The sequence below is a fragment of the Pipistrellus kuhlii genome, unplaced genomic scaffold (assembly GCF_014108245.1).
Source record: "Pipistrellus kuhlii isolate mPipKuh1 unplaced genomic scaffold, mPipKuh1.p scaffold_m20_p_15, whole genome shotgun sequence".
NCBI classification, from domain to species: Eukaryota; Metazoa; Chordata; class Mammalia; order Chiroptera; family Vespertilionidae; genus Pipistrellus; species Pipistrellus kuhlii.
In genome coordinates, this window is record NW_023425460.1 from 11,086,759 (window position 1) to 11,371,341 (window position 284,583).

At 53.3% G+C, this 284,583-nt stretch overlaps 1 protein-coding gene and 1 pseudogene across 13 annotated transcripts; one reads left to right on the forward strand and one right to left on the reverse strand.

The window, feature by feature from the left end:
* Positions 1-42,267: 42,267 nt before the first annotated feature.
* COL13A1 (collagen type XIII alpha 1 chain) lies at positions 42,268-184,714 on the reverse strand. 13 transcript variants are annotated; one of them, XM_045581783.1, is made up of 40 exons: positions 183,821-184,714; positions 164,993-165,062; positions 122,737-122,744; positions 119,664-119,690; positions 116,973-117,008; positions 113,922-113,948; positions 112,643-112,693; positions 108,335-108,370; positions 107,599-107,625; positions 106,780-106,806; positions 102,550-102,576; positions 102,431-102,457; positions 101,550-101,576; positions 98,616-98,681; positions 95,226-95,333; positions 92,938-92,964; positions 92,174-92,209; positions 81,463-81,507; positions 80,578-80,610; positions 79,650-79,676; positions 77,024-77,065; positions 76,080-76,166; positions 74,519-74,572; positions 73,369-73,413; positions 72,942-73,010; positions 70,231-70,293; positions 69,221-69,265; positions 68,832-68,984; positions 68,159-68,257; positions 66,746-66,790; positions 64,371-64,412; positions 63,459-63,485; positions 62,498-62,578; positions 57,978-58,013; positions 55,244-55,297; positions 54,639-54,692; positions 53,597-53,632; positions 47,406-47,483; positions 44,481-44,519; positions 42,268-42,499 (listed from the first exon to the last, which is right to left on the reverse strand). In XM_045581783.1, exons 1-40 carry the CDS (start codon positions 184,103-184,105, stop codon positions 42,497-42,499), a joined length of 2,169 nt encoding a protein of 722 aa, XP_045437739.1. In that variant the 5' UTR covers positions 184,106-184,714; the 3' UTR covers positions 42,268-42,496. The 13 variants fall into 13 exon arrangements, with proteins under 13 accessions (XP_045437739.1, XP_045437737.1, XP_045437738.1 ...); XM_045581781.1 differs by lacking the exon at positions 47,406-47,483 and adding an exon at positions 48,375-48,461 and having other exon boundaries at positions 183,821-184,713; XM_045581782.1 differs by lacking the exons at positions 47,406-47,483; positions 98,616-98,681 and adding exons at positions 48,375-48,461; positions 99,793-99,849 and having other exon boundaries at positions 183,821-184,713.
* Positions 184,715-275,038: 90,324 nt separating this feature from the next.
* On the forward strand, positions 275,039-276,389 carry LOC118719000 (annotated as a pseudogene).
* The last annotated feature ends 8,194 nt before the right edge of the window (positions 276,390-284,583 follow it).

The following is a 284,583-nucleotide window of genomic DNA, read 5'->3' on the forward strand; positions in this document are numbered from 1 at the left end:
AACATCGATGAGAGAGAAACATTGATCAGCTGCCTCCTGCACTCCCCCCCCCCCCCATACTCTATCCACTGAGCCAAACCGGTTTAGGCTAGAAGACACATTTTTAAAATATATATTTTATTGATTTTGTACAGAGAGGAAGGGAGAGAGATAGCGAGTTAGAAACATCGACGAGAGAGAGTCATCGATCAGCTGCCTCTTGCACACCGGTTACTGGAGATGTGCCCACAACCAAGGTACATGCCCTTGACCGGAATCGAACCCGGGACCCTTCAGTCCCCAAGCCGACGCTCTATCCATTGAGCCAAACCGGTTTCGACAAGACACATTTTTGATGGCCGTGTGGTGGACAGCATCAAGGGTGGTGATGGGATTAGAGGTTGGTCTGTTTCTTCTGGAAGCCACTCTTCTTTGTACCCCGAGCTGTTGGCCAGGGCTCTAAAGCGAGAGGGGCGAGTCAAAGGGATTTAATTCCAGTGGGAAATGCTAACTTGCTATGGGCTAGCCACACTTCCTCCAATTTTTTTTTTTTTTCCTGAGGAAGGACTGAGAGGCAATATTTTAATTTTCCACAAAGGAGAAACCCACAATTCTCTAAGCATTGAGCGAATGTGTTTTAAAGCTTCTCCCATTTGGTAGTATTGTGTATATCTGCCCCTATACATTTATAAATGTTTAGGCAATGGGAAATCTTGGGGTGACTGAAAGCCTCCAGTTGCTTGAGTGGGAAGAACCCCAATGCTCACTGCCTTCTGGATTTATACCAGTCAGTCAGGGCTGTTGAGTATTTAGCAGATAGCACGTGCATTTTATTTTATTTTATTTAAAAAATATATATTTTTATTGATATTTTACAGAGAGGAAGGGAGAGAGATAGAGAGCTAGAAACGTAGATGAGAGAGAAACATTGACCAGCTGCCTCTTGCACACCCCCTACCGGGGATGTGCCCGCCCTTGACCAGAATCGAACCCAGGACCTTTCAGTTCCCAGACCAACGCTCTACCATTGAGCCAAGCCGGGTTTCGGCGACCAGGTGCATTTTATTTATTTTTATTTTTATTTTTATTTTATTTTATTTTTTTAAACTATATTTTTATTGATTTTACACAGAGAGGAATTGAGAGGGACAGAGAGTTAGAAACGTCGATGAGAGAGAAACATCGACCAGCTGCCTCTTGCACACCCCCCACTGGGGATGTGCCCGCAACCAAGGTACATGCCCTTGACCGGAATCGAACCCGGGACCTTTCAGTCCGCAGGCCGACGCTCTATCTACTGAGCCAAACCGGTCCCGGCGACCAGTTGCATTTTAAACAAGTGTTTGGGAAGTCAGCTGACTCACCCAAAGATCCTGGATGTATCATGAAGGTATAAGTAAACCTCTCACTGTTTAAATCTCGTATGGTTTCTCAAACCCACCTGGACTCAGCGGTCTCAGTTTAGTGAGGTTCCCTGCACTCTTCTTCCTACCTTTTTACCCTCTCTCTTCCTCTCTGTCTTTGTCTTTGACCTGGTACCCTCTAGGTCAGAAATCTAGTTGGGATGAAGCCCTCTTTGCCCAACCAAGACTTACATTTAAAGGGTTTCAAATGATCCCCTGGACATCTCATACTGCTTTCAATGTCCTCTTCCAATAGGAAGCCTTACCCCCTTCTTATAGAGATTTCCGGTGTCCATTCTTGATCAGCATTAGCCTCTAGGCCAACATTCAGGAGCCTTCTGGGAGTGCTGGAAAAATGACCCAATCAGCGAGGCTGACTGAGATATGGTTTAATAATTTATCAATATATATTAGATTCACATTCTCCCTGCAACTTCCCAATGGTCATTTTTATGTGCATATTATGTATCTCGTTTCATCCTAGCATTTTGTTTAGTGCTGTTCTGAGGAAAGCAGGGTCAGGATTCTCCCATGTCCTACAGGTTAGTTTCTTCAAATAGGTGATAGAGTTACAACTCAGAGAATCAAGGAGAATGTCAGCTTCATGATCCTCTGGTTCTTAGAAGGGGTCACCAAGTTCAAGTGCTCTATGTTATAGGGAGAGGTCTGGTGTTCAGGTGAGTGAAGAGACTTCACCCAAGGCCATGTGGGTAATTAGTGGCAGAGACTCTGATGCATTTCCATATACCCAGCTAATGTCATTTCCACCAATTCCAAACTTCTCAGGATGTACATGGGAAAAATAGGCAACCTAATATGCAGCTAGTTAAATTATAGCTATTTAATAATGAACATTTAATACATGAACCTAATTTAATACAAATAATAAAGTGTAGTTAAAATACATTGAAAATAGTCAACATGACTATTGACTCATCAGTAGTCTTGAGTTTTGCTGTGGCTTCCAGCTCAGGGGACCTCTAACAAGGTGAATAATTGTGATAATAAGAATTCACACGTATTGAATACTTACCATGTGCCCTGAGCTTTCCCCTTACCAACTCATTTAATCCTTCCCACGACTCTAGGGGATGGGCGCTATTTTCTTCCTTTTGCAGATGGAGAAACAGGTAGAGAACAGATGAGAAACGTGCTCACAGTTACAGAGCTAGGAAGTGGCAGGTTTGTGCTCTTAAGCCCTGCCTTAGTCCGGTGGTATGAATGTGTTTATTCTGTCTAAACAAAGGAATTTTGTGATTAGTCACATTATTGAACCATTACATGTACATACCCTTGGACCTTTCCCAATACATATCCTCAAGCAGTCAGCAGAAAGCCTAATTATAGGATGTTTGCTTGATTACTGTTGCACTGAAAATAATTCCTTAACCTTTGACCTGTATGTGTGCATAATATTATGAATAAATGTATTGATTGTGTGTTGACTCCATTAGTGACCTAGATGTCTAGTGAACATTTTATTGGGATGCAGGATGGACTTCTCCACTTAGAGACAGGCATGTGGCATGATTTGGATACTGAACAAGTTAATCAAACATGCAACTATATTCATAGTCTATTAAGTCTACTAGTAATTCATCTACAAAACCACCTATTTAAAAAATAGCTTCATGATTTTTTTGTCCCCCCCAAACCTTTTATTTCTCATGATCCAAATTTATGATGTGTGAGGTGAGTGGGTTTTGATTTTCCATGATTAGTCCCAATGACTTTTATGTAATTTGTGACACCTATTATAATTTGTGATCCTTTTACCCTTCTGGAGTCCTGTTATACAATCACCCTATTAATTTCCTGGCCCTGGGCTCTTCCAGAAAGACTCTGTCATGTGGGTAGGCATTGATATCTGACATCTGTGGATATGATTTACATATCCAGATTCGTTTTGTGTGAGGTTTCTCATCTCCTTTGAAGTAACCTGAGATTTCCTGGGAGTATTATGAAAGCAGATGGGGATCATTGGCTTAAACGCTCCTTTGAATGTAAGAATCAAGGAGACTGTCAGCTTCATGATCCTGTTGTTCTTAGAAGGGCTCACAGAGTTCAAAGGCTTCATGTTGTGGGGAGAGGTCTCGGGTTCAGGTGGGTGCAGGGACTCACCGAGGCCACGTGGGAGAAACTCTGGTGCATTCCCACATGCCCAGCTCATGTCGTTTCCACCAGCTCCAAACAGGCAATTCCAGACGTCATATTAATTCCATCAAGGCACCAACTGGCACAACTCTAGATGGCAAGTTGGGGCCCTGAGGTTAGCATGCAGACAGAGCACCAAGCTAAATGGTACCCTTAAAAAAATTAAAAAAAAATGTGTGTGTGTGTGTATATATATATATATATATATATATATATATATATATATATAATTTTTTACAGAGAGGAATAGAGAATTAGAAACATCGATGAGAGAGAATCATCGATCAGCTGCCTCTTGCACACCCCTTACTGGGGATGTGCCCACAACCAAGGTACATGCCCTTGACGGGATTCGAACCTGGAACCCTTCAGACCGCAGGCCGACGCTCTATCCATTGAGCCAAACCGGTTTCTGCTAAATGGTACCCTTTTATTCTAAGACATAAATACAGCTTTAAAATGTACTGTATAGCCGGGAAATACTAGGCAATCTGACTTAACATTTTTATTAGTTAGAAATATGCAAAGTCTTTTCTGACCTGAAGATATGCTTTTTTTTCTTTTTACTGGGAGAGAGAGAGAGAGAGAGAGAGAGAGAGAGAGAGAGAGAGAGAGAACATTGATGTGAAAAAGAAACATTGATCTGCTGCCTCCCATACATGCCCCAAAGGGGGGTGGAAACCTGCAGCATAACCCAAAACCTGGGTATGTGCCATGACCAGGAATCGAACCCACAACCCTTTGGTGCACTGGACGAAGCTCCAACCTACTGAGCTACACGGGCCAGGGCTCCTGCTGTTATATTTTAAATATCGAACACGATTAACGCTAAACATTTATTTCCATGATCAGAACTGGTGGCCTTAGGATCCTACTCATTTGTGGGAAGGATTAATGTCCCTAAAGAAAAGACACCCAGGCAATCATTATGCTAACGAAGCCCATTCTTAGTGCGGCTGGCTAACATAAACATCTTCCTCCCTCACAAAAGAGGCACTTTGCTACAATAACAGCATTACCATACTTTGCAAGTAGTGGTTTCCACTCACAGGCTCTGACCCTTTGGTTCCGGAAAAGGGGATCTAAATGAGTGGGAACGTGTGTATAGATGCGTATCTATGTATATACATCTGGATAGGAATAAATAAATACTTGATGTGTGTGTTCCATGGGTGTCCTTTATAAGATGGGTAGCGACTCAGATCGTAGGCTCGGAGTTAAGGCTGATGGATTTTAAAGGGATCTGCTAAATGCTTAGTGTTTAACCCATGAACTATTTTGTAAAGGAAAATGACAAGTTTTAGGTGTGTAAGAGAAAGATCTTGTCACCCCCAATTACATAAAGTTGTGGTTAGGAAAACAAGGCACACGATGTCATTAAACTCCATGGAAGCAGAGCCCAGAGCGAAGGGGAGGGCGCCAGTGGTGCCTGGGTCTGTTGGGTGCCGAGCTCTCTGGGAGATCAACCCCTAGGCAGAGGGCTCTTTTCGGCTGAGTGCTGGGGAGGGGCAGCAGGCAGCGTGGGAGTCTGGACCTTTGCATCTGTGTTGGGAGATCTGGGCAGTGTAGCCTCGCACCTAAACAAAATGGCTCTCTGTGATTTAGATCGGCTCCAGAGAATGGGGGCATTGACTTCCCAAATCTACCAAAGCAGAATACCATAGTAAAACTATAATTTATTTATACAAGTGGTGTGTTTTTACAAAGGCCATCTGTCAGTTGACTCTCTGATCTAAAACAAATCTGTTTGTTCCCCAGAAGAAATAACATGTCTGTTGAAAAACGATATGGACGACAGGCTGCCCCAGTCCGCCAGCCATTGTGGAAGAGTAACTGTTTATGATAGATTTAATTCTAAGGGAGTGCTGTGAGTGGAAACTATTGCTTGTAAAGTATGGTAATTCATTTTTCATTGTTTCGAAGCCAAGAAATAGAGCCCCATTGCATTTATGAAGATTGCTGCACAAGAAACGTGTTTCTTCTGGAAGAAATATCTAAATAAAAGCATTCAGAGAACTTTGGCCACGACAGCTCAGTGCGCGGATGGGTGGGCATAGGCCCATGTGCTTGGACTCAAGCCCTGACTTCACTTTTGGAGGACCGAGGACAAATCACTGAATGACCATGACCACTCTATCTCTAGGCCCTTATTAAAAATTAGATCTTGCAGAAACCAGTTTGGCTCAGTGGATAGAGTGTCTGCTTGCAGACTGAAAGGTCCCAGGTTCGATTCCTGTCAAGGGCATGTATGTTGGTTTTGGGCACATCCTCGGGGGGGGGGGGGGTGTGTGCAGGAGGCAGCTGGTCAATGTTTCTCTCTCATCAATGTTTCTAACTCTCTATCCCTCTCCCATCCTCTCTGTAAAAAAAATCAACAAAATATGTTTAAAAAATTAGATCTTGCCTGGCCAGCATGGCTCAGTGGATAACCATCAACCTAAGAATCAGGAATCAGTTCGATTCCTCATCAGGGCACATGCCTAGGTTGCAGCTTAATCCCCGGGGGGTGTGCAGGAGGCAGACGATCAATGATTCTCTTTCATCATTGATGTTTCTATCTCTCCTTCCTCTCTGAAATCAATAAACATATATTTTAAAAAATTAGATCTTATCATTAACTAGAGGCCCGGTGCTTGGCAGTCTAGAGCCCTCAGGGATGTCCCATTGATGGCTTAGGAGCAGGCCTAAGCCATCAGTCAGACAACCTTAGTGCAGTGGTGGTAGCAGGAGCTCCTGCATTGAGCATCTGCCCCCTGGTGGTCAGTGTATGTCATAGTGACCGGTTGTTCCATGGTTCGGTCTATTTCCATATTAGCTTTTTATTATATAGGATACTATATAATAAAAAAAGGACTCTAGGCTAAAAGAAATAGAAATGGAAGAGAAGGGAAAGATCCCTCTTCCAACCCCTCTACACACAAAGGAGACACTTGAGTGAATGCTTATTTATTTATTTAATTAAATATATTCCTTTTTAATATATATTTTTATTGACTTCAGAGAGAAAGGGAGAGGGAGAGAGAGATAGAAGCATCAATAATGAGAGAGAATCATTGATTGGCTGCCTTCTGCCCACCCTGTACTGGGGATTGAGCTCACAACCCAGGCATATGGGACCGGAATCCAACCCAGGACCCTTCAGTCCATAGACGGGCGCTCTATCGACTGAGCCAAACCAGCTCAGGCTGTTTATTTTTAATATCTATTTTGTAATGCAATCTAATATTTTTTAATATGTACTCTCATCAAGAAACCAGGCTAGGTCACATGAGAGGTATACAAAGAGGCATATATTTTTTTTTTTTCCAGGAAACTTGCAATCTACCTGATAACTCGGGAAATGACAATAGGTATAGTAATCACCACGGAAATAATGAAAAATAGTTAAGACACCCTGGCTGCTTTGGCTCAGTGCTTAGAGCGTCGGCTCACAGACCTCAGGGTAGCGGGTTCAATTCCTGGTCAAGAGTGATTGCCTAGGGGAGGCAACCAATGATGTGTCTCTGTCATGTCGATATTTCTTTCTCGTTCCCCCTCCTCCTCCCTCTCTTCTACTCTCTCTAACAATCAATGGGAAAAATATCTTCCGGTGAGGATGAAAATAGCAAGAGCCAGGAGTAATCACTGAATACTTAACACGAATTCTTACATTTTGGTTTTCCAAAGCTTTCTTAAAACTAGTTTAACCAGGTACTCCCACCCACCCACCCCAGTTTTATTTACTTTTAATTTGTTATTTTCCAAACATTTAAAAATAGGCAGTGCTTGAGTATGATGCACAAATCACACGGTGGAAAGGTAAGTGGTCTAAGGGGTCCTTTCCTGTGTCCCGCATGTGGGCAGTCACCCTCTCCATGGCGGCCAAAGTTACGTTTTTTCCTGTCCTTCCACGCACATACTTTTCTCTCAGGCTTCTCTTATTTGGCTAGAGGTCTTATTTGAGTCTTAACCTGTTAACCGAGCGGGACGTATAAATACGTCAAACATAAACAATATCAGGTACGGGTAGGACATATGAATACGTCCTTGAAATATATGTTTTGCCCTGAAACGGGAGGGACCTATATTTCCGAACAACAAAGGTATTAGTCATCCATACATGTCTCGACATGAATTTAAGACATGGAGGGAATCAGTATAATTTCGCTATTGAGAGTGGTGGACGTGTTCTGGGTGAGCAGTGACGGGTATGTACTTATACGTACCTACCTATTTTCGTATTATATATTATTTACTTATATTTTTTATATCTCCAACCTTTATATAATAGAAAAACATATAAAATTGATCCAATCATCAATAATTTGTCAGAAAAATTTTAAAAGTTTTTATGTATGTGAACTAGAAATATGCGTAGATGAATTTCTTTTATTATGGAAAGGGAATTTATCTTGGAAACAATATATATCTACAAAAAGAGCTAGATTTGGAATGAAGTTGTTTATTTTGAGTGAAAGCCAATCTGGATATGTACAAAATATAATTTTATACACAGGCAAGGACACAAATTATGGTTCGAACAAGAAAAACAATCAACAAGAATTGTTTTGGAGTTAACACATGACTTACTGAATAAAGGGTATAGGATTTACTTAGATAATTTCTATACGTCAATTCATTTGGCTGAACTCTTGTGTCAAAACAATACAGACATTGTTGGAACAATGAGGATAAACAGAGTTGGAATCCCCAGTTGTTGAAATAAAAACAAAAAAATTACAAAAAAATGAACATATAGTAAGAATCAAAGACAAACTTATGGTTTTAAAATGGAAGGATAAAAAAGACGTATTGATGCTCATTTCTATTCATACTGACGAAAAGACAATGATTGAAAAGAGAGGAAGAAGGCAAGAAAAACCGAATGTTGTCCTGGATTATAACAAGAATATGGGTGGCGTAGATTTGGGAGATGGAATTATGGTGGCCTACACGGCTGCCCATAATAGGGTAAAAAAATTTTATAAATTTTATAAAAATTTTTTTCTACGATTAATTGATATGTGCTGCTTCAATGCATATATTATATACAAAAAAGATAAAGGTCATTTGGATCGATTACACTTTTTGATAGAGTGTGTAGAGAAATTGGTAGATAACAACATAGTGAAAACCCACCCAAAGACATCAACAAGCAGCTCTACATCTAAACCATCACGCTTAGTTGAAAGGCATTTCCCAGAACAAATGAAAATCGATATAGGAAAAACTAAATCCAGGAAATGCCGAGTTTGCTACAAAAAAGGTGTTAGGAAAGAATCTACATACTGGTGTCCGGATTGTAAGGTAGCACTATGTATCAACAATTGTTTTAAAATATATCACATGGAAGTTGAATTTTGAATTTTGACATCTACATTTCAATTTTTTAAACTCAATATTTCTATTTTATTTGTGTGCTTTTGTTTATTGTTCTGTAATTGTTAACTTTTTATATTTTTATTGTGTATAGAAATAAAAAAATATATATTTTTGTAATCTTTATAATTGTAAAATTTATATTTTTTTAATTCGATGTTTTCATTTTTTTGTTGGTATTCTTTTCTATTTGTTTGTAATTTTGTATTTTCCTTTGTGCTTTATATATAAATAAACGAAAAAATATATATTTCATTTATTTTAATTAAGTATAAATAAAAAAAATATAAAATTATGTCCACTGGGCGTGACGTACTGACACGTCCTAGTGAAAGAGTATGCGCCCGTTGTATGTTGCATAATTAAAAAGGGAACTCCCGGGTTAAGAGGTTAATATTCAAATCCCAAAGGGGACAGTGTGTCAGGCAGCACATGTGCTCCTGTCTGCTGCAGTCTCAGAGGCTCCAAGGCACGGCCCATGTGGAGCCTCCTGCTGACGCGGCTGCGAAAGGCCCATCTCAGACCTGGGGAAGGCCTCACCTGTCTTACGTCTAAGCCAGGGACCCGTGGGCACATTTGTCTCTAGGGCTGACAGTTTAGGATCCCAGCACTGGAGATAAGAGGGTCCTCCCTTTACCTCTTTGTTTTGTATTTTGTTCATCCTCACTTGAGAATATTTTTTCCATTACTTTTCAGAGAGAGAGGAAGGGAGGAAGGGAGGGGAGAGAGAGAGAGAGAGAGAGAGAGAGAGAGAGAGAGAGAGATGTGAGAGAGACACGTTGACTGGTTGCCTCCCACTTGGTGCTAGGGTGGGGAGCGAACCTGCAACCCAGGTACCAGTAGATGCTGGCGCTCTAACCACTGAGCACACCAGCCAGGGCCTCCCTTTACCTCTTCCTGGATCCTTGAAGATGCCTCATGCTACTCCACTTTATTTCCTGCAAAGCACCTCCTGCAGTTAGGTGGAAGACCTAATACAGGGAGCTCTGAAACCAAGGTGAAGGCTTGGTACTGGCTTCAGTAGGCAGTGAGATCTCCGAGCTTCTCACGGGCAGGGCAGTGGACAGCCGCATTTTTGGAAGATTCCCCTGGCCACTGAGCATGCACTATGGGTGATGGTGGGGAGACCCTGGGGCAGGAAGACCAGCCCTGCCTCACCTGCTGGAGCAGATCCCCCCTGAGCTCCACTATCGACAGAATCACTTTCCCTTCTCTGCAGGGAGGTGGCATATCGATTCCCCACATTGTATAACAAGAGAGCGGGTCACGTTTTTTAAACTAAGCGATGTGCGTTAAAATCAGCATTTTGACGAGAAAAGGCGAAGAACAGCCAAAGAACAGCCCGTCACAACAAATCCCTGAAACGTACCTGGGACACCTTCTCCCTCCGCCTTCCCGGCCTTCTCTGAGAATGTCGCTGGCAAGAGGCCCACGTACCTCACGGTCTTCTAAGCTTGTCCTGTGGGCCCCGAGCCACACAGCTGGCTAGTGGCCTGGCGGGCATCTGAACTGGGGCTTTGTGACGGAGATTCTAAGCTTCTTCCCATTCCGTCTCCCTGGCCCAGTTAATCACTCACCATCCCTGTGTGTGTGTGTGAGTGTGTGTGTGTGTGTGTGTGTGTGTGAGAGAGAGAGAGAGAGAGAGAGAGAGAGAGAGAGAGATCACATCACAGGCTAGAATCGACTCCCAAATATTTCGACGTAAGAATTTTTGGAGCTGGTTTTATGTGGAGAAATAAAAATGGCCCAATCTCTCTATTTACACACTTACTTTCATAAAAAGAGACTCTTTAAAGAGGCATACTAAATGGCCCTGTCTAGACTCTTAAGGCACATTCATGGATCCATGACTGATAGGCGGTGTCATCGCCGTTTACCGATGACGCGCCCTGTACACAGTCGCAGCAGCCTGTCCTTGGAGCGCAGTTTTGCCAGGAGGCCCCGCTGTCTCTCTGGCTCACCATTCCACCTCTCACCATTCCGCCCCTCTCTCCGATGGTTCCTTTCATCCAGCTCATGCCGTGAGGCTGTGCTCCACTCCGTTCTGTGCCGACGATCATAAAATTCGGTGTTCTCAAATAATAGGACACGCGAGCAGGGAGACCCTTCCTGAGAGCCAGCGGGATGGTCACCATAGGATCTGGAGGAACTTTCAGAAGAGCATCCCTGCGGAGGCCCTGGCAGCCGCTGCTCGGGATGAGAACCACTGGCTCAGGACCAGCCAGTTCTGAGCCGCAGGGCTGCCTGCGCGGCTCCAGAGCGCTGTTTTCTCTCCATGGCGGCTGCCGAGACGCAGGCTCCAGGAATCCTGCTCTGAAGGTGCCGCGGGGACCCGGGGTTATGAAGGGTTATTGCTCGTGGTCCGCTGTCTAGGAAATGACTCCAGGACTGCATTCTCCATCTTGGAGACAGCTAAGGGCCTGCATACATTACCGCAGATTGCTGCAGGGATATATATGTTTGCGTTGGTAACCCATATGGTAGTTTGTAATGAAAATTGTGTCCAGGACATTATGGTACATAACCCACAGAAGCAAATGTTCACCTCTCCGAGGCCCTCATTCTTTAAAGAATAAACTCCGTAGTCGAACTCTCCCATGTCCATATTTCTATTTTCCAAGCCAGGATGAGAGTTCAGATTACCGTTAGCTTCACACTTAGGTAGCCTTGAAATGGTTATGGGTATTAATGACTCAATTGAATTCAACTGGGACTATTTAACATTTTCTTACATTGCTTCAAAGGTAGATAACATCCCAATTTTTGAATTCCGTTATCATGAACTAAACTCTGCATTATGCTTAGTGAGACATCCCATATGCCACAATGCGTTCTTTTTCACGTTTGTAAATGTAAAAAAATAAAAAAAAAATAAAAAAAATCAGTAATCAAATTAGGCATTCTTTGTGTGTGTGTGTGTGTGTGTGTGTGTGTGTGTACTGTGGTTCCTTTGCTAAAATTTTGAATGCTGAGGTGTTTTCTTGGAAACACTATAAAGTTGATATTCTATGTGGTTCATCTTATTTGACCTAATCCCAGTCATTCACAAACAACAGATGTTCATGGTATATTTTTCACTTTCCTGCTTGCTCTGTGAGCAATTAAGTGTGTAGCACTCAGTGCCTTTTTCAGGGCCTCAGATTCCCAGTCAGACTTGGGATTTTCCTGGTGCTGATTCTCATCCCTCGGTGTACAGGGTTTGGGAGCGGTTTGAGACTTGTGGCTGTCTTCATTCAGGCTTGTTCCTGTTTGGAGGTGCTGCTAGTTCAGGCCTAAGGTTTGTGTCAGAGGAAATTTAGAGGCACTTGACATTTCTGTTTGGAACACTGGGAACACAGGGGTTTTTCTACAAGATTTGAAATGCAATAGCTCAGTCTCCCTGTTTACAAAACAATCACAAGATTTTTTGGACAATATCAGAGCCTCAGCGAGAAACCTCCAGGGTAGCTGATTGTCAGCTCTGGTTTTGGAATGACTGTACATCACCCCCCCTCCCCCCGACGCTCAGCCAGATATCTTTATTAATTAAAACAACAGATTCATAAAATGTGATTTTAGCTGTCCTTAATCCAGTTCTGTATATAACATTATTGGGATGCCTACTTCTGGTTGTTAGCACATACCGTGAAGCAATTTGGTTAGGAACGGGTAGGAATAATGTAATGAAGCCAAAGAAGCAAAGGCAGTGAAACGGATCCCAAAGGTATGCATTTTGTCCCCAAGGACCGTTCATGCAATTTCTGGGTAAGGTATTTCCATTCTAAGTACTTTTGGTTTTATTTCTTTTTTTCCCCCCTGATTACAGAAGTGAATAATATTCATTGTAGCCATTTTGGGAAAAACAGAAACATAGACATGATTCTTAATCTCAACATCAATAAAATAACCATTGCTAACACCTTTTTTCATATCCTTTCTGACTTTTTTTTTACCTTTTAATATATTTTTATTGATCTCAGAGGGGAAGGGAAAGGGAGAGATAGAAACATCAGTGATGAGAGAGAATCATCGATCAGCTGCCTGCTGCATGTCCCACACCAGGGATCCAGCCCGCACCCCAGGCATGTGCACTGGCTGGGAATCAAACAGAGTCCTTTTGGTTCACTCCGGCAGGGTTAAGATTTTGTTTTAATCACTGGTTTTAAGCAATTTAATTATGATATGCCTTAGTAGAGTTTTCTTCTTGTTTACTTATTGAGTCTATGGGTTAGTAATTTGATAAAATTTGGAAAAATCTCAGCCATTATTTCTTCAATTATTTTTTTGCCCCATTCCTCCTCTTTTCTCCCCTTTGGGAACTCCAATTGCATAGTTTTAGCCTGCTGGACATTTTTCCACTGCTCACTGATGCTCTGTTTTTTGTTTGTTTGTTTTTAGTTTTTTAAAAATAATTCAGTCTTTTTTTTTCTATATTTTTATTTTGTATAATTTCTACTGCAGTGTCTTCAAGTTCTTAATCTTTTCTTCTGCAATATCTAATATGCTGTTCCTCCTATCCAGTGTGTTTATAAAATATCGAATGTTGCCATTTTCACCTCTAGTTCATTTGGGTCTTTAAAAATATATCTTTCATATTTCCACTTGCTCAATCTTTTCTCAGCTTTATAAAATATATAAACTGTAATTATAATAACTGATTTTCTGTCCTTGTTGATTAATTCTATGCATATCATTGCTGTATGCTGTATCTTCTTCTTATGGATCATATTTTCCTGGTATTTTAAAAAATATAATAGTTCAGCAGTTTCTTTTTTTAAATTAAATATATTTTTATTGATTTCAGAGAGGAAGGGAGAGGAAGAAAGAGAGAGAGAGAGGAACGTCAATGATGAGAGAGAATGATTGATCAATTGCTTTTTACATGCCCCACACTGGGGATCGAGCCAATAACATGGGCATGTGGCCTGACTGGGAATGGAACTGTGACCTCCTGTTCACAGGTCGATACTCAATCACTGAGCCACTCTGGCCTGGCTCCTGGTAATTTTTTAAATTGGCTCCAGGTATTGTGGGGGCTGTATATTTTGCATTCCTACCAATATTCTTGAGTTCATTCCTGGGATTCAGTTAAGTTAATTGGAAAGAGTTTTACTTTGAGACTTTCTTTTAAGTCTTGTCAGATGGGATCAGAGCAGCATTGGTTTTAGGGCTGATTTTGCCTCACAAATGCCGCAGGAATTACAAGCCACAGACTTCACCTGGTTCTACGAGAATTCTAGATGTTTTCCACCTTGCTCCAGTTAAGTGGTTCCTTCTCCAGATTTGGGTAGCTCCTTATGTCCATGTGCTCATCAGGACTCAAGGGGTGCCCTCTCTGTGTGCTGCTCTCTGCTCCTGTACTTTGCCCTGTGGATTCTAGCCGCACAGTCTCCTTGAATTCCGAGTTTTGTCTCCTCAATTCAGGAAGACAGCTGGGTTCCTCCTCTCTATGCTTTGGCCTGAATATTTTCTCCAGGCTTGAGTAAGCTGGGGCAATGTAAGTACCCACCTCATTTGTTTCCCCTCTCTCAGGGATCACTGTCTTGGGCAGTCAGATAGCCAATGTCTAAAACCAGGTGTTTAAGACACATTTGGTCTTGTATTTTAGTTATTGCATGCAGGAGGGTAAATCTGGTCCCTGCTACTCCATTCTGGTCAGAAGCAGAGGTCCCTATCCCAACTTTTATAGCGATCACTTCCTTAAGTTACTTTGTAGTTTTATCACCCAAATGTGCATCTCTAGAAATTACAGGTTAGTCTTGCCCATTAAAAAATTGTCATACAGCCCTGACCAGTTTGGCTCAGTGGATAGAGCATCACCCTGCAGACTGGGGGTGGGGGTGGGGGAGGTGTCTCGGGTTTGATTCTAGACAAGGGCATGTTTCTTGGTTGCGGGCACATTCCCAGATGTGCAGGAGGTGGCTGATCGATATTTCTCTCTCATCAATGTTTATAACTCTCATCTTTGTAAAAAAATCAATAAAATATTAAAAAAATTATTATACATCTTTTGAGTCTATTTTAATATACAGAATCTTCTCCATTCTTCCTTTTCGTTTCATGTTATCTGTGGAAGAGCTGGACTGTTTGACCTGTGGTTTCTCATGCTCTGAATTTTGCTGGTGAATATCTGGGGCTCAGTTCCCTCATACATCGCGCTAGTCTTTCGTGTTTCCTGCCGTGGGGCAGCACCGGAGGTCTGATCAGACTTGGGTTCAATATCTCTGGTGAGATTACAGTGCTTCTGTCCTCTTTCTGTCCTCCAGGAGGCACATAATGTCGGTTGACTCTCTTTTTGTGATGTTAGCATTAATGCTTAATGCCAAATTTATCAATTGATTGAGGATGGTAAAATGGTGATATTCTAACTCTTTAATTTCTTTTTCATTCATTAGATGGAGTACCTTTATAAAGAGTCACATGACCTCATTACTATTTGATTACCCATGGTACAGTTATATGGGAAGGCAGAATAAATGATTCATTTAAGATAATGAATTGGTTTCATATTATTCTCTCAGGATGACCTATTAGGTTTTTAAAAAAATCATTTTAAATGTTTTAACTTATAGATTGATGGGTTTTAATCAATTGCAATAATTGATTAAAAAATAATTATTCTTTTTGAAGCTCAAATTGTCCCTTCTCTGGCTTGGGGAGCCTCTTCAAGTGGGCTCTGAGTCCTTCTAATACTTTAATAGCTTGATAGTTGCCTCTTTATCTAGTGTGATAAAATGTTTTGGGCTCATTTTGTACAAATGCTGCCCCAAACTAGGAACAGCAACTTCCCCGAGAAGCCCTAATTTCTTTCTGTGGAAAAGGTATTACAAACAATCTGAGTGCTATTGATGATCAGTGCTATTAGGTCATCATTATTTCCAGATTTCTTTATGAACAGAGATAAGATTTTTTAAAAAATTGTATAGTTTTTTAGAGAAAGAAGAAGGTGGGGGGAGGGGAGAGAGAAAGGAACATCAATTTGTTGTTCCAGTCATTCACGTATTTATTTGTTGTCTTTTGCAGGTGCCCTGACCGGGGATTGAACCTCCAACCTTGGTGTATCTGGATGATGCTCACCAACTGAGATAGCTGGCCAGGGCCCAGAACTAAGATTTTATATGTGTGCTTGTGTGTGGACTTTTTTGTTGTTGTTAATCCTCTTCTGAGGATATTTTATCCATTGCTTTTCAGAGAGAGTGGAAGGGAGGAAAATTGCAGGCGTGTGTATGAAAAAGAGAGAGGGGAGAGAGAGAGAGAAAGAGGGAGGGAGGGAGAGAGAGAGAGAGAGAGAGAGAGAGAGAGAGAGAGAGAGAGAGAGAGAGAGAGAGAGAGAGAGAGAGACATTGATGTGAGAGAGACACATTGACTGGTTGCTTACTGCAAGTGAGGGAGCAGACCCACAATCCAGTTATGTGCCCTTGACTAGGAATTGAACCTTCCACCCTTTGGTGTGTGGGTCTAACCACTGAGCACATTGGCCAGGGCTATGTGTATGTATATATTTTTAAAGTAATTAATGATTTTATTATTATTATTATTATTATTATTAAATATATTTTATTGATTTCTCACAGAGAAGAAGAGAGAGGGATAGAGAGTTAGAAACATCGATGATAGAGAAACATTGATTAGCTGCCTCTTGTACACCTTCTACTGGGGATGTGCCTGCAACCAAGGTACATACCCTTGACCGGAATCGAATCTGGGACCTTTCAGTCCACAGGCCAAAGCTCCATCCACTGAGCCAAACAGGTTCTGGCTGTACTTTTTTATTTTAAAAGAGAAAATATCTTATAAGTTTATTTTGATACTTATAATTCTTAACCACGGAGTTGTAAAATTCAACCTTTTCTATATTGCATTTGTATCTCCAAAACAAGCTAGCCTATCATTTTCAGAATAGAACCTACTTCACTGGGTTTTAATTTTGGTAAATATTTAAATGACTTTTTCTAGCATTTCTGATTGCTTATTTTTTAAAATGGTCTGATTGTTTCATAGTGTCTTGCTCATTCGATATAGCTTCTGCACTTAAACTATCTCTACAATTTTAAGCAGATGGTCTTTATTCTATCTTTCAGTTTTCTGTTATTGTTGGTTCTTAGGATATTATTTCTCCTCTGTGAAGCTTTGTGCCTCGTGTGTTCTGTAATTTTTTATTGCAAACTAATCTTCACCAAGAATCATTTATGTTGGAGTTCTTAATAGGGTTTGTAGAAATTTTCCAATAGGCAAGCCTGCACTTGTCTCTGGTAATACTGCAGGGGTTTTACTATCTCCAACCAATTTTAATGTTAATTTCAGGGTTTTAGGTAGAGGGGGAATGGGAATTGCTATTCACAGTAACAGGATTTCTTTTGGGGGTGAATAAAATGTTCTGAATTAGTTTTGATGCTTGTACCACTTTGTGGGTAAACAAAAACCCACTGAGTTGTACACTTTAAAGTGGTGTGGATATTATCTTATGCATTTTTATTTTATTTTATACATTAAAAGTAAAAATATCCAAGTTTATAATACCATTCAAATAACATAAATTCAGACTGCACATCCTCTCCGCCCCAGCCCAAGCCCAGGCCCAGGTGGACAGCAGATTTTTTTGCTGCATTCCTGGGCCTATGGATAGGTCTTTTAGTCCCTCTTTTAAAGACAAAGCAATTCAAAGTGTTTTTTTTAATTTTTAATTTTTAATTTTAACTCTTGTCTTATATAAGCCTTAGATATTTGTTCATGTCCTCAGTGGGCATGAAAATCCCAACCTCAAACTCTTATGTCTTAAGTCTAATATCCCTTTATGTCACCGTACTCTTTCTTCCTTCTTATCATTCTAATTTGAGTTATCTTTTTACTTTTAGCTCCGGGAATATTTTCTCTTGCTTTAGAGCTGTCTCTCTGGGTTAGCTAATTATTTTTAAACATTGGTTAATATAGCCAGACCAGTATGGCTCAGTGGTTGAGTGTTGACCTAAGAACCAGGAGGTCATGGTTCCATTCCCAATCAGGGCACATGCCTGGGTTGCAGGCTCCATCCCCAGTGCGGGGCGTGCAAGAGGCAGCTGATCAATGATTCTCTCTCATCAATGTTTCTGTTTCTCTCTCCCTCTCCCTTCCTCTCTGAAATCAATAAAATTTTTTTTTAAAAATTGGTTAATATAGCATATTATTACACTAGTACATACATTGAGTTAGCCGGTTCCCTATTTTTACCACTATAAATAAGGCTGCAAGAAACATTCTTGCTGAGTCTTTTTTTTTTTTTTTTTGTAAGGTATAGTCACAGAAGTGGGACTGTTGTATCAAAGGTATGTGCATTTTGAATATCAATGGCTATTGCCAGATAATTTTCCAAAAATGTTGTAGAATTCCCCACTCCCACCAGCATGGGTGAGACAGCACTGGCCAGTGCTGCAGGGTGGCAGCAGCTTGGCATGAGACGGAGGGTGGAAGTGCCTTAACCTGAGTGACTTCTGCGGAGTGTATGGTGGTGGAGGTGGAGGAGGAGGAGCTGGAGAGGACACCTCCAGAGGGATCTATTGTTGTTGGACTTCTTATAACTGGGCAGGTGGTTGAATAATTAATTTTGAGAAGGGAGAGAGGAAAATCTATGAAGTTGTAAAGCAGGTCTTATCAGTTGTAGAAGATCTAATTCCTACTAAAGATTAGCCCTGTCCATCTTTTTTTAAAAATATATATTTTATTGATTTTTTTTACAGAGAGGAAGGGAGAGGGATAGAGAGTTAGAAACATTGATCAGCTGCTTCTTGCACACCCCCTACTGGGAATGTGTCCGCCACCAAGGTACGTGCCCTTGACCGGAATCGAACCTGGAACCTTTCCATCGGTTGGCTGAAGCTCTATCCACTGAGCCAAACCGGTTTTGGCATCCCTGTCCATCTTTTAAAGTATATGCTGTTACGTAATGCCAACTGGCCCATAAAGATAACTCCCAGGCCCCCATTGAGGCGATTCCACCATCTGTTCAGTAGTTCTGGAATTGCTGGAGCTTCAATTCAGATTTGTTCAGTCTTACTCTTTGGATCCACCTCTCAATGTTTATCCCGAAAGAAACTGACTTTGGTAACTGTTCTCTCTGGACATCCCCCTGCCCCCACCCCAGGATGCTGGCTTTAGTCTTCTCTCCCGGATTCTGCCTGTTTTGGGATGTGACCTTTACATACACTCACTTGGCCACCCTGAGTCCCACCCCTGGCCACCTGTGATGGGTTGGAGTTGGGAAAGAATAGCCATCTAGTCTTTGAATTTTCTGCATTTTCTTTTGCTTTGACGGAAGACAGTGTTGGGAATTAAGGAGAAAATGCATTACAAAGATGTGTCATTTTGAGAATATTCATATTTAAAACTAACATTAATGTTTTTAAATACATGGTAAGGAACTGGAGAGAACAGAGTAATGGGTTTTAAGCACAGAGGGTTGGTTTATCAGGGAAAAAAGTTATGTCAGGCAACGTTTTGTAGCTTATTTTGATAGCTTTTAAATGAGAGGAGATGCGGTAGATGTAATGTGCTTATGTGTTCACAACACATTTCAGTGTTTGAAAATTTTACTGGTGAAATGTAAAATGCCTTGGAATTAGAAACACAGTCACATGGTTTGCAATCTGTTTGAAAGACTGTAAACTATCTACAAATGATATTGTTTAGCAATTGGCTGAGTAGTTTAACAGAGGTTGTGGAATGAATATGATTGCTGGAATCATTCTTAAGAAAAAATGTCTAGGACAGTGGTCGGCAAACCGAGGCTTGGGAGCCACATGTGGCTCTTTGGTCCCTTGAGTGTGGCTCTTCCACAAAATACCACGGCCTGGGCAGGTCTATGTCTCAAGCAGTTGTATGATTTGCCCACAAGGCCAAGACGAAGGTGTGCATATACACTGAATGGCCAGATTATTATGATCTCTGAATGCATAATAATCTGGCCATTCAGTGTGTGTGTGTGTGTGTGTGTGTGTGTATTACAGCCTGAGTGCATGAATTCGTGCATGGGTGGGGTCCAGCCAGCCTGGCCAGGGGAAGGGACATGGGCAGTTGGCCGGCCTGCCTGCTGGTTGAACTCCTGGTCGAGGGGACAATTTGCATAAAAGGGGACAATAACCTTTTATTATATAGGATTTACACTGAGTGGCCAGATTATTATGCATTCAGAGATCATAATAATCTGGTCACTCAGTGTATATAGATATGTATATAATTATGACCTATGATATACAGAGGATAATGAAAAATATTTTGAAGTTGTACAAAGGGCAATGTCAGAAACCAGATAGACTTCACCATGAAGCTTTTCCTTTTGGGAAGTTTTAAAATTACAAATGTAACCTCTTTAATTGTTATAGTATATTCAGCTCTTCTATTTCTTCTTCAGTCAGGTTTGATGGTTTGTTTCTAGATTTGTCCATTTAATTTATGTTATCTAATTTGTTGGCATACAAGAACTCATAGTATTCTTTTATTATTTTTTTAAAATTTCTGTAAGGTCAGTAATAAAGTCTCTCTTTCATTCAATTTTAGTAATTTGAATTCTATTTTCTTTGTCAGTCTGGCTAAATCAACTTTTTTTTTTTTTTTTTTAAGAACAAATTTTTTGTTATCAGTGATTTGTCTCTATTGTTTGATGTTCTCCATTTCATTAAACTTTCATTGGGTCTTTATTATTTCTGTCCTTGTGTTTTCTTTGTATTCAGTTTGCCTTCTTTTTCTGTTTTCTTCAGGAAAAAATTAAGTTATTGATTTGAGACTTATTTCCTTTCTTTGCCTTTTAAGTATAGGCATTTACAGCTATAAGTTTATCTTCAAGCACTGAGTTAGCTGCATCCTCTATGTTTTGGAATGTTGTATTTTCATTTTTAGTCACACAAAATATTTTCTAATTTTCTCGTGATTTTTTTTCTTGACTCATTGGTTACTTAGAAGTGTGTTGGTTTAGTTTCCTCATTTTTGTGAAATTTCCTAATTGCTCTGTGTTATTGATTTCTGATTTAATTTCAATATAGTCAGAAAACATAATTTGTGTCATTTCAATCTTTTAAAATTTATTGGTAATTGTTTTATGGTCTACCAAACAGTCTAGCCTCAAGAATGTTTCATGTGCACTTCAGGAGAATGTGCATTCTGTTGTTTCTGGATGGAATTGGAGAGAACAGATTTCCATAGATTTCTGTTAGGGTTGGTTTGTTTATACCATTGATCAAATGTTCTCTCTCTCTTTTTTTGTTGACCTGCTACCATGTTCTTTTTATGAATTATTAGAAGTGAGATATTGATTTTCAACAATTACTTTATAATAGTCTGTTTTACCTTTCAATTCTGTCAGTTTTTACTTTACGGGGATCTGTTGTTTGGGGCATACATGTTTATAATTTTTATGTCTTTTTGATGGATTGACCCTTTTATCATTATAAAATACTCTTTTTTGTCTCTAGTAACAATTTCTTTTCTTAAAGTTTATTTTGTCTGATAGTAGTATAGCCACTCCAGTTCTCTTTTGATTACTATTTGGATGATTTATCTTCCCCCCCCCCCCCCCATTATTTTCCTTTCAACCTATTTATGTCTTTGAATGAAAAATGTGTTCTTATAGGTAGCATATATTTGCATTATATATTTTTTACCCATTCTAAGAATCACAGGACTACAAATCTGTGTTTTGATTGGCAAGTTTAATTAATTTACATTTAATGCAATTACTAATAAGATATTATTTACATCTGCTCTTTTGCACATATTTATTTTTTTCTGTCCCTTTCACTAGTTTCTCCTTCTGAGACTCCTATTAGCACATGTTGGCATGCTCAATGATGTCCCACATGTCCCCTAAGCTTGTTTAGTTTTATTATTTTGGTTCCTCAGACTGGATCTCAATTGATCTATCTTCATGTTTGCTGACTCCATCTTTTGTATGCTCAAATCTGCTGTTGAATGTCTCTAGTAAATTTTTATTTCAGGTGTATTTTTTAACCCCAGAATTTCCATTTGTTCTGTGTTAAAATTTTTATCATCTTTTTCATATTCTTTATATGAAGAGACATGTTTTCATATTTTCATTTAGTTCTTTAGCTATGGTTTGCTGAAGTTCTTTGAACATATCTAATATAGTGATTTTAATGTATTTGTCTATTAAGTCTAAAGGCAGTTTCTATTGCTCACTTTTGTTTTTTCTATTTATGGATTTCTTTCCTACCTATCTTCTTTCCTTCCTTTTTTCTTTTATTTATGCGTGTATATATGTACACATATGTACATATGTATATATGTATATATATTTCTTGAAATAGAACACTTTAAATAATATTATACATCATCTCTAGAAATCAGATTCTCCCTTCTCCCCAGAACTTGCTGTTGTTGCTGTTTTTAAAAATTAACTTTTATGAAAAATTCAGTAAAGTGTGTATTTGTCATTTGTGGCCACTGCTCAGTTAGTTTAGACATCAGCCAATGATTAGACAGGAATGTTCTCCAATGGCTAGAACCAATAAGTCTCTCATTCTTTGCCAAGTGTCTCTGTGTCTGTGTCGTGGCATGCCTTTAACATTCAGCCAGGTACTTGACAGCTCTCCCTTAGCCCTGTCGTGCTATACAGGGAGGGCCTCAAGGTCAGTCAAAGGTAACTGCCTAGGACCTTCTCAGGTTTTCCTGAGCATGTGAACTGCCTAAGCATGCATGTGGCCTTGTACATTACCAGGAATATGTTGGTGTTTTTAAAAGTTTCCTGCGGAAGTCTCATTTCCCAGCTTTACTCTTTAGAACTTGTTGGTTAGACAGTTGTTTGTTCCTACTGGCATCTACCATCCAGGAATTCACAGTGTTAAAACACCACTGTGATGGTTTCTCACAAATGCCCCTCTAGGTCAAATAAAGATAAACCTGTGAATAGAGCCTTCCAGGGAATGGCCAGGCAGGTCAGGTAATGCACATTCTCTGCCAATGCAGCCTCAAGTGAATCCCAATCTGGTTCTGCCTCTCACTTTCTGCACCCCCTCCCTCCCCAGGTAGTTGCTAGACTGCTGATTTTCATTGTGATTTTAGGTTGTTCCTTTTTAAGACCACCACTGAGCTGGGGAGGCAGGTATGGAAATGAGGCAAGTCAGGTGTCACTCAGTTTTCTTTAATTAATGCTCTTTGAATTGCTGTAAACTTTTAATTAATTTCTAGAGTTCTGAAAATGTTGATTCTGAAAATTTTGCCATTTTTCAAATTGTTGGATCTCCTTAGTCCACCATTCTTACTGTTGATACCATAGATACCTTAAAATTTTAGCACACAGTATCTCCTGTGTATGTCCACAGTTAACCAGTAAGTTTATCTTCCTCCTTATTCAGAATAAGAAATTAGCGGGGGATGGTTTTACTTTCTCTTTCCCTAGGACTCTGACACGTTTGTTGTTGAGAAAAAAATTCTCAAAATTGATAACTCTGTTCGTTCTATTGCTATCAATAAAACAACAATTTAGGCTTAACTGTACAGTTTATTAATTTCTATGCACATACCAGTTTCTTATATCCCATGATGCCCTTTTTGCTGGAGCATGCTTTCTAGTAATAATTTCAATAAGAGTTTATAGTCTAAGAAATATTCTGAGTTCTAGATATCTGAACATGTCTTTATTTTATTCTAATACTTAAATAATAGTTTGATTGGATATAAAATTTAGGTTCAAAATTATTTTTTTCTCAGAACTTTAAAATTATTTCTACACTATCTTCTTTTAAAATATATTTTTTGAAATAATTTTCAAACAATAAACAATTACAGTAATATAAGGAACTTCATATCCTCCACCCAGATTTACCAAGTGTACCCATTTATTAATTTATTTTTGTCTTTATCCTTTCATATTTTTTCTAAACTATTTGAGAGAGAGTTGTAGATACTCATCTCCTTGACTTCTAAATACTTCAGTGTTTACTAAGGGCAAGAGTATTCACTTATACAATATAACCACAATGCCATTATTAAGTCAGGAAATTTAACATGGATACAATACTACTACCTAATCCTCCGACCATATTCAAGTGTTTCCTATTGCCATTTAGTGAAATTCATAGCATTTTTCTTTCTGAACCAGGATTCATGTTGTTGTTATGTCTCTTTAATCTTTATTCTTCATTAATCTGAGTCAGTTCCTTAGCCTTTCTTTGTCTTACAGGACATTGATATTTTTGAGGAGTACAGGACAGTGTTTTGGTTGAATCTACATTCATTACTTTGTATTCCTGCATCCAGTGTTGTTGGTTAGAATTTGGAGATAGAAGGACTAAACTCAGCATAACCTAACTTCACTCTTAAAAAGCCAGGGAGATAAACAAGTCTACTTTTGGAACACTCGGTACCCAAACTCCTCAAGGCCTGTTCAAGCTCAGAATCCCTGGAGATACATTTAGCAGCTCATTTTGGGGAATTTACTGCTCTTTCAAATGGAATATGAGCTGGGAGAGTGATCTCTATGTTTGGTGCTATCTCAACCAATCTCTTCTCATTCCCACTTTAGAAATCTAATCTCTGAGAGGTTGTCTACTGACTTTTGTCAATCACACTTACAGCTGTCAACAGCAACTGTGCTCAGATCATACAGAAAATACCAGTGGTCACCATGTCTCTCCAGGTATCACCGGGGGCCACAGTGGTATCAGAAGAGAGTTAGTTTCATGACTTTACTTTATGAAGAAGTAGAAGCCTTGGGAGGTGAAGTACTAATGAAGACCACATAACTTATTAGTGCCAACAGCCACATCTTGAATTAATATTCTGATTTATTATTTAAATGTGAAATGATGCAGCAATCCTAAGGAAACGACTATTCAGCAGTGGGGAGAATATGGTGACCACATTAATTAAATTAATACTGGAAAAGGGGGAGGGGCATAGTTCATGTTTCCATGACCAATACTCTGTAAATTCACCAGCATTCAAAAGTCCAGGTGAGCCGAAACCGGTTTGGCTCAGTGGATAGAGCGTCAGCCTGCGAGCTGAAAGGTCTCCGGTTCGATTCCGTCAAAGGGCATGTACCTTGGTTGCAGGCACATCCCCAGTGGGGGTGTGCAAGAGGCAGCTGATCGATGTTTCTCTCTCATCGATGTTTCTAACTCTCTATCCCTCTCTCTTCCTCTCTGTAAAAAAAAAAAAAAAAAAAAAAAAAAAAAAAAAAAAAAAAAATCAATAAAATATATTAAAACAACAAAACAACAAAAAACCACAAAAGGCTAGGTGAGTGATATGCATAAAGTATTATTGAAGGGAGCTCCAGGAGGTCAAAAAAAGAGAGACTGAGTGCAATTCATTATTCAAAGAGCACCTTAACTGTCAGCACATTAAATTAAAGGGCCAGTAGCAACAGTCACAAATGTGAGGGGTCATGGGTCTCTAATTCAGAGGTAGGACTCTAGCCATATAATCGTGGAGATTTATTGCTCTTCTAGCGATGAGTGTTATGAGATCCAGGGTCAACATCCTTCACTACATCTGCTTTTGATAAGCTCTGCAAGGTTAGTTATTTATGTCAAGAGTTCTTAGCCTCAAGCGAAGCAGGGGTGGGGTAGGGTGAAGAGACAGTGAACAGAGAGAGGGGAAGGGCACTGAGCTCACAGGGGTCAGAAGGTTAATACTCAGATACAGGGCTCCATCAATATCTGCTCAAGGGTTTTCCTGGTTACACATTTACGAGCATAATGTACGAGTTGAAAATGATGATGGGCTTTCATGTCTGTGGGCTAGGTCTGGAAATTAAATAAAGCAGAGCACTGCCATGTAATTGTAGAAAATATTCTTCTGTTCAATGGAAAACTATGCCTCATCTATAGCGGATCCTCCTGGATTATCAAACTCTAGATCTGTTAATCGTCTCCGAGCTATTTAACAATGCTTTGCTAGTTGTAGGTAAGTGGTAGACATGTAAATTCCATCCTGGGTGATAGTGATTATTGACTTAGTTCTATTTGTAAGTCTTTCAACATGCCTTCACTCTATATAAATTTGTGCTTTTTTGACTTTTCCCCTGGACTGGTTAAAACATTTTCAACTCATACAATATGCTAGTAAATGTTCCCTCATCACGTGAGTCAAATAAAATATTTAAAATGGGTTAATTTTCTTTTCTTTCTTTCTTTCTTTTTTTAAAATATATTTTATTGATTTTTTACAGAGAGGAAGAGAGAGGGATAGAGAGTTATAAACATCGATGAGAGAGAATCATTGATCAGCTGCTTCTTGCACACCCCCTACTGGGGATGTGTCCACAACCAAGGTACATGCCCTTGACGGGAATTGAACCCAGGACCTCTCAGTCTGCAGACCGACGCTCTATCCACTGAGCCAAACTGGTTTCGGCTAAAATGGGTTAATTTTCATATCTACACAAGAGTCAAGATTTTCATCTTTCCCTGACCAGTATATTCTTTTTAAATGTAATTTTCTACGGTTTTCTTTGTGTGTTTTAAAATATATATTTTTATTGATTTTAGAAAGGAAGGGAGAAGGAGAGAGAGATGGCAAACTCAAAGATGAGAGAGAATCATTGATTGACCAACTTTTGCATGCCCCAACTGGGGATTGAGGTTGCAACCTGGGCATGTGTCCTAACTGGGAATCAAACCATAACTTCCTGGTTCAACCACTGAGCCACACCGGCCGGCCCTGACTGTGTCTTTTAACACAAAATCCTCTAAGCTTGTTTTTTTGAGGAAAAGTTCAGCCACTATCCTCTTCCCTGTTTTTCTGAGGTCTGGTTCTATAGATCATCGCTCTGGAGATTCCTTCCCTGGGACTTTTAAACATCAGTCATTTAAAACAAAACACAGCTGAGACCTTTATTTTTCTTTTTGGATGATGCTCTCAGCCCTGTTGGGTTTATTGATTTAAAATCACAGGACTACAAATCTAAAGTACTTACCTGTTGAACCCAAATGTGCAGCCAGGAGCTGGTAGAAGTTGGTGGTTGTAGGAGAGGGCAGTAGGACAGAAAATGTCAGGAAACTGGAAACAGAAGAGGCTCTTTATATATTTCACCCCAGTGCAGGCATTTCAGAACAGGAAATGGCACAGTTCTTGGCAGACTGAGACCTGGTATCCATATTTCCTGGTTGGCAAGTCTTCCCTTTTCTTCAGAAAAAGAGGAGCGGAGGGAGAAGCCTTAACTTTTAGAAGCCCTCCTGTTGTGAGCAAGGAAGTGTCTCAGGAAGCAGTCACTCACACATGTTTATGTCTTCCCACAGCCAACTGTATTGGGGGAGACTGGCCCAGGAGGAAACACAGGGGGCGGGGAGCTTACGGGATAGAAGTGAGGGGAGCGAGTTCCAGTCATTGGCGGCACCTGCAGGTGGACCGGTAGGTGTCTCCCTAAAGCCAGGTGGCTACAGTGGTGGAACGCGTCCAGTGGCGTGTGGGTCCGGCAGGAATCTGAGAGTGGCCCCTGGTACAGCCAAGCTCAAGTGTTGTGTGGTCAGAGCTCTGAGTTCTTACAGCCCAGAAGGGGTGGAGGTCCCACTCCGATGGGGTCCAGTTGGAGTCCTTATCCAAGTGTCCAGACTTGTGGTCCTCTACTAAGGTGTTCCCTTGTCAAGACATAGTACTTGACAGTGGTCATGGCTCACAGTGACTCCATATTGTTTTGTCTAAAGCACATGTGTCAAACACAAGGCCCGCGGGCCAAATCCGTCCCGCCAGGCCTTGCAATGTGGCCCACACCGCGCTGTCATCACTGCACTCTGCTGCGTTTCCATCACAATGACAGTTTATGACTGTTCAGTAAACCATTCGGCCCGCGATTTAGGCTGGATTTTAGATTTAGGCCCCTTCTCTGATTGAGTTCGACACCCCTAGTAAAGTGTCCAAAAAGTCCTCTCTGCTTTTGCTCCATATATCCTCAGCCAGACCTCCAAACTGTCCTATGCAATGACTACAATATATTTCTGATGCCTTCATCTGAAGACAGCGGCCATAGGTGACTGAAGATGAATGCAAGTTCCCTCTCACCTGCCCACCATCTCGAACAGCAGGAAGAGAGGGAGGGACCACAGCTCCCGAGAAGGGCCTGTGGATAAAGGGCCCTCCCTCTGTCCCTAGCTGCTTTCCCCATGAGCTGGAGGAAACATGATGTTGAGTGATCTTGGGTGACTCACAAAAGTTCTCAGACTCTTCTGTAAAGACGAGGTGGGTACAGACAATCTTAAGGCTCATTTCTCGAGAGGAATCCAAGATGGCTGCACAGGTAAACACCTAGCCACAGCCGCACACAACAATTTCAATAAAATACAACTAAAATATAAAATGGACATTACCCAGAACTACAGGAAGGTTGACTGACTGGAAATTCTACAATGAGAAGCAAGGAGAAAACCAGAAGGGAGCGCGGAGGAGCTGGAAAAGCCCAAGGTACTGAGACGTGCGTGTGGAGAGGATGGAGCCGGAGTGGAGGGAGGCTGAGTGCCTGGCGGGCGGGCCCCCGACTGCTCTGAACCCCAGTTCTAGGCCAGACCCCGGGGATCTAGGCTCAAACAGAGGGAGCTGGGCTGTAAGGCGGAACCCTGGGGAGTGGCGAAAGGAGGTCCCGGCGGCGCGCACATTGTGTGCAGAGAAGGGACGGTCAGCTGTGCCGCGGGATCGCCTGGCCAGAAGGAGACAGGGGCTCCAGACTGCTCTGAACACCACCTCCAACTCCACTTCCAACTGAACTGAACCCCAATACCAGGCTCATTGTGGGAGAGCATAGACTGTTTGGGAGCAGGCGAAAATCGAGGGCACCTTTCTCTCAGAGGTGCTTGTGGCGAGCACTGAAGGACCCGCATAGGGCGGGGCTGACGGAAGCCAAAGCTGTAGGCTCCACCCTGAAACCCTGCCCCATCAGGAAAGTTGCAAAAATGCCGAGACAAAATAGATCACAAACGAAAGAAATGGAGGACAAAAAGCGATTGGATATGGAGTTCAAATCTACACTTACAAGGTTTTTCAAGAATTTCCTGGAAAAGGTCAATAAGACCTATGAGGATATGAAAAGGGATCAACTAGAATTAATAAGGAATCAACAAGAAATGATAAGGGATCAACAAGAAATAAAGAATACATTGTCTGAAATAAAAAATATTATACAGAGTCCTAAAAACAGAATGGAAGATCGCAAGAATCAAGTCAAAGATTTGGAACATAAAGAGCCAGAAGACACTCCTCCACAGAAGCAAGAAGGCAAGAGAATCCAGAAAATTGAAGATAATGTAAGAAACCTCTGGGACAACTTCAAGTGAACCAACATCAGAATTATGGGGGTCCCAGAAGATGAGAGAGAGCAAGATATCGAAAACATACTGAAAGAAATAGTGACAGAAAACTTCCCCCACCTGCTGAAAGAATTAGACTTACAAGTCCAAGAAGCGCACAGAACTCCAAACAAAAGGAATCCAAAGAGGACCACACCAAGACAAATCATAATTAAAATTCCAAGAGCAAAAGACAAAGAGAGAATATTAAAAGTAGCAAGAGCAAAGAAGGTATTAAGGAGCACCTACACGATTGTCAGCTGATTTCTCAACAGAAACCATGCAGGACAGACAGGAATGGCAAGAAATATTCAAGGTGAAGAATAGTAAGAACCTACAGCCAAAGATAATCTATCCAGCAAAGCTATCACTCAGAATCGAAGGTCAGATAAAGAGCTTCACTAATAAAAAAAAGCTAAAGGAGTTCATCACCACCAAACCAGAATTATATGAATTGCTGAAGGGGGTTCTTTCGGAAGAGAAAGTAAATAAAGATAAAAATTATGAACAACAAATATGTAACTATCAACAAGTGAATCTAAAAACCAAGGAAATTAAAAAAATCTGATGAACAATATTAACTGTTGAATATAATAGAATCAGAGGTATGGAAGGGGAGTGAACTGACGATTCTTCGGGAAAAGGGGAGAGGGGGATGTGGGAAGAGACTGAACATAAACTGTGCACCTAAGGATGAGGACAATGGGGGGTAGGGAAAGGGCAGAGGGTGGGGTGGGAACCTGGTGGAGGAGAGCAATGGGGGGGGGGGGGAAGGAACATTTGTAATAATATGAACAATAAAAATTTATTAAAAAAAAAAAAAGGCTCATTTCTCTTCAGACATGGTAGGAGGTCTGTGGTCTGTCGAAGTGGGAAGCAACCAGCTATTCACGTGGCATTCTCTGGAATTAGATACCTTCAGTTTGGTCACCCATAAAGGATCCGAGAGTACTGCTCAGTGTGACAGAGTTATATGCAGGATTTCCTTGGCTCCATAGTAGAGGGACATCTCTTGGGGTTTCTGCCCACTTTAAAATAATCAAGTGGCCGAAACCGGTTTGGCTCAGTGGTAGAGCGTTGGTCTGTGGACTGGAAGGTCCCAGGTTTGATTCCAGTCACGGGCATGTACATTGGTTGCGGGCACATCCCCGGTAGGGGGTGTGCAGGAGGCAACTGGTCAATGTTTCTCTCTCATCGATGTTTCTATCTCTCTATCTATCCCCCTTCCTCTCTGTAAAAAATCAATAAAATATATTAAAAAAATAATCAAGTGACCTAGGTCTGTCAATCCTAGGTCACTTGATTATTTTCTGACCCAGTAAAAGTCTTCTTCATGGGATATTAGTCATCATGAAGAAATGTTGGCGTCTAACAAAGAACATACTCAAAGTTTGAATATTAAAAAAAATTATTTTTGAAACGTATGTCTCCCCTAAATGCTCTTAAAAGCTAATAAAATAATTATTAAGTACTGACAGGAAAAGTTAACTTTACACTCAATTTCTTTTTGCTTTGTCTCAAAATAGAATTCAAGCAAAATACAATTTTATGTAAAAATGTCCACCTTCCGTCTAACCGACGCTTTCCCAACTGAGCTATTTCGGCGGCTGTAAAAATGTCCACCTTCCAACCAAATGACAAAATGAAAATTAAGATTAAATAATTTCATTCCTTTGAGTACAGTTTTTTTTTTTTTTTTTTTTTTTTTTTTTTTTTAACTTTCAAAGTATTTTGCAGCTGTTACCTTTTGGATTTTAAAACAACTGTGACAGCTGTTTTCATTTTTGGATGAAGCTCCGAGAGGTTAAGTGACTTAGTCAGTCCCACATCTGTTAATGAAAGAGTCAGAACCAAAACCCACTCTCCTGACCCCTAATCTTTCCCTCTTTATATGGCACCATCTTACTTCCATTAGTGAGGAATGAGGGTTTCCTTTAATCATGAAACTCCTACCCTTCTGAAAGATATTAAAGTAAAGGTATATAATTTCCAAACACACACACACACACACACACACACACACACACACACACTCTCTCTCTCTCTCCAAAAACCAAGATGTAGATGATTTATAATTTATTACTTAGATCAACTTCCATTTTAGAAAAGACAGAAACAAAATATATAATTCATATTTACAGTATTTACATCGGAACATATTTACACCATAGATATTAAGTACAAAATAGCATAGAAAACTCTAGGACACACACAGTAAGGACCACAATTCCGGCAGAGAATTTTCTGGTTACGTTTCCCCTTACACGTCAAAGTGCATTAGACTAACTGTTGCTCGACCATTTTGCTAATTGAGCCTGTTTCTCTTTCATCTTTTTAGCTTGATGGTCTCTCCTAGAGAGCCCTTGTTCAGTGTAATTAGTAATTAATCTTTCCACACCACTCTTTTGGGCTCACCTTTGATCCGTAGGAGACCTATCCCATCACTGTGGTTCGGGCCCGTGGCCCTTGTGGGTCTCCAGATGGCAGCGCCTTCTACTTAAAGGGGCAGTTGTACTCATTTGCTAAAGTTCTCCCCATTTGGGAGTAGTGGAGCTATGTAGTAAGGAACAGGCTGATCTGTTCAGCTACATGGATACAGAATTTTCCAGGTGTGAGAATATCTAGGGCTGCTCTTTATAATGCCAAGTCCCAGACAGGGTTGACATTTAGTGCATTAGTAGCAGAACTGAGATTGGAACTTGGGTCTTCTGACCCCCAGGCAGGGCCCTTACCTGGTGCCCCTCTGGCTGGGATGGAGGTGTTCAGAATTCCTGGTTGCAGGCTACCTAGATGTGTTGAAGTGGGGGGCAAGCAGTTCCAAAGAGATGTGGGTATGGGTTAGCTGGGGGCTCAGCTCTCTTCTTCAAAAAACGTTTGTCACTTGTGAAGCCATCTGGTTGTAGCTTCTCGGGCAAACCCCAGCCTCCTGGGATGTTTTCCCTGGGGTTCCCTTTTAGCCTGGAAGTTATTGAAATGAAATGAGATCCTACTGTCAAGGGGGACAAAAGCTATGTTTGGCCTGGTATGTTCAGGCATGGCTAATTGAATCATGGGTAACTAAAAATCAAAGTCAGAAATGGGAAGGACATGATAATCCACAGAGAAACACGTTTTGTTGAAGAAGCACCTGATAATGGGAAGAAAAGCATTTAGGTAGCATTTAAAAGAACCCATCTTTTAATGTCAGCATCTCTCAGAGAGCTTGCTCCCTGCTTACGCAGAGCACTTTCCTGTGTCTTCCTAAGTCAGGTGTCGGCAACCTGCGGCTCTGGAGCCGCAGGTGGCTCTTTTTGTTAAGTGAAAAAATCCTTTTTCTGCACGATCCGGTATATAGCATTAAGGTAAGAAACAATATATGCAGTGTTATATTTGTTTTAAATGTCGCAATGGTTTTGCGCTCCCAGGTGTTTTTTCCTTCGAAAACAGGTCCAAGTGGCTCTTTATGTCTTAAAGGTTGCCGACCCCTGTACCTAAGTCATCATCAGCCTTCCAAATACCAAAGGTGATTAGAAAAATAAATTGAGTGCACTAAAAAAAAAAAAAAAAATCTCCAAAATTAAGAATGATAACAGAATAATAGTGATAATGGTCACAATAATAATAATAATAAAAAAGACAGTACTTAAAACACCAACATATGTCAAGAGGTATTTACATATATAAAGTTAGCTGCAGCACAACATCTATACAATGGGTGTGTAAGATTTAAACATTCCTGAAATTAGCTGGAAGTTGTGAGAAGCAAGAGAAACTGTCCCATTATCAAGCTGACTATGGAAATAAAATACTGTGCATTTAAACACTGTGCCAAATAGCAAGGAAATAAAAAGTTCAATAAAAGTGTAAAGGTAACAAACGCATAACATCCAGCTGCTGCAGTGAACTGGCTGGGCAGATCAGCCTGGAATTGCTGTGGAAGTTTGCTAGTTCAGCTGGGCAGAGAGGAAGTGCTGGGGATAAGGGAATCCGGTACCTCGCCCTGAGTATCGTTTTTCTGGTAAAACGACATTTCTTTTTTTTCTTTTTCTTTTTTTTTTTTATGGAATCCCTGAAATATAAGATTCTATAATCTTTCTCACAAAGGAAGCTCTTATGGAGTCATTGACATTTTTGGAGCCTTTCTCAGATCGTCCATGGCAGAGGCCGCGGTGCTCCGTGGAGTCTGGCTGCTGGAGGAAGGCCAGGGTCTGAGGCGCAGGGTGCTGTCCAGAGGGGTGCCTTCGGTCAGCAGTGAGAGACTGAGCTGGAGGGGAGGACCGTGGAAAGCTCACAACAGCCATCGTGCTCTTGAGTCACATCAAAAGTGGAACGCGCTTCAGAGGCCGGAGGAGAAGCTCCAGAGGCCCCGGGTCTCCCGGGCCCCAGGAAGGCCTCTTCCTGCCACAGCCAGCCGCCTGGTGTGGACAAGCCCGGGGCTGGGGCGCTGATGGTCAGAACCACGTGCATTTTGAAGAAGCCAATGCGAGTGCCTCTGGACTCGGAGAGGGACATTTCAAACCAGAAAACTTCGGAGAGGCTACTTCAGAAAAGAAAACTTAAACCGGAGACAGCTGTCTTCTGCTTCCAACGTGGACACATCTTGGTTTATGATCAGGTTAGTGTTTGGGCCGGGGGACAGAAGGCTGTGCCCCAACACAGCACCAGCCAGCTCCTTTGGGTTTGGGTGCCAGGTAATGCCATATTTCTCGGCCAATCAGTACAGAGGGACGTTGCTCTGTGCTGCCTCTACTCCTACTTGGTGAGGGTTTGCATGGCATCTTTTTGTCTAATTTGCACAGCACCATATTCCCAGAGACACGTCCCCATGTCCCCCTGCATGAACCCGCGCCAATGCCTTCCAGTAGCACATAAAACACAGGCATTGATTTCCCTCCAACACAGATATTGTAAACCCTTCGGCCAGATGACAGCTACAGAACCACGTAGGTTCTTGACAGGTGGTCATTCTAGAGCACGCACTGACCGCCAAGGCCCGGTGAGGGAACTCTGCAGAGCTCTACTCAGCCACGGGAAGGAAATACTGGGCGTCTTTGGGGGTGGGGGGCAGGGTCTTGGAAGGCCCTGGAACAGGCTCGCTTGGTTTTTGGCTAAGCTATGAAGCAAGAGTTGGTTTTTAAGAAAAAGATTAGTTCCTCTATTTTGTGGAACCAATACCTGGCACTGGGTTTCTCTGAAGGTCTCTCATCACATCAGAGACCTCGCCTCAACCCCCCCGATCCAGGAACGGGGCGGGGGGAGGAGGGGGAGGGAAACTTTAGCTCTTCCTTGGTCACTGCAGCTTCCCATCCAGGTCTGGTGGCGGAGGGGGGGAGAGGGGCCTTTATCAACTCGGGCCTGAGCCAGAAAACACCTTTAAATCAGAAGTAAGCAGTACGTGTGCGGTGAAAACAGAACACGCCAACCCCTGACAGGCATAAGGAAAAGTGCATTTGACCCACAGAAATCAGCAAGAAGTTACTGACCGATGGACTCACCGCCTATCACCCTCAGTCTCACCCTTTCATTTTAAAGACTCTCTGTACGCTAGTCCCTGCCCTCTGCTGAGATGCGGCATCCCGGGGTCTGTGCTAAGATGCTCAGTGGATGGAACCGAGAGATGGGGACAAGGACGAAGGGAGCCAGGAGCTCTGAGAGTGAGAGTAGATGGAGGGAGAACTGAAAAATAAACAAATGGAACAAGGGAAGATACAAGATAAGGAGGTGAGAGGCTCTCAGGGAAAGGGGGGAGTGCCATAAGGAGAAGGGGTTGGAGCTAAAAAAAAAAAAAAAAAAGTGATGGCCGGAAGACTTTCTGAGCTGCTGGCCTGGCTGGGGGTTTGATCCTTCTGGGCTCAGAGAGAGCGAAGAGGTGTTGGGAAACTTTTGGGAAAGCAGCAAGAAGGTGGGCACCTTCTAAACTCTCCCCACCTGCTGGGCCTGGTGGGAGATGGGAAAATGATGCCCCCACGATCAGCCGCTGCCCAGGATAGGTCCTGTGTGAAAATGACCTCTTCTCGGTAACCAGCACCTGGGAGAAAGGGGCTCCGGAGGGGGTCAGGATGGGGCATGTTGTGTGAGTGTGTGTGTGTGTGTGTGTGTGTGTTTGGGGGGATACCTGGGTGAGATGTGGGGCTAAGCACCAGGTTGCCTTCACAGGAGGCACTTTTGACCCAGAGGAGAGCTCAAGAGAAATAACTTTTTAAAAGTCATAGGAAAAATATAACAGTTAGCAAAAAGAAGATATCTTGTATGACATTAAGACAGAAATGATAGAACAACTTAAGCCATTGACAAACTATTGTATATGGTAAATGTTCTCTTAAAAAATCCACTGTATGGACAGGTCCAGCCCAAAAATAATTACCTCCACGGAAAAAGGTAATTAATTAGTGCTTTTGTCATCTAGGGACTCTGGGAAACCTTTTTCCTCCCTCCTCCTCCATACAAGCAGATGAGACAAGCTGCTGACCTTCCTTAGGCAATTCTGAAAATCACTTAAAAAACAACACCAAGAAAAAATGTAAACCCCAATGAACTGCCCTGAAGTTTCCCGCAGGACGATTTTTCGTCAAAGAGCTAGAACTTCTACTGAAATACTAAAGGGATGATTGTTGAAATCCTAATGTGAAAGATGGACCACCTGGGGTCTCGCCCACAATGTCGGAGAGGGCACAGTGGGGAGGATGAGGGAGGCAGGAGGCTGCTGGGAGGTGGGAGCAGGCCCGGTATACACAACACACACTCATCTTCTGCTGGAGCCAACGTGGGAAACATTCTCATTCAACCAGAAGTACAGAGAGAGCAAGGTTTTAAAAATTGCCGATTTTTCTCTTTTAGGGAAAAGAACTAAAAGGCCCTCTGGATAGTTATGGACTTTAGTTTTAAAAAGCAACTACCCAAGGCAGGCCGCATGTCCTGCCCCAGATCAGCCACCGTTCCCTATGCGTTATTCGGCGTCCACAGCGTTTGTCAACAAGGTCCTCTGTGTGCACACACGAGAGCCTCCTTGGAACCTGATTTTGCCAGAAGTTTTCATGAACCATTTTTCAAGTTGCTCCAGTGAACTGAGGTTTGTCTATGAAAAGCAAGGCTTTCTCAGAACAGTGAACACGAGCCCTCATGTTGTCCAACCTTCGTACAGTACAGTGCGCTTCTCGTGGGCGTGCCCAGTCACACCATGTAGATGTCCTCCCATCCCCTGCGGGCTGGCCTGCCTCCAGGCCAGAGTGCTTTCCCACTGGCGGAGGGCACTGCAGGCACATTTATTTTGGCCAACGTTGTAATAAAACACTTGGTCTTTGGAATGAGTGGAGTGCGAGAAAAATGTCTTATCCGACAGAAACCCAGGCGGTTTCACTGCATGGCTCCCAGGGAAGAGAGCCCAGGGACAGTGGCGTCCTCTCTCAGAAGGGGCCTGTGATGGGTCTGTCTTCCTCGATGGTTGTTGTTGGTTCAGAGCGGGCGGCTTGCTGGCATGTGATGGAAACCCTCTGACTGTATCCAAATGTCCGGGATTCTGTGAGTCATCGCAAGTCCTCAAGCCCATCCACTTGTGTGTCCTGTCATGAAGGATGTGTTTCATTTCTCCCGTGCCCTGGGGAAGGCTAGGAGAGTTGGGCAGCTGGTTAACTCGGCTGTAAAAAGGCCAGTGGTACCCACTGTGCCCCACGTCATGTCTGGATCACCACCCGGGTCCATTAGCATGACTTTTGCTACATCCAGGTATGCACATGCACCCGTGTCCCCAAAGGGGGCTGAGATGGGCCCGTGCTGTTTGTCCGAAACCCTGGATGAGCTACTCCTGCTCCGGGGAAGAGGCTGCCGTGCCTACTTCCGACACACAGCCAAGGAGGGAGAGAGGGGGAGCTGTCAATGAAGGTGGGACTGCGATCGACAAGCTTTGTGAGCCAGACACTCTGAATGGGAAACATCGTAAGCTTGTTCTAATGCGTTTTCTGTAACCTACAGGGCTGAGAAAAGATGTTATGGTTTCAAAGTGAGGACGTGGGCCCGGGGACCCAGCTCCCCCATGTGGAGTTGTCTGAGAGAGGCATCCCTTGGAGAGCGAGCTATTCAAGATCACCCGCTGCCCCTTGTTCCTGCCTCCTCTGTCCCCCTTCCCTTTCAGTGCAGGTGTCATGTGAGTTCTGGTCTTAACTCCCCACCAGGTGAGACTGGAGGTGAGAACAGGGGGTGTTTACCTTTGTTCCTCAACTATATGCACCTGGCCTCGACTTCCCAGGCCCTCCTAAGATGGCTGTAGGTCTGGGGAGCCCTAAGTCATTGCCGGAGCTTGGCCTGGGGGCCGGGGGAGGGCTGGTGTGTCGGGTCATGGTTACTGTGACCCTGCCTCCTGGTTTGCCAGGTTGACTCCTGTTGTCAGGGCGTCATGGTTAAGCGCCTCCTTCACTTGCAAAGCGTCCTGGACTGACCAAGAGAATTCGGCCACCCTCCGGGAGAAGCGGGCGGCAGGGGGTCCGCCTGCGGTGGCCACGGGAGAAGGCAGGCAGTGGGCGGCGAGTTTCCAGGCACCGTCCCTTTGACAATCTTGCTGGAGGAAGAGCCCCTTGAGGATACTGTATATGTAGATTGCTGCCTCTCCATCGGTGCCAGCGCAGTCACAGCCGGGGCATCTCAGGGCACCAGACTGAACGCATGAGGCCCTTGGCCCTGAGGACCAGACCGGGGTTCCAGCCCAGGAAAGAACGCTGTGTCTTCCTCTGGAAGACCCACGCCCTCTGCTTTACCGGCTTGGAACACTCCTCAGCGCGTGACATCTGGAAAGCCCGGGGAGTCCGAGGGCTGACGGCGGCAGCACCCAAGGGAGTTAGAGGAACGCTGTGGAGAAGGAGCTGGGAGAGGTGGCGGGGCCAGTGGACACTGCCCAAGGTCAGGGCCTGGTGGCTCCTTCTCAGAGAGGTTGCTCAAAGAAATGCGGTTCTCCATGAGGAATGGGCGTCCCAGCGCCCTGGCACGGCGGCAGCAGCGGAGGGCCTGGCGAAGCCCCAGCACACCGCCGGGGAGACAGGGGCGCAGGCCTTGCTCCTCGGGCTGGGCTCTGGCCCCTGGAGAGGGCAGACGGCCGTGCTCTCCTGCTGTCACCCGCTGGTCACCTCCTGGAAAGGTCTGGCTGGCGCCCCTCCGTCCAGGGACAGCTCCGTGTTCTCACTCCTCCGGGTAAAGGCGCTTCCCCAAGGCTTGGGGCTGGCCGGCTTCACTTCTTGGCCACTAACCATGGACTCTGGCCCTTGGGGAGGCATGGAGAAGGGGATGTTTCAGACAGAACCCCGGGGGTGAGTGACACATGGGGGTGCCTCCTGGGCCGGGTGATCCCACAGAACTGGCTGACCTTGGCATACGTCCAGCACCCTCCCAGTGTGGACCTGCCCTCTCTGCCCACTTTCTTCCAACACAATCCCATCTGCCGTCCCCTGATTCGAGAAGCGAGTGTGGCCCAGGATCATGCTCGCTGGAAGATGCTGTCAGGGAAAGGAGATTGAGGCAGAGGAGGGGACTGCCTGTGGGTCAGCCAGCGCCTCCCTCTCTGCTTGGGAATCCCTGCTGGGCCCACGGGGTCTCTGATCCCTCTGGCCATGCTGTGTTCTCTTCATGCCGGCGTGCTGGCTGCCTGTGTTCTCGTTAAGCACTCCGTCTCTGGTGGATTCGCCAGCCAGATGCCAATGCGAGAGGCACCCTTTGCCACCAGGCCTGCCTTGGGGGCACTGACCCATCACCTCCTGGGTGGCCAGGGCCCTTCGGGGTGCTGCTGGTTAGTTAGGAAGCGCACGCATGCCACACAGGTTTGCAATGCCAACTCCATGCATCACCGCATCGCAGCCAGGAGCTCTCGGGGAGGGTCCGGAACGCTGCCAGGAGCTGAGTAGTGAGTGGAATCTGAAGGTTTCAGGGAGTCAGAGGTCACCCAAGACAGCTTCCTCACAGGACACTCAGGACCCTTGGCCCCTGAAGTAAGCTGCCCTGCTCCTGGTGGCTGAGAAAGGACTGGAAGCCGAGCCTCCCAGCTCGCTGGCCAGTGCCCACCTTTTTCCTGGACTAACTTGACTCTCCTCATGTCCGTGGCACTCCCTTCTGCCAGGTGAAGGCAGAGCCCGGGAAGGGAGACTGGCATGGGCCTGGCAGGGAGGAAGCACAGGGGGCTGAGCCGGGGCGTGGTGTGCGTGTGCGTGTGTGTGCGCGCGCTCCCTTTGGCTCACATGACTACAGAAGCACACGTTGGTGAGAGCCACTGTCACCCTCGGGGCACTGGCTCAGTCTTTGTCAAGCCAGGTGCTTGCACGTCTCCAGGGAGAGTGCCGGGCACAGGGCATGGGCCAGGGAGGGAACCAGAGGAGGCAGCCACAGAGCACATCGCCCCGGGCGGTAGTTTGGCCTAAGGGGCAGGGCTCAGTTCATGGCTTTCTCCCTGGCTGGTAGGTCTCAACAGGAGGGCTGTATGTCCCCAGAAGGGCCGGAGTGTCTTCACCTCTGTGTGCCCTCTCTGCCCTGCACCCCTGAGCAGCCCTTCCCTGATCCTTCCCTCTGTCTGCAGCTGTGCTTCCTCCCAGCACCTGGTGGTCCCTTGTCCACTGGGCTGTTGGCGTGAGTTCGATCCCCAGCTACTCACCTATTTGGGGTTTCCTGCCACTTCCTCTGTACTTACTTTCCTTGACTCTGAATCTCAACTTTTCTTTGCACACATTTCTATTTTATTAACTATACTAGAGGCCCGGTGAGTGAAATTTGTGCAGCCTGGCCTGCACCTTCCTGCAATCCAGGAACCCTCAGGACATCCCTCTTGCAATTCTGGACCGCTGGCTTCTAACCGCTTGCCTGTCTGATTGCCCCTAACTGCTGTGCATGCCTGCCTGACCATCCCTAACCACCTCTGCCTCGGCCCCTGCCCACTGAGGTAGCTGCCTCTGCCTTGCCTCTGCCACTGAGACTTCGTCCGAAAGGTCATCTGGAAGGACATCTGGAATGATGTCCAGAAGGTTGTCCGGCTGTTCATCTAATTAGCATATTACGATTTTATTATTATAGACTATTGCAATACCACTTCAAACCCTCGTGGTATTAGCTGGGGGTGGGGGTAATAAGCAAATGAACAACGGTGGGACTGAAGCACAGTCAGAGGCTTCTGTTGGCCCGAAGGGGATTCAGCTAACACAGAATCCCAGTATCCGAAGCTTCCCAGTGAATGCTGGGATCATCAGTGGGTTCTCATTGCTCTGAGCAGGACTGAAAGAGAATGAGGCAGTGGGTCTAGAATAGCCAGGTCCTCGGGATCTTAGACGGGGCAAGGAGGCAAAGAAAGCGGTGGGGAGGGCATATCGAGGCGCAGAGCTCAGCTCATGGAACTCAGGACGACGCAGGGCCTCAGTGGGCTGCTCCCTCCGTAAAATAGAAAATACATTATACTTTATGACTGCTCTGATTGGAAGGGGAGTCAAACCCTGCCTGGGCTCATGATTACATATTAATTTCTTCTTCTTAAAAGAAATGAAAGTCCTAACTGGTTTGGCTCAGTGGATAGAGCATCAGCCTGCGGACTGAGAGGTCCCGGGTTTGATTCCGATCAGGGGCATGTACCTTGGTTGTGGGCACATCCCCAGTAGGGGGTGTGCAAGAGGCAGCTGATCAATGTTTCTCTCATTGATATTTCTAATTCTCTAACCCTCTTCCTTCCTCTCTTAAAAAAAAAAATCAATAAAATATATTTAAAAAAAAGAAATGAAAACGAAAATATTTTCTCAGCCCCTGAAAGTACTTGGCTGTGCCGAGTGGCTGGCTGGCCCACTGGGGCCATTGGAGCTGGTCAGCGTTACCCGGAAAGCGCTGCCCCCATCACTCGCCCTCGTAGGAAAGCACCTGTGCCAGCTGGAGGCTTGGGCCTGGCCCCGCCCTCATGCTCTGTCACGTGGGGAGGGGCAGATGACTCCATTGAGTGGCCATGGAGGTCAGCTCTAGTTCAAGGGCTACTCCACTTCTCCAATGAGGCGGCCCAGACTCAGAGGAGGAAGCTGTCTATATCCGAGTGGACATGTAGAGTCAGAATGCTGGCACAGCCCCCGGCTTTGGGCAGCTTTGACGCAGGAGTTGGTGAGTGACGCCTCACCAGCAGGGTCTCCGATGTGAAGCCCACCGATGCAGCAATCCTGTGGCTGCGTGTGGACAGGTGTGAGTGTAAGTGTGCCTGTGCACTTTCTACAAAGGCAAGTGGAAATGAAAGCAAAATGAGAGGGTGTTTAAAAGACTCAAGTAGTTTGCTATTGCCAAGATCTTCAGAAGCACCAGTTTACGTTGTAAGGCATGTGACCACAAACTCGTGTGCTGCACCAGTTAATTCTTTGGTCTCTAAGGCAGGTTTCCTGAGACATCTACTAGGCAAGGTGCTATGAAGAGGCAGCAAACTCTATTTCTGAAAAGACAAAAGCAACTTCAGTTGGACCCACTCTGGCCCAGATTCGTGACCGTTTTCTGCCTGCTCTTTGTTGGAGTGAAATGGCAGCCGAGGTACACCTTCCAACTGCTAGTTGTGGGTGGACCTTGCAGATCTGTATCAACTCATGGCCACCGCCAGCAATGGCTGATGCTAGGGCCCAGCGCAAAGGAAGAAAAACAGAACACTACCAACAAACAAAAGGAGCAAAGAGCTCTTGGTAAGTACCCTGGGGGCTGTGGGGGAGTGAGGGGGTGCATTCATCACAACAGAACCCTAAGTGCTCAGATGACACTGTCACGAATGGGGAACATGTTACAGAAGACATCGCTGAACAGAGTCCCCTCCCTCCTGTCGGACTTGACACCTCAAAACATGACAGGTCTGAGAGTGTCCCTGCTTCTGGGACCTTCTGCTTTCACAAGAAATAAGGTCTTTAGTCTAATGACTAATCAGGATCATGAACTGCTATGTTTCTTTGTTCTTTTTTTTTTTTTTTTTTTTTTTTTTAATAACGAAAATCCGTACGAGTTTAAAAGAGACTAGACACACCTGGTTTGGCAAACACCACGGACCTTCATGTTTTTGTGGGTTCACACGTGGGCGAGCCAGCACCTTCGTGCTGGCTGGCTCCCTTTGGCAGCAGAACACAATAATTTATTACGTTCCCATACTTAATAAGTGTGCACAAACATCATGCAAACATGGGACCATCTCAGAAACAGGAAGTGTATTAGAGTCACAGACGTATACAAAACATCTTGTAAACAAAAGAGGAGAGGATGGTATTTTCTGTACAAAATAGGCAGGTTTTTACTTTTTTTTCTTAATAATCTGTAAAAGATGCATCATACTTCGGGCACTTTCCAAAAGTAAAAACTGTATAAAAATAAATATTCTATGTACACACACACACACAGGCCAATCCCGGGTTAGAGGCATCACTGCAAAACAAAAACAAACACAAAACAGCATACAGTTAGTGCCAGGGGCCTCTGGGTGTCTATCCCGCTTGTGTGAAAGGAGAGTGAGCTTGTCCTGGGTGGGATGGGCGTTCTGGATGGGCAACTGGGGTTGGAAAACCCTGGTTCTGACAGTCTGCCCCCTGAGGGTGGGAAACTGCTTTCACCTTCCAGTCCCTCCCCTTCCTGGCCACTAGAGGGCACTTTCTGTCTATGCTGCCTCTGGAGGCTGGGCAGTTGAATTCCTGACCATTCCAGACTGAAGTCAGGTTAGGAACCAACAGCCAGGAGACTCTCTAGCTGCTCTTCCAAGACACGATAGCTCTAGAGCAGTGGTTCTCAACCTTTCTAATGTCGCATTGTTCTGGTGACCCCCAACCATAAAATTATTTTTGTTGCTACTTCATAACTATAATTTTGCTCCTGTTATAAATCGTAATGTAAATATCTGTGTTTTCCGATGGTCTTAGGCAACGCTGCTAGCGGTTCTCAACCTGTGGGTCAGGTGGAGCATTAGAAAGGTTGAGAACCACTGCTCTAGAGAGTGGCTGTTCATCCCCTGCAAAGTGCATCCATCTCTAGTCCCCAACCATCAGCACCAACCTTGAAGGACAAAATCCTACTCTGAGGGGGCAAGGGATCTCATTCAACACACCTCTTACCTGCTTCTGTGGAGCTATAACTAGGTCTAGGGCAGTGGTTGGCAAACTCATTAGTCGACAGAGCCAAATATCAACAGTACGACCACTGAAATTTCTTTTGAGAGCCACATTTTTTAAACTTAAACTTCTTTTAATGCCACTTCTTCAAATAGACTGCCTAGGGTGTGGTATTTTGTGGAAGAACCACACTCAAGGGGCCAAAGAGCATGTGGCTCTCGAGCCGCAGTTTGCCAACCGCGGGTCTGGGGGAACTCGCCAGATGATGAAGCACAGCTGGAGGGACAGATTCTTGGGGAGGCATCGGCCTGGGGTGCTGAACTTTCTCTCCCCGGTGAGGGTGTTTAGGTACCTGGGCGAGTAGATGCTTCACCATGGGCCTAGGGTCTTGGTTTCACTACTTTTACCCAATCCCACGAACGAATGAGATTTGGGCATTCAGTAAAGAGGAGCATATTTAGCTCATTGTCCTATGACCCTGCTGCCACGGGGACAGGACCGGGCTAGCTAAGCACACACTCTGGGACAGGCTGGGGGTTCCAGCCCTGTGACGAGGAAAAGTCTTTGATGGGGGGCAAGGTAGAGGCCGGCTGTGGAGGGACAGCATGGCAGTGTCATCTTTGCCGGGGACCGCGCTAGGTTTCTGGATTAGTAAACCGATGGCCCGGGTCCGGCTGTGGCTGAGTGAGATGGTTGTGTGCCAGGGCACAGCCCTTTGAGGTCAGATGGCTTTGATGACAGCTCCGTGTTAGGAATCCTGGGCTGCAGGTCTCATGTGTGGAAGCGTGAAGCTCTGACACATACATGCAAGGGAAGGGCCTAGTGGTGAGCCGGCCAGGCTGTCCGTGAGGGATAGAAGCCATGTGGTTTTATAGTTTAAGACATTCAGATTTCTTACATCTGGATAAATGTCATCGTGTGGCTCAAATGACCTCAGATGAACACTAGGAGGATAGCTAATGACAACTAATTTTAAAACAAGGCCTAGAGCTCCTTGGAGAAAAGGTACTGTATACACTAACCACACAAAGCACACCGATGTCGTCTGCGTGGCTGCATGGAAACTCCATACGTGGGGTTTGCTGGTGCCGTAAGAAGCATGTTTGAATGTTCTCCAAGTGTGCGCAGCGCGTGGGATGTCTAATGGGCACCCTGCCTTTGGGACCGGCCCTTTACCGACCCACGTCTACTGCCTCTCCTGCAGGAAGGCCCCGGATGGAAATGGTGCGTGCCTATCGCGCTGTGGAGACAGCGCCCCGAGGACACCTGTGCCCGAGGCCCAGCGAGCCACTGGGAAGACTCACCTTGTTCCAGCAGCCCTGGACTGGTAAGCCATCTTCGCCCTGCGGTGAGGAAGGAAGCACACAGCTCAGACTCTCCAGACGGCCCATCGAGCAGGCAGGACGGGGCCACAGGACCACACACTGTGGTAGCTGGCCGGGACCCGGCCCCTGCCTGCTCTTGTCTATTTCTTTTCTATTCCTCTTTCCTCCCGGCCAGGGCCTTGGAGGAGGCAGGAAGCAAGTCCATCTGTGCTCCCATGGGCTCAGGTCACATGAAGTTACAGTGTGAGCCCAAGAGGGGCTGTTCTAGCCAGAGGGTCGGTGAGCAGAGGCGACCTGAGAGCCATGGGAAGAACCTCCTGCTCTCTGCTCTGGCTGCCCGGAGAGCTGCGTGCTCAGGGCCGGGTCCCTCAGCACCGGGCAGCCTGCTTCTTCCTCCGTGAAGCCTGGGGAAGGCAGGGCTGCAGGACATGACTGCCAAGGCTCCCCTGCCCCAGCCACCCTTCCTCCCATTCTCTTATTCTTTTCTCTTTCTCAGCAGTGGCAGGAAGAGATGTAGGTAGTTCCCATCTCATAATAAGGAGGAGGGGCACAAAGGGGCATGGCTCTGAGGGGCCTTCAGTGCAGTGAAGATGCAGTGGCCGGATGGGGAGGACTGTGCACTGTTGTTCACTTTACCAGCAGCCTTGGGGTGTCCCATCTCTGGGGCCCTGCGCCTCTCTGGCCACCCCGGGGGAATCTAGGGATCCCTGAGAGACAAGGTGGGAGTGGAGGCTGGACCAGGGCAAAGATCGGGTTCTCAGTCCTCGTGTACTAGAAGTGAAGCCCAGATGCTAGAATTCCAGGCTCCAGGGCAGAGGAAGAGATGGACACCGAGATTCAGGGGCCTAGAGCCAGGGGTCAGCCCCAGGGAGGTTGCGTGAGAGCCCCCTGGGCCCCAGACCCATTTCATCCACCCATACCTAAACATCTCACCTTCCATTCAGCAGGTGGCCAGCCGGCATGGAGGCCTAAAGTCTAGTTATCTTGTACTAAAACCCATGACCAATAGCGCCCCCCTGCCCCCACACCCATAATAACACCATGCAGGGGACAGCAACGAGAAGTGGAGGGGAGTTAGGTGCACTTCCACAGCAAGATTAATACACATGACACCTCAACATGGAAAGTTATTGGAGATTATGCTACTTTGCATTAAGGGTCAAGTAAACATGACCTTCATTTGTCCCCTCTGGGTGTGGGAGGGTCTGCAGTGGGAGGTGGTGCATTCCAGGGTTCATGACGACCTCATGCCCCTTCCCCAGCCCGCCACAGAGTGCCGCTGCACACGGACTCTGGAAGGGAGAGGAGCCTCCGCTGGCCACAGTGGCATCCCATCGGCACATGGATGGTGGCGGGGGTGGGGGACAGAGGGTGGGGCAGGTGAGGAGAAGGGCAAAGTGTGAGGGGAGCAGGAAGGCCAGGCTGTGGCTGGCGGAACTCCAGGAGCTCAGATGTGGGAGGATGTGGTAGAGACCTGGCTGATCAGAGGGACAGACATTCCACAGCTGAGAAAGGTGCCCAGGCATGCCGCATGCTCGGGTTGCAACAGACCAGGCCAGTGGGAAGTGAGGGCCAAGCAAGGGTTTGAGAAGAGGGGACAGGTGGCATGCTGCTGTGTGTGCTTGTACTGTTCACCTTTGTTGGTGGCCTTAAAAGCTCCTTGAAGGGGCGCTATGGTCATCTTTCAGGTCACACATCATATTTTAAAATTAATTTTCTTCTGCTGCTCCAAGATAATTCCTGTGTGACCCCAGGCGGAGTGTGGGCCTCCTACCTCGGCAGGGGGGTGGGGTGTGAGCGGAGGAGAACCGGAAGCTTTGATTGATCTGTTTCCTTGGCAGGAAACGGGAAAGATGCTATGGCTCTCTAGGTCCCGCCTAGGGAGGGACTGGGCTTGCTGGAAGCAGAACTGCTGCCCTAGTCCAGGACATGCCCCGCCCCTACACCTCTTCTCTTCCTTAACTACACTCTCAACCTTTTCTCACTCTTCCAGACGGTTCACTGATGAACCAGCTCAGATGAAAGAAAGGGAAATTCTGAGAGGGTCTTTGGGGACTTAAGCAAAAAGGACGAACCCTTTAGGGCACATGTGTCAAACACAAGGCCCTCGGGCCAAATCCGTCCCGCCAGGCCTTGCAATGTGGCCCGCACCACGCTGTCATCACTGCACTCCACTGCGTTTCCATCACAATGACAGTTTATGACTGTTCAGTAAACCATTCGGCCCGTGATTTAGGCTGGATTTTAGATTTTGGCCCCTTCTCTGATTGAGTTCGACACCCCTGCTTTAGGGTCTAAAATCCTGACCTTTGACCCCCTCCCCACTCCATGGCAGTCATCAGGGCAGCCAATACAATGGCCAGGACACCTCCTTCTCAGTGTGCCCCGTGTTTATAAGTGTGTCTCCCCCTGCCCCGCCGAATCGTGAGATGCTGGCAGAGGGAGGCTGTGGACGGACTCGGACCTCTGTCTCACACGTTGTGCCAGGCGCTCAGCCATGCCTGTTGAACTAATGGAGGGGTGCAAAGGAAGAGAAGTCCCCTTTCCTACGAGCCTGCCCCAAGAACCCACTGTCCTGGTGTTCTCTCTGGGAGCAGATTTGCCTAGAAGCAGTTGTGGGAGGAGGATCAGGCACAGCCCACGCTGGCTTGGTGGGCAGGGATGGCCCACACTAAGGACACGTGCTGATGAGGCAGCTGCAGGATGAGACCAAGAAAGCATCCAGGCAAGCTTTGCATGCAAGAGCGGGTGCAGCTGAGGCCGGTGACCCTTGGTGTCTACAGAGAGGAGAGGCGGGCAGTGGAGACTGGATGCATGGAGGGTGGTGGGGAGGAACGCAGGCATGAACCACACACGTGGGGAAGCCCAAAGTGGCCATGCAGGTAAGGAAGGGTGATGCCATACCAATGGGCACGGGGCATCCAGTCCGTCCAGCCCTGGTAACCCCGGCTCCCCTTTCTCTCCTTTAAAACCTCGGTGTCCCTGTTCACAAAACCAACCACGATGATTATTCAGGTCAAGGCTGGCCAGCTCCGATGGTGGAGCCGAGAGGCCGCATCGCACCCGGCCCGGGATGCAGGACTTCCACAGCTGATGTGCGTCTCCTACTTGCAACCTTCACTCTCCCTTTGGCCTCCAGGAGTTTAGCTTTGGCGCATGGCCAGCAGCCCCCTCTCCCTTGACAGTGGATGCAGATGAATTTCCCTGTCCACACGTCAGAGGTTTTGGAACCTTCAAACGGGCTGCAAAGACACCCAAGAGGCCGGCCCATGAGCCATGAGGCATTTCTTACTGGCCCGTTGGAAGGGCTTTCTGAGGGAGCTTGCTTCCTGATGCTGATCTGCAGCTTTTAGCTGGGTAGCTGGTGGGCTCTGGGAGTCTGTGCATTAAAAGCCACTTTTCTGGCCTTGTTTTGCCTAGTGGGGGCACAGGGTGCCCCCAGGAGACGCCAACCTGGGGGTCCTGCATCCTGATCGGGTGAGGATTCCACCAGCATGAACCGCTGGCTGCGCAGGTGGCCACGAAACAAAGAAGGCAAACGCCTGGCTCACAAATGCTGCGCTGGCTGCCACAGCCACCCTGGAGCTAAGCACTGAGGCCTTTCCCCAAACCCCTCTCCTCGGGTCTCTCCACATCCACACATCAATCGTTCTGCAGCTTCAAAGGAGAGGGATTTAGCCAGAATGACTTGCAGCTGTGGCTTTAAGGCCACGCCGACGGCAGGCAAGCATTCCACGGGCCACAGGCACAGGGAGATTGGTAGCATCAGTGCAGGCATTCGGCTCTCATCGGAGAGCGTTTGCCTTCTTCGTCTCCAGCTTGCACACCTCTCGGGAGAAACCAGAACAAGGCAAGTGATAAACAAAGACATACCAACGGACAGGGGGCATCTAATCCAGGCGCTCCTTGGTCTCCCTTATCCCCTTTAGGCCCTCTAGAGCCTTTCTTCCCCCTCTCCCCCTGCAAATAATAGTTTAGTCCGAGAGAAAAAAACAACATCAAAACGTTAGGATCATTCATGTGTTAAGGTTAGAGATAGACATAGAAAAAAATAAAGAGGGGGAAATAGCTGCTCTCAATCAGGATGGTCTCCCCAATAGGATTTGGGGTCAGCACTCACTGCCACCCCTCTAAGGACCGGGGGGGGGGGGGGGGGGGAGGGGGGAGGCAGGAGAGGTGAGGGAGCCCTGGGAGCAGGAGGGCTCAGAGGTGGAGGTGGAGGTGGGGGGAGAAACGCAGATGGAAGATACTGGTGGGAAGCTTTGCTAATTCTGAGCCCAGAGTGTAAACAGGGGGACTCACTTCCTTCTACTGGAGGGTCCATTTTTGAAAGATTTTGGCTTGACCACTTTTGCCCCAATTGGTTTTCACCCCTTTGATATTCTATTAGGAAGCAAGGTAATTTTTTTTAGAGCTCTGGTGCCGTGTGTGTATGTGTGTGTGTGTATGTGAACACAGCATGCATGAATGTGTACATGTACATGTTTGTGCACATGTGTGCATGTGTGAGCCTGTGCTCATATGTACAGGTGTGTCCAGGTCTCATGGGTGGCCCCTGGTTCTCAGCTGGGTCCTTCCATTCTGTGTCTCTTGTCCATCCTGGTCTGCAGCCATAGGCAGATATATGTACACAGACAAGTCGGTTCAAGGAATTCCCTTGCGTCTGAAAAGCTCCAGTGAGCATTGTCTTTCTCAGGTGAACCCCATTTTGCATGTGCCACAGTGACTCTCTGTTTAAAGAAGGGCCGTGGGGGATTCTTTGCAATGAATTAGAGTTTGGATTTTCGCAGGTTGCAAGGCCAGGTGTGCCTCCGGGAGCCTTCCTGGGAACGCCTGTCCCCTGCGATGGTCCAAGGCTTCCACAGTGTGGCTCAGGGCCCCAGGCCTCGAAGGAAGGAGGCACATTGGTCAGAGCAAAAGCTCACCGCCAACACAGGCTCTGCCTGTGATCAGCTGTGTGATCTTGGGAAGTTACCTAACCTCTCTGAGCCTCAGTTGCTTCACCTGTAAAGTGTGGATAATAACACCTGCCTCGAAACTGTACTGGAGACCCTTGTGTATGTGAAGTGCTTAATACTGGCACATGGTACATGCTCAGTAAATGGTAGTTGCTTTGTCTGATGACAACGACAATTACTGTTTCTCGTTGGTTAGTATAAGGCATGGCCCCGTGTGTCTACTGTGCTCCTGTAGTGGAAGGGTAGGGGTTTGTTGGAGGGAGCCAGAAGATAAGAATGTTTTTGATGTTTTCCAGGATCTTTGGAAATTCCTTAAATCTCTTGATTCCCGAGGTTTCCCTGTGATTGCCAGTGTGTTGTTCTGAGTGAGTTTTCTAAAATGCAAATGTTTGCCGAAGCCGGTTTGGCTCAGTGGTAGAGCGTTGGTCTGTGGACTGAAAGGTGCCAGGTTTGATTCCAAGCTAGGGCATGTACATTGTTGCGGGCACGTCCCCAGTAGGGGGTGTGCAAGAGGCAGCTGGTCGATGTTTCTCTTTCATCGATATTTCTAGCTCTCTATCTCTCTCCCTTCCTCTCTGTAAAAAATCAATAAAATATATTTAAAAAAATAAAAATACAATGCAAATGTTTACTTAGAAAATGATACGGGTTTATGAGGGCACGTGTGCTGCCTACCAGTCAGAATCACATTGGCTCTGAGTCGCTCCCAATGAGAACATCGTGGCGTGAACAGCCCCCGTGCAGTGGCCAAGCAAACCCCTGCTGTGGGAGGAAGCCCACGTGAGCTTCCTCAGGATGAGACTCCCTCGCCCCTTGGGCGGGGCCAAGGTAAATGTGGGCAGTTTCCCAGAGCCGGGACTCCAGGTCCCAGGTGACTGGCCTGTGGTGATGGGGGCTGTGCTGGTCCTGCCATGTAGGATGGGTGACTTGCATTAGGGGCATCCTGTTCTAAGGGCACAAGGAATGCTTTACCTTGGGTGCCCTTTGGAGACACTAGAGCAGTAGCTTTGCCTACATCCTCCTGCTCCCAGCCAGACCATGGCAGAGAGAGGGTTCCAGCTGGAACGGGGAAGGCAGATAAAGCCAGCTGCAGAGGGTCCCTCACACAAAATAAATGCAGATGTAACCACTGATTTTAGAGGAAAGAAATTGAAGCTGGGGGAGTGAAAGGGACAGGGTACCGGAGATGGGGTTGTTATAATGTAGTGCGCAATATAGGGGGATACATATTGAGGAAGTAAAGGAAGGAAGAGGCAGGCCCAGGCCAAAGAGAGAGTAAGGAGGCAAGGGGGCTTGGGAAAGCGAGACACTCACACGTGCACACACACACACACGTAGACACAGGTAGACACATGCACACGTGCACACACACAAGGCACACACATGTGCATGCACATACATCCCAGATGGTGCATCTCGGAGAGTGACAGTAGCCCCACTACATGCGCGAAGACCTTTCAGTTGGCTGTGGCTTACAGGCAGTTCTACCTTCATACCCAATTGTCCTGGTGCCCAATTTGCTAAATTCACAGCCCCTTTTATCCTTGATGGACTTTTTCATCCTCAAAGTGGCTCCTAGGCCAAATTCACAAGGCTGTGAAGGGACAGAAGGTGTCCTTAGTGACAAGGACAGAACGTTCTTTGCACTGGAAGGTATGTCCCCTCAGAAAACTGCCCGTTAGGGGCTCTGAGCCTTACCCACACCACGAGGACCTTCCTCCCTCCATGAATGGGAAGAGACTCTTTTGGCGGGACGTGAAGGAGCAGCGCTTTAAAATTGCATCTCAGGCCACCGTCTGATGGAACACTGGGACTCCCTGATGGGCCCCAGCATGTGGGGCAGAGTTTGGGAGCATCCCTACAGGCAGACACCCTCCACACCTGGTGGGGCAAGGGCCTTAGAGCATCTCCAGCAACAATGAGACTTCTAACCAGACTGCCATCTAAGCCCTTCCTGCTTCTTACCTAGACTAAAGTGTTAATTCTGAGCTGCTGGGCATCAGAATAAAAGCTGTCCCTAGCTGCTGTGCAGATTCTACCCGGGCCTTTCTTTGTTTTGGAGGCTTTGTGTCCAAGCCCTCACACTTCCCCTCAATGACCTCAGAGGGGGGTGGCACAAGGAGGTCTGAATGAGGAGGTGAGGTGTAAGGGGACCGTTCCAGGACATTCTGGCATCCTGACAGTCACATCTCTTGCAGGGAGAGAATAAGCTGCTCCTTGATTCGCCAACCAGTAAGCCAACGGGCTCTTTGCCACACTCAAAAGAAGGCTCAAGCAATGTGACCGCTCTCTGGACTTGACTAAGTGACATTTGCTAATTTATACCCGGGACAGGGAGAGCGTGTAAAATCTTAGTAAGGGGAGGTGGAATAAGAAATATTTCCCCACTGATTCCTGGGGCCTTATTGCCTCATACCGTGGCCTTGGTTCTTATATATCAGTGCCTCCAGCCTCCACCTCCCCTCCATCTCGGACAAGGGCGTCTGCCTGCCCTGCCCCCACCTCTGGAACCACACAGTCGCCACGTGGGCTGGTGTTGCAGCCCTCAAATAGCTCAGTGCCTCAAGCCAACTGAAGACGTCTTAAGAAATTGGTTTAAAAGGTTTTAATTGACTATAATAACGAAAACCAGAACATGTTAGAAATAAATTAGAAAGGAGGTTAGTATGCCAACGAGGAGGTGGAATGATCAATTTTTTTAGTGGCCTAAATTCTTGGGTGCCACAGCAATGAAGGTGGGCCTCCCAGCCTGCGTTAGCAGGCCAGCACATTTCCGGGCGAAGGTCTGTCTATTCCAGGGGTTTCGAGACTCGGTCTTCCCACGGACAGTTTGTACGGGCAGCTTTTCCTGCTCCCCCGTGTTTATAAAACATATGGGACAAATCGAGCTGCTTTTGAACAGCTTCCAGAAAGGAGAATTTAGGGATATAGATGTGCTCTAAAATTACATTCCTAAGTCAAAGAGGCTGGAATGAGTGCTAGACTTAAGCGTACAGATTCTGGCACTTTCTGTTCATGATCAGGATCACCAGCATTCAAAGCTCAGCTGGAGCCCACCTGCTCTGCCTTCAGCTCTGTGGGGATTCAGTGCATTTTATCATCGTGCTGGGCCTGTTTTTCCATGGGTCCTTCTCACTCCTCTTCTACCTCTAAGATCCTTGGATCTTTTGACCTACACAGGGGTGGGGAACCTTTCTTTCTGTCAAGGGCCATTTGGATATTTATAACATCATCTGTGGGCCATACAACATCAGCTTAAAAATAAACATTTAATTAGCTCACCTCCCATGCCTTGGCAGAGCCAGACCAAATGATTTTGGGGGCCTTACACAGCCTGCGGGCCAGACGTTCCCCACCCCTGCCCTAGAAGATGCCCTCGGCTGTTAGGGGGCGTGGGTCACACTAAGACTCACTGTGATGAGCAGCGGCTGAGATATTCTAGAAAGGAACTCAAAGGTCATCTCTTGGTCAGATGGAATTAAATGGTCCCTTCTGGGACCAAGCATGTCATGTGTCATATATATGGCATGTGTCACATACCATGACGTGTCTGTAGATGCTGTGGGCATTTGGTAACTGTGTCCTGGTGAAGTTGGCAGAAACCAAAGGGAGAGCTGGGGGCCTCTGAAGGCGTGAGTCATTTCCTAGTCCTGCTGACGCTTTCCAAGAGAAATAATGGCTGTGCACGGGCTGGCTGCTTACAATAGCTTTCTGCGAGTTCTCAGAACTGGGATTTATTTTCTCTCTCACCAGTGGCCTGGGATGCCTGTTTCAGAGTTTGCTAGGACTAGGCAACGCTGGATGTAAAAACATCATTTAGGGGCCCATTATCAGGGCACCGTAGGGAGAGCTGGGCACGTGACCCCCATCACGGAATGGCAATGCTAATCGGACGGCCGCCGTGGGATTCTGTCCTCCCTTGTCAGGCGGAAAAATACAAGCTTCAATTTCAGGATCAGGCCCCAGGCTCCCTGCATGGCCGCAGATGAAGCCCCTCACTAGCAAGCCTTTTAATTTACAGCGATTTATCAGGAAAAGCTGTATTTGCCATGTTGGGCCAGGAATCCCCGATTGGTCATTCCACCACATCATGAAGACATTAGTCACCGGAGCCAAAGGGTGAGGGGTCAGACTCACCCGGTTTCCTTTGTCCCCGGGTGGTCCGTGTAAACCCTGCAATAAATCAGGGACACGGAAACACATTAACGAGAAAACACGGGATGGCTGTGCGGGGCTTCCTCCCAGGCTCATAAAGCTCTTCTCGGATTGCCTAATTTATCCAAGACAGATTTAATTATCCCCATTTTACAGAAGAGGGATAAAGGGGCTCAAGGAACTTAACCTAGGGATAAATCATGAGTTACGGGCAAAGCCAAGAGCGTGGCTCTGGTTTTCTGCTCCGTGGCCAACATCCTGCTGTGTTCTTCAAGATCACTCAGGGGGAGGAGCTACGTGTGCCGAGCACGGTCTGGGGAGGGAACTGCCTGGTCGAGGAGGTGTTTGCATGGCTCCGCAGCCAGGGTCTTGCTAGAAAAGTGGCTGCAGAGCTCCCAGACCTCTCTGCGAGGTGCATGCTGCCCTCCAGGTCCTCAGCGGGGAATGAGCATAGGCCAAGGCTGGCCGGGGCTGCACACTTAGCCAGAACAAAGCCGCCTGGGCAGCCACACACGGAACCACGAACAGGTAGATGGGCAACCTTCAAGTGGGTGGGAAGTAAAATTCTGGTTTTCTCAGGCAATCAACTTTTTAAAAACAAAGCAATGGGGAAATCTGCTTCCATTATGAAGCCGTCCCTTGGGAAAGCTGCCCTCTCCTTCTTGCAGGATAGGATTTGGATTTGATTTGCGTGCCGCCCCCTCCCCCTAATTACCTCCCCCAGAACAGGGCCGGCCATGGCACATTCATCTGTGAGACCCCCACTGCATCGGACATGGAGCCTTGTAGCTGGTGGGGCTCCTGATGTGTTTGCTGCATCCCAGTAGATGATCCACACAGTGGAGGACCTAGTCCCCCCGCAGGGATATTCCCGCATGTCGACCAGCTGGCTGCCTCTTCTGCCACAGAAGTGAGAATTCTTGCTGAGCTCTAGATTTTTTTGCTGTGGGCTCTGGGCATTCTGTTGTGACTCTGTCTGGTGGACAGGGTGCGTGAAGAAAACCTTTGACCCCATGAGACTTACCGGAAGCCCAGCTGCTCCCGTTGGTCCTGTTATCCCAGGGTCGCCTTTGCTGCCCTGAAACAGGAGACAGAAGCCAGTGAGCCCTTCTGGATGCCGTAACAACCTGCCATCAGCTGTTTTCTGTTTTAAACCTGGGATGCCTCGCCAGGCCTCCTCCCCCGCCCCCCCTCCCCCGCCCCCAGCCACCCAGGAAGCAAGGTCTGAGCGAAGGGTTGGGGTGACTGGTGTGAACTCTGTCCCGGGAGGCGGCTGGGGGCCCTTCCCCCTCCCTGCAGCAGAGCCCATTCCCCAAGGCCTCTGGGAGGATGGAGCAGTGTCTTGGGGTCCAGGCTGGCCAGAGGCAGAAGCAGTGGAGGAGAAAGAGGGAGGAAAGGGGGTGAACAGGAAGGCAGGGAAAAGAGAAGAGGAGAAAAGAGCTGTGATGTCTTCCTTAAGGTTGTCACCCCGCGAGCAGCCCCCCTGGCTGAGGACGGCACTCGCTTCCTCGGGAGGGACGGGGACGGGCGGAGGCAGCAGGCTGAGCGGTGACCCTGGGGCCCCCGGGGCCAGGGCTGATGGCCTGAGGCTGAGGAGGGTGCCAGGCTCCCCGCTCACGGAACACTCACCCTCTCCCCCTTTGGTCCGGCCGGGCCTGGGACTCCGATTGGTCCTGGAGTGCCCTGCGGAGGCGAAGGAGAGCGGAGGTGAAGGCCCTGAGGCGGGAGCCCTGGGCCCCGCCCGTCGCCTGGAGAGGAGCAGGGTCCGTGGCCAGTTTTCAGGGTTGGCGAGGCCAGGCTTGTGCAGGGCAGTCATTGGACTGAGCCGTGTTCCTGTTTGGGTTCGGGGCCTCGGGGAGCGAGAGCCTCCCCTGCCCCAGGGCCGGATTGGAGGAGAAAAAACAGACCCCTTCACGTCGCAGCCAAGCTTGCCAAGGCTGAAAATGGTGGGAAAACGGTTGCTTAGTTTGCTCCCAGAAGCGCTTGGGAGGGAGTCGACACCAGCCCAGGGATGGGGGCCCGAGGGGGGCACCCCTTTGCTGTCACAGCGCCACATGCAGCGGGAGGGGCTTCATGCCACAGAGACCGATGCAGACGCACACACAGAGGCAGGCGTGGGGGGGTCACTCAGCCATCGCCCTCCCTCCTGCCCCACTGCCGCCCGGCCGGCCCTCTGTCCCGGCTCCCGGGCCCCAGGGAACCGCTGGGTGGGAGAGTGAATGAGTGTGCCTCGAGGCCTGGTCTGCCCACACTGGGGGAAGGGAGGTGTGCCAGAAGCTCCTCACCCAGGACTGTGGGGGGCACGCTGGCACCCAGGACTGTGGGGGCGGGGGGCACGCTGGCGCTATGGGAGCTGTGTTGCTTAGAGACCGAGCAGGGTTTGCTATGGTTTAATTAAACATCTTCCCCAGGCTCCCAGGTGCAGCCGGCTAGATGGAGTCTGTGTGGCAGAGCTTCCGATGGCTCGGCCTCATGTTTGTGTTTCCTGCTGGGCCTGTGGACAGTCCCCCGTGTTCCAGGTGCAGGAGTGAAAGAGGGGGAATGCGGATTCACTTTGTGGGGCGGGCGGGGGCGGGGTGCAGAAGGCTGTTTTCAGGGCTCCCTTTGTAGCCACCAGCGGAGAGGGAAAGCTGTGGGCACCGGGGGCAAGAGCACGTCAAAAACCAAAGCGGCCGGTCAGAGCAATGGTGCAGCCCAGGCTCCAGAGTCACTGGCTGGCCCCCAGTCCTGCCTGACGGATTTGAATTGTGATACGGCAGACGTGCTTTGGCCTCTCTGAGGCTCAGTTTCCCCACCTGTAAAGTGGGGGTGATAACACGAGTGCCTGCCTCTCAAGCCGCTGCCAGGTTAAAATGGAGGAACACGTGTCACGCATTTGGCGCCCAATAAACATCAGTATTGTCAGGGCAGGGCGACTTTTCCCATGTAAATTTTCCTCTAAGGCGGTGATACCGGTTTTATGAAAAAAAATAAACCCTCAGGCTCAAGGGGACCACAGTTCCTGCTGCCCTCTGTCCATCGTGAATGGAGAAAGGAGCTGGGAGTCTCCATTTGGAGACCAACAAAGTCTCCATTTCTCTGAGCCCAGCCACAGACCATCGGCCCAGCTCTGCCGGGGCGCCAGGGACATGTGTGTCCGGGTAGAGGAGGATGGGACTGGAGGGCCTGAGGTGCGGGAGCGAAGCCATAATAATAATGCTCAGGAAAGGGGCATAGTCTCCGTTTATAATTTTAACTCCATAAACACGGAGTGGGGAGAGGCCCCTGGGAGGCCTGTTGCCAGGGTGATTTGCCATCTCCCTCTACTCTGAGCGTGTGTCCTCCCTCTTCAAGTGAGCCCTGCAAGTTCTCCTCTTCCCCCAGGGGTCCCTCCAGCCAGCTCCTTACAATCTGTCTTCTAGGCAGACCAGGCACCCGCGACCTCAAAAGTGCCCTGCGAGGTCGGAGCTCAGATCGGGCTGCCAGGGGCTGAGCACGCATACAGCTCTGGTTATAGCTGCCCCGAGAGGGAAGCCCAGCCTCCCGGCCCTGCTGGCCAGTGATCCCGCACCATGGGCTTCCGCTGGGAGTGCCACTGCCCTGAGACCTGGTGGAGAGCTCTGGGAGGCGAAGAGGAAGGACGTTTTTTTTTCCTGATGCTTCAGTTGTTAAAAAAGAGAAGGCTCGGGTACTCTCCAGTCAAGAGTAGGGGATGTGTGTTTTCTGGAATCAGGAGGAACGAAGAAAAAGGGGGCCCACGTGTCCGTCAGTCAGCTCTGCATAAACCCCCTGTTGGAATGGATGACTGTGGTGCAACTGGAAGTGCAATGCGCCCACAGAACATGGAGCTGGGACTGACCTGGGTGCTCCTCACGCTACACCCTGCCCTCACCCGTCCGTGCTGTCCCACCCACTACACAGCACTGGTGGCTACGCAGATCTAGGAAGCCCCCGTGGGCAGACAGGACATGGACAGAGCTCACAGTATGAAGACAACACAGCATGACGGGCACATACAGACACTGTTGTGTTTGGTGGGGGTGAGTGATGGCCCAGATCCCCAGGGCTGGGCTCCCAGCCCGAACTCAGCACCCGCTTAGGAAGAGTCTGCCGTGGGAGTGGGACTCCCACTCCACATCCGGGAAATTCATGTGTGAGGACCCTGGGTGCATACTACGAGCAGGGAACTTCGGATGAAGGCCAGCCATCGTTGGTCAGGAGGCCGGAATAAGCACTTCCGAACAGAGCACAGGTGGTGCCTTTCTGGTGTCAGCAGTGGGATAAGTCAGGACTCACTGGGAAAACGAGGCCACAGTGGGATAGTCGAGAGGGAGCACAGGCTGGGGTGGGGTGGGGTGAAGGGTCATGGAGAAGCGACACTCACCGGTGGCCCAGGTCTGCCGTCCAAACCTGAAGCTCCCTGGACAAAGGGAACAGTTCGACGGAAAGAAGGGTAAGGGAGGAGCGGGAGGGAGAAAAAGGGGTCAGGGAGGGAAGAGGTGAGTGAAGCAGTGACTCTGGACAGACACGAATGCTGGTAATCAAACAAAATGGGAGGAGTAAGCTTGGGAGGACAGGTAATGGTATTCACATGGAAACCAACAACAACATGGAGACGCCGGATGCAGTGTGGCCGACTGCCGAGCAGGCTGGATGGAGATCAGTGCACAGGACTGTCCTGATCCTCTGAGCCCCTGGATCCCCTTCCTCCTTTGATCCCCTCTCAGAAACCCCTCCCGTGGGCGGCAGCGCTCTGGGGAAAGGGATACAGAAAGGGAATTCATAGGGGGTGTCTGGAACCCGAGCTGGAGCCTCTTTCCCAGGGCCAGTCTCACTGGGGAGAGACAAGCCTACTTGAAGGGTGGGGACCTGGTGAGGGGGGGTCTCCCCAGCCTATTTTGCAAACCTGTTGAGACTGGGCAACATGGGGGACCCTGAGAGGCTTGGCACTGAGGTATAGCACCTGGTTTTGAAACATGAGTTGATGCTTCTATCGAGTCTAGTAATAATTAATGTCGTTTTTAAACATTCGTTTAAAATCTTGCTTGGCGTTGACTTGTATTGACATAACCTTCAAACACGTGGTATCTACAGAACGTGTGAAGTGCAATTAACAAGTTTTGCTTGAAAAAGTTTGTGTTTGGTTTGGTTTTTGTTGCAAAACTAGGGCTCAGAAGATGGCGGATGAAAAGCATATTCGGCACTGCATGCTTTACGAGTTCCAATTAGGAAGAAAAGCAAGTGAGGCTGCAAAAAACACCTGTAGTGCTCTTGGTCAAGATGCAGTTAGCGCCAGAAAATGCCAGCGTTGTTTTGAGAAATTTCGCGAGGGAAATTTTTTGTTAGATGACAAGAGTGGTCGAGGCCGTGTGTCCAATTTTGATCAAGAAGCTCTTCAAGCTCTTTTGGTGCAAAATCCTCAAATTACCCAACAAGAGCTTGCGACAACTTTAAATTGTTCACAAAAAACAATTTCCAATCAATTGCGTGCACTTGGCAAAGTCCAAAAGTTTGGAAAATGGGTTCCTCATGAGTTGACCGACAACAACCGTAATCAAAGAGTCACAATTTGCAGTTCGCTCCTCTCTTGTCAAAACCGTTTGCCGTTTTTAGAGCAAATTGTTACCGGAAATGAAGAATGGGTGCTGTATGTCAATTTGAAAAGGCGGCCTCAATGGTTGGACAAAAATGAGGCTCCGCAGCCCACGCCAAAACCTGACTTGCATGCGAAAAAAGTGATGTTGTGTGTTTGGTGGAATTTTAAAGGAATTCTTCATTATGAACTTTTACCATCTAACCAAACCATTACAAGTGCAGTGTATAGTGCCCAATTGGAAAGGTTAGCCCAAGCTTTAAGAGAAAAAGAACCCGCGCTGATTAATCGGAAGGGCGTAATTCTTCACCACGATAACGCACGACCGCATACTGCAAGAATCACTGCTGAAAAACTGCGCCAGTTGGAATGGGAAGTTCTCCCTCAACCTGCATATTCTCCTGATATTGCCCCTTCTGATTACCATTTGTTTCGTTCTTTGCAAAATTTTCTTCTTGGAAAAAAATTTAATAATGAAGAATGCCTCAAAAATGCATTGACCGAATTTTTTGCATCAAAATCACAAGAATTTTACAACAGAGGGATTAAAATGCTTCCTGAGCGTTGGGCACAAGTAGTAGAAAACAACGGCAACTATATTGTTGATTACATTTTGTTGTATTGTTTAAATAAATTCGATTAAAAAAAAAAGTATTAGAAAACTACATTAATTATTACTAGACCTAAACTCTTCTCCAGCCAGGTGGGAAGAGTTGGCCCTGAAATGATAATACTAATGACGCCTGGCATTTCTCTGGACCTACACAGTTTGCAAATCTCAACACAAGCTCAGTCTACAAGTGTTATCCCAGATGAGGGTGCTTTTACAGAATAGGGTTTGGGGGCAGCTGACTGGGACAGACGTCTAAAACCGTGTATACCCTGGAGTAAACTGGCTGAAGGTGGGGTGCTCTTAAGACCCACTCACAGGGTCTGGTGTTATGTGCGGTGAGAATGGGAGTTCTTCCTCAACCTTGGCTATGAATCTACCCCTGAGATCCACCTCGGAGAACCGGGGAAAATTATCGAATGATTCCAGTGTGACAAGCCAGGGAGAAGGAAGCAGGACACTCCAGCTCAGTAAGGCCTGATTTATTGGAAACTGCTTCCAAATGGGCCTAGGACTTGGGATTTGAAGGTGGAGGAATGCCCCCATGCAAGAAGGCAGGACCTGCTTCCTCCTGCAGGAGGGGTGTTAGATGTAGGACCCTACAGAGCTTGCTTCTCAGTTCGAGGCCCTACTTACTTCTGGAATGATCTTGACTTACACTGAGTGGCCAGATTATTATGAACTCTGAATGCATACATATATATATATATATGAACTCTGAATTCATGCTCTGGGCCATATAATATGGCCCAGAGCATGAATTCATGCATGAGTGGGGTCCGGTCAGCCTAGCTAGAGGGAAGGGACATAGGCAGTTGGCTGGCCTGACTGCTGGTCTAAGGGACAATTTGCATATTAGCCTTTTATTATAAAGGATATACACTGATTGGCCAGATTATATGCGTTCAGAGATCACAATAATCTGGCCACTCAGTGTATAGCCTAGAGAGCTGTGGTTCTCAACCCCAGCTGCAACATCAGCATTTCCTGAGGCGGATGTGAAATAATACAACCAAGTCAACCTCAGTCTCCAAGAGTGAGGCCGGGGTAAAAGCAAGCTAGAAAGTCCAGGTGACCTCAATGTGCAGCCAGTGTTGAGAACTACTTATATAAGGCAAATAGGAAGAAGTCAATAGGATATGCCTGGAAAAGCATGCTGCTGGTATATGAAATATAGTATTGAGGTGAAGCCCCAAAACAGAACATTAGCTAAATAGCCACAAACTTTGTCTCCTCATATTAATACTGAGTTATTTTGAGAGGTCTGGAGCACAGACGGGAGGTTTCCAGGCCCTCTGTGGGCCACTGACCTATTTTGTGTGGTCAGTAGTGCTGCAAGGAATTTTGATTGCATGGAAGAGACTAGGGAGATTTCACATAAAATGCCAGATTATCAAAAGCAGAAAAATGAAAGATAGACCCGGTACTGTGTCTTTCCTCTGGCATTTTCTTTGTTGATACGACTTGTTTGTTCTCTCTGCCATTTGCATTTTGACGGAATTCTCCGTGTTCACTAGGGTTGTTGGGGCCATGAAGGCGGACAAGGAGAAACTCATGGTTGAGTGGGGGCAGGGACGCTCTTTAATAGGAGGGAGCTCTTCACCATTCCAGATGCAGCGCAAGACAGGGGAAATGTCTGCTAAAGTCATCAGTTTTCTGTGGTCTGTCAAGCGCATCCGCCCCTTAAACGTCCCTGCTCTTGATGCACTAATAGGATGTAGTTGTGTCTTTTGCTCTTGGTTTTCGGTTGCTGTGATTATATTAGCCAGACCTTCAAGCTCTGCCAAGCTGGGGTAATTGGGCTTCCCATTGTTCCCCTGCTCTTTACGGCTTCCTGGGGGTGGGGACTGGCCTGGCGCCTGGGACAGGGGAAGCCCCGTGCTGTGACCTCAGTGGAGGAGCAGCCTCTGGCCTGGCTTGGCCACCGACGTAATATGTGACCTCAAGTGAGTCACTTTCTTCTCTGGGTCCCTCAGTGAAGTGGTCAGGTGGGTCACTGAAATCCCTTCCAGCCCTTGATAAACAAGCCAAAAGCAGTGCCAGCCTCACTGGGTTGGAGGGAGGGTGGAGCCCCGGGCGGTGGGATGTGCTCTCCCGGACGAGGTGACTGGCCCACCAGCCCACTGAAGCTGCTTGGGGCCAAAGGGTTTGTCCAGGCCACACCTGGAAAGGTGTGCGAGCCCTCTCCCCTGACAGGCGGAGAGGAGAGATTTCAGGGGACTGGGATCGAAGTGGCCTTAGCCACCGGGGACAGGAGAATCTGACCTTTTGCAAGCTTTTCTGCTGTGGCCAGTGCTTAAGAGCAGAGACCAGGGGTGCTCTTGGGGCCCCTCCTGGGAAAACAGAAGAGTGATGGAGCAGACGCCTCTGTCCCACTGCTCCCACGTTCTCTACGTGTGGCCCCTGCGAGGGCACATTTGTTGCTTCTGAATCAGGCACTCCTAGGGCCCAGGGCTGTGCTTATGCCACCTCTGGCTCTCCAGCTGGGTGCTCTTTGGGGTAGGGGGCCCCATCTCATTCAGCCTCATAATCCTCCCACACGGAGACAGGGCCTGGCCGGAGCAGGCCTCAGTAAGAGAAGCGGAGCCCAGGGCCTTGCCCGGGTGGGAAAGCAAAACCACACCGAGCTCTGGAGTGCCCGGCGCCCTTCCGGGCCCCCGGCTGGGCTCCTCGCAACCACTGCTGGGCCCGCGATACTCACGGGCAATCCCAGAGGACCTCGGTCTCCTTTTTCTCCCTGGACACCCTTCTCTCCTTTCGCTCCATCTAGTCCTGCTTCCCCCTGAAGGCAAGGGAGATGGGGAGATTACAAAAGGGCCTGTCTCAGACAATTCATTCTAGAATTCTGAGGTCAGGAGTGGGTGCAGGGATGGGGAGGTAGAGGAGGAAGGAGGCGGAGGTGGCTGGCCCAGGGATGGCAGGCTGGGGGCTCCAGGGATCCCTGGCTTGGCCCCTGGCTACCTCAGGTGGAGCCCCATATCCCTGTAGTAACTTTAAGGTCCCCAAAGGAAAAAGAGATGGTGGTGTGGACACAGACCCACAGGGAAGCTGCACGCCAGGCTTTGGCATAGGTGACTGCATGGCTGGAAACAGGGGACCCTGCAGAGGTTGGCTGGCAGATGCCTGATATGCCACCACTGGAGCTCTGAGGCTCCCAAATAAGTTGGGAGAAAAACTGCCCCAGTGTCCCCTGTCATGTTAGGGCAGGAGACCAGGGCTGTTGTCATGCCAGAGGGCTCCAGCTCCTCTTGGCCATCTGGAGTGCGTTCAGGGGGAGATTGGGGGAGCCCCAGGCCAGAGTGCAGCGGAGTGGCTCCTGGGAGGGGTCCCATGCCATACGCTCTGTCTCCAAGGGTCTGGGACAGGTGGCGTGGGAAAAGGATCTCATCATTTGCCGAGCACCTAACTTGTCATTCTGTAGGGTCCACTGGTGGATGGGAAATTTCTAAATCTGAAGCCTGCCCGGTGTCAATGATGGATGCTACAAGGACCACAGGACTCCACTGTGTCCTGATCATACCCCACTGGCCAGAGGGTCACATGATTCCATTTAGGGGAGGGGTCAGCTGGGCTGCCCACCTCTGAAGCACTTTCCCTCTTTTCTGCCCTAAGTTCTCTTCCCCCACTCCTCACCCAGCACCTGTCACATGACCTCTTCTTACCTTTGGTCCAGGAATGCCTTGGAGCCCCTGCATTGGGAATGAAAACAAGGCGCTTCAGAGCTATGTTTCTGGTTAAGTCAAAAATCCTCGTCCGCAAGTTGGACCACAAACGTGCAAGGGCTCAGGGAGCAGGGCCTGGCCTGGGTCGCTGTCCAGGGGAGGCAGAAGGGAATGCTAAGAGGGGGCTGTGCTTGGGGCTCCCTAGGGTGGGTCTGACCCAGGCTTCCCCAGCCAGAGTCTCATGAAAGACTGAGAGGAAACACGGCAAAAGTTGAATAAATTAATATTATATATGCAAAGTGCTTAGAGCAGAGTCTAGCATGTAGCAAGTTACATACATGTTGGCGACTATGATTATTATTACTACCACCTCTACCAATGACGGCAGGTGACACAGTGCCTGAGCGAGGCATGAGCCCCACAGAGGCAAGAACTAGCACCTGTTGGTTGGGGTGCTCGGGAGCCCTCTAGCTACAATGCAAAGGGGTCTTTTTAAAGGCCTTTCCTCCTCTGGGGCTTGTTTTAAATGGTTCACTTTCTATTTGAATCCCAGTCTTCTGACTGGTTGGTTAGCAGGAAGGAGGAAGAACAGGAGCTGATGTCTGAGGGCAAAGGTCAGAGTTTAGTGACAGCGACTTCTGCAGAGCACTTGGACTTGACCCCAGGGCCGCCCTGCCAGTCAGCTGTTTCTAAGGAACCAGGCAAAGCCCACGCTCTTTAGTGTCACTGGAATGGAGTTTGTCTGACATGGGAGGGAAAAAGAAGGGGTGTGTAGATGAGAAAAACCCCACCCTGGGAGGAGGAGGTGACAGTGACCTAGTGGTGAGGTGGAGCCCAGTGACTGCCCTGGGGAGGGGACATTAGGAACCCAGCCAGCAGGAACCGAGGCACTGATGAACCTGACAAACTTACCGGAGGTCCAGGAGGCCCCTCTGGTCCCGGTGGCCCAGGCACCTAGAAGTGAGAGGGAGATGGTTAGCCTACCCTGTTTCATCTAAGTGGTCCCGCCTTCCAACATGGCCTGGGGTCTGGCTGGAGACTGCAAAGCCGAAGACGCACCTGCCCGGCATACAGTCTCCCAAAAAAAGGCTTAGAATATGTCACCAACTCATGGCAGCTCATTAGCCTTTGTAACGTTGCAAACAAACGAACAAATGTCCTTGAGACATCTACCCACCCTAGATTTTTTTTTAAAAAAAAACTAGAAAATCTGGCAGCGCTAAGTCTTTGTTCCTGCCTGTCAACAATGCCTGGAGTTGAATGAGAGCTTTCCCCTCCGGGTGGGTCCTGAGACCTTTAGTTTGACCCAGTCCCCACTGCTCTCTTCTGTGTTTAACCCGAACCTCGGGGTTTGTTGGTTGCATACCTGGCCCTTGTAGACATATGAATTTGAAACCTTGGCTTAGAGGAGCAGAATTGGTTATCTGGAATTGGGGGAGGCTTAGATATTGCCTCAAGTCCCCCCGCATTTGTAACAGAGACTGCTGGTCTCTGATTCCCTTGAGGGAAAACTGAAGTTGAAGAGATGTGGATGGGACAGTGCAGTTGGGGAACCCAGGGGAGTGGTATTTAGTGATGAAGATGGACACCCATTTGTCTACAGCAGCCCCCCAAGAGGTGGGAGGCGACCTGCCTGCTCCTCTCCGAGCTGGTCACCCCACTTGGGCTTTGGGGGCTCTTCTCACCTTTCCAGGGATGGAATCCCCTGGATGTGACCTGGTGGAGACCCTCTGTCAGGCCACCCTGTAGGGAGGCCCTGCACTGGGCAGGTGGAGACCCTGACATCTCTTGAACTCGTGGACGTTTCAGCTCCAGAATATACAGTCTCCTCGCAGGGAACTCAATCTTTGGAAACTCTACTTAGAAAAAAAGTACTGCTGCTTCTTCTTCTTATAAATAAATAATTCATGTATCCTGACTGTGGTAGTGTTCAAATCTATGCATGTGTTAAAATTCACAGACGTGTACACACACTTCCCCGAAAGTCAACTTTACTATATAATAATGAAAATATAAAAAAAAATTTAAAGTAATGCAAACCCATTAAAATATTTTATAAATTAAAAAAAATTGAAAGGAGGCAAAGGAATGAATATCTGAGTACTGCTAATATTTTGCTTTATTTCCTTCCACTCTTTTTTGATGAATAAAATATATTTGAATATATGTGCATACATATGTCTATATATATCAATTCATATATATGTATACATATAAGATGACATATATATGTATGTATAACTTTATTCTCTGTTCTTTTTCATTTAACACAAAACCCACCTTCCCATTTTTTGAATGTTGCCCACAAGCCCCTGTCGTATGTCAATGTGCTGTTCATCGAGCGCAGAGTGCTGCTTAGCCAGGGCTCGGAGCAGTGCTTGGCACAGGGACGGTCCCATCCTGAGGGCTATTATTCCCATCAGCATTATTACCAGAAGTTACTTAATCATCTCCTTCTTGTGAGAAATGTAGGCTGTTTCCAAGTTTTCCTTTAAATACACCTGGAAACACCACTTTGGGGCATAATGCTTTTCCTGAATCTCGGAGCGTTTCTGCAGGAGGCTATCCACCTCCAGGTAAGGAACATGCTACACAGTCAGGTTTGTGTCACTAAATGCAGACGGGGCGTGGTGACCCCAAAGGTGACAGGAGCCAGGGGACTTCTTCAGGGACTGAGGAGGCGTGGCGGTGGTGTCTGGGGGGGCCAGGTCTTCCCGCCAAGCACCCTCTCCCTCATGTGCCCTTGACCTCTTGCTTTCCTGGCTCTTCCCCTCGATCCTACATGTGTGAACCTGGCTTCCGTCCTCTGACGCCACTGTCCCCTCCTCTTCCCTTCACCTCCATGCCTCTCAAAGAACAACACCTCCCTCTCCGGGAAGCCCACCTCTGCAGCTTCTCGGCAATCTCCCACAGAGGCTTCGGAACTCTGCTCACATGACCCGTTTTGGGGATGCTCACCAGACGCCCGAGTTGGTGCCATTTCAGTACCCACTACTGGGGACTGTCTGCTGTGCAGGCTCAGCCCCAGGAATGAAATAAGGTGGGTGCCCGGTGAAAGGCCACTGAGGGACCTGATTAACGGGGAGACCGTGGAGCAGACGGGGGCTCCGTGGCTGGCCGCTGTGATGCTCGGTGAACGTCCCCCTCCTCGCCCCCTTCCCGAACAGGGCAGCTCCGAGTTTCATTCTGGACCGTGGGAATTCTGCCCACACCGGAGAGACCAGGTGTGATGCGGTTCCTGCCCACGAACCCCCGGGACACAAAACGGCAGAGCGGGCACCACCTACCTCTACTCCTGGGTCACCCTTTCCCCCAGGCTCTCCTTTCTCCCCCTGTGGGCACAAAACACCACGGCGTGGATGCCAGCACTCGGGGGAGCCTGGGACAGACACACCCTCAGATCTGTGACAAACCAGAGAGGAGGTAGACGAGGCCTAGGCGTTGGCAAGGAGCCCCTCAGAGGCGATGGGGTGGTCAGCCTTAGGGAAGGAGATGGGGCAGGTGGCCTGTGACCCCTGCTTTTCAGAGCCTGAGTTTTCAGCATGTGGGAGGAGAGGCTGGCACTCTCCATGGGTCCTGCAGGGCACAGGCCCTGGGGTGGGCCCACAGAATATGGCATACGGCAAAGGCGATTATGTGACAAGCTTATGTTTATAGTGTACAAACGATAACCTGTGACATAGGTTATGATTGTAACAAATATGTCACATGCACAGAGTTCTGTCACGGAGAGACTCCTGCTGGCCTTGGCCTTGGAGAAACAAGCTGCTATAACGTGAATGCCTACTGTGGGGAAGGCCGTGTGGCAGCCCCTAGGAGCTGAGGGACCGGTCCCGCTATAGCAAGGAGCTGCACGCTGCCCACAGCAGTGAGCCTGGGTGGGGTCCCAGCTCTAGATGCGAACGCGGCCGGCCGACTCCTGACGCAGCCTCGGGAGGCCCTGGGCGGGACCCCACTGGGACGGGCCTGGGCTCCTGACCCACAGAAACCGTGACATCGTAAGTTGGTATTGTTTTAAGCTGCTGAATTAGTGGCGATTTTTAAAACGGCCACAGAAATGAATGAGACTCCAGAGGCAGAGCGAGGGCCAATGGGGGGATGGATGGTGATGAGGGAACTTGCACCCCAAATCTAGGAGCACTCCCTTCAGCGTGGTGATGCCCCACCAAGAAGGGGACATGTCGGAGGCACTCAGCTGCCTCCTGTTGTAGCTGAGTGAGGCGGCTGCAGGCAGTCCCAGGCCCCAAATCTCCTCTTTCCCCCCACCTCTCTCTCTCTCTCTCTCTCTCTCTCTCTCTCTCTCTCTCTCTCTCTCTCTCTCTCTCTCTCTTTCTCCCTTTCCATCTCCCTCTTTCTCTTCCCCTCCTTTTCGCAGGTGGGACTGGTGGGCCTCTGAGGTCTTCCCACTTGTAAGAGGAGAATTCTGAGTCTAAGATCCTGGCACCTTCGAACTAAGACAGAGGCCGTCATGCTGTGGGCAGAGGAAGTGGGAAACCTTGTTTAGACTCAACTGCCCCCAGGAAGTACCTGCTCATCAAGAGGCCCCCCTCCCCAGGCCCGGCCGGCCGGCTGGGGTTAGTGCGGCCTCACTGCAGTGCCAGACACCTGCTAGGCTGCCAACCACGTGAGGGGCACCCTGCTCAGGTGCCCTTGTCCGCAGCTGCCGCTGACCACCTGGGCACCCAGCCCTCTGGCCTTACTGTGAATCCCGGGAGCCCGATGGGGCCGGGCAGTCCTGTGGTTCCGGGTCTCCCTGGGCCACCTGGTTCTCCTTTCTCCCCAGTTGGGCCATCTAGACCCTAAGGACCGACAGAGATCTCCGTTAGTCAAGCGCAAGGTCGGCACGCCGAGCAGCTGTGACCCAGTGTGGCATGCACGCACGCTCTCTTCCTCCGCGGGCTGGTGTGTAGGACGGTGGCCTTTCAGACGGAAGCCACGGATGCCAGAGAGGGCCCCAAGTCAAGGCAGTGGCCTGGCTGGAGTGGGCTGGGACCCTTTTTTTCGCACAAGCATTCTCTCGTGGTGAGAGGCCTTCTGCACACTTCCCCAAGAGGCAGTTTCCTACCCATCACTTCCTCTCCGTCCCACAGCCTAGCGAGGTACGCAGGGAAGGCATTCTACGCCCATTGCAGAGGGGACCGAGGCTCTGCCAGGCCCAGGGACTTTCAGGGGGACACAGGCAGAGACGACAGAACGGGACCCAGGTCTCTTAAGGGGGGACTCTGGCCTTTTCTGAGGGGAAACCAGGTGAGTCCCCTTCCCTAACTCCCAGGTGAGCAGCCAGGCCCCACGTCATGCTGGGGCGGGGCGGGGGGGGGGCAGGATGGGGCGCATGCAGAAGGGCAAAGGGGTCCAGACAGTCCTGGCACTTACCGGTGGGCCTGAGTGCCCCGTCTCCCCTTTCTCCCCTTTCTCTCCAGGGCTCCCCGGATGTCCATCTTCTCCCCTTGTTCCTGAGGGCCCAGGCTTTCCCGGGGGGCCTTGGGGACCAGGAGGGCCTGTGTCTCCTGGTTTGCCTCGAGGTCCCTTTAGAAAATATCAACACCGCTCATTAGATACACGCGTGGAGAACACAGGAGGGAGAACGTGAAGAGATGGGTGGCCTGCAGGACCAGCTCTTCTGTGCTTCGTGGGCCGGGCAGAGAGCTCGTCCGACTCCCCGTGGGAACCCGAGGGGCCTCAGCTCCTCCGGAGCCCCCACCCATCACCCCTAGCGCCAGGACCAGCTTCCGAGGTTTGTCTGGGCGTGTGTCTGTTCTCACCTTTTCCCCATCGTGGCCTGGAGGGCCTGGCAGTCCAATCTCCCCCTGTGGCCAGAAAACGGAAGGTTACTCAACGGTGACAGCTGCTCCGAGCGGCCCTTCCTGTGCCGGGAGTCCTCAGGAGCATGGACACGCACTGTCTCCGTTCCCAGGTGAGGTCCCCAACCCCGAGCGTGTGCTCGGCCCTCCGTTAGGGAGAGTGCAGCCAGGACCTAAGTCTGAGCACTCTGGCTCCGAAGTCCCCGTGTAGCCCCAAGTCACACGCTGCCACCGAGGGAGGGCCCTGGACACTCCCATCCTGGCTTCAAGGGAGGGGCGCCTGCCTCTTGGGTCCCTGCAAACCCAGCCCTGCTGCCCTGGCTGCCCTACAGGGCTCTCCTCTCATTTTCACACCAACCCATGCCCCTTCGGTTAGCTCAGAGAGGGAGATGAAGGAGGCGTGGCCAGCTGCACCACCGAGGTAAAATGCCGGGAGGTGCTGAGAAAAGCGGGGAGGGAAGGACAGAGAATCCTGCCTGAGAGATCAGGGGAGCTTTCAGGAGAAGATGAGCTTTGAAAGGCAGGGAAGAGGGGAAGGGGTTTCGGTGTAGGGGCCTCATGAGAAGAGGGCAGAGGGGCAAACACTCACGGCCTTCTGAGAAAAACCACAGGTGCTGGGGTAGAAAATAGAAGGGAGCCAGGGCAGGGAGCAATGAGGGGTGAGATTGGGGATGGGCTCAAGGTCCTGCTCCCTGGTGGCAGGTTGGGGTCATTGCTGTGGGTTTGGCTGGGGCGGGGTCTGGTGATAGGGGTTATGGGGGCCCAGGACAAGCAGCAGGGGAAGAGTGGCAGAGCCCCTGGTGGGAGGGGTGACGGCAGCTGGGATGTGGGTGGGGCCTTGGTGCACTGGGAGGGGTTACAGGCCAGAGCCAGGTGGTGCTCTGGGGAGATGAGAGGGCCATGGGAGGAGGGGTGGCCACGGGGTCCCATGCTCAGAGGCACATGCTCTGTAGGGTCAAGACAAGTGTTACCTTCTGGCCTGGGATCCCTGGAGCTCCAGGGGGGCCGATCTGCCCAGGAAGACCAGGGGGCCCCTAGGAAAGAAAACAGAGACTCAGGAAGGACGTTCTGAGGAGCAGGAGTGGCCTGTCACCAGAGGGGAACAGCCGTAGGCTGGCTGAGAGGAAGCAGGCATTTTCAACCATTCTGTCCATGGCAGGAACACCTTTTCTGCAAAGGAGATAACGCGGGGACTTCACCATGCGTAGGCGATAGGCACTGGGTGGGTCTGGGTTATGGAGTGGCGGAATCCAGAGCCAGGCCCAGCAGCCTCTCTCCTCCCGCCTCTGCGGCACCACTGGGCTCCAGGTCTCTGAGAAGACAAACCTGACCTCCCCAGACAGCGACCTAAAACGCCTCCAGGAAACCAAACGTCCAGCCACAGGTGAAGGTCTGGTGCATCCAGGCAACGGAGCGCAGCCAGCCGTGAGGGAAGAACAGGGACCACGCCCGCCATGCCCTGGTGACACCCAGACACGGCGCTGAGCAAACGAAGCCGGACCCAGACAGCTACACACGGCACATTCCCACTCACAGGCCACAGGGAAGACACGGCTAACCACGGCCACGGAGAGCCGAGTGGTGCCTGCGGGCCGGGGCAGGAGTGGGACCGACCTCCAGGCCCATTCGTGGAAGAACTCTCGGGAGGGACTGGGGTGGTGGACACATGTGTACGGACACATTTGTCAAAACTCAGCCAGCTCTGCACCTAAAAGGGGTACATTTTATTGTTTGTAAATGATACCAGGCTGTTTTTTTTAAAAAAAACAAAAACACGTGTTTCCAGGAATGTTTTGCTTCCAAAAGCTATTGCGGATAATCCATTTTAATGATTCCCAAACGAAGCGCATGGATTCCAGAATCCCGTGGTTAACACCCGTTTCTGGGCCTGGGGCACCTGTGGCGGGTGCTTGGTGCTGGGTGTGTGTCGTCCCCACGTGTGTCCATGGCTCGTGGCCACTAACGGTATTGGGTGAAACAAACGCCAGTGGTTTGAGAACTTGGAGCCCTCCCCGGCCCCTCCACCTGGTGGCGGAGTTGGGACACGCATTCCCTGCAGGCTCCGCTGGCAGGCGCGTATGCAAAAGCCAGGCGTGGGAGGCACTGCTCCCAGGTGCCTGTAATAAAACTGATTTGTAGGAAATGCAGAGGGTCGTTACTCGTTGTTTCAGGGTTATGCACTTTATCAACTGAAGGTGGAGAAAAAGGAGAAACACAAAAGCATCCTCCTCTATATCTCTATTTCCTTGACAGAGCTGTCATGAGAACCTGGCATTTACACTGTGCCACGTAGACTCTGCCTGGTAGATCAGGGAAGGCTTCAAGGAGGAGGCGCACGGCTGAACCAGGGAAGAGCCACTCCAGCAGACAGCCATGACCCAGGCTGGGGTACAGCTCCTGAGACCACCTGTTCAGACTTAGGTCACCCTCTGCCTCAGGCCTGCAAGGTCAACCCTCACCCAAAAAAGCCCAGCATCTGCCTTAGTGAGGCAAGACCCCCAGGCCCTGCTTCCAGCCCGCCCTCCCTGCAGTCCCAGCCTGGTGGCCGGGTAAAGTGAAGGAAGAGGAACACTTATTATCAAGGTCAGCGTCAGGGTCTCCTAAAAACCATCACCATGCCATCAGGTGAAGGGCAAGTCAAGAGCCACCTGTAGGGTCTCCTTGGCCCAGTCACAGACCGTGGGAGCTGTGCCCCTCTAAGGAGCAGGCTCCGTGCCTCCCAGCCCCTCGCACCCCAGAGGTTTGTGATCACTGGGCAGGGAACCCCCCACCTCTCACTGAATGCCACTGAGGCTGTGTTACTTTGACTCAGACAAGCCCTCACGTAGCCTGGGCCCTTTCCCTGGCTTTGCCAAAGAGCGAGGAAGAAACACCCCTAAGCTTTCTAGCCGCTGACTGGGAGCCTCCCCCGCTTTCCCCTCTCGTCCCAGGAGCTAGATTTCAAGGTCCCGCTGCACCGCCCTTCAAACCAACAGGCAGCCTAGCAAACTACGGAGTCACTCAATTGTTGGCATTAAAAAAAGGAGATTACAGCTCGTAAATGGAGTCGTTAGAAGGTTTCCTTTAAAGGAGTGGCTCTCCACCTGAGGTGGTGTTGCCCCAGGGGGCATTTGGCAATGACACATTTGATTGTCCTTCCAGTTAGGTCTGGGAGGGTGGGACCAGACATATGCTGAGCACCCCGCAACCCCCAGAACACTTGCCCCCACAGCTCCGAGCACAGGGGACTCAGCTCGGGCTGAGGAGCTCTGCTGTCAGGGGTGGGTGTCGTACGGATTTGAAATACTATAAAATTGATGCAAAAGGGGGACATGGTCCAGGAAGACATGTGAAAGGGGAGTGCGTGCTCTGAAGAAATGGGCCCCCCAAACCCTGGGTGAGCCAACACCCTGCAGGGTGCCGGGATGCTCCAGGGATGGCTCTCAGTTACCCGGAGCCAGGAGAGCGAGCGGGTCAGATGGGCCCGTGGGGAGCCAGGCCACCTGGATGCCAAATGAGCGGGCCGTGTGCCCAGAGGCTGCACGGGGGACCCAAACAGCAGGCCAAAGGAGGGCGCCAGGGAGCCTGGCTCAGCAGCCTGGCCTGGGGCCTCCATCCAGGTGTGCAGAGCTCCCCTCTGAGGCCTCCGTGCAGCGTGAGGCCCATACCTGCAGCTCTCCCGTCCCAGGCCAGCCCCACGCACCTGGAGCGCCTCGCTGATGCTGGCGTTGCACTCCACTGCCTCTCCTTCCCCGGCCTCTCCCTTGGAGCCCTGCAACACAAGCAAGACCTCAACCGCCTGGCCCAGCAGGGACGGGCCACAGCTGCCGCCGCTGTCTGTCCGATGGACCCGGGAAAACACTGGCTGCGCACAGGTGGGTCCAGAGCAGCAAGAGGGGAGTCTAGCGGGGGACCCCAGCGCTCTCTGAGGCTGCCGGGGCGTTGGACTCCGTGAGCCCCGAACCAGACCGACCTGGAGAAGACTGAGCCCTGTCCTGGCTGCAAGGCCAGACACTTATCAGGGACCATCAAGCTCTTTTCCTCTCCCCTCAAGACCCAGGGACCAGCCCCTCCACTCTGTGAGCCCAGGGAGGTGAGATGGGCTGGGACTGTGGGTGAGGTGCACATACCTTGGGGCCAGCTGGTCCCTGTGCTCCAGGCGCTCCGGGGTCCCCCTATGGTACGACAAAACTGGAGTGAAATGGGGATAAAGCTTCGTACAGGGAACCTGATGCCTCCAGGTGGGCCATGCGCTAGGGGGCCACGGGCGGCCAGGAGGCTCACCCTGGCTCAGCCACGAGGACGCAGAGGTGCCTACAGGCTCCCCTCTTCCCGGAGGCAGCCCCTCCCTCCTTCCCAGCCCCCTCGGCTTGCACTGAGAGGTATTCTTTCTGTCCTGTGTTAGTTGTCAGTGGCCTCACCTGTGTCCATCTGCCACCGCCCCAGCCCCTAAGCCAGCTGCCTCCGTGGGCACAGAGATGGGCCCTCTGATTCTCCTCATCCCCATTCTGCTTAGGAAGCCAGCGCTCCGAGACTTTTTGCCAATGAATTGCCTGGGCCAGTATTTGCCTTGAAGGGCCCATGGGGTCTTTCAGGGGCCCCTCTGTGTGTGAACGATCCAAACCGCAGGACGGAACCTGGGAGGGGCGGGGAGCGGGAGGAATTAGGAGCCCCCAGCTTCCCTGAGCGGGGGATACGAGGGCACTTTTTCCTGTTGGAAACAGGACAGGGGGTGGGGAATAAATGAAACTGGTGTAGATTGTGAGAACAAACCACGCTTCAGTTGTTCTGAGATAGTGTTAACATTGAGGACAATTAAAAAAAAATAAGATAAAAAGTGAAATAAAGAAACAGTGAACCCTACAATGTAACTAAACTCCTGAGGACACTGGAGGTGGAGCTCATGGAGGTATAGCCACTGGCACCTCCAGGTCACCTGCCTCCTGCCTCCCGCCAGTGTTTCAGCCGTGCCCCTGTGAGGCTCACAGCACCCACCGCCCCTGCCTGGGGAGCAGCTGGCGGGAAGCGGGAGTCCTTGAACCAGGGCTTGCAGGCTAACAGAGCAGGGGGCTCTGGGCCACTCCCAGCCCACCCCGTCCAGCCCCGGGCCAGCCCTTGCATGACTGCTGTCTCAGGGGACAGACAGCAGGCGGGAGTCCCAGCCGGTCAGCCTGTGCCCCGGGGGTCCAGCCGCAGGGGCGGCCACACTGCTCCTCTCCTGGGGCTTGAACTCCCAAGCGGACCCTCATCCTGCAGCTTTCAGGTCCGGGGCCTCTGTACCTTGTCCCCCTGCTTTCCGGGGGGGCCGGCCTGGCCATGGACACCAGCTTCTCCCTGGGGAAGGAGAGAGATGGGGTGAAGGCTTGAAGGGCACCTTGAGACAGCTGCCAAAGGGGGCAAAGATGGCCCTACTGTGAATGTCCTGGCTATTGTGTGTTTGGGCCTCCATCTCTTTCTCTACTGGACTCTACGGACTCACCCCATTCCACCTATCTGACTCCTACCCACGCTTGGGCCCAGCCCCGGTCTTACCTCTTGCAGCCCTTCTTTCTACTCCCTTCCTCCTCTGTTCTCACCACTGGCTGGTGTCCATCCCATATCCACCTCCTCCTCCCCCCCAGCCAGGCCACCCACAGTTCTCAGTTAACATACATGTGCCCCGTTCTGTCTTGGCCCCAAATGTGGATGCCAGCAGCCCCTGGCGGGTCATTCTGGAGCCTGAAACACTTGCAGAGGCACATCTCACCCTGCCTGGTGTGTATAGGGGGTGTATGTGGGGGGACATGGGGAAGGGGAGTCCTGGAGGCCTAGGACAGGAGGGGAAGGGGAAATGGGAAGAGGCCCATCCCAAACATATCACGTACTGAACACCTGCCTGGACTTGGAAAGAGGAGGAGATGTTGGGAACAAGCTTCTAGCTTCCCCTTCCTTCTGCCCCAGGGCGTGAGGTCAACAGTGACCAGGTTTCTCCAACCAGAAATGAAGACCCCAAATGTGCCAGCTATTCATGGCCTGAGGGGGCAGAGGGACAGGCGCCAAAATTTGGGATGTCTGGGAACCCGGTGGGAGGGCCACTTTTGGCAAAGCTGGTGCTCAGATCAGGCTATCACAGTCAGATGGACATGGGGCATGGGCACGGGGAAAGGGCAGCCATGTCTGCCTGTGAGGATCCTTGTGCTCCTGCACTGTATTCCTGCGAACTGTGGCTCTGCCTGTCCTGCCAGATTGTGGGCCAGCCCACCATAGCAGCCCTTGAGAAACGCCAACAAGGGGGTGAATGTGTGCACTGCTGCCAATCATGTAGTTCATCTTTTCCTTATAAGCTAAGAAAGGGACTCCTCCTCTCCCTGTGCTGCTAAAACAAACCAAGGAAGCATCTGCTTTGGGAAACCCGAGTCTTACCCCTGCAGTTTCCACATAGAGCAAGGAGAGGGTGGGCGGCCAGCTGTCTCCCGGCCACCACCCTCCCTCCCTTCCTCCCCCTGAAGTACTACAGCTCAGGCGGTGCTCAGCAGCTTGCTGGCCTGTGGCCTCTTCAGAGCCCAGCCCAGGGGCCTTTCTGGCTGTCCTAAGGCCCTGTGGTCGCCAGCCCCTGACTCAGTGACATCATAGCCATTTGAGTCCATGGGACCAGCCCTCTGTCCTGGGTGACATCTCTGCTGGATGGCCACACAGGCTCTGCTTGGAAGTCGGAGCTCAGGCCAAAAGACCTTTCCAGCATCCACGGGAAAAACCACGCTTCTGCAGCAAAAGACTGGGAAGGCAGGGTGCCCAGGACACAGAGTCCCCAAGAACCGGCTGAGGGAAAGGCCTCAGGCAAACGTCTTCCTTGAGCACTGACCTTTGGCCCCGGGGGCCCCGGGAGCCCTGGGGGGCCGGGCTCCCCTCTGCCTACTCCAATGGAGTTGCCAGAATCGCCTTTCTCTCCCTGCGGGCGGAAAGTAAGAGTTAATAGTTCTTCCCACACAGCTCAGGCTGAAGTTGGTAGGGGGTGAGGGTGGGCATCAGGCGGCTGTGGGCTCCAGGGAGTCTCAGAAGCCTGGCCTGGTCTGATCCAGCCGCAGGTTTTGAGGAGAGAATGGAGTTGGCTGTTGAAGGGGAACGGGCTGAAGCAAGAGGCCTGTCAGAACGTGGGTCTGGAACAGTGTTTCTCGGAGGGTGTTCCATGGGCCCAGTTGGCATGGCTCAGTGGTCAGTGGTCGATTCCGGTCAGGCCACATGCCATGTTGCCGGCTCTATCTCCAGTGGGGGAAGTGCAGGAGGCAGCTGATCAATAACTCTCTCTCATCATTGATGTTTCTATCTTTCTCTCCCTTTCGCTTCCTCTCTAAAATCAATTAAAATATATTTTAAAGGGTGTCCCATGGAACACTTCTTCAGGGGGCTGAAAATATTTGGAATGTGAAAAAAAGGGATATGGGGCCAAACAGCGTTAGGAAAGGCGGAACGAAATGAAGCTTTGCGAGCTCCTGCGTGCAGCGTGCTCAGAGGTGACGGTGCCTGCCCCTGTCTGAGGGGCCACCTTACCCAGCTCCCCCACACTTACCTGACCTCTAGTCTTTCTTCAAATGGACTATCTTACGGAGCTCATGTACCACAGAGCACATATTCAGAACAAAGAAGTCTGACCAGGTCACAGCCATTGAATTCTTTGAATGTGGGCATTGCTTGGCCGATCAGGGGCTCCCATGTGGCACCACCTCCTCCCCTCCTCTGGGAGGGAGTGTGCGGGTGGGAATGTGGGTGGGGCGGGCATCTCACCATGCAGAGCTCCCCAATACCCACCTTCTGCCCCGGGAGGCCGAGGCCCGCGGCGCCCTTCTCCCCCTGCAGAGAGACGCAGACCGTGTGGTTAGAAGCTGCTCCTCCAGGATGTGGGGGAGGCCTCACCCCGCCAGCGCCGGGCCCCGGCTTTCCTCTCCCCCACCTCCCTGCCCCTCCGTGGGCTGTTTTCTGAAGGACTCCACTTCCGGAAGGACCCCCGTCTGGCCCAACTCCTTCCTAAGACCCCTTCGCACTGGTGACAGCCTGCATCAGCGTCCCCCTCTCCGATGTGGGCCGGGCCGCCATCATTCATGCAGAGAGGGGAGCCACGAGCGCTTAGTCCCTTTGGGGGAGGGATAAGCAGTGAGGAGCCAGGCATTTGGGAAGCTCTTCCTTCCAACCACCATGCTCTTTTCATGTTCACGTTCATCAGGACCAGCCATTAGAGGCCCCTGGTCTCCAGGGAGAGCCTTCTGCCTGCCTCCTCCTGCCTCTAAAGACAAGACCAGCCCGGCCGGCGTGGCTCTGTTGGATGAGCATGGACCTATGAACCAGGAGATCACGGTTCAATTCCCAGTTAGGGCGCATGCCCCGGCTGCGGGCTCAATCCCCAGTGTGGGGTGTGCAGGAGGCATTGATCAATGATTCTCTGTCACCATTGATGTTTCTCTCTCCCTCTCTGAAATCAATTAAAAAAAAAAAAAAAAAAAAGGCAAGACTATCTAACCAGGACTTCTCTTTGGAGGAATATCTTGAGAAGCTTGCCTCCTCTTATGGGTTGAAGAGTGCCTCCTCCTTCCCATTTGTGTTGAAGTCTGAACCCGCAGTATCACAGAATGTGACCTTATTTGGAAACGGGACATTGGAGGTGTAATTACATTGGAGGTGTAATTAGCTATGCTATGAGGCCACGCTGGAGTGGGGTGGGCCCCTAATCAAATATGTCTGGTGTCCTCACACCAGTAAGAAGGGGAAACTTGGACAGACATGCATGCAGGGGAACACATGTGTGAGGGTGAAGGCAGAGATGGGGTGATGCTTCTATGAGCCGAGGACCAGCAAGGATGGCAGCAAACCCAGGAACCAGGAGACAGGCCTGGGCTAGGTGCTCCCTCACAGCCGCAGAAGGAGCCGACCCTGTTGACACCCGCGCCTCAGACCGCTGGCCCTGGGCTGGGGGACAGTGAACGTCTGTGGGTGAAGTGGCTCAGTTTGTGGGCCCTAGCTAAGGAACACGTGGAGCACAGGCCCACCTCGGTGCAGAGGAGGGGGCTCTGTGTCTGTGAACAGCCCGCCCCGGGTCGGCAGCAGAGCTGATCTCACAGGCAGGTCTCCTGAGGCTCCACCTTCCACCCGGTGTCTCACATCAGGAGGCCCCCAGGGCACCACCAGGCCAGTGCGAGGACTTCCACTCTCCACAGCCTGCGGCTGGCCGTTCACGGGTGCAGTGACGTACATTGAGGGCCCCAGGTCAGCATGTGCTCAGACATCTCAATGACTTGTCTGGCTGGAGCCACATAAGAAGCCACGCCAGGTCCCTGGGGCCTTCCCCTTGTCACCTGTCCTCGGGGAGGAGCTGGAGGGCAGGGTGGCCTGGAGCTGGCCCAGGAAGGAGAGCAGGCTGGGTAAGTACCCACGTGACGGGAGGACAGCACGTCTTGGGAGCCCAGCAGGCCCCGCCCTGCCTGGGCTGTGCCTTAGCCGGCATGCCCCGGAACAGCCGGGAAGGGGTGCAGTGCCGTCTACGGGGGGCCTGGGGGAGTGGGGACGAAGGGAGAAAGGGCCTTCCTTCTGCTGGTTCTCCTGGGGAACCATGGCTTTCCAGGAGGGAGGGCTGCTCCTGATGGAATTTCTGAAGGCTGTCCCTTCCTGGGGGTACATGCACCCATAGCACACTGCAGGCAGCACCCCAGCCATGGGAGGGAGAGGTGGGCAGGGAGTGGGGGACCAGCAAAGACACAATATCCTACCCTCTGCCCCCTCTTTCCCAGCAAACCTGGGGCCCCCGGCTTCCCTGCCGCTCCCGGGTCTCCCTTTGGGGTAAGAAGAGAAAGCCGCTCCTAAGCGGATGGAGGTGGGGGTCATGAGGGGTATAATGGACAGTGACCACAGGCCAGTATTTCCTTAAGACTGGTCCCATAATGCTCCTCTGGAAAAAAGGATGCCCTGGTCAAAAGTTTGACATCTTCACAAGGTATAACCTTTTCAAAGCTTTCCAATGTACATTAGCACGTTAAAGGCTCTGAGAAGGCCTGCATGAAAGAGACTCGTGTAATATTTCGAATCCCCTATTTTTCAAACATATTTGACCTTGACCATGAGAACTTTTTTTCATGTTACATCCCTTAACAAGCTAGATGAGGGAGACAGAATCCCCAGATGCAGGGGTCAGCAGCTCCTGGCTGCTGGGGTAGGTGTGTAGGCAAACCGGCCGAGCTGTCTAGCCAGAATCCAGGAGCAGGAGGCACTTGCTGTGCCACCTTGACCGGCAGGCCCCTCCCTGGCAGGTCGTCCTCTGCTCAGTCAGGTCCCCAGCCCCAGGCCCGCCTCAGGGGACCAAGAGTGAGAGAAACAGCAGCGGGCCCTCCCACCTCCCCATGAAGCCTGATGCTCCATGCAGCCCAGAACATTCCCTCTGGGTCAGTACCTTGTCTCCTGGGGTTCCTGGTTCTCCCTGTGTAGGGAAAAAAAAAAAAAAAAAAGATTCAGGTAAGGAAGTAAGAGGGCTCGAGAGAGTGGGAAAGGGAACAGGAACCATGAGCAGAGCTACTCTGGGGGAGGTGGAGCACCTGCCAGCTCAGGCTTTCCTATGCTTAGACCTCAAGCCACAGGCCAAAGCGGCCTCCTGGACCACCCCGTCCTTCTCCACCAGGGAGGCATGTGGCTGGCGTGGGTGTCAGAGAGGTCCCACAGGAGAGGGAGAGGTGTCCCTGTGAGTGGACCTGCCGAGAGCCACCCGAGCACTTGTGCTGCTGGGTCTTTCCACCGTCCGCCTGCCAGCCACGTGGCAGCTAGTGTGGGGTTCAGCCCCTCTCCCTGAAGCTCTGCAGGCAAGTAGCTGTGAAATGCGAGTGAAGGAAAGCTATGGCTCCCCTGCATGGCAGGAGTGAGACCTATAGCTGAGAATGGTTGCCCTTGGCTACTTCCTTGCAAGGCTTAGGTAGGCATTGGCTGTTCAAGTCATGTATGCATGCACCTGACATGAGCTGTTTAAGTAATGTGTGCATGCACCTGACATTACACCTGACATTGGCTGTTAAGTAATATGTGCATGCATCTGACTTGGGCTGTTCAAAGTCATGTGTGCATGTATCTGACTTAGGCTGTTCAAAGTCATGTGTGCATGTATCTGACATGGGCTGTTCAAGTCATGTGTGCCTGCACCTGACATTGCACCTGACATGGGCTGTTCAAGTTACGTGTGCATGGATCTGGCAACAGTGCTGCTTTAGGAGAAGTGTTTCCCAACCCTGCCTGCCCCCTCCTTGGTTCAGGGCCTCTGAAGCCCCAGCTCCATCCTCCTCTCCCCTTCTCCCCCATTGCCCCTCAGTGTTGAATTACAGCGTTTCACTGACCTTCGTCCCAGCCACGGCGATGCCAGGAGCCCCCTGGCAGAGAGAGGAAAAGGCATGGAGGATTTCTGCGGTCAGTGGGAGCACAGGAAGTGGCCAGTCTCCCCGCCTCCCCTTGGGGAGATGCGAAGGTGGACTGCTCACGCCTGTGCACCACCCAAACCCATGGGAAAGGAGGGGCACAGGGGGACCCCAGGAAGAGGCTCTGTGGAGCACAGCTGGGTGCCCAGGGTCCCCCCAACCTGCTCAGCACCTCGGCTGTGCTGGGGACAGCTGAGCTAGACGGGGCATCCCTGGGGTGAGGTGAGGGAGGAATTCATTGGGACAGGAGAACAGGAGGAGGCGAAGGGGGAGGAGAAGCAGGGAGAGCCTCAAGGAAGGGAGACAAGCAGATGGAGGTGTCACCCTGTACAGTGCCCCCAGTGTGTGTCAGCAGGCTTCTCACAGGAAGCTCTCTGGACCTACCCCCTCATGGACTGGGGAGCAGCTGGCAGCAAACCCCGTTTCTATATCAGCCCAAGGCCACTGCCTTTTGAAGTGAACAGGCTTCCACGCACACTGCTTAGTAAACCCCACGTGGAGGTGATGTTACGGGGTGCCTGCTCACGGGGTGACATGGTCTCAGGGCTGCAGTCAGAGCTGGGGTTACCCAAGAAGATGATCATGACCCAAAGTTGCCCAGAAGGAGGCCTGGCCACATCCGAAAGGGCACCGGTGAATGATGGGGCCAAACAGGAGCAGCCCTGCCGGGAAGGACCGGCTGCACAGCCAGGGGCGAGGCCTGGGAGGACACGCACACCCAGCCTTCACCGTGGGGCGCGGGAAGGAGGAGCGTGGGAGAGAGGCCGGGTCGGGGAGGGCTGCCGAGGTGCGCTGAGGGGCAGGTACCTTCACTCCGTGTTTGCCCGGCATCCCTGGCATGCCCCGTTCTCCCTGAAGGAAGAAACAGAATCGATGAGAAGAGGACCAGACTCAGGGCCCCGAGGCCTCGGCCCTGGAAGCACGGCCCGCTGGGCTGTCACCGAGAACGGTGGGTCTGGGAGCTCGGACGTTGAGCTCTGGCAGTCACCGGGCCACTCAGCGGTGCGAACTCACACGGGGCCCAGGGCATGGCTCCCAGAGAGGGAAAGGCCCCCAGAGAGAGCGGCCACCACAGGAGCTAAGTCCTGCGGGGACGGGAGGGCAGGGAGCTGTTCAAGATCGACTGCCAGTGGGCCTGGAGCTCATCGCTGCGTGCAGGAGCGGCCCTGGGGCACATACCTACTGCCCATCCTCCCTCCCACACCGACTAGCACCTCTTGCCTGTTTATATTCCAGCAGCCCTGCTCCAGCGGACCTGTGGGCATGTCATCGCCCTCTGGGGCTCCTTTCTCTCCGGTTCCTTGGGCCTAACTCCTCCTTAGGGCCTGTGGGCATGGGCCCCTGAGGCAGAGGGTGTGCCAGTAGCTGGATGGTGGGGGCTGGAGATGAATCAGGTGCCACCTGGCACCTCCCAGAGGCCCCAGGACAGCTGTCGCTGCTCCAGGATGCGTGGGTGTGTGCTACCATCTAGCATTGTCTCCAACCTCTCGTGCCTCCACGTGAAATGCCATGCTGATGGGAGGAGCAGAGCTCAGGGCACACCAGGAGGAGAGAGGGTTGGGGATGCCAGCCAGTGGTGAATGGGGGCTGCCGTGTTAGCGGGACCAGGGGAGGAAGAGAGCAGCTCCTGACTCCTTGAGTTGAACTCCAAAGGAAGCCCCAAGCAGGGCCCAGAATGCTGTGCAGCTACAGGTGACAGCGGCCGGCCTGCTGCAGCTCCCTGCGTGTGAAGGCCCGCGCTGTGGGTGGCCATGCCAAGCCCGCTCCCGGCCCAGCTGCCTCTCTCAAGCCAGCGGGCACAGCCACAGGCCAAGCTTCAGGCAGAGGGGCAACCTGGTTCCACCTCAGCTGTTCTCCCCCCTCTCTGCCATCTATCAGGTTCCACCCCGTGCCCACCGAGGACAGAGCTGCTTCTAACTCTGCTCCAGGACTGAGCACTCCCTGTATGTAGCTGGACAATAACACTCCGTTCTCAAAACAGCCACTGCCTGGCATTTAACATGGGAAAGGGGCCGGGGTCCTGAGCGTCGCGTTCCATCCTCGCTTCCTTCCCAGCCTCATCTCCTCAGAGCCTGGCCCCTCTTCCCTGCGTCCTTGAAAACACCACCCACTCTCCTGACTTTCTCTTGTTTCCTCCACACCCTACTCGTTGAGGGTCACACACCATCTGCTCTGGCTACACAGCCTTTTGCTATGCCCCGTGCTGGCTCCGCAGGGCAGCAAGGACCCCGTTAATAATCTGTGCACAAAACCACGTCAGCCTGGGATGGTTCACCTCCATTCTCTTGGGGACAAGTCTCTGAATGCTGCAAAAGGCTCAGAATCTTCAGCTCCACACCCAGGATCCCTGTGCCACAGGCAGTGACCACAGAGGACAAGCCAGTGGCCCAGGTCTGCCCTGGCCACCAAATTCCGGGGAACCCCTCTGACGGGAAAGAGCAGAGAAAGGCCCGGCCATTTGCTGCATCTGCCATGCCTCCGGCACCGGGCTAAGGGCTCTGCATCTTTCTGCTCACTGTCCAGGGATCTACTCCTGCGTGGGAGTGGATGTTACTCCTGCTTCACAGGTGAAGAAACTGTAGCTCAGAGAGGCCGGGTACAGAGGTGAAGGTCATGCAGAGCAGGGATGTGAACATAGGTCTTTTGTCTGCCAAAGCCCAGGTACCCATTTCTCCAGGCCAACCCCTGCGTCCATTGGCTGGGCTGGTGTTCCACCTGCTTCTGTTAAACACCCTGCTTCTGCGGGCTGGAAGCCAGCAATGCCCTCTCTGCTGGAGGGCCCTGGGCCTGAGCCCCACAGGCATGAAGGAGTCCGCCAGGCCTGTGAGGGCAGCTCAGCCCAGAGCCCTGGGGTGGGCCTTTAACCACAGACACAGAGAAAAGAGCAGGGCAGGGCCCTGCCTGCCAGTGCGGCTCTGCTATGTGGCCAGCAGAGGGCACCCCAGGACCTCGTCAGGAGCCTGGCAACAGGCCTCCATCCCTTCTCAGGAGAACGAGCTGAGGCCCAGCTAACATGCCAAGCAGCCCAAAGGGGTTGACTCAGCCCCAAGGACATCAAATGGAGTCCCTGGGGTGGGGTGGAGGTACAAGTAGGAGGTCGGCTTGGGGGTCCCTGAATATCCAGGGATTTCCCATTTGTCCTGCCCTGCCCTGCCCCTGACTTCCCCTCAATGCCCCAGCCCCCCCTGCCCACCTCCATGCTGAGGAGCTGATGGAGTCAGGAAAGGCTGGCTGTGTGACCCAGATAAACCCCATTCCTTCTGCGGGTCCAGGATGCCCACCTGCAGCGTGAGATTAGACTAGATGGTTCCCTCCATCTTTCTCCAGCGCCCACAGCCCTGCCTGTGTGAGACCCTTAGGAGGGACAGAGGCCACGGCCAGGGAGGGGACGCGGGGTGTGTTGGCAGGTCCAGGACAAGGCTCTCTGGTGGAGAAGGTTCGCTCTGGGTAAAACCGCGCTCTAGGAGTAAGGTGACCAGACATCCCGCTTTTGGCGGGACAGTCCCAATTTTTAACAATTTGTCCTGCGTTCCGATTCGGGACTTTTTTTTTTTTTTTTTTTTTTTTTAAATATATTTTATTTATATTTTACAGAGACGAAGGGAGAGAGAGTGCTAGAAAGAGAAACATCCACCAGCTGCCTCTTGCACACCCCCTACTGGGGATGTGCCCGCAACCAATGTACATGCCCTTTACCGGAATCGAACCTGGGACCTTTCAGTCCGCAGACCGACGCTCTACCACTGAGCCAAACCGGTTTCGGCCCGATTCGGGACTTTTTTAAAATGCCGAGGGACGCCCCCAAGAGACAGACAGCTTCCTGTGCTCCGCAGGGAGGAGGGCGGGCTCCGGGCTCCTGTCTGCAGCCTCCACGGGGGCCTTGCAGAGCAGGAGCTGGGAGTGAGGGCTTCCGGCTAATTGGGCTTGTCTTCAGCCCCTGTGGGTTCATCTGCAAAGACACAGCCATGCCCTCCAGGGAAATCCGGCCCCTTGGAGCCTCCTGAGGAGACAGCCCTCCTCATTAGCGTGGCTGACCTTTGCCCCTTCCCTCCCGCCTGGGTTAAGTCTCTTAATTCTGCAAAGGACTCGGGCTCCCTTGATCCCCGTCTCAGGGCCTCCCTCCCTCCCAGCTCTTTGCTGGGCAGGAAGCGGGGGTGCCCTCCGCTGACCCAGCCTGTGGGCTCAGTCCACTCTCATCAGTCTCCTTTCTCCAGCGCCTGTCTCCACGGGCGTGCCCCAGCCTGACCTCTGACCCCGGGTCTGTGCTGTCCTAACAGAGAGCGCTGGCTCCTGGACGGTGGCCGAGGTGAAAGCGGGGTGAGAGTCACTGTCAAGGACTCGGGGTGGCTGCGGCGAGCATACTTGTCTGTCGGGAGGAGGCTGGGGTGGTGGGGCTGCAGCCAGCACTTCGAGGAGGCCGATGCCCGGGCACACAGCTTTCCCTGGCAGCAGCCTCAGTGCGGGCACACCTAGAGGGCCCTTCCTGGCTTTCTTCTTTTTCTTCTATTTTTTTAAAATTTATTTTCTAAAGTTTTACATATGTCTCCTTTTTCCCTTCCCCCAAGCCAACCTGGCTTTCTTCTTAAAAGTGTTCCTCTTAAGGGTTAAGTTTGGAATTGTGCTGAGTTTAGACTCATTAACTCAGCGGCTTATCTTAGGTGGGAGGGAGCTGTCATAGTCTGTCAAAGCCCCCGACTCCAATTTACCCTCGATCTCTGCCTTCCCAGGTCCTCCTAACGGGGAATGGGTGCCTGGGCATGACAAAGGCCCTTGCCCCAGGGGCACAGAGCATGGATGGCACAGGCTGCTGTGGGACCGGGCTTGTGACCCACAGGCGGCGCTGACCCAGCACCTGGTTCTCTAACTGTGGTGCGGAGAACCGATGCCTGACTGCTGGCCTGGAAGGGGTGGGTTCTATTCATCGGGGCTAAGAAAGCTCTGGGTGATCACAGGTGGGTGGGTGGCTGGTGGTGGGGGACCCTGTCCCAGCCAGGACTTCACAATGTCACTGGCCCTCAGCTGGGCCCTGCCTGTGCTCCCGCTGCAGCATCAGTAGGTGCTCCATGATGGTCCTTGCCCCTAAGTGTGAGGACCATCCTTTACCCTGATGACAGGATGGAAGCGAGCTCCTGGGACACACGCTGGCCATGCTCCCGTGCAGGGGGAGTGGCCTCTTAATTGGTGATTTACTGTTTGTGGAACAAGCGGGGCAGGGACTTGGCAAGAAAACGTAGTCTGGAAGGAGGTGGGGGGCTTCGAGGTCAGCTTCCCAGCCAAGCAGAGGTCAGGCCAGAGAAGCTGGGGAGATGGATGGACGGACCTCCCTAACGTGCGGCTCCTGCTGCAGCCCTGTGTTGGGTGGGGGGCCCCGGGCGGAGGCAGCTCCACACACAGACTCTTTGTTCTCTGCAGGGAGGAGGGAGACCTGTCTGAGTGGGGAGTGCAGGGCTGGGGGCAGGCCAGCAGGCAGCTCTGGCCTCAGGCCTGGACCGGGGCCCTTCCCTGGGCTGGGAAATCCGGGCGAGGAGGGCCAATGTCTCTCTCTCACCTAACGCGTTCCCAGGACTCCCTTCCGGGAAGAGGGCAGCTCGGCGTCCTGTTCTTGCTCTAGCAGCCCCAGGGCAGAGAGCCTGGGACCACGGAAATGCCAGGCCTCCGGTAATTGGCGCTGGCAGGAAGCGATCTGGGGAATTACCGGGTCAGGCGCCCCATGGAAGGCCAGGGCTTTGGAAGGGCGGCTGGCTCGTAATCTCGATTTGAGATCGGGCGATTTTGTAGTTAGTTCCAAAAAGAAAAGTCAGCTCTAATTAATCTGCGGGCTTTGGAGTGCAGGAGCAGTGGGGCCCAGAGAGCGGAGGCTGGGGCTGGGAACCGGCAGAGCGGGAGCCCGTCGGCCTCAGATCTGGAGCCCCCGTCTCAGCTCCCTGATCTGCCTTCCTGTAAGTGGCCTGGCCGGCCCCACTGGGATTCCCTGGCTTTGAAAGAGTGCCGCCCCCATCCCAGAGGCTTCTGTATCTACCGCTCCATCTGGATGAGGCACTCCGCCTGGGAGCCCGGGAGAGAGCCCGGGGGTATGCAGGTCCTCTGGGAGCCAGAGGGGGTGCAGGAAGGTTCCGGAATAGCTGCAGTGCCCGGCTGAGCCAAGCTGCCTTCTCCTGGCTCTATCGGAAGGCCCGGGACCATGCCAACCCCCCCGCAGGAACCACTCAGGCGAAATCGGTGCCGGCGGAAAAAACACCGCACTTCCTTGGTTCTCCGACCGAAATGCACCACGTACCCCATGCTTTATGCCACATGTGTCAAACACAAGGCCCGCGGGCCAAATCCGTCCCGCCAGGCCTTGCAATGTCATCACTGCACTCCGCTGCGTTTCCATCACAATGACAGTTTATGACTGTTCAGTAAACCATTCGGCCCGCGATTTAGGCTGGATTTTAGATTTTGGCCCCTTCTCTGATTGAGTTCGACACCCCTACTTTATGCCTTCGGCGTTCCACGTGCTGCCCACAGCGAGCTGGAGGCTCAGAGAAAAGCCCGAATCCAGCCACAGCCTTTCCTCACAAGAACGAAACAGCTCAACACGCACCTCCTTTTCTCCTAGGGGAGGGGGAACTGCCTACTGGAAATCCTGGGGCCCCCAGGGCTGTAAGACCCAGGTGGTAGTCATTTAGAGCAGGGCTTTGGGGCCAGGCAGATCTGACTCCACTGCTTCCTGGCAAAGGTCAGGCCAGAGAACCTTTGTGAACCTCAGTTTGTTCACCTGCCAACTGGGGATGAGAATAGAACGCACCTCGGAGGGTTGTAATAATGATCTAGTAAGTTGATGCGTGCCAAGTGCCTCATACATAAACCGGCACGTTGGAGAGGCCCCGTACCGTAGCTGTGATAATGCTAAGTACCGTTCTACGGGGGTGTGTCCACCCACATGGCCCCTTGCTCTGACCGGCAGCTCGGAACGAACACATCCTCTCGTAGGAGGACTGAGGAGCGGTGGGGAGGCTGGCGTGGCCGGAAAATGAGGACTGAGATGGGTGGGGTGGCTGAGCTTCCACTCCTTACACCACATGTGTCAAACACAAGGCCCGCGGGCCAAATCCGTCCCGCCAGGCCTTGCAATGTGGCCCGCACCGCGCTGTCATCACTGCACTCCGCTGCGTTTCCATCACAATGACAGTTTATGACTGTTCAGTAAACCATTCGGCCCGCGATTTAGGCTGGATTTTAGATTTTGGCCCCTTCTCTGATTGAGTTCAACACCCTTACCTTAAACCCTCACCTCAGTGTCCTAGCCATCCAACCACACGGCTCATGGGCCTGCGCCCCTGGAGTTCCTGTTTCTGGGGAGTCCAGCAGCCTCCAGGAGGGGTGACTGCCTTTAGCAGCCGCTCTAGCACGAGGTTCTCACATCACCACCTCCTCTGGTCTGAAGACGCACAGCCCACAGCTGCGGATGGGAGCATGCGCTCAGCCACAGTCCTCCATGCGAACCCGGGGACTTAACACCCAGACCACCACCTGCGCCAGGCGCACCCCCACGCCAAGACAGACTGACCAGCTCCGATGGCTTAGAGATAAGCCCTCACCAGGTTTGTGATCCACACACAGCCTGACCATGCTCGTCAACCCTCTGGAAAGAGGGCCAGGGCTGTAATGTTTTAAACACACGTTGCGTCTTGCAACATAGTTAAAGGAGATTGGCGTCATAAATTTGGACCAAATAGGTACCACATGGGCGCTCAACAATACCCGCAGTGTCTAGGCGGCGGGGCTGGCCCGGAGTGGGGCTGGGGCAGCGCGGGGCCCGCACAGGGCTCAGATCCTGAGGGGCTGGTGTGGGGCCGGCCCTGCTGGCGGCTGGCCTCTGGGAGGCTGCCAGGCTGGGCCCAGTTGTTGGGGGGCAAGGGTGTGGATGGAGTTAATCATTAGCAAAGTTCACGGGCTGAGAAACATCTCTGCTTAGAGCTGAGTTCCACCCCACGCTGGAAGAGAGAGGCCTTCCCACACGGGTGTCACGTCACTGGGGCACAGCAATGGAAGCAGATGTGAGGGTCCCTCGGTTACCCCACAGGCCCCCTTCACAGCCTGGCCCCTGGCCCAGCCCCGTGCTCCCACCTGCTAGCACTCGCTCCTCCCTGAATGGGGAGCAAACTCGCCTCAGCATCTGCCATCAGGCGCCTCCTTACTGTGCCTTCCTCCGAGCAGAGAGCAGAGAGGGGAGATGAGAGTAAAAGAGAAATGATGGCAGAGGAAGGGTGCTTGGGAGAAGAGCCCTCTGTTTCCAGGGAAACCATAGGGGACGGTGGCCTGTGCACAGCTGGCTCAGCCTGGGTGAGACCCCTGAGTAGACACTCACTTCTGCACCAGCGTGAGAAGACTGGCCTCTGGACCTGGCCTCAGGAGACCTAGCTTCCCATCCCAGCGGATTGCTCACCCGCTGGCAGCAACGATAAAGCCCGAGGGAGCTAGAGAATGAAGGACCTTTGGCTGAACCAGAGATGTGAAGGACTATCGCACTTGTCCTTGGGCACTGGTCTCTTCATCTCAGAGTTCCGACGGGAGGCAAACGACCTGGGCATGGCGATCAGAGGGGTTGGGTGGTGGTCAGGTGCTTGTAGCCTGCTGGGAGTTGCCTAGCCTTGAGGAAGACCCCAAGTCAGTGGGGGCGAGCCCTCTGCTGCTGGCCACCAGTCCCAGTGCACACCCTCTGGGCTTTGTTGAAGTAACAACGGAACTGGGATACCGTCACAGGGAGGGCCAGCACAGCCATGAGGGTGCAGAGACTGCCTCGGGCTCTGGGAACACCTACTGGCCAGACTCAAGGACAGGCTGGGAGAAGTGGAGGCAGGAGGGGCCTTCCAGAAGCCTGAGTGACATGAGAGGAAGCTACCCGCTCACAGCCCCTGCAGACTCCACCAAGGCTGCTGTGGAAGGGCAGCGGGGGTGGTCTAACAGAGAAAGGTAGGGCAAGGAGCAAGAGCTGAGCACGGAGAAGAAGGGCCTTCTCAGTTCCCCGTAGATCTAAAAGGGGTGACGCTGTGCCCTGGTGAGGTGGCTCAGCTGGAGCATCGTCCATATACCGAAAGGTCCCGGGTTCATTCTCCATCAGGGCACATATGGGAGGCAAGCAATTAATGTATCTTTCTCATGTCTATATTTCTTCTCTCATCATATTCTCTCTCTCTCTCTCTCTCTCTCTCTCTCTCTCTCTCTCTCTCTCTGAAGATCAATGAACATGGCCTTGGATGAGGATTAAAAATAAGTGGCGATGCTTGTCACAAGCCTGATGTAGGTGAAGAAAGACTTTACAAAGCATCAAGGAGACCCTTCCAAAGCCAGGGTCGCTCTCTATTGAGATTGGAGCCAATCTCTGTCCCCAGGAAGCCATAGTTCCCCTGAGCTGGGAGGATTTTAGTCCCGTTTCCCATCTGATCTAGAAGCTGCTCAACACATGCCAGACCCTACCCGAACACCGGTGACAGGGAGCTCCAGCAAAAGTTCCCGTCAGCACGCGCGCCAGCCCCTTCCATGCCGGAGCCTCTGGCCCAGCCCTGAGCCGTCTCTCCCCAGAGCAGGCTTCCTGGCGGCCAGGAGCTGCCCCTGTCAGCAGGACCACAGTGGTTTTCTTGCAAATGCAATGCAGTCAGGGTTGAATGATCTGTCCCACAGTCTGAGCCCGGGATGGCTGCCCTCAGGGGACCAGGGCCTCTGTCATCCTGATACTCCAGCCCTAAGCCGAGTCCTCTTAGGTCATCAATCCCCCAAACTCCTTTCTGGATGAACCAGACTCGCAGCTGGCAGGAGAACACAACACGGCCATGGTACGGATGCTGGTTGCGGGCACGGCCACGACCCCAGGGCAACCTCTGCCGGCCCCACGGTTTCTCTCTCCACTGCTCCAGAGAACCGGCGTGGCTGCTAATGGGAAAACCGACCTGCTCCGCGCCGGGAGGCAGTAAATTTTGTGAGTCTGTGCGAGGGGATAGAGACAACCGCGGGGGCTATAATTTCCACTTCCTGACACAGTGCAAACGTCTCCGTTTATGCAGAACTAATTACAGAGCGCGCAGGTCTCGCCATCTCACCCACCAAACACCCATAAAATCACCCGGATTACGGAGTGCGCGGAAGGAGCTTCTCAGGAGTGGTTCTTCCCTTTCCACCCCCTCCCCACCCCCGTGGGCCCTCCTTTCCGTCCGGCCTCTTTCCTCCCCCGGGATGTCTCCAGAGGCTTCCCAGCCGGGGTCTGCTGGCCCGATGGGCTCCACGTAGCAGGCGGTTCCAGGAGAAGGGCCCAGACCTGGGCGTGCAGCCTCACAGGGAGGCCTGAGGACCAGAAACGATGCAGTTCCCATTGAAGAACAGCCTGGCACCATGGTGGGCCTTCACCAAGGGGTGACTTTTATTCAGATTATTTTCGTTTTCATAGGTACTGTAAGGACCGAGACTGGGCCTTGGTTCAAACAGTTTCCCTGCCCAACATGCCACTTCCCTTGAGATTTGCTGACTGAAGGACCCCAGTGGTGGACTGAAAATGGCCACAAATGCTTTGCCACTCCTCCCATAAGAAGTGGAAGCTGAGTCCCCTCCCGCCGCCCACATGACTTGGCCATGTGACTTGCTTGGATCAATAGGACATCAGAAAATGTGATGCCAGCATGCCGGGACACGCCCATTTTGAACACTGCCCTGGGCCTGCTGCTCTGTAAGGAAACCTGTCTAGTCCACGGGGGTGGGGGGGTGGGGGGGTGGGGGGGTGCTGAGATGCCCAGTGGAGGGAGAGCAGAGTCACCCCACCCACAGCCAGCGCCAATCACTCGGCATGTGGAGGCGGCCGTCTTGGCCTTTCCGTCCGCCACACGGCCTGAATGTGTGAAGGAGTCCAGGGGAGACCAGCGGCACTCTCAGATGGCCAATCCACAGAATCTTGAGAAAGAAATTGTCATTTTAAGCCAGTATGTTTGGGATGGTTTGTTGCACAGCAATAGACAACCTACCCATTCACCAGGACTGAGCTCATAGGCTGTCACCTCCTAGAAGACTTCCCAACTCCAGCCAACCTGGAAGGAACTCTCCACCATCCTGTATTCACAGCGCTCTGTGATGGCAGCAACCAGCACAGACAACCTTCACCGGGGTTACTGGTGCAGGAATCCCACCTCTCTGGCCTGAGAGCTGCCGGAGAGCAGGGCTGGGACCCTACCCCATTTCCCCAACCGCGCTCAACACGGAGCTCTGCCTGGAGGGCCTGAGGTGCCTCTGGGCAGGCACAGCCACCCAGGCTGACGGGGAGACTCTTCTGGGTCAGAGGTCCAGCTGGACCACCGATTTGCGCAAGGCCCTGTCCCCTCTTTTTCAGCCTCCGAAGTGGAGATATGACCTCTGTCCAGTCAACCTCACACGCATTATGAAGCTCATGCTGGGTGAGTGTTTGTGCAAAATTATGTGTGTGTGCACCACGGTGAGAAACCGCTTGAGTTATCGCTGTGGAGTGAGGTCTTCCCCTCCCTCCACTTCTTACCTTCCGGCCATGGTACCCCTGGATCCCTGGGTCTCCCTGGGGGTGGGGGTGGGGGAGGAAAAGAGAAGATGGTTAGAGGTATTTGCCTAAAGCCAAATGTTAGCTCCTGCGGTTCCCCTTACACTCCCATCTCTCTTCCTCCCTATGTCTAAATCCCTCTGACCTCCATGCACAGCCAGCCCTGGAACAATAACAGAGGCTGCTCTGCTCCTCAGAACAAGTCAACTTGGCAGGAGACCTGAGTTTCAGTTTTGGTCCCACCACCGACTCTCTGTCGAAAACTTGGACCAGTCACTTTGCCCCGGGCCCTCAGCATCATTTGTAAAATGGTTGGGCTTTGCAGCTTCTCGCCCTCGGAAGGTTCCCCGCTTCAGAGGGAGAGCCTGTTTGACATCATGAGCTTCCAGATACAGTTTCAGAAGAGACCAGACGGCCCCGAAGGCCCCTTCTAGTCCGACCCTTGAGGAAACGCTTTGATTGGGATGCTGCGACAGTGTCCTGGGTATCAACCCGGAGTTTCCAACCAGCCTACTAGCTCCTTGGAGGTGGGACCAGCCATAGGACTTGTTCAGCAGAGCACACAAATGGTTGTGGGACCCAGGCAGTTCCCCGGGGGCCAGTGGTTTGGAAGAGAGCTAAGCCTGATCCATCTCTCAGCTCAGCTCCCTCTCAGCTCCTTACGAAGAACCCTTCAGTACTGCCTGCCCCTCCTCCTGCAGGAACTCTCCCACCTGCTCAGTGTATCCCCTCCAAAGGGCCCTCACCTTCGGTCCAGGAGGCCCGGGAAAGCCCTGCGGAAGCAAGAGAGAGGTGAGTGGAGGTGGGTTCCACAGGCAAACAGTTGAGGGTAGTCATGCTGACAGGGGATGCTGGGGCAGAGCGGTGCCTGAAGAGCTCTAAGGGGCTTTGGATGCACTGGGGAACGGATCAGAGGATCCGGGGCGGGTGTCTGAAACCTGCTGAGGGCACACGGGGACACCAGGCTGGTGTCCCTCTCTGGAGCCATGTGGCGCCTTGGGCATCTTCTCTGTGCTTGCCCACTGGAAAAATAGGTCAGTGGCATCATGCTACGTCGACAGTGTGGTTTGGTCCGGATCCCCACCCGCCCACCTCCTAATTGGGACCCCTCCCTGGAAAGCCACCAGTCAGGATTTTGCCTTTGGCCCTGCCAGCCGGCGGGGGAGCCCTTTGTCTCGGTCCCACTGGACACCGTGACCATGGCAGCCGTGGCTGGGAGGTGGCGCGGACCCAGGAGCCCGAGGGAGAGGCGAGGGAAGATGTGCTGTCTCCACGCGGTGGTGGGAGCGGGTCTGGATGGCAAACATGGGCTTCAGGAAACCCTGATGCCGGGGTCTGGGCTGTTTCAACTGGTTTGAAAACACTCTGTTTTACTTCTTCTTTATAAAAAAGCTTAACACAGAAAACCATCTGGCTTGGGTTCAGTGAGTGGGAGCCCGATGTGTTTGGGGAGGCCAGCCAGCAGAGAAGTGGATTCTGAGCACTTCTTGGTTTTCCCAGCTTGGTTTGGTTCAGTTCCCTACATTTCACTTCCTTTCAGGTTTTCCATTTTCCCATCTAGAAATTCAGGAAAGTGGGACTAGCCTCCTTCCCTGGGGTCCTGGGGGGAAGATGGAAATATTTTTAAATCTGTGGAGGGGGTCAAGCTGGGCAGGAGAGCCAAGCCCCCGGCGAGCTCGTTTCACCCGCTGTGCCCCCTTCCGGCCACGCAGGTGCCGCTCGCTCAGTTGGAGCTGTCGCCCAGCCCAGGAGACCCCGCCCTGAGCCTCAGCATTGGCAACGGGGCAGCTAAGGGGCTAGAGGTAAAGCCAAGTGACCCGATGCGACTGTGCTCAGGGAGGGCCATTTGGCAGGGAGGTTGTGACTCAGCAATTTCTCCTCGGGGGGGCTCCATCCCAGTGACAATTCGGTGTGCAAACATTCAGGTTCAAGGATACAGATCGCAGAAGGGAACTTGTTAACTGCTCTCTCAGGTTCAGGAGCCCTAAGACCCATGTCCTGTGAGACGCCTGATGTGGGAAAGAGCGAGCTTTATGATGGCAAATGAAAAAGACTGCGGTATTCGTCATAACTATATCTAAGGAGGAGGAAAATGGGAATGATGGTGAACTCTGAATATGGGAAAAGAGACCATTTAAATCCGTTTCTTTGTCTATATCCCAAGCTTTTTATGATGAATGTATGAGGTTTCAGTCGTAAGAGAGAAAACCAGGCTTGTTTGTGTGTTAGCGACCTGGGAAAACATTATTAAACAGACTTTGTCCTTCACCCTGTCCCTCCAGTAACACATGCCATTCGTCTTAGCTCTGGATTGATTGAGAACCTATTTTCTCCAGAGAAGTCCAGATGCCTGCCGGGTTATTCTCCTGCCCTGCTGCTTTCTTGCACTAAATCGGGTTGAGAAAGACCCAGGTCCTAGCCAGGGTCTTGGGAATGGGTGACTTGGTGGCCACTGGGCTTAAATAGTCCCCCGTGTGTGGTCTTGCCTGGAGGTGGGGTGCCTGCTAGCCTCCCTGGGCCCCTGCCCGTCCTCAGGCTGGGTGCAGGAACCCCTGGCTGACCTGGCCTCCAGCTGGTGGCTTAGTAGTGGGAAACCTGCACACACCAGGAACGGCATGTTGGTTAGGAGTGCCAGCTGGTGGGACAAACCTCCGTCAGAACCCATGGGCCCCAATTCAGGTTCTCCCAAGCCCAGGGGGCAGGGAAAAGCCATCAGAGGTGGCCCTGGAGACTTTCCCCTTTCTGCAGAGCTGGGGGTAGCCTGCCAATGACTTCCTGCGTAGAAAGCAATGGCTGGAGTTGAGGACATGGCCCCAGAAGGCGTGTTTTTAGAACCAGAGTGCAACAGGTGAGTGTGGCAGGGATGGGCAGCTCCCTGCACAGGCCACCCACGTGCAATGGCCTTGCCAAGATGCTTTGGCCATTCGGCTGGGACACAGCTTCCCGGTGGGTGTGCGAAGTTTGGATGCTTCCAGGGAATTCTTAGAACAATCCTTGGGAGAGGAGGCTGTGGAGAGAGGAAGGTGGTACTTACACGTGGCCCCATGGGCCCTGGCAGTCCTGGATGCCCCAGAGGTCCACTTGGTCCAGGGGGGCCTGGGGGCCCTGGTGGGCCTTGGATACCGGCCTGGCCCTGTTCACCCTGCGATTCGTGGAGACAAGTGTTAGAGAGACCCCCGGGCTGTAGAGAGGTTCCCGACCCAGTGCCATGCACCCGGTGAAGGCCTGCGTGGGCTCTGGTGGGGAGGCGGTGGTGGCGTGATGGCGTGATGGCGAGGCTGCTGCGGTGGTGACTACATGCAGGGACCGTGGCAGCGAGGAGATGGCCAAGACACTGGGCCCCCAAGAGGACGTGCTGGTCCCAGCGTGACAGCCCTGCTGCGGTGGCAGAGGCAGAGGGGTGAGCAAGGTGACCCCGGTGGAAGGCCTGCTCCCAGCCTGGCCAGAGCGCCGGAGTACCCCAGGCAGTCTGGGACCGGGGCCTGCCTCCGCTCCCACCGTGTGGCAAGCCATGTCCTCCCTCTGCGCCCTGGCCTCCCAGCCACCGAATGAGAACAGCGGTCCCTTCTTTCCTAATGCAGCTGTTGGCCATTTTTGATGATCTGGCCCAGAGGATCGAATCAGACCCTCAGGTCAGAGGTCAGAGACTTTTGTTTGGCTCACTAAACAACCGGGCAAGAGATGTTAAGTAAATAAAAGAAAAGAAAATTGGATTGATGGGTTCTGATGAAGAAACTGGGAGCCCTGGCAGCTAGGCCCACATTCCCCGGGGGCAATCATGGACTGGATGCAGGAATGGCGCCCCCTTCAGGTGGGGCATGAGTTCTCCAGTTGCATCAGGATGGGTGAGGGCCTGGGAGGTAGGGGCAGCATATGTTCCCTTAGGAGGAGGAGAGAGCCTGGGGCTGGGGACCAGTCAGAGGTATCCCAAGTGAGCTCTCCAGGGATGACCTTGGCTCAGGTCGTGTGTCGAGGTGCCCACCCTGCAGGCAGCCTAACACAGAACAGCCCGAGGGAGAAGGGGTGGGAGCTCCAGGCCGGGCTGCAGGGAACGCAGGCAGCCTGAGTTCCAGGCCCGCCCACCCTGCTCTGGGGAATCTCGGCATAGCCTGTCTGACTCCTGCTTCCCGTATAAAAAGGGGAGCTGATGATGCTTTCTGCAAACTCTACAGAGGGCAATGATGATTATAAGCAGTGGTGCACGGCCTCAGGATGAGAACTGTAAGATTCTGGCAGCACCTGCTTGAGCCAGCTCTGGGCTGGGACAGCCTAGGGCAGATAGCACCCGGCAGAGCTACTCTGGGCCCCGGGCTTCATCCTGCCACACCCGGAGAAGATGCTTGAGGGCACCAAGTGCTTCCAGTGGAGGAGGCAGGTGCAGAAAAGGGTAGCGGGCCCCACGTTACAGAAAACAGGCTCAGGGAGGTTGAGTTCCCTGATCAAGGCCATGTGAGAATTCAGGGGGAAGTCAGGACCCCAGCTCGGAACTCCAGACTATTCCTATTCATTCCAAGTAAGCCCCCAGCAAACATTGCTCACCGTCCAACTTTCTACACGTTGGGAGTGACCTCCAGTCCCATCTGCTAAGCACATCATCTCTCTTATAAAGAGTCCTGTTTCCACTAATATAGGACCCAGTGTTTAAGTATTTGACAGAGCCTGTAAAGTCAATATTGGTTTATCGGTAGGAAATGGACAAATCTTTGTATGCCCCACCACTGCTGACAGGCCGACGCTGCCGCGGGCAGCACGGGGACCGCTAAACCTCTCTCTGTGCTTTGGAAACCGGGCCGCGCAGCTCAGAGTCCTGGCTCACCCACCCCTGGCTCTGGAGAAGGGAGGCAGTCACAGGCCTGGGCCCCTCTCAATTTCTTCATCTTAAAGGTGGGAATGATGATGGCTGGACCGCCGCTGGCGGCGGCCGTTGTGGGATTACGTGAGCTGATCCATGTAGAATTCTTACAACAGCGCCTGGAACCAGCGCGGGCTCAGCAAGTAGCAGCTGATGCGGCTAAGGCAGCTGGGGCCGGAGGCAGCTGCTTGAGCGGAGGTGAATGGCCGCTCGGAGAGCAAGGACCCAGCTCTTCTGGGGTGCGGTCTGGCACGGGTGGGGGTGCGTATGACAGTGGGGTGGGCCTGGTGCTTCTCTGAGCTGCCAGTGGGCCCCCCCAAATAGCCACGCTTGGGGTAAGCACTCAGAGCACATGGAGGCTCTCGAGGATTTGGCGGGTGTAATGGGACACGCAGGCTCCGGTAACACACCCTGCACGTGTCCCTCTGTATTTTTAGTTGTTAATTGGAGTGACTTTTTCAGCCTTGTTCTATCGGGCGCCTGACATGCAGGCCCCTGGACTTCCAAGTCAGGGCAGATGGTGGCGCCAGGCCATGCTGGCAGGCTGGCAGAGAGCATCTCCGAGGCTTTCCCTTCCAGCATCCCTGGGGCCGTGGGGGTACCCCCTGCGCGGTGTAAGGAAGGCCAGGGGTGTGGGTGGGAGCCGCGGGCTGCCTGGCCTAGAATCAAGCTGCAGTGCCTTAACCTGAACTCTGGGTCTGAGGCCTCTTGTTCTTTGTGGTCTGGTCCTACCCAGCCTTGCTGGGTTAGGAAGGCAGGAAGAAGGCATCAGCTGCTCAGTGATTACACCTGTTGATTGTGGGCTACATTCCCTCTGCAAACTCCCTCCCTCCTCAAACTCAGGTTTGAAGTGATCAGATGCTAAGCAATCTGCATTTCTAAATATAAAGGGAGTAGGGCCGATTGAGAGAGCCGGGGTGGGGGGGTAGGGAAAGGGGGGTGTCTGAAGACCTGCTGCCCATTCCCATTCTGCCTCTTGCTGTGTGTGCAACCTTGGGCACAAATCCCCTTCTCATCAAGCCTCAATTTAATGAGAGCAATCAAACTGTGCTAGGAACTAGACTAAGTACTAGTCCAATGCAGTAGGAACTGTTGCTAGCTTTGTTTTACAAACGAGAAAGCCGAGACACAGAAAGGTTAAGTAACTTGCCCCAAATCACACAGCTGGTGAGAGAGAGAGAGAGCCTGGGTGCTCTGCAATGTACTGTGTGACCTTGGCCAACTCACTCAGCATCTCTGAGCCTTGACTTCCTCATCTGAGAAGTAAGGATGTCCATGCCCGATTCATAAAACTGTCAAGCGACTGAGATGAAATCGGGCCTGTGAAATGTGGGACATGGCGGCTGGCACCAGTGAGGGCTGTTGTGGTGGCTCCTGTGAGCAGCAATGGGCAGTGGGTGTTGGGATCTGTGTGTCTCCAGGTCTATGGACTTGACCCGTCTATTTTTATCTAATTTAATTTAACCAAAAGAGAGTGAGGTTCTTTCCTGTCTGCAGCCCCCTCTTAGGCCCAGAGACTCTTGGAGACCCCGGGGAGGCCACAGGAGGTCAGGGCAAAGGGAAGGGGTCTACCTGGAAGGTCCGCCTTTTAATGACTGGGGGTGGAGCCAGTCGCACTGAATTGAGGAGAGGCAGCAGCTGAGGAGAAAGATGAGTTGGAAGGCCAGAGGGCAAAGGCCAAAGGTCGCAGGTGTTCAGGAGGATGCCAAAAGTCACCAGGAAGTCAGGGCGGCCAAGAGGGAACGGAGGAGAGATAGAGAGAAGAGAGATTAGCGAGTGTGAGGCACAGGAAAGGGAGGCATGGACTCAGCACTGTCAAGGCTTCGGGGGTGCAGTGCTGAACGTGCCTTGGAGGGTACACCGTCCCTCAGAGGAGGAGCGGCCCTTGGGGTGTTGGCCAGCAGCATCCCCCAACAGGGAGAGTGGTCCCCCTTGCCTGGGCCTGGCCCTTGGCGGCCACGCTGGGTTGAAAAAGCCGCCTGACACACAACCCAACATTGCACTGCGGGCCCCACCCGTGCCTGGTGGTGGACACGGGCTGCCGGGCTGCGGGCGGGAGACTCAGCGGCTCTGGGTACGGAGGAGCCACAGGACCAGCTAAATTGGTACTTGAAGCCCGGCTGGTGTGTGGCTGCCTCTGGGTGCTCTTTTTTGGTTGAATGAGAAAGGCCGATGTCAGCGAATCTGGGGAGGTGGTCAAGGGCAGTGCCAAGCCCGGTTTCCCGGGGGCTGAACCGACGGAGGGTGTGGCCAGTGTGGGCACAAGATAAGTGCTTCTGAGGTCTCACCCTGGGGCTGGACGGCTTGGAAAATAGAGGCTGGGCGAGGATGTCCAACCAGCTTGCAATCACAGGATTGCGTGTGACGTCCATTTCTGGAAAACCCTGCTGCTTTCCGTCTCTCTGCCCATGCAGCGGAGCACCCGGTGGCTCCAGGAAGTGGCTAGACCCACATTAAAACAAAGATGGCATCTTAACCAGCCTTTTGTTTTGAAAGCATTTTAACTCCCACAAGGCCCCTGGGATGGGTATTAAGAACCAAAGGCCACCTGGGCTGAGAAGGTGCCCAGCTGGGGGCTTGGGAGCCTAATCATGGCCTTTCTGGGTCATGGCCGCCTTCCGGGGCAGCGGCTGCGCCCAGAGCCCTGCCCCTCCCACCAGGGGCCCGCGGACGTGCAACGTTGGCCTCTGCGCCCAGGAGCCTCCCAGCAGAGCGGGGCCAGAGCCCTCCGGGAAGAGAACCCACCAACCTTCAGGGTAATGATCTGGTTGGAGTGCAGAGCTGCTAGAGAGCTGCTTTGGTACTCCTGGGAGGGAAGGGGGAACGGAGGTGTGAGACAGGGCGAGGGGGAGGGCGAGTGCCAGGGCCGCAGACACCGCGCCCCCGCTCCCCTACTCCCTGTCCCAGGGGACTCCATCCCAACCTTCGCCCCCGCTCCCCGCTCTCCTCCCTCCGGGCAGGTGCTGCAGGCTGCCACAGAGGCAGGGGCCAGCCTGGATCTCCCGGCACCTAGTGGATCTGGAGGCCTGCCACCCCGATGCCCGCGAACTCCCCATCGACCACTTGCCCCAGAAGCCTCCCTGCTTTCCTACCCACTTCCAAAGGAACAGCAAGTGCCTCGCCCGCCCCGCTCTCACCCCTGCCTGGCCTGTACCCACACTGCCATGGCCATCATGCTGCTGCGCCTGGTGGCCAAGGTGCTCCTGGAGGCTTCTGTCCCTGCCCTCTCCCTCCCCCGCCCTCGCGCGTTCGCCCAGGTCTGGTGACACTCCCATAGCGCCTGCAGTTGTGTTGTCTTCTGTGCAGGGCGAAGCTGTTGTTCTTTCGGGCAACATAACAATCCCGTGAGCCCATCGTTTCAAATGCGCACAGCTGACCTTCTATTATTGTATCGGGATCAGGCCGGCCGGAACACCGGGGCCCCTCCGTTCCTGGGGCACATGCCACTGGCAGGCTGGCTCTGTCCGCACGGCGGCTGGCTTGCAGTCCCTGCCCAGGCCCAGCCCAACCTTGGCCTCAATGCCAATCCCGCTGCTCATGTTCAAGGCTCCCGGTGCCTCTTCCTGGCCCAGGAATCCAGGGGCAAACGTCCTGATTGGCAGGACTCTGCTAGCAATGCCCTCCTGATGGCCCTGCGGAGCCTGGTGCACTGAGTCTGGCTTGTGCTTGTCTCCACTCCCTCGTCCCCCTGCCTGACAGGGGTGGGGGGCCAGGGAGCCATACCACGTGTGTGTTTCTGGGCACAATGAGGCTCAGGACAGGGGAATGGGCACCGAAAGATGCCTGCCCAGGCTTGAGAGTGGCAAGGCTGATCTATCAAACGAAGGGCATTTTCCAGGTCGCTGGGCCTCTCCCTGGCCCTGGCCCTCGCGCCTGGAAAAGGGCTCTGCCAGTGCGGCTGGTGCCCAGCTGTGGCTTTGGGCTGTGCTTCCTGGGGAGAGCCAGGGCAAGAGGGAGCTGGGTTGGGGAGAGTGGCAGACCATCTCAGCCCCCAAACCCCCCTCTCTGCTTGCAAAGAGCCCCACATCGCTTCTTCCAGAGGCAGAGCAGAGACTTCACCCTTGAATGGTACAATTCGCCCCCAGCTATCTCCTCCCGTGGAGGCTGGGCCATCCGAAACAATGACTAACCCAAAAGTCCCCGTGATGCGGCCAGGAAGGCAGCCAGACATACACGCAGTCACACTCACACAGACGCACAGACTCACACAAGCCACACGGCAGAGGGAGCAGCTGGCCCTCCTCGGAGTCACAGACACATGCCTGCTGGGAGACTCGCAGCCCAGACCTCGGGGCAGGTACACAGACACGCACGGATGGGCGGACACGAGCTGGAGACGGGCTCCGCACAACCTCACTGACCACAGGCGCACGGGGCCCGGCAAACACTGCTCCCAGGGCCCCTCTCCGGCTGCTGGCCGCAGGGGCGTCGTATGGGCCTATTCCCAAGCTCTAGGTGCCGGGGGCCCAGGGAGATGAGGCTGATCAGTTTTAGGGGTTCACTTACCCGGTGTGGGTATTCTCCACACTGACCCTGAGGGGAGAGGAAGGAGAGGAGGGGGTTAGGCACTGGCTGGTGGCTGTCCGCCAGGGGCACCTCAGGGCTTGTGCACACCAGGCACACTCATCGCCCATCAGACCCCCTCTGGTCCTGGACTGAGCTCTCTGAGGTGGGAGAACCAATCCCTCTCCTCTCCCCTCCCCACCCCACCCTCGACGGGCAGCGTGAAAGAAACCCCGGGGCCTGCCTGGATGTGGCCCCATGGAGCCGGGACAGGATCCCACCGCCGTGTGCCACTCGCCTGACCCGAACAGGAGCTGTGCTCCACCCCTGACTGGAGGGATCTGCCCAAAAGGTTGGCCCTCTGGGTGGGTCCACCCGATGCCCCGGACGGCGAGGCAGGTGGTGGCATCGAGGCCCTCAAGGACACCTTCTCTGAGCTGGGGGTGCCAGGTCCCTGTGCCATCCACCTGGGTGAGCCCAGCAGAATCTCCATTAGAAACTCGGAGAGAGTAAATGTAGGGAGCCAGGCAGGGGCCACGAGAGTGGTTTACACACTGACACCTCCAAATCCCAGCGGCTCCTGGAGCGGGGTTAGGAGACATGTGGGGGTGGCAGGTGGGAGGGGCTGAGGGAGAGGCTGGGGAGGGCCCAAACCCACACCCCCCTCCTGATCCCAAGAACAGAGCACGAACCAGAGCAGCTTCCCCTTTCTCTCACCTGTCCCAGGCACCTGGGGGCCTCCCTGGTTCTGATAAGAACTAAAGTTTAAAAAGAACCACTGTGGACCCCTTCCTACCTGGGGTGTGTGTGTGTGTGTGTGTGTGTGTGTGTGTGCACTCTACCTGAGATGAAAATTCTAGAAAACCTCCGTCCATCGGGCTTACCTTTTCTCCTTTCTCTCCTTGGGGCCCCTATGAAGAGATGGAGAGGAGAGCGTTAGAAACTAGAGCTGAAAACTCAGCGGCCCCAAGCCTCTGCAGGGAACATTGGGGTGATTACCAACCGGCTGTCCTCGGGGACCCGCCAGGCCCTGTAGGGAGGAAACACACAGGTCAGTGGGCGCAGAGGAGGCCGGCCGAGGCGTTGGCCCAGGCAGGGGTTGTGATAGAAGTTTCTCAGGATGCTCGGGGTCAAAAGGGCTGGGTCCCACCACCCACGCCTGGTCTCCCTGGGTCCGAGATGCTCCCGGGGTGTGGCCTGTACCCCTACATCGCAGCATCTTCACCTGCCAGTGGGCACGGCTAGCTGTGCCCTGTCCCCACCTGCACGGCCGAGAAGAAAAGGTGCCAACCTCATTCATTCCTCCCACCATCATCTCTGGGCCCCTGGCTAGGAAGGAGGCCCCGCCCTGTGATGCCTGCCTCGCTCACGCCCATCTATCTTAAGGCTTTGGGGGAATCTTTGGCCAAAGGGAGGAAGTGGAAAGTTGAAGACTTAAGCCAGGTCCTGGGCCCCTTGGAAGAGCATGAGGCCTTGGGGTTTCCTTCCAGGGTCTCTGGTCAAATCTACAGGCCTGAGAGAGGCGCCCGGGCTTAGGGTGGACCCACGCTCTCTGAGGACACAGCGTCTGGCCGGCTCTGTCAGGAGCCTGAGCGGAGCCCAGGTGGACGCCTCACGGCTGGTTCGGAGGGCGCGGGAGGACGAGCTCTTCCGGCTCTGAGGACCCACCCTGAGGCTGGCTTTCTGTATATGCTGAGCTCACACCCCACTGGCCCATGAGGAAGGTGCTCACGTCAGCTCCAGCTCCCAGACAAGGCGAGGGAGACAAGGCTCAGCCTGGGGTGGCATTGGGACGTGAGTCCCAGTCTGTCTGACCATCAGGGCCCAGCTGTTCCCACTCTGCCACACTCTCTGAACTGGGCTCGACCTTGGGAGGCAGGGCCTGGGCTTTTAGACTTGGCTGAGGCCAGGCAGTGCCCCGGCTACTGGGGCCTGAGGTCCCTTCCAGCCACCATCCTCAGGGCCTGTGGGACGCGCCTGCTGGGCCTATCTCTTTGGGGCTTGACAAGCTCCTGATTCCCAGGACAATCCTTCTGGATGGGGGTGTGCCTTCTGTTGCTCCTGGCTGGCCACCTGGACCAACCACCAGACTGGAAAAGACCCAGGTTCACAGAGGGAGACAACTGGCCTTTGGGGCAATCCACATGGCACCCCAGCCCATATGGCTAACCCAGAGTTTAGTATCAAGATCCGCAGAATATGGTGCATCTGGCAGGAACCAGACTGTAAGTGACCAGGCCAGAGAGAGGAGCTAGATGAGCGAGGGAGAGCCAGGGGCCAAGAAATAAACAAAGGTTCGGGATTACACAGGCTCGCAGGTGTGAGTCAGACACCCCAAATGGTGATCCCTGGGCCACTCGTGGTCCCAGAGGTATGAGGTTGATCCTACAGAGTTTTCTTTCACTTAATTGCCAGCATTTAAGAGCAAGGAGAGCACAACAAAAACCTGGATTTCAAGTTTCTTTTAAAAATTTCAAGATCCAATAGCACATGACACCAATTAGCTCCCGCTGCAAGCAGCTGCCCCTTGAAGGGGAGGATGACGTGCTGGCTAAGGTGCTTGTTGTGTCTCCCGTGTGCCAGGCACTGTTCTCAGCACTTGGTGGGAATGGATGGTTCCCACCCTTAGCACCCTGTAAACGGTGGGACAAGTTGTGAGTTCAAGAGTCCCCACTTTCCTTTAGGGCACCAGTGGGACCCCAATCCTGTCTACACCTTTCATCAAGTTCTTGGGTCTACTCTGAGGTGGGCGGGACAGAGGTAACTGCCTTTTAACAGGTGAGGACCTGGGTAAGCAGGTGAGGGTCAGCCCAGCTCCATGTTGGACGCCCAGCAGAGGGGAGAACCAGCTGGGGAGGAAGGTGAGTAGGAGACGGACAGATGACAAGCAGACTGAGTTAATTATACTAGACGGGGCATTGAATTAATAGCTTGGCATCCCCGAGCCAAGTCAAACAGGATTTTAATTGCCTGTTGGATTTTGATGGATGACTATGAGGCAGAAAGGGGATCTATCACACCGGTGTGGGCTCAAGAGAGATGGGTGGCCCCACCCTTCCCCTGAATTAGCTCTGACCTCTGAATAGGCAGGTTAACTGGGGTGGGGCAGAGGGACGTCAGGAAGGGGAGCCCATAGAAGGACCCCTTCCTTCCAGACCAAGGGTCCTGGCAGCAGAAAGGAGGTGAAGGGTGAGATCTCCCCAAGAGGGTCTTCATCCCAGCTCTCTTACTTAGAAGTTGTATGGCCTTGGGCAAAATACTCAACCACTCTGTGCCTCCAGCCCCCCTTTTGTCGAGTGGGAATAAGAAGTCATTATGAAGATTACAGAACAGGGGGGCTCAAGACCATCATGTCTACTTCTCCGGGCCACCAGGAAGGAATGCCCCAAACACCTGGCATCCAAGCCCCTTAAGCCTGGACCACAATGGCAACATGGAAGTTTACTCCTGCCTTGGTCTCCATTACCTCAGACATGTGCACAACATTCTTAGGAACAGGGTGGGGGCCACAAGAAAGGCATGTGCAGTGGAGAAGGCTGGGATGGAGAGGAAAGCAGGCTGGGGGACCTGGTTCCAATGCCAGTTCTCCCACCCACTACTTCCACCACATCACCGCCCTTCTTCCGGGTTTTAAGGACTTTCCTGCCTCAGGACCTTTGCACAAGCTGTTCCTCCATGTCCTTCCCATTCCCTTTTCTCTTAGTTAAATCCTCAGGCACGCCTCTCTGACCCTCAGCCTGGGTGAGGTGCTGTAATACTGAGGTTGCTCAGGGCAATAGGAGCTGCCTTTTCATAGTACTAATTACCAAGGCAATTAGTTAAATTAAATCAGGGATTATTTAAATGTATGCCTCCCAATGACACTGGGAGCCAAGGGTTGGCAGGGACAGTGTCTTCCACATTGCTGTCTGTATCCCTAGCACCTGGCATGGGATCATGCTGAGGATTTAGTGAGATGATATATGTACAGTTCTTAGCTCCATGAAGAAAACCCGCAATACATGTTAGCTGGGCCTCAGGCAAGCGCACAGGCTGAGGTCCCGAGGGAGCTGAGTTGCAGGGGGCCCATGGCAGCTTCGGGAGAGTTGGGGCTGAACCCCAGGCCTCCCAGATGGCATCCCTTCGACCTCGTTTTCATCTACGAGGTGATCTGCCTCTCTCAGGGGCGGGGTTCTGGCCTCCCATGCCCTGGCAGTGCCCCAGGCGGGGATGGAGAGTGTCCTCACCTGGCACTTGGAGCAAGGTACCAGCCTGAGCCCGCTGGGCAGGGGGACAGGAGCCTGCCCTGTTTCTCTCACCCCTGGCACAAGCCCCGGGCCTGGCCGCAGAAGCTGGGAGCTCACAATGCCGATGTGACCAACCCCGGAGGCAGGGCAGGTCCCAGCCGGGGCTGGCCCCTCTGCTCTTAACGGCCCAGCAGCCCCTCTGAGAACTGGCCCCTCCCCTAGAGTAGACAGCTCCGGAGGGGGGCAGACCTTTCCTTCTGGAAGAAGTGGCCTGGGGCGGGCTGTGGCAGGGGGAGGTGGGGAGACAGTACAGAGAAGAAATTCTGGTTGAAGGCTCTGCAGAGGCAGAAGGGGATGGAGGAAGGTGGGACCTCCACCGACTTCTCCTCAGAGGCTGCTTTGTAGGGGTGTCGAACTCAATCAGAGAAGGGGCCAAAATCTAAAATTCAGCCTAAATCGCGGGCCGAATGGTTTACTGAACAGTCATAAACTGTCATTGTGATGGAAACGCAGCGGAGTGCAGTGATGACAGCGCGGTGCGGGCCACATTGCAAGGCCTGGCGGGACGGATTTGGCCCGCGGGCCTTGTGTTTGACACATGTGGCCTAGAGTCCGGAGCAGCCAGAGGAGGCCGGGCCTGAGGAAACCAGGCCAAAGATGAGGTGCTGGAGGGAACAAAGGTGAACCAAAGGACTATGACCCCCCAGTGTGAGCACGGAATGTAAGCTCATCCCAGAGGGCGCTACCTCTAACTCCGTATGACGTTGGCTGTTGGCCAAGCATGGATCCCTCTGGGCCTCCCTTTCCCCATTTCTCAGGTGGAGCAGCCCCCTGCCCACCTCTCCTCCCTTCACTGATGTGGGGCTCTAGGGGGATGCCCTGTACACAGCGGAAGGTGGTGGTAATTGTGGTGGCAGCTACTTCCCTGTCCCTGGTGCCCCGTTGGCCAGGCAGTGCTGGGCTGATGCCCCACCCCTTGAGGGAAGACAGGAAAGCTGGGGCCTTACCATCTCTCCTTTGGGTCCGGGGTAGCCCTGGAAGGAGAAGAGCATGAGTGCCTGGCACATTGTTTGCAGCCAGAAGCCGCCCTGCCCTGCCCTGTCCTCCCTCCATCGCCAGGTCCTGGGAGGTGAGTGACATGATGACCACAGCCACTCCATGCTCAGCTATGGCCTGCAGAGGGGAGTGACCGGGCAGGCAGCCAGGCCTCTCATCTGAGAGGATGCCAGCTGCTCAGGGAGACGGTGGGGTGGCATCTGAGAGCACTGGAAGGTTGAGTTCCCCCCCAGGTCACCCCTTCCTAAGAGTAGGGAGGGGTCTCCTTTCCCGTGAACATTTGTGCCATTCAAGCCAAAAGACTGAAATGAACAAGAGAGTTCAAGATGGGGCAGCAACCTCCTTACAGAATTGGGCGTGTGTGTGTACGTGTGCGTGTGTGTCCCCATCCACCAGGATGGGAGATGCAGGAGGCGCCCTGGCAGTGCTGGAAGCAATAGTGTGAGTGAGTTTAGAGTTAGTTGCTGAGCCCTCCCCACCCATCCCCCTTCCAGGAGCACCCCGCATCGCCACGTTCTAGGGTGGCTCTTGCTCCAGACGCTGGAGGCCCATCTTGGCAGCGGTGGACTTGTGCCGGGTGCAGGACCACTGGGGTCAAGGGTAACCCAATCAAATGGCCCCTCCTCCCTTCCCATTGGTACCAATGTTCTGCCCCAGGAACAGTCATTCTACCTGAAGCTTCTTTCCAAGGCATCGGGGTCTTGCCGAAGGACTAAGAGACCCCAGGTTAGTGACCGGGAGGAGCCTGAGGCCCAAGAGGGTCTACTCACCGGTTTGCCGTCCAGCCCAATGGGACCCTGAAAGCAGAAAGAGGACAGATGTGAAGGCCCAGCAGCCAGACCTCCTGCCACAGAGGCCACCTGGGCAGCGGGTAAGACGCCACCAGTGAGGGTTCGAGTCTCTGGTTGGCCACTTACTGGTGATGTGACCACGGCTAAGCCAGTTTCCCATCCTAAAAGGGGGATGAGACTAATAGGCCTTCTACCGAGGGTGAGGAGTGAGATGTTGTCTGTGAGATGCCCCACAGGAGGACCCTCTGGGGCCGTCACCATTGCCAACGCAGACCTCTGCCTCAGCTTCGTGAACAGTGGACAGGGTGCTCCTAGGAAGCCAGACTGGCAGGCATCAGGCCTGTGGGAGAGAGCTGCCCCTCTGCCCTCTCTCCTGGGGTCTGTCTTGGGCTCCCAGGGCATCCAGACGGCCACCCAACTGCCTCGAGGATGGAGCTTGCCTCCCTGCAGAGCATCATCTGTGCCACACTCCAGTGCCCAGGGTTTGCCAGTCTATGACTTCCCTTATGGCTCCTGTCCCGCCGTCCCTCCATCTCCGCGCTCATTTCCCTGCCTCACTTGCACTGCGCTCCTCTCCTCGGTGGCTCTCGGGAAAGGCCGGAGGAGAGGGCCCTTTGACCGGGGTTGGAAGGGCAGGGCTGGCCATGCGTGAAGGGTACCCAGCCAGGCCCAGGGATCCCCGGAGCCACAGCTAACCTCAGCTCTCCCCACTTACCGGAAATCCAGGAAACCCTCGGGTGCCCGGCTGGCCCTGAAAGGAATGGAGAGGAGGACGGTGAGGAGGAGACGAAAGTAATCCTTAGCCCCTGGTTCACCTTTGTTCCCCGAGGGGCCTGGCCGTCCTCCCCCTCCTCTGTGATGGTCCAGGGAAGACACTCTCCACTGTGAGCTGGCTGCCAGGGCGGATAAAGATAGCAGCTCCTCCCAGGATGGGGTGGGGGAGGGGAAAGGAGATGGCCAGCATCCTCTGGGTCTTCCTGGGAAGTAGCCCCCCGAGCTCCTCGCCGCTGTGGACACCCTGAACCTCGGCATATAAACAGGTGATGGAGAGCGGGGACATCGGGGACGCGGCCGGCAGCACACTGAACCCCTGACCTGTGGTTTTCCAAGTCCTTTTTGTTTACAGTCATGACTCACGGCTACTTATCTAAGGACAGCTTGGCTATCAGCGGGTTCAGATGCATGTTTTCAGGCCGGGCTAGGGGCGCCTGGTCACTTCCCGCTTAACAGGCCTCTTCTAGTTGGGCAATTTTGGGTACCCCCATCTGATCTGCAGGATCTGCAGGATCCACTCGTGCCCATTGTCCTGGGGGTGCAGAGGAAATAGATAGATGCTCAGGTTGGAGACTGCAAGCAGTTTTCATTGGTTTATGGTCAATAATCAGGACAGAGATGTGCCCAGCCAGGTGAGAAGCAGCATGAAGCTGTGCAGTCCCAGGGCTAGGGGTGGGGTGGGGGGTGGAAAGTGCGCTGATCGGGAGGTCAGGGGCCACGGAGAGCTAAGAAGCACCAGTGCTGTCGCTCTCCTTCTCCAGACCAATAATGGGTCTCGTGTACACACGCCACTCGTGGCCATCCTCGACTCATCCTCATCTGCCATCCTCAGTCCTTTCCTGCTGTATCTTCCCACTGACGCAGGCACACTGGCTCCCCTGGCTCCCCCAGACACCACCTCTTTCACGTGTTTAGCCCTCCGCTTAGAGTCCCTCCATGACCGAGATGGCCACAATCTCTTCCCAAGGTTGGGCTCTTGAATCTGGCCGCCTCCACCAACAATGGTTGTGTGACTCTGAGCAAGTGGTCTAACCTCTCTGTCTTAACCACCTCATCTGGAGGCGGAGGACAGCCCTAGAAGCTCACAGGGACGGGGAAGCACATTCAGTTATGTCTGCGGAGCCCTTTGAAATGGCAGCTGCCGCCATCGGCCGATAGTTGGGTTGAACTGAATCTAGAAGCACCAAGATAAAGCAAAGATGCTTTTGAGCCTGGTACTCCTTAGGACCCAAGGAGGCGTGTCCTTGCCAAACAGTAGTGTCAGATCTGCTGTGAACCCGGGACATCTCCAAACTGCTTCGATCATTCTCGAAGCTGTGGACACAAGTGCCCAGAAGCCTCTGCTCTGGAGGCATGGCTGGTCGGAGGTGGGCCCTGGCCAGCGAGTGCCCTGGCCAGGCAGGGGGGCATGCTGCAGGCTCAGGAGGTGCTTCTGGCAGGCACCCAGAAGGACAAGCGGGAAGAGATGCCTTTCTTGTATCAGAAGGGCCCCTGGCTTTTCTGCTCTCAACGATAAGTGATGCTAAGTATAGCACCAAGCAGAAAACTCGGAACCGTGCACCGTGACCTCTGCGACCTCCCACTGTAAACTTTGGGCTTCTCCGAACGCCGAGAGGAAGGAAAGGCCGGAGGAGAGGGTTCCAAGAAGCATCTTCAAGTCCCACTTGGGCCGATGTTTACGTGGTGGGGACGGTCACATGGTTTGCTAATTACAGAGCCTGCCTGGCAGCAGGAGGCCTCTCTCCAGCCCAAAGCCAAACCCGGGGCCGGCCCAGGGCTTTTTAGGGACCTTGGGTAGAATGCTGTCATTGACCAAACGGAAACTGGGACTCTACTTACTGGAGAGGTTGGGTCTGGGCAAGGCCCTCAGAGAGGCTTGGAAGTGGAATTTAATTTGCAACAAGTTCTATCCTGAGGGTGGACATCCCTCCCGATGTTTATTGCTGGTCCTTCTATTTATTTGTGAACAGCCTGTTTGTATTCTTTACCGATATTTTCTACAAGGTTGTTTGTCTTTTTTCTATTGGTTTGAGTGAAGCTCTTTGTCAAGCACAGTGACCCCTGGGTAATCATGCTGCAAGCATTCCTCCCCTTGGCATTGGCCTTTCTCATGTGCCAGATGGGAGTTTTACATTGAAGTCGACAAACGTATCCGTCTCGTCTAACAATAGTTTCTTGTGGCTTCTGGGTCCGATGTTGTGTTTTGAAGGTCTTTCCCAAGTTAAACATGAGCCCGGCCAGCACGGCTCTGTGGCTGGTGGTGGCTCATGCGCCAGGAGATCAGGGCACAAGCCGGAGGCAGCCGATTAATGATTCTCCCATCGCTGATGTTTGCATCTCTCTCCCCCTCTCCCTTCCTCTCTGAAATCAATAGAATTATATATATATTTTTTAAATGATAAAATGTTTGCTCCTGCTTTGTCCTTGTATTTTAGGGCTTCATGTTTTGCATCTAAGTGTTTTATTCATTCGAAATTTACTAAAATTTGATATAACCAGTGGGGTAAATATTCAGCTTTTTTTTGGTTTGTTTTAAATTACTTTTTTTTTTTCTCTAAGAGGCTTGTCAATGGGCCCAATATTATTTTCTGAACAATTTCTCTATTATGAAATCAAGACTCTATCACAGACCGACTTACAGTGCATTTGGCCTCCCCATCCTGTCCATGTGCAGTGAGACTTGCTCTACCTCTCATCTCCCAGAGCTCATCAGCGCCCCTCCCTGGCTGCCTAGCTAATCACAACTCCAGCCCTAACCTCACAGCTTCCTCTCTGACCCCTCTCCTTGGCCTGTGGGTGGAGGAGAAGACGCCTGCTTTCTGTTGGCTGCTCCGTTGAAGGCAGCAGAGGGGCAGGCTGAGCTTCCCCCATCCGTTGGGCCAGCCTCAGACACCCAGAAGCTGGCCCCAGAATAGAAGGTGCAGCTCCCCTCGAGCTCTCGTACACAGCAGGTGAGGAGAAGCACGGAGTGGGACATGGAGAGGGGGGCCTGCCGCTGTGGGGGAAGCCCTGGGTACCAGAGGCCCTGGGTTCTGGTCCTGCCCCAGCCTCTATGTGTGGGACCCTGGCCAAGCCCCTTCCCCTCCCTGGACCAGTTTCCCCTTCTCAGAGGGCTGTGCGTTCCACTGCTGAGGTCCTTTCCACCCGGACAGTAGGTGATTTTTATTGATTTGAGAGAGAGAGAGAGAGAGAGAGAGAGAGAGAGAGGGGCTAGGGAGAGAAGCATTGATGTGAGAAAGAAACAACAATCAGCTGCCTTCCGTCTGTGCCCTGATCTGAAATGGACCCACAACCTTGGTATGTGCCCTGACCAGGAACCAAACCCCTGACCCTTTGGTGTACGGAAGTAGTCGGCAAACCTTGGCTCGTGAGCCACATGCGGCTCTTTGGCCCCTTGCGTGTTCTAACGCCACTTCTTCAAAACAGACTCACCCAGGCCGAAAAACGACTTCTGCGCATGGGCCACGAAGTTTCAGTCGCGCTGTACGAGCGCGCCCGCACGTGGTATTTTGTGGAAGAGCCACACTCAAAGGGCCAAAGAGCCGCATGTGGCTCACGAGCCGCGGTTTGCCCACCACTGGTGCATGGGATGATGTTCCAACCCACTGAGCCACACTGGCCAGGGCAATATTTGGTGATTTTCTGGAAGCCCCGTGGCTCGGGCATTCTTTGAGAAAAGCAGGTAGGCCTTCTTTCCAGAATCACCATGTCTTCGCACCTCAGCACCCGGGTCACCTCTGGCCCCTGAGGGCGCGTATCTACACGGAATCCTCTCTGCCTTCCCCAAGCCCCAGCCACCGGGCGGAGGGAGGAAGGCCCAGGACCCGGCGAAGCACAGGAGGAGCCTCTGAGGGTGCGGGGTGGCTCGGCCTCCCTGGGGCCAGCAGTGGGTGTGGGCTGGGGTCTCTGTGCCTGGGTATTTGCCCAGGGGCTTCCAGAACCAGGCGCGACCCCTGGACACTGGAGCACCCCCTCCTGGCGGGAGTGGGCACGTCCTCCCCTGTGGCTATACACAGTGGGGCCACCTGGCAGCTGCTGCAGTTTGGTAATTCAGAGGCTGTAATTTAGGTATATTTAGGCAGGCCGCTCGCTAACATCCACAGCAAACCCGAGGCCTGGCTTGGCCACAGCGTCACATGTGGCGTCTGCCACACCCAGAGGCAAAGACTCCACCCCGAGCCCTTTTCATTAACTCACCCATCCCGCCCATCTCCCCCTCCGGCCCCCCAAAAAAGCAAAGACCACTCACAGGGGGGCCTCGGGGCCCGATGATGGACATCCCGGCATCTCCTGGGGCCCCCTAGGGAAGAGAGAAGGCGGAGAGGGAGGGGGAGCCAGGGGCAGGGCAGGAGGGGAGAGGGGTGGGAGGAGAAGAGTCAGAGGGAGGGGCTGGCCGGTGGGGAAGGAGGAGCATGCCAGGGTGGAGTGGCAGCCGAGGAGGAGGACAGAGGGGCCAGGGGATGCACAGGAAGAGGGCGGTCAGGGGAGAGGAGGCCCAGGATGAAGGGAGCATCCAGGAGAGTTTGAGGAGAGCAGCCGGCAGGCAGGAGGGATAGAGCAAGAAGAGATGTAGCAAGAGCACAGGATGTGGGGATCAGGAAAGAGGGCGGTAGGAGACCAGGCCCAGAGTGGGAGATGAGGAGTCAGCGGAGAGGGCAGCACAGGGAGAGAGGGAGGGAGGAAGGAAGTGGGGAAGGAAGGGGACAAGGGAGGGGGGAGGGAGAAGGGAGGAGCACAGCTCAGCCATGGCTGCTCAGGCCCCAGAAGCCTCTCCCACCACCCTACTCAGGACCCTCTCCGACCTGCCCAGGCCCACCCAAGTTTCCAGCCCCCAGGTCTTCTTCCCCACTCCATCCCCAAATACCCAAGTGGCTGCCCACCCTGCAGCCGATGGACAGCAGCCTGCCCCTCGGTTGGAGCTGCTGAAACAGAGGGTGGGGACACCACACACACGGGCCCCGTGGGCCCAGCACCCTGAGCCTGAGGCCGAGCTGCCGGGAACTTCCTAGTCCTGGGTTCAGGGTGGCACAGAGGGGTTCTGTGGGGGGGAGGGTGACAGGAGGATGAAGGTGGATGGCGCGGATGGATGAGAGGTGATGCTCTGACAGAAGGACCAGGCAGTGCCTGCTGGGAGGGGGACAGGAGGCTGCAGCCCACTCAAAACAGGGACGTGTGCTTGACTCTGGGAAGGGTGACCGCCTGAGGCCCGGAGTCAGAACTCCAGGCACAGGCGCAGGCAGCCTCAGCAGGCACGCTGGGGGGGGGGGGGGGGGGGACGGGTTGGAGGTTGGGGAGACCCACTCGCCAGGAGGCTTGGGGCTCAGCCCAGGAATCCCAAGACCCCAGCCTAACGGCGTGGAAACTGTTAGGAAAAGCGTGTGAGGCTGAGGGCCCGCAGGCCCAGCTGGCAGCTCTGCTCCGGGGGCCATGCCAGCGGGCGGGCTGAGCTGGGGCCTCTGAGAGCCCCCGAGTCCATGGGGTGGACGCATCGGCCTGGCGGGAGGGCAGAGGGGAACGTGTGGACTCACCTTCTCGCCTGGTCGGCCCTTTACTCCCTGGGGCAGCCACATGCAACACAGGGTGCAGGGAGAGGGAGGAGAGAAAAAAGAAAGGATGAGAGGGAGGCGCACACACAGGGTCTGTGTTAATGGCACAGCAACCACACAAGAGAAATCGCCGTGAAATGAGAAATAAAACAAAACACAGATGCTGACACATGACAGGTCCCGCCTCTGGCAAGCACCGCGTGCGCTTGGCTGTGGCCCCAGCCCTAGCCTTCTCCAAGCCTGTGTGTGTGTGTGTGTGTGTGTGTGTGTGTGTGAGAGAGAGAGAGAGAGAGAGAGAGAGAGAGAGAGAGAGAGAAACACAGAGGTCGGAAAATCTGCCTGAGAAGCCGTGGCCCCATCTGGGTGGCCAGCTAAGGTGGGGTGGCCATGGGGAGGCTGTCCCAGGGACCACATTGTGGGGTGGAATCTAGGTGTGAAGCACAACAGACACACCAGGAGTCCTTAGGGCTGGCCAGGCAAGATGGCGGGAGAGGGGTTGGAGCACCGTGGGAGGACAGATAAGAGGACACACACACACACACACACACACACACACACACGCAGCCGAAACCGGTTTGGCTCAGTGGTAGAGCGTCGGTCTGTGGACTGAAAGGTCCCAGGTTCAATTCCAGTCAAGGGCATGTACATTGGTTGCGGGTACATTCCTGGTAGGGGGTGTGCAGGAAGCAGCTGGTCGATGTTTCTCTGTCATCGACGTTTCTAGCTCTCTCTATCTCTCTCCCTTCCTCTCTGTAAAAAATTAATAAAATATAAAATAAAAAAAATAAAATAAAAGAGGACACACACATCTGGGAGGATGGAGGATGGATCTGAGATGCAGAGGAGACTGGGTAATGGCCCAGGGTCCCTGTAACCATAGTGACCAGTGGATAGACAGCCCCAATGGACCCTAATCCTTAAGAGCCAGTTGTGCCACCCCTGGTGAACCAGGGGACAACTCCCTCAGGAACTTCACACCTCCTGGTCACCCCAGGTCTTATCAGGTGGCTCCTGCTGGGACTACTACTGGGCAGCCAAATGGGTCCATTGCCTCATGTAAAGTAGCACAAGCAGCAGGAAACCCTCAGCTTGAAAGCAGCTTTGTGGGGAAGGAAATGGGGAGACCTCCTGTGGCTCTGCCTCCTGTCCCACCACTGTGGGCAGGAACAGGCTCAGATGAGTACTGTCAGGGGAACATGTCCACAGGGCCCAAGAAGGCGGGTGGGAGGGCAGCAGGAGGGGGCAGGCCCTGAAGGGCAGCAGGAGGGAGCAGCTTTCATTTTGCAATGTGCCCAGCAGCCTGGTGGCCGCACTCCAAGTAGAGTTTCCAGAAGCTTACCTGTTAGGTGCAAAGAGTTTAGAGTCTGACAGTCAGCGTGGGCACAAAAGCCAACTCTACCCCAACCCTGGCCTGAGTCTCAACATTCCCACCAATAACATGGGATCTTGGAGGGCTACGGTGGGGAACGTGCCTGGCGTAGGCCCACCCACAGCAAGCCCCTGAGAAAGGCTGGTTGGATGTCCTTTCCCTGCTCTACTCAGAGGAGGGCCCCGTGACAGTGTGGGGACTCGTGTTTGGAGTCAGAGAACTGAAGAAGAGTGTCGGGTCAGCGCTGGGGCCTGGGAGGTGGAGGGAGAGCCGTGGCTGGGCCCTGGGGGAGCTCAAAGCCCTGTGACCTGGAACACCCCTTGTCCTGAACCTCTGAATGTCCTGGATCCTAGACCTAAGGACTGAGGCTCTGCCCTAAGGATCAGACCCCCCGTTAAAGCCAATGTTGGGGAGGGGAAGTAGCACTGCTAGGGTCAAGGGCACAGGTCTGGAGTCAGGCTGTCTGGATTAAAGCCTTGATCAGCCACTTCCAGGCCATGCGACCTTGGGGAAGACACAACAGCTGAGCCTCAATTTTCTCACCTGAAAAAATGGGGGTGGGAACTGTGCCTACCTCCTATGGTTCTAGAGAGGACCTGAGGACCGAGTGAACCAATGCACAGAAGGCTCTTAGCACAACGCCCGCATGCAGTTAGTTAGCACTCGCCAGTGTTAGCTGTGGTCTGGGTGCCTTCGCTCTGGGCACCAGGTTCACACCAGCAAGCAAACTTGCACTGGGACGCCATTCCAAGCCCAGGAGGTGAGGTGATGAGGAAAAGCACGCGAGTGACACGAAAGGATGGCAGAGGGGTAATCAGGGAGCACCCGGGAGCTAGGCTGAATGGCAGGAGGGGAGTTAGGGGTCCGACAGGGTGGTGGTGAGGCCGGGTATGGCCATCAGTGCCCTGGGCTGCCAGCCTGAGTCTGTCCTGCCCTTTCTAGCCCCTCAGAAGCTGGAAACCACCAGGAAAGTCCCAGCACTGGGGCCTACAGGCCCAGTGCCGGCCTCCCCATCCCTGAACACTCTCCCTGTCAAACACTCCTGTCTCCCGTTCGCCATGACTTTCAGCAGGAGCCGTCACATGTTTGACTCGCAGCCTCCTGGTGAGGATTCGGAAGCGCTGCCTGGAGCAAGCCCCACCTTCACCACCTTCCAGGCTCTGTCTAGGGCACATGGCTCCGAAGCCGCTGCACGCTGTGTCGATAGCACCTGGAGGCTGCATTCCTCCCATCTTTTGCTCCTCGTGCCGGGAGCTGGGGTGGTGGTAGTGGTGGCTGCAGGAGCCGCTAGAAATGGAGGGTGAGCTGCCAGCTTCGGGGTAGAGTGGGTGGGAATCCTCACAATCAATATCAAGAGGGGTTGGAGCCTGTCCTCCCCGGGTGATGGGCAAAGAGCTTTAGCTATGCTTTTTTCTTGGCGTTTTCCTTTGCCATGGCTACTCTCTGGAGAGGAAAGCCATATTGGAGGAGCTGAAGGGTTGAACTAAAACTCCTCTTCTGGCCGGTCCCTCTCCGCAGCTGACTGGGGCGGGGGCCGGGAGAGGTCCAATTCCCCTGCCCTCTCCTCTGGCTGGGGCAGGCAGCCTCTTGTCATGTTTGGAGGACAGGCCAGCGTGGAGAAGCAAGCAATGGCCACCCAAGCAGGTAACAACGCCCCAACTCACCACACGTCCGGGCATCCCAATGGCGCCTTTGTCGCCCTGAGGGATGAGGCAGAGACAATTATAGATGCGGCTGGAGCTGGGCCAGCAAGTGAAGGGCCCCCCTGGGAACTGTGCACCCACGACCTGGTTTGCATGGGCAGCTGGGACGGTGCCCAGGCATCGTGTGCGTGAACTTGCCCATGTGGCCCCCACAGACTGTTCTGTGATCAGCCACCCCCATCGCTATCTGCACGCAGGCCCGGCACTGTGCCCCACTAGGGGTCCAAGGCTTTTCTTCCCTAGATCCAAGTCACACTCAGCTTCGAGGCCCAGAGCAGGGTGCGTGGCAGCTCCCATAGGACAGATACGTGAATCACTTTCCCCGATCTGTCTTTGCCAAAGCCCGGGATCAGTGCCCACACTCCCCGGCTCCCCCCAGTCCCCCTGTCCTTCCACATCCCCTTGGTGCGGCCACCCCCGGCACCGACAGGAAGGACCGTGAGCCGTGTGGATGCGGCCGCACCATGAGCTGCAGCTGCCCGGAGGGAAATGCTTTGTTTTGTAGCCAGGGTTACATCTTCTCACTCTGGAAATCTGCTTATTATGTTTGGTGCCTCCCCTTTTAGGTAAGAAAGCATTTTTTTGCAATTAGACGTGTGCAGACATCATAAAGTCTGGGGTGGGCCTGGGTTTGCTAGGAGCCTGCAAACACGGAAAGCGGCGGGGGCCAAGAATCAGGCGGTGTTTGTCCTGCTGAGCAGGTGGAGCTGGGTCTGTGGATTCTCCTGAAGGGGGGCGGGCATTTCTGGGGTGATTCTGTGTCTGTGGACCGCACTGAGGGACAATTAGTACCCCAAAGTATATGTGGACGCACCAGAGAGTAGCAGTTGACTCTGAAATCAGGCTCTCGTGATGTGTACCTTGTGGAGACGGAGGGCGTCTTTAGTGACACGCCGGCCTTTGCTGTGTGGCAGAGTAGTGGCCTTGGCCATGAGCATGGGTCCGTTTCCTTAGCCTCCCTGAGCATCTGCATCTCTCTCGCGGCTACTGGGCCGCTGCCATGGGATGAGGTCTCTGGAACGCTCATTCCCAGTGCCTGGCACCTGGTGAGTGTTGCGTAAATGGCAGCGAGGGGGAGGGAGCCCAGCGGGCAAGTGCGTTTTGTGAGCATGTTTATCCTCCCCACATTTTGCATTTCACAACGGGCCAGCGTCAGCAAATCTCCCGTGGGTCACTCCCGGGTCCTCTGTGCAGACGCAGGAGCAGGACCTTGACCCTGTCCCGCAGCTCAGCGGCCCTCTCTGCGGCCGCAGCGGGCCCACAGGCAGCCGGTGTGACATCCCCGTGGCCCACTTACTCTCGGGCTTTTGAATGTTATTGCAGGATGCGTTTTGGTTTCTCTTCATTTCTTTTTAAAAAAAAACTAATGTTCTTTGCAGTCCCGGCCGTAAAACGCCGGGGTTCGGGGCAGGCGCAGAATGGTCAGAGACTGGAAAGTATGCGCAGCAGCCCCTACTCTGTGAATCGCCCCCAAATGCTTTTTAAAGGTGGACGTTGTCAGAAAAACAAAGTCTGCCCACGTTCCCCCAGTCATCTGATTTCCCCCCTCCTTGGGTTTGATGGGATCGGTTCCCCCGTCCTCCTCTGCTCCGGGGCTCGGCCTGACTGGGCGAGTTTCCATCTTCAAGGCTAAATAGTCTCCCACATGCATTTCATTAAGAAAAGTCACTGCTGGACATGAATTCTAGAAGCTGTTGGATTAGCCACGAGGTTACGGTATAATTCATGTCAGAAGAGGAGCACCTGGCGTAGGAGGGAGGCACACGGGGTCTGCGATTCAATGGATGTGGCCTTCGGCGCAGGGAGAGAGGGCAACCTGGTCCCTGCCCTGGGTCACAGCCACACCTCGCTTCGGCCCTCTGACTGGCCACAGCCTCTTGCCGAGTCCCTCTCCACCCGGGGCCCACGGTATCCAGTACTTAATGCATGTATGTCCCAGGCTACATCCTACAGAGCAACGCCTGTGCAGACTGTACAGATGATTCTCAGACATGGAGCATGGACCACAGAAAACAGCAGTATGGAATGGCGTGGGCTCCAGAGAGGTTTACAACAGAAGCTCGGACGATTGGACAAGGGATGTCACCTCTCTGTGTCTTAGCTTCCTCATCAACAAAATGGGCACAGTGATATCCATTTCACTGAGTCACTGACAAATCAAATGTATGAAGAGTGACTGGCATTGTGCTTGGCATGCATGAAGATCTCAATGAGAGGGGACTAGTAGTATTAAAAGTATTCTACTTTTATTTCCAAGCCCCCATAGTGACTTGGCACAGCCTCTCTAGCTTTTAGATATGGTAAGGGGGCGGGGGGGCGGAGGGAGAGAGACAAAGTTTTTGAGTGTACTCTCACCAGAGGGCACAGGACAAAGTAGGGACTGCGGTCTTAATCCCAGCTGGTGTGAAGAGGATGCCCCTCTCAGGCCTCCATTACAGGGCCATCGTCTGGGAGTCACTTGTGTGCTGTCACCCGCCTGTCTGGGCCCAGGAGGTACCAGAGAGCTGCCGCCTCAGCTACGGGCCAGAGAAGCTGGGGAGAGGCCGCTCACACAGCCGCAGCTGGAGGACAGCAGCCACCCAGCCTGGCCAGCGCTCGGGTTGAGGAAGAGCATGTGAGACGGAAGCAGAAGAAGAAACGAAAGCTACTTACCGGGAGGCCAGGTCTCCCAACAGGACCCTGAAATAAAGGGGAAGGGTGAAGAGTATGAAGGTCAGGTTGTTGTAATATCTGCCCCTCCCCCAGCTATGTGACCTGGAGTCACTTCTGCTCTACAAGTCTCTGTAATTTCATGAACAAAATGAGGGGAGGGTCTTGATCACATTCAAGGATCACAATCAACCCAGGCTGACAGATGGACATCATATATTTCCCTATATTCCTCCAGAGAATGAGACATCCCTTCTTCCCTCAATCATCTGTTTCTGTCTCATGGTTCCCATAATTAAGAATTCTCTCTTAAATCTAGTGCAGGCATGGCCAACAGATGTCGGCATGAGCGTGGACCCCAATGGGTTGAATAAAAACACTATGTTAAAAAGCCTCCTAATTGATTAGCAATGTCTGCCATGGGCAGGAGGGGTTGGGCAGTGGTGGCCACACATTTTGTACCTCTTAAACGATTCCTGCTGCTACCGAAAGCCATCTTCCGTGGCTGTGTTCCCCAGGCACTGGCGGTCCTTGTGCCCACAGGAACGTGGGTCTTTTGACTGGAGTACGGAGCTACGCCAAGAGGGGTCCCTAAGACACAGCCAGGGGGCAGCAGGCAGGCACTGCGACCAGCTGCCATCTCCCTACCCTTCACATCTGGCCAATGGCATTCTTTCTTTGCAGAAGCAGAGCAAACAGGGCTAGGAGGCGAGTCCCACCCCGGCCAGCTTCCCATGTCCTCCTCATCCTGCCTGTGGTGTCAGCCCCGTTGAAAGATCCAGGACTCCTCTGTGCCAGGCTGAGAATGGGGGTGCAGCTTCTTGGCTCCTCCCCTTCACTCACTGGCTTTCGGGGTGCCCCAGTGGGCAGGGATTACAAGGGGAGATTTAGATGCAACCCTACCATTTGTCCTGCACCACAGAGCCCACAGGAGGGACAGCGCTCTCTCTGGCTGAGAACAGAGCTCTCAGAATGCTCCGTTCCAGGTGAGGGCGGGCCCTCTGGGGGGGCAGGCAGGGACCCCCCCACACCCCCACCCCCCACTAGCTGAGCCACCGGGTGAGCCCCGCCGCCTGCCTGTGGGGAGAGGTGAACGGGGAAGTCCCGGGAGTGGGGGAGATGAAGACTATTTTGGCTTTGCCCAAAAAGAAGGGAAAAAGCAGCCCAGTTCCAGCTGGTGGTCTGTCGAGGTCTCGGATGGCGGAGTTTATTTTGGAAGATGGGTGGCAGGAATCGAGCTCTATCCTCCAAGACACGTCTGGATAAATCACCCCTTCCTTTCAGGGAGCGCCACGATTTCCTTCCCTCCCTGTACCAGGGAGGCGGGGGGCTGGGCGGCCTCGTCAGCGCGGGTGCCTGGGCTCAGTGCACTGCCCGGGACACACATGGGAGAGTAAATCACGTCTCACTATGGACTGGGCTGGCGCTCTCACAGGTACAGGGCAAGAGGGAAAAAGGGATGGAAATGTCTTCTCTGCGGGAGGGCTGGGGCCGGCTGCTTTGGGGAACCTTGAGAAAGATCTGATGCCGAGGGCTGGGCCCTTTCAACTCCCGTCTCCCGCCGCCCCGGTGACCCTGGGCCTTTGGTTGGGGTATCAAGTGCTGTCCTCAAGAAGACACGCTCCTGTTCTCTGGGTCTATTGCTCCGGGGGCCGGTCTCCTTGAACGCTTCTCAGGTTCTCTGGAAACAACGACGAGGCTCCCCGCCCCGCCCTTGGCCTTCGCGACGCCAGGCGAAGGAGCCCGAGGTGCTGCCTGTGGTTTGCGTCTCCCCCTCTGACGGCCCACGCTGCCCTCCCCACAGCAGCCACCACTGGCCCCCAGTGCCGGGGCTGGAACGGAGCTGCCCACACGGCGGGCGAACCCCGCGTCCTCAGGACCCGCCCGCAAGGAGAGCTGCTCACCGGCCTGTTCACTGAACGGGCGGGAGGCCTCTAAGGACCGACACCGAATAGAGATGCCCTTTCTTCTGCTTAATACCCGGCGCTTCTCTGACTCCGGTTCTTGAGGGACAAAGGAGCTGGGTGGACAATGGAGCCTGCCGGCCTTTCAGATTGAAATTGGGGCCTGCTCTGGGGGCCGCCGCCGTCTGGCCCTGGAGGGTTGCAGAGGTGGGTGGAGAGCAAAATGGCAGCCCTTCCCCCTGTGTCAGCCTGCTGGAGGCGAGGCAGGCCAGTAAGCAAGGACAAGGGGAAGTGGGAACGGAGGCAGAGAGCTGGGCAAACTGGGCAAGCAGAACACCTCGGCCTCAGTTGTATTTCAGCTCCAGGCCCAGAGAGAACAGCAGCAAAACCAGGTGAGCGACACCAGGACCAGCTGCAGGGACTGAGGAAGCCCGGCCCTGGCGCTGGCCAATCGGTAGAGACCACAGCCCTGGAGGAGCAGACCTGGAGACGGATGAATATTCTGCTGAACCCCTCCCCTGAGACCTCCCCTAAGATTCCCGCCAGTGAGAGAGATATAACCCTCAAGAAGAAGGGCCCAGCGTGAGCTCTCTCTGGGAGCAACCCCTCCTCCCCCCATCCCCTTCCTCCTTTTCTTCCTCCAGTGTGTCTCTTACTCTAAGGGTCCCCATGAGACTTGCAACCAGGGCAGCAACGGGCAGCGGCAGCTTGATCCTGGGCTCCCCCGCCTGACCCTGTCTCCAAGGTTCCCTTTGCTCTGACTTCCTAGTGAGCAGCCCTGCCTCCGCTCACTTACTTCCTGTGACATTTTTAGAGAACCAGAGCAGCCCAGCCTAGGGTCTCCGGTGGCTTCTTCTGTGCCAAGCCCTTCCTGGTTCCACTCACAGCTGTAATGCATGTACCCTCATCGTCACCTGGATTCCTGCTGTGAAATTTCTCTTGCATGAAGTCAAGAGCCCAGACTCTATGGGGCTGGCCCTAGGCAGACCCACTCAGGGCCAGGTCCTCCGTCTGTAACAGAGGGACCCTGCAGACTGCTCTGGAGGGCGCAGGGCCCCCCTGGAAGATGGCAGGGCCAGCGGTCAGTCCCCCCCGCCGCCCAGGGCCCGGTTACCAGCAGGGAGCACGGCCTTTCGGATGTGCCAGAACGGGCTGCAGCCGGGGTTACTTACAGGAGGTCCTGAAAGAGAGAGAGAGAATGCCGGGGTCAGTGTGGCTGGTGGGCGTGTGGGGAGGGCTGCCTTAGAAGCAGCGTCCAAGAATTCTTCATGAGGGGTTTCCATCTGGTCTCGGACGTTTGTACTTTCCTGGCCCACTCTCACCATTATAATCTCTTCTCCCTTTATTTCATCTCCAAATTCTCATTATTGGATGAGAAACCCAGAGATCTGGGCCCCAGGCGCAGCCCTGCTGGGCCCTAACGTCCCGCCTCAGCTTCCACCCCCCAAAAAATGGGCTCCTTGGGAAGCACCCCAGCTTGTGTCCACAGGGCAGTGGGCCCCCAGGCCCATTGAGAAGTCAAGAGTGCGCGGAACCGAACGGGACTGTGATTATCAGCACGCGTGTCCTCTGCACGTTACCACGAAACACAGTGGAAAAGGAGCAGGAAGCAGCAGGAGCGAAGGAGGCTTCTCCTTGGTTCCCTGCCTCCTGTCTACCCGCCTGTCCTGGTTTCTGTTCAGCTGTGAGTCAGGCGGCTGCCATCCCAGGTCACTGCCCACTAATCCTTTCTCACCGCCCACCTCTGCAATCCAGCCCCACCTCCCTCCACGCCCCTCTCCCTTCCTTTCCCTTCCCTTCCCTTGGCTCCCTGCCTCCTGTCTATCTGCCTTCCCTTCCCTTCCCTTCCCTTCCCTTCCCTTCCCTTCCCTTCCCTTCCCTTCCCTTCCCTTCCCTTCCCTTCCCTTCCTTTCTCTTCCCTTCCATTTCCTTCCCTTTTCTTTCATTTTCTCTCCTTTCTTTCTAGTTGTGTCCACTCGCCTCCCTCCCACAGGCCTCAGCAATCGCCCTATCTCTTACTGACAATGCCCAAGAATTACACATTCAAATGTGCTGCCAAAGGGGCAGGAGGATGGGTGGGGCGGGAAGGTAGAGAAGGCATTTCTGCAGAACGTGAGTCATGAAACCCCCGGGGCCTGTGGGATTCCCAGCTGGGCTGGTGCGTCTGCCCAGCCCCTGGCGACCTGGCCCCGTTAACACAGCTGCTACTCCAGTTGCTTCTTTTATGCGCGGCCAATAAAGACTCCTTATGTTTCCCCTCGCTCCTCCAGTTCCCCAAGCGGCTTCCTTCTCTCCACCTCCATCTGCCAGCTTCTCTGTCCTGGTCCCCATCCAGGAGGAAACAGCCTCTTTGATGCGGGCCTCTATGAAGCCATCGTGTTAAAGGGGAATTAAAAAAAATTTTGTTTAAAGGCAAGAGGTGTAGTGACTGAGCCCTGCAGGGCAGCGCAGGGGTTCAGGACAGCGGCAGGGAGAGAGGCTGAGGAGGAGGAGGAGGGAGCATCTGGGACCCATTAGGCTGAGGGGCCGGGGAATGTCACCCAGAATCTGAAAATATCCCCAGAGCACAGCCTGCCAGCGGAGCCAGCCCAGCTGGAAGGTCCGAGCTCCGGCGGGGGGAAGTGTCCTCATGAGAAGCAGGCTGCTGACAGTTCCGCCCACAGCAAGTTCTGGAGGGCTTAGCCACATGCAGGCCAGATGCCCTGTGCCCTCCAGGCCGGACAGGGCCCTGGCCCTCAGCGCTGGCTCTGGGGAGTCCCTGGTGACGCAGTAGAGCCCGGGTGACGGCCCTGCCTACTGTTGGCCGTCTCGCCTGCATGGGTCCCCGCAGATGCAGCCGCGCAGCCCACGTGGGATTTGGCACCCTGCCGGGTCCCAGGAGAGCCATTTGCTCCGTCCCCGCCCACGTGATATAAATTCTCTGGAGGATCCCATGGGTTTTTATATCCACCACCACCATCCTCACTGCACACATCACCAAGGCCCCCTATTCCGTGCCAGGCACGAGTCTAAGTGTTTTCCTTTAGGGGGAAGGTTCTTTTATCCTTAGCTTGCAGATGAAGTAACTGAGGCACAGAAATTCTGAGTTACTCCCCAAGGCCCTTCACTATGAACCTCTCTCCACGCCTCTCAATGAAAGAGCAACCCAGCTCACCCTGAATTGTATGGAGCCATTCTCTCTCCACACCTCCCCCTGCTCCTCACCCTAGACCCCGCTGCCCACCCCTCTTTTCTCTCTTTTCTGGGTGGGCCGCTTTTTCTGACGCGACGGAATTTGGCTCCTCCGAGCTCTCCAGGGCTAGGGCTCCCCCATCTGTCCTCACAGACTTCGGCAAAGGGAAAGCCTCTATTTGTCAGTTAACTCTGCACCTTGGAAAGGAAGAGAGATGGGGCATTCTAGAAAAGATTCTGCTCTCACAAACATTCCCCCTCACACCCCACTAACGAGACCCTGAAGGGTCCCCCTTGAACATCCTTAGCCCCTGGGGACAATCTGACTGCTGCTGCCCTGCCCCGCAGCTTTCATCATCCGTCCAGGTCTCGGAGCAGATGATTCACGCGACAATGTGTTCACTGCCCCGAGGCACCAAGGCGCCTGGGCTGCCGGCGGCGTTGAGGAACCCAGCAGTGCCTTGGGGTCTCTGGTTGGTGTCCCATGTGAGTCACTTGCTCAGTAACGTGGCTGTGGACTGCCCTATTTCCCTGGCCACGCACCGAAGGATGTAACTGTCCCAAGCATGGCCAAGTCCCATTGTACAGATGGGGAAACAGAGGCCAAGCAGGGAGGGCCATGGGTCTTCTGAACTGACCACACTGTCTCTTATGTCTGCGTAGTTGGCCCTGCAGGGGTACAGCCACACTGCTGCATCCCGAGGGAGGAGGGCCCCACCCCTGCCTGCTGTGGCAGGGAGAATCGTGAAGGCTGGACCAGTTCCCGGGGGCAGGAGGTAGGGGGAGTTGGGGAATAGCCTGGAGTGGGCCCCAGAGAAGGGTCCCCCACTGCTGCCCGGGGCACAGAAGTTCTGCCCAAGACCCTCCTCTGCCACCCAGCGTCTTGGTGAGGACACCTCTCCTAGGAAGCTGCAATGACTTCCTGAATGCCATGCAGGAATGGATTCCTAGGGAGGATCCGGGGGTAGTGTCTGGGCCATGGCTTTCTGCAACATTTTTGTATATTCATTCATTCATTCATTCATTCAGTGATCACCTGCCATGTCAGTTATGACTACATAGAGATGACTAAAGCACACTCATTGCCTGCTGAGGAAGGAAAACTTCATTTGTTAAGCACTGAGTATCTTCCAGGCCTGATGCTAACAGAGAGGAATAACTCACTTCCTCCGGTTGAGAAGTCGGCGGTTTCCTATGTTGGAAAGCTGGTGAGATTCCAGGGAGGAGAACTGAAACAACAAAAGGCTTCAGGGGAGAAAGGTTGGCTGCAAAAGGATTCATTCACTCAATTAGCAGCGTTGACTGAGTGCCCATTACGTGGTGGCTGCAATGCCACACACGGTCATTACAACGGGACATTTAATCTTTACAACCACGAGGCGAGGGTGGCATTGTCTTCTTCGTATCACAGGCCTGGAAGCAGAGGCTCAGAGGGTAGGCAACCTGTCTAAGCTGGTCTCCCTGTTTGAAGTGTCAATGTCTGGGGTTTTTTCTTTCTCAGTTTAATTTCCATACAGCAGAGCCTGGATTTGAACCAGGTCTCTCTTACCCACAAGCCTGTGCTCTTCAGCTAAAGGTCATGAAGGTCATCAGGGGTGGGATGACCTTCCAGGTAAGCTCTCACTCCCTGCCCAGACCCTGGACCCAGCCTGGTCCTGGTTAGGAAAGGCAAGAGTGACAGGGTGTGCCCAGGTGCAATGTCATACGAGCTGTGATCTGACCCTGCCTGACTGCTGGGCTCCCAGCAGATGGGGTCCTAGCCCTGACCCACGCTCCTGGTGCTGCTGCCAGGCTGCTTGCGGAGCTGACCACCTGCCACTTGGCTCTGCCACGTGTCGGCCCACTCACTGTGCCAGGACAATTGCTCTGAGTCCAGGGCTGTCTTTGGAGCGGGCGACTAGCCATGCCTATCACCCTCTATCGGCTGGAGCAGGGTTTCTCAACCTGAGGTGATTTTGCCCCCCCACAAGGGACAGTTGGCAACAGCTGGAGGCATTTAAAAAATATATATTTTTATTAATTTCAGAGAGAAAGGGAGAGGGAGAGAGAGACAGAAACATCAATGAGGAGAGAATGCATTGATCAGCTGCCTCATGCATGCCCCACACTGGGGATCGAGCCCACAACCCGGGCACGTGCCCTGATCAGGAATTGAACCATGACCTCCTGGGTCATAGGTCGATGTTCAACCACTGAGCCACACTGGCCGGGCTGCAGGTTTCGTAGGTGGATGGCCTGTGCCTCCCCAGGAGGGGCCTTTTTATTTTAAAGCCTTTGCTTTTGAGAACGCATTATGGGACTGGCATCCGAGTCTCTGTCTCAGCATTGCCATAAACACTAAGAGCCAAGCATACTCTACAACTCATGGACTCTTCGCAGCAGTCCTGTGAGGTAACAGCACTGTTAGTCACACCTAACAGGTGAGGAAACGGAGGCAGAGAGGTCAAGCTACATGGCTGTCCAGCTAGCATCCAGGCATTCCCCGGGCCCCCAAACGATGCGTGACCTCACTGAGGAGCAACCACAACCCTGACAGGCAGGTCAGTGCTGTTACTGCTCCATTTTACAGCTGGGGCTCTTGTGGGGCAGAGGAAGTAGGTAATTTAAAAAAATATATTTTATTGATTTTCCACAGAGAGGAAGGGAGAGGGATAGAGAGCTAGAAATGTCGATGAGAGAGAAACATCGACCAGCTGCCTCCTGCACACCCCCTACAAGGGATGTGCCTGCAACCAACGTACATGCCGTTGACATAGATCGACACTCTATCCACTGAGCAAAACCAGTTTCAGCAAAAGTAGGTAATTTGTCTAAGTCATCATGCAGCTGGCTGGTGGCACAGATGGCCTTTGGAATAGATGCCCCCTAAAGCTTCCCTTTTTATCCCCTTACATGGACTGCTTCAGCTGTGAAAGCAAATAAGAGTCAAGGAAACTTAGGTGGTCGGTGAGAGGGGCAGTTAGGTTGTTGAGGAAGAAAGTCTGCAGTGAGTGGTTTGAGGACAATGGCTTTAACCACGGGCTACCTTCAGATCACTCCCATCTCCTCCTCTTTCTCTGTCTTTGTCTTCTTCATCGTGTGTGTGTGTGTGTGTGTGTGTGTGTGTGTGTGTGTGTTTTAATTCTCACACAAAGGGTATTTTTTTCCCCATTGATTTTTAGAGAGAGTGGCATAGAATAAAGGAGGGAGAGGGAGAGAGAAACATCGATGTGAGAGAGACACATTAATTGGTTGCTTCCTGTAAGGGAGCCTGGGGATTAAACCTGCAACCCGTGTATGTGCCCTTGGCTGGGAATCAAACCCAGAACCCTTCGTTGTGCAGGCCAACGCTCTAACCAGTGAGCAACGCTGGCCAGGGCTCCCATCTATTTCTTAAAGAGGGTTCCCAAGCATACTCAGTGAGGGCTAATGACTAACACCATCCAGACACTGCCTGTCTGCACAAGAACTATAACTCACTGTCTCATTATTCCTCCCTTTACTTGGAAATAACGAAATAGAAACCCAACTTGACACCTTGGACCTTTAAGTTATAAAATTGAGCTCTTGCCCAGAATTGTAGGTAAGAGCATGGGCTTTGGAACCAAACAGCCACAGTCAATTCCTGGCTTTTCTACTTACTAGCTGTGTGACCTTGGACAAATTGTTTAACCTCTCTGAGTTCCAGTGTCCTTTTCTGTAAAGTGGGAATAATTATATATCTACCAAGTTGAATTTTGAGGAGTAAATGAGAGAATACTGGTACAAGTTTGAATACCATTCCTGGCTTAAGAGAGCACACTCAATAACTGGTTTCTAGGACAACTCTTACGGTGATGAATTTGGAAGTGATGACGTCCTACTCCAGAAGGGTGTCATGCCTTCCTCTATTCTAACAGAAGAACGGCCAGCACAGAGAGCTCTTTCCATGTGCCATGCACCATTCTTCTTCTTCTTCTTCTTCTTCTTCTTCTTCTTCTTCTTCTTCTTCTTCTTCTTCTTCTTCTTCTTTTTAAAATATATTTTATTGATTTTCTACAGAGTGGAAGAGAGAGGGATAGAGAGCTAGAAACATTGATGAGAGAGAAACATCGACCTGCTGCCTCCTGCACACCCCCTCCTGGGGATGTGCCCTCAACCAATGTACATGCCCTTGACTGGAATTGAACCCGGGACCCTTCAGTCCACAGACTCTATCCACTGAGCCAAACCGGTTTTGGCCCACGCACCATTCTTAATGTTATACGGACAAGACCAAACTCAATCCCTACAGGCCTGGTGAGATGGGCCCTTTTTACAGATGGGAAAACTGAGGCACGGAGAGGTAGGGATCCTGCTGGGGGTCACAGGCTGGTGAGGGACAGGCTGACTCCAGGGTCTAGGCTGTTAGTCCCGCTGCTGCACTGCATTCAGATGAACCCCTGAACCCCTGGAAACCGTGAGAAACAAAGAGGCCGGGGGCAGGGCGAGCTGAGGTCAGCAGAGCTGGATGGCCAGGGCTGGTGCCCCTGGATGAATTAGTGCAGATGGAGGTCAACCAGCTCTGGACCGGTAGGACAAATTACGCACTTTCTTGCTTCCTTGGGCCCCTGGCACTTCCAGGTGGGGGTCAGAGTCAGAAGCCCGGAGTGAGGAAGTCTCGGGGGTAGGTCTTGCTGGTGGAGATTAGAGGCCACTTCTGCAGATTCAGGCCAAGGGCAAGCATTGTTCTCTGGCCTCTCATTTCCTGAACGGTCTCCAGCCAGGACAGAGGGGCAGGGCTGCCGCGCAGATAGGGGGAGTGGGCGTGGGGCTCTGTGGGAGGCTCTCTATCCAATTGCCCCAGTGCCATCAAGGTGGAAAGCAATCAGGACCTCCCCTCTGATCTGATAAGGATCTGGAGTCTCACGTGAACTTGAATCTTCAAGAAGCAGTGAGATATCTCCCACGGAGCGTTACTTCCTGCCTGACCCTTACCCCTCACAGGGTCCTTCCCAGGAAGTCAGCAGTTGAGCAAAAGATGCTCCCTTGTCACATCCCAAAGGCACAAACAGTTCTCAGCAAAAGTCTCAGTCTGTACTCTGCTGCTCCCTAGCAACTCCACCAGGCACTTGGCTTTGACTTATCACAACCCCCGATACCTTGCTCACTTCTCTCCCAAGTCCACCAAATAGTCAATTAGTTCATCCTTCTCATGTCTATGTGCAGATGCCAATTCCGTGTTTTTCTCCCGGTCTTTTCTCTCACACATTGTAAGATTTCTGTTGGGTGTGGTCACTTATCCTTTAGTCCCTACTCCAAGAGGAGAGGAGGAAGATTTAGATGCTGCAAACTCTGGTGCCTCCAAGGAGCCAGGCAGGTAACATACGCGAACGAGGCAGGTCGGATGTAGGGCGATAGGGAGTGGTAGAGACTGTGGCCAAGAGCTAAGGACTTGCTTGTGTGTCTAAAACGAAGTTATCACCCAGCAGCTCTAACCAAATACTGCAGGTGGGGATGAAGACCTCCTCGTATTAGATATTGAAATATTCAAGAAAAGCCTCAAATTGGGTATTTTATGTAAAATCTTCCGATTTTTAAATGTTGTTACTGATTTAGGAAAAGGTAAAAACAAGCCCCCCAAAAAGCTATTGTACCTTTGGTTCTCAAACTGCTAATTCACAATACACCACCTCTGGGGACCTTCCAGACCTGATCTGTTCCAATGCCACAGCCTGGAGCTGCTGGCCCAGAATGTGTGCTCAGGAAATCCCTGCTGAATACATGGCCGAGGGTGGGGTGGGCTCACTGACGAGCCCCTAAACTCAGGCTCAGGGGAGAAACCATGCCGGAACAGCGGAAAATGAACTTGTGTTTGGGAGTTCGCTTTCATTAATTGTGGGTTGTTTGGTTATACCATCTTCAAACGTGTTTACATCCTTTCCTTTTGCCTTCCTCCTTCCCCTGGACATGGACATGGACATGCACTGAATGAGGCCCAAGCCTCCGGTCAGGCAAGGTTATGTTGAGCTGTGACTGCGGTTAATTAATAATTAGTGAGGTACTTCATTATCCCTGGGTATCAGTTTTTTTTTTTTTAAGTATACACAATTAAAATTCTATATCATGGTTAGTAATTAAGAAGTGCTAATGCTTGATCATAACACAGAGTGTTTTACTTTATAATAGTATAATCAAGTGAAAAATTTGCTTATCTCCGCCTCTCCATTAATCATGTCTCAAGCAGCTGTATGATTTGCCCACAAGGCCAAGATTAAGGTGTGCATATGTAACTGTGGGCCAGGGAGCCACAAAGAAATACATAGCCTCACGGACAGCAGCTCAGCGACTCCACCTGGGCCTTGTTCCATGCCACCTGCCTGACCAATGCCACCTGCTTGAATGGCACCACCAAGCATCACGGTGACCAGGATACCAGCTACCATGTGCCAGGCAGTAGACTGGGCACTTTCTATTCACTGTTTCTAATCTTTATAACACACCTTATCAGCAAAGTATTCTAATTTACAGAAATAAATTCCAAGGCTCAGTGAGGTTGAGTAGATTGTCCAAGGTCAAACAGCAAATAATGATGGAGCTACGATTCTCACCTGGGTCCGTCAGACTGCAAAGCCCACCTTCTTTCCACACCAGCACGCTGCCCGGAGAACTGGGAGCATCATCCTTCCTTACACAAGACGAAGTGGCACAGGACCCAAGATTCTCCAGGGAAGCCCAGATGTCAGAGCCTCACTTTCAGAACCAGACTACTCTGGGAGAGCGAATACCTGAGACACACGCCACTTCTCCTCCATCCAGGCCAGTGGCAGACATAACTAATCTACTTCAGTGCCGCTTCTTGCACTTTTGGCAGCCACAACAAATCAATCAGAGCTGGCATCTCTGAGGAAACATATGTGCCATCCCTGGCCAGGGTCTTAGCACAACCACAAGGAAAAGAACGTTCAACGTGCTGAAACCGGTTTGGCCCAGTGTATAGTGTCAATCTGCGGACTGAAAGGTCCCAGGTTCGATTCCGGACAAGGGCATGTACCTTGGTTGCGGGCACATCCCCAGTAGGGGGCGTGCAAGAGGCAGCTGATGGATGACTCTCCCTCATCGATGTTTCTAACGATCTCTCTCCCTTCCTGTCTGTAAAAAATCAATAAAATATATTTATTTTTTTTAAAAAGAACGTTCAATGTGAGGATGGGGAAATTCTCACTGGAGTCTGGTGGCCAGCAGAGAGATGCAAGCCACTACCTTTTTAATGGAGAGGGGCTGAAACATGTGGCGGGAGAAGGAGCAGCAGGAAAAGGAAAGAGTGACGTGAGGCTCTGTAGTTTCAACAGTGGCCCTGGGCCGACTGGCGTGGCCAGGGTGTGATCTCATGGAGACTTGTAGGGGCTGTGGGGTCCCGAGGTGACAAAGAACTGGATACAGCTGAGCTGAGAACAGGGAAAACACTTTGGACCTTCTACTTGGCTTTGCTTTTTAAAAAAGAGTTTGTCTTTCTGACATTTATTTATTGTTAAAACATCTCTTTAAGAACATTAAAGGACATGTTGGGAAGGAAAATCACCATCCCTAATCCCCCAGCCCCCTTGCTCTCACACAACTGTTTCCATTTCTCCGCTTCCTTCTGATCCCGGGCCACACGCAAACCTACATTTGCAGAGTTGACGCTGGCATGCATTTGTGCAGCCTTCCAAGCGACATGGGTTAGATGGCTGTGCAATATAGCGTGGCGTCCCTGTTCGTCGGTGGCTAGATCTGGAAGTTTCCACGTTTTTGTTTTTGTTTTTTAATATTTTATGCTACAATGACTATCTGTGCAACGGGCACTTTTCTTTTGATAAATGACGTTCTTAGGCTGAAGAAGTGGGGCTGTTGAGTTAACTTGAAACCTCTGGCGCAGATGGTTATGACTTTTTGCACTCATGTCTGACCTACACGAATAAACTCCTGGGAGCCCCCAGAGCTCTGTGCTTGAGCTTGGAGGCCAAGAGGGTTGCTCCAGATCACCCAGCAGAGAGGCCTCCTTGGAGAGCACTTGTGTGTCAGGATCCTCGTCCAAAGCTCCTTGGAAGTGGGGTTCAGAGGTGGGGGCCCCAGACTGGGAGGGGGTGGATGCAGAGCCCACAGGAAGCGGGGCAGCAGCATCCAGAGGCGGGGGAAGCCTCTGAGCGACCCCTCCTCCAGGAATGTCCCTTCCCCACAGGAGGCCCTGCCTGACTTTTTAATTAAGAGAAGGTGCTGTGTAGAGGGGGCTGGCACCCCAGGGAGACCGGGCTGTGTTATCAGGTGCTGATTCGCATGAAGTAGCTCCTGCTAGAGAAACCTCTCCTACAGCAGCTCCTCACTGAGCCTTCCACTCACCGCCCCCAGCGAGACAGCCCGAGGCGGCGCAGCGGGCGGGAGAGCGCTCCACAGAGTAAAGGCTGGGTGGTCTCCAGCTCTGGTCCCTTCTGCCTGCAGCGCCAGGAAAACACAATAAACACACGCCCAGCAGCCCCTGCCCGGACTCCGGCCTGTCCCAGTCCCAGCACAGCCCCATCCCAGCCCCAGCCCCAGCTCAGTCTAGTCACAGCTTCAACCCCAGTTCAGCTCCTATCCCGGCCCCAGCTCAGATTTAGCTCAGTCCCAGCCCCTATTCAGCTTCAGCCCCAACTCCAGTCTAGCCCCAGCCCCAGCCGCAGTCCAGCCCCTGTCCCAGCCCGGGTCCCAGCCCCTATCCCAGCCCCTGTCCCAGCTCAGATTCAGCTCAGCCCCAGCCCTAGCCCCAGCCTCAGCCTTGGCTGTGGAGAGCACACCTTGGCTCAGAACCGTGGTCGGCAAACTGCGGCTCACGAGCCACATGTGGCTCTTTGGCCCTTTGAATGTGGCTCTTCCACAAAATACCACGGCCTGGGCAAGTCTATTTTGAAGAAGTGGCATTAAAAGAAGTTTAAGTTTAAAAAATTTAGCTCTCAAAAGAAATTTCAATCGTTGTACTGTTGATACTTGGCTCTGTTGATTAATGAGTTTGCCTAGAACATCACTTCACTGCCCAGGAGGAAGGTTTGTCAGGTTAGCCCAGTCCAGCCCACTTCTCTTTTCCCCTAGCCCATGGGGGTCTCCCAGGATCCGGTGGGTATGACTACAGGCCACACTCTGCCTCACCACCAGGCCTGGCCCCAGCCCACCATTCCAGCTTGGGGTTCCGCAGGGCATCAAGGCCAGGCCTTGCCCCCAGAGCTGGAGGCCTTCCTGGGCTTATACCAGCCCAGTCCCTCACCTGGACCCACCCCAGCCCAGCCCTCTCACCTGGGCCCACACCACCCAGCCCCCTCATGTGGGCCCACCCCAGCCCAGCCCTCTCACCTGGGCCCACACCACCCAGCCCCCTTACCTGGACCCACCCCAGCCCAGCCTCCACACCTGGGCCCACACCTGGTAAAGTTTTAGATAGTCAGCCATCACTTTGGAGCTCTGGCTTGATGTGCCTGGCACTGTCCTAACTTGGAGCTGAGGCCTCAGAGTTGAAAAAGAGTGAGTGCTGACCTGTGACCCTGAGCAAGTAAACCTCTGAGCATCCGTGTCCTCATCCGTAAAAGGCGGGTTGTGGTGAGAATTAAATGGGGTAATATGGACCAAGTGTTTAAATTGATACCTGACACATAGTAGCTGCTATGTAAATACCGTATTTTTCGGACCATAAGACGCTCCGGACCATAAGACGCACCAGTTTTTAGAGAAGGGAAATGAAGAAAAAAAGATTCTGAAACAAACAGTGTCCTAAAATATTTTATGTGCATTAAAACCCAACATCACAGTCATAAACACATGTAATCAACCCTGTAAAGTAAACAGCAGCATTTAGAACTATTTTAGAGCCGGGCAAGCACACAAAGACCACACAGAGCCGGGCAAGTAAAAAAACTTTTTTTTTTAAAGTATATGTGTAGGCTATGTTTGGACCATAAGACGCAGGGACTTTTTCCCCCCACTTCTGGGGGAAAAAAGTGCGTCTTATGGTCCGAAAAATACGGTACTAGCGTTCACATTGCTATTTTTCTTTCTATTTGCAGGCAATAAACAATAAACAGAAATAAGTGAGAAAAATTCAGGCACTGATACCTGGTATGAAGAGGTTAAAATACAATGTAAACGTGTAAAGAAGGGGGCTGGAATTTGGGGAAATGCAAAGATGCTTTGGCGTGGGTGGCAGAGGAAGGCCCTTCTGAGGAGAAGATGAGGGAATCAGAATCTAGAGGACGAGAAACAGCCAGTGTGAGAAGATCCCAGGGATCTCCTTCTCAAGCAGCAGCAAGTGCCAAGGCCCTGAAGTAGGAACAAGCTTGGGTGTCTGGGAAACAGAAAAAAGGCCTGTGCGGTGATGTCTCACGCAGTAGCCACTAGACCTGGCATTTAAATTAAATAAGGAATTCAGTTCCTCAGTCTCGCTCACCCCATTTCAACCCACGGGAATCGCATGTGGCCCATGGCTTCTGTAGTGCACGGCTCAGGTATAAAATATTTTTGTAGCTGAAGAAAGTTCTCCTAAGCAGCTGTGCCCTTGAGCTTTGGGATACATGGAGGGACTGACATGAGGGAAGGCAGGAAAGGCAGGCAGGGCCAGGCCTCAAAGGATCTGGAAGGCCAGAGCCAGGAGCTTGGCATGTGTCCTAAGTGCGCTGGGGAACCTTTGGGGTGTCCAGACTTCGGCAAAGTCATTTGGCTTAGGGGGGGGGGAGAAACCGCCATCTGGATCACCTACTCTCCGCGCCGGAGGCTCCTCAGCAGGCAGCGCTGAAGGAGAGTAGACCATTCCTGAGCCTGCAGGCCTGCGGGTCCTGAGGAGTTTGCAGAAACACCTCAGAACCTTGCGGCCTGGCATTCTCCTGAGGGACACAGGCACTCCGTGAAGGCAGAGGTGAGCTCAGGTCCTGCGGCCACAGGCCCATGTGCTGGCACTGGTGGAAAGACCCGGGTGGTGGGTGCTGTGCTCTGCCCGCCAGACTCAACTCTTCAAGGGCTGAAGGACTCAATCCCCCAGTCGCTGAGAGTGCTGCTAGCATACTGCCCTCCCTGTCCCTCCTCATCGGGAAGTGCCTTGAAGAGAACTGCCCGGTTCAGGGCCCCCGTGGTGGTCTGGCCCCCACGCCCGACGTGGGACAAGTCCGAGGGAACATGTCAGCACCAGAGCTACCTGGAGGGTCGGCGGAGGCCTTCCCTGGAGCCGCACCACAGCTCAATGCCTCCCTCTGCCCAGTCCTTCCCTCCCCACACTTACTAGTAAAGTCATCTCCCTCGGGCACCCGGGTTGCCTCAGCCCCTGAGCATCACACATTGCCTGTCTCAGGGATAAAGCAGTCACCAGGGTCTGGTGGGTTAGAGCATCACCCTCATATGCCGTGGTTGCTGGTTCCAGCCTCAGTCAGGCACATGCAAGAAGCAGCCAATGCCGATGCCTGTTTGGCTCAGTGGATAGAGCATCAGCCTGCGGACTGAAAGGTCCCAGGTTTGATTCCGGTCAAGGGCACGTACCTTGGTTGTGGGCACATCCCCAGAGGCAGTTGATCAATGATTCTCTCTCATTGATGTTTCTAACTTTCTATCCCTCTCTCTTCCTCTCTGTAAAAAATCAATAAAATATATTTTTTTTTAAAAAAAGAAGCAACCAATGAATGCATAAATAAGTGGAACAACAAATTGATATCTCTCTCTCTCTCTCTCTCTCTCTCTAATAAAAAAAAGTAGTCTCCATGATGACAACAGTAAATCAAGCAATGCCCTGACCAGGGGGCAGCTTCCTCTGAGTGGTGATGGCCACCGGAAGGTCCCCAAAGGGCTCTCCCATTGCACACGCCCTCTGGGGTAAGAAATCATATTCACTGAGCGTGTCCCTTTGACACAGTTTGTACATCCAGTCCCAGGAGCCCTCGCTACGCCCCTAAAAGCAGGACTATAATTCTCATTCTACTGGAAGCAAAGCCCAGACTTTGAGCAAGTCCACAACGAGCCCAATTTCTCACAGCTCCCAGAGGCTGAAATTTGGGTTTGAACCCAGTTCTTGCTGACTCGGGAACCCACTCCCTTGCTCGCCTGTACTGTGCTGTGCAGCCTCAACTCACAGAATTCCAAACGCAAGGATTTCATGAGTCAGCGCACAGATTTCTTTAAGGAATGTGGATATTTGGATCTCATCTTTTGTTTGCCAAAGTGATGCTCCCCTCCCAAGGGGGCCTTCGTGGTGTAGCCACAGCTGCCTCCCAGTGTCGTCACAGTCACTCCTTTTCCAGGCTCCACAGACACCGCTTTGATGTGATAACAGCCCTGATGGAGACCAGGATGTCCACCTCAGCTATTCTCCTGACCTGTTCCTCACTGGGAGCTGGCCAGGGGACCACTGTATCTCCCAGCCACTGGAATTCAGGGAATCTGAAGTCCCCCAGGCAGATCTCAGTGGGATAGGCTTGGAAAGAGGCCAGGAACATTGTGATTTCAGCAGATGGGAATAAAACAACCATAAAAGTGTCACCTGGGCCCAGCCGGTGTGGCTCAGTGGTTGAGCATCGACCTATGAACCAGGAGGTCACGGTTCGATTCCTGGTCAGAGCATATACCTGGGTTGCAGACTTGATCCCCAGTAGAGGGTGTGTGGGAGGCAGCCGATCAGTGGTTCTCATCATTGATATTTCTCTCTCTCTTCCTCTCCCTACCTTTCTGAAATCAACAAAAACATATATATTTTGAAAAGTATCACTGAGGATGACGATGGTGACCTTCCCTGGGGACGACAGGTTGAGGCAGCCCGGGAGGACGCCAGGAGACTCCGTCCTGTGGTCAGCCCCAAAAGACTACGTGAGACTGCAGAGTTGGCTTCTGAAGAAACATCCCATAGGCTACTAGGTTCAGAAAGTCCTGCAGGGTTTGGGGCCAGCAGGGCTGGGGTCAAGATCAAAAGGAGATGTGACAGAAAAAAGAAACAACATCCTCTCCTCTTATTGAACATAATTAAGAATAGAAAGTTGCCACCAGGGGGAACGATCCCGAGACCCTCCCCAGTGACAGAGCGGAGGAGTGCTGAGCCGGGTCTGCCTGTGGGCCTCCGAGTGGGTGGAGGGGATGAGGAGCGGGGCATTGCTGCCTGGGGCTTCGGGAGCAAGCTTCGAGAAGAAATATTGGGGTGGGGCTTTCGGACAAGGAGGCTATGCCTTCACCCCGATCAACCCTCTCTGACAGCTCCCCTTCTCCACACGGTCACAGCAGTGTGGACCCTTGTGCAGCCGGGGCTGCCATGCCCAGCTGGCACTGCTCTTGTGACGTGTGACATGTCCCCGTGGGATTTCCTGCTATGACCACTGTCCCCCATCACGGATAGCCCCTTAACCCCCTTGTCTGCCTAAGCCAGTGGTAGGCAAACAGAGCCAAACGTCAACAGTACAACGATTGAAATTTCTTTTGAGAGCCACATTTTTTTAAAACTTAAACGTCTTCTAACGCCACTTCTTCAAAGTATCGATAGACTCGCCCAGGCCGAGGTATTTTGTGGAAGAGCCACACTCAAGGGGCCAAAGAGCCGCATGTGGCTCGCAAGCCGCAATTTGCCAACCATGGGCCTAAGCTATTCAGACAGTTCATTTCCGTACCCCCTTCAGATCAGATGGACTGGAATTGCCTTAAATAATCTTAACAAAAACAGAGAAAATTATCAAAATCATTTTTTTAAAGATGTCTTACACGTGTAAAAGATTCTTAACTCACAAAGAACAGGCTTCTGGTCCTAAACCGATGGAGAGACCCCATTCTTTGGTCACTGCCCCCTCCCCTCCCCCCTCAGATCCGGTCCCCATTTCCTCCAGTGGTCTCCCCGCTGCTGTGACTTAGAACTCACTGGGCCTAGACATCCCCCCTCTAGGAGTGGAGACAAGCTGGGACGGGAAGGAGAGCGGAGCCAGGGCCCAAGAAGGCTGTGCTTCCTGCCCCTTCCAAGCACCCTGGGTCTTAGGAGCCCTTTATTCCTGTGGGGCGGGATCCAGCCCTCTGGCCTTGATTCTCTCTCATCCTGCAGGGAGAGGCCAGTCCCAGCCCGCTGACCTTGATGGGAAGTACCTATTGAACTTTCTTTAAGTTTCTTGGCTGGTTTTGTGGGGCCTGCCTGATTGGTTTTTTGGGGTCACAGATGGGGAGGGTAAAGAGAGAGTGATGAAGTCCCCGCCCCCACCCCTCCCTCTTTGGCGGGAGGCCCCTGTCCCTCCCTCCCAGGGCTCCTAATCCCCGCGAACGCCTGTCCTCACAGGCTGAGACGCTGCAGAGACAGAGGTTTATACACAGACCCGTAATTTATTGGGAGGCTTAGGGCCAGGATGAGTCTGGGCCACATTCTCTTCTGTCCTGGCTCTTCTCACCTGGGCTGGAAGCAGGGAGGGGAGGAGGAAGGGGAGAGAGATGAGGGGAGGGGATGGAGGAAGGGGCACGCATGTGCAGAGAAGGGTCTGCTCTGTGCCTGATCCCGTAGGAGGTGTTTTCGTGGCGACTTCATTGGACAGACCGCAGCAGGTCCCTTGTGCCTGACTAACGTGTGCATGTGTGTGACAGTGTGGACATGTGTGTTTCAGAGATAGGGCAGTACAGAGGCCTGGGTCCCAACTCCAGCCCCGGCTTTTATGGGATGGCCTTAAAGACACAGACACATACTCCTTCACTTGCTGGAGTTTCTCATCTGTGAAATGGGGTTGAGAATGTCTACTTCTGGGGTTCTAGAGGAGCTGGAACAAAGCCCAGGCAGGGTGCCGGGAACAGTGTGAGACACACAATAGCAGTGGCTGTTGTGAGAAGGAGGAGGAGAGGGAGAACACGAGGGGGGAGGCAGAGAGAAGATGAGACAATGGAAGAGGAGGGGGGAGGAGTGAGCAAGAGAACTCGCCTGCCTGCTTCCACCTGGGGTGTGATCCCTCTAGCTTTCTAGCCGCCCCCACCAAGGGAGCCCCAGCTCGGGGTGATGGAGACAAACCGGAGGGCTCCGGGCGGCAGAGCTGCCGCTGATGCAATGCCCAAATGCCTGCACCCTGGCTTCCGCCAGCAGCCGCTGCACAGAGGCCGGATCTCCAGGGATTTGGACCCTCCTGGGGCTCTTTGCTGAGAATTAAAAAAAAAAAAAAAAAAAAAAGCACCCTGTGTCTTTAAGGAGGCGCCTGCTGGGAGCCCAGGAGGGAGGAAGGTTAAGATGATTAGCTGGTGCTAACAAATTTAGGATGTGGAAGAAGTCTTTTCTTGGCTGTCCATCAAAGGAAGGATTGAATGTCCCTGAGCTTGGAGAGAGCAGAAGGAGGGAGGAGAGGGCTGGGGGCGGGGAGCAGGAGGGTGTTCTGCGGGTACCAGCTGAGCCTTCTCCCTGGACAGGCCCTTCCAGGGCACGGGGGAGGGGAGAGGGTGGTGCGGGAGTCAGGCAGGCTTGCAGGGTCTGTGGCTGTCTGTCCTGACTCTGGCCTCCCCATCAGCCTGTCTGTCTGTCGTTGCCCCTCCCCCACCACCCCAACCCCAGCTCAGGTTATGTCCAAGCAGCTGGGCTGAAAAGTGATCCTGGAGGAAGAAGGCCCTTCCTGTTGATTAGGAACAGGGACACACTCTCCCCCAATCCCCTCCAGCCCAACCAGACCCCCCACCTCCGCCAAGCTCCCATGTCCCGGGGCCACCTCCTGCCCTCTGTCCCCGAGGGCTGAGCCTCTCCAGCCAGGCTTCCCCTGGAACCGAGGGCAACAGCCATGGCCTCCCAGGGAGATCACACACACCACTCGCAAACGCCTTCACAAAAGGTTATTTCCGGCACGGGCTGGAGGGAGGGGGACATGGGAACAGCGCCATGCCCAGGAATGGTTCATTCAGAACTGCGGGCACTGGCTCCGGGCCAGGCCCTGTGCCAGGCACTGCGGAAACAGACAGCAGGGCCCTGCCCCGGGGCCCTGCCCCCAGAAATGGTTCCAGTTGGGGAAAGAGCAAAGAACACAATGATGCTAAACCGTATGGCCGTGGTTTTCAGAACTCAGTCTTGTCTTGGAAGTCTTGTCTGAATGCAGATTTCTAGGCTGCACCCTTGGCGATTCTGACGCTGCGGGTCTGGTGCAGGGACTAGACGTCCGCACGTTTAAGCAGAGAGGATTCCGGTGCCGGTGGATGTCGGTTGTTTTGGAGGAAGGCTGAAATGTCGGGAGTAGGGGTAGTGCAAGCAGGGGCTCAGGGGTGGGAGAAGGTTTCCAGAGGAAGTGACCTGAAGGTGATTTCTTTCTTTTCTTTTTTTAAAATATATTTTTAGTGCTCTCAGAGAAGAAGGGAGAGGGAGAGAGAAATAGAACCATCAATGATGAGAGGGAGTCATTGATCGGCTGCCTCTGGCACGCCCCACACGGGGGATTGAGCCTGGATTGAGCCCGTCACCTGGGCATGTGCCCTGACCGGGAATTGAACTGTGACCTTCGTGTTTATAGGTTGATGTTCAACCACTGCACCATGCTGGCCGGGCTGAAGCTGATTTCTGCTGGGGAGGGGACAGCAGACTGAGGGAGAGGAACAAGAAAAAGGCCAGGATGAGCAAGAAGTGAGGACTTGGGAGTGAGCATTCAGGAGGTGTTTAATGTCTCTGGTAAGGGAAGTCTTGATTTGGTTTCTAGTTTTGAAAGGCCTTCTAGCTGCACAGTGGAGAACGGGTGGAGGGGACGGACTGGAGGGAGGGGCAGCCATGAGGTGGCTGTGGCAAGATGAGGGCTGACCGGAGTAAGACAGGCAGGAGGTAGGGAGGAGGGGGCAGACATGGGATATGCTAAGGAGGCTGAGTCTGCAGGACATGGTGCCTGGTGGACTGAGGAGCGAGGGAGGGGTAGGACGCGGTGATGATTCTCAAGTTTCTGGTCTTGGTAGTGCGTGGAGGGCTGCATCTCCCCGAGGCTGGGATAGGAGAGAGAGGAGCTGGTCCCAGAGGAAAGGGGGCATTTACTCGGACCCAGTCCCTGGCAGCCCCTAGTTGAGTGGTGGGCCATCCTAGTAGGGATCAGCAGCAGGCGACGGAACTGGACCATGTGGAGCTCAGGGATGGAAAGTGGGTTGAAGATGCAGGTTTGGGAGATGGCAGGACCCATGTGTGTGGCTGTCAAGTTTTTCTACTATTAGAATCCCAACTGGAACCACAGAAACAAAACCGTTCAGGAAACACCAGTTCCTTTACTCCATGCAGTGCACTGGGTATTTTGTACTTCATTTTTCTTATTTGATTTCATTTAATTAAAAAAAAAAAAAACAACTGCTGGTCACAGCCCACTAAATTGATTTCACTGGCAGGTTTTGATCTGCCATTTGAGAAACACTGATCTCCATGGAAATGGAAGTCGGTGGCCTGAATAAGATTCCTAGGGAGAGGGTTTAGGATGCGACGGTAGGTCCCCCAGCACAGAGAGGCCCGGTGGGAGATGAGAAGGCAGCCAAGGCCCCTGGAAAGGAAGGAACCAGAAACCTCGGAGAGGGAGAGAGAGCTCGCGAGAGTCTTGGAAGAGAGGAGACATTTTGGAGAACAAAGGGTTGGAGAACAAAGGGGATTATCGGAGAAAGGCCACGTGGCATGAGGTGTGAAGAGCACCAGGACCTGGCAGGGCATGGCCTGGTTGTCAAAGGAGCCTTGACCCTGGATCAGACTCAGGGAAGATCTACACAGGAAGTGGCCTCAGAGGGAATCTGGGACATGCTGCAGGTAGGGAAACTGAGTCCTGCAGAAGGTCGGGGACTTGCCCAAGGACCTGCGGCCCTCTTTTCCTATCTCAGCCCCCTCACCCCTGGCCTGTGAGGGCTGCTAGCCCACCCCTCTGTTACCGCATCTCTACAGAACACTCGTGGCCTCTCGGGGTCTTAGACGTGTTTCCTCATCCTCGCTCGTGCTGGAGATCTGCTTGGAGCTGAGTAGACATGGATGCTGAGGATCAAGGGCCTTTGTTACCTCCACTGAGTCATGATATGCTGAGGACCTACTATGTGCCAGGCACTATGCTGGGCCTAGACCTAGGGGTTCCCAACCTAGCCTGGGGTGGGGTTGGAGCCAGTTCCCCTTGAATGGGAGAGTCCACTAAGACCTGAAGAATGCGTAGGAGAAAGCTCAGCCACGAGGCAGGACAGACTGTTAGGAGCCTGGGAGGAAGTTTTACCCCTCACTTTCCACAGATTCTCTGGGATTGAGTGGGCTATTGTCCTGGGCTTTTATTTATTTATTTATTTATTTATTTTTAATAGTTTTTATTGATTTCAGAGAGAGGAAGGGAGAGGGAGAGAGAGGTAGAAGCATCAATGATGAGAGAGAATGATTCATCGTCTGCCTCCTGCACACTCTATTAGGCATCGAGCCCGCAACCTGGGCATATACCTTGACCAGGACTGAGCCGTGACCTCCTGATTCATAGGTCGATGCTCAACCACTGAGCCACACCGGCCAGGCAGATCTACTTTCTTTGGGATTCCCAGAATGGAGCCCAGGCCTTCAGAACCAAAGGACTACAGACAGTAAATCAACCCAGAAGGTGATGCCCAATTCCATTCACCTTCCTAGCGCTGCTGTCCCTGAGAGTCTGAACACCCCTCCCTTTAGTTTGTTCACCGGCATCTGCACTTCGTAGATTCAAGCATCCGTTAAGGCAGGCAAAGCTTGTAAGGCTTGGTTGGCCATGACCTCCCTGACCATCAGTTGAATCCTCTGGCAGTTTGTGCAGCGTGTCTGATCTGCTGAGACCCAGGGGCCCGTCTCCTTAGTGACAATGGACAGTGGACGTGGACGGTGGGCGGTGGACGGTGGAGGAGATAAACCCACCAGTCACTATTTCTTTGCAGGAGGCTTTTGGTCACAGCCCTGCAGCTGGAGAACATAAACAATGGACTCTCACTGCATTTCTGCAGCCCAGCCATGGAGAGGATCGGACCTTGTGTGGTCCAGCTCATACAGGTGCAGACCCAGGAACGTAAAGGCCCCTGCTCTGGTGTAAATGCTGCTGCCCAACAGCTGCTGGGTCCCTGTCTGAAACCCTCGCACAGGAGGGCCCAGCGGGCTTGTCCCAGAGCTGCTTCCTCTCCCCGCTGAAGGAATAAACCCTGAGCGAAGCAGACACTGCAGCCTGGCTCACACTGCGGTCCGTATCTGGGCAGCCACAGCCTGTCTTGACTGCAGGAGGCAGGTGGAAAGACGACTATGGTCTCATGGGGAGCCAGCATTCACAGTGGGGATGATATTAGTGCCCAGGTAAGCACAGGCTGCTGAGGCAGGGAGTGGGGCTGGGAGGCCAGTCTGAGAGACGCAGCCCTGAGTAGGTAGCTACAGGATATGGACATCGCGTGGCGGCTGAGTGTGGGCTGGTTCTGGTTCCTGCTACTGACAGCAGCCAGGGAGCTTCTCATGACGCCAGTCTAACCAGGGCAGGGCTCTGCTCAGTGCCCTTCGGTGCTCCCCATTGCTTTCCAGATAAAGAACAAAACCTTACCATGGTCTATCTATTATACAACAGTGGTCAGCAAACCGCAGCTCGCGAGCCACATTCGGCTCTTTGGCCCCTTGCGTGTTCTAACGCCACTTCTTCAAAATAGACTTGCCCAGGCCGAAAACCGACTTCTGCGCATCGGCCACGAAGTTTCAATCCCACTGTACGTGCGCGCCAGCACGTGGTATTTTGTGGAAGAGCCACACTCAAGGAGCCAAAGAGCCGCATGTGGCTCGCGAGCCGCGGTTTGCCGACCACCTGGTCTACAAAGCCCCATGTTCCTGCTAACCTTCTGAACCTGGTCCCCTCCCACCCTCTCCCCTATGCTCCCAGCTCGGGCCACACTGTTCTTCCTTCTGTCCCTCATGCCTGCCGCACGCCTTTCCACCTCCGAGTCCTCGCACATGCTGTTTCCTTTACTTGGAGTGCTCTCCCTCCCTCTTTGCCGGGTCAGTTTCCACTTCTCAAGGATCACACCCCCAAGGGAGTCTTCCTGGACCTCCCTGACTCTCGTGATTTTTTTTTTCTTTTTTCTAGCTTTTCATGGGATTCTGTGTCTATTTCCCTTTGGTAGGGCTGGTCACCATTGCAATTTACACTTGCTGGTATGATTGATGGCGCTCCCCTCCCTCGCTCTGTGAGGGCGCGCCCAGCACCTAGCAGAGGCCTGCTCAGAGTGAGTGCTCAATAGTACAAGTGGGATGCAGATATAAGTGAGTAAATAAAAGGATGCTATTGTGATTGTGTGCGAGGCAATTCTCTGGGCCTGATGCCTTCAATGGTGATTTGTAGAGTGTCTTCTCCACGCCAGATGCTGGGGAGGGAGCAGAGCTGGCTGACTAGAGGGGAGATAGGCGTGCGAAGAAGTTATGATAGCATGGGATCAGGTGATGCTGGGGGCACAAGCTGGCTCTGAGGAAGTGTGGAGCAGAGGCATTTGGTGGGGATGGCCTGGGGCTGGGAGGACTTCCCTGAGATGGCAACGTAAGCCCCCTCTGACGGGTGAGTGAGAGTTAACAGGCCGAGATGGAGAGAGGGTGTCCTGGCGGAGGGCAGAGCAGGGCAGGGGGCAGCAGGAAGGGACTCTTAGGCGGCTGAGCTACTGCGAGGCCAGGAGCTGTGCCGGGAGAGGAAGAGACGGCCAGATGGGCCCAGTTGGACTTCACTGTGAAGGCGCCAGCGCCACTGTGGGGTTTCAGGCAGAGGGCGGCAGGGGCCTGTCCCCCTCCAGCTCAGGCGCCTGAGGCATGAAGCCCACGGGACCGAGGGACAGGGGCCGGGGTAGGAAGGTCCCAGGCTCTGTTGCCAGCAGGAGCCTCACGGGACTGGTTTCCTTCCTGACGTCAACTTAAAGGTCACACCGATCCCAGGTTTGCTCGCAGGAGCCACGTAGGGCTCGCGTTTTATCCCCTTTGGGATCCGGTGACATTCCCAGGCCAGACCCCCTCGTGGGGTGACCAGCCCTGAGCCCCAGAGGCGCTGTACGAAGCAGGACTTCCTTTAATCTGTCCTGAACTTACCTCGCTCAAGGTTCAGAGCGGGGGCATCATCCTAGGATTTCGGAGGAGCGAGTGGAGACGGAATGCACCCGGCGCTGCCGCTGCCGCGGGAAGGGGAACTCAGGACATCCTGGACTCCGGGGGGTGGGGGGGCCGGGCCGCCGCATCTCATCAGCCCCCCCCCCCCCCCCCCCCCGCCGGCCGTATTCCCACCACAGCAGCACAGACAGGCTGTCCCTTCCTCCCCCCACACCCCAGTCCCTCTGTGTGCCCGACCAGGCGAGGCAAGAGCTGAGGGGCAAGAAGTGAAACTAGGCCACTCCGTGGACTGCTCCCTCGAGCACACAGAGGCCACAGCTGGGGTGCGTGTAAGTGACATGCAAATGACAGGGCTCCTAAGTCACGGCTCCTTCAGTGCCGCGGACCGTCCCTCCCGCCTCTGCTTCCAGGCCTGGCCCCCTCCCGCCAGGAAGCTGCCCCCGCCAGCACCTCGGGGTGGGGGGAGGGGGAAGCCATTCCACAGCTCCAGCCCCTTCAGGGCCCCGACCAGGCCAGGGCAGGGCTCCCGTTAATACGCTCCCTGTCCTGCTTGGCTTCTCTCCGCCTCCCGCCCCCACAGCAGTCCATCAACAAGGTCTTCCAGCGGCACTTCCGCACATGCCCCGAGCCTGTCACCATCGCCTCTCACCTGGACACTCCCTCTGCCCCGCTGCCCCCCACCCACCCCACCACCCATTCTCAGCCGCACCAAGAGGAGTGTGAAAGGTAATCTGAGCATGCTGCTTTCCCTTCTAGAACCTTCTGATAGCCTCCTGGTTCCCTGAGGGCAACGTGTACAAACCCCACAGGCCAGAGCCATGGGAGGCACCACAGAGCTGGCCCAGGGCCTCTCTCCTCTCTCCCGTCCCCTCATTACGTCAGGCCCCTCGGACCTCCTTTCTCTTCTTTCTTCTTTTTCTTTTCTTTTTTAAAAATAAATATATTTTATTAATTTTTTACAGAGAGGAAGGGATAGAGAGTTAGGAACATCAATGAGAGAAACATAGATCAGCTGCCTCCTGCACACTCCCTTCTGGGGATGTGCCCGCAACCAAGGAACATGCCCCAGACCGGGAATCGAACCTGGGACCTTCAGTCTGCAGGCCGACGCTCTATCCACTGAGCCAAACCGGTCAGGGCCTCCTTTCTCTTCTTCATGCTCGTTCCCACCTGAGGGCCTTTGCACCCTCTTGCTGACTGGAGTGCTCACTCTCTATCCTCTATTTTAATTACTTAATTGTATTTAATAGACACTTCATAGTGCTTTCTGGTTTGCCAGGCCTACCTCTTCACGCTGTAAATAATTTGTTAGCTGTGCATGGTTGGCTCACTCGGTGAGGCTGCCATGGCCCCATTTTACAGATGTGGGAGATGCGGCCGGAGAGGCGGGCCCTCAGGGTGCCGGAGAGCTGGGCTCCCCACCATCTCCCAGGGCAGTTCCTAAGCCTCCAGGAAGGCCTGTATCCAGCGGAGCCCCGTGCCCTGGGCAACCACATCTTACCTATTGGATAGGTTCTTGGAACTCTGGTGATACAACAGATTACAAAACCAGCTGAGGCTCAGAGAGGGTAAACCGCTTGCCCAGTGAAACACAGCTGGCTCCCAAAACTCAGCCAGCAGACCATCCTGCCATTGGTCAGTGGAGACATGGCCAGGTGACTCTGAAAGCGCCTCTTGCCGCCTCTGTGTCTTAGACTGTCTGTGAAGCCCAAGTTCTTACTAGATCCTGTCTAGATCTGTCTGGCTCTCACATTGGGAAGGGAAGGAAAGGGAACAGAAGGGAAGGGAAGGGAAGGAAAGGGAACAGAAGGGAAGGGAAGGGAAGGGAAGGGAAGGGAAGGGAAGGGAAGGGAAAAGAAAAGAAGAGAAGGGAAAAGAAGGGAAGGGAAGGGAGTGGCTCCTTGCAACATGAGGAAGGGCTGCCTGGGTGCCTTGGAGCAAGGGCAGACCCCACACTGCCCTGGGCACCGTGGATGGCATGTAACCAATGCAGGGGAACCCAATCCACAGGGCCCTGGCCCCCTGTGCTGGCCCGGGGACCAAGACCAGGAGTAAAGAAAGGCTGGAGTTTCCCAAGGCAAGAAAATGAGTCATGCCCACAGGGAACTTTAGGTGGGCAAATGCTGTGAGAACACCCAGCCCCCCTGCAGAGCTGCTAAATGAGCATCAGAGATGGGTTTCCAGCCCGAGTTTCCTTTGGATAACAAGACCTGGTTTCTTCTCTGTCTCTTTCTTTGTCCATATATATATATATATATATATATATATATATATATATATTTTTTTTTTATTTTATTTTATTTTTATTTTTATTTTTTTTTTATCAGAATCTTTGAGACTGTTGTTCTATGGAAACATGATCGTACTGTGTGGGTGTCCATTCCACAAGGGGGTGGCACGGAGGATGGAGAAGTGCGAGTCAAAGCCAATTTCTAACTCTCGAGGGACCCCGTCCCCCCACAGAAGTGAGGAGAGGGGAAGGGAGGAACAGCTCGTAGGGCACAGAAAAGACCAGCTCTGACTTCATCGCTAGATATAGCTGTGCGGGGGGTGGTGGCTCCAGGGGCCAATCAGCTCCAGGGAGGCGGCGGCACCTTGTGTCCTGTCGGAAGGACGGGCTGCCTCACGGACAGATGAACCCGAACCACTCGCCAGCCTGGCCCGAGCTCTTGGCCTCGGGAGGCATCAGGGCGTGGCATTGGGCGGCACTGGCCACAGGCTGTCTTACATCCTCCTGCCTCGCCTCGGCTTCCATAAGACTCCTCCTCCCTGAGACACAGTATGGCTCTGGGACCCATTCTGGGGACACGACATGGTGGAAAGGCCCCGGCCATTTCCCAACAAGCTCCTCTTTCCCTCTGAAGGCCTCATTTCCTCCAACGGCAAAATGGACAGACTGGATAACACCAGAGGACTCTGCATCTTGCTCCTAGAGTTCTGAGGTGCTTTGAGGGGGACACCAGAGGGACACACCCTGGGTGCTGAGCCCCCATCCCCATCCCCATCCCTATCCCCATCCTCAATCCCATCCCTATCCCCTCCTCAATCCCATCCCCCATCCCCACCTCCACCCCCCATCCCCATCCTCATTCTCAATCCCATCCCTATCCCCTCCTCAATCCCATCCCCCATCCCCATCCCCACCCCCACCCCCACCCCCACCCCCATTCCCACCCCCATCCCCCATCCCCATCCCCATCCCCAGCCTCAATCCCATCCCTATCCCCTCCTCAATCCCATCCCCCATCCCCATCCCCACCTCCACCCCCACCCCCCACTCCCACTCCCACCCCCCACCCCCCATCCCCCATCCCCATCCCCATCCCCATCCCCATCCCCACCCCCATCCCCTACTCCCACCCCCCGCCCCCACCCCCCACTCTCACTCCCATCCCTCATCCCCACCCCCATCCCCATCCCCATCCACAGGAGGGCTCTGCTCCTACATGGGCATGGGCACAGGCACGGGGCATTTGCTGGGCTGCATGGAAGTTCCCCTGCAAAGAAAGGGTCTGCCTCTGCCCTAGGGGACCTCTGCTGCCCCTTGGCTGCTGCAGTCGGGATCTGGCAGCGGGACTGGGGCTGGGAAGGCAGGGACTTGTCCTTGTTTCTGGTCAGGAGCCAGAGGGAGGCCAGCATCTCCCCTCAGCGCACAGGCTCCTCACTCCTCTCTCAGTGCCTGGCTCGCTCTCCTTGCTCCCCAGCCACATCGGGGAATGCCTGCCAGATGCCAGCATGATAACTGTCAGAAATGGGAGCTGATTCTTCCAGAGCCAGAGGGACTGTCCGAAGTCAAGTTCTGTCTCACGCTTGGTGGAGAAGAGGCAAAGGGTGGAGAAAGAACGACCCGTTTCTGCAAAAAATCAGGCCCGCCGGGCACCACGGGCCATACACCCTCCATTAGGCAAAAGGGCCCTGTTAGCCAGAAAACCACGTTTTCGGGAGAAAGGGGCAGGTGACCTCAAAAAGTGACCCAGCGGAGGCTTCCCCCTCCTGCTGCTGTTTCTCACGCCAGAGCACCTCCAGCCCGTGACTCACTCACCTTTGTCACCCCGTTCTCTGGGGTCAAAGCAGAGCATGGAGCCCCGGTCAGCACCTCTGAGGGCCGGCCGGCTGGCGAGGAGGGACGCAGCCAGGGGCTGTTGCCAAACATTTGGAACAAGAGGGATGCGGAGGCCCACTGATCAGAACCAGCACAGCCGTGAGGACGGGTCAGGCCACCGGGGAATGTGGGTGCGGCCACAACGTCCGGGCTCGGGAGCTCCACGAGGGAAAGGCACCCGGTGCTCAGCTAAAAGGGAACCGAAGGGGACACGCAGGCTGCCAGGGCCCTTGGGCACCGGGCGTTCCCGAGCCTGGAGGTGCAGCCTGCAGAGCCCTCTGTGCCAGCACGTGGGCAGCGCCGGGAGCACAGGCCACTCTGCCCTCCAGAGGCCTGAGACCTGCACACACACACACACACACACACACACACACACACACACACACACACACACACACACACTCTCACACAGACACACACACACACACTCACACACACTCACACACACACACACTCACACACACACACACACACACACACACATACCCCGCTGGCCTGTCACGGTGTGCTGGGCCCCTGGGGACAGCTTGTAACTCTGTGGGGAACTGGCATGTCCTTAAAACTGGCCACTTGTGGGGCATGTCCTACTGTTCCATGCCTGGCTGGCTCATGGCACTTCCTCCCCACCGGGGCCGGAGCCCTCTGCCCAGGAGCCCTCTGCCAGAGGCCTCTGCCCGGGCTCGACCCTCATCCCAGCTGCTAGGAGCCTCCCTGGGCCTCCACCGATCTCCTGCCCAGCCATCTCCGCCTCCTTCTGTCGTTCTCCTGCCCCGCCGGAGGCCTTCCTGCAATGCCTTGCCTGCCATACCTGCCAACGCGGTCAGGTGGCAAAGGCTGTGTGCGTGGTGTTGGGGAGAAGCATCAGGCTGACGCGAGTGTGTGGAGTGTACTGGAAAGAATGACAGGCAGGCCCTGGGCCAGCCCTGCTGCCACTCAGCTGCTGGAGGGTCTGTCCCTCCTGTCATGCCCTCCCCTGCCTGCCTGCCCCACCAACTACCCCCCTCCCCTTACAGAGCCCTGCCTCTGTGCTGGGGCCTTCGGTACAAACGCCAGCCTTGCAGGCCCCATCATGGTCCCTGTTTGATTGTGGCCCACCCCACAGGAGCTGGGCACCCGGACTGCACATGGCCTGTCCCAGGCGGCCTGACCCCACCCTGGTCCTCGGTCTCTGCAGTCGCCGCTGCTTTCCCCGAGGCTCCCGCGCCCGGGGACGTGAGTCCCTACCTTCCCGAGGACAGGCCTGGCGCAGAGCGGGGCTCAGGAGCTGTGGGCTGGGTCAGTCAGTTGATGAGAGAGGCAGAGACAGACGGAGGGAGGGAGAGTGCGTCTATGTTCTGACCCGGCTCTGGTTTGCTCCGGGGCAGACGGCTTGGGTTTAAATCATTCTGGCGCCAGCACCCACTGGCTCTGAGGCCCTGGCCACATCACATAACCTCTCTGGGCCTCAGCCTTCTGATATGCAATGTGGAGATAATAATAGCATCTGCCACACGGAGTAATTATGAGGATTACATGAGATAATGCCAGAAAGTGCGGACAACGGCGCCTGGCAGAGTCAGCCTCCCTGCTCGTAGCTGTGATTATCACCGCTCACCAGTGTCCTCCAGACCAGCATCACGGCCACGGCCACAGCCAAGCCTTCTGCTCGAGCCCGGGCACCTCCGGCAAAGGCAGGCTGTGCCGGGCAGGATGCACACCGGAAGACGGGTTTCCGATGTGCCTGCAGATGTTTCGGAATGGTTTTCAGTCCCAGCCCTGCCCCTCCCTAACCTGCATCCTTGAGTGAAGGCCTGAGTGATGAGGCCTGAGAGTGTGGATCTTGCTCGCTGCCACCAGAGACCATCGCCGTCTTGACGGTGGCACAGGACCCACCGGGGAGAAACTGAGGTGAGCCTGGGAGCAGGGCAGCACGAGGGGATGGGTGGCCAGGGTGCCTCCGGGAGCCGTGGAGAGCTGTGTCCTTGTGCCCAGCATGCCCACCGTCTAGTCTCTCATAAGGGTCAGGGGCCCTGGCTGGGTACTACCCCCTCCCTCCAAGCGGCATGCAGGTGGCAGGACTTGCTTTTGGGACCCTGCAGGGCAGAGCGGGTAGAGATAGACCAGGAGGTCTTCCACTGGGTCCGGAGCAGAACGCCCTCTGCCCTCGGCAGCCTGCGCCAGGCTCCCAGCTCCACAGCGCTTATGGGACCAGGGCTCCCCATGTGCGCTGCGTGGGTGCCTCCAGCCTGGGTGCCCCCAGCAGGCTCTCCAGCAAGATGCCCTGAGCAGTGAGCTCTACAGCCAGCCAGCCCCATGTCAGGCTTTTCTTCTCGAAGGCCCCAGCCCCAGAGCTTCCCTCTTCCCGCTGCCCCAGGGCCCTCAGCACTTCCCCAGGGACATCCTGCAGCCCCACCGCCCAAGCCCCAGCTCCTCCGAAATAGAGGCCTGCCTCCTTCCTCCCCACCCTGCTCCCGTCTGCTCCGTGCCCGGGGCACAGGGGCTGGCACTCAGAGCCTTGGGCTTGAGTGCTGGCTCTGGCTCTCAGCCATGGACCCTGGGCGATCCTTGAACATCTCTGAGTCTCAGTTTCCTCATCTTTGAAATGGGGATAACCACAGCCCTACATCAGAGGATGGGGATATAAGCCATATTGTACGTAAAGCATGAGGACGATGCCATCTCTTTAAATACACGCCATGCTTGCCCTCTCCAGCCAGCAAAGCCATCAGGTAAGCACGATGGGCACTTCCAAGTGCATCTGAGCGCTATGGAGGAGGACACAGTCTGCTATCATGCACTTTCCTCTCAGGGGCGCGCTGCCGGCCATACTGCCAGCTCTCTGCTCTCCCCTGGCCTCAGAGAGCTGGGATGAAAGGCCACACAAGTTCATGTCATATATCAGATTGCTGAGCACAGTGGTGGCCGCAAACGCCCTGCTCCTAAGGGTGCGACCTACGGCAAGTCTGTCCGTCATGGTGGTAACCAGCTCAAGTTTGCCGGAAGCCTTCAGCCTGCTGCCGAGCAGCCAGCTGGACGCCCCTGGGAGGCCTGAATCCTAACTGGTTTGGTCCACGTGCAGACTCTTTGAGGTTATCCTCATGGATCCATTTCATAAAGCCACCAGCCATCCTGACACCCAGGGGGTCACCAGGCCGTCCACAAACACTGAGAGGTGTGAGGGCTGACCCCTGCCAAGGCCCAGGACGCTACTGGTGGTTTGCTGGGCCGCGCAGAGAAGGTGCAGTACTCTCCGTTACCACTAATGGATGCTTGTAAACTGTTACCTAACAAACAGTGCAGGACCGTCACGGCTGCTTTACAGAAAAAGGGCATCCCATGGCCACGGCCACTCCCTGGGCTCACAGGCTCGACTGCCTTGCCTCCCCCCTTGCCCACCCCTCCCCTGTGGCCAGCACTTGCCAATGAAACCCCGTCCACATGCTGCTCTGCACCTCCTCTCAGCAGAACTCTGCCCCTCCTCCTGGTCCCTCTGCTCCACTGAGCTCCTCCTCTGCCTGCAGGGAACACAGCTGGCTGCTGCCACACCCGCTCGGAGGAGCCTTCCGTGGCATGGTCAGGGCGGCGTTCAGTGCTGTTCACGGTCTGTTCCCTGCACCCCCAACTTTTCACCCCAGACTTCTCTCTGACCACATCCCCCCATGTGAGCGTGCTGCAGCCATTCTAGATGATTTCTTTTCTCCCAGAGCGAGGAGGAGTAAGAAAGCACATCTCTTAGGTCTCTCTACTTTCATCACACTGCTCCCTTCACTTACAACGTCCTGATGGACGTATTCCGTTCCTGGCGTCTTAACTTGTCTTTCGAGGTCCGCTTCTCCCACGAAGCCTCTCCTGAGTCCTCCCTGCTAAAGCAATCACTCCTTCCCTTGCATTCCCCACATGTGAGGCCCTGCTTCGGCCTAGCGCTCACCTCCTCTGGATAGGAGGGACTGTGCCTGATGCTCCGTGTACCCTCACGGCACTGAGCACGGCACTGGAGCTGCTGGGAACCCATGGAGGGCCCAAGTCACATGCCCACATAGCGTACAGGCAGCCTGAGCCCTGAGAGCACACAGCCAGCTCCGAGTCTGGCCCCTGCTTCCTGGTCTGCCTCTGCCGGGTTGGGATAAGGGGGTGGGAGGTGGCGGTTCGCTTTGGCCGTAGTTTCTGTCCTCAGGTATTGAGGAAAAGGTACGTGTGTGATACACACCTGTGGAACCGTCACAAGAGTGGGTAATCCTCCCGGGGCCTGGGGAGTCTCTGCTGGCCTCTCAGGCGGGAAGCTGGACGGACAGGAGGAAATGAACACACAGCCGGTGCTGCCGTGTACCGCGAGTCCACCCAGACAGACAGCTGCCCCTTGTGGATTGGAGTTCCCGCAAAATTCAGAGTCACTCCCAACCCCAGCAGCAGCTGCTGCACACATGGCCCCTTCCCCTCGCAGGGCACAGAGCGAGGCCGAGTGCCGCCTCCGAATGGATACAGGGCACAGACACGACCTTTAAGGAGAGCCCCCTGCCCAGCGGCGCCTGCTCCAGGCTGTGGCTGGAGACAGTGAGGTGCAGGGAGGGGGAGTCTTTCTTCATAAACCAAGGCCCGAGGACCCTGAGCATCAACAGCGATCTCACACATCCCCCCCCAGGAACCAGCCATCGCCCTGTTTGTCACTAACACTCCCTCCCCCGCAGCCCACGGCCCTGCATTCATACCCCCACAGCCCTCCGCGCAGCCCACCTTCTATTGCATAACGGGACTGCGGGCAAGTCTAATTCCTCTCCCGCTGATGGCTTTCATTTGTACCATCCCCAGCAGTTGACCGAGAACTTTCGCAACAGTCCTGTAAGACTCGTATGCGTAAGAGATGAGCTCATGGAAACTCGGAGAGGGTAAGCGGCTTTTCCCACGTCGAAAGCCACACATGGCGAGCTGGGAGGCCAGCTGCGAGGGTAGGCATGCATGTCGCCCATTTTGCATCTCCCACAGGGCACTGCTGAGTGTAGGGGCATCCAGGATTTTCTGTGGAGTTGGAATGACTTAGCCTCTGACGGGGCAGAGAGGGAGGTGAGAGGAAGGCCACGCCTCCTGAGCCTAAGCTCTCTCCCTGCTGCGTTGGGTGGCACAAAGCTCTCATTGCTGGATGCAACGCGGGGGAGGGCTGGACTTCTCCTCACAGCCCATTTCACCAGAATCCCCGTTCCACTCAACACGTTTATCATCATTATGACAACGAACAAACCGTTTTTGAGCTAAGTTCCAATAAGGTGGGAACTGGCATAACCTCTCCCTTCACACCAGGTCAGGAGGGTCATTCATCCCCATGCCCATGACTAACAAGGAGTAGAATGGGATTCCTGGATTTGACTCAGGATTGCTGGGAGTCCCACCTGTACCTGCTGGGTTAGCCAGCCTCTCCTCAGGCAGGCTAAGGCGGGTACCATTGCTACTGAAGCCGGGCAATTGCCCCTCCCTGCAGGCAGCCCCGCCCTGCCCAGGACCCCCTGCTGGTAGGGGAGCCGGAGACATAAGAGCAGATCCCAAACAAGACAGGACGGTGGACAGTAGATACAGAGCTTGTTTCCCTGAATCCTCACATCTGGCAGCACTAGCTCCTGCAGCTCACGGTGGTGGGACCGATGCTCAGAGAAGCTAGGGACCTGGCAGGGCTATCGGCCCTCAATGCCTGGCTGTTGCTCCCTCACCGTGGGGCCCACCAGCCCTTGGAGCACCACTCTGAGGGAGCTCAGAGAAAGGGCCACCAGTATGTGGGAGACATGGGAGACGCTGCAGAGGTGGGGACACTGAGCCAGGCAGAGGAGGGGAAAGGAGGAACCCAGTGTCAGGAGGGGCTGGGAGGTGAAGTCCAGCCTGGCAGAGTTGGCCTCCCTGAGTCCTCATAGGGCTGGCACTACTGCTGGCCGCCTAGAGGTGGCTGAGGCCCCACACATGGAATCTAAGCTCCAAGCAATTACACACCCTTTTTTCGGGGGTAAGGGGGCGCCAATTGGGTACTATAGAGTCAGGCCCGGAGGCTGGCTCAACATGCTCTCATCCAAAGCATCGTCTAACCAACTTCAGAATTAAAAATGCTTTATGTCGAAATGTCTTACACATTTAAAAAGGTACCATGTATATATTTTTAACAATATAGTGTATTAGTCAACAATAAAAAAGAATAAAGCCCTGGTACATGCTACAGCACGGGTGAACCTGAAAACACTAAGGTGAACCTGACACCAAGCCGGCAGGAAAGAAAGACCCGTGGTTGCCTGGGGCCGGGAGGGCTGGGAATGGAGGATGACTGCTAAAGGGCATGGACTTTTTTTGAATGGTGAAAGGTCTCTGATTTTGATGATGGTCACACAACTCTGTGACTATACTAGAAATCATCAAATTGTATACTCCAAATGGATGAATTGTATATAAAATTATATCTCAGTACAGTCGTTACAAAAAAATATAATGGCCCAGGCTGGGTGGAGAGTCATCCCTTACACCAAAAGGTTGTAGGTTCAATCCCTGGTCAGAGTATATACAGGACTCTCTCTCTCTCTCTCTCTCTCTCTCTCTCTCTCTCTCTCTCTCTCTCTCTCTGAAACCAATAAGACATATCCTCAGATGAGGATTAAAAAAAAATGAACTTGGCATACCCATCACCCAGCTTCATAGCAATACAGCCAACCCCTCAGGGACCCCAATCTCTACCTCATCCCTGCTCCCCACTGAATCTGATGTTTATCACTCCCATGCATTTCTTCATCTACGTACTGCTCTTGCATGTATTTCCTGAGCAATGTGTCATGTTGTTTTATGTGTTTCCAATGTCACGTATATTAATCCTGTTGTAAAAATTAATTGTCATTTGTCCCTTTCTCCCCATAGGATGAGATTCGCCCGTAGTACAGCCTGGTCTGAGGTCCAGGTCATCTGTGACGATGGGGTAGAGCATTTCATTGAGGGAAGTTCCGCGATTTAATGTCCATGTCTCTACTCTCCCACTGGCAGGCATGTATCAATAGGTAGGTTTTCTTTCCTTTTCTGGGTAACACACGGAGCCGCGGTGAACACGCTTCCCCTGTGCACGCGAGTGTGTGCCAGGAGGGGCTCTGCTGGGGGCAGCCCCGCTCTTCCCCCGAGACGTCTGCCTTGTTCTGTGAAGTCTCCTCTCCTCCCACGTGAGAAAGCAGAGGCCCTGGGAGGACGGTGCCCTGCGCAGAGCCCTCGGCGCCTGGGACCGGCTCCCAGTCTGGGGCTTCTGGCCCCAGCACGCTGCCTTTCCGGAATCCTCCGCTTCCTTATTTTTATTTCTCTACAAATCCCAGTGACCACCCGGGTGGGCCTTATCAGCACGGATCTAGGAGAAACACATTATCAGCAGCGTCCAGGAGGCTGGGGATCTGGAAGTGCTTTCGGGAGGAAACGGGAAGAAATTATTAACTTAAGAGAATTCCCCAGGAGGCTGTGAGGTGGGGAGCAGAGGGCCTTGAGGAAGAGGCCCTTCCAGGGCGGGGGTGGGGGGGCGTCTGGGGGCAGCTGTGCTCTCTGCAGCCCTGTTCACACTGCTCCCAACCCCTCCCCACAGGGCTGGGTGCGTCCTCTGGGGAAGCAGGATGCCTGACATAGGACCATGGAGGCCACAGGACATGCCTTCATTTGGAGGCCAGGGTCTGAGCTTCTGACTGGCTATCTGATTTCCAGGGCACACCATCCCCACACAGGTCTGTCTGTGGCTCCCTCCCCTACATCTCTCTGCTCCAAATACCGTCACCAACACACAGGCGTCACCAGGCCCCACAGGCGTCACCAGGCATTACAGGCCCCACAGGCGTCTACAGGCCCCACAGGCGTCACCAGGCCCCACAGGCATCACCAGGCCCCACAGGCGTCACCAGGCCCCACAGGCGTCACCAGGCCCCACAGGCATCACCAGGCCCCACAGGCGTCACCAGGCACTACAGGCCCCACAGGCATCACCAGGCCCCACAGGCATCACCGGGCCCCACAGGCGTCACCAGGCCCCTCAGGCGTCACCAGGCCCCTCAGGCGTCACCAGGCGTCACCAGGCCCCACAGGCGTCACCAGCCCCCACAGGCGTCACAGGCCCCTCAGGCGTCACCAGGCCCACCACGGCCCACCAGGCCCCCAGCGTCAAGGCCCCACAGGCTCACCCATGCCCCTCAGGCTTGTCAACCAGGGACCCCTCAGGCGTTCCCAGGCGTCACCAGGCCCCACAGGCGTCACCAGGCCCCACAGGCGTCACCAGGCCCCTCAGGCGTCACCAGGCCCCACAGGCGTCACCAGGCACTACAGGCCCCACAGGCGTCACCAGGCCCCACAGGCGTCACCAGGCCCCTCAGGCGTCACCAGGCCCCTCAGGCGTCACCAGGCCCCTCAGGCATCACCAGGCCCCACAGGCGTCACCAGGCCCCTCAGGCGTCACCAGGCCCCTCAGGCGTCACTCTGCAGGCAGAAGGATCCTACCCGACGGGGAAAGCCTAAAGGGGCTGCAGGCCGCAGAAGGGATTTGAACTCCATCCTAAGTGCGATGGGAAGTGCTGACATGCTTTAACTAGGGTTGTGCGTTAATTGTAAAAAGACCGCCAGGCTTCTGGGTACAGAAGGGGTTGTGGGAGGCCCGGCAGGGGCTGCTGATGTGAATGAGGCGGGGGATGGCGGCAGCCTGACCCGGAGGGACGGTGGTGAAGACGGAGGAAATGGGCGCAGTGGGATCGGTGGGGCCGGATGATGGATGGGACGTGAGGACAAAGGCGGCGTCCGGGCAGACGCCCAGGTTCCAGCCCAGGGCTGGGCCCATGTGGTGACGGTGCCACTCCCCAGGGCAGGGGATGCTGGGAAACGGTCAGGTGTGGGAGGCAGACGCTGGCTTCAGCGCCTGCGCTTTGAGGGTGGGCGGCCTATGAGGTTTGTAGGTGGAGAAGGTTCTTCCCGGCTGGGAACCCACAAAAGCCCCTCTCTGTAAAGGCCTCATTCTGAGCTTTGCTGTCAAGCGCCGGGAAATGGAAATCAAATGTTTGTGAGCGTGGCCAGGGAGAAACCTTTGCAGGTGTACACGAAGGTTTTGGGCTGTTTTCACTTCTCATTTGAAGACAAATTACTTGTCCCAGTAGGTGGTTTTGCCTGGATTATACATTGAGCACACACGAGGCATTCTGTTAGCATAGTAACCAAACGGCAGAACGACTGGAAAAGGCCGCGGGCGGAGAGGCGGGCGGAAGAGCTGCAGGGGCGCTGTAGTAGGCCTTGCGAGGGTGATGGTGGTGGTGGTGGTGGGGGGGGGGGAGGCAGGGAGAGGTGTGAAACAGAGAACACAGATATCAGAACAGCATGAGCGGCTGTGACAGGTGACACACCCGTGTGTGGCCAGGGCAGGGGAGTAGCCCAGTTTTACTGGGAGGAAAGGAGTACAGCGGAGTGGGAGACTGGCCACTGACTGGACTAGACAGACCACCATGGGCTGGTTACTGGGTGGGGGTGTAGAAACACTAGGGAGTCATGGATGGCTCTGGAGCAGAGGCGTGGAATGGACAGGAGCCAGCAGCTGATGGAGTGCAGTGGGTGAGGGAGAAGGTGGCACTGATGGGCTGGTGCCTGGGTGTCTGGGAGGTCAGTGGGCCCTGACACAGGACTGCAGAGTCAGGAGGCGGCGGTGGGGTGGGAGGGGGAGGGTGTAAAGCTGACACAGCACGTGCAAGCCCATCCCTCCGACTGAAGCAAAGCAAGGGCGACCGGCATTGAATGGGGGGAGGGTCTCTCCAGGCCGGATGCACACTAAGGAGCAGCCAGGAACGACTCAGAATCACCCCAACGGTTATTTGCATGTAGAGTTTGTGAGGCATCTGACAACGTCTTTCTTTGGATTAAATGCTCTCCCTAAAACAGCCATCAGCTCTGCAGTCTTTCTCTTTACTAGTGGCTCCGGGGACCCTTTGTCTTGCTGACTCCCTTTTCTGAGTGAGCGGAGTCTGAAATAAGGAGAACCACAAAGAAGGGGGGCGGGGGCTGTGGCTGCTCCTCTGAGCCCAGGGGAGGTGGGAGGGGCCCGCCGGGGACAGAAGCTCTGGCCACGGGCCCTGCCCATGGAAAGGCAATGAGTCTGCTGGGGGCAAACACAGGTGCCAGGGCAAACAGGGCAAGCCTACACAAAGGCAGGGCCTCAGGACGTGCGGACACCAGCTCTCACCACCTACGGAAAATAACCAAGCCCCAAGAGGCAGTTCCCGAGCGAACATAAACGAAAACACATGAGAAAATAGAGCCCTGTTCACGGAATCACAGACGTTTTTGTTGCTGAAAAGGGACTCTCCAAGCCACTGTCCACATCACGGCTAGTTCTGGCTCTAGAATACAGATTGGACCGGGTCCTATCCCTGTTCCCGTACCTTCTCTGATGCGACATCCCCTCCTGCGGGGAGACGAAGCCAGGGCGCAGGCATCGCTGCCCAGGGCTAGGCATTCGCAGAGCAAATCATTCAGTGGCTGCGCCTCAGAGTCCAACTCAGCACAGCCCTTCCGGGCAGCCATTCCCAGCCGAGCATGCTCAGGGCGAAAGCCTTTGCCTCCCTGTGAATGGAGGGCGCTGAGCCGGAACTCCTAGGCCCGGCCCTCGGCTGCCTCTCCCACCCCGACTTCCCATCACTGCTTCTGTGCCCTTCACTGCGCGCCCGCCCCAGGGAGACCTGCCCTTTCTCACTCCCAGAGCCGGTCCTAGCCGGTGCCCCACCGGGAGGGCCCCTATGCAGGCTGAGAGCCGTCCCTAGGTCTTTGTCCTCCCACTTCCCAGGGGAACTAAGTTGCACCTGGACATGGGGCCACCCAGCCCAAAACACCTCCAAGGCTCCCTGGGATGGGGGTGGGGGGAGGTGGGAGGTGGGGGACCATGAGACTAAGTGCTGGCCGTGGGATAAGAGCAGAAATGATGCGTGACGGGCTGTTTTCCTTCAAGCTTTGCTCTCAGGGTTTGGGCATCACTTCTCCTGCTCCCCCTACTCCCACTCTTCCATGCTGGCCAGGGGGACGGTGAGAATGAAGCGGTGACAAGAGCCCAGAGACAGGAGCCACCTGGCGACACTGGCAGGGCCAACCCCCCCCTCCCCCTTCCCTGGACTGCAAGGAAGGGACCTCCCTCCTCCCTGGTTGGAGTCCTGTATTTGGGGTCTAGAGTTATGGCGGCAGCTGCGTTTATGCCCCCACCTGCTTCCCTGTTCCTTCTCTCCAGCCTCCAGGGCCACCTCCTCAGGGACATTTTCCCAGAGGGCCAACCACCTCTCATTAGCATACCCCTCGTTAGCATATCCCTCATTAGCATACCCTAAATCATGGCCTTGGCCTCTCCCACCAGCCTGGCAAAGGCACTTCACACAGGCCTGACCAGGTCACCCCTCCCCCACTATGGTTGTCCAACCTCTCGGCCAGGTGGTCAGTGCGTGACATTGACCTAGTCCTCCCCTTAGGATGAAGCCCAGACAGTGGAGGGACCCGCTCCCACCCTTGGCTGGTCCTGGCTCCCTCCCTGTGCACCACGTAGCATCCCTCACACCGCCGGCCCCTCCCAGCCCCAGCCTGGCGGCCCTGAAGTGGCCGCTTCCTTGCTGCCTGGGGCCTACATTGTCCTGCTCCTCCTCTGTTACTGAGAACAGGGAGAGAACGGGAGTGTTTCCCTGATCTTTGTGTTCCTTTCAAGTGGCCTAGGAAGTCCCACGGTCTGTGTATCTGTTCCCCACGCCCTTCTGTCCCGCCAGGCCACAGGCTTTGCAAACGGCCCACACCTATTCCTCTGAACTCTGGCAGCGGTGATCCTCTGAACACGGCCCGACCTTTGGCATTCCGTCCCGGCCGCCAGGCCCATCGTCCCCTGGAGCAGTGCTGCAGCCAGAAGCAGGACACAGCCAGATTTCAGCCAGTGCGGGGCTATTTTGGGACAGGGAGGATCCTGGGAGGATGCTGGCGAGGTCGGAGTAGGAAGGGAAGGAGGTGGGTTTTCTGCCCGCGATTATGTGTCCCGAGCCCTTTGGATGCCACCCAGGGCCCAAGGCGGCCACAAGGGAGAACACACCCACCACAGACTCCCACCCCAGCCCGGCGGGTCTCAGAGGCAGACTGGGGCAGGCATGGGCTTGGGGCTCCCGGCTCCAATCTCAGCGGCCGCAGTGGGCAGGAAGAGTGTGTGTTTATTTGCTGTGTCCCAACAGCTGCGATTTCTGCCTCCAGCAAGACTCAGAGCCGTCTCCCAGTGGGTGAGGAAACAACCGGAGGGGAGGTGGAGAACGCAATGAAGAGTCCAGTCACCCAGGGGTGGGTCTCGATCGGTTATGGAACATTCCTTGAGCATCTGCTAGGCATGGGGCACATTGTGAGATGCTGGCAAGACAGAAGGAAGGATGCTTTGACTCTGACGGTGGCACTTACAGTTGCCTACGTCCTCCTGTAAGTATCAGGCGCTCTAACGTGGCTACACTCTGACCCCTGAGTGAGGAGATACCCGGAGGGGCAGGCTTGAGGTGCACAAACGAGAGTGGTGTTTTGCCCAGGAGTCTGGGGATTTGCAAACATCTCAGGATGTCAGAACTCCGCTCTGCCGGTTTGGAGAAGTGCCCGGTACTGTGCCCAGCACACAAAGGGTGCTCCATTAGGGACAGTGGCAACTGCTGTTTCTCATGGCAGGTTGGCAGCCACGTACCCGTAGGCTTCAGTGGGTGAGAAGCCCCGGGCTGGGCAGAGGGGGCAGGGCAGGGATGCAGGACCGAGCCCATCCTGGCAGATGCACTCACTCCGGGCTCTATGGTCTGCGCCTGTTTGGCCCTTCCGGAACTTCACTCCTTCCTCTTTTGCCTCAATTTGGGGCCTCGTCTTAAATGCCCTGGGTATTAACTGCCTGGCTCTGGTCTGTACTTCAGGCCAAAATGTCCTCTGGGGAATTCTCTAACACCCTGGACACCCCTTCTGGAACCCCCTGCTCTCTCTCCTCCCATCTCCTGGCCACCTCATTCCGTGCTGGTGGCTCCTCCACAGAGGACCTGCATCAAGCCCTCCCTCCCCCTGCCCCCTCTCCCCCCGCCGCTGTGTCCCTTCACCCTCCTCCCCACCACCTCTGAGCTGCCCCTGCTGCCTCTCCGCTTTCTCCTCCCCACCCAAGAGCCCTGGGTCTCACACAAACTCCCTTCTTCCAAATCCTTCCCCCTCCTACCACATCGTCCCCAGCTCCCAGCCTCCCAGGCCCACCAGAGCCAGCCTCTCCCAAGCACAAGATGGGTGTCTGTTGGTTAGGCACCCGCCCTGACATGGGCAGGGCATAGGAAGCCCAATCAGGCGGGGAGCAGAGAAGGGTGAGCCTCTGTCTTGCCACAGATGTGCAGCCCAACTTGCCCCAGCATCAGGATATGGTGCTTCATAGGGGTTTCTGAGCATCTTTTAAGGGGGACAATAATTGTGCTTAGTAGGAGTCGGGAGAGGTGCTAAATACGTCCCACCATTATCTCTCTGAATCGACACCATATACCTGCAAGATGGGTTTTATCCCCGTTTTCCACAGGAGCCAACCAAAGCAGAGAGAGGGTAAACCATTCCCTGAAAGCCACACAGCTGATAAACGTAGAGCTGAAATGCAAACCCGCATCCTCATGGCTCCAAATCCCCTGCCCCTCCCCAACATCCTGTATTCTGAGCAAAAGGACCAACTGCCATTGACCAGCGTCACATAGACGACAGACACGCAGATTTGAAGCATGGGCTACCCACAGCCGCTCTGCCCGGCCTGTCGTCCCAGCCTTGCCTCATCTCATCTCATTAATCTTGGCATTCGTCTCCCCAAAGCTTTCCCAGGTCCCAGGGCTCACTCTCCTGGGCCCCGAGGGAGGGAGGGAGCTTCCCAGGGCTTCTGGACACCCTTTTAATTAACCCCGATGACCCTCCTCTGCCAGGGGCCAGCTGAATCGCATCACGATGCCACCAACTCCTGCGGCAGCCCCCCTGCACGGGGACTCCCACCTCGGCCTACTCATGCTCCAGCAAACGCTGTCCCTTCACTTCCCACATGCTCAACACATGCTGGCCGCTCTCCCCGGGCTTGGGGACCACAGGTGAGGGCCCCTGGGGCTCCTCGGCCCCTCTGTCCATGGAGGGCCTGCCAGAGAGCTGAGTTAGTGTCCTGCCAGTGCCACTTGCCCACGGTGGTGTCAAGGGGCCACCCTCTGAGCTGGCAGAAGCCCAGAGCGGAGTGGTGGGTTGGGGGCTGGGCGGGTCTTCTGCCTTCCATCACACCTGTCTTCACCAGCTTGCAAATCACTGAGCCAATCTGGAAAGCCCCTGTGATGACGTGATTATTTCCCCCCCAACTCTTTTTTGGAACTTTCTTCCTCATCTCCCCCCGCATCCCAGCCCATCCCAGTTACCATGGGAACAATGAAACCTGCTCGTCTGTCATTCTCACGGCTTAATAATAATGGTCAGCAACCTAGAAAAGTCCAGATGAGCTAACGTATCGTTATGATGAACAGTTTGCAATGAAATAGAACCCAACATATAGCGTGGTGCTCGGTACATCGCTGCGACCAGGTGAACAGGGGCGGTGAGGAGCGGGTCGCTCTGTGCAGAGGAACGCGCACCGGCAAAGGTGCCCTCGCTCGGAGGTGACCCGCCCACATAGGGCTAGTACCTGCAGGAGCAGAATCTGAATCCAGATTGGCCTGGTTAACTCAGTTGTGCCGTACCACCTTGACCTTGAGCAGTGTGCACGGGTGCATTTGTGCAGGTCGTCTCCACACCACACAGTGCGAAGCACCCTAAGCCTGCGCTCGAGGCCAGGGGAGTCTTACAATCGGGACACTTCACTCATTCCAGTAACAAACACGCCTACTGTGTGTCAGGAGTTGGAGGCGTAATAGCGACCATGATGAGGATGGTCCCTGCCCTCTCGGGTTTCTCTTCAATGCTGCATGACCCTTCAGAGTTTGCAAAATGCAGTCATGCCCATTATCTTGCCTGATTTCACAACTTGGTGCCTATAGCGAAGGCCCATAGAAGCGTTCATGAATGAATGAATGATGGGTAGGGGATGGGTGAGCAGATCAATGAGTAGAGGAAAGGCAATACCACAGATATTCAAACAAAAGTGATGCCCCGAGCAGGGTGTGGCCAGAGCACAGCCACCGAGGGGGCCTCTGCTGTGTGTCCCCGTCCTCGCCGCCGTTCGCAGGCTCCTTACCTGGAGGGCAGTGACAGCCTGGAGACGTCTTCGGGGCTTCTCGGCGCCTCCGGGAGTGGAGCTTCCATTTCTGCACGAGAAGACAGCGGAGAGGAGTCACTGGGGGTCCCGAAGGCCAAGCCCTGGGAGTCGTCTGTGGGCTGGCGCGGAGGGGTGGGGGGTGGAGAGGGGCCCCTGGGGGCTGGCAGGAGGGCTGTTCCTGGATCAAAGACTGGCCACCGGACGTCTGGGTAATAAGAAGCAGACGGAAGGCCCCGTCTAGCTAATTTCGGTGTCTGATGTCTTCGGAGTGCTCTTAAAGAAATTAACCCGATCACAGGACCTGTCAACCAGCTGGGGCCTCCCTGCACCGCTCCCTCCCGGGCACAGGGCCTGCTTCTCTCGGCTCTCTGCTGTCTGCTTCCCGGCTAGTCTGGGCTCCTGTCGGATCCGGGGCAGGGACAGTGGCTTGTTCTTCCTGTGACGCTCTCAAGCTAGGCCCGGGCAGGAGTGGGGGGGGTGGGGACTGGGCAGGTCCTCTGCCCATCATCACACCTCTCCCTCGCCAGCTTGCAAATCACTGAGCTAACCTGGATCACGGCCCCAAAGGCCCCAAAGAGGTGGCGACAAGTAAAGTGGGGCACCTCCTGCCCACAAGGAGCTGCCGTTCCCCCGGTCGTAAACGGACACACACACGCCCAGGAGCACAAGTGCCTGGGGTGCTCACCCTGTCAGCGTGGTGCACCGAGCGCCTCGGCCCTCACAACCACCCCGGGCGGGGCCGCACGCACAGAGGTTGACAGGCATGCCTCCGTGCCAGACTGCCTGGTCCATGCACAGCCCTCGGGCCGTGAGCTGCTAACAGTCCGCACCTCACCAGCTTACTGAGAGGATGGGAAAGGCCGAGGATAGGAAGAAAAGCCCTCAATAGGTGTCAGCTATTGTTGCACTCATGTTACGGGCGAGGAGTCTGACACACAGACGGCAGACTGTGACCTGGCCAAGGCCAGGGGAGGAGCAGGGCTGGGATTTGAACCCACACTCTCCGAAGCTAGTGCAGCAGTTAGAAGCCGGTAGCCCCGGAGCCAAATTGGCCCTCAGATGTATTTTAATTGGTTCCCACAGATATTTTTTTCGTTGAGTTGGTTGCCAATATTTTGAAGAGGTTGATATTACATGCACATCTGCATTTCCAATTTCTCTGGAAAAGCTGGAAGGTCTGGCCGCATGGAGCCTGCACGATGACTGGCTCTGATTGACAGCGCCCAGTCGTCCCTGACATGTGGACCAGGGAGGGTGCCAGCTGGCTGCCCCCAGCAGCTCTCCAGCCCTCAACTACTGTGCAGCCTGCCCCTCGGGGTGGCCAGGAGGGAGGTAAAGAAAGATCGAGTGGGAGGTGGAGTGGGATGAGGCGTCCCCTCTGGTTGGTGGTGGAGAGGGAAGGTCGGGAAAGCTCCTTGGTGATTCACAGCAAACTCATGTCTGCTCAGCCCCGATCTCTACTGGCACTGAGCTGGGCGCTTTATGCAGAGAATCACATCTATGTTTCGCAGTCTAACAAATTTAACAGAGAACTCATTCTTCCCTTAAGGAAATGGAGGCTCAGAGAGGCTGAGTGACTTGTTGAAGATCACACAGATCGTACGTGATGGATCTGGGGCAAGAACTCAGGCTTTTTGGTGCAAAAGCCCACGCCACCCTACTGGAGAAAGGTGTGCACCAACACCCCGGGAGAGGGAGCACAGAGACAGGCAGGGTGAGGACGCCGAGGGAGGAGGTAGGGGGGAGAGAGACAGGAAGGGGAGGGAGGGAGGAAGTCTCATAGGGGAGCCCCTCCCTCAGAAAGGGAGATTGTGCACAAATGTTGTGGCTGGATGGTGAGGCTTGGCCACAGGTGGGCACAGAGTGGCCACTGGGCAAGCAAGTGCCCTCCCAGGACAGAGTCTGGTGAAAGGCCCCGGGATGCCCAGCCCTGAGCCCAGCTCACCAATGCCCATCCCATCTACTTCCCTTCCCACCAATGACCTTGGGCTCCTGGAGACTTATTGGTGGCGGCTCCTGGCGCACAGTAGGTGTGTGACAGAAGTCTGCTAAGGGACAAGGCCATTCAGTGACTGACAAGCCAAAGCCAGCGGAGTGTGCAGTGTTCCGGCTGCAGGTTGCAACCACTAGGGCTGTCACTCACTCAACAGCAGCAAGAGGCCAAGCGCAGGCTGGGCCCTGGAGCCGGAGCTGGACCGAAGGCTGGAGGCTGAGGGCCCGCTCTGGAGGCTGTCACAGTCATCGTGCGACCGGGAGACACTGGAGTCTGTGGTGTGGCATGGCAGGATGGAGAGAAGGGGAAGGATGGGCAGCGGGAAGAATGCACAGGGCACAGGATGGACCTGGTGGGGGAGAGGGTAGGACCAGGCTTTGTCATGGCCCCCTAGATGACCCCACGGGACAGGACAGGGGCAAAAGCCGGCTTGTGGGAAGATGACCAGCTGAGTGGAGGGCTGCCTGTGGAGGAGTCCGGATGGGCAGGAGCTCCAGAGAGGGGCCTGGGCTAGAAAGGCGGATCGGGACCCAGTTTCACCATCAAGAAGGAAGGAGACAGCTCAACCGGCGTGGCTCAGTGGTTGAACATCGACCAATGAGCCAGGAGGTCACGGTTCCATTCCCGGTCAGGGCACGTGCCCGGGTTGTGGGCTCCATCCCCAGTGCGGAGTGTGCAGGCGGCAGCCAGTCAATGACTCTCCCTCCTCATTGATGTTTCTCTTTCTCCCTCTCCCTTCCTCTCTGAAATCAATACAAATATCTCAGAAAAGAGGGGAAGGACACATCTGACAGCGATGGGAAACTGGCCGCAGACAGGGTGTGGGTGGGTTTTCTTGGCCTGCGCGGTGTTTGTTTTTGAAAAGTATTAAATCCCAGCATCGCCACACCCCTCCCAGAGCCTGGGCTTCCCATCCGCCCTCTGACCCTCTCTGCAGCTCACTCCTTCCAGCGCCTCAACCCGGCTCCCTCCAGCCTGCGGGCACCTCTTCACCTCCTTCACCCACCGCATTTCACGTCCCTCCTTGCTCGGGGTCAGTGATTACAAACCCTCTCCTGCCTACAGCCCGGGCTGCCAGCACACCCTTCCCTTCAGCACATGCTCCTGGCTGAGCCACAAACCTGGCGGACTGGATGCTCCCACGCACCCGATGCTGGTACCCCCGCAGCAGGAGGAAGCCAGGAGAGTGCACGACACTGACCGTGGTGACCGGCTTCACTTTATTTTTTATTTTAAAATATATTTTATTGATTTCTTACAGAGAGGAAGGGAGAGGGATAGAGAGCTAGAAACATGGATGAGAGAGAAACATTGACCAGCTGCCTCCTGCACACCCCCTGTGCCGGCAACCAATGTACATGCCCTTGACCAGTATCGAACCTGGGACCTTTCAGTCCGCAGGCCGACGCTTTATCCACTGAGCCAAACCGGTTTCAGCAATCGGCTTCACTTTAATCAGGACCATTATCTCAAAGCAAATCCCCGCACGCCTGCTGTGATGCACTAGTTCCTGGTCTTCCTGTCCTAGCCGTCCTCACACCTTCTCTCCCCAGCCTTACCACGCTGTCACCTGGAGAAAGCAGAAGCCTCCGGAAGAGGCCTCCCAGAGGTCCCACCACCACACACACCCGCCCATCCGTGCCTGTGCGGGCACACCCCTTTCTTTCCTCCTGCCTGCCCGCCTGTGCTCCCAGTAAGGCCACCCCCGACCTGCTCAGCACCTGCTCAGCACGTCCTCCCCCTCCGCCTGCTCCAGGGCAGCTCAGCAGCAAGTCTCCCTCCCACCGCCCATCTGTGGCCTCCCTGGGGCTGGACCCCTTACACCACTCCTCAGCAAACGTTTGCTGCAGGGGCCAGCGAGTGACTGTGTCAGGCCCTGTGAGCCACGCAGTCTCTGTTCGTCACAACCACTCAGCTCTCTGTGTAGGCGAAAAGCAGCTAAGGACAGCTCAGAAGCAACGCAAGCAAGGCTGTGCGCCCATAAACATGTGTCCACGAAAACAGGCTCCGAGTGGGATTAAGCGATCCTTCATGAAGGACTCCTGATGTACACCACGGTGCAAGCACGCTGTTGATCCTCCCGTCATTAAAAAAAAAGAGAGAGAGAGAGAGAGAGAGAGAGAGAGAGAGAGAGAGAGAGAGAGAAAAGATAAGAAAAGTCCTCTCTTGGTCAAGCTTTATTTATTTATTTATTTTTCTAGAAAAACTCCCTGATGGACAATGTAGCCGCCTGCTCCCTCCTAGACAGCTCCTATCAGCTCTGACCTTCCCTGCCCCCAAGAGGTCCTCCTTGTGGCCACCGGTGACCTCTGCGTAGCTAAGCCTGGTGGGCAGCCCCCACCTCATCCCAGCATCTGCTCACTCCTCCTTCCTTTTTTAAAAAATGTTTTATTGACTTTTTTTTACAGAGAGGAAGAGAGAGGGATGGAGAGATAGAAACATCGATGAGAGAGAATCATTGATCAGCTGCCTCCTGCACACCCCCCATGGGGGATATACCCGCAACCAAGAAACATGCCCTTGACCGGAATCAAACCTGGGATCTTTCAGTCCACACGCTCTATCCACTGAGCCAAACCAGTTTCGGCTTGACAACTTTCTTCCCTGGGCCCCTAGGACGCCACCTTGCTTCTCTCCGTGTCCTGGGCTGGCTCCTTCTCACCTACTGCACTCGCAATGCTGCAGAGCCGCAGGGCCCAGTCTCACACTTTCCCTCTGCCCTGCTCCTGGGGGCTGTTGCTAGTCTTATGGCTTCAACACCGAGGTCTGTGACCACGCTCTGCTCCTGGCACCTATGGCCCAGACCTTCCTCCAGAGGCACTGATCCAGCTGCCCACCTGACGTCTCCACGGACAGGCATCCCTAAGTCAGCCCAGCAAATCTGAGCTTCCCTTCGTCCCAGCCTGCCCCTCCCTGGTCACAGGTAATGGCCCGGCAGCATGCCAGTTGTTCAAAACCTTGCCATCATCCGTGATGCCTCTTTGTCTCTCACTCCACACTCATTCAGTCAACAGTTCCTGTTCTCTACCTTCCAGACAAGTCCAGGATCTGACCCCGTCTCACCTCTCCCACCCGCTCTGGTCCTAGCTTCCTCCACGTTGGTGTGATGGCTGCCACACCTCCTGGTGAACCCCCTGCCTCTGCCCTTGCCCCTCAGACCCCTCAGCATGGCAGCCAGCGTGACCTCACAGGCCCCCCTGAAGTGCCTGCCCATGCCCAGCCTCCTCTGCCTACCCCAGGGCCTTGGCACCTGCTGCTCTCTGCCTGGGATGCTCTCTTCCTAGCTAACCACCTGGCGCACTCTCCCTAAGGCCTTCCTCGTCCCCAGGGCCCTCCTGCAACAGACTGACTATCCCGCTTCCCTGTTTTATTTTCTCCTTAGATTTTCTAGTTGTTGGTGCCTAATTTTCTTGCTTCATGTCTCTCCCCACAACCAGGAAGGAAGTACCCCAAGGACATGGGTATTTTAGTCTGTTTTAAATCACTGCCATATCCTCAAGGGCTAGAACATGGCCTGGCATATGGTAAATGCTCAATACATATTGGTTGCTTACAAAACAGGAGACTCGTGTAAAGGTCCAGATTTCTGATCCCTCGTACAATAGGAGGACCTGGCAACACTGGGCCACAGTCGGATGGTATGGAGTGACAGTCGGGTGCTACGGAGTGATGGCAGCCCCTCTCAGGGGTGTGTATGCTCTCCAAGCCACCACCGTCCCCTCGCCCTGGCCAGCTTTACCAATTGGGCACATGAGTTGAGGCCCCTGCAGAGAAACCCCCCGGCTGAGGCTCAGGGGTGGGTGGCAAACTTCCTGAGGCCCTGGGGCGGACCCCCGGCCGTTCTGGACAGAGAAGCCTTCCTGCTTTGCCCCCACGGGCAGCCGGGGCCCCCTGGAATGCCCCGTGTGGCCACAGCTGAAACATCACCCGCCTGGTCCTTGCAGCTATTAAAATGCCTGTATCAGTATCAAAGGGAAAATGCCAGGCGGCTACTCACTCCCCCCAAAGAATGCAGCTCCGGCCTGGCCTGGGGTTTAGGGCCACTCCCTCCCCGCACTCAGCTTTGGGCTCTTAAAGGGCTCGGGTTTAACCTCGGCCTCTGTGACACGGGGCAGGTGGGTCCAGGTGTGGGGGTTGGGACCCCAAAGGCAGAGGCCGGAGGAGCTCTGCACTCCATAACCATGACCTTGAACCTGGCACTTCCCTCATGAGGGATCTGTAAAATGGGGATGTGAAATTATTAAATGAGCTAATGTTAATAACTAGAGGCCCGATGCACAAAATTCGTGCAAGAGGAGGCCTTTGCAGCCATGGTGGGTGCCTGGAACCCTCCGTCAGTGGCTTCCTTGATCCTGCAGCTGCAGTCCCGGCTTTGTCTGGAAGGACATCAGGTCTAATGAGCATATTACACTTTTGTTATTATTATTTAAAAATATATATATTTTATTGATTTTTCACAGAGAGGAAGGGAAAGGGATAGAGAGCTAGAAACATCAATGAGAGAGAAACATCGACCAGCTGCCTCCTGCATACCCCCCACTGGGGATGTGTCCACAACCAATGTACATGCCCTTGACCGGAATCGAACGTGGGACCTTTCAGTCTGCAGACCAACACTCTAACCACTGATTTCAGCTACACTGGTTTCAGCTACACTTTTATTATTATAGGTAATAGCTACATATGCTGAGCAGTATATACCAGGCACAGTGCTAAGTGCTTTAGGTGGAAATGTCATTTAATATTTAATTTTTAATATTAGCAGCAGTTTGGAACAATTGGCAGTGCACACCTGTTAGAACCCACAGGCCCCTGGAGGCTGCCATTGGTCTCTGTTCAGGGTTAGCAAAGACCTCGCATGGAGTGCCCACGTGGTGCGGCACCGGCAGCGTGGGCACAGCCTAAGCTACAGCCGGGAGTGCCAGGACCTGGGGTCCAGCCCCAGCTCTCCCACTAACTGTGTATGAAGCGAGAGAGATCACCTCTCTGGACCTCAGTTTCCTCATCTGTAAACTGGGGATACTGTTAGTTCTCCACTGGCCTGCCAGGGGCAGTTGGAAAGATAAAGGAAATGCGATCAGGAAAGAGAAAGAGGCTCTAGGTGTGAGGAAGGGTGAGCACCTGCTGTGCCAGGTGTCCCTACTGGCCAGGTGAAGGCCACTTCTCTCTCGAGCTGGTGCCCAGCCTGCCTCCGCCCCGCCCAGGTGCCCCATGAGCTGGTAGGGCCTCAGGCGCCACAGCGAGCGGGTGGACAGATGGTCGTTTCCTGCCCTGCCCTCCCCGCTGGGGAAACCCAGGTGCCGCCGCCTGCGGAAGGGAAGTGGGTGGGCCCTGCCTGCGGGCCTGCCTTTGGACCCTGAGGGCTGGACGTTGAAAGGAGGAGATGCCCAGGAAAATGACCGCACTGGCAAAGCTCTGGCCCAGTGTCTGGTGACAGTGCCTGGCGTGGAGTGGGCGCCTGGTCCATCTGCTAGCGCCCTTCCAACACCCTGTGCCAGGACCGTCCCCGGCCAGCACCGCCTTCGAGACTGGGCCGCCCTCGGAGGGCAGGGCCTGATCTGATGTCCCTGGTCCACACTCGAACCAAATCACTTACTCTGAGGTCTGCCCCATGCGCTTTGGGCTGGGTTTCAGCAGGATTCGGAGAGAAGGAGTCGGGGCGGGTTGGAGTTGGGGGCTGGGAGAGTGGGAGGGCAGTCCGGTGAGGACCAAAGACACAGAGGCAGGGCCCGGGCTGCGCAGTGCTGGCTCTGTGGGCCTCGTCCCAGCGACCACAGGAGACGCGGCCCACAGACCGGGTTTGTTAAGGCGGCAGGCCCCTGCGCGGCTGCGTGCCCCGGGGCGCTGGCAGCTCAGCTGGGTGAAATCAAAGCGGAGGAAATCTAGACACTCAGCCCACACCCACCAGAACTGGACTTGCCTGGTCTGCTTAGGGAGGTGGGGGAGGCTGAGTGCTGGGCCCCCGGAAGGTGTGTCATGGGGTGGGAGCCTCAGAAACCGTCTTCTCCCTCCCTGCACTGCTCTCTTTGTGCAGTGGACTTGGCGTCTGATCACAGGCTCCCAGGGCCGAAAAGCAGGGGCCCGAGGGTCCTCCGGATGCCACTGCCTCTGCCTCCTGCTTCCCCAGAACCACAGACAGATGTGGCCCCAGGCTCTGCAGGCCAGAACGTCGGGGAAAGGAGGTGCTGGCCCTGCATGAAGTTTCCAGCCTTTGTAGGAGGAAGTCCCTCCTCCCAGCTAACCTACAGCCCTGCTGCTTCCTCGGGGGAGGCAGGACCTGGACTCAGAACTATGTGCATGTGGCTGGCAGCCGGGTCAGCATGGGGCCCAGGACTTCAAGAGTTTCAGGGAGTCTGGGGTCATCGCTGGGCCACGTGCAGGGTGAAACAGGGTCCCGTATGGGAGGGGCTGGGGTGAGAGTGCTGGGATGAACGTCAGTGCCTCTCCTCTCCTTCCCTCCCTTCCACAGGTGGGGACTGAGCATCTGTCTGTGCCAGGGACACACAGACGGGGCTGGATCAGGCAGCCCGAGCAGAGCAGACATCCAGGCTGCCCGCATGGAGCTTACTCTCTAGGGAGGGTGTGTAAGAGAATACAAACCATGCACATCAACACGGGGCAACCACTGTCACCAGAGCTACGCTGGAGAAGGTGCCGAGGGCCTGTCCCGTGGCATGGACGAGGCTGGCCCATCCGGGGACCCGACAGCTGGGCTGAGGTAAAGGAAGGATGAGTAGCAACGAACCAGGTGAGGGGCCCAGGTACAGGGGAGCGGCTAAGACCAAACCCAGCAACGTGCTTCTTATGCACCAGGCAGGGGTCTGGCATGTATTCATTCATCCAGCACTCCGTCATGACGGAGAAAACGGAGACAGACAGAGGTGAACGAACGTGCAGGATGGCACCCAGCCAAGCAGGGCAGAGGCAGGATTTGAGCCAGGAAGCCGAGCTCAGAGCCCAAGTCCCTCCACTGTGTCTGCCTGTGACCCAGGGTGGCTAGAGTGGAGAGGCTTGGAGGGCATCGAAATATTACAATAATCACAATCCTATTCCTGGAGTGCCGGGTGCTACTCAAAGCCCTTGTTTTCACTTGTTTTATCCTAAAATCAACACCCACAAGAAGGAGGTCCTCTCACCATCACCCCCTTTTTACAGAGGTCCCACCTACAGTACCGAGAGGTTCAGCAACTTGCCCACTGTCACATGCCCGTGATTAGCAGAGCTGGATTTGAACCCACCCCTGAGAGTGACAGGAAGTCCTTGAGGAGTTGTAACCAGAGAAATGTGGTGATGAGAGTTCTTAAAAGATCGCCCTGGCTGCGTGTGGGCGGTGGAAAGGGCAGGACAGCGTGAATGGGAGCAGATACGTGAGGAGGCTCCCGCCAGGGCCCGGGAGTGCCCAGGGCAGCTCAGCGGGGGCCAGGCAGGAGTGATGGGGAGAAGGGGACAGATTGGGGGGGGGGGGGGCTGAGAAGGTGCGATTAGCAGGCCAAGACGGAGTGCAGCTGGAGGCCAGTGTAGTGTATTCCCAGGTGAAGGGGTGCTGGGAAGGTCTGGATTTCTTGTTCAGTTTGGACACGGTAAGTCCGAGGTGCTTTCGAGATATCCTGGAGGTGTAACGATAGGTCCGGAGCTGAAGCCGGTTTGGCTCAGTGGATAGAGCGTTGGCCTGTGGACTCAAGGGTCCCAGGTTGGATTCCGGTTAAGGGCATGTACCTTGGTTGTGGGCACATCCCAGTAAGGGGTGTGTAGAAGGCAGACGATCGATGTTTCTAACTCTCTATCCTTCTCTCTTCCTCTCTGTAAAAAATCAATTATATATATATATATATGTATATATATATATACATATATATATATATTTTTAAGATAGGTCTGGTGCTCTGATGAGAGGAAGAATGCACATGGCATTACAGCCAGAGCTGTCCAGCCATGGGACAGCCACCTGCACACGGCACTGAGCTCCCGTCGCTGTGAGGGTGGAAGCCTGAGAACCAGACACGTTGTGGGGGATGCCTAGTCCGGGGCAGAGCTCCCTTCCTTCCAACATGCTGCTCCCATGGAGTGGGGAGAGGCTGGAGGTGGCAGGACCGCCCTCTAATCTCCATGTCACCCATCTCCCCCTTCACCCAGGAAACCTCAAGGGCCACACAGGGAAGAGGACTAAGGCTGTTTCTGGCAAAGCCCCCAACGAATGCCCCTCTAACCAGCCCCCTTTCTGCATCCCTGTCCCCCTTCCTGACCTGCCCTACTGGCCACCTTGTCAGAGCATGTCAGACCCAGAAAACCTCCAGGGATGGCATTTACAGAGTAACAGGCGACTGCAAGTGCAAAGCTCCTTGGACGGCAGGGTCCCAGCCTGGGGCAGCGAGGCCGTTGATGGCACCTTACAGGACAGGCAGGGTGAGCGTCCTGGCGGAGGGAGGGGTGGACGGGGAGAGCCTGCTGTAGAGGGAAACGCCCGAGCAAAGGAAAGGCCGAGACAGGACTACGGGCGTCAAGGAGACCAGTGAGGCTGGGGCAGAGGGGTGATGCGGGGGAGACGAGGAGAGGAATGCTTGCTGAAGAGGCGGCAGAGACCAGCCCACGTGGACTGGAGCCATGGAGTCTTTGTGGGAAACCCACAGTAACCTCCCGGGAGAAGACAGGGCCCCAGTGTCCCCCGAAGGCCATGCCCAGCCCCCCAGGCAGGCAGTTCCGCCCCTTTGTGCTGGGCTTGCCCTCGCCCTTTGAAGGTCAGAGGAACCCCTGCTGCTGGCAGCCCCATCCGCCCTTTTGTTACCAGAGTTTTCCTCAGGGAGGCCACCACCCGGGGCATGTGGCCTGCGGCTGGGGTCTTGCTGGCAGCTCAGATGACACCCAGGAGAGCCGGGGAACCAGCCTCCCAGCCACGCCCAGCCCCAGCCTCAGTTTCCCTTAAAGGAGCCTGTTGATTCCTTCACTTATGGAGGACTCAGCCAGCGGCTTCTGGGAGGGCAGAATCCAACCGAAAAGTGTGGGAGACTCCCTGAGGCTTCTCCTAACACCTCCTCTCTTCCAGACGGAAAACTCTCAGTGCATCTTATTTTATTTTTAAACCAAAACAACAAACCAAAAAATCAAAACCAACACCCTCCCCCAAACAAAACAATAACAAAACAAAAACCTACTGCCCACCTGTCTTTAAACCTCCCAGACTCAAGCTGCACAGCGCACGGGGGCCGCTGACATCTCACTGGGATCTCATCACTGTCAGCACCTGCCCCGCACACTCTGCTGGGGACCCAGGCTGGGCCGGCGGTTAAATGGCACCGGATGTTCCAGCCTGGGGCTCACAGAAGTGTGCTTGCACTCACACGCTCGCGCTCTCTCTCTCTCTCTCTCTCTCTCTCTCTCTCTCTCTCTCTCTCTCTCTCTCTCTCCCTAAAGGGCTGCCAGACATGGAGCTTGTGAGACACCCTCCCCACAGGGATTCCTATCAAAGTTTTGGGAAGCGTGTCAGCAGAGGGGTCAGCCGGCCTGTCCCCAGCTCCGAGCAGGCCTTTGCGGGCGTGCAAACATGACGAGAAGGAGGGAAGAATACCTTTAAAAACCGGTTTGGGTCAGTGGTAGAGCGTTGGTCTATGGACTGAAAGGTCCCAGGTTGGATCCCGGTCAGGGGCATGTACGTTGGTTGCGGGTACATCCCCAGTAGGGGGTGTGCAAGGGGCAGCTGGTCGATGTTTCTCTCTCATCGACATTTCTAGCTCTCTATATCTCTCCCTTCCTCTCTGTAAAAAAATCAATAATATATATATATATTTTTTAAAAGTGTAGTTACTATAGAAGTTTTAGCTTTATCTTATTTTAAAAGGGGCGTTCAGGCAACTGCACAGACAGACAGACAGACAGCCGTGTTTGTACAGTAAAGCTGCAGGAAGGAAGAGGGAGAAAGGAAGGCCAGGGCAAGGGGGTAACAGAGCTGGGAGCGGGGCTTTGCGAACACTGCCGCCGCGGGGCTGCGCTCTGCCAGGCCGAGGATCCAGGTCTGGCGCTAAGCTGCCGAGAGGACAGCCCAGAGCCCAAGAGACAGGAAGCAGTGCGCCCTTCCCGGGAAGCTGAGCGTCCTGGGAACCAGGCTGATACCACAGACGGCACCCCAATGTCGTTCCCACACAGAGATGGCACCCTGGGCCCGATGCCACGTCAGTTCGGTAAATGCCTCGGCGGTGGGAGCCAAAGTGAACCGAACCCATGCCCATTTCCTGGCCTACGTGACTGGCCTTAGCTGTCTGGCACCTTATACCAGTGGCTCGGAATGCCAGCTCTGGGTCAGACTGCCTGGGTTCAAGGCTTGGCTCTGCTCTTTGCTAGCTGTGTGACCTTGAGGAAGTTACTTAGCTGCTCTGGGCATTCACTTTCTCTTCAGTAAAAAGGGAAACATAGAACCCCTTTATAGGATTGTTGTGAGATTTAAGTGACTTTATAGAGGTGAAAGTCCTTAAGCAGTGCTCAGTAAACATTAGCTATTCCTGAAAGTTGTGGACGTGGCACAGTCCCCTGAATCTCCTCCTCTGAGGAGGGCGTGGTGACATTGCTATTAGTCGAATGATCCCATTTAACCGTGCAACAGCCTGGGAGGAGACGTCGTCATCCGTTTTTACAGATCAGGACACGGAGCTCAGGCCACACAACCAGTTCGTGGCAGCAGTCCACGGGACATCGAGTGCTATGGTTTTGCTCACTTCAATGTTCTGCTCCGACCACAACATGCCAGGCAGCCTGGGCAGGTGAGGTGAAGCTGCTGACCTCAAAAGTAGGAGGTGGGGGGAAGTGGGGGAGGCAGGGGGCGGGTGCTCCCAGCCGCTCTGTCTGGTGGGAACACATCACCCCAAGCCATCCCCACCCTCCCAGCAAGGACCAGGGGCGGTGGCCCTGACTTAGGAATTAATTGTTTCACCCTCTGCTGGTGACTGCGAAACACCCACCTCCAGGGCACCATCCCCCCAGCAAATGCTGAGCATAGGGCTGGGGCTGGGGCTGGGGGTGTGGGTGTGGGTGTGGAGGGCAGCTGACTGGGTTGGCTTCACTAGCCCCCAGCAGGGCGACCTTAAAACATCAACTAATTGGTGAGGGATGCCTATTAGGTGCCAAGTCCTGGCCTAGACTCAGGGACCCTGAAACCAGTGAGCCCTGTTCCTGCCCCTGTGTTGAGTCTGAGCCAATGGAGACAGAAGACGTTTAAATGCAATGGAGAGGAGGGCACACGGACAATGTGTGTGCGGCTGAGCCATGGGTAGCAAATACGTGTGATCTTGGCGCTTGACCCGATTAGACCGGGCATGGCAGCCTGGTGCACGGTGCTGAGAGGGACTCTGAGGCCCATCTCGGTTCCCTGGGAGTCATGGCTGCTGTGGTTCTGGATGAGAGAGGCCAGCATGTGCCATGTGCCATGTCTTACCTACTTCCTTCTCTGGGCTCCGTGTTGGGCGTGGCCAGGAGGTTCTGCAGGGAGACAGCCCGTTTGGGCTGGATGGCTGGGGAGGGTTTCTAAGTGGCCCTGGGCCAGTCTAGAACAAGGAAGAGGCATCTTTCTGAGCGTGCCCAGCTGGGAAACGTGCTGAAGGCCCGTGGCGAGTTGTCTCAGGTGCTGTGACTGTCCTCACCACCTTCCCTGAGGGGTGGCGACGTAATGAGCTCCTTGGTTTGGCTTGGAGCTACCAGCCAGTTTACGGCCTCAGCTGCAAGACTTTAGGAACTCCCCCTGGCTTTATCGATAGGAAGTATTGCTCTGCGTCTAAAAAAAAACTTATTTAGAGTCACAGAATAGTTCTTTCTTGAGCCCAACTCACCAGTGGGTGGTAGCTTGCTTCCTGGAACCATGTCGGAAGGAATTCTGGGGCAGCATGTGAGCGCAGTGGGCAAGCCCTAAAACTGATTAACTAGGCCTGCCGAGGGCCTGGGACTGCCGGGGGAGCACACATGGGCCTGTCTTTGCCGTCACTCGACTAAACAGTGCACTGTGGTCTGCAAAGGAGGAGAGGTGGCTGCAGGGCCGGCGGTGTCTCTGACACCTGGTTTTGCCAGCCTCCAAACCTTTGTTCTCACCTCTAGGGTAACAGCGGTGGGCTGGAGGGGCTCCATTCCCTCTATTTACACCCACAAGACTAGGCATTTGCTCCCTCCGTGGAAGGAGAAGGAGTTTCAGGACTGACAGAGCAGAGTCCTCACTGCATGTGAGGGCACCTGGATATACCGTCTGTTCATCACGGAGGTGGAGGCAGCGAGGATCGCCACAGATCTCCACAGACCACGCCCCTCACTGTGTCACACACTGTCCCTTTAAGAGCCTGCTCCCACCCTCACCCCAGCATCTCAGCCACTGCTTTGATCTCCCCCTGAACCTTCCCCTGGAAAGGACCTCCAAAAAGGGCCCCTGTACAGACCCTATAAGGGTGAGACATTGCTATTACAAAGGTTGCTCTTACTCTGTTTAAGGATGAGAGAGTCTCCCTAACATTCACCTTGAATGTGGCTGCTGACACCCCTTGCTCCCCCTTGGCCTACAAATGGATTTGGCGATTAGATTGTGCATTCCACTCCCTCCTCTTTCGCTGCACACCCTCTCTCTGTCCAGCCCTAGGTGACATCTGATTTCCTCCATTTGGGACATTCCAGCTTCTCGCTGCACAGCAAGCACATCAAGCAGCGGCAGCTGGAGTGCTCGTTAAGGGCCCCAGACCAGGAGAGCGGAGCTGACAGGGGAAGAGCTGGGGCCTGAGGTCTGGAAGCCACACTCCCGGCTCCCCAGGAGCAGGCCCCCTGCCCCAACCTCCTCTCCCAGCTCGGACCTTCCTCCCCCAGAGGCTGGCCCTCCTGCTCACAGCTGCCTCTGGCTCCTCTCCTCCAGAGTCCCCTCAGCATGGCAGGCAGGTTCCCGCCTCCTCCTGCCTCACAGACTCGGTCTGTGCCCAGTAAGCTGCTTCCCCACTGGGGGTGTGTGGGTGTGAATGCGCCCCTAGATTCCCTCCTCCAGGCCACTGCCCAGCCTGTCTACATTGCCCAAGGCCCTTCCTCCAGCCCTCAGGGAGCGGCGCAGGCTAAGGTGACCAGACGTCCAGCTTTTGGCCGGTCAGTCCTGATTTTTAACAATTTGTCCCGCATCCCACGGTGTTTTTTGAAAAACTGGGACTTAAAAAAAAAAAAAAAAAAAAAAAAAAAACCTTTCCAAAAATCCGGACTTTTTAAAAACGCCATGGGACACGGGACAAATTGTTAAAAATCGGACTGTCCACCCAAAGCGGGACGTCTGGTCACCTTAGCGCAGGCCCACCTGCTCCGGGATGGATCGCCTGCCCCAGGTCCCTGGGATCCCCCTGCGAGCGCTCCTGTGGCCCCGAGCATGGCCTCTGGTGGCACCTGTAAGTGCATTCTCCCATCTGCCATCTCCCGAGAGTCTCCCAGCGTCCCCCAGAGGGAGGCAGGGCCTGGGGTTTCTAGAGAAGGGTCCCAAGCCCAGGGGGTGGCCAAGCCCACTGGAATCCCGGTCTAGGCCCAGTATTCACCGGGGCCTGGGTGCCCTCTGAGAGCGGGCGGGAGCCCCTGCACATCCGCTCCACAGGGTCCCGCATCACCAAGGCCAGGGCCTCCTCTCTCCCCTGCCTTTCTCTTCTCCCAGGGGTTTCGGCCCCAGTCCCAGTTCTCCTCCGCTCACCCTGTCCTCACCTTAGCCTTTGGCTCCAACCCGGGAGAACACACCGGGAAAGGAAAGGTGGGGGGTGGAGGAAGGGCCTCACATTGCTCTGGGGACACCCTTGCGGGCCCGGAGTGTCCTGCTCCTGACACAGTGAGGTCACACAGCGCTTCCTGCGGGACGTGCCTGTTGCATGTCTGTGCTGTCCAGTCCGGTGGCCACTAGCCACAGGTGTCTACTGAGCGCTTATCTGAAATGTGTCTAGTGTGACTGAGGAACTAAATGTCAATGTCACTTAATTTTAATTAATGTAACTGTGATGAGTCACCTGTGACCGGTGGTGACCATATTAGACAGTGAGACCCTTAGAGGGTCCTTCAGGAGCCCCTGGACTGAGGCCCCACCCAGGACCGTCTCCACACAGACTAGGCCACCTCCCTGCCACCCCCAGGACAGCTCTCTCTCTCTGGTTCCAACTGACCTCACACCCCACCTGACCTTGACCTCAGGCCCCAGCACTGCAGCCACCCTTTCCATTCACCCCTCTCTGACCCCATTTGCACCCCAATCTGGGTCACGGCTCCCTCGGGCCTGCACTAGCCTCTTTTTTTTTAAATATATTTTATTGATTTTGTACAGAGAGGAAGGGAGAGAGATAGAGAGCTAGAAACACCGATGAGAGAGAGAGTCATCGACCAGCTGCCTCCTGCACACCCCCTACCGGGGATGTGCCCGCAACCAAGGTACATGCCCTTGACCGGAATCGAACCCGGGACCTTTCAGTCCCCAAGCCGACACTCTATCCATTGAGCCAAACCGGTCTCGGCGTGCACTAGCCTCTTGCTTGACCTCTCTGCTCTGCCTTAAGTTCCCCTACTGCCCCCTCTAGGCCCTTCCATGGCTCCCCAGTGCCCTTACACAGATCCGTCTCTAAGGCCGCTGTCTCTCTCCAGCCAGATCCCATACCATGCCCCCCGCCCAGCTCTCCAGAGAGTTTGCTTTCTTCAGTTTCCCACGGCAGCCCCCGCCTCTGACCTTCAGCCTCCCTTTGCCCCTAAGAACCAGGCCCCCGACCCACTGCCTTTGCCTGGAAGACCCCTATGCATCCTTTGAAATGTTTGAAAATCACTGTGTCAGGAAGCCATCGCCCTCAGGTATGGTGCATGCTAATACATTCCCCAGGCCGCCTCGGCTTCCATCATCACAGCACTTCTCACACTCTCTCCTTGGCGACCCGTGTGCCTATGCGTTTAGGAAGGCAGGCGTGTGTCCACCCTGCCTGGCCCACAGCGGGCTCTCAGGATGAGAATGGACAGAGAAGGAGACGGGACCTCGTGCACCGGAAGCAGGGTCAGGAGGCCTAGGTTCTAGTCCTGGACCTCACCACGTGACTCTGAGTCACCGACCGCCCCTCTCTGGGCCTCAGTTTGCCCATCTGTGAAATGGGTGCTCTGCGGATGAGCGGTCTAGAGGTCAGTGGGGTAAAGATGAAGCGAGCGGCAGTTTCACGAGAAGGAATCAGCACGTAAGATAACATTGTCAGCCCCAAGACCATAAACGCTGGAGACTTGGCACGGCTGGGTCTTAAACAGAGGAAGCGAGGCTCTGGGAAAGGGCCGGGGCATGTCCTGGCCAACAGGAGGGGCCAGGAAGGGGAAAGCGTGGTGAGAGGAACCAAGCAAAACTCCCAGGGGCTGATGCTTGTCCCTCAGCACCCAGCACCCAGAGACACCCAGGAGAGCCCCACCTGCCTCAGACCCTCTCCGCTGCACAGCCAGTCCCGTGTGCGCTCTCAGCCAGCCCTCAGAGGCGGCCTGCTTGCACGGCTGAGCCCAGCGCTCCCTGCTTGTCCCAGCCGGTCCAGGGGACGGTGGGGCCGGACCGAGCCCTCTGGGTTCCCTATCGCCTGGCAGCGCGTGGGAATGAGCGGATAGCAGCAGTCATGGCTGAGCCAGAAAACTAGCAAAGGCAAACGTGCCACCCTCCTGCTCTGGCCATGTGGCCTCCCTTTCCTTGACCACCCCGCGAGCTGTGCTCTGACGTTTGCCATCATCACCACAGTCTTGCCAGCTCAGCAGGGTTAGGTGATTTGCTCCAAGTGGCACAGCGCCTAAGCAGGACTGACAGGAAGGAGGCTCTACTCTTCATCTTCCCACACGGCTTCTTACTAAGCTGCCCTCCCGGCTTCTCCCATGGAACCTTCCGCGGCAGCCTCTTCCGGGACCTCTTCCCGGACTGCGGCACCCTCACCTGTGGGTCCTCCCCATCCCCAGCCCTGGAGCCCTGTGCTGGCCAGATTCCCACAGTCACCAGGCCTCATGCCCTCCCGGCCCGGCCTTTGCGCTGATGGCACCAGTAAGACCTCCTGGGGAGGTGGGTTTATGTGCTCCCCAGATTGCCCTGGCGGAGAGACACTCTGGCTTTCACTCGTGTTCACGAACACGTTGGGGATGGGGGACAGCTCAGTACTCTCTTCCCAGAGAAGCACTCTGACACAAACGCTGGGAGACTATTCCAGAGGGGAGGAAATGAGAAACCCAGCTGAGGAACCAGAGGGCATGCAGAGCGGGGAGATCCACAGCTCGGCCCCAGTGGTCTGGGCAGTGGCAGGGACCAGGACACCCCCTGATGCAGGAACTGCCTCCTGTGGCCCCCTCAGCCCCTTGGATGCCCCCCTCCCTCACTCCATTATAAAGAAACGTTGGTATAAAAAGGCGGTTCTGATCCTCCAGGAATAGATGGGGAGGGCCATGGGGACAGCGAGCCTCAGCCTGGGACCAAGGGGCACAAGTCCTGTCGCGGGGGCTCTGGGCGGCTCTCACCCCGCCCTGATGGGACAAGTGGAGCTTGGCCGCCTCTGAGCGCCCTGCCTCTGCGCCCCTGCTTCCTCTATCTGCCCCGCGCCCAGGGCGCTCCCAGACCCCGATGCGGGGTGGGGGGCGACGGGGGTGCCTGCCTGAAGCGGGATTGAGGGGTCCCTGGCAGGGCAGCATCAGTCCCGCCCCCAGCCCCTCCCGGGGACACCTCGCCCGCAGTCCCGGCCGGGCGCCCGGCGCGCAGCGCGGAGAGCCAGCGCCCGCGGGCACCGGCGGGTGGAGGGTTTGGAGGCTGCGCGAGGGGGCGCCGCGGGGAGGGGGGAAAGCCAGCCACAAAGAGCACCGACCTCATCCAGCAGTTGGTGGACTCGTCCCAAAATAGCCGTCTCCATCTGCCGCTCCCCGCACTCGGCTTCCAGGCGCAGCACGCGGGCCTGCAGCTCCGCCGTCCGAACGTGGGCGAGCAGGCTGAGCGCCAGCGCGCAGAGGGCGAGCGCCAGCAGCCCGCACGCGCCCGGGCCGGGCAGCCGCGCGCAGCGCTCCGCCGCCGGCGCCCGGGTCCCCTCCGGAGCACCCCGCTCCCCGGGCCCCCGGGCTCCCGCCGCCGCTGTGCGGGCGCGCTCCGCGGCCATCCCCTCGCGTCTCCAGAACCAATAAATAAATAAATAGAATAAATAAAGGCAGGGGCCGCTGCCCAAAGGCTCGATCCAACAAGCTGCGGGACGAGGGGGTAAAGGGCTTGTATCCTGGAAAATAATGTTCCTTCCCTTTGCTTCCGGCAAAGAGGCTGGAAGAACGAAGCAGCAGCAGCAGGAGGGGGGACGTGAAGAAAACGCAGCCAGCGGCCCTCGGGGTGCGCCCAGGTGAGACGCAGTGACTTCGGAGAAGAGTGTTGTCCAAGCCCGGGAAAGTCAGCGGGACCGGCTGGCACCCCTTCCCTCCCTCCGTCCGCCTGTCCCTGCGAGTGTCCGCAGCGCCCTCTCCTCGCGTCGCTCCTGCGCGGTCCCCGCTCCTCGGAGCCCCGCGTCTCCGGCGGCGGCGGTGTCAGTCGCGGGGCGCAGCGGCGCGCGGGGGGCCCCGCGGGCAGAGGCGGGTGGCGGCCGCGGCGAGGAGCAGCGCTGGGGCCGATGCCGGCGCCTCTGTAACCTGACACACTGGCGGCGGCCGCGCGGATCGGATGATGAGCAATCCGTGCTACTTCCCAAACTAATCTCCCCCGCCCCTCCCTCCTCCTCCTCCCGTCCTCTCCTCCTCCTCCCCCGCCTCCTGCGGGGCGGGCGGCTTGGGTTTGTTTATTTATTCAAACTGGCCCGGGTGGGGGGCGTGGTGCGCGGGGGGAGGGGGGGGCGGGGCGGCCGCCCCCAGCCACCGGCCCCGGGAGCAGCCTCTCCCCCGACCCCGGCCTCCTTTGAAGTGACGCGGGGTTATTTATAGGCAGGAAGGGGGTGTGGAGTGGCGCGAGGGCTTCGCTTCGCTCCCTTTTCTCGGGATTCACACCGACGGCCCTCCTCGCCTTCCGCCCAAATCCTGGGGCCAGGCATCCCTCTGCTCTGCTTTCTGGCTAGCCGGTAGAGCCCGCCTGCCTCTGGGATCCTCCAGGGAGTCCGACTGAGTTACTGTCAGGCGTCTAGAAGGATCTCCACGTCCTGAGCAAGAATATCAGAATCCATTGGGCTGCCAGAGCGCCGAGCTTCCTCACCCCTCCGATCTCCCCCGTTCCCTGGCTCCTGGGGTGACTCCACCTGAGTTCTGCACTCCCCCAGGGCCTTTGGTGGGGCTCCTTCCGCCAGCCACACCTTTCCCGGGGGCGACAAGTTAGCCCTCCAGGGGCGGCTGAAACGGTGCCTTTTCTCTCCTTCGGGACCCACAGCAACAGGGGAGAGGAAAAGGAAAACTGAGCAGTAGGCTTCATCCCGGGGTGTCGGAAAAGCAGGTCCTGCTCCCTGCTAGTCTTGATCCCTCCCGTATTTCCTGCTATTGATCTGAGACCCATTCCATCCCTCTGTTGTCAGGCCAGCAGCCCCCTCCCCCTCATCCCAGCCACCAAAGGTGAGCGCTCCAGCTCCATCCTGTGGGTCCTTCCCATCTGCACCCCTCCTACAGCCGTGTCCTAAACCCCAGAGAGAACAGCTGCCTGAAGGGCATTGCATGGTTTCCTCTCTGCTCTTGTCACCTCTCCCACTTGAAGTAACATGTGTATCCCAAGAGGCTTTATCTCCCTGGGCCTCTTGTCGCTCTTGCAAACGAGGTGGTGGGGACGAGTTGATGCAGAAAGCATGCTTCCCAGGACGGGGCAGGAGATAAAAGGCTGGCTCCTCCTGGGTGGATGGGGGTAGGGGTGACAGGAATGCTGGGTCCCACTTTACAGTAACAGGGTGTGCCACCTAGGTAACAAACACAGTATCATGGCACACCTAGGAGTGGGGCATGTCTGGAAGAGGAATAGAGCACTTATAAATAATGTGTTATAGCATTGCTTGCTGGGTCAGACCGCCACTGTGGAGGACTACAGGGGTAGGGATTGATGCTGCCACCCGGCTGGCGGCCAGGAGCTCTGGGTCAGGCCCGCCTCTAGCATTTCCTCCATGCGGGGCATGGCGACAAGCGGTTCCCTACTCTGTGATGGTGTTGAAGACCACCAGGGGGCGCCAGAGAACATGCCTGGGGATTCAAAGGTAGAGGGAATGGAAGAAGAGAACGGGGGCAGGGGGGTAGTTTTATCCTTGGTTGTTCCACAAGCTGCTCTTTTCCCGTTCAGGATTTCAGCAGCCCTGGGGAACGCTAAGGCAGTGAACCTAAAAGGACTTGGGACTGGCAGCTGAAGGAAGAGGGTTCTAGGCTAACCTGACTCCAGCATCAGCAATGACACATCCAAACCCCGGGGGCTTCCAGTCAGAGAGACCCGGGTATCAATCACGGTTCTGTCAATGATGGAGTTCCCGAACGGCTCTGAGCCTGCTTTCTCATTTACACAATGGGACCTGTTGAAGTAATGCATGTAAAGCACGTAACACAGTGCCTGGCACACAGTAGGCACTCAATCAACGACAGCTACTTCATTCTTTAGGAATTCATGGCCACTGGAGTCAGCTAAGACACAGCACCTCTGGGGTCCCACTTGTGCAACAGGAAGAAATTTCAACTCCAAGATGAGTCACAGCTTCTTTTCCCCACAACCGATCGCTGGGGGGTAGCAGCGGTGGGATTCAGGCCTCAGCCTGAGTAGTGGGAGAGGCTATTCCCAAATGTCCCCTTCCCTTCTTCATGCACGGAATGACATTCTGAGCCTGGGGACGCTCCCTTCCCGTTAAGCACTGCCCACCGCAGGCCCTGTCACAGGGTGTCTGGGCTTATCTTGAAACCTCTTTCTGCAGAAGCGGAGCCTGCAACTTGGAGACATGGGAGTGGAAAGACCCTTCTCTTCAGGAGCTCAAAGTCCAGAGGGGAAGATAAGATGCCTTCAGACACAACAGGCAGAGGGTGAAAAATCCACGAAACAGAGCAAAGGCTGTAAGAAGGCTTCCGGGAAGAAGGACGGAAAACCTGTAACTCAGGGAAAGTCCCTAGGAAATTGGGTTTCTTGTCTGTAGCCAGGAGATAGTGCTAACCAAGGAGTTTGATTTCCATCTGTGGTCATGGTTATAGTCCCAGATAAAAATGGGCATTTCAGGTACCAGAGTGCAAAGCTAAGAAAATTGTCCCTGTGCATTTAAGCTGTTTGTTCCTCAAGCGTTTTCTGATTTTTGTTGTTGTTGTTTTGGCTTCCACATATTTGCTGGACCCTCTGCCAGGGAGTTCCTCCTTCACTCACCTGTTCTCTGCACCTTAATAACTTGCCAATTGCTCCAAGCCCAGTTTTACGGAGGGAACCCCACTTCTCTTCCTCTCACTGTGGCTTTGGCAGCCTCAACCTCTCTCTTCCCCAAACTGTTACCATCCCAGCCCCTGAGACCTCCTGCCCCATCTACTTCCGTCTCTCTGGCCTGATTTTCGGTCTCCCCAAAGACTAAGGGGACAGCCCCACCAAAAGCGGGACATCTGGTCACCTTACTAAAGGCTCCACTTTCTCTCCCCACATCAGAACGCTGGTCACACCTCCTATGCACAACTCTTCTCCTGGCTGCTTATCAGAATCACTTGTGGAGGCCACAGGAGCGCGGGCACCTGTGGTTTTACCTCCCCTGAGCCTATTCCCCCGTCTCTCACATCTGGGGCTCAGGTTCCTTCGGGGGACCCTCTAACTTGCAGTCTGTGTGGCTTTAATGGCCTTGGCCCCATCCCTGGCCTCAGGAATGTGAACAATCTAACTCTCTCCCCTGGCTGCAGTCCTTAGGCTGCAGGTGGGCGTGCGGCCCAGGTCAGGCTCCCGAGACCCAGGCTGGAATGATGGGGAAGGGTAGCTCCCTTCTCAAAGGGCTTTCTAAAAAAATGGCAGCTGCTGCTGGGGCCATCTTGCTGCTGGTCTTAAAGATCAGGTTTGAGAATGAAGCCAACACAGAAGGCAAGCCAAGGTGGAGACAGACGGGGTCCTGGGCACATCATTTAAATCTTCTATCGAACTGTGCCTGCAGCTCACGCCTGCACTTTTCAGTCACAGGAGTTCTTTTTTGCTCCAGCCTGTTGGCATTGGGTTTCTTCTCTTGACCATCCTGCTTTCAGAAGCTTCGGGAGGGACTAGAATGTACATCGAGGTGGAAGGTCACTTCGCTGTGCCCTCCCCTTGGGGGCCCGGTCCTCCTGAGCTCCACTTTCTGTCTCTCTGATGAGGACTCTCCTGTCAAACCCACAGCCCACAGCCCCATCCCTGGCACGTCCCACCCGTGTCTCCAGCTCCGTTTGGAGCCTGCCCCCAAGCCAGCCTCCCCTTGCTCTGCCTCCCTTTCCTTCCCTTGGCCGATGGCACTGGCACCCTCCTGAGGCCCAGGCTGGGCGGTTGCCTTCTCCTCACCTGTAGCAACTTCATTTGATTGACATCAAGTCCTGTGGATCCCGCCCCCTCCATTTCTCTCAGGTCTGTTCCACCTTTTGGGTTTCTCTGCTCCCTCCTGCTGCCTGCCTCATGCTTGGCCTTCAAACAAGCCCAGTTCTGCCTGGCTGGTGTAGCTCAGTGGTTGAGCTTCGACCTATGAACCAGGAGGTCACAATTTGATTCCCAGTCAGAGCACATGCCCAGATTGTGGGTTTGATCCCAGGGGGGGAGGGGGCAATGCAGGAGGCAGCCAATTAATGGCTCTCTCTCATCACTGATGTTTCTATCTCTTTTCCTCTCTAAAATCAATAAAAATGTATTTAAACAGGCCCAGCTCTCCCGCATAGTAGCCATACCGGAAAAGCTTACCCGAGGAAGCCTGGCCCCAGCACCTGCCAGAACGTTCCCCAGGCCTTCATGACCACTGGCATTCCAGCCCGGCTCTCAGCTCTGCTTCTGCGTAGCGTGAACGCCGAGATAGAAGGAGCCTGGGCTCCTGTTGGCTTCACAGAGCTGAGTTGCCAGGCAAGCCCGGACTTTCATGTGGATGAGAAGGAACTTATCTCATAACGGCCCCGTTATCTAGCGTGTCTTGTGCAGCCTCGACCATGTCCTCCCTGTGAGCTGTGTCCGTCCCCTCCCCTAAGCTAGGAAGCCCTAGAGAACAGGGGGTGACCATGCTCACCTCTGTGCCCTCAGCACTCAGCCCAAGAAAAGGTGGTTTGAATGAAGGAGTGAGTGAATGAATGAATGATTGGAGGGATTCTAGCTCTGGCTGTTCCCAAATATATTACTGAACTTGGAAATCAGACTACAGTCTGCACCTGCTCCATGTACAGCCCATCCTACCAACACCAACACTGAAGTAACAGAGTGAGAAAAGGCTTCTTCAAAATTACATTTGAATGTGAAATCAAACATGCCTGCAGACTCAGAGGAGAGGAGGACATGCCTTCATCAGGCGTGGCACAACGCAGATCGCCCGTGTTATAGTTTTCCCATAAAAAATGGGAACTGCAGGCACTTAAGCCCCAAAGCGCACAGCTAAGGAAAACCTGGCACCACGAATACATTTCAAAATGTACCTGTTTTCAAAATCAATTCTTTTTCGTTAGACGGTGCACTTCCCGTTGTAATGCTGGTCCGTGACCAACAGCGCCCATTACCAAGCAGTGCGAGAGCCCCAGGGAAGACACTGGATTGGCTTTTCAAACCCCTGACAGTCTCTAGAAAGACTGCAGTGTTCGCTGTTTTAAAATTAAACATCTGGTGGAAAGATCTGTTATTTTATGATTTTTATAACAACTCATGTGCATCTACTTCCACTTACTAAGTGAGTTTTCGAGATTGATGGGCAAGGAAGGGAAAGGAGAACGGGGGGTGTAAGGGCCTTTCCATCTCAGACATCTATCCCATTCGGCAAATCTCTATGGAGCCACGCCCTGCGCTGGTATTGGAGACACATGGGAGGACAAGGCAGGCCAGGGCTGGAGGCCCCCAGGGTAAGTGCTGCAATGCAGCGCACAGTGGGTGCTTGGGGAGCACAGAAGAGGAGCCCCTATCAGCGTGGGGGATGAGACCTAAAGGATGAGCAGAGTTAGAGAAAGGGGTACAGGGAGGGCATGCCCAACAGAGAAACCTGCTATGCGAAGGCCTGGGGTGAGGCAGAACGTGTGCTCTGGGGAAATTGTGAGTGGTCACTGTGGTGAATGTGGAATGCCAAGGGAAAGGGTTGGGGCTTCTGCTGAGGTGGGGCCAGGGGCCAGGCAGGATAAGGGGTTTGGATTTTGTCCTGAGGATGAAGGGGAGCCAGTGAAGAGGCTGTGTTGCTATGCGGGGTGTTGGGAGCTGTTGACCTGCAGCAGATGGAGATCCCAGAGAGCGTGAACGGAGGCCAGGATCGGAGGAGAGGTATGAGGAGCAAGGCAGGAATTCTCGTGGGCTCCAGCTCTCAGGCTTGCCTGGGTACAGGCTCTAAAATTCAATTCGCTTGCCCCAGGACGAGGAAAGTAGCATGCGGTGTATCTTGGGGGAGTTCTTTGTGGGTTGGGGCCAGGGCGAAGCTCCTGCTGGGAGCAGCAGGTCAGACGTTGGGAAATGCCTTTCCGACTCCCCATTTCCTTCCCACTCAGCCACGCCAATCAGTCCATTGGCTGTGACTCTACAGAGCAGAGGATGGGGTCGAGGGGCAGGGGCTGCAGATGTGCGGGGAAGAGAAAGCCTGCCCAAGAGGCCCTGGGGGCCTTATTAACTGGGGCCAAAACAAACTCTCTCATTAAGAAGAGAGCAGAGCCAAGTGTGGAGGCTGCACTGATGCAAGTCCTGGGACCCTCTTCTGCAGGCCGAAGGGTGGGGAGGAATTTGGATGCGATGGTTTCAGGTCACGAATGCTTGTGTGCACGTGTGTAGGGGTGTGACACCAGCTGCCATCTATCTAGTGTCTCACTGTGTGTACTTGCCTTTATCTGGTCTTGTGTTTTGGTGCAATGAGATCATGCACATTTCTGCACACACATATAAGCAGGCACATGCAGGGGAGGGCAAATGTTGTGGCTGCTCAGGGCTGCTCCACAGTACAAGTGGGCTGGCTCTAAGCCTCTTCCAATGTGTGTGTGTGTGTGTGTGTGTGTGTGTGTATCCATTCATGTGACCAGAAAGGGGTGTGTGCCAGCCTCTATGTGTGTCATCTGTTTTGGTCTGGATGTATACACAATAACGTGTACATGCTTCTAAATGGTCAGGACCCCAATCATGTCTAGGAGTGATAGTGGCAGTAACTAGGGACAGTATTTCAGTCATCTATAGCTGACACGAAACTTAGTGACAGAATGACTCATTATTTTTCACAGTCCTGTGAGTTGACAGGGTTCAGCAGAGTGGTTCTTCTATCCCAAGTAGTGTGGCTGAGGTCACTCACATGGCTGCATTATGACAGCTTGGCTGAGGTTCGGAAATTTAAGATGGCCTCTCACCCTTTGGGGCCCCTCTAGGTGGTCTCTCATCAACCCATAGCCTGCCCTGAGCTTCTTTACTGCGTGGTGGCCAGCTTTCAAAGGGAGAGCTCCAGGAGGACAAGTTCCATTGGGCAAATGCTTATGACACATCTGCTTCTGTGACACTTGCTAATGTCTCATTGGCCAAAACAAATTACATGGCCAAGACGAGAGTCAAGCACAAGAAATTATCCAAGAACTTGATTCCAGGATGTGTGCTCCCCTGGAAGCCACAGATGTAACTGTCTACCACAGACCAGGAAGAATGCCTGATAGGGTTGGCTAGTGTACAGAATCACTTGACACCAACAAGTAGGATGTGGGGGATGCTATGATGGTTAGCAAAGTCCATGCCTAGTGCCCAGATCCTGCCCAGACCAGCTCTCTCCTGATGGCCTCTGCAGCCCCTTGCCCTCTGGTCTCAGGTGGTTCAAGAATAATTCAGCAGAAGTCTCAATCTTGGCCTCATTTCAAGCATTGAAAAACTCTGGGGCCCAGTTTCTGCTTCGTTAAAGGCCGTTCTGGGTGATTTCATGGACAGCTCCACTGTTGACTAGCTGTGCAATCTTGGACAAATTATGTAACCTCTCTGAGCCTGTTTTTAATATCTGAACTATAAGGAGAACTATCCCTGTTTCCTAGGGGCATCGTAAGGACTAGATGAGATGGTGCATGCTCAGTGCCCTGTCAGTGCTTAATGTGAGACTGCCATGGCCATGATCGTAACTGCAGAGATTGGGGACACACAACAAAGACCAAACAGTTCATGTCCCCTCTCACACCCTGTGTTCCTGCAGCTGAAGGAGGGATGGTATAGGTCATTGATCACATCATCAGTCCACACAGGGATGCACAGAGCTTGCAGTCCCATGGGGTATATCTCTAGGGACTTACATGCATGGGAAAGAGAAGAGCTGTGCCAGGCAGCATGAGCTGAGGGCCAAACAAACAGGCACTTTGAGAAGAGACTTGGAGTTGGGGCAAAGTACAGGAAGGCTTCCTGGAAGAGGTGAGCTGGGCCTGCACTATGACAAGATCCAGACAGAGGAAATGACTGGGAGAATAGACCAGAAGTTACAAATTGTGTGATCTATCCTTGCTAAGTATGCATCATGTGGGGCAGCCTTATCCCCAACAGCCCCATCCATCTGTCCCTTTCATTCCTCTCTTTTCAGATGGCACGGTCTGGTCATGTTTGGCAAACATACCAAAACCCCCCATTTCCTCATCATTGGCAGAGTTGACCAATCAATTACAGAACACACACCCCCAATACATACACACACACACACACACACACACACACACACACACACACACACTTCGTAGGCTTCTCAATGCAGGAGGCTATTATCAATCTATTGCGATCAGCTTGGGGTGAAAGCATTTTGCTGACTCAGTTTGAGTTGAAATAAAGCATCATCTTTGAAACCAAAACTCTTAGCCCTGGCCTCTTCATCTGCAAACTTCGTGCCCTTCAGTAAGTGCCTTAACCTCTCTGGATCTCAGCCTCCTGCTGGGGTAAGGGAATATTAGCTCCTACTCTGGGGAATGCTGAGAGACTCGAATGAGATCATGTGTGTGAGGCTCTAACAAAGTACAAAACCCAGAAGAGAGTATATTATGGTGATGGTCCTGATGCAGCCAGACGTCAGAACGCTGGAGCAAATGCATCCATTAGGGCCCCGTTTGCAGCTTTTTGGAGGAAGAACAATCGGTTCAGGAGTGAGACTGAGAGGCAGACCCTCCAAGCTGTCAGCCTGTAGAAACAGGGCTCAGATCTGGACTCGGCACAGAGATGGTGGAAGGCGCCCCAAGAATGTGCTCGGAGAAGCAGCCCAGGGCCTGAGCTCTCCCTGACAGGCAGGAAGAGCTGTCAGAAAGGCCGGCAACAGGGTTAAGACAGATGTTTTCAGTTGATGACAGACGGGTAATGGAGAGCACAATTAGTTTACTAAAGCAGATCCCTGTTTACGAGCATCTGGGAACTACAAGTTTATGGGGTGGTGTCTCTGTGTGCTCTCCTGTCCCCCCACTACCTCCCCCCAATCACTGCGGAATTCTTTGTCTTGACCATGGTGCTCAGTCTTGGAACTTCATTTCAAGAGCAGCTCTCCTGGTTTAAAATAGAGAGAATGCCTACCCTTTGCCCAGAAGAACCTCTATACATCCTCCAAGCCTCCTCTGGTACATTCACTTGAAGGAACTGAGACAGAGATGTAGTCCAAGATCACACAGCAAACTAGTGGCAGAGCCAGATCTGGCCAGGTCTCTTCCCTACCAGGCACCCTGCAGCCTCTACATTCAACCTGTGTCCATTGCCCAGACTGTAGCCAATGCCAGTAATCCCAGAGGAGGGACCCCAGATGGAGGGTTGTGCTTTCCCCAGCTGTAGCTGTGAAAGCAGAACTGCCTGGAACATTCCTGTGACCCTCATTACAAAGGCCTTTTTCTTCCTTTCCCCCTAAAGACTGTTGTAAATGTCATTTCTAAAGTTGGGGTGGGGAGTGCCCTGTTTGTCTTTCCTATATCCTCCCCCCCAATCAGGAAACGAGGGGTCTTGCTTTCCTTGATTGATCGGTTCCTGACATTAGCTCACCACCGACAGTCGGGCTTGTTGTAGATCTATTAACTTGAATCTTTCCTTGGCTTTATAAGGCTCTGGGACAACATCTGGAAACAGATGTTTGCTCAAAGATGGAGCAGAAGCAGCAGGCATGGGGCCAAAAGTAAGCCACAGCCCCCTGCGGGAGGGGGCAGATATGCTGACTGCTCGGGCAAACTGTAGGCCTTGAGCTAGTGTGGGAGCTTTGCATATTTGAAGGAACGGCTGCTTCCGCTCTGGGGTCTGCACAGGCAACGGTCACGCTGGGCCTGCCCGGGGATTAGGGCCAATGCTCCAATGTGCTGGATTCTGTCCCCACAGCCTCCCTCTTCATTCCATCTCATGGCCAAGGACTAGGAATCCAGCTCCTTCAACATGTTAACGTTCTTGTTTCCCAGAGATGGAAAATTCTGAAGGGCTGGAGACGTTATCAAACTCAATGTTGTTGAGGTTTCCCATATGAAGTTCAGAGCTGGGCACATTAAAATTCTCAGGAAAAGAGTGATGATAGTGGAGAGGGTGGTGGTTGAGATGGTGGAGACAATGATGGTGGTGGTGGTGGCGTTAGTCAGTAGTTTGAATGTGGACACAAATCTTCAGGTTCACCAAGTTTTTCCCAACTACATGGCTGTGTTGGCACTTGCCTAAGCTTGACCAATTAGGCACCTTCCTTGGATTTTTATTTTTATTTTTATTTATTTATTTATTTATTTATTTATTTATTTTAATATATTTTATTGATTTTACACAGAGAGGAATTGAGAGGGACAGAGAGTTAGAAACGTCGATGAAAGAGAAACACCGACCAGCTGCCTCTTGCACACCCCGCACTGGGGATGCGCCCGCAACCAAGGTACATGCACTTGACCGGAATCCAACCCGGGACCTTTCCGTCAGCAGGCCAATGCTCTATCTACTTAGCCAAACCGGTCCCGGTTTGGCTCTATCCACTACCCGGATTTTTAAAATATGAACTTGAGAGATGGAAATTCGTTTGTTTTTGGATCCCTATGCAGCCAAGATGTAAATCTCTGAAGCTCACATGGACTGAGGTTTGTCTATAAATGGAGAGAATTAAATGAATAGCAGAGAGAAGGAAGCAGAGATAAGAGAGGAAGAGAAAGAAAGCATCCTGTTGGTGTTTGGATGTTTGAGTTGCCTTAGAATGGTCTTGCCCTTTTCAGTTTGGGTGTGTGAACTATAAAGCCCCCCCCCCTCCCCCCCCATTAAGCTAGTTGACTTGGGTTTCTGTCTCTTTCTACCAAAGGTTCTGACTGACCTGAGCAGATGATCATGGAGGTGTAAAAATGATTATGTGAGAGAGAGTCTAACAATGATAGTAGAGATGAAAATGAAAAATGGCAAAGATAACATTGGTGATGGGGTGGTTATGGTGATGTGATGGTGCTGCCAAGAATAGGTAGTGATGATGATGGTTTAGATTAGATGGTGACATTGATAGTAATGATATTTGTGATGACGGTGGGGATCACATGATTGATTATGGTGAAGGTACTGATTTTACCAGCCTAATCTGGGTGTATGTCTTAGAAACAAGCCCAAAAGACCCAGGAGAGGAACAAACAAACAAACAAAAAACCATGAGGGCAGGGACAAAAATTCTTCAAGAATGTCAGGCACTGTCTTTTTTCTTAGATGGATAAATTCTAACTAAATCTGGAGAGAAGGTCACAGATGGTACCCCATAGAACTTCGTAATAGCATTGGAACCTTCTAGAACAGAAAGATGCAGGGATATTAACCCAATAGGATCCTTTGGAGATCCCAGGTGGCTCTCGGGATTCCAACATCAGATAAGATGAACTTGGGGCAGAACAACAAACAAACAAAAAAAGCACTGATCTCATGTCTGATCATTTATACTTTGTGGATGTTTGTGACCATTGTTCATCATGGTCTAGTTGGTAAAAATGAGCTACTTCTGGAGAATAATAGCAACACATTTTTGTTAAGCACTTACTACGTGTCAGGGGCTGCTTGTCTTGTGTGATAAAATCCTCACAACTCTAGGTATTTCTAATCCCTATTCATCAAATCAGGAAATTGCAGTAGAGGGAAGTGATTTTTTTGTGTGTGCATGTGTGTTTTTTTTTTAAATCCTCACTCTATATTTTTTCTATTAATTTTTAGAGACAGTGGAGGGGAGTAGGGAGAGAGAGAAAGAAAAACCAATGTGAGAGACACATTGATTGGTCACCTCCCATACATGCCCTGACCGGGCCTGGGGTAGAACCTGCAACCCAGGTACTTGCCCTTGACAGGAATTGAACTGGCAAGCCTTCCATTCACAAGATGATGCTCTAACCACTGAGCTACCGACCAGAGCTGTGCTTTTTTTTAATCCTCAACTGAGGATATGTTTTTATTGCTTGTATATAGAGAGAAAGGGGCAGAGAGAGAGGGAGAGAAACATTGATGTGAGAGAGAAACATCAATTTGTTGTCTCCTGCACCCTCCCCAACGGGGGATCGAACTCATAACCTAGGTACGTGCCCTGACCAGGAAACAAACCAACAACCTTTTGGTGTTGCTCCAACCAACTGGGCCAGGACTAGTGTGGGTTTTGTAAATCATCCAAGAGCAAATGTGGTCCAAGGTCACACAGTGTATACTAGGGACGAGCCAGATCTCTTCCCTAGTCAGCACCCTGCAGCTTCCAGCTTAGCCCAATGTGTGGCCTGTAGCCAAAGGCCAGCACGATTTCTATTCTGCTACAAGGAGCATGCTCCCCCGTAGGAGAGGAGAGTCAAGTGGCCAGAGAAACACAGGTAGGTCAGTACTGACCCAGCAACGTCTTCTCCCCCAGAAGTTATAGATCCCCGTAGCTGGATTTTTAAAAAGTAAACACATGCCATTTCCATAATGGAAAATTTTCTTAAAAAAAAAAAAAAAAAAAAAAGTAAGTAAAACATTCTCCTGTCGTCTCCCTTGGCCAAAGAGAACCGAGAAAGATAAATGAAGCCTTTTACACAGGCGCAGGAGGTTCCAGCTCTGGGCTCCACCCTGACAGGGTTCTGGCTTGGCTGGAGGCTCCCTCCGCCTCAGGAGCGGCCATCCCCATTCCCCCCGGAGGCCTGTGGGGGCTCTGCAGTGGGAATATGATCCTTGAGAGTGGGGGCCAACTCCCCTCCTTTCAGCCTTTCCTTCTCAGTGGTGATCCCTGCAGGCAGGCAGCACCGCTGTGCTAGCTAATGGCTGTTCGTTTACCCGTAGTCTAGGGCCTGTGGGGCACCACTGAGGCCCCAACAGGCGAAACTACGTGTCCAAGATGACTCGGCAAGTAAAGGGCAGCGCCAGGACCAGAGGGAAGGGCTTGGTGTCCACACCTGCCACTGTGCCCCATAGAAGCACATGCTTTAGAAGCCCTCCCGTCAATCTATTGATTGGACTGGGATGTGATGAGAAAACCTCTGAATTTGGAGTCAGACACCACCATCTCTATCCAGCCCCAATCTTTGCTGTCCTAAAAGCTTTTTCCTAAGTCAGCTTCAGTTCCCAAGATGGCACCCACAGCTCCCCAACACTCTTTTCATTCAGATCCTGCCAAAGAGGAGGAGCACCTTAGCATTGCCAGCTGAGTCCTAAGATTCATCCTAACTGGACCAGCTCAGGTCACATGCTCACCTCTGGACCAACCCTGGTGGGCAAAGGAAGCAAAGTGCTCACTGGCTTCACCCCTGGGTGGAGTGACGTTGGCATTCACCTTTTTGAATCACTACCCTAGACAGAAACTAGGGCTCAGGGGAGGAGCACCTGGGTCCTGGGTGGCAACAAACCAATGTCCACGTGGTTCATGGTGCTGGGACTCCTCAACTTCTTTATCAGAAAAAATACTTTAATAGAATTTAAAAATTTGTATTTTCTCACAACTGCTGTAGTGATGTGAATGTTCCAAGGACTATTCAGCCATGGAGCAGGGAGTGTGGGCCACTGGTAACATGGTGCTCTCTTCGGCGGTGTAATGGATGCCTGTCTTTATTACAGCTCACGATCTCTTTACCCTCCTCATGGGACCAGCACCCCCTGTTCTCTTTAGGGAACAACCTGTCCTTCCTGCTCTGTCCATATATTAGAATAGGACAATATGACCTAAGTTGACTTTAGAACCATGTGACCTAGATTAGCCAATCAGTGTAGCCCCACTCTCTCGGCTGCAGTGATCGGTTCCGTGATAGACACATGACCCAATCTGGGCCAATGGCAGTCAGAACCATGAGTTTGTTTCTCCTAACTGGGGGAGACAAAACTCTTTTCTGCTGAGTGTGAAGCTGGGAAGGTGAGGCTTGGAGCTGCTGACAGCTGTCTTACCACAACTTAGAGCCTGAGAGTGAAGACAAGCAGAAGAGAGGACTGAGACATGAACCAACCCAGTTCCCTAGGGACAATTTGAAACCCTGAATCGAGGGGCATCTGAAGCTCGAGTTATCTTGGACTTTTCAGGAATATGTTCCAAAAATTATTTTTGCTCAAGCCTGATGGGTTGGGTGTCCTGTCACTGGTTCCTCGAAGTGTCCTTCCTGGCAGAGCATGTGTTTTTGTTACCCCCACCTCCCCCAGCCTGGACTGAAAGCTCCTGATTCATCTTGTGCAGAGCCCAGGCTTTCAGTGAGGAGACGGTGTCCCTGCCAAATGAGTCTGCTTGGGAGTGTCAAAACAAGGAGCCTGTTGAGAAAAAGCAGCCATCTATAATGGTTCAAAGTCACACTGTCAGGCCATCATTGCTTTGATCATTACTGTGGACGGCTGGAGAAAGAGGTGCTCCGAAGGGAGCAGAAGAGAAAGGCAGACCAGGGCCAGCCCTTACAGAGGCTTCGCAGGGCAGCACCGGGTCACTCCCCGGGGAAATTAAGCCTGGCTGTTGGGAATGTTTCCCAAGAGAATGCGCATGGCTCTGCTGCAAATTCCCACTCCAGCCCTTCCTCAAATGGCTAAAGCATCCGAAGGGCTTTGCTCTGTATTTTTCATTCCACATACTATTTGCTCTGCCTGCCTGTCCCCAGCCGGCTAAGTTTAACCCAACTGAAACATTCTTCTTGGGGAATTCACGTTAATGGAATCCCATAACGCTTGGGACCATGAGTCTACTGTCCCCTCTGGGTAGCGTTGATGATGTCCAATTTCTCAGATGTCACCAAGCATCCTCTCCCGCCAACCTCAGGTTCGGTGGGACCCTTGTGAGCATTGGCGTGAAATAGATGCAACCCCTGCTTCTCATACAGCTCCGGGGTGGAGGGAGTTCTCACGGCCTGTGATTGGATAGTGTGAAGGAGGAGTGGGGGGAAGCAGGCATGGCGGATGTCACAGGGCCTGCCTTGGCACTTCCCCTTCAGAGGTGGGGTCTCTCACTCCAGGGAGAGAGGGAAGGCTTTCTGGGCCAAGTGGAGCAGAGATGGAATGATCTGAGGCCTCATGTTCGTATTTCCTCCCGTCTTCTAGGGCTGTGTTTCTGCATCGAAAGCTCAAAAGAGGTTTATGAAAACCACACTCAGGAGGTTAACTGTCGAAACTGAGATTTCACAGTCACATTATGGGTCTTATCCTTAATGAAGCTCTTGCTTTTTTGGCCAGGACTCTCCTTGCTTTGAGCCAATCCAACAAGCTTAAGATAAAGCCAGCAAGGATATGTCTCGTGGCGTTAGGGTGGTTTCTAAACCAGCTTACTACATGAGAACCCATTGGCAAATACAGCTACAAACTTTTATCTGCCACAAGTTGGCCATATTAGCTCATGAGCGACTGGTTACCATTTCCACTTTTTAGGGGGTTGTTTTTTGAGCATAAAGGAGTTGAGAAAGAGGAGAATGAGTTTGTTTCCAAAGGAGGTGATGATGGGGTGGGGATGAGCTATTTAAATAAAGATATAGCCCAGAATGGAGAGAGCTAGGTAAGAGGGGTCGAGCAGATATATGGGAGCATAGATATTTCGTTACTCAAAGCTTAGGAGCTCTGCTGTGTGGCTTGGGACCACTATTTAACCTCTCTGTGCTTCATTTAAGAGAGGTTAAAATATTGGAGCCTCTGAGAGTGGGTGATGATGTGTTAGAGACCAGATACTGCTGGAAGGTCATGCAAAACTTGGTGGCTTAAAACAACAGGAATCATTTATTACCTCCCACGGACTCAGGAACTCATGAGTGGTGTGGCGAGGCAGGTCTAGCTTGGGGTCTCATATGAAGCTGCAGTTAGACGTTGATTGGGCTGTACTCATCTGAGGGCCTGAGGATTCACTTCCACAGTGGCTCAGTGGCTTTTGGTGCCAGGACTCAGTTCCTCTCCATGCGGGTGTCTCCACAAGGCTGCCTGAGCATCTGCATGCAAGGGATTCAACAGACCCAGGTGGAGTCTGCAAGGCCTTTTATGACTTGTCCCTGGAAGTCACACACTATCACTCCTACTGAGTTCCATTTGTCACAGTCCTAATCCAGTGTGGGAGGAGACTACCAAAGGTGTGAATATCAGGAGGCACCAGGCTAACCACCACAGGGCTTCCCTGGGCCCCCATCATGCAAGACCCTACCACACGCAAAAATACACTTATTCCTTCCCAAGGACCCCCAGAGTCTATTCCGTTAAAACAACAGCTCGGAGTCCAGAATCTTACCATCTAAAGCAAGTCCAGGCGTGGCCAGGGCTCCTCGGGTGTAGTTCTGCAGGTGCAGTTCAGGTAAGGATGGAGTGTGAGGAGTCAGGAAGCATCTGGGGGAGGGTGGGGCGTGAGTAAAGGATGACAGCACGTGGTAGGCAGAGGAGCTCGCTCTGTATGCCTGAGCCTGAAAGGCCAGACGGCTGCTGGGGCCGGGAGAGGGGAGCTGGAAGAGCTGCAGAGAACAGCAGATGGGGTGCGGCAGATCTTCAGTCGCCACTGAACTACAGGGAGGCCTCATTGGTGCCTCCAAATGTATCTCTCAATTAGCTCATGCTTATTGCAAGTCCTCTTTAGGAGAAAGGGGGAAATGAAACAATAACTGAAAGTTATTGGGAATGGATGGTCAAACCACCCCAGACCCCCAGGTGGCCTGAGGCTCCTGGGGCCAAACACCTTGAGCAGAATGGCAGCAGCCACAGGGCCAATGGAGGGCCCCTCAACGAGTCTCCCGTGTATAAAACAACTGAGGACATTTTGCTTATTAAGGCAGGAAAATGGACTCAGACATGTGGGAAAAATGCATTTCACAGTACGGGTGGGAGCAGGGTTGGCTAGAGTGGTTGGCTGGGAGCCAAAGAGCAGCAGTTTGGGGACTGGTCCCATGGGCTGTGCATACTGACAGAGATAGAGGCGGGAAGTGCAGAGTACTTGGGGAGCACTGCTGGCCCCATTTACGGCTGTGCGATCTTGACACCACCCCTGTATGTAAGTGCTCTGGGCCTCAGCTTCCTCCTCATCCAAATGGAGACAGCAGCATCAGGCCTGCCTGCCTCACAAGGCTGCCTGTGAGATGCAAGGAAGGCCACGTCTGTAGTCACAGCTGCCCTCTATGGTGCACTTTGTTCACTGAATAGGGGTGCCAGGCCCATGGGGTGAGCAAAGCCTGAGTCACCCCCCCCCCCCCCTCCACTTAACCCGTCATAAGATCACAGGGCTGCTCAGCCCAGAGAGGGCTCTTTTTCAGACCCCAAAGGGGTCACGTGAGCCAGTGCCTCTGTGCACAAGTGGCTGATTACAAGTTGTGTGAGGTGCGAGTGGGAAGGGCCACTGGCTCTACTCTGAGGCCCTGAGGCCTCTGTCTGCAAGGCAAACCGAGGGGCAGGAGAAGGGAGCTGGGTCTGGAAGTGAAATCGTTGTCTTCCCACTCCCGTGAGTGGAGGAGGGACAGCCAGGGCAGAAAGGGAAGACGAGTGGTCCAGGGGCCTCTAGCAGACTCACAGGAGCAGCTGTCGGTGCTTTCTTGCCCCCTTGAGCCACAACCCCGCTGTGCAGGCTGCAGGGGGTGAGGGCAGGGTGAGGCCAGACTGGTCAGCCAGGCTGGAAGGCCCTGTAAAATGAGGGGATGGCAGTGCCTGCTATCCTGTGAGAAGGAGTGGGGCCTCCCACTTCCATGAAAACACCCCAGGTTCTTGTGGCTCCTGACTCTCCCCTGCTCCCCACCCCACCCCCACCCAGGGTCATTGGGGGTGGGCCCTTTCTGCTGCCTTATGGCTCAAGAGCTTTCTGAAAGCCCGGAGATCCTGCCCCCTCCTCAACTGCTCCTGGGAGAGAAATTATCCGGGTGGGGGGAGTGGCTCACCACAGGTAAGTCTTACTCCTCAGGGCCATTTTGGTGTGTGGGAAATCTCTACAAGGCTGGCTAAGGCCTTGCTGCTGGAACATTCTATGAAGCCATTTTCCTTCCTTGGGATCTTACCACCAGCCAGGGCTTTCTGTTCCTGGACCCAGGTCCCCTCTGCGCTCACGTCCTCCAGAGCTCTCCGGGAGCCTGCCCGAAACCACCACTGTCTGTGCTCTTGTGGCTCCTGACTCTCCTCTGCTCCCCCTCCATCCCACCCCTGAGACAGACCTATCCTGCCCTCAGACTTGTTCTTCTGGCATATGGCATTTATTGTAAGACTCCTTCTCAAATCTGAGGGTGTAGTCACTGGTCAGGCTCTTGTACTCTTTCCAATCTTACTGGTGTGAGCCCTTTCTGCTGCCTCTGGCCCAAGACTTTTCTCAAAGCCCCGAGACCCTGGCCCCTGCCGCCCGAGGGCACAGCTCCTCTAAGCGCTCTGGGTGCTCAGAAGAAAGCCTCTTTGCCAGGTCACAACTGAATCCTAAAACCACTGGTTTCCCAGAGGAGATCTGAAGGAGAAGACATTCTGGTGAGGGGCAGGGAACATTGCTCTGTGAGAAAGGATGAAGGAACAGGGGAGATTTATTCTAGACAAGAAACAGCTCTGAAGGGATGTCAGAGGGGAGGACTATTCTGGGATTCCATGTAGACCTGAGGGAGTCAGACTTCAGCCCTGCTGAAGGGAAGACCGGGGGTTTGCCTGGGTGGGAAGACTCTCCTTAAGGAGGGAAATTCCCCGCAGGTAGAAAGACAGAGCAGAGGATGGAAGAAGCCTGGATGGGGAACAGACCCTTGGATGGAATGTCCTGAGAGACCTCGGAGGTTCCTGCCCCACCAAGATGTCTGGTGACATCTTTATACCCACTGAGTTCTGGTGACTCCCACCCTCCTTCACTTCAATCCCACTGATGCACACCTGGTGGTAGCTCACACAGGTGCTGTCTGAGGCATCACTAACCACAGAAAATGAGTTTGCTGAGAGATAGAAAGTGAAATTATATCACAAGGGAAGGACTGCCCATGAGAGCAGACTGTTCCCAAGCCTTCCTTCATTGGCCATTGGCCGGAAGCATCCGTGGGACAACTAAGTGGGCCTTCCCGTAGGCCCAAGTAATATAGGTACAGATAATACGGTAATAAATTAATAACACATTAATAAATAAATAATGATAGAAGAATAAACTGTTCCACGTACTCACACCTGTAAATCTACTTTCACCCGCCCATGTATGTAAGCAATCATCACAGTAATTGACATCATTGTTGGCTCACTCCCCTCACTGCGACCTTGCCTCCTACTCTTTCTGAGAAAATTGGGGCCATCAGGTATGAATTCTCCATTCCCACTCATCCTCACCCTCAGGTCTCCTGCCAGCCACTCTTCCTGCTTCCCTCGCTGCGGCCTCAGAGGATGAGGTGTCTTTCTGTTCAAAGCCAACCACCCCACCTGTGTCTTTGACCTCCAATTCTCCTGCCTCCTCCAAGAGGCTATCCCATTAGTCATCTTTCCCTCTCTTGGATCTTCAGCTCTCCCAGTCCACTGGCTGCTGCTTTTCTGCCTAAAAACATCCTAAGGCCTCTCATCTCCAAAACCAAAATCTTCCCACGCAATCCTCTAGCTTCTGTCCAAATCTCCTTTCTTCCCTCCTCATCTAACCTTCTTGAAAAAGTAGTCCACACCTGTTATTCTCCAATTGCTCACCAGCATTCAAACCTCAGTTCCCTGCAAACTGTCAACTAAAGTTGCTTTTAATTGCTCTTAATGTTCTTAATTACCTCCACTGATAAATCCAATGGACATTTCTCATCCCTTAGCTACTGGTTCTCACCGCTGTATTGAAAACTATTGAACACTTCTCTTCTGGAACTCTCTCCCTTTGCATCTGTGATATCCCCTTGTATCTCCTGCTGTCTTCTTCTCAATCTCCTTCAAGGGCTCTGTGGTAGCTAGTCTCCAAGATGGCCCCCAAAGATTCCCTCCCCGGAGTTTTCCTTGCATAGTCACCTCCCACATTATATCAAGGTCAGACGGTGTGACCAATAGAATATGGCTGAAGCAATTGCATGTCACTTCCAAGATTAGGTTACAAAAGATAATAAGGCTTCCATTTTGGTTTTTCTCTCATTCTCTCTCTTGGATTACTTACTCCAGGAGAAGCCAGCTGCCATATAGAGGCCCCTAAGGCAGCATATGAAAAGGCCCGCTTAGTTTTCTCACTGACACTTCCAGCCAATAGCTAGAGAGGAACTGAGGACTCAACCAATGGCCATGCGAGTACCGTGTTTTCCGGTGTATAAGACGACCTTTGAACCGAAAAAAAGTCAACCGAAAATCGGGGGCAAAAGACCAAAATTGCACAAAAATTACTTGCAGATCTTGACGGCAAAGTAAGTCTTTTCTTTGAAGTGGGGGGTAGTCTTATACAGCAAATATAGGCCTAAACCTATGTTTTTACTGTAAAATTAGGGGGTCATCTTATACGCCGGAAAATACGGGTAAGTCTTCTTGGAAGTGGATCCTCCAGCCCAAATAAAGGCGTTAGATAATGCAGCCCAAGCCAACAGCTTAATTACAACCTCAGGAGAGACCCTAAGCCAGAACCATCCAGCTAAGCTGTTCCCAGATTCCTGACTCTCAAATATTGTGAGAAAATAAATGTTTGTTGCTTTAAGTTTTGGGCAAACTTGTTACTCAGAAACTAAGATCCTCTTATCTCTATATGGAGCTCCATGAAATGTTGATGTTCCCCAGGGTTCCACTCTGGGTGACCTCACTTCCCACTGTCAGCATTTCTAGGATGGGAAAACACTACGGGTTGCCTATCCAGTAGTTACCCCACATCCCTTAATTATTTTCTGCTGGCAGAATCCACCCCCCTTAATTGAGATAACTGTTTATCAGCTTCCCTTGCAGCTAGGATACGGGCACAAGTCCAAGCCTGAATCATGGGACCTGAGGAGTGGTCTGCTGAGTATTCTGAGAAAAGTTTTTCTCCTTGACAAAAGAGGGAGGTCACTGAGAGACTCTCCCTTGGTCTTCCAGCTTTTAAATGTGGTGTGAAGTTTAACATTGGAGCAATAAGATCTCTGTTCTGGGAGTGCATTTCTCCCATTCTCCTTCTTGGTCACATCTACAGTGAGCACTGAAGAATATGCTCTTCTTGGGGGCTGAGCAGTTTCCTCGGCCTGTTTCTTGTCTGTGGAATATTGCCAGCCCAAGAGTAAAAACCTTGAATAGTCATCAGCTTTTTAAGTCAAGTCTTGTGACTTTTTTGGCAGTACAACTCAGTACTAAAGTATTAAAGACACAGCATTCTTCTTATTCTCAATAATTCCCTGTACTTGCCGAGACTGGTTTGGCTCAATGGATAGAGCGTTGGCTTGGGAACTGAAGGGACCCAGGTTCGATTCCGGTCAAGGGCATGTACCTTGGTTGCGGGCATTTTCCCAGTAGGGGGTGTGCAAGAGGCAGCTGATCGATGACTCTCTCTCATTGATGTTTCTAGCTTTCTATCTCTCTCCCTTCCTCTCTGTACAAAATCAATAAAATATATTTAAAAAAAAATAATTCCCTGTACCAATAGCCACATTCATCATTTTTATTCTAGACATACATTTACATTTTCTGAATTTCTTCCCTCTGTTGTCCCCATTGGCCCCGGCTTCCTTCACACCACCAAGATTTGGGGTAATTAATCACAGAGGTGTTGGGCCTATCTCCCTGAGATGGGAGAACACTCCTTTGAGTCTCTGTTCCCTGAGTCAGTTGTCCAGGTGAAAAGATTCTCCTTAGTCTATTCAGAGTTTTCAACAATGGATATGACAGCCATACACCAATCTGATCCTTGCCACAGGCTAAGACAGCTCTGGCCTTATTTAAGATTTTTTTCTTCATCGGTGGTTTTCAGCTACTTGATTGGTATACTTTCTTTGTGTTTATCCCGAGTTTCTTGTATTCACTGAGTTTCTTGAATCTATGAGTTTATATTTTTCATCAAATTTGGAAATATTTGCTTATTATCTTTTTCAAATACCCACACGCCTTTATTCTTTTTCTGAAACTCTAATTACATGTATGTAAGACCACTTGTCTAACAGGTCACTGAAGCTCTGTCAGTGTTCTCTCAGATTTACTTCTCTCTGTGCTTCAGTTTATCCTGCCTTTAAATTCACTTATCTTTTTCCATCAAATCTAATGTGCTAGTAAGCCTATGCCATGATTTTTTTCTCTTCATATACTATATATATTAGGGTTCTCTAGAGCAGTGTTTCCCAACCTTCTCTCATGATGAGAATCACCTGGTGGAGTTGTTAAAACACAGATTCCTGAATCCCAACTAAGAAGTGCTAAACTAGAATTTTTGGGAACATATAGGTAAAATTGCATACCTAACTTAGTGCTCTGTATATAAAATCTGTCTTAGAGCACTAGTTAAGTATACAATTTTACCTATATGTTCCCAAAAATTCTAGTTTAGCACTTCTTAGTTGGGATCCGGGAATCTGTGTTTTAACAACTCCACCAGGTGATTCTCATCATGAGAGAAGGTTGGGAAACACTGCTCTAGAGAAACAGAACAACAGAATATATGTCTGTCTACCTAGCTATCTAGCTATTATCTATTATCTATATAGAATAAGATTTATTGTAAGAAACTGGCTCATGCTATGATGAAGACTGAGAAGACCATGATCTGTCCTCTGCAAGCAGGGAAAACCAGTGGGTCTGACCCAGGAGTGCTGATGTGTGTTCCTGGTCCAATGGGAGGGGGGGGGGGGAGGGGGAGGGGGGGAGGGAGAGAGAGAGAGAGAGAGAGAGAGAGAGAGAGAGAGAGAGAGAGAGAGAGAGAAATTCAACTTCCTCCTTCTTCTGGCTCTCCATGGGTTGGATGATGTCCACACACATTGGGGAGGGCAATCTCCTTTACTCAATCCGACAATTCAAATGCTAATCTCTTCTGGAAGCATTCTCACAGACAGAGCCAGAAATAATGTTTAACCAGATAGCTGTGCATCCTGTAGTCCCATCAAGTTACAAATAAAATTAATTAATCATGCTGTATTTATTAGTTCTAAGGTTCCATTTAGAACTTTAAAAATATATGTTTCATTTATTTTCTCATTATAATTATGCTTTCCTTTAAATACTTGAATCTATTATAATTGCTGTTTAGAATTCTTATCTGCTAATTCCCTCACATATGTCAATCTTGAGTCAGTTTCTGTTGGCTGATATTTTTCTCTTGGTTATGAATGTCTAGCGATTTTTTGTTGAAAGATGACCAGTATGAATATTACATTATTAAACGCCATTGGTGGTTTTTAAAAAGTCATTTTTTAAGTAGTGTTTAGTGTTGTCAGTTTACTCAGAGATCAGCGTGATCCTTCCAAGGATTATCTTTAAGCTTTGTTAGGATGGGTCTAAAAGCTTCTACTCTAGGCCTTGCTAATTTAGCTCTATTCTTAAGGTGTGGCTTTTCTGAAGTTTTTACTTAATACTCTGGGTGTTGAACGAGGTCTCTCTATCTAGCTGGCCTAAATTTAAACATCTCTCAACTCTAAGCTCAGAGAGCGGTTCAACTTACAACACCCCAATAAATAAATATCCTATTTCTAGTATTCGCTTTGTTTCTAAACTCATGGAGACTCATCACACACATGCATAGCTAAGTATTTAGCCAAAGATTCGAAGGACTCATATGCAATTTTATAAAACTCTTTATCTGCATAGCTCCCTCCGCTCCAGCACTCTGCTCTGCAAATCCCAGGGGCTGCGGCTGTTGGAGGGAAAGCACTGGCAGCGTGTGCGGGGCATGGCGGGGCCGCGGAGACGGTGGTGGCAGTGGCCTTGGGCAACACATTCAGATATCCGCCTGCCCGTGGGTCATCTCTGCCAGATGTCACACCGGGTTCCTCACGCTCAACATCCAAAATTGATCCTATTTCCCCTCCTAAACTGCCTTCTCTCAAACTCTCAGTCTCAGTTGAAGATATCACCATTTGCAACCCAAGCCATAAGCCTGGTGGCCATTCTGGAATCCTCCTTTTCCCCCTTCTGTTGCGATCCATAGATCACTAGATCCTACAATTTTGCCCCCTAAACATGTCTCACAGGCGGCCTCTCCTCTCCATTCCTCACACTGCCCCTGAGGTAGGCCCTGCCATCTCTCTCTCCCCATTTTACAACACACCCCCCCGCGCCCCCCAGCGGATCCTCCTGCTTCTAGTTATCTGTATCACTTCCTCCTCAGAACCTTGCTGTGCCCCTCCACTTGGGTACACGATGAAGTCTAAACCCTTGCCAAGGCTTACAGGCCTCTCGGTCTGGCCCCTGCTGACCACTCCAGCCCCAACTCTTGCCACTCCCTGGTTTCATGCCACACCCCAACAACAACCATCTGTGGTTGCTTTCCCTCGCCATGCTGCTTCTTCTCCTGGTGGGCCGATGTTCACCCTGTGCCCTACCTAAGATATGCCCCTGCCGACTCTATCCCACTCCCAGCTTTTCTCCGGCGAGCACCTATCATTCTACCTGAGAGGGGGGATCCCCTTGTCCTTCCTCCAGAAATCTCCCCTGGCAACCCCACCCTGCAATCCCGTACGTTACCCTTTTCTGTGCTCCAGCGGTCTTCGTACATGTGGTTCTTACCAAGCCAACCACTTTGCTTTGTAAACACAGTTGTGTGTATCTGCCGCTCGAGGCTGGGTTCCTTGAGGGCAGACACTGGGATCCACTTGGCCTTGAGTCCTCAGCCTCTGCCCCATAGTGTCTGCACAATAAATGTTTAACGACCGAATGGGCCACCCCATAAATCCCCCACAGCAGCTGCCTCACTGTACTGTGGAATGCTTAGTGGTCCGCTCACTTGAGTAAGTGGATTAACTTAAAAATAATAAAACTGTGTTTCCTTAAAATCATTTTTCCACCAACGCTTTCCTTTTAATTAGTACAATCAGGGACCAGGGTGTATTTGTGGTGAGGTTACCATAGCACATCTCTCGGAAGGGGTATTATGTTTCTAGAAGCAAGGAATCATGGGTTAGGAGGAAAAAATGTGAAAAGAGCATGGCATGGAGCTGAGAAGCTGCTGGAAACTTTTCTAGGCCATGAAAATCAGGAAGGGCCTCCAGCACCCATGAGGGGGTGACTAGGGATGCGGGTGACTTGATGGGTGTCTGGCAGTGACTTTTTCCCCGGTTGCTACACTCACCAAAATTCCACCATTAGAGTCACTCCATTGACTACCCATCAACCTCTCCTGTGGAACGCTAAGCCAAATTTCCTGTAGAAGGAAGTTCCTCTTCTTCCAGGGACTGCTTTCTTCTGCCTGGAAAGCATCTGTCCCCCTCCCCCATCCCCACCCAGACACCCTCCCCCACTGTCTACTCCCGTTTTTTTTTTTTTCTTGTTCTTTAAAATGTAAATGAAATTCCTTTCCTCCCATGAAGCCTTTTCAGATATTCCTCTTAAGATTGTAAGGGCCACCGAAACCAGTTTGGCTCAGTGGATAGAGCATCAGCCTGCAAGGTCCCAGGTTCGATTCCGGTCAAGGGCATGTACCTTGGGTGAGGGCACATCCCCAGTAGAAGGTGTGCAGGAGGCAGCTGATCAATGTTTCTCTCTCATCGATGTTTCTAACTCTCCATCCCTCTTCCTTCCTCTCTGTAAAAAAATCAATAAAATACATTAAAAAAAAAAAAAAAAAGATTGTGAGGGCCTCAAGAGAAGAAGCCATGTCTCATTCAAGGTCATGTCCCGGGTGCCTGCTACTGAGCCCGGCACGTGGTAGATGTTGAACAAAGGGAGAACTGGCCTGAACTCACTCAGTGCAGTCATTTATCCATCCCTGTGCATTCTGGATGCTTCAGTTGATGCTGGTTTTCTGGTCCCCTAGTGATCACTCATGCCTTGTAGAAAGTCTTCTGCTGCTCAACTGAAATGTTCTTTTTGATGTGCCTTTTATTTATTTATTTATTTATTTATTTATTTTTAACATTTCCTGAATGTAAGTTAGTTTTCTCATCTGGGTGGTGACTGAGCAGACAAGGGCATGCCTCTACCTTCCTGGGCTTCTCCTGTTGGTGAGGACTAGGGGCCATCTTGTGGACAGGTTTTTCAGCTTGGACTAGATGATGAGGAAACTTCTGGCATATGGCATATGGGACACTAGTTGTACTTTTATTTTACACCCCAAAATAGCGGGCAGCCTGCTCCTGGGTGCCCTGGGTGGATGATGAAAAGTCATACAGGGTCAGCAGGGAGGGGCTCAGTGAAGTGCAGTGGCCCAGGTGGTTGTTTCCCTTCGGCCCGGTAATTAGTTCAGCAGGAGGAAAGTGAAGTTGCCAGTCAATCAGTATTGGCCTGTGCACACTCTTTGGTTGGCAGGTGGCAGCTCAGAGCCCTGCGGCTCCTGGGTCTTCAAACATGGCTCCTCAATGCGGTCTCCTGCCAGGTCAGCTCCTCTGGCTCCCCTTGGATGCCCTGCCCACACTCAGGTCCCAAACTTCTCCCCATTTGTACTTCCTCCATCCTCACCCGAGACTCTGGGAGAGTCCCCATCCCATCTCCATCCTGGTCTTAGACCCTATTCTCTTCAGGTTCTTTCACCTTCCGACCCATTCAACCTCCCAGCAACTGAGAAACTGACTTTCTTTGCTTGGTGATGGGGAGAGCTTACTACTTGCATGTCCACTCCTCAAAGGAGGAAGTGAGGGAAAAGCTCATATCCAATCCTTTCTACTGTAATAGGTGGGAAAGAATACTTTAACTTCCCTATTGAAAAAGGCTGAGTGGGTGACAGGCTCCAATTCCTCGCCCTTCCTGGTGGCCCTGCCCACCATGCCTCTCCATGGTGGAGTGTGCTTCTCTGCCCCTTCACCCTGGGCAAGGCCATGTGACTTGTTCTGCCCAATGGTCTAGAGCCGATCTGAAAATGCACTGGCTCCTTAAGGGGTTTCGTGTGTTTCTGCTTCCCTCTTACACCCATCGCTGCCATGAGAGGAGCAGGCCCAGCCACCCTTCCATCCTGGAGAAGGATAGGTGCGAGAAGCAGAACACCCCCAGCTGACCCGCAGGCCTGCAGTGAGAAGTAGCCCAGCCTCAATCAGCTGACCCTCAGCCAACCTCTCTGAGAATGAATGATAACTGAGGTTGGGGGCTATTTGTTAGGCGGCATGATTGTGGCAGTAGCTAACCAAGAGCCATCCTTCCAGAAGACTAAGGTTGTGTGGAGCTGCTTCTCTGTTTTCCACGACCTCACAGAAAACAACAGGTTCCTGAGTGAGGAGCTGGGGATTAAGAAATTAAAGAAGAAAAAAAAAAAAAGAGACCAAGACACAGAAAATAGATTCAAGCTGGGATCCAGGTGGGGGGCTGCCACTCTGATGGAGAGACAGTTAACCACCCACCACAGACAACACAGCGCATTTATTGATTTCCAGAGGGGGGGTTAAGGTCAAAGAAGTTTTGGGTGTGCCCAGGTCCTATCCATTCCCTCATTCCTGGGATTTAGCATATCAAGACCTGGGTAAGTCAAGGTCCTATTCGTTCCTCATTCCCAGCACGTGGATAAAGATAAGAACTCAGTACTGATAACAGTCTCCACCATTTTGGGGAAACACGCATTCCCAGGGCGTGGCTCTGCCTACGCCTTGAGTTCAGCTGATGATAATTAAAGGTCGTCCACGTGCATTCCCTGGGGGCCGTCTACATAAGGTGAAGCACTGAGCACGTAGTAGTTGCACAGCACATAATGGATGTGTAGTATTGGGTTATCTGTTAAGCCCGCCTAGTAGGCGCCATAAGAGAATATGAGACCATCAGACCTGGAAGGGCCCTTGAAGGAGTTGTGGATGGACGAACAAATGGAGTGGTCCTGTGGCTTGCCCGAGGGCACACGGGGAACTGTGGCCAAGCTCAGTCTAGTACTCCAGGCTGGGGGCTCCATGACACCGTGAGATGACGTTCCTGCTTGCTGCGGGCCAGCTCCGCGGTAACCACGGCTTCCTCCCGCTCCCTCCTCCGCCATGTGTGCGCGCTGCAGGTCGCTGTGCTGGGATGCTGACAAATGCGAAGTAGTGACCAAGGAGAGGCAGAAAGTGGTTCCGCCAGAGACAGGACTCTAGATGCAATTAGGGATGATCCATCTGCACTTCTGTCTCTCTGTGGTGCCGGATGCCCTGTGATGGGACCCTCCAGCCAGACCCCAGACTGCGGACCAGCTTCTGCAGCCTGGTCTCAGGAGCGGCGTTTGCTCTCAGGTGCTGGAGGCCCAGTAACAGCCTCAGCCCCGGACTCAGCCCGCCTGTGCCTCAAGTGGCCCGCAGCCCCTGGCAGGCAGAAAAGGCAAGCCCTCCGGATGCTCGCCTATGCGATTCCACCCCCAGCTCTGCCCCTGGCTGCAGCCGTTCCTCTGCGTCTCCCAGCCCTCCTTGGGCTGGTGGGGTGAGTGATCCTGGCCTCCCAAAGGTGTTGTAAGGATTACCTGGAATACCAAAGGTGCCTGCGTGCACCTAGTACCTAGCGCTTGATAAACGCTGCCTCTACCTTCCTCAAAACTCACTCCTCATGACAAACGAACTTTGGGAACTCTGCAGGCTTACCCAGATTTTGCAAAGCCTGGGCTTCCTCCAGCGCGGTGTTGGCCCCGCCCTGCAGCCTGGAGACTGGGAGCACTCCCTCCAGCTCCCCCTCCCTCTGCTGGACTCTCCCCCTCCCGTGACTCCTGCCCCCCTCCTTCCCCTCCAAAGACATGTCCTTGCTCTTGAAACCAGTGCTTCCATGCTCTTTCCCTTCTGGTATCCACGCTCATCTATATGGAAGTGAAAATGACTGATAGGACTAGGGCTTTGTCTCCTGTTTGGGGGTCACGTGTTGGAAGGAAACAAAGCCTTCAGCAGGCTGAGTGATTAGAGGGTCCCTCCCGCATCAAGGTGCACAGGAAGGAGTTGTCTGTGGTTGGAGGGGCCTCCCCAGAGGGGACCCAGAAGTCAGTTTTCCCTGCTCTTTGGGACCTGTCTTTGAGCACATCTGCTCCAGGTAAGCTCAGCCCACCCTTCTAAGTCTCTCTTAGAGGATCTGGGCCCCGAGAGGCAGCTGCTCAGAGACTCCCACGGAACCCTACAGAGCAGCCCGCCTCCAAGCCCTGCTGGGGCCCCGCTCTGAGCCGCCGGACCTGCTGCCCTGCATCCCTTTTTGTCCCTCTGCTCACACCCCAGCTTCTTCCTGTGGTTTGGGGAAAAGACGGCCTGATTCATGATAGGAGCTTTTTGTTTACATTCCTCAGGTCCATTTACTCTCTCTCTCTCTCTCTTTTTTTTAAAGGAAATGAAAGAAGAAAGGAAGGAAGGAAACTTGTCCTTTGGCCAAATGTGTTTAAAATGGAATTTCCCTCTTTCTTTCTTCTTCTTCCTTTTCCTCCAGCAGTGAACGCCAGGCCCTGAGTGAAAGGGTGGGATCCCTCTGGCTGTCGGAGCGGCAGGTGTGCCAGCCCTGCCTGGGGAGCCCGGTCCGGGGGCTGCTGGGACCAGGCCTTGGCCTCCTGCCCTCCGTCTGGGCACATCTGGTTTGGATGCACTGACAGGGGCACCACAGGTCACACATGCGCTTTCACAGCCCTCATCCACCACCCTGAGTGTTTTTATAACCTCCTGCTCTCACCTAATTTTTCCTTCCTGCTGCCTTCAGAATCAGAGACAAACATGTTGTTGTTTTATTTTCTTCCCTTGTGCATTGTTCGCCGAGGCCATTTTGTTGGTTTACTTGCTTGCTGTCACCAGAACATGAATTCCATGAGAGAACAGACGAGGTCTTTCTCGTTCATGCTGTCGCCGCAGCACCAAGAACAGTGCCTGGCTCTGGGTAAGGAGAGGGAAGGAGGGAGGAGGAAGCCAGCTCACCCCAACCCTCACTTGCTGCTGCCACCGCCAGCTCTCTGAAGTTCCGGTCTCCACGCATGCACACACACAAGCATGCATGCACACACTCACACATGTACGCACTCTCACACATGCACTCATGCACTCATGCACACACTCACATGCACACATGAATATGCATACAAATGCCCATGTGCACACATATATGCACTCGTGTGCACACACATGCACATACATGCACACATACACATCCATATTGAGAAAGGCGCTCTTCACCACGGCTCTGGGATGGAGTGAGGGGGCAGCAGGTTCCCCAGCCCCTTGGGAATGACGCTGAGGCCACAGCCCGCTGCTCAGGGCCTTGCCTGGAGAAGAGGGGGTGACTCCCTTCTGCCTCCCTTGGGGTCCCTTAGCTCAAGAACAAAGGTGCAGAGCCCCCTGAGCTCTGGCCCCGCTCCTGGGAGCCTGGCCAGCCAGAGGCCAAGGTACTGGGGGGGATGCATAACCATCCCAGCTTTGCAGACGGCAAAACCTTCGGCAGCCAGGCCGAGGGATACACCAAACAGGGAGGGTGGGCCGTTCAGGCGGAGCCGGGAAGCCTCCCAGCGCTGTCAGCTCCCTGGCCCGCTTCGGGCTGCCCTTGGCTGGAGAACTACATCGCTTCGGAGAGAAGCAGGGTCTCTGCCAGGCCCATCTGGTGTGAGCTGGGCTGGCTGGGCCCCCGGGAGCACCTGGCCCAAAGGTGTGTGAGCAGCTGCCACTCCACCACGGAGCGCTGGGGAGACTGAGAACCCCACCACCAGCCCTCCGCCCAGCCGGCCGGCCGCAGGTGAGCTGACCGCGCCCACGCTGTCCTGTGCTCAGGGCCCAGCGTGCCTCCTAGGGCTCTGCAGGCCTGTTGCCTTGGCGAGTTATTCAAACCCTCCCATGGTGGATGTTGAACCCACGCTGGTTTACAATCAGGGAGCCTGAGGCTTAGAGATGTGTTATGAGTCCAGGGCACTCGGAGTCAGTCCCAAATGGGTGATGCCACTTGGTCCACTCTCCTTCCCCTGCATCAATGTCTCCTCTGGGAGACGTCACACTGGCACCCATCACAGACCTCGCCACCTGCTGGGTCTAACCTCCCCCCCGTCCCGGCCCCCCGCAAGCTGAGAAGAGATGGCAGGAGAAGTGCCCACAACTCCCTGCCCCATCACAACCACAGGGGTCCTGGCAGCGGACACGGATGTGCCCTTGGAGCCCAGCAAGCAACTCCGACTCCGTCCCTCCTCCAATGGACACCTAAGTCCTGAAAGATAGTCTTCTCTTTCTTTATCTGCAAAACACAGGTTTCCTGGGCCCAGAACAAACCTGCTGTGGAAGCAAACAGCTGCTGGCATATGCAGCCATCGCGCCGGTCTCAGGCCTGCGGGATGCCACCCACGCCCAGCTCAGAGGACGAATGAGCTCAGCCAGGCTCCAGAGGGGGCTGGCATCAATGCTCCGTCAGTCAGTGTGCCATCACCAGCCAAGGCCAGGTGGGGCATGGAGAGAAGCCAGCTTCCCACCCGCCTCTCTCCGTCACTGGCTGGGCCTCAGGGTCCCACTTTGAAGGGAAGCGGGTGTGCTGGGTGCTCCCGAACGCCCCTGAGGTCTACACGTCAGTGTATCTCAGCTGACCGAGGCCTGAGGACCTCACCCCCCAACAATACTTATTCCAACCCCCGCGAGCATCCGTTTCCCACGTCAGTGTTTTCCAGACACACTTTGCTCATCTCACAAAGGAGTGGGGAGGAAGCACCCAGGGGTGCCGGCTGACAGAGAAAGCAGAGATGCCCAGAGAGGTGAGGGGAGCTGACCAGAGTCACGCAGCCGCCCACCCCCGGAGCCCAGTGGCTCCTGCCTTGCCTTCCAGGGGCTGCAGTGGGTCATTTACACTGAGTGGTGGGAGCGGGAGCCAGGGCGAAGAGTGAAAGCCATTAACAGTGGGAGCGGTGTTGGGGGGGGGGAGGGGCTAAGGAATGCTCCGGTCCCCTCTCCCCACGAGGCCGGCCAGCTAGGTGGGGGAAGGAGAGAAAGGCAGGCGGCAGGAGAGGCGCTGGTCTGAAACTCCGCTTTCACCGCGAGCGGTGAGCACAGAATGCCTAATGACTCCAAGCTGTCCTGGAATATTCTCTCGGCCCCCCGGGAGCCGCTGGGGAGTCTGGCTGCTGTGCACAGCAGCTGTGTGAACTGCCTGCCGTCAACTAGCCCGGCCACCAGGGACCACCGGCAGCCACGGTCACAGGGCCACTGGCAGGTGGGGCCGGAGTCAGAGCCCTCCCTCCTTCCCCAGCATGGATCTCCGGGGCCAGCCTGGTGAGCAGGGGCAGGGCTGCGTGGCCAAGAGGAGTCAGGCCCCAGCCCCCCCTCTCCTGCCAGCTGATGGGATGGGCCCAGCCTCAGGTCTGTCTGAAGGGCACGTAGGACACGTATCCCCACTGGGCCGCCCTCAGCACCCAAGCAAGCCCTGACGAGCCAAAGGGTCCTGGTCTGTGATGGTCCCTCTCCCCACCCCTTCCTTTCAGCAGCTACGTATGTGCTTGGGCCTAGATGCTGTACCAAACGCTGCCATTTGCAAGCGGCATGACTTTAGACAAGTTATTTAACTACTCTGGGCGATTAACGTAACCTCTGAGGCAGATAGCTAATGCACAGGATTGCAGTGAGAATTAAATGAGTAAAGGCTTAATCATGTCCTGGCTCAGGGCACTGGATAAATGATGCCTCTTATTGGTATCATTTCCATCAGTCCCCTCCCTGCTTCCCGCTGTGTCAGCCCAACCCCTTTGCTGTCACTGTCAACCCATTCTCTCCTGGAGTCACACAGGCCAAGCCGAGGCCCCGCTGGTTCGGCCAGGAAAGAGACAGCAGGCTGCCCCTTTATTACCCACATAGACATCAGAAGGGATAAGACTCAAAGGTGCCAGCTCCCCAGGTCCTTGTCCTACATGCCAGAAAGGACAGCACCAAAAGGAGAGGGGCTGAGGGGGCGGGAAGCAGGTTGTAAGAGAGCTCATAGCATAGGAGCCTGCGCTGGGCTGCAGCTGAGCGGCTCTGGAGTCTGCACCTGCCCCCGGGGTGCAGGATGGAAGCCCCTGCATCTGGGAAGTGGCGTCCATGAGAAATGGTCTCCCCCAGCCTCACGGGGAGACAGGGAGGCCAATGTGCCATGGCCTCAGCAGCTCGTCACAGGCCTCTCAGTCGCGAGGGCTTTGAGGACATCACCCCGTGCTCTGCCCAGACCAGGTAACTACAGCTCACGCCTCTCAGAGAGCCTCTATGGATGTGCAGGCCACTGGCCGCTGGCAGAGCCGTCCCCCTGCCCTGGTCTCAGCAGGCTCCTTGGCTCTGTGGCAGTGGGTCCCCGGCTTGGCCATGCCTCCCGTTATCATCTGATGGCATCGGTGATGACGATGGTAGCAGTGAGCATTCACCGAGGGCACGCAGGGCCAAGTCTTATGTGTTCATTTCAAAGAACTCCAAACGACATCCACACGTTGCTACTTTGACGATTCCCATTTTATAGATGAGAACACTGAGCCCCGGGGAGAGGAAGCGACTTGCTCAAAACTACTGGTCGATGTGGGATTTCAGTCCTGGCCATCGGACCCCAGAGTCGGGCATTTTCCTTTGGCTCCTTTCTACGGATTCTGTTCTGTAGTATTTCACGGATACCTTTCACCATGAGCTCCGGAGTTCCCCGGCTCCCCCTTCACTGCTGTGCGGCTCCCCTGCCTTCCAGCACCTGTCTCTTTGTTCGAGGGTTCTCTCTGGCCACTGGGCTCTGCCTGGAAGTAGCCCTCAACTAATAACTTCTGGGAGTTGGTAAATAGGTACCCGGTCGTTTGTCCTTTGGGGAGAGAAGTCTGTGTCACAGGTTCAACGCCGGCTCCCCCAGTTCTCCAGCAAGATGGAGCCCAGTTGCCCACAGTGCTCATTTCCATCCACCCTCCATTATCCATCTCAGTTCCCCATTCAATGGCCAATACACTACCCCCGAGTAAGCCTCACAGACAAATGGCTTGTCCTTACCTTCCCACCTGGGGTCGGCTTCTAGGGGAACCCAGACTAAGACAGCGTCTTGCCTGTGGGGCATTAGCCTTCAGGGAACAAAGTTGGCGAAGGGTGAATTAGTTAATCTGCATACTTAATAAAATTAAATGTATTGGGGTGACATTGGTTTCTTAAATTACATTTATTGGGGCGACATTGAGCATGCTTTTACTTGACTTCTCCATCCAGAGATAGGAGCATATGATCTCTTCAGTGTTAGTTTTCCTGTTTTTCTCCTTTCCCCTCTTTCCCCATACCCACTTTGTGGGAAGCTGAAAAACGATGGATTCTGCGCAGGGCAGCTCTTGGTGAAAGTGGCTTATTTTGGCCACTGGAGAAAGAGGGGTCGAAAAGCCAAGTGGCACCCGTCTGTCTGTGGCCACCATTCAACACTGTACAACACCATTCCTATAGAAACAGCAGAAAGAAGCAGCTGTGAGGAGCTTGGCTCTGACAGTGAGGATCTGAGCTTTGGGCAGGAACTCCCATGCATGGAGACTTTTCACTCTGTTTTATCAGAGCACATAGAGGTCCTATTTCAAGAAAAGTAAAGCAGTCGTTTACAAAAGAAAGTCCATCTGCATCTGTGGGTTATAGAAAGGTAGACCACTGGCCCAATAGCTCTCTACACTTTTCACTGTTTCAGAATATATGTGTTTAGGAAAAGGTAAACCCCCATCCTCCTCCTCCCCCCTTAAGAAAGAAGCTCCCACCACAGAGGAAGAGCATCTCCTTCCTCCCAGTGGAGCCTGGGAAAGACCAGCAGGAAGACCCAGGCTGGAAGGCCATGAGTGTGTGCTGGAGGGGGGGGGGGAGGAGAGACTAGCACACACGTTTGGGAGTAGTCAGGGAGGGCTCCCTAGAGGAGGCAGCAAGGGAGCTGGGCCTTGAGGATGGTTTGGGATGAAGCACATGGTGAGTGGAGCTCCCAGGTTTCAGTGAGGATGTGTGTTCCCTCTTCAGGCAGAAGTAAAAGAGAGAGGGGGCTTGCTGAGGAGGGTTTGGGAAACTCAGCTCTGCTCTCACCAGCTGGGTGATCTTGGGCAATAACTCGGCGTCTCTGAGCCTTCCCCCTCACCTGTCCAGTGGGCATCATGTCAGAGGGTTGCCGTGAGGATTAGACAAAGAACCCGACATGGAGGACGTGGCCAGGCCTGGCTGCTGGTGCTGATGCTGGTGTATGTGGAGGCATGAGTGGTCCAGGCTCACTGCTGCCTACAACAACATTGGTAGCTCGGAAGCTGCTGGGGTGGCACCTGGAAAGGCGAGACGCCAGTGCTACTCAATTCTGGCCATCTGCACCCCATCTCACCTCGGTGAGCCCCGGCTCCCTCATGTACCCTCACATAAATCGGCATTTGACTCTCAGCTCCACCTGCATCCAAAGCTGAGGAGCAGAGCCGGATGAAGAAACAGATGTGCACATAGTTTACAAACTGTTTGGTGCCAGCACTTTCGAGAAATGCAAGTGGTGGCCACAGTGACTCAAACTCAAAGTCAGCTGCTTGTAGCAGAGGCTTTATTGTGGGTCGGGAATTCCTAGAAGGCTCAGGCTGGAAATGACTCTGGACAGAGTCATCTAGTTCAACGTGTCCCATGTGAAGATGCTCAAACCACTGCCCAGCAGTGGAGAATGCTTAACCCAAGGCCAGGTGGACACTGACTGGGCCTGAGTCGTGGCAAGGGTAATCAGTATAACAGAGGCCTGGCAAGAGGCAGGGCAGGGAATTGAACCAAGGACTCCGGTGGCCAGCTAGCCTAGGGCACCTTCCTCTCCGCAGTGGCTGCCAGAAGCAAAGCTACCTCCTAAGCAACCACCCTCAGCCCCACTTCCGCCCCCCACATCCCCTTTCCGGGCTGTGCCATCTGTCTGGCTTCACTCTCTCCTGCCACCTCCTACCCCCACCTTCACCCCACCCCCTCTGCTCCCACCTGGTGACTTGGCTTCCACGTGTTTCTCTCGCAGTTACTGCACTGGCACAGTCTGTGCTTGTCAGACTCCCCACCTCTGTTTACCAGTGTTTATCCGGTTGTGTCCTGTCTACCCTTTTAGCCTGGAAGCCACGAATGCTCGTCTGGCCTCCTGGTACCGTCACCCAGGGCTCTGACCTTTGCACACAGCAGATGCCCTGTGGTGCCACCAGCCAGCCGACAGGGTGCCCAGGCCCGGGGAGGTCTCAGTGGCTGACACAGGTAAGGATATGAGGTCTCCCAGCCCCGAAAAAATGGGGCCCAGATATTAACAATCATAATCATAATTAACAATGCCAGTTTTTATCCCTTGTCCTTTAGTCTATGTAGGCACTGTGCTAAGTGGTTTATATGTGTATCATCGTCCTAAAGCCTTAGGCTGCCTCTCTGCCTGGTGTAGTTATTGCTATTTCTATTTTTCAGATGAAAAAGTTCGGGTACGTTTTATTTGCTTAGAGATCACACAACTTATGGGTGGATTCAGACCCACGTTTTTCACTCCAAATCCCCTGCTTACAGTCACTACGTTATACTAATTACTCTTGCCACGACTCAGGCCCAGCCAGGGTCCACCTGCCCACATCGCTGAAGACAAGGCAGTTAGTTCCCGCAGCTGCAGCTGACTGCTCGGGAGGGAAATGGGTCGCAGCCATCTCTGAGCCACCTGCCAGGAAACCCTGGTCCCGGTCAGCTAGTGGGACTGCTGCATCGGACTCTGATGCGTGATTAGTGAGAGTCTCAGTGGATCCAGCCTTTCAGAGGGCAATGAGGCAGAAGCCAGCAGAAATAAAAAATGTCACAGTCTTCGATGCGGCAGTTCCTAGAAGTAATCACCGCCGGGCACAGCAGCATCAGCTCTCGGACATCCCCTGTAGACGGCCTATGGGCCTGTGTGTGCATGCGCAGATGTTCGCTGCGGACACCTGTGCGCTCAGCAGGGAGGTCTGGCCAAGCAGGCCCTCGTGCGTCCATAGGGTGGCTCGGAGGCCGCGGTGAAAATGAATGAGGCAGGCTTATGGGAACTGACGTGGGAAGATCTCCAAGACATATGGTGAGCAGGAAAAAGGCAAGCTGCAGAACACTATGTGAGGTGTGTATATAAAACGCCTAAAACAAATCCGAATGATGTATATGTATAAATAAACGCCAAGAAAACGGGCTGCGGCAATACAGCCTGAACTGTAAACAGTGGTTCCCCCAGGGACCGAACAGGTTTGAGAGGGCAGAGGTAAGGTAGGATGGCTGCTCTTTGCTCTGTGCACGTGGGTATGTTTTCCCCTAATGAGAACGTGTTCGTGATCCACTTGTATAATTGAAGAACAAGCCAAATCCCAGGCCCAGCTGGGGCCTACAGAGGAAGGAGGCAGTGAGGGTGGATTTCCAGATTTCCTGGGGCCACTGGGGGCTGCCAGGGAGACCCAGAAATCAGCCTGACCAGGTGGGAGACCCCTGCAGTGTCCCCCAGAAACCTCCAATGGTTGCTCCCCAAGCCAGCGTCCACACACACACACACATACACACACACACACACACACAACCCACAGTGGTCCTGGCCACCTGTGTCAGCTGGGCTCACCGGTGGCCTGTGCAACCACTCCAAGGAAGGATGAGGGGACTCAGAATCGCAACCCACAGGACAGCACCTGGGGAACCTGGGGGCATAGAGCTCCACAGTGGGGAGAGGGAAGTAGGTCTGTGCATGGGAAGGACCTGTAGGTCTGGGTTTTCAAAGAGCGCCCCCCAGCTGGGGGGGGAGCCTTGGGGCTGAGAGTCCTTCGCACTCCCCAGCCCCCATCAAAGCAGCCACCGCTCACCCCCCTCCAACCCCACGAGAGCCCCTTCCTCGCTCCACAATTTCAGGGCGCTCTGGAGCCCTGCCTCTGGAGTTGGTAGACCAGGTTTGAATCTGCCTCTAACCAGCCTCCCCAGCCTGGACAAGTCACGTACCTTTCCGGACCCCCATTTCCTCATCCGGAAAGTGACAAAATTGTAGAAACGTCTCACAAGCCTGTTGGGAGGTTATATACAATAGATTTGGTTTATAAAGCATCATTACATGTGCATAAAAAGTGCGTGGTAAAGGCACCGATGAGTTCTTTCTGGGCCACAGCCAATACCTGGGCAAAGCAGGGGCCTTTAGAAAAGCCCTCCGTCCATCCGGCATGGCTCAGTAATTGAGTGTGGACCTATGAACCTGGAGGTCTCGGTTTGATTCCCGGTCAGGGCACATGCCCAGGCTGCAGGCTCCATCCCCAGTGGGAGGCGTGCAGGAGGCTGCTGATCAATGATTCCTCCTCATCATTGATGTTGTTTCTCTCTCTCCTCTCCTCTCTGAAATCAATAATATATATATATATATATAATTTTTTAAAGGTCCCTGATCCAGCACAACTCCAGACAGCTTACTTCTTTTTTTAAACCCCTAAAACAACAAATGAATTCCCCATTTACTTCCAGAACCAGGTACACACTCCCTTACCTAAAACCGCTGTGGCTGCGTGTGTTTCAGAGTTCAGAACTTTCGGGCGTGAGAGCTATCCCTAAACACATCAAACCCCAAATATGATTGAGCACTGTCATATTTGTGCAGAAAACCATATGAAGCACACGCACCAAAGGAGGGAAGTAAATTCAACGGATGGTCTTCTATCGGTTCAGCTCAAGTTTTGTTGCCAAACGAGCTTCGGAAAGCTCTGGTTTTCGGAGTTCCTGGGCAGTGGAACCTCGGATTAGAGGCTGTGGGTTTGCTTTATAAACCCTTCGTACTCTCAGACTGTTTCTCCCTTCCCAAAAGTACCCTTTCTGCACTGCAGCAGCTCCAAGAAGGAGGTATTGTTATCACTACTTAACGGACAAGGAAATGGAGGCTCAGAGAGGTGGCGTGACTTGCCTGACATCACACAGCCAGCGAGTGTCAGAGTCAGGACTGGGAGCTGGGATCTCGAACCTCTTGGGGCGGCAGTGAAAAATGGGGCTCGGAGGCAGTAGGGTGGAGGGCCCAGTGCTTCCACTGCTCCCCCGCAAGCCCCCAGGCAGCAGCCTGGATTTCTGCTTGGAGCCGGCGGCTGGGCTGTCGGACCGGGCACCTGTGCCGCTCACAGCTGGTCTGTGCTGTCCTCCCTCACAGGGAGCACCAGGCACCGGCTTCGAGGTCTCCCTCTCCATCCGCAGGTTTCCGGGGCTGACAGTAATGAAACTGTAATGGAGAAGAGTTTTCACCCGACCCATGTGTTTTCACTTCAGCCGTACAACCAGGATATTTCCTGGCATCTGGGTTCAATTGCAGGCAGATGCGGGGAGGGGAGGGGGGGAGCTGGTGGTGGTGGAGGAGAGAGAGCCAGACTGAGACTTCCCAGTCCCACTGCGGATGTGCCCCGAGCTATGGCATGCCCTCTCACTGTTCGGTCACTGCTGCCAAGACTAGTCAGATGATGCGGATAACTGGGGAGGAGGGGGTGTAAATAAATAACGGAGCACAGGCAGACGGGTGTTCAGCGGCCCTGCTGGACTTTGTGGGGTGGTGTCCAATGGGGAGGGGCGATTTTTCAGCAGAAGAAGCCGGATCCTGAACTGGAGGCATCTGGGCGGACAGAGCCGTCGCTAGGATGGACCCTCCCGGTGGGCCTTTGAGCCACAGATAGTGTGTGTGGGTCTCTCTCTGGGGGCTGGCTGGGCGGTGAGGATCCACCAGATTTACTCTCCCCCTGGGAAGCTCAGACACCAAGTTTGGATTAAATCACTGGTCTGGCCCTGAGGGCAGCTGAGCCTGTGCCAGGTGCCCGTCCCCTCCAGCTCAGGGAGCAGAAGCAGCCCCAGCTGCCCTCTGACCCCACAGGCTCTAGGCGTTAAGCCCTGCTTGCTCTGGGAAGCTAAGCCCAGCTTTACTCTATACTGTGAGCTGGGGATGCGGAGCCAAGGTCTTTACTAGCCCAAGTGCAAGCCTCCCCCCTAGTCCTGCTGGGTGCTCTCCCAGGTCCATGGAAAAGCACTCTCACCTTCAGTGGTAGGTGGCAGGGTGGGGTGGCTAAGTACACAGGCTCCGAAGTCACACAACCTAGTTCAAGTCCTGCTTGTATCAAGCACTGCTGTGTGACCATGAAGGGACCAAATTTCTCTGTGCCTCTGATAGGAGCTATTATCAGAGAATCCAAAGCCAAAAGAGCTTTTGGAAACAATATAGGACATTCCTTTCACCCACAGAGGCGTCCCTGAGCCCCAGGCAGGGAGGCAGATCCGTGAGAGATAGAGCAGCGACAAGACAAGTTCTGCCCTCTGTCCAGGCTGCCTGAGCTCCTTCCTGCTCATCCTGGGGGGAGTCTGTCTCCGGGCCTCCTGGCGGGCCTGTGCTTCACCAGCCCACAAAGTAGCGGCCATCTGCCATTAAGCGGAAATAAGCAAACAATCAAGCAAAACAATCTCTCTCTCTCTCTCTCTCTCTCTCTCTCTCTCTCTCTCTCTCTCTCTCTGAAAAAGTGGTGCTATTTTTGAATAGTGAATAGATATTATAGCTGCACAGGCTGAGAGAAAAGTCTAGAATAAATAAGCCCAATTCAACAGGGAATGACTACTGATGTTCATTCATTTGTCATGGCAAATCTTTCTCTCTGCTTGTGCCAACTTTGTAGGATGGATGGATGGATGAATAAATAGATGGGTGAATAAATGGATGAATAAATGGATGGATGAATGAATAAATGGATGGATGGATGGATGGATGGATGGATGGATGGATATACTGATAGACTAGATAGATAGATAGATAGATAGATAGATAGATAGATAGATAGATAGATAGATAGATGGATGGATGGATAGATAGATAGATAGATAGATAGATAGATAGATAAATGATAGATAGAATGAAATCTTTTAGAAAGCCTCCAGTCTCCAGCATGGCCCTGGGGCTACAAGCTAAGTGTGGGCTTTGGCTTCAGACGGGCCTGCATGTGGGCTAGCTAGGATTAGAGAGGCAGGGAAGAGGGACATGACCTGTCAGGGATGAGTACAGGAGAGGGACAGCGGTAACTTTTGCCGAGCCTTTCCTGTCTGGGGAACGCCCTTCTTTACTCTCCTGACCCCTGAGGCAGCATGAGCTGGGCCCTTAGGCAGCACGAGCTGGCTGCCAGCCTGCTGGGCATATTTGCAGGGCTGACTTAAACAGAAACACGCTGGAACCTATTTTGGGGCGCATGTGTCACATGTTTGGAGGGCACAGCTAGCCCTGCAGGAACTGGTAAGAGGGTCACTGCCCTTGCCATCCTGCTTTGGACTTCCAAGCCCAACATATGGCTTAGCTCGACTCTTTTCTTTAAGGCTGGGATAGAGTTCATATATGTGTGTAGGTTGTTGGGGGCTGAGAGCTGAATCATTTTAGTGTCAGCAAAACACATCTTAGAGAAGCATGTAGTTGTATTCCTAGGAACCAAGCTCCAGGAGGGAATCAGGCAGCAGCTAAGGCAATTATAAGAAGCCGTTGGTGTGACTCAGCCCATGGCTGAATGCCTCTGTGGCTGGAATATCACTTCTACCTGAACTGGCCCATTCTGTGATGATTTCACTAGTGTCTTCCATTTCCCTAGAAATAATCTCCTTAGTTAAGAAAGAACAAATGAGCCCAAAGTCCTGGGCATCACCGGGAACCCTAGACTTTTTAAAAATGGTGCAATTTGCTAATGGCCCAAGAGGAAAGGGGCCGGCCTAGAAACCCACTGGTGTGCTTCAGAAGTCCTCTGAAGACCTTTGCTCACGAGATCGTCATGGGATCTGATGTTTATCCAACTGGAAAGGGTCCCTTAGTTTTTGGTTTGTCTTAGAAACAACAAACAAACAACAAAACACAGCTTCATTGAGTTACAATTTGCATACGCAAAGTGTGCAACTCAGTGGTGTTTAGCATATTGTGGAACTACAGTCCATTTTGGAATAGTTTCATAAAAAAACAACAACAAAAAAACAAAAAAACAACCTTGTACCAATCAGCAATCACTCCCCAATTCCCCACTCTATCCCCTCCCCACTCCCTCTAACCCTAGGCAACCACCAATCAATCCACTCCTGTCCCTATAGATTTGCCTGCTCCATTCTAGGCTTTTCATATAAAAGGAACCATCAGTATGTGGTCCTTTGTGACTGGCTTCTTTCACATAGCATAGTGTCTTCAAATCCATCCATGTTTCAGCATGTGTCAGCACTTTGTTCTTTATTGCCGGATAATGTTTCATTGTATGGATATACCACTTTGGTTTATCCATTCATCATTTCACAGACATGTGAGTTGTTTCTCCTTTCTGGCTATTATGAATAATGCTATAATGCATTTCCATGTACAGATTTTTGTAAGGACACGTTTCTTCATTTCTCTTGGGAGTTTCTCCAGGAGTGGAATTGCTGGACATTATGGTAACTCTATGTGTAACCTTCTGAGGAACTGACAGAACATTTTGTTGTTTACAAACTACTCAAAAGTGCACGAGAGGGTTCCAATTTCTCCACACCCTGGATAATACTTGTTATTATCTGTCTTTTTTTGTTGTAGACATTTTAGTGTGTGTGAAGTGACTTATTGTGATTTTGATTTTTTTATTTCTTTGATGGCTAATGATTTGAGCATCTTTCCATGGGCTTGTTGGCCATTTATATAGTGTTTTAGGGAAAATGTTTACTCATATCCTTTGTGTTGTTTTTTATTATTGAGTTATAATAGCTTTATATTCTAGACAAGTCTCTTATCAGATATAATATTTGCAAATAATTTCTCTTATTCTGTGGATTGTCTTTTCACTTTTTAAATGGCTTCCTTTGAAGCATAGATGTTTTTAATTTTGATGCTGTTTAATTTATCTGTGTTTTTGTTGTTGTTTGTGCTTTTGATGTTGTAACAAAATACATCTAAATTTTGCCTTACCCCAAGTCCCCAGATTTACACATATATTTTTTTCTAAAAGTTTTATAATTTTTAGTTCTTTAGGCCTATGATCCATTTTGAGTTAATTTTTGTAAATAATACAAGTAGGGGTTTGAGCTTCATTTACATGTAGATATTCAGTCATCCCATCTTTTGATAAACAGACATTCTTAAGTTTAATGTGCTTGACCTAATCTTCTATTTTAAAATTAGGGTTCTCAGTTTAAAAATATTTCCATACTCCCTAAGACCAGAAAGATACTTACATTTTCATTTAGAAATTTAAAATTTTATTTTTGACATTTAAAGCATTTGGAGCTGATTTCTGTTTAAGGTGTGAGGTAGGATCACATTTTATTCTTCATCTTCACCTATCTATGCCCAGTTATTATGTACCTTTAGGAAAAACACCATACTCATCTCACTGTTCTACCATGCCACCTGTATTCTATATCGGATGTGGTCTGGATGTGAGGTCAAAGATTCAGGTTCAGCTGGCTGGCAGGACACAGTGGTTGAGTGTCGACCTATGAACCAGGAGGTCACGATTTGATTCCCAGTCAGGACACAGGCCTGGATTGCAAGCTCAGTCCCCAGACTGGGGCATGCAGGAGGCAATCAGTCAATGATTCTCTCTCATCATTGATGTTTCTATCTCTCTCTCCCTTTCCCTTCCTCTCTGACATCAATAAAAATATATTTGAACAACAACAATAACAGCAGATTCAAGTTTAAACCCTGACTTTCTCATTCTAGCTGTATGACGGCTGGCAAGTCTCTAACTTCTTTGAGCCTTGACTTTTCCTGCCTGTAGATTGGGCTGTTTGAAACTAGCATCATTAAGGAGTTGTGATATAAAAGCAAAATACATGATATGATGTCGCTGCTGATGTTGATGGCAACGGCAAAGATGATTCAGGGTAGTCAGACGTGAAAGCTTCATCCATTCTCAACACTCAGGGAGGATAACTGTTTCAGATTTGTCTAGAAAACAAGAAAGAACCCCAGTGCTTACACAGAGTGAGGGAGGATCTGGAGGAGGATGCCCCAGAGCACAAACACCACAGTGAACAAATATCAGTCTGGGGCGGGGAGTCCTGGGGGATCGGGGCAAAAGGATCCTGGTGCCTAGCATGGGGCAGAGGACCTGGAGTGGGTGGGAAGACCCACTTTGAATGTTTGGATGGGCCATTGAGGGGGAAAGTCAAGGTCAGCTCACCTGACCTGGGAGGAGCCCAGAGACTGACAGTGATCCTCTAACCCTCCAAGGCCTCACACCAAGCCAACAGGTAGAAAGGCCTGCCAGTCCTCTCAGCAGCACCTGAACTGAGACTGGTTCACCTAGACTCTGCCGCTCTGTATGACAGGGTGCTTTTCTCAAAGTCAGGCTGTCCGTGGGCAGGAAGCTTAAATCCAGCACTCAGTAGGTGTTCAGTAAAGGTCTGATGAGTGAAAGAAAGAAAGAATGGAAACGGGGTTTAAGCTGCATGCATAGGAGGTCATTTGACCTCAGATTGATGCATTGTGGGTGTGAGTGGAGGTGCTTCTCCCTTTAACCATGTGCCTTCTCCAACCTTCCTGCCCTGTGCCTGCCATGGCGTCACCCTCCCCACAGTCTCCTTTCCCTGAAATCTTGGTGCCCCCCACCCCCTGAAGTCTGTCTCCCAGAACTACCCTTTCTCTCTCCACCTCTCCCCTCTTCCAGAATCTCAGGCTCACTTCTCCAGAGACTTCCCAGAATCTCCCCTCCCTCCTCCACAGTTGCTCTGGATTCGCCCATTTAACCATCACCTATGTGCTTAGCTGGGGGGTTGGCCCAAAGCCAGGTCCTTCTGTTTCCCTCAGGGAGGTGGGGAGATGGCATGGCATTTGCTCACCAACGTTTTCTTCAGAAGAAAGCCCAAACATGCCCTGCAGACCCCACCCAAACCTCACTCTTTGCGATGGGAGACCCAGTGCTCTGCGCAGCACACTGTGTCTGGAAAAACCGGAGCAGCCCCCACACGAGTCTCACGTTCCAACTTGGGAAAAACAATTTCCATCCCGCTGAGCCACACACCACCCCCGATGCACCCACCACACACCGGCACGCCGAGGCCAGAGCCAAGGGCCCAGCCCAGCCCAGGATGCATGCCCGCCTCGGCCCGGTGGGAACAGAGCAGGGTGAGATGGAGAAGATGGGGAAATTGGGGGTGACAGCCAGGCAGGGTGGAGCGAGAGAGGAACGGAGAAACACTGTGTGGGCCAAACTTGCAAATATCAGAACACACAGCCAACCTGCCTGTCTTCACTTCTTCTGCCGCCCACACCCCCTTGTCCCAGACGGGCTCTCCGGAGCAGACTGCCCACGCCCTGATGATGCTGGAGAAGTGCCCTTTGCCCTGGGAGCTGGGTCATGCCTCAGGGGCCAGGGCATCTTGGATGGACAATGGCGTCGGCTCTGGGCTTCGAGTTTAGAGATGTCTCCCAAATGCAGACACACACGAACAGAAATGTGCTTTTGTTTTATTGTTAATCTAGTTCTCAATACAAAGCCTAGACTGTTCCATGGATGGGCCCCTTCTCCCCGATCCCTCCCTGCAACCACTCATTCCATTCGTTTCCTTGCTGCTTTAGCCCCTCTCCCACTGTCCACCTGTGCCCCCTTCGGGACCGCTGCCTGACGTTGAATGTTCCCTCCGCCTGCCTTTGTTTTGAGGGGCCTGGATGGCATCTAGTCATGCAGCAGCTACGTGAGCCCGGAGATGCAGGCCAGGCCGCCGAGAAGCTCGGAGATCTCTGCTGCCCTGGGACACGGAGGAAGGAGCTTTGTGAGCCCGGTGTTCCGCTCCGTTAATCGGCCACAGAGTGTTTTGAAACCACGGGCCAAACACCCAAAAACACTTGTAATCTTGTAATCGCTTTGTGTTTATGCCTGGCCACTTGCTTTCAATATTACCATTATTACTCTGGAAAAATTCTTTCCCTGTAAATACACACGTTTGCTTCTTGTATAAATGTCATTTTCTTATATCTTAAAGTCAGAGTGTTCCCTCCAAAGAAATCCATCGCCAACCTAACAATTTAAGTCAATGAAAAAAAAAAAAAATAGGATTCCCTATGTGGAAACTCACTTATTCCCCTTGCTGCTCACATCATCTCCCCTCCTCCCGTTCCTCCCCGGCCCCTTGGCACGGAGGGCCGCTGGCAGTTGCTCTCTGTAACTCTCACAGACAGCCGTGAAATCCTGAGCTTAGCCCCTGAGAGGAAGGTCGTCTGGGGAGGAGATCAGAGTTCACGGTACTTTAATGGCTGCCAGATCCCCCCAATGCAGACTCACGAGAGCCTGCGGTTATCAGCTCGGAGCTGGGACAGAATCGGAAGCGCCTGCGCCTCCAAATAGGCGGCGATCTGTTTCCCAGAACCACCACGTCTTTATCCTCTTTTTGAAGTTCTCCAGGGGTGGGACTGCCACGGGCACCTGCTCTCGAGTTTCGTGGCAGAGCAGCCCACCCGTTTCAGCCACACAACTAGGGTTGCCAGACTCACTCAGGATGAAAACAGCAGAAAGGAGGCCGAGTTCAGTTCCAATTTCAGATAAACGATGTCTAATGTTTAGCCTGAGCGCGTACCATGCACCATTTGGGATGTACTTATGCTACGAATAACCTGTTTGTTTTGAAATTCAAATTGAGCTGCCTTTCCTGTATTGTCTCTGGCAAACCTTGACAGGGCCGTAAGTCAGGCAGATGCCAGCCACCGCCTGTGAGTGCATAACTCATGCCCGGCTCGGGCCTGTCTTTGAAGCACGACTCTCACTGCAATCGGAGAGGACCTGCCCCGTCCCACGGGGAGGAGGTGCTCCAGACCCACCCCCTCGGCCGGACGGGAGTCCACACCGGGTCAGTGGGTTCAATTCTGGGTGAAATTCATGACGTCTGATGACCGATGGCCATCACCTGTCAGGAGGGACAGGAGAGTGTGGCCCCACCCACTGGGCGGGTCCCAGCATCCAGAATGGGACGTGCAAGAGCCGTGGCCCTTCTTCCTGTTCTGGGGAGGAAATGCCACACAGAGGCCGCCGAGAATGGGCCAGGCGGGACCCAGCAGCCAAGGGTCAGATCGCCAATAGGGAGGGGGGAGAGGACCCAGGAAGAGGGAGGAGCAGTGGGGAGGAAGGGGCAGAACAAGAGCAGAGAAGAGACTTGGGCAGCTTGGCGAGTGGAGGAGTTTCCCAGTCAGAGCTGCATAATCGAAAAGGTCCAAGTGGACTGCAAACCTGGAGGGCTTCCCAGGGGAGGCGTGGGATCCGCTGAGGTCGGATGAGGCAGAGCTGGGCAGGTTGGAGCGCTGCTCTTAGGAAACCAATGTCTGAGCCAAACATGGTCAGTCTTCCTGGGTCCTTTTCCCTTCTGATCTGTCTAGGATGGTTTCCAGGAGAGGTGAGGCCGGCCCTCCGCCAGCCGGTGGGTACAGCAGTCTCAGGAGGCACTGAGCATGGAGGGCACTGCTGGGGAAGGCAGGGAGGCTGCTGGCAGAGTCGGAGAGGCAGGAGCAGGAGGGGGATACCTGAAGCCCCAAAGAGAGAAAGTGTGAGGTGTGTGTGTGTGTGTGTGTGTGTGTGTGTGTGTAAGCACTTTCTATGTTTTGGCCACTGAGTTAGTCAGCATTCTCAGCTGCCAAGGAAAGAAACTCAAGTTAAGCTGGCATCAGACATAAGGAGAATTCATGGCTTTCAGAGGCTAGGAGCAGAGTTTCTTTGTGTCCATCTGGACCAAGAGGCCATGTCAGCAGCTGCCTCTCTCTGCCTATCCCTGCATCTCCTTTTCGGGGCCTTGGCTCCTCAAATGATGCTCCCTGGACTCCGGGCAGTTCTGTCAGCTCAGCAGCCTGCGTGGAGGTGCTGGTGACGGCCCTGGCTCAGGCCCCGGGCTCTGGCTTGGCTCACGTGCTCACTTCTTTTTTTTTTTTTCTTTTTTTTTTTTTAATATATTTTATTGATTTTGTACAGAGTGGAAGGGAGAGGGATAGAGAGTTAGAAACATCGATGAGAGAGAGTCATCGATCAGCTGCCTCTTGCACACCCCCTACTGGGGATATGCCCACAACCAAGGTACATGCCCTTGACCGGAATTGAACTCGGGACCCTTCAGTCCCCAAGCCGACGCTCTATCCATTGAGCCAAACCGGTCTTGGCTAATGTTCTCACTTCTCAAACACCACCAGGCCAGGAGGAGAGAACACATGGATTTGCCAAGCCTGGGCGAGGGTTCAAGGCTGAGGAGCAATGGGGTGCAGCCATGTCCAGGGACTGACTGAGAGAAGTGGTCCCTCGATGGGAAAGTGGGCACTATTGGCAGGAAGGCTGAGAGGTCAGGAGGGGATGGTGATTAGGTGAAATTGTCCACGACAGTCCAAAGCTGATGTGATCTTCACATCGAGGGGCTGGATAGAGATTATTAGCTTATTTTAGAGAAGGAAACCAAGGCTCAGAGGCCTTCGGACTCATCCAGTATTGTGCAGCAAGGTGGAGGCATCACAGGATTCGAACTCAGGATCCTTGGTCCTGACACAGCCAATCAGAGGACACAGGGTCCCTGCCCTCCAGGGGCCTCAGCAGCCAGCTACTGTGAGCAGACTGCTCCCAAATTGCATGTAAAGGAACGAGAATTCCTTCGGAGCAGGCCACGTGTGCGTGGAGAGGGCCCAGGAGAGCAGGCTTGGGGCCTCGGGGACGTGGGTGCCTGCAGCTGGGTATTCACAACAGCAGGAACCGTCACGGGAGCAGCTAGGGACGGGCCTCCTGGCCGGGGATCCGAGGAGCGGGGCTGGGTAAACAGGCAGCCCAGATGTGGGTCTGGGCAGAAAGAGCTTCCTGAAACCCAGCAGCCCCGGAAGGCGGGCCCAGGAGACCTGGAGCCCCATGACCAGGGAGGCAGCTGGAGCTGCGGCCCAGCTCCAGGCTCACCACGCAGCTGGAGGCTGCTCCGTCCCATCCCCAGCCCGCTGTGTGACCCTGAGCAAGCCACACCCCTCCTGGGCCTCAGCCTGTAGCCAGTGGCTTTCCTTTCCTTTTATTGTTGTTTTGAGCTGCAATCCAGAGTAGAAAACACCTTTGCCACTGGCTCAAATTTCCAAATCTCACAAAGTAATGCAATTCCAAGCAATACACTCTGTTATTTTCATTTATTTTAAAGCTGGTTTTTACCTACCCACTTTTGAGAAACCACACTGGACCAGGTGATCTCCAAGGACCTTCGGCAGGGCTTTGGGCTTGAAATATCCGTTAGGTGCTGTAGGGCCTAGGCCCGCAGGGGTCCTCAAACTTTTTACAGTGGGGGCCAGATCACGGTCCCTCAGAGAGCTGGAGGGCCGGACTATATGAACTACTAATTCCTACTGTAACACCTCGGCTGCGCTCACTGCCCAAAAAACCTGGCGGGCCGGATCAGACTCCTCTGCGGGCCACATGTGGCCCGCGGGCCGTAGTTTGAAGACGCCTGGTAGGGGGTGGGAGTGAACAGAGGTGGGCATTATAGGAGCTGATGCTTAGGAACACACACACACACACACACACACACACACACACACACACTCAATACTCTCACTGGCCTTCCCAGCTCTCCGGAGAGGTCACTATGGGTCAGAGGCGAGTCTGAGACTTTCCACGATGTGAACCTGGTTGGTTCCCTTCCCTGAAGCTCCTTTTCTTGGCCTGAAACAAGGGTAATAGTACAAGGCTTGGCTGTGGCCGTGAGCACTGACTCTCTGCCCACTGGAACGTGGGTCTGCCGTGTGCCTCCGCTCCCTCCTTGCTCTGCTGCGGTGGCCGGCCGCGCCAGCATCCGTCCATCCCGCCTCCGGTACCCGGAGCGCCTCATAAGTGGTTTTAAGGACACCAGCTGCATCTGTCGGTGTTTGACAGGCGGTTTAATCAGAGGCTGCAGTCTCTGTTTGAAGAACAAGGGAGGACTCCAAAGGGAGGCCCCGAACTTTCAAGGAAATGCTGACGGGTTGACTTTCTGTCTGTGAAAGACAGGCCTGCTGAAAGGGCTGCGAAGTGATCAGCTCCCAACGCGTTGCTGGGAGCCAACTCACTCAGGCCCTTTCCTCCCGCTTCTCCCCGGGCCCAGGGGGGGGGGGGGGGGGAGAGACCAGGATCAACCAGGTGACAACTGCCTTTGCTTCTGCGGGGTTGGGGTCATTGCAACTGGGCCACGTTTGGGGGTGTCAGAACTGGCCATGGATAGGATGTTTACAAACTGACTTTTAATTGCACAGTGATGCATGAATACAGTCTCCATGCCCCCTCTGAGCCTTCCTTTAAAGATGAAAGAACTCGGGTAAAATCCAAGGCCCCTGAGAGCACCACACGCAGACCCATTCCTCACTCCCACGTTTCTCCCCCATAACCCTGTTGGTGTTTGGTGCAAACAGAGGTCATGCTGTAGACACGGACGTTTTCTTTTCTATAGCAATTGTGTCTGCATCGGACACTGTCCACGACCTACCCAACAGCCATCGGCACCCTTTTCTTCCCCGACAGAAGCCAGCATGTTCAAGCAGCGGGCAGGAACCTCCTGGTGTCAGGCAGAGCAGGTCCTCCTTCACTCCCCTAGAAAATGAATCATAATTGTCCTAAATGATTTTTGATAACCTCATTCCTTTCACCAGAGAGGTCTAAAGGTTTCTAATGAGGGATGAGGGACATTCTACTGGGGAAGGCTTCCCTTAACAAAGAAAATGCCAAACGTTGGTGGAGAGCAAACCCTTTCCCTTCCTCCTTCCTTAAGGGTGATGATGTCTGGAGGTACAGTAGCCATTTCATTACCGCGAGGCAGTGAGCAAAAGAGAAAGGCCAAGGAAGCCCTAAGATGTATTGCTGAGCAGCCAACTCAACTCCACCAGTTGCTATGGCTATATTCCTTGTTATTTGGGGGGAAAAATAATCTCCTCTTCCTGTAAGCTGTAGTAGGGTGGGTGATTGGTTCCTTAAAGCAAAAAGGAATTCTGACTCGGGATTACACTGTATATGTCAAAGATTTACTTTTTCCCCTGCTCAACAGTGATTCTGAGATCTATCCATGTAAGTACCCAGGGATCATTTTTTAACTAGTAAACTAGAGGCCTGGTGCACAAAAATTCATACACTGAGGAGGGGGAGAATCTCTCAGCCAGGCCTGTCCCTCTCACAGTCTGGGAGCCCTGCGATGGATCACCCTGCAGAGGGAGGCCCCGCCCACCCACTGCAGCCCACTGGTCGGTGGCCGGGGCCTCGCTCTGCAGGGTGATCATGGGGCTATGGCAGGGCCACCAATCAATTGCATCGTTCCCGCCTTGGCTGGCCTGGCACCAGTGGGCGTCATAGTGTGGTCGTCCAGATGGTTGTTCCGTCGTTTGGCCATTCAATCAATTTGCATATTATACTTTTATTATTACAGATTGTGTTCCACTGTGGAGTAAACCATATTTCAGTTCGCTGAAATAAACCGTATTTTAGTTTACTGCACATTTTTTGTTTTGCTGGCAATCCTGGAATGGACGTCCTGTACATTGCCAGCATTTCTCCAGGAGGATTCTTAGAAGTGCAGTTGCTGGGTCACAGGCAATGCACACTTTGAGGTTTAATACGTTACAGCTGAATTGCCATAGAAGGAGGTTGTAACCAATTTACACTTCCACCCGGTGGAATGGGTCCCTGGCCCACACCCTGTCTGCCTTTCTTGGGCCATAGTAAGGTATGAGGAAACCCTCAAATTGTTACTGTGTTTTACTTTCCCTAGTGACTAATGAGGGGGCCTGGTTGCGTGTATGTATGTATTAGTCACCAATGTTTCCTTCAAAGTATTTGCTGTCTTCCAAAGTATTTTCCACTGTGCCATTTATAAACATTGTGTGTGTAGCATGTCCTAGCAAACATTTGTTTGTGAAGAAAACATGGCTAATCTGGAGCCGTTCCTGATGTATTGTGGAATGTGAACCTTCTTGGGCTGAGTCTTTGTCAAGACTTTTCTCCCAATAAGTCGCTCGTCTTGCTCTGGCCCAGTGGCAGCCAGCCACACAGACCCCCGCTTTGGGTCCAGGGTCACCTGACCCGAAGGAGAGTTTCATTCTCTTTCCCTGTGTCCTGCAGGCCCCTGGAGGTTAATAACAACAAGCTGCTTCTCCTCCCCCGGTCCCCGGGGTGTCCCCTTCTCCCCCTCCTTTCGCTGAAGGTCCCCCCATTTGGGTCACTGCCCTGGTTTAGCATCAGAGGAGGGGTGTCACTTCCAGAGATGTCTTGGGTTCCCCGAAGAGGAGGAAAAAGCATGTGAAGGGCTCATATGTGGGGGGTCCTCGCTCCCTAGGGTCACAAGGATCTGGGGGTGGCCTCATTGTCATCTTCTCTGTTCTCCCTCTACTCACACCCACACAAGATCATCATCACAAGGACCCTTTCAGAGCCTGGCCTTTGCAAACAAAAGCTCCCGAACTAGCTGCCACCCAGTGCTGCCTATGAGGTCCCCTACATGGTTTGTCTTCCTTGGCCCGGCTCCTCATCCTCCCCAAAGGATTAGGGCCATGGCATCAACATTCCCAGGTCCAGAAAACCTCCATGCAGTCTCCCCTTGGCCTCAGATATGCTGTGCACCCTTGGGTGGCCTGGTGGACCTCTCTGAGCTTCTGGTCCTCACATCCTGGAGCCTCCTTCCCTGGGGTGACCATATACCTGGGAATGGAAACCGTGGAACAAAAGCATACAGGTGGGCTGTCCTCTGCTGACTTCATGCTTCCCTGGTGTGGGCTTTTCTAGATCAGCTTGCGACCCATGGCCATTGATACCCAGGCGTGTCTGCTCCTGGTTTGCCTTCCTCTGCTCCCTCCTCTCCTTGCTGCCCCAAGGATGCTGACATCTCTGGCAGCCGCTGGCCTGGGCCTCAGTGCCAGGAGCAGCAGCCCAGATCAGAGGCCACATCCCCCTGCCCTGTAGGAAATCGTCTCATAGTTCCTCATCTGTGAAGGGCCCGGCCGGCTGCCAAGCGCCTGACACTGGCCCAGGACCTCCTCTGGGCTCATCCGTGTGATCAAACACATGCCCTGGTCACATCAAACAGCCCCCTGTTGTCCAGATATGCCATGTTCTTTGACACCTCCATGTCTTTGCAAGGCTGTTCCCACTTCCCCAAATACCCTTCTGACTCACTGTGCCTACCTGGCAAACTCCTACACATCCTTCAATACCTTGATTCCAAACCTCCTCCACCCCAACGGTTGGTCTCTCCTTCCTCAGCATCTTCAGACCAGTGTGCAGAACACAGCCCTAACCACACTGATGACTGACCTATATGCTGATCTTAAGGTCAAGGGCAGAGGTGGCAGCTTGCCAATCTCTGTGCCCCAGTGCTTTTAAGGCATGGGACAGAATAAATCTCAATGCATATTTGGAGAGAGAAGGATGGGAGATAAATACATAATTCTTTAAAACCTTCATGAATTAGGTAAAATTTCCCTCAGATTCCAAATGAGGAAGTGATTCTCAGGAAAATTAAGTCACATGCCCAAGTTCTTGCAGTTTGAGGGGAGTGGGAGCAAGATCAGGGCCCACATGGCCCGACCTGACTCCAGGCCCCAGGCACTGGTCCAGGGTGCCCTATCGCTCCGTCAGGGTAGCCTTTTGCAGACTTTGGTCCTGTAGCATCTCCAGGCTTCTCTAAAGGTGGCAGAAATGATGAGCCAGTTTCGTAAGGCTGTGTGTCCTGAGAGTGCTCTCATAACCACCTCGGAGCTAGGAGGCGGATTACAGAATGTTGTTGCGTGAAGGATTCCTGGAGACCCTCAACAGCCATGACTCAGAGAGGGAAAGCCCAGGTCACCCTGAGAGGTGGGCAGAGCTGGGCCCGGTCTGAGCGGGCCCCTGACTGCCTTCAGGGTGTGTCTGGGGGACAGTGCTGCAGGATGCAGGCCTCTCTGGAAGGTGAGGAGGACTGGGGGCTGCCACAGGAAGTGGGGAGAAGTTGGAGAGTCTTGGGGTCAGGCCCCAACCCCAACTCAAGCACTTAACCCCCAGGGTAATACCCCGAGGCTGCCCCATCTTCCCTAGGTCCTGTCTGTGCCACCCACAAACCACTTCTCATTAATTCATGTATCTTTAAACATTCTCTTGAGTTTGTTTCCCATTCTTTGTGTTTACAAGAAAACAACAACACTACATAAACAATCCCATCCCAAAAAAGAAAAGCCACCAGCTCGGACCAGCTGCTTGGGTTCAGGATCGGAAGTCAATATTACCGGGAAATGGGTCTTTCCTCCCTCTCCCCACTCCCTGCTCTGAGTGGAGTCCCTGTGGTTTAGCATAACCCGAGGGAAAAGAGATGGGGCAGGCACGCACACTGCGCATGCTGAGTGCTGAGCGGTGCTCTGCACCCCCTGTGCTCTACTGTCCTCAGAATCACCCCACTTTGCTGATGGGGACATGAACATGCCCTAGGTCATGTGATTGGCTGGTAATCGGTAGAGCCAGGATTCAAACCTAGGCCCTCTAGAGTTCAAATTCTTGCCGCGATGGTAAAGGGGCCTCCTAACATGGGCCACAGGGATAGGGAGGGAGATGGGGGTACGGGGAGAGCTGAGGAGAGAGCAGGTCTGCTGCCTCCTTCTGAGGAAGGGCCTACAGAGTGGAAACCTACCCCATCATGTTCCTGGGGAATACCGTGTGGTATGAACACACATTCATGAATTCATGTAAACACACACTTGCACACATGTAAACACACACTCAAACCCCTCATGAGGACCTACACACGCTCACTCAGAGACCACACAGCAGTGCAGAGGTGCCCAACCAGGCCGGATTCCCAGTACATGTTCCTCATCTGAGACCTGAAGCAGGACACGGCCCCTAGGTGCTGGCCCAGCCTCAGCCCCATTTCCTCTGCCCCTCCCCTGGGCGTAGGCAGGAAGCAGGACTTCTCTTATCGCGGCCAGGAAGCATCTCACTTGCGCTTCACTTTCCTTTTGCCAGTGCTCACTGGCCGCAGGCAGGTAAGGAAAGAGATCAGGCAGGGGAAGTGACTTACCTGAGGCTGCACAGAGGGAGCCTCCTGTGGTCATATTTCAAAACTTTACTTGCTTGAGGTCCTCCCTGGCTTGAGGTCCTAGAAGGACTAACAGAGGCTCCCTAGCAGCAGGGTAAGTTGGAGTCCCTGTGAATGTTTGCTGAGTGAGGGAATAAGTGGATGGATGGGGGATGGATGGATGGATGGGTGGATGGTTGGATGGATGGATGGAGTGAATGTGGAGTGAGTGAGTGAAGGAAGGGAAGAGTGAATAAATGATGAGTAACATACCTAGATCCTCCAGGCCTAGAAATTCATTCAACTGGGAATAGCAGACACAAGGCCAGACTCTGCCCTCTTAGAGGTTGAGTTTTGATGAGGAAATCTGATAATTTAAATTAAAAAAAAAAAAGTAAACAAGAAAAAAACGGCCCACAATGAATCACCTTAGGGGGAAGATTTCCAAGAAGTCACCCTGCCACCATTATGCTAACCTCAGCGGGGTGTTCTCTCCCATTTGACTTCTGACCAAGGAGTAGACTCACCCTTCCCCTTTAGTGTAACGGAGAGAAGGCTTGTTTAAGTAAGTCTTTACTCTACACTTGAATATAACAATAGGGAAATAAACCCAGAAGCTGGCATGCACCTTCCTTAGGATTTCCAAGTTCCTGGCATTCATGCCCCATTTCCTAGTCTGGTGCCTGTGCAGACATCACTGACTGATCTCTGCACTTCCTCCCTGAGCACAGGGTTCTTCTCTGAGCTGTGCTCCAGGCAGCCGCTAGCAGTCGGTGGATTCTGACATGTGAAAGAACATCCATTTGCCCTTCCTGGCCGTGGGGACATTGATGACATGTCTTCAGCTCAGGGAGTCCTCGGAGAGGCCTCACACCGGGGGAGGTCAGAGGTCATCTTGTTCAACTCTCATTTGAATGAAGAGGCTCAAAGAAGCCAAGTGACTTGCCCATACCACCTGGTGAGTGACATGGCTGGATCTAAACCCAGATCTCTCATGGAACACCTAAGGCCCCTCATCCTTACCCACTCTGCCTTCTTTTCTCCGGCATTCAGGGGGGGGAGAAGAGCTCTGCCCGTCTCTCTGGGGCCTCCTGAACTCCCTTTGCTGGTGACCTCCAGCCTGCCTCCTCCTTTTGGAACCTTGCTGTCTTTTCGATGAGATTTTGCAGTAGAAAGGGTTCATAGGCACGCAAAGCCATCTCATGTTCTCCATTAAACCATGAGGGGAGAGAAGGGATTTTTCTCACCTGCCCAGCCCCACCTGCCTGCTCCTCTGAGAACTGAGTTGAAAATGTCTCTAAAGCTTCTAAAAGGACTCTGGGGCAGAGCTGGCAAGTCCAGTTTATTGGAGTTGGGATGCAGCTGGATCTGGAAATACTGGCTCTGGTTTATGCCACTGGGTATAGATGGGCTGGTGGTTGGTTGATGTTGTGAGTGGGTGGGTGGATGGGTAGGCTGCAGTTGTAATGGGAGATGACTGAGTGCTGATTGGACTGGCTAGAAATTAGGTGTTAGAAGTGAATAAGCCTGGTGACAGGGGAGTGGCTGTAGCCAGAGATGGCCAAGAAGGCGAGTTGGCTTGGGGTATGCCAGGAGAGAGGTGTGTGTCTCAGCCTGTAGCTGAGAAGGGTAAGCACTGTGGGTCCAGAGGGGGTGGGAAGTGTGTTCTGAGTGGTGGGTGGGCTGGGTATCATCTGGGAGGGTCGATGGTGGCCCTGGTTATGTGGGTGAGTGGGTGGGTGAGTAGGCCAGGGTTGGAGAGGGTTGGGTATATTGATAAAGTCTGGGCCTGGGAAGGCAATTTTAGGCTGAAGATCTGGATGCTCCACCTCATCTTCTCTTTGGCGTTGAATATTTGGCAATGGCTGACTCAAATGCCTGGCTCCCCTGTTGTCTCCTTCAGCTGCAAACCAGCTTCCAGCCACCACTCCCCACCCGCCAATCAGCCTCCGCTGGTGCTGAAGGAGTGGACCGGGGCTGGGCTGGTGGCTATTCAGAGCAGTGGTCAGGGCCCAACTGCCTTGAGCCAACTCGGAGTGATCTCTGGATGCTTTCCGGAAGCCTCTGGCAAGTACCCTCCCCTCTCACATTGCACAGGCTCAGCTGCTGGGGGAGGATGCAGCGGGTGGCTTTCCGCAGGGAGTGTGTGTGACTGTGATTCCTGCAGAGCAGCGGCCGGGCTGAGGGCCTGGGAAGGGGGCTGCCAGGGAGGGAGGGATGCAGGGGAGGCCAACCAGATCCGCTAAAACAGATCCGCTCCTGTAGAGCCTTTACAAAAGCGTTTGGCTGTGAACCTGGGCTGGAATGGGTCTTTGGACCATCCAGAAAGAAAGAGTTTATGTGCTAAAGTAGGACCAAACAGGAGGACAGAGGGACCACTGAACCACCATGAGTCCAGAGGCAGTTGGTGTGAGTTCTTAAGAGTGGGAGCTGTGCAGCCAGCCTCCCAATATCTGGACAGCACCTCTGCTACTTGCTGGCTGTGAGACCTCAGGCAAGGCCTGTAGTTCTCTGTGCTTCCCCCATGAAATGGGGATAATACGATAATACCTATCTCATCAGGTGGTGAGGATTAAACGAATTAACATGTGAGAGGTGCAGAAAGAGCATCTGGTAAATGGTAAGTGGCATACGAATTAGCTATCATTGTTATTTAATTGTTACTATTATGAAGACAGACTGGCCAGCCACTTCTCATTACCCAGCTGTCTACTCGGGCTTGTCTCCAGAGTGTCTCATTAAAGGGGAGGTCCAGGCACAGCCCCAGGCAGCTCTGTTGCTATCAAGACATACCTCTCGCGGATCTTCGAAAGGCAATAAAAATGCATCGGTTACTGTGCATGTCCCAGACCCTCTCCCACATCAGGAATGGTCCCTCCGTTCCCAGCATCTACCCCAAGTCAAGGAGCACTGGGGGAGGGACAGGTGTGCAGACCACAGGCCGCCGTGGCTCCACCGCAGGGGAGATGAGAGAGCGATGGATGGCCTCGTGGCCGGGCCCTCTCACCCTGCAGAGGTCTGGGCATCAGCTGTCCAGCCCCAAGTGGCTCCTGCGGAGGGTCCGGCTGCCAGAGAGGAAGCCCAGAGCGTGCCAGCCTCTGCGGGGTCCAGGTCAGGGGCCAAGGCCAGCTCTCAGGGCACAGCTGCTCTCCTGGCTCATCCCCCAGGAACTGTCAACTGCACACTCAGCCAGCGAGGGGCCAGCTGATTACTCTGGAGTCCCGTTCCGCTTCCAGACACTTCCTGTTCCCGGGCTCGGCCCCTTTTGTCCCCGGCGGGATCTCAGACATAGGACAGACCCTGGGTTCCAAGGAGCCGGCTTCCAGGGCTCCTCACAGACTTGGGGATCGGAGGGGGTGGCGGGCAGGGCCAGTGTGTTTGCGAGGTGGGGTGGGGGAAGCTGAAGGGGTAAGGGGAAGTGGGCGGCATTGTCCCCTCCCCATAACCAGCTGTGGGGCCCTGGACTTCTGCCCTTTGCTCTAAAGGTATGAATGAGCTTTCTTCATTGGGAAGGTGGGAGGGTGGCCTGGAAGGAGATATTGGTCATGATGGGGGGGAAAAATGAAATTAGGACTTAAAAGATGGAGCCACAAAGCCACAACTCCGGTTCCTTCCATTGTTATCACATCCTCGGGCACACTGACTGCTAACAGGCGTGGCATTGCCTGGGCACAAACCTGCCCACCCCTGGGACGCAGCAGGGGAACAGAACCCGCCTCCTTCTGGGTCCCGGGTGTCCCAGGGTCTAGCTGGGTTGGCAGGATCAGAGGAGCCAGGGCAGGCTTTCAGGTGCGTGTGCGCCTGTGTTTGGCCGCAAGGGCAGATCCGCGGGCTGTGGTTTATGTCCACCCTGCACCATCGGCGGCACCGACGTGTACAGAGCAGTTGACCGTCACCGCCCCCCTTTCTCCTTCCCTTCTGAGTGGGAGGATGAAGAGGAAGAAAACCAAGAATTTTCCTTGCAAATCCCCAAGAAGACACCCAGGCCCAGAGAAGTGAAGTGACGTGTCTAAAGTGGTCCCGTGAGTCAGAACTCAGTCCGGGCCTGGAAGCCGAGTGTCTGAGTCCCTTGCCGGGCAGTTCCCAGCAGGAGGAGGGGTTCAGAAGCCCCTGGTGACCTGCCTCTTTGTGGCTCCTCCTGCTCCTGTGGCATCTCGGTGGGGCAGGGGGGCGGGGTGTCCCCCTGCTCAGGCCTCTGAGCAGCTCTGCATCCTCCGCAATGGACTGCCTGTGGATTCACAGAGCAGGAGCCCTCGGAGGCCTTGGCCTTCCCCAGCAGATTGGAAATGAAGCGATAAACCTTCCCAGCTCCTGCCCTCATGGAGCTCACCACCAGTGTCTCACTCAAGGAGCCTTGCCTTGGCTTTCTGGAACAGGACAAATGAAGGGTGAGCCCCCCCTACAGCAGGGAGAGAGGCAGAGGCAGTGACTTAGCTGCTCCCTGCTGCTCGGTACTGTGGCAGCAGGCTGAGCTCTGTGGGGGGTCAGTGTGCGGGACAGTGACCCTCTGGTCATCCTTGGCCAGGACTGAAACCTCTACCTTCCCAGGTGTCTCATGGGAGGCTGGGCCTGCTGCAGGCTGGAGCTGCCAGTCACAGTTTACAAACTGCAAACGATTCACCATTCAGAGGAGGAAACGGGGCCCAGAGAGGGGAAGACGCCTTCCCCGGTCACCCAGGGGCTTATGGGAGAGCCAGGCTCCCCAACTCCCACACCGAGGCTTTCTACCACAGTGCGCAGCTTGTGTCTGACTGGTGGCCCGGTCACTGGAGGGGACAGCCGGCATCCCTGGAAGCCAGGCCACAGTCCCCAGAGCACCCAGTGGGTCCTGTCCCCTTCCTTCCAGAACAGATGAGACCCCCACTGCCCAGTGGGCTTTGGAGGACAGAGCCTGGACCCTGATGGTCTGTTCCAGGTCCAGGTGAGGTTGCACTGGTCACCGTCTGCCTGGCTGGAGCAGCCAAGGCCACTGCTCTAAGGTAAGGTGACCAGATTTTATCATTGGTAAAGCAGGACACCATTGATGGGGGAGTGGGGGGGTCTTGATTAAAAATTTGGTCTATATGGAGCAACAAAAATTTTCATAGAACGCAAAAATAGTATTGTAATATTTTTTTACATTTCAACATAAGTACAATTTACAAATATAATAAATAAAAAATATGTATAGTATTATTTTATTCTTTGGCATATTTCTCATTTGAGTGAATTTTTTTTAATAGATTGCTATTGTTGTTTAAAAGGTCATGAAATTTTTAACAAGAACTTATTAAATTATATTTCACAACATAAAATGGCTTTCAAAGTCTCAACACTTAATTGTGATTTTTCTGATGTCCACACTTTATTTACCGTAGAAAACACGCGCTCAGTCGGAGCATTAGTTCCTGGTAAGGACAGCGCGTATTCCACAATTCTAACAACTGATCAACAATGCGAACTTTGATAAGCATTTCTCGATAATCAGTTCTCAACAGTTATTTGTTATTATTAAAGTTTAACATTATAAAATTAACAAAAATAATATAAAACTCATATTCTGGCTAAACAGCCACATGGCTGCCGAAAACTATATCCCCTTCCCGTTCTCCCACCTTTCCCTAGCTTTTCGTGCATTCTTTCCAAAAATCGGGAGTTTTTTAAAACACCGTGGGACGCGGGACAAATTGTTAAAAATCGGGACTGTCCCTCGTGGTCACCTTACTCTAAGGTGATCGTCAAAGAGTGTGGAAGAGGGAGGGCGGCTCCCTCTTTCCCCCCCTCTCCCCCACCACCACTACCAGGCCCAGGAGAGCACTCTACAGTGGAACAGACTCCACTCCAGCTCTTTCATCCCTTTGCTGCTCTGCACACCCTGCTCTGTCGGGGACCAGGGTGGGCGAGGGGGAGGACAGCTTTGGCCCGGAGAGCCATGTGAACAGCCTCACCGGAGGCCCCTTGCGGGGCAGGCCAATTGCTGAGCCTGGAGCTGTCAGCCCGCCTGGGCCTGGGCTCAGCGCTGCCCCCGTTCAGCTCAGGACAGCCCAGAACCTTCTCACCCACAGGAAGCCGAGGTGGGGTGGGGCAGGCAGCGGTCCCACGGCGAGTGACCCAGGCTTCCTGATCCTCCCTCCCTCCAACTCGAGTGGCAGTGGGACACACAGCCTGGATTTCACCTTCTCTCAACCCCCTTCTGTGCCTCAGTTTCTCTCTCTGGAAACAGAGGCCCTTTTCTCAACATCCCCCTGGCTGAAAGGTGGTGTGCTCTGAAAATCTTTCCCTGGAGATCTTTCCCTCCCTAGTCACCCCCCAGCCAGGCTGTCTTTGCCTAGGCCCTCCGACGTGCCCCGCTCTGCCCCGCTCTGCCCCGCTCAGGGCTTTTGTCCACGCTGTCCTCCTGCCTGCCACACCCCTGCCTCCTCGCAGGAGTCCCCGAAGGAGGAGTGCAGTGAGGTACAGGCCTCCGCTGAGTCCGGCTCCAAAGCTAGAGAGAGAGAGAGAGAGAGAGGGAGGTAGCCGCCCAGGGGAGAGGAAGGCAGAGCGTGGGGAGAGCAGGCCCCAGGAGTCACGGGCTCAGATGCAGCCAGTGGCAGAGGGAGACCTGACCCCGGAGGCCCTGGTTCAAGTCTTACATCCCGTCCTCTGTGTCCGCCTCCCCAGGCGGAAGATGTGCTGGTGGAGGGTCCTGAGGAAAACGAAGATGGAGATTCTCTGTGTGCCCGGCATCTCTGGGCCCTTGTGCAGCCAGTTTCTCCTGGAATGCCCTCCCACCCTCTTTACTTGTAAACCCAGCCCATAGCTCAGGGCCAAACCTGAGCGCCCCTTCCCCGGCTGCACTGCTCACCCACCTCTGACCTGTGCTAAGCCCTCTCCCTCTCCCCCACCAGGTCCTCTGTCCCTCTCCTCCCCCGGATCGGAGAAAGGAGGACCCTGGCGCTCTGTCTCCCAGGCCTCTATCCACACTCCCTCCTCAGTCCCGTCTGGAGTGAGATAAATGTGGTCATGAATGTCTCCCAGCCCGCCTGCCAGACCAAACCCTGCCCCGCCCTGGGTCTGGCTCACCTTATCTCTCTCTCCAGCCTCCTGAGAGTCTTCCTGCCTCCCCCCCCCCTTCCCCCCGCTCCCAGCTCTCTCATCCCACTGTCACTCCTTCGCTGGGAACCCTCAGTGACGCCCCCTTGCCGATGGCTGCTTGGGGACAGTCTGGGCCCATTCTGACCCAGCCCCAGCCCATGCTTCTGGCCTGGCCCTCTCAGTGGGCACCCTGGATGTTCCGTCTGCTCCTCCTCGTGTTTGCTGAGTTTGGGGGTCTCCTTACTTTGGCGTACACCGGCGTTCCCACTCTCTGGCTGAGGACACAACTCCTTCTCCCAGACCCCCTGCAATGTCTCCTCTGCCAGGGCCTCCTTCCGGTGCTTCCAGTCGTTTCCATGGCGTTAGGGCACCAGGGGTTACTGCAGCCACCCTGCTCCCCGAGGCCAAGCCCCAGCTCCTCCTTTGGGCGCCAGCCCCGGCCCCGGCTGCCCTGGGTCTCCAGACACGTCCATGAGCCCCAGCATCCTCCGAGCAGAGCCTGCCTGTTTGAGGGCCTCGGGGCTGGGAAAGGTCCCACACTCCATCTCTGCCTGTCACTCGATGTCACTTCCCCCCTTCCCCTGATGATGAAAGGCTGTATCTCATGGGGGGATGCAACCTTCCGTGCCACAGTGGGAAGGAAGGCAGGACGCTCTCGCCAGGTGTAAGTGGCTGGTGTCTGCTGCTCCTGAGACCCTGTAGGGGGCGGGGCTGAGGAAAAGAGCCCAGGTCTGTGAGGGCAGAGCCATGGGAGGGCTGGGGAGGATGTGCAGGAGTGTGGCTAGAGACTGGCATGGTGGTTCCGGCTGTCCCACTTTCAGACCTAGTAAGCCTTCTACCGGGGCGAGGGGACGGGAAGAGGCTGCGACCCAGGGATGGGGGGCATCCTGGCCAAAGCCTAAGAGCAATGGCCCCTGGTGGCCCTGTGATTCCCTCCCGAGCTGGCTGTCAGGGGCTCCCTGGCTCGGCCTGCAAGGCTCCGCTTGTCGGGTAGGGAGGGCACCGGGCCTGGATGCAGGATGCGAGCCCAGCTCCTTTCCCCGCTGTGTAAACAGATGACTTAAGGGCTTAGGGGCAGAAAAATAAATAGCCCTGCTGGCCACAGCTGGGCTCTGCATCAGGGAGCTCACTTTTCCTCTGGGAAGCAGCCTTGGGACACTTGGCACCCCTCCCCCCAGCACCCCCAGCCTGGAAGCAGGGCTTCGGTTAGCTTCCAACCACCTCTCCCTCCCCCAGATTCCCATCTTCTTGATGGAAACTCCCTCGGATGCAAATTGTGTTGGAATGAGACCCCGGGACTGGCCTCTAGGAACCGCTGCAGGTGCTCACGGGACAGGACAAGGTGTGCCCTAGTGGCCTGTGCCAGAGTCCCCGTGAGCCCAGCCCTGCTGCCGGCTCGCTGGGTGAGCCTGGCCAGGGACATGCCCTCCCTGTGCCTTGGCTGCCGAGAGAATTGGAATAGGAGTAGTACCTGCGCCACGGGGTTGTTGTCGGGGTTAAATGAGATAATGTGTGCAAAGCACAGAATAGCCTCCGGGACGTAGTGTGAGCTCAGCAAATGGTTATTTTTTTATTACTGTGAATGCCACCTGGCTGCTGCCCTTGGGGTTGAAATCCCACCCGGAAGAAGCCCAACTGCCCCACTTCACACACAAGAGTGGGAGCTGGGGCCGCTGGGCCGCACCCCACCCCCAGCTCTGTGCCAACACTGCCCTGAACCTTCGAACAAATCCACCCTCTCCCCTCTGACATACGCATCCACCTCCACCCAGCTGCCTGCTCTCCGCCGACACCCAGCATGGAGCTTTGGAAACATCTGGATGGTGCATCTTGGCTCTCTCTGGGAAGTCCAGATGTTTGGGCAGCGTGTGGACTCCCCTTTCCGGCCTCCCCCGGGAGCGGGGCGGGGAGGTCTCAGCATGCTGTGCTGACCATCTGTGATTACAGGGGGCCCAGCCCTTGCCTTCCCTAAGCTGGGCCTCCAACCAAGGGCCCTCACATGGGGAAGGGGGTGGGGGAGTGGAGGCAGTCCCCTGACCCAGGATGCTGCCTGCTGTGGGCTGGCCCTGGTCCCCACCCCTACAGAATGTCACAGTCAGCTGGGCCCCTTGCCAGGACATAGGCCAGGAGGGACACGTGGAGCATGTGGGGGACAGGAAATGACACAGGATCTCTGCTGACCGGAAGCCTGGAGAGAGCCAGTGAGGAGACCTGGGCTCTAGACTCCTGTACTATTGCCGCGTGACCTTGGGCGAGTCAGTCTTCTTCTCGACCTTGTTCTGGCATTTGAACAGTAAGAGGGCTGGACTTGGTCAGTGGTTACTAGTCTGATCAGCATCAGAACCCCAGGAAGCCCGTTAGACCCCAGCCCTCTGACCCTGTCATTACACTACCAACAAGATCCCGATTTCATGAGGTTTCACCAGGAATGGTCCTGGGGATTTTAAACGAAGGCTCCAAAGGTGGGCCTCCAGGTGTGGGAGCCGCTGGCCCAGATGACCTGCTGACCTCTGGTAGCCTCTGTGTGATGTCCCTGGGTCTGGTTCTTCCCGTCAGCCTGCTCTGGCCTCAGACAAGCACACGAGTAAAGTTAATACCTCAGACCCAGTCAGGGGAGGTGGTGTCAGCAGAGTGCGTGTGCATGTGCGAGAGGAGGCACATGGGTCTGAAGGTGTGGTGTGTGCTTCTCCGTGAGCGGGGAGTGTGAGCGTGTTTGGTTAGGCGTGTGTGCCTGGGTGTGCAAGTCATCAGAGAAAGTGTCTGTGTGTGTGTGTGTGTGTGTGTGTGTGTGTGTGTGTGTGAGAGAGAGAGAGAGAGAGAGAGAGAGAGAGAGAGAGAGAGAGAGAGAGAGAGAGAGAAGAGAGAGAAGAAAGTGTACTTGGCACCCAAGGCTGGGTTCTTTGTAGCTCACTGCTCTCCTGTCACCTCTTTCATCTCTTTTATACTGGGGAGGAACAGGTGCTGACATGACCCAGAGGCCCACTTGACCCACCCTGTTCTCTGTGTGACAGAGAGGACACTTGTATCCACAGGGAGTTGCAGGGCTGGGCTCCAGCCTGGAACACACTGCAGTGTGTGGCTGGAGAGGGGACTGGGGCTGTGCCAGGAGGGCAGGAGCACGGCCAGGCCCGGCCACTCAGCTCATCCCACTCTGAGGCCTTGGGAGGCAGCAGGTCTGCAGAGATCACCCTTCCCTAAGACCCCAGAACTTCTAGGCGACCTTAGGCCTGGGCAGAAGTTCTGTGGACCCTTCAGTGCCACCTATATGCATTCACCCCGGCCCTCAGGCTAGGGGTTTGAGCAAATTGGGCAAAGAGGCGGTGGCTAGAGTTGAGAATTTGGTGGTCCTCCACCCATTACCCAGTTGCATCACTATCTTGCCCTCTTCTTTATCCTGCACTGGGCCCAAAATGAGTCAGTCTCCTCAGCTACACACACACACACACATACACACATCTTTGCAGGTGGAGGCTAACTCGAAGATCTTCTGTTTTCAGACCCCATCTCAGCCTCTGCTACCTCCCACTGGGCTTATCATGAAGCCCTACCCTGACAGGACATGATGGCTCTGAGTTGAGGCCAGGTCTAGGCCCGCAGCACAGCCTTGGCCTCGCTGAGGGACCCTGGGCTAGATCGGGGCCAGCCTCAGTCGTAGGCAGATCCCAGCATCCTCCATGGAGGTGAATAAGAACACTTAGGACATTACTGAGCACTTCCTATGAGCCAAGCACCCTTGGGAGCACTTTACACGTAATGTCCTGTTTGGTCGTCACAAGGGCCCTAAGAGGGAGATGCTATTCTTCTCCTCATTTTGCAGAAAGCTCTGAGGCCAGTGTGGTGAAGCAGCTTGCCCAGAGTCACACAGGGAGACAGGCAGCCAGGAGGAAGAAACGCCAGGAATGTCCTTCACTACTGAACCCCGGGCACCTGAGGCCTTTCCATTCCTGAGCACTAACACGGTGCCAGACATGCTGACTTCATGCGGGTCCTGCTTCTTCCGGCCAGAGCTGGAAGAAGAGGACGCCGGGAAGGATGTGAGTGGTTTGGGAAGAGCGTGGAGGAAAAGTAAGGAGGGTATGACCTTGTGGGTACACACCTTCCATAAAGGGCTGGATGGTCACTATCTTAGTTTGTCTCTACTGCAACTACTCAGCTCAGTCAGCGCAGTGCAAAAGCAGCCATGACAACATGTAAACCAACGAGTGTGACCGAGAGCCAATAAACATCATTTACAGATGATGTAACTCGAATATCATAACTTTCATATGCCACAAAATATGCTTCGCTTGGTTTTCTTCAGATATTTAAAAATGTAAAAAGCATTCCTCTTTTGTGAGCCATATCAAAACAGGGTGTGGGCTGGATTTGGCCCGGGGGCTGTCATTGGCCAACGCCCTCGTGGGCTCAGCTCCCAGCGCTGTGCTTTATGGAAGTCCTGATGCCTGCGGTTCTTCAGCCGGGTTGGTGCTCCTGTCCCAGGGGCCACATCCTGACATCCAGCTGCCCCAGCGAGTCTGAGTGAGAGCTGGACAATGGTTAGTCCTGATCCTGAGCTGGAACCCAGATCTGAGCCAGGAACTCCTTTAAGAATTTGCGTTTTCAGCGCCGCCATTTCCTGGCTGAGTGATGCCGGGCAAGTTTCTTAGCCTCTGACTTAGATAGGATTCCCTTCAGGTGCAGAGGAGAGAACTTCGCCTCAGCTGATGCAGCTAAAAGGTAGATGTTTTGGCTCCTGTAACTGAAAGGCCAGGAATGGATCGAAGAGCTTCAGGTGCAATAGGATCCAGGCTCCCAAAGGACAGTCTCTGACATCTCTCTCTTCCCACCTCTGGGCCCTGTGCTTTGGGTTGGCCTCAAGCTCCACTGTGGTCACGCTAAGGAGTGATGGGGGTGCCACCAACGGCTGAAGGCTCACAGCCGGTCTGCCTAGTAACCCCTGCAAACACCTGGCAAATTTCCTAAAGATGCTCAGAGGCTCTGGTTGGCCAGGTGTGGGCCACGAGGCTCCTGATGAACGAATCACCACGTCAGGAGAAATATAATGCCCTGGACCAGCACTCACCCAGAGTGGAGAAGGGGCGGCTCCCCAGTGGAAAACCAGAAGGAGGCCAGGAGAGGCAGGGCAGGCAAGAACAACAGCTGCCGCCATAGAGTCCGAGGCTCAGCATCCTCCCCTGGCGAAGGGGACAATGGCCCACCTCACAGTCAGTGTGGCAGTGGGAAGCAAGAGCATCGTGATACCCCTAAGCCACTGTAATGAGGAAGGAAGGACTCTAGGAGCATGTGGGAGCCCTTTGTAGGGGAGACCTCTGACATCACACCACAACCTCCAGTTGAAAGAAAGTCCTGCAGGAAGTAACATGGCACAGACACTGTGGATAGCTATATGGCATTTCCTTGGAGCATGTACAATACAACACAATCATCATGTGATCCAGCAATTACCCTTCTGGGTAGGTACCCCAAAGATAGGAAGCAGGGACTCAAATAGATATTTATCCACCCGTGTTCATAGCGGCATTGATCACAATAGCCACAACGTGGAAGCAAGCGTCCACCGATGGAGAAACGGGTAAACAAGTCGTGGTGTGCGCCTAAAACGGAACAGTATTCAGCTTTGGAAAGGAAAGACATTCTGACACACATTCTAACCTGGATGTACCTTGAGGACATTGTGCTTCATGAGATAAGCCAGGCACAAAAAGAACAAATGCTATATGATTTTACTTATATGAGGTGCATAGAGTAGTCACATTCATAGAGACAGGAAAGAGAATGGTGGTTACCAGGGGTTGGGGGAGGGGAAATGGGAGTTATTGCTTAATAGGTATAACTGTTAATAGGTATAACCGACCTCGGAGGTCCTTGTGACAGTCTAATTGGTCATTGCATGTGTGGAGGATGCCTGGGTGGATGGGCGGACAGGTGGGTGGGTAGATGGGTGAGTGAGTGGAAGGATGGGTGGATGAACAGGTGGGTGGGTAGGTGGATGGGTGGACGGATGGATGGGTTGAATGAAAGGCTGCACTAACAGAACACAGTAAGAAACTTCCTCTTAATCAGAGACGCAAATTGAGATCCCTCATACTCAAGCTAAAAATGCTGGTGCTCACAGCCAGGGAAATGCTGCCCCATGCATGCCCTCCCGTTCCCTTCCCATATGCTAAAAGCACATACTTAGACCCTCCTCCTGACCCGTGGATGGCTCTGCCTCTTCCAGCCTCTTGTGAGTGAACCAAGACTGTAGAGTTGGAAAGAGGACCCTGACACAGGGGAGAAACCTCGCCATCAGACGGGTAATCCTCTTAAATCAGATCAGGGTGAACACGCATGCTCTTGCCTCGCAAACGCTGCCGTAAGCCCTGTGTGTACAAACTGCCTGGACCCTTGCAGCACCCCCTGAGGTAGATGTTATGACTTCTTGTCCCTTATAACAAATTAGGCAACTGAGACACAGCGAGGTCAAGTACCTTCCCCAGGTCACCCACCCGGTAAGAGGCGGAGATGGAGTTGGGACCCATGGTGGACCAGCTCCGACAGTTCTTATGGGGAGTGGAGACAACGCCAGTCTTCTTCTTCTTCGTCAGCCTGACCCGTGATCCTGGCTTCCCCGTCATCCCAGCAGGGCTGCCTTCCTCTCTCACTCCCTCTCGTTGTACAAATAAGGAAAATGAGACTTTGAAGAGTGAAAGAACTTTACATAAGCAAAATCCCTGCAAAGCCAGCCAGAGCTTCACACGGTGCCAAGAGCATCGATATCATCGTGCCTCCGGTGATGTATTCCATTACCTCGTAGTGGGTAAGGAGTTACACGGAGGTAGCCAGGCCCGGGTCTGAAGCTGTGTTTGAGAATTTAAAGTTCTCCATGTGTCCAATAGAATGGCTGCAAAAGGTCAGGATTGTGTCTGTCTAGCTCACCACTGCAGCCCCTGCCCCTGCCCAAGCTCAAGGCTGGTGAGCAGTAGACCTTCAAATAATAACAGCGAAGCCTTCCTGAGCCATTCTTATCTACTAGGCACTGTTTTAATCACGTTACTGACTCATCTCCACATCCTTTTGAAGGAAACTCTGTTATTATCCCCACTTACAAATGGGGGGCACCGAGGCACAGAATGGTTAAGTAACTCACACAGGGCACGTGGCTAGTACTAAGGAAGTGAGTGGACAAAGGAACCTGATATGTCATCATGGAGTCCTCCTGGACTATCCCACCAGGACCTCAGAGAGGTCAGAGCCCACCCCCACCTGACTGACGGCTGCTCAGCACCGTGAGAGCAACACAGCCACCCAAGGGAGCCAGGAGCTCCGTTCCCTGCAGGAGCCAGTGTGTGCAGTGGTCCGGGGAGGGACCGAGAGTGTCCCAAGATGGGACAGGGCTTGAAGGGCTGGTGATCTGCGGGGCCAAGAGTGGAGCAGCCTGTGGAGGAAGTGTATTTTGTTTGCTATTCGGAGGTGCTAAGTGGGAAGGTGGCAGGGGCCCTCATGCACACACTCACACACACGGTGTCTCAGCTGACAGGAAGAGGAAATGCCTTGCATTTTCCAGCCGCTTGTCCCCAGGCCAAGCCTAAATGCCAGCCCTAAAAATATAGCCTGGAAGCAGAGCCATGCGAACAGCTCCCTCCTGTCTCTGTCACCCTCCTCCCGCATCCCCTCAGGTTTATTTTTGAATGAGGACGCTGCTGAGGAAACCTGAGCCCCTTTCTTTCATGTCTCCTTCCATTCAGGTTTCTGGAGGAGGAAGAGAAGGGAAGGAGGGGGGCATGACCACCTTTGGTTTAGGAGGAAAGCAAAGGGGACGGAGGGGGCGGAAAGGGGCACACACAGGGCCTCGGCAGGATTTCATGACCTGGTTGGCAGTGAGGATCTGTCAAGCTGAGCACCATGCCACGCACAGCACAGGAACTGAAATCAAATAGACCATTTCTGCCCTCAAGGAACTTGCAGTCTCCGAGAGAACTTGCAGTCTTCCTTGGACCAAAACAAGGAAGAAGAGCACATGGCCCATGACTAACTCTAGGGTCCTCCAACCAATAGTAAAAGGTTATCCCTTTGAGCTTGCCAGTATCTCACCAGGACGAATAAAAGCCACAGATGAGTGAAAGACTACCTCCCCTGGTATGTATGACTGGGAAAAAGGCAAGACAGTGAATTCTTGCCATTCCTATTTAACACTGTCTGAGATTGAAACGAGTGTACTTGGTGGGGGTGGAGAGAATGGGCCAAGACCAGCCCCTGTGCCCACTGCAGCCTCACGGCCCACAGTTCCTTTCAAGTTGCACAAATTTATACCCTGGGACTATATATATATATATATATATATGTATATATATATATATATGCCTAAATCATTAGGACTGGACAACCAAATGACCAGAAGACTGGCCAGTAGCTATGATGCTCACTGACCACCACGGGGCAGACACACCCTGGTGGTCAGTGTGCTCTCACAGCCAACCTCCTGCGGTCCCTCCCCCCACCCAACCAGCCCTGATCGGCCCTGATCTCTGGCCAGTCCAAGGACCCCACCTGGGTACAAATTCATGCACTGGGCCTCTAGTATCTCAATAAAGCTATAAACACAGTCTAAAAAGCAAAGCTGAGCGTGACCAAGGATTCTTAATTATGTTTTGGTTATGGTCCTCTGAGAATCTGACGAAAACCAGAGACACAGTCCCGCGTGCACTGACCCCACACTTGATGTGAAGCCCACCTTGGACCTCAGCTTTCATATTCCTGCCCTAAAGCAGCATCAGTTACCACACCTGTTAATGTGCTGGTTCCCCACCCAAATTTAATGCCAGATGGACCCCTTCCCCCTCAGTATGGCCCACTCCATCCCAGTTGCTTTTCAGAATAAGAACACGTGTTTATGACAAAGCCAGCAGAGATTCCAAGGAGACACTGGATCCTGCGGCCCATGCCCAGGAGGCTGGCCGCATGCCTTGTGCGCTGACGCCTGAACACTTGGTCTGGCAAAGTATTGCAAAGACTCAGAGGAGCCATGCTGGGGAGCTGGAGGGGACCTGGGCAGGCTCCACTTCCACTCCTGCCTGGGTCTCCCAGGCACAGGCCTCCTTCACCATGGCAGCCGGTGGCCATCGCCTGTGATGAGATGGACCTGCTCCTGGTGCTTCCCCGGTCACAGAACCTCGACACCCCTGACTCTGAGAACGACCCCAGGGGCCTGACCCCCGTAGACTGACCCCGGGCCCTGGCCCCAGACAGAATTCTAACTCCCACCCCAGCTGATCCTGACATTGACCCCACACTGAAACCACGGGGGAGTTCAGGCAAGGAACTGTGGGGACTCCGAGCAAAAGTCAGGCTTTCAGTCCTGTTGCCTCTAAATGCGAGCCACGCGTGTCACCTGATGATGATGAGGAGGAAAAGGTGGAGGAGGTGGGCAGAGCCTCAGCGAGGTTTGGCTGTGTGAGCAGTCTCTTCTGTGTCCCAAATCCTGCCACCCTGGATTTGGGACACAGAAGAGACACAGATCCACCTCTCCTGGTGTCCCCCCATTTCTAGGGGTTAGAGGCAGCGTGTCTCTGCACCCCTTCCCATCACAGCTCTGCATCTTGAGTCTCCTCACACCCTGGCATCCTCAGGGGGAAATAGCTCAAACCTCCCAGCAGAGGGCACCCCGTGCCTTCTAACTCAGCACTGTGGCCGGTTTCCTGGGTGCCAGGCCTGGGAGACTGTGGCACACACTGAGCCAGCTGGGCTGCTGGGCAGGAGGAGGGAGCTCCTAGCAAATGCCACCAGCAGCCAGTTGGTCCTGAGCCAAGCCCTGGGCCTTGGGTGGGTGGTGTGGGTAGGCTCAGAGATGCCTCAGGCTGGGGCCAACGGGGATGCTGCTCTCCCTCGAAGCCCCCAACAGTGAGTGTGCACCCACCACCAAATGCGGTGGCGCTTCAGCCTCCTGAGCCTGCCCCTTGCCTCTGGACTCAGTCCCTGCCATCCAAGAGCTTCTAATCTCAGCACCCTTAACCAGGGTGCTGGCCAGCGGCTCTCAGCTCTGGCTGCCTGCCCACCAGAAGAGCCTTTTAAAAACATATTTTTTATTGATTTTCAGAGAGGAAGAGAGAGGGAGAGAAACAAATATCAATGATGAGAGAGGATCAGTTGGCTGCCTCTTACCCGCCTCCCTCCCCCCACTGGGGATTAAGCTCAAAACCCAGGCATGTGTCCTAACCAGGAACCAAACCATGATCTCCTCATTCATAGGTCAAAGTTCAACCATTGAACCACACCAGCCAGGCAGCAAAGACCCTTTTTTATAATAAATGAGGTCAGGTTCACAGATTCTGGGGGGTTAGGACTTAGACATACTTTTTGAGGCCACCATTTCACTCCTACACCTCTGCTAAGTCCAGAACTTCTCAAACTGAGTGTGGAGCGAGCCCTTCCCTGCCCCCTGCCTTTCTCGGTGAATGTCTGTTAATTTGCACAGTGGTTTGGGGGTCACTGTCACACCTCCAGGAGCCCTGGAGGCTGGCATCTGGCTGGTTGTACCCAGCCCCCAGCCCCTGCTGCAGATGAAGACACCGAGGCTTCGGAAGGTGCTGCTCTTGTCCGAAGTGACCGAGGGCATGGCCAGGGCACAGCTAGGCTGGACTCACAGCCCTGAAGCCGGACCGAAAGGTCCCGCATTCCTGCTCCAGACAAGCTGCCCAGGGCCCTTCCGATCTGACAGCCCGAGGCCCCTCACAACAGCCCTCTGAGGAGCGCGCCAGCAGCGCCATCCCGGCACAGGGACAGCTGCTGCGGGGCCTCACGGAGACTGGGAAGTCGATGCTGAGGACTGGCTGGGGGCTCGGCTGCCCAGGCCAGAGATTGATGTGGCCATATCCCAAGTGACAGAACGGGCCTTGTGGGCAGCCAGGCGGGAGATAAAAGGCAAGGGACATAAATAACAGGGAATAAAGGGTGGAGAGCTGGCCCGAAGGAATAAATCCCTGCTCCCGACAGGCTCAGTGTGGGAGTCGGGGCAGTGTCGGTGGGCAGGGGAGGGGCCAGGCGGGAGGGCAGCATGCTGGGCTGCCAGCTGCCCCCTGGAGCCTCTTGGTCACACTCACCCCCCCTTACACACACACACACACACACACACACACACACACACACACCACTCGCAGAGGCAGTGGGGGAGGGGAGTCCTGCCTGAATCACCAAGTCACACAGTTGGTGACGTCACCTCTCTGCCTGTTTCCTCCACAGTGAGATGTGGCGCAGTACTCAGCTAATGTTTCCCGGGAGGGGTCCGAGGACCACCTGAAAGCTTGTTTAATATGCAGATTCCTCGCCCCACACCAACCCATGAACTAGGTCCTCTGGAGAGGGTCCTGGACCCACACAACCAACAAGCTCCCCAGGTCTGAGGTCCATGGACCCCTCCATCATGTAGAGGAGAGGGATCGATGAGTGGGTGGATGGGTGGGTAGATGGATGGATGGATGGGTAGGTGGGTGGGTGGATGGGTGGATGGGTGGGTGTGTGGATGTTGGATGGATGGATGGATGGATAGATGAGTGGATGGATGGATGGATGGATGGGTGAGTAGGTGGGTGGATGGATGGGTGGATGGACTGACAGACGGACATACGGATAGACAGTGTGAATGAAAAGGGGGCACATACTAAACTTGGCAAGCTCACGGGAGGCTGCGTGGTGGCTAGAATGGTCTGAAACGTAAACTTCCTTTTTTTAAAAAAATTTTAAATATATTTTATTGATTTTTTACAGAGAGGAAGGGAGAGATATAGAGAGCTAGAAACGTTGATGAGAGAGCAACATCGACCAGCTGCCTCCTGCACACCCCCTACCTGGGTTGTGCCCGCAACCAAGGTACATGCCCTTGACCGGAATCGAACCCGGGATCCTTCAGTCCACAGACCGACGCTCTACCACTGAGCCAAACCGGTTTCGGCTGAAATGTAAACTTTCTAACCAAAGGCAGGTCATGGCAGGTACCTTACCGGACAGAGGCCAATCTCTATCTTAAGGGAGGCTGTCTGCTTTGCGTTTGCCTCTAGGATAACACTTCTTTCCCGCCTCTGGAATGTCAGGGTATTTTCCTCCCCACGCCCCTTCCCCAGACCCCTCAGGGCACAATCTCCAGCACAAATCCCCTATTGTCATTGCTATCTTGGTCATTGTTAGCTGTTAACTTGTACACCCACCTACTGTAGCAGAAATATGTGGCTGCTCCTTTTACTTTTTACCCAGCCCCAGAGATTTCCCTTTGCTTTCTCTCGCCCCTCCCTGGCCCCTCCCTAATCTCTCACCAGGGCCTCCCCTTTGAGTCCGATGTGTAAAATAAGTGGTAAAACTGCCTTTTCCGGACCATTTCCCCGCAATTCCTTGAGACCGCTTCCCGACAATGGTTATCAGTTGGGCTCAAATTAACTCGTAAAAGTTCTCTATAGGTTTGGAGCTGATAGTGGATAGGTAGATAATAGCTGTTCCACCCTTCATGAACTTTTTGCTAAGTGCTAGGCTGGATGCCCTGCTCGTGCTTACCCGATGCAACTTCCCCCTTATCACCCCCACTTGGCTCACAGGTTCCATGACCACGTTGGGTGAGTGCAGAGCCGGCCGCAGCCCAGGTCTGTGAGACCCACAGCCCGTGCTCCTGGCACCACCGTGCACTGTCCCCAGGACAGGGATGGTGTGTGTGTGTGTGTGTGTGTGTGTGTATGTGTGTGTGTGTGTCTGTCTGTGTGTATGTGTGTCTGTGTGTGTGTGTGTGTGTGTGTGTGTATGTGTGTCTGTGTGTGTGTCTGTGTGTGTGTCTGTGTGTGTGTGTTTGCAGTGATCCTCCCATCGGTGAGCTTTACAAGTGTGTTGTCTCCATGACCCTGATCTCCCTTAAAGTGGAATCTGATCCCAGGAGCCCCTTCCCCACCCCATGGTCCCCTGCTCTCCCCTGCGTCTGAGGGCCTGTGTGAGAGCAAGAGGGCCCCGAGATGTAGCGGAGCCCCCCACCACCACCCTGCCAGTGACAGTGAGGATGAGACGAGACCCCAGCAGTGAACACCTGCCCACAGCACTCTGGGCAGCCCCCAGCATGAGGGGGAGTAGACACTCCCTTTCCCTGGTGGGCAGGTGCTCCCCTCTTCCTTTTAAATGACCCCAATCATCTCACTTAAATCCTCCAAAGATGGGGATTCTTGCCTACTCCTCCCTTTGTCCTCTCCTCTGGCACTCGCCCTGCCTGCTTCCGGGGCCTGTGAGGAGGGCTTCCCGGGGGTCGAGGACGGACCTGACTTCCCAAGAGACACAAAGCCGAAGGCTTGCCCAGTGCCGCCAGCTGCAAGGCAATGGGAGCCAGATGTGTGGGCCTTGGTGGGGGTGGGGGTGGGGGCGGGAGTCCCTGCAGACCCGGCATTAGCACCTCGCTCCCTCTGTCCTCAGCCAGGGCCAGGGTCACTGAGGAGCACGCCCCAAGGGGAGGGCCCCCAGCTGCCGGCTTCACTCAGAGAAGAGGGGGGCCGAGGACCCTCTGGAGTGTGGAAAGCTGCACCACCTCTGGGAATTCTGGGCTGAACAGACCAAAACAGGAGCTTCCTGGTCAGAGCCAGCGCACGGAGGCCCGGGGCGTGAAATCGCTGGACGGAGATCACACAGCATCGCCACGTGGACGAGGTGTGGCCTGGCCATCTCTTCCCGGCCTGAGCTGCCTGTGGTTCCTCCGCTCTCGTCCCTCTGCGGCAAAACAGGCCCATGTGGAAGGAGGCAGTCCTGGGAAGAGCACCTGTTAACCATCTCCAGCCACTTCACGTTAACTGGCCAAACCTGGAATTTTAAAGTGGGGATAGCAGACAGCAGCTGTGTGTCACTGAAGGATGCCCAGGACCAAACCAGAGACGGTCAGATTTGCATCACCACCATTTGTCCACCAACCAGATCTGAAATATCATGGCTGACATGTACACAGAAGGAACTGTTTGACATTGAAATTGGGACTCAAAAGAACTGTTGGCCCAGAAAGGAACTCACTACAGACTGATACATTTGCCTCCCAGCATAACCATTATGGCTTGTCTCAGTTTTGGTTCTTACAAGTTGAGATCACATGATCTCACACATTTAGAGGAAATAATGAACAACATGAACTGATGAACAAAAACAGACCCAGAGAAAGAGAAGCAGCGATCAGACTCTCAAACCTCAGAGGGAAGGTAGGGGAGGGTGAGGGTAAGGAGGAGAGATCAACCAAAGGACTTGTGTGCATGCAGATGGGCCTAGCCAGTGGCCATGGACAACAGGGCGTGGGGCCATATGTGGGGAGAGGTTTGGGATGGGAATGGGGAGATGAGGACAATTATGGGATACCATAATCAATTAAAAAGAGAGAGAGAGAGGAAAAGAAAGAAAAAAAAGAATAAAGTGGGGACAGTTTTCCACGATCTAGTGACTCTCAGTCCGGCTGTACCTTCACACCTCCTGCGGGAGCGTCAGGGAAGAGGAAGCACGCGGGTGCCCGCCCTCCACAGGGATTCCGACCCAGTGACAGGTGGCCGGGCCTGCAGAGGTGTCTCCAGGGATTCCAGGGGCAGCAGCACCCTGCTTCCAGCACGGTGACCCCTTTGGGCTGGCCAAGCCTTCAGCCTTGCTGCTGTGACCTCGGGACCAGCAAGGCGAGCAGCACCTGGGAGCTCACGAGAAATGCAGGCCTTCAGGCCCCACCCCGGCCCTCCAGGCCGGAGTCTGCACCTGAGCTGAGCTGGTGGCCCTCCAGGCAATAGGGCACATCAGAGTGTGTGCCATCTTATTTGTTTTTTGTTGTTGTTGTTTTTTTAAATATATATATATACAGTATTTTATTGATTTTTTTACAGAGAGAAAGAGAGAGGGACAGAGAGTTAGAAACATCGATGAGAGAGAGAGTCATCCATCAGCTGCCTCTTGCACACCCCCTACTGGGGATGTGCCCGCAACCAAGGTACATGCCCTTGACCGGAATCGAATCTGGAAACTTTCAGTCTGCAGGCAGACGTTCTATCCACTGAGCCAAACTGGTTTTGGCTCTTATTTGTTTTTTAAGTAAATTTGTATTGATTTCAGAGAGGATGGGAAACGGATAGAGAAATAGACACATCAATGACGATAAGGAATGATAGATGAGCTGCCTCCCACACACCCCACCCTGGGGACTGAGCCGGCAACCAGGGCACGTGCCTTGACCAGGAATCAAACCGTGATGGTCTGGCCCCATCTTACTTCTGAGGTTACTACTGGCCAGAGCAGATTCACAATAACTCCACTGCCCACCTCCGCCCAAGCCCTTCCCAGCCACAGAGGCTGCTTGTGTGCAGTGGGAGGGGCCCCGGTGTTTGTGTGGGGAGCCCTCTTTCTGCCCAGCCCAGGAGGTCCCCAGACCTCTTCCCCCGCAGAGAGAGCATGTGGGTGATTTACTGCTTCAGACGCAGGGACGCAGGGGTGGGGGCGCCGGGAGACGGTGGGCTGGCAGCCGGCCTGACCAAACACACCAACCTCAGCCCCCGCCCGGGCCCTCGAGGAGCCACGAGCTTCAAAGATGCGCTCACTCTCCGCAGAGAAAGATGGGCTGCTTTGTTTTCCTTCCTTAACAAGCGGGGCTTGTTCCAGGGACCAGGAGCATATGTCGCCAGGCCTCTTCCACCCGGGCTGCACCTGCTGATTCCATTCTCAAGGCCCCGTCCCCCCCAGGATGTCCCCACCCTGTGCTACCCACCCTGGCCTCTGCCCTCCCCTCCCCCCCCCCTTCGTCACAACGCCATCCGCTTCTGCAGTCCCAGGAAAGCAGGCCTGGGCTGGAGCTGGGGCTGCAGGTGGCTGGGTGACCCTGTGGAGGAGCAGGGGGTGGGCCAGACGTTGAGACAAAGGTCCTGGGTCCGGAGTGGCCCTGGGCCCACTGAGTCCAGGTCACGGGGTGAAGCCAGCAGGGAACTTTCCCTTCAGTGGGAGCCACTCCAAACGGGGTGCTATGATGCCAGGGGAAAGCATGGCCATGCAGGAAGGGAGGGCCGGCAGGCGAGGAAAGGGCATTTACTATTTTTCTCAATCGCAGGGGACATTCAATATGCTATCACAGCTGACCTTCAATGTTACGTTAGTGTCATACGTACAGCATAGTGGCCAGACACTTATGTAACTTACCAGGTGGTCCCCTGATAAGCCTAACCCATCTGACACCATCCATAGTCATTACAATATTAATTGACTGCATTCCCTGTGCTCTACAGGTGCCAATCCGTACTTCTTAACCGAAGGGGCATGATTAAGGAGGGTCAGCGTGTCAGAGATGTTTTCTCAACTATGTCACCCCGAAAGGGAAGGACTTTCTCTCCTCTTCTCTGAAGCACCTTGCAGGGGGCTGGGAACAGCACAGTGGTCAATGGAGAATGAGTCCGGGATAAAGAGAAAAAGCAACGATGGGTAGATGAAAGGAGGGGTGGAGGGTGAATGACTAGGACTTCTGATTCTAACATTATGACAGCCTAGACACTTGGAAAGGCCCTCTTGCTAATGAACTAGATCCTGGGTAAATTATAACACGACTTTTAAAATATATTTATTGATTTATTTTATTTTACTTTATTTTTTACAGAGAGGAAGGGAGAAGGATAGAACGTTAGAAACATCGATGAGAGAGAAACAACGATCAGCTGCCTCCTGCACACCCCTTACTGGGCATGTGCCCACAACCAAGGAACATGTCCTTGACAGGAATCGAACCTGGGACCCTTCAGTCCTCAGGCCAACACTCTGTCCACTGAGCTAAATCTGTCAGGGCTATATCACAATTTTAAACATATTTCTGAGCTTGCAGGATGTTAGGGAAATGTTCAAAGGAGCGGGGGGAAATCACAAGAAGGCGATATTGGTAAGTGCACTTGTTGGCAACACCAAAGAGAGCCCCCTGCAGGTTGGAAGAGCGGAAATTAAGTCTGGGACTCCAGTCAGAAGTATCTCTGCGCTCAGCCGTGCACAAATCCTGCAGGGAGGAAAGCGTTCTCAGTGGAGACCCTCATGATGCCCAAAGATGAAGTATAACAAAACGTGAACTCACAATAAAAAAAATCACCAGACACGTAAGGACAATGCATCGCCACAGATTTAGATTGCTAAGTTCTACAGATGTTGTAATCAGCAATAGAGACCATTAAACAGCTGTTTTCAGACATCAGACAACAGGCAACTGAGGACTGAGAGAAAAAAAACAAATGAGCTCAAACCTCACCCCAGTTTCTGCATGAAAGAAATTTCTGGAATGCGAAGCAGGACGGAGAACCCAAACAATCCAGTGGTCTCACTGAGTTGAAGAGAGAGGCATGGGAGTTTGGACAGGCCAAGGTGCCTGGAGCTTGAGGGACAGAATGCCAGAGAGAAGGGAGCTGCGCAGACAAAGGGCTTCTAACGTGTGCACGGAGCCCCTTGTATCTTTGGCAGATCTCAGTCTGTGCAGCAGAGAGTGCATGCCCAAGGCTGGCTCTAAGCCCTGGTCAGGGCTAGAAATTGCTAGAGTTGTGTGTGTGTGTGTGTGTGTGTGTGTGTGTGTGTGTGTGTGTGTTTGTTTTGCTTTTCATAGAGTTGTTTTAGTGTCCTTTATTGAGAAATATGTCTCCTGTCATTATATCTTTTCAAGATTTTACTGGGGGTCCTAGCCACAGCAACACATTGAGAAGTCACAAAAACATCTAATTGGGAACAGGTTTGCAAATGAACCAGATTGAACTTTTGGAAACAAAAAAAAGATACATGTAATTGCTCAAATTCAAACTCAGTTTGTGGACTCTGCGGTGCTGGGTTGGAATCTGAGATATTGGAATAAATATTGACATAAATAGATGATAGATAGATAGATAGATAGATAGATGAGTGATGGGTAGATAGATGTGTATACATACAAGTTAGTGTGTATATGTTTCCTAGCTCTGACCATGGAAAGGATTTAGAAGCAGTGACACTTGACGAGTAGCAATAAGATGCTTCAGGCTCGGCTTCTGGTCTCTCAATGCCATTGTCCAATAAGAGGAGCCAGACTCCTTGATGAGACACCTGATTCTATGTTGGGGGCAGGGAAAATACAAGATGAGCCCAACTCGTCTTGCCCATCAGGAAGTAAAGAAGTGCTTTTTAAAAGGTGAAAAGGCAAAAGAGCCGAAAGAACTCCCAGTGGCCAAACTTGCACCCATTTAAGCAATAAAACAAATCCCTGTGAAGCCCAAGTGATGCAAATAAATGACTTAATAAGAAATAAATGGTGGGAAAGAGAGCACTCTTTCTTACAAAGGAATTCTAATTAATAAATGAGGGAGGACTGAGGAAAATTGAAACCCACAATCAGAACATCAGAGTGATAATTGCTGCAGGCACAATCCATTGGCAAATGCTGAAGTTCATGGCAAAACCCTTGGGAGAAACAGGATACTTGTGCAACCTCCAAGTATCTCCCTCAAATACTTACTAATTACTGTGCTGTTGTTCACACATGTCCACGGATGCTTTGATACTCTCTCTCTAGGAGGTTAGCTTGATTCCCCTCTCGTGAAAGTGGGCTAGTGTGTATTATACGTGAGCCATACGGCTCACGTATAATACACAGCTATGGAAAGGGGAAATAGTAGCATTTATAGTGGAGAAACTTGGCCAGATCCCACCTTACCCAGGTTAATCAAATTTAACATGATTGGTAATAAGAAATGTTGATCAGATGCACTCTGACCTGATGCTGTAAGAAGGGCATCGAACCTCTGATATTCTTCCCCCAAATCCATAGCCCAGTTTGATCACGCCAACACATCAGGCAAATCCAAATAAAGGGACTTTCTACAAAACACCTGACCAGTATTCCTCAAAAGTATCAAGACCATGAAAGACCCACAGACTGAAAAACAGTCACAGATTGGGGGCCTAAGGAGATATAATAGCTAGTGCATGTAATAAGAGGGAAGAGCAAGTATCTTAACCTAACATGGCAAGATGCTGGGGGGCGGGGGAGGTGTGCACAACTTCAAGGAAGACTTCCCGGGAACAGTAGTGTTCAGAACGAGGCTTTACACCTGAGGAGGGGTTGCACGGGTAAAGAGCTGAGGAAACAATAATGGATAGCATGTGCAAAGGTCCTGGGGCAGAGGGAGCAGCCTTTAGTTGAGCTTGGGACATGAGGGACCATCACAAATTGAGGTTGGCTTGAGCCAGGGTCAACCAGGACAGGAGTACAGGGAGGGTTGGGGACCTTATGGAAGCCTCTGACCAGGGAGGTAGTAACATTATCAGCTCTCTCACTTCCTGTCTGGGATCCTTTCCCACCCCTCAGGCTGCCCTTTTATGAGCGGCCTGACCAATCCATGTGGGTGTAAGTGTGATTTGTCCTAAGTTCCCGCTGCCCCTCTCTAGAGAGGTCCTGGCTCCAGACAACCCCTGGGTCTCCTCAACAGCCAGCAGCCTCTCCTGGAATGCCCTGGGTGTGGCCCAGAGCCTGGAAGGGAACGGCTTTTTTTTTTTTTTTTTTTTTTTTTTAATTTTAGATTTATTGAGGTAGGATCACATAGGTTTAAGGTGCCCACCACCCGAAGTCCAGTCATCATCTGTCACCGTAAGAAGTGGTTATTCTTGTCCTCCCCACGCCCTTTCCTGCCCCGAGCAGACTGAGCTGCGCCCTCTAAAAAGATGCCGATGGGGGGACGGGGAGGGAAGTAAATAAGCCCTTTGTGAGCTTCCCCAGAGGAAACACGGTGGGATGAATTAGCAGAGCTCAAAGGTCCCATCTGGGAAACCACTCAGGATTTCCAGGATCTGACCCACGGGCACCTCGGAGGGCACCTGAGCAATCAGGACACACTGGCGGCCAGTCCTCCGTCTGACGTCTGTCTGCTGTCGTGCAAACTTCTCCCCGAAGCCTGGGGCAAGGTCAGGGGTGGCTGGAGCGTATTTCTCACCCCGCACCCCCCTCCTGCCTCCCATGTGCACAGAGGTGGCTGGTCACCCCATGCAAAACAGCAGCATCCAGCATAACCTAATCGGTGTTTCTAAAAGCAGTCTGAACAGTTTAATTAAGTCTACCAAGTGCTTTGACTGCTTTTCTTTTCTTTCTGGTTTATTAAGATGCTGTCATTTAATCATCCCTTTAACCAAGGCAACCATCTAAATTAGCTATGCAGGGCACGGGCCTCATAAAATCATCAGCCAAGACAGGGAGGTAAGTAACACGATCAGCTCTCTCACTTGGGATGTCAGCGAATGACATTCTTTTATTTAGCATTTATGTGCCGGGCGCTGTTCTCTTTGCTTAACAGACACCTGCCCATTGGATCCTCACAATGATTCGGGAGGCAGATAACAGTATTGTTCCCACTGTACAGATGAGGAAACTGAGGCACCGAGCAGTTAAGTCATATTCCCGGGCCACAGTTGGTAAGTGGCAGGCCTGGGGGTTGACTGAGAGTGTGGTTCCCGGTTTTGAAGTCGGGCCCAGAGGCACCTTGGGGCTCTTCGGAACTTCCTCAGGGAAGCAGGGGGTCACTTCCCATCCCTCTGATCTAATCCGTTTCTTCGGTTTTCTCTCCAGAAAAAAGACTTTTAGAATACAAGGGTTAAGCCTTCAAATAAATTTGCAGATCTCTGGCAAGAGAGCTTTGTCAGAAGAGGCGGGAGACTTGCCCTCTCTCCTCTGAAATTCGGGTTCAGAGGTTTGAATTAGAGCCCAGGAGTCAGCAAACACATCAGATGATTCTCATCTTCAGAGAAATTTGGGGGAGGGGAGAGGGACCTGCTTTTGGGTTCCATTTCCTTCCCGACCTCAATGTAGCCGAGGTCAGGCCCTGAGCTCAGTCCTTCGCTGTAAATGAGCTCAGTTCCACCCCCCTGCCCCCCTTCTAGAGCCGAGGGAGGTGCAGGGAAATCCCCACTGGGCTGCAGGTGAGGGGCTGTGACATCAACTTCTTCTAACGTCCTGGGCAGCGGGGTCCCAAGCCAGGCGGCTCCTTGCTTCCGCTCGCCATCCATCCCACCTCTTCCTAATCACAGAGCTCAGGGTTTGAAGGCAGAGCACAGAGTGAACTCCCAGGAGAAAATACCGCCCCAAACAAGGGCCCCCCTCATTCACTGGGAAGCGGGGTCATGCTCCAGCAGAGGATGCAATGCAGTGAGGAAACCGTGTGAAGGTCAGTGAAGGTCGGAGGGGTGGCCACAGCCCCCAGCAGGGTTTGAGCGGGACCGGAAGGAGGGGATGTCCCGGGAATGGCATCTTAGGAGGAGAAGTAGGCAAGCAGGGCCCAGTTGCAAGAAGATGGAATGAGAGCTGAAGCAGTGGGGATGGGGGGGAGGGAGAGACACAAAGTTGCCCTCCCCCCCACCTCGTGACTATGCCTGGACATCTGGGTGCAGACTGTTAGAAAGGCCTGTGGGTAAGGGAGAGTGGGCTGGACAGGGGCAGGCAGCGGGGATTGGACCAGAGGCACAGCCCCCTTATACACACCCTCAAAGGCTCAGGGGCTGGCTGGAGCCATGATGGGTCAGCCCAGACTTCCAAACAGCGCCCCGAAAGGAGAAACTCCCATTCTGCCCCTGTGATAGCAGCAGCTTTAATGCCTAAGGAGAGGGTGGCAGGAAGGGAGTAAGTCGTAGGACAGAAAAAGTGCGGTAGAGGGTACTTGCCTCCTCTATCCAGGACCCTCCCTGCACCCGTGTTCCAGAATGTTCCACAGACCATGCTCCCATCATGCCCTGAAATTGCCCTGCATCCTCACGTGGGTCTCCCTGAGGCAGCACGATGCCCAGCATCCCACATGGATGCAGAGGGGACAGAGATGTGGGTGAGAGCAGGGCCACAGCCATTAGCCATCTACCTCCAAGAATTTTCTGACCCAGCTTGTCCTAGAGAAGGGACACTCCGGCTGGACTCTCAACTCTCTCCCTCTGCCTGGGAGGATCCTGCTGGGGCAACTCCAGGGGCTGTGGAGCCCTGAGCTCTAAGGCCAGCTCAGCCCCAGCTCAGTGTCCCTTCCCCTCTCCATTTCCATGTGAACACTGAGGCCACCAGGACGGAGCCCAGAGGCCCTTGCGGGGCTGAGATTCTAAATCACCACCTGCTCCGGCCAGATGTCATCACTGCAGACAGGCCGGAGCCCGCTCTGATCTTCCCAGGGGGTGGGAGGGGCTGCCAGAGCCAGGCGTCAGCTATGCCTCTGGGCTGGGCCTGGTGGGGCTGGACTGGGGGCAGGAGCAGGCCGCACGCCAGGATGGGCACGTGCTGTGTATGTCCTGGGCACAAAAAATTGCTGGGTGTCCAGAGAGGTCTCACACACACACACACACACACACACACACACACACACACGTGTATATCTTCAGGTTTCACAGTCAACAGAAGCCTTTCCAGGGACGAAGACAGAGCCCAAGCTGAGACAGGCTCCAATCCAAGGCTAAGGTTCAGCTGGGACCATTGTGACTACACAGCTGGCTGTAAATTATTAAAATATTTCAGTCCCAGGGTCATTCTTCATTCTGAAGCTCCGGGAGCACCCTGATTCCCGCCCACCCCGATGTTCCAGTCCCAGGACCCCAAGACTTCCCCACAGGCCCACAGCCAAAGGGTGAGTCCTAGGCTCCTCCGTATGGATGCCGGGACCACTCCTGTCCCACGTCCCACCTCTCTCTGGCTGATGGGGGTCCATGTGTCACTGCACCCTCTTATGTGGATTAACCTCCCTCCTCTGACCCCTGCTCCCCTCCCATCTCGCGGTTCCTTTGCTTTCATCACATCCCTCCTCACTGCAGACGGAATTCTGGGTCCAGAAAAGGATCCAAGTGACCCAGCTTCGATGCACATTCCCACCTTGAGTTTTGGGGTTCCGATGCCAAGGCCAGACAGACCCTGGGAACTGCTCCGGAGGCTCAGGGGCAGACAGCGCGCTCTCACGCTCACACCCTGTGCCACCCCCACACACACCCCCCCTCACCCCACAGCACAGGAACTGGTCCCCTACACCAGCCCTCTGATGAGTATTCCACACCAGCTCAGGCCCCAGGAGCAGGGAGGCAGCCCCTCCCGGCGGCTGTTTGCTGACAACCGGGAAAGGGTTTTAATCTCAGAAACAGTCAAGGTGGGGAAGGGGAATGCGGGCGGCGGGAGGGCCATATGGAACCTGTTTGAGGAGCTGGGTCCGAGCCCAGCTACACCTCCATGTGCTGCGGCGCCAGGCCAGCCCTTGGCTTTGCCGGCTCGGCTCCTCGGGCCAGAGAGGGGAAAGAGCGTGGGAGAACAGACGGGCGGGCTGCAGGCGGACAAGGTGAGCGGCGTGTGCTCCAGGCTGCTGCCCGGGCGGGAGGGTGCCCTGGCTGGCCGGCCGTGGCTGGAGGACGGGCCCAGCAGCTGGGTGACATGCTGCAAAGTGGCACTTCAGCAAAGTGACACTTCCGGTCTCCTGAAGGCATGGCCGGGGCTGGCTTGTCCGGGAACGCCAGTCCTGCTCGGCCCGGCATTTCTTCGGCCCGGCATTTCGTCGGTCCGGCTCCTGGTGCAGACGGTTCCGGAAACCCCCGGACAGCACCATTTCTTCTCCGCCCTGGCTCCCCGGCCCGAGCACCCAGCCCTCCGCTCTGTCTCCGTCTGCCCGGCCCAGGCCCAGGCCCACAGCCCGACGCCGGCCTGCACCGTGCCAACGGCAGGGCGGGGCCGATGTGGAGGTTGGACTGGCCGTGAGTGTGGGGCCCGCTCCACCGAATTCCAGCCCCCCGCCTCGGCACATGTGCAGCCGCCTGAACTTCTGTCTAGACTCCCAGGACTTCGCGATGAACTGACCATGTTTCTGATTGATTTTGCAGAAGTTTCGGAGAAACTTGACTGAAAGTAGCGTGGCCTGAGTTTCTCAAATTCTCAACCCACCTGCCTGGATTTCTGGTTGGTTTGACTGAAAGAAAAGCTTTTTATTTATTTATTTAAACCAATTTTACTGATTATTATTTAAAATCTAAACTTCTGGAGTGTTGGAGCTCAAGCGGCTTCTTTTACTGAAAAACAGGAAATGGTTTGGGGAGCCGTCAGCATCGGCCCTCAGAACACACCCAAGTCTCCCCCAGCCAGCCTGTCTCAGCTGAGGAAGGAATGGGGCAAAGGGTGCCCACTGGTCCTATATCCCCCTTCTGGAATATCCTAACGTCCTAGTGCCTGTTTCTCTCACATATATGTATATATTAGAGGGAAAGGGAGAGTGAGAGAGAGAATTGATCATCTGCTTCCTGCATGCCCCGCACTGAGGATGAAGCCCACAACCCGGGCATGTGCCCTGACCGGGAATCGAACCATGATTTCCTAGTTTATAGGTCAATGCTCAACCACTGAGCCGCGCTGGCTGGGCTAATGCCTGTTTCTTTATTGACACCTCCATCAGCCATTCTGCCTTCTTTCTCAGCTCTTGGAACCACGCTCCTGCGTCAGGGTGCTCTGGGGCCCCGCCTCCTGCTGGGAAGTCATGTAACACAGCTCACAGGCGAGGGCTCCTGGGCCCGAGGCCTGGGCTCCAGGCTCAGTTCAGCTGGTTCTGGCCGTGTGATCATGGCCCGTGTGAATGACCTTTTCTGACCTCTGGATTTATCCATTTCCAAAATGAGGGTGACTCTCCTGCTCATTCTTGGATTGGTGAGGAGGATGTTAGCAAGAATGCTAACGACGGTTTAGTCTTGTGGGACAGTGACCCTGAGCCAGGCTCTGTTCTGGGGCTGCGTACGGCCTTACAACCTTCGTCAAATCCTCGCCAAAGCTCACCTGTCTAGCGAGGGCAGAGCCAGATAATCTAGGCTGGCAGAGGCGTGCCCTCACCACTCTGCAGGCCTGCCCCTGGGCTTGTCTCACACTGATAGAGGCCAGGAGGGGGCCAACATCATCTTCCTCATTTTCCTAATTAGCATATTGGGTAGCATCATCTTCCTCACCACCCTAATTAGAATATTGGGCCAGCATCATCTTCCTCACCACTCTAATTAGAATATTATTGTTGGTGGCCTGTTTCTCCTGGAGAGAATTGGGCTGCTCTTTGCATCCCACGTGGGTGAGGCCATCTGTGATCTGACCGTGTGACTTTACATTCTTTTGGGAACACTGAGGGGAAGGAGTCCTCCCAGCGACCCTGCAGAGCCCCACACCAAGAGACCCCGGGTGTTCTCAGACCCTCCGGGCCTGTCAGAACCCCCGGGCTTGCTCTGTTGTGTGAGGCCTTTGTCCAGCTGCTCACATCTGGCCTGACTTTACCGTGCGAATCTCCTCCGTTCCTCTCCTGGCACCGTAATGGGAACCAGATTCGCAAGTGCTTCCAAGTCCGTGATGTGCGGGGGTGTTTGCCAGGCATCAGGCTGTAGGCTGTGGGCAGTGACCATGGAGAGACCGGGCCGGTCCCTGATCCTGAGCCATCCCTGTGCAGGCACTGGTCTTCTGGTCTTCTCCGGGGCGGGAGAGAAGATGGGCATATGGGAGATGTGTGAGCGGCATCTCTTCCTGCCTCCGCTCAGAGAAGCTCTCTCACAGGAGAATTGGGGGCGGGGGCTGCGGCTGCAGTTCTCCGTCATCCCTGCCGCAGTCCCTGGCGAGCTGTCCCGACAAATGCCTCAGCCCCTCATGTCCATGCTTTCTTGCCTTTGCACCTCTGGTCCCCTGCCTCCTATGTCTTCACGTGTTGAACATCTTCTACATGTTAGGCATGATGCAGGAAGTAGAGGTACAAAGACACAATTGCGGCCTTCAGTGGCTCATGGTGGCAGACACATGCAAGGTATCGGGATCATGGGCCTGGGACAGTGAGGCCGACCAGGGCAGGGCGGACAGAAGAACCCGGTGAGGTAGTGTCTACATAGATTTCTGTGTTGCCCACCTGGAGAACCCTTACTCATCCTCCAACACCCGTCAGCATCTCTCCTTTGAAGCTCTCCCGGTCCCTACATGCAGAACAAATGTCCCTCTCCTGCCATCCCTTGGCCTTGCCCACCGATGAGAGAGCACCGGCCACCACATCGATGAAGTCTGTTCTCCCCAGTCTGCCCAGGGCTGCACACTCTCTGAGGACAGAGCTGGGTTCCGTGTTGCGCTGCCAGGGCCCTGTAGAAGTTTAATAAGTATTTGTCCAAAGTAAGTCTGTGTCATATCATATCCACATGTGTATGCATGTGTGCATGCGGCTGCACATCTGTGAGCTGGGGCCTGGTAGTGATGGATTTGGTGGGGGTGGGAGTGGGTGGGAGGGGGGGGCATGTATAGGTCTTGGGACTCATTATTTAACATATTTGCCTCATTAAGGACTCTTAGCTCCTCCCAATGACCCATCCTATCCATGTAGACAGGCTTGATAGCTGGCTCCCTGGTGCTTGGAAGTTGAAAGATTGATTCTGGGGGAGCAGCAGGGGAGTGGGGGGCAGGGCTGGGTGACTGAATGCATCAGGCTCCATCCTGCCTCCCTCACAGCCAGCTCAACCAGGCAGCCAGGGCTTGGGGAGCACACCAAGAGACAGCCAGGCCACCTTAGCCAGGGGCCCTCCTCTTGACTCTCTCTGCACTTCTGCTCCCAGAAAAATCACTCCTGCCTTGAGAAAGCCCTCCAACCCTTGACCTACAACAGGAGTTTGATGGGAGGGTACTAAGGGGCCCTAGTGTCCTGACCATTAACATTCTGGACAGAAACCTAAGGTTGGATCACAGGTTCACTCCTGTGTAGACCCTCATATCCCAGCTGGGCCCTGCCCACTCCCGGGGAAGTCAGAGGCACGGGTGGTCTAGTCCGAGCTGAGCCCCAACCTGAGGTGCTAAGAGGGCAAGGGGAAGGGCCCCCAGGCACAGAAAGAACCTACACGCCCCCCAAAGGGCCCCCTGCCTGGTCTTGCTTCTATGTAGACCTTTGTAATCCCCAAGGAATCTTCTCGACGTTGTCCATTCTGCTCACATCGGTTGAGCTTTGGTTGTGCTCGGCGGTGTGCCTTGCTAGTAATCACAGACACGCACCGGCGCTGGGCGGTCCCTCACAGGCATCGCTGCTGGGTCCTCGCGATGACCCCTTCGGAAGGATGAAGACGATGTGAATGCCTGTTTCGTTTCTCACGGACACACACTGCTCAGTGGTAGAAGCAGGACTTGAACTCCCCTCTCTCAGGGGACTCAGACCCATACTCTCCCACTGCCCTCTCCAGCCTTTTCACCTGATCCCGATAACCTGGAAAAGCTGGGGCAGGCACTCATGCCCTCTGAAAGGGGGAGAGCTGGCCCTTGGAGATCTCAGGCGAGAGTGCCACCTGGCTCCAACATCCACGATGCCCAAAGGAGAACCGTCGCCAACTCTGCCCAGATCTAAGCCCACCTCCATGCCACTCTGCCGACATGCCCTGCGTCCCCAGCCTCTGCCTATCAGGATGCCATGATGGGGAAGGGAGAGGGGGGACAAACACTGAGAAGTGAGAGTGCGCCCAGCACAAGTGGTATGTGAGGCATCAGTGCTGCTGGCTTTACAACAGGGCCCCGCCTGCTGGCCCCCTGGGCTCCTGTCCCCGGAGGCTCCCTCCACAAGGACAGGAGTGACCCTGCATTCCTGGGGGCTGAGGCACAAAAGCACTCTTTCTGGCATGTTCTTGCCTAATTTGCCACCCCCCTCCCCCCAGCCAAAAACTTTAGGCTTCGTGACAAGGTCAATCATTGCCCAAATGTCGTCAGATCAGATCTATCGTATTTCCAGTTTTCAGACGGGCCAGTTGCATCAATGGGGCCTGCTTTCACCCATTTCCCCCCTGTCTGTCAGCCCTTCCCTGGATGCTCGGTCTCACTCAGAGCTAAGAGCTCTCCCGTGTTTACTGAGAGATCAGACTGCTCCCCACAGCACCGCCTGAGGTTCCAGGAGGCAAACGTGAGGCAGCGTTTCCAGGCCCTTATGAGAAGGTCCACTGAGTCTTAGGGAGCCCCAAGGTCATGGGTCCTTGCCCCTTGTCCATTGCAGGGCCCCATCCTCCAGGCCAGTCCCACAGGGGGTCACCTTCTCTTGGAGCTTGGACATTTGGAAACTCGAACTATTCAGAAACTCCACAAGCACAGGAGAGAAACAGCTGCAGGAGGAGAGCTTGAGTGTAAGTCCCAGATCTGGCCCCTGGCAAGTCCCTGGTGGTGCTGGGCACTAGCTCGCCAGGTGTTTGGATGCCAGGGCTGGATGTTGTCTCTGAGGATGAAACTAGCGTTGCAGGTGGTCACCTTCTTTAACACGACTGACCCAAGGAAACCATTCTGAGGAGGAAGCTTTTAAGGCTCTATCTCATCATCCCACCTACTCTCACCCCATCTCTGACAGCACACGGAATTAATTATCCTTATCCGCGTGCTACTTAGTTACAACAACACGAGGAAGAGTGAAGACCTGACAGTTATGGAGCACTTGCTATGTGCCAGACCCCCTTCTAAGTGTGTTCTCTGTGTACTCACTCATGTAATCCTCCGGCAAGCCTGTAAGACAGGTGCTAGCACACCCCCACCCTCCATGTACGGATGAGCAATGCGAGACGCTGAGAGGTAACATAATACAGCGAGTTCCTGTAGCTAAAAGGCAGCAGAGCCAGGCTTTGAAGCCGGGCGCTGTCTCCAGAACACACATGATTCATCGCCAGGCCACACGGTCAGTCAGTAAGACGGACAAGGCCTGGCCCAGACGGGAAGATGGGCTCGTCCATAAATTATCCCGGTACACGTTGGGGAAGTGATAAGTGACCCGGCGAGAAACAGATAACATCCCCGGGGAACTGAGAGGAGGAGGAGATTGCTTCCGCTGGAACGAGAGGGAAGTGTGATGGGGATGGCATTGCGGCTGAGCCTCGAAGGACAGGTAGCAGGCAGAGCTGTGGAGACTTGGGGAGAGGGAGCAGCCGGCTGTGCTGGGGATGACAGGCAACAGAGGGGAGAGGCAGATCTGAGGAGGCTTGAACCTGTTCACACACTGTAGCTGCGCCCCCACAAGTGGGCTTCTGGCAAGAAAGTCCCCAGGAAGGAGACTGCAAGGGTCAGTTTCTGGGGACACAGAGCAAGACAGAGAAAGGATGGAGAGATGGAGAGAGGATGTGGGGTGGGGGTCGGGAGACAAAGACAGAAGACCAGCCCAGAGCAGATTTAGAAGCTGTTGAAATGGTTTCGGGAAGAAACACCGCGAGACTGAACCAGGGCATCACTTCTCCGCCTTTTGGCTAAGGTCAGGTGGAGAGACCGAACCAGGGCAGATGCAGAGGAAAAGGAAGTTTGGGGTCAGGTGTGGGGGAGCTTCAGAAAGTAAGGTTGGCAGATTTGGCAGGGAGTTACCTGTAAGGGCAAAGAAGGGTTTGCATACCTGCCCAGTGCCAGGTGTACATGTAGCAAATCTTCTATGTTAATTTAAAAAAACACACACCCCAAAATTTGTAATGCTATCTGTGTGACCTCCAGGGGCTGTGGAATTGGACCTCGGCCATCCCTAAAGGTTAACAACAGCAGCCGGCTTTTGAACCTGTGAGAGGAGGGAGAAGAAAAGGAGAGGGTAATTTCAGCCAACTCTCAAAGCAATATTCAGGTAGAGAGCTACCCTCTCATACGGAGATGAACTATAGACAGACCACTCAGGATGTCCCTGAAGAGGTTCGGAGCCGTGACTTGGAGGGCGGGGGGAGGGGGAAAGAGAGAGCTGCTAACCCGAGAGCACATAACCTCCCCTTCCCTGTCCAAGCAGCCTGGGGTAGACCATATTCCTGCTGCCGACCTTGAACAGGTGGGAAAGATGAAGATGGAGACGTTGAAGAGGGGAGTGATGGTGGTGACACTGTAGTTCTTGCAGAACTGGAAAATGTTGAGAAAGACAGAGCTGAAGAGCGGGCCAGGAAGGACCGAGAGCTGAAGAAGGAAGGATTCATATGGAAAACATTCTGCGTGGAAACCCTCTTCTGAATCTCACTGGCCCGTCCCAGCCCCAGGTCAGCGTCAAAGCTGAGAGAAGGTGGGAGGAAGATGCTGTTGTCAAAATCCGTGGGAAAGGTGTGCACGACCAGAAGAAAGACAAAAGATTTGCCAATGATACACTGTGATCTATATTTCACAAAAGGCTCATGAAGAAATATAGGAAATAGTACAGTTTTATGTGCTTAATTAAAGATGGTAAGAGGTAAATGATCATTCTGGCTTTATTTTGTGTGTCTTTTCTCTTTTGTCCCATTTAAATTATAATATCTGATAAACTGTGTATATTTCAATAACAAAGTTGGGAGACACAGATTTGGTTTTTTATTTATTTGTGTTAAGTTCCAGAATATATTTTCCTTGAGTAGCACCTTGTTTGATAAGGACTTGGGAATTGGTTTAATCCAGTTTCCAGTCTCTAAAATGTCTCCAGCCATATGTTTTCTTTTTCATGTGGGAAAAGAAATCTGCTTGTAATAAATATTTTAATCTAAATAACCAGATCTACCCTGGCCGGTGTGGTCAGTGGTTAGCACACCAAAGGGTCCTGGATTGTTTCCTGGTCGAGGGCGCATACCTCAGTTGTGGATTTGTTTGTATGTTTGTTTGTTTTTAAAATATATTTTATTGATTTTGTACAGAGAGGAAGGGAGAGAGATAGAAACATCCATGAGAGGGAGTCATCGATCAGCTGCCTCTTGGACACCCCCTTCTGGGGATATGCCTGAAACCAAGATACATGCCCTTGACCGGAATCGAACCCGGAGCCCTTCAGTCCCCAAGCCGACGCTCTATCCGTTGAGCCAAACAGGTTCGGCTCGGTTGTGGGTTTTCTCTCCGCCCCTAGTCGGGGTGTGTGTGAGGCAACCAATGGACATTTCTCTCTCTCCTCTTCCTTCTCCCCTCCAACTCTCTCTGAAAAAGCAATGGGAAAAATATCCTCAGGTGAAGCTTAACACAAATAAATAAATACAAAACCAAATCTGTGTCCCCCAACTTTGTTATTGAAATGTACACAGTTTATAAAATATTATAAAACATGGATATTTAAACACACACACGCACACACACACACACACACACAGGAAGGTCTGTTCTGGCATGTTTTTTCAGGGAAAACTTGAAGCCAGCCTGAAAGATATGCTGGGGGGGTTGTCACAGAACGGCCAGGACGGCAAGATCTCACCTGTGCTGTGGTCACTACTCGCCCGGCACATGGCCCTGTGCAAAGGTGTCTTGGACGAGTTGCATTCCCCGCTCTGCGGAGGAGGGCGCTGAGGCCCAGGGAAGTTTAGGGAAGGTCGCAAAGCAGCATGGCAGCAGAGCCACAGCTGGAGACTGCCCTGGCACCTCGCCGTCCCTCTCCCCCCTGCACCCACTTGGCCAGCTGGTGTGTTATGAGAGATGACGGTCCAGCCCAGTCCTGCTGGGGGAGCCAGGGGGCTCCCCTCCATTCCCCCTGCCTGGGACGGGCCTCAGCCCCTCCACACCAGGTTCTTTCTCCAGCTCCTCTGCTGCCAGGGCCTCGGGATGAAAACATCTCTGCCTTGGAGAGGACACAGGAGTGAATCCGGGACGTGCCCCGCCAGGCATCCCCCCAGTGAACCCCGGCTCTGAGTCTCCTCGGCAAGGCCCCCACTCAGCGGGTTCCGGGGCCGCGGGTTAGGGGACGGGCTGTGAAAGGAAGGACACCACGCGAGGCCTCGTAAAGCACTTTCATTATCCTGCCCCGGCGTTCTGGCACTTCCTCGAGTCTGGCTTGTTTTATGTCTAATTACATATCGCCATACATTTCCCCCGTATGTTATGTTTCACATAATAAATACACGGAAAATCTTTCTCTTTTTCCATTAGCCCCTGCCCAGAAATGAACAGATTTCTGGCGTGTGCTTACGCAATAAAGAGGCCGTTGTTTCAGACACCGTGACACTTCATAACCGGGCTTTACGGGCCCCTGCTGCTCCACTGCCGAGGGCTCTGCGTGCTGTTTCTGCTCTGGACGCAGAGGGGGCTTGTCGGGAGCAACGCCCTGGGGTGGCTGGAGACCCAGGCAGTTCCTCCGTCTGGGAGACTCGGGGGCTGTCGGGCCACGGAGGGGACGCAGGGTCTCCTGCAGGGCAGGTGTGGCTGCCAGGGCTTTCCCGTGGCTGCAGTGCTGAGGGAAAGGCCAGGGCCTTATGAGCACTGATCATCCCTGTGCCCCTCATCTAACGGTCCGTCTACGTGCATTTATGAAGCACCTTCTGTGTGCCCAGATCTGTTCTGGATGTTGAGTCGGGGAGGAAAGGAGGAGATAGTGAGGAGGAGAATGCCCAAGAGTGGAGATGCAGAGATAGCTCACACTGGGGTTATGAGAGCAGGGCTTGGAACCAGGTGGCCTGGGTTCAAGGCCAGGCTTCACCGCTTACCTGCTGTGGGGTGTTTGAGCCGTCACAGAACCCTCTCTGAACCTGTTTATCCATCCGCTACGTGAGCCTGCCATGCTACCTACCGCCTCGTGGGGTTGTCAGGACAATTCAACGAGATAACCCAAGCTAAGGGGCCCGCGTGTCCCTGGCCCAGGGTGTGTGCTCAGAGACGGCCCGTTATTGCTGTTATCATTATTCTCACCTCATGTACGATGGGGCTGGGCAGGGGCCAGTTGGGGACACAGAGGATAGATGAGACATGGCCCCGGAAGTCAGCCCTGGACTTGAAGTCCAGCTGACAGTGACCAAGGAGCAGAGCCCTGGGCCACACACAGGGGACAGCTGGGAGACAATTTGGTCCTGGGCTGTCATCAGTGCAGAAGGGCTGGGCTGCTGTGGGCAGGAGACCATGAGAGCTCCCTGGGGGGGCATGGGACTTGGGCAAAAGGTACAGCAAGTTATGGAGAAGGGGATACATGGGAGCCTGAGCAGGAGTAGGAAGGAAGAGCACAATGTTCTGTGAGAGCATAAACCCACTTACCACGCATGCCTCAAAGGCCTAGGGAGAATCTGCTGCTACAAGCACTTACTAAGGGCAAGGCTGCCTTTGAGGCCTGGGGACCCAGAGCTCCTGGCTCGTGGTCTGGGGCTCAGGCCCGTACCCCGAAACTACAGTGCAGTCATGCACCCTATAACAACGCGATGGACGGCAGGTATGATGGCGGTCCCTAAGGTTATACTGGAGCCGAAGCATTCCCATTGCCTAGTGACATTATAGGTCTTATAAGCTCGGAGTGTCGTGCATTACCCACAGCTCTTAATACAGAATAAGGATATAAAGAAATGTTATTTACAGCTGTGCAGTGTGTTTGTATCTTAAGCCAAATGTTATCACAAAAGAGTCAGGAAGTTAAAAACAGTTTAAAAGTTTACAAAGGAAGAGGATTACAGTAAATGAGAGTTATTTTATTATGGAAGAAAGAGGGAAATGTAAATACATGGAGCGTAGCCCAAGTGTGCGGTGTTTATAGAGTCTACGGCCGTGCCCAGGAAGGCCCCGCCTTCACATTCCTCCATCCTCCCGACTCCCTGGGAGCACCTGCCGGGCTGCGGCTCCATTCGCAGCCAGTGCTCTTACCGCTCAGCCATAGCTTTACCTTTTCTATGTTAGATACACAAACAAACACTCACCCTGGCGCTACAGGAGCCTACAATATTCAGTACAGTGACCAGCTGTGAGGGCCTGGAGCAACGGGCTCTACCTACAGCCTAGGCGTGTAGTGGGCTACACCCGTGGCCGGCAAACCGCGGCTCTCAAGCCACATGCGGCTCTTTGGCCTCTTGGGTGTGGCTCTTCCACAAAATTCCGTGGCCTGGGTGAGTCTATGTTGAAGAAGTGGCGTTAGGAAAAGTTTAAGTTTAAAAAATGTGGCTCTCAAAAGTAATTTTAATCATTGTACTGTTGATATTTGGCTCTGTTGACTAATGAGTTTGCCGACCACTGGGCTGCCCCATCCAGGTTTGTGTAGGTGCGCTCTGGTGTCTGCCCAATGACGAAGTCGCCCAACGACACACCTCTCCGTCTGTAAGGGTGGCATGACTTTCTCAAATAAAGCTTTACCATGTAGAGGAGCAGGGTCCCCGCACCATAGTCAGGGGTAGGGAAAGGGGCACAGGTGTGATGACCTTTTTTTGGGGGGATGCTGACCTTTGACCTGGCCCATTTGACCATATGATGAGAATGTACACTGGGGTCAGAGGGAGGTCAGGCTGGGCAGATATTCCAAACTCAAAAGCCATTCCAACTCTGGGCCCAGTGGCCCTGATGTCACACCCAATACCATAACCACTGAGTGTCCCATGAGGACAAGGACCTTGTCTGCCACGGTCAAATCACAGATGCTCAAAAAAAACACGTATTTGACGGGGGATTATGTGCTGGCCGGTGTCTTCTGTTCTCTTCTCTAGGTCCACTCTTCTCCTGTCTCCCCCTTACTGTCCGCCCAGGAGGCTAATGGGCCTGAAACACCTCCATGGGCTCCCCTGCCATCTGGTGGTACTTGGGTTTTGTAAAAAAATATATATATTTATTATTATTATTATTACTATTATTATTATTATTATTATTACTATTATTATTATTATTACTATTATTATTATTATTATTATTATTATTATTTTTTTTTTGGAGCCACTTTGAAATGAAGTCAGGGCTGCCAGCCCAGAGGAATTGCCTTGCACATCTTATGCCTTAAACCTTTAGAATGTTAAAATGGCAATATAACCTTTGGACTAGGCCTAAAGCAACACCATGTCCCAAAGAACTGTTTGCAGGGATAACAAGGAAGATATTATGACGACGGGGCTGATTACCATTATGTTCAAACTAGCACCATCCTGACTGACATCATCACCACCACCACCATCATCATCCTGACCAACATCATCACCACCACCACTTCTCACTCACTTGAATTCCCTTTGCAAATTCTACCTCCTCGCCACCACCACCACATTCAGCCCCACCACGCCACCTCACCGAACACCACCCCTGTACAAAAGAAGATGAGCTTTGAAACATAGAACACTGAGTGGCTTAAATAGCATTGGGGCTCAATTCTCTTAACTTTCAGTCAAAGAGACAAAGTCTCAAGGAACAGTGAACTTCAGCCACAAGTTGAAAAAATGTAAAAAAAGAAAATAAAAATAAAAAAGAAGGTCTTTGGGAGAATGACAGCATGCTATTGAAAGAGAATATTTGCCTCGCATTAATTTTTTTTTTAAAGTAGACTTTTTAGAGCAGTTTTAGGTTCACAGCGGACTGAGTAGAAGGTACAGAGCATTCCCATACACCCCTGCCCCCACAGAGGCACACCCTGAGCCCATACGCACTCCACATACAGGAGCGCATTTGTTATAACAGGTGAACCTACACTGACACGTCATCATCCCACAGAGTCCATGGTTTACATTAAGGTTCACTCTCAGTGCTCACTCTATGGGTTTTGACAGGTGTATATTGGCCTGTATCACCATTAAGTATACAGAATAGCTTCACTGCCCTAAAAGTCTGTGCTCCCCATCTGCCCTTCCCTCCTCCCGACCCCGGGAAACCATGGCCTTTTCGGTATACCCAGAGTTTTGCCTTTTCCAGAATGTCACATGGTTGGAATCATACAGCACAGGAGCCTTTGCAGATTGGCGTCTTCGCTGAGTGATGGGCATTTAAGTTTCCTCTGTGTCTTTTCATGGCTTGACAGTGCATTTCTTGTTCGTGCTGAATGATATGCCACTGGGTGGATGTACCACAGTTGAATCCCCAATGCCAGTGGTGGCCAAATCTTAGTCTCAAACAGCCCAAGTTTCATGCCATTTCCTCAGATAATGTCTGAGTTCCCATGAGTGAGAGTGGGGCTATCATTGGAGACAAGGGTTCAAGTGAGACCCCAACAACATTGTGAGTCTACTTGGTCACCGTGGAAGTTGCTTCTGGTCCTGTCTGTGTGACCCCTCCAATCTGGGAGGGGGTGGGGGGCCTCTTCCCGTCTTCTGGGTGACTGTTACACCAGGGACCTGTCTGTTGTCTCTACAGGTTAATGGGACAGGAAAATGCACAATGGGGCTATTTCAGGCTTTGGCCTTGTCACGCTGCAAACTCTTCTATTTCTCTGAGCCTTGCTGCCTCTCCAAGGTTCTTCCCAGAAGGGGAGGTATGGTCCCGCTGCTCCCAGATTCCAGGACTCAGCTCTCCACCCCCCTCTGCCGGACCCTCCACTTACCCTCTTCCTCCCTCGGGGAGGATTTTTTTAGCTCGGGTGGGAGTGCTTACTCCCTAACTCTGTTACCTTCGCAGCTTCCCCTCAGTCAAGGCTTTTGCTCACAAACATCAGGAAGGGACTCCAATGCCCCTCTGTCCCTCTGTCACATCCTTTCCCTGGGCAGGGAGCACGGGAGCCTGGCTGGGGGCGGAAGAAGGGTGGGAAAGGAAGGAAGTGTCGTGGGGAAAGAACACCCGTTGTTTTTTTTTTTTAAATGTCACGTGGCAGATGGTATCTCATGAAACCGTACCACCATGCTGGGACACAAATTCTGCCATGTGCTTACTCCTGCAGATGAGGAAACCAAGGCTCAGGAAGAGCAAGCAATGTGCACAGGTCTGAGGAGGGGGGGCGGTAGCGTCCTGGGAACCCTGGCAATGAGGGTTCCTAACCAGTGCCCCCCGCCCCATGACACACTTCCTGCATGCCACCCCTCACCTGCCCCCACCGGGCTCCTGGGCAGTGTGTGGGCAGCAGGTGCGGGTCCACCGGATAGCTGGGTCGCCCCAACTTCCGGTGACTCCCGCAGGCCCCGAGGAGCCTCAGGGTCCCGCCGGCTTCAGAGCTCATCCTACAGGCGCTGACAGGCCAGTTTCCTTCAGGGCAGATAGATGTCTGATCGGGCTGGGACTTCCTGCCTCATTCACGGCCAGTGGTCAATCAAACAATGCTGCCTGTCCTTATGTCTAATCTCTCCTGTGAGCCTCTCAGCTGCCTGAGGAGGGAGCTCTTCCGAGGCTCTCCCTGACCGGAGGCCACGGGCAGGAGGCTGCGCTCAAACACTGGGACTCCCTCCCTGCAGGAGCTCTGAGGCTGCCCCAGCAGCGCCCACAGCCAGAGTCCCCTCGGGGCCCAGGGCCATCGGGGTATCAGTCCCTGGCTGGGCACACACCAGAGAGGCCTCCCTCAGGCTGGGGGACGTGGTAAGGAGCACAGTGCAGAAGTGGAGGTCTGAATCCAGCCACCCCCATGCCACGCAGAGTTTCTGTCCGTCCAGGGAGCCCCACGCTCAGGGCCATCACTCCCTCCCGCACTCTGGCTGGACAGGCAGAGGAGGCCGTCAGAAGGGTCAAGCACCATCCACAGGCCCAGCTCACCGGAGGCCCCAGGAGAGCCCACGCAGGAGGACTGGGGTCCTGGTGCAGAGGACATTAGGCTGCGACCAGGCAGCCTGGCGGCTGGGGACAGCCTGTAAACACCGGCAGGCACCAGCTGCTGTGTAAACCAGCACTGCCGACGGGCACCTGGGCTCCTCCGGGGAGAGCAGGCCTGATAAGCGGAGGCTTTCCCTGAGACTCCAGATCCTTAGAAACAGGCTCCCAGGAACGCTTCCAGACCCCACGGAGAACAAACAGAGTTAGGCACCTGGGCCCCATAAAAGGGGCTCCGTTTACTGCTGCTGGGATTTCCACGGCGCCGGGGACAGCCCTTCTCCTCCTCCGGCAGGTCCTTCGGAGGCTCTGGCGTCTGGCGCGACTGTCACTCAATGCATCTTCTTTCTGCGAGACATGCGCTCCTTCAGGCTAGCTTTCTTTTCTGTTAGCCAGTCAACAAACAGCGATGGAACCCCTCCAAATGGCCAAGCCGGGCTGGTCTGCTTGGCAGAGGCTCGTTGACCCACCCACCCCTTAGTGGCCCCAGCGCCCACGTCTCAGAGGCCCCCCGACCAGTCGTCTGCTGAGGAGACACATGTGGTTCCGGAGCCCACAAGCCCGCACCTTCTCCGGGCCCCATGGAGCTCGGGAACCCCACCCCCAGCCAGGAGAGGCAGCGGGGCGAGCTGGCTAAGAGGTTCTTGAGAACCTAACGTGCACGGCTGGCTGATGTCCAGATGGCAGTGCACCCCTGGGGCCTGGGCCTGGCCCCTCTCCTTCTGGAGCGTTCTTGCCATTTGGGCCTGAAACCCGCTGAAGAGCCCTCCATCCCTCGCTGTGCCAGCTCTGGCACTGACTTGGCAGGGCCAGGGCAGTCTGGAGTCTATCCTCTCTCAGGGGCCTGTCTCCACTCCCCGAGGATCTCTACAGGCCTCAAGACCTGACTTCGGGCCTTGGAGGGTCGCCTCCAGAGGGGCTAGTGGGCCCGCATCCATTGGAGGCATCACGGGGACCCCCAGGAAGGGACCAGGGTCGTGGTCAGGGAGGGGCCATGTGCTAGCCAAGCCCCTGAGGCTAAGCATGCCCGGCCTGGACCCAGAC

Bases quoted from the DNA above. Each gene is read 5' to 3' on its own strand.
- COL13A1 (XM_045581781.1), bottom strand. From the start codon at position 184,105: ATGGCCGCGGAGCGCGCCCGCACAGCGGCGGCGGGAGCCCGGGGGCCC. The intron at 108,371-112,642 runs GTGAGTGGTCTT...CATTCCTTTCAG, and splicing joins TCGGGCCCCGAGGCCCCCCT to GGCCAGCCGGGCACCCGAGG. The intron at 106,807-107,598 runs GTGAGTAGACCC...TTCTCCTTCCAG, and splicing joins TTGGGCTGGACGGCAAACCG to GGCTACCCCGGACCCAAAGG.